A 288,358-nucleotide genomic window follows, 5' to 3' on the forward strand; every position below is an offset into this window, starting at 1 on the left:
ATAATTGCTTTACAATGGTGTGTTAGTTTCTGCTTTATAACACCTGTAGGTTTTTAAACATAGAGGAAATCCATAACCCATTGAATGAGAATCTTCAGAGACAGGACATGGGCATCTGGACTTCTGGGCTCCCATCATCCGTATATTTTATTTTATTTTTTGCCTATGTACAATATTTGTCACATCCTCTTGAATCGTTAAATGTTTCTTTTTGTTTTAAAATTTTAGAATATTCCATAATCTTCACCTACTTTTCATAAGGTGTTATCTGTTATGTTTATTCGATCTTGTGCTTCTCCTGGTTAAGTCTTCTTTTTTTCCTTTTTTTTTGGGGGGGGGCCCTGCCTCATGGCTTGCAGGATCTTAGTTCCCTGACCGGGAATTGGACCCCAGGGCCCCAGCAGTGAAAACGCCAAGTTCTAACCACTGGACCACCAGGGAAGTCCCAAGACTTCTGTTTTAAATGACTTTTTTTCCCACTCTAATTCATTCCTGGGATCAGTTTCATGTCTGAACATTAAACCAACCTTGCATTACTAGAATAAAGCTACTTTGATTGTGATATATGATTGTTTTACATACCATGGATACAGTTTGTGCTTCTGTTTACACATTTTGCATGCATGTTCAAAAGAGAAATTGGCCTGTGATTCTATTCTTGTAATATTCCTTTTAGTTTTGATCTGAAGCTTATGTTGGCCTTATAAATATTTTGAGCAATATATACTTTTCTGTTTCCTGGAAGATTTTTATGTAAGATTACCAATATTTCGTCCCTAAATATTTGGAAGAATTTACTTGGAAAGCCATTTATCCCTGGAAATCATTTTCTGTAAAGGTACTTAATTATACAAACAACTTTTGCAGTAGATATAGGGTTTTTAGATATTTTTTCTTTCTTGGGTTAGTCTTGTTAGCTTGCATTTTTAATGAATTTGTCATTTTCGACGAATTTTCAAATTTATAAATATAAAATTATCATAATTTTAACAGCTTTATTGGGATGTAATTTACATACCATAATTTCAACACATTAATGTATACAATTCAGTGGTTCTCAGTGGAACCACTAAAAGACTTGTGTAAGCATCACAACAATCCAATTTTAGATTTCTGTCCCCCCCACAAAAAACCCATTACACATTAACAAGCTTTCTTCAATCTCCTCAACCCTCTCAGCCCTAGACAACCACTCATCTACTTCCTGTCTCTACAGATTTGCTATTCTGGGCATTTCATATAAATGGGACCGTACAATATGTGATCTTTTGTGAGTGGCTGCTTTTACTTTACATAATGCTTTCATGGTTCATCCATGTTGTAACATGGATCAATAGATCATTCCTTTCTATAGCTGAATGCTATTCTATTGCATGGATATTCCACATTTTGTTTATTCATTTATCCGGTTGTCATTCGAATTATTTCCACCTTTTGTTTTTAGAAATATGCTTCTATGAACATTCACGTACAAGCTTTTGTGCAGACATAAGTTTTTATTTCTCTTAGGTATATATTTAGTAGTGGAACTGCTGGGTCACAGGGTAACTCTATGTTTAACACTTGCAGGAACTCTCAAGCTGTTTTGTAAAATGGCCGCACCATTTTACATTCCCACCAGCAATGTACGTGGGTTTCAATCTCTTCTCTTACAGCCTAGCATGTCATCTATGCTGGAAAACGTTTCACATGTAGTTGAGCAGGATGAGTATTTTACTGTTTGGTTGAGTGTTCTGTAAACATTTATTAGGTCTTGTTAATTCACAGTCTCGTCCAAGTCTTCTATATCGTTGTTGACCTTCTGCCTAACTGTTCTATCCATTATTGACTGTGGAGTACTGAAGCCTCTGCCTAATGTTGTGCAATTATCTATTTCTTCCTTCAATTCTTCATGGATTTTGGTATTTTCTTCTTCATGTACTTTGGTTTTACCTTATTCAGGGCAAATATGTTAAAGATTTTTGTATCTTCCCTTTCTTTATCATAAAAGGTCCCTTTTCATATCTAGTAACTTTTTTGTTTGTTTTAAAGTCTATTTTTTCTGGTATTAGTATAGCCACTTCAGCAATGCTTACGGTTGCTATTTGCATGATGTATATTTTTTCATCCTTTTACTTTGTACACATTAGACTTTTGAATCCAAGCAGTGCCTGCTATAGAAAACATTTTTTAATACCCAGTTCGACAATATCTGCCTTTTGATTGTATTGTTTAATTCATTTACATTTAGTTTTTATTATTGATATGGTAGGATTTATTTATGTCTATCATTTTACCTTTGGTTTTCTACATGTCTCATGTTTTTGTTTTTTTGTTATTGTTCCTCCATTTTCCTTTTATAGTAAGTAGATATTTTCTACTGTAACATGTAATTCCTTTAATGATTTTTAACCACATTGTTTGAGTAATGGCTGCACTAGGGCTTATGTAATACATCTCAGAATCTCTTCAGATTTTTACTAGGTTCATTCCAGATAGAAACAGAAACTGTACTTTTATAGAGCTGTATGCCTTCCCCTCTTTTTTGTTTTTATTACATTTATATATGTTACATACTTAACATATTATAATAATTACTTCTCACAAGCTTATTTTTTCAAAGAGCTTAGAGAAGGAAGTTGAGCAAATAAATATTTTTGAGTTTGTCGGGTTAATCTATTTACCATTTCTGGTTCTCTTCCTTTCTTCCTGCGGATTCAGCTTATGATCTACTGTCATTTTTAATCTAACACAGCTTTGTTCTCACTGCCTTCGTTGTGCCGTATCATCAAATATATGATATTTTTTATGTTATATAGAGGACAATCCAAATATAGTCATATTGTTTAGGCACTTACTTTTTAAATTAGTTAAGAGAAGAAAGGAGAAGAAATTTGAAATTACAGTATCTTTTATAATTCCCTACACAACTGCTCTAGTCAGCATTCTTTGTTTTGTTTTTATGGCTTGAGTTACTGTCTGCTATCATTTGAAGAACTTCCACTAGTATTGCTTGTGAAGCCCGTCTGCTAACAATGAACTCACTCAGTTTCTTTTTCTGTTTCTGAGTTATGGTGAAGTATTGATGATAAGTTGTGGAGTGGTAGGAAAAACTAAAATGCGATGTGCCGTATGATGTATGTTTCACTGAAGTGTCTTGGTCAAATTCTAATGATTTATGATAGAAATCACATAAAGCAAGCATCACAATTCTCCAGGAATGTTCTGTAGAATGCTAATGTTAATGATGAATATGTGATCCCAAATCTTTCACTTGTATTGACCTTATCTCATTAATTCTTCTCCCAACAATGCCATAACTAGAGTTGAGTTCTAAAGTGTACCTTCCTCTTTTCCAATAGAAATGGTCCCACAGTTTCAGAAAGTTCTCAAAGGTGGAAAAGTGCACACGGCGTTTATCACGTTTGCAAATGCCAATGAAAATGCTAAGGTAACACTGTCCAAAATGCAATATTCTTCTGTGAGGGCACCCAACTTTAAACAAATACACATATTCTAAATACAGCTTAGATCTGTGACATGTTTTGGCCAATGAAGTGTGAGCAGACATGATGGCCTTCAATGAGCAGCAGAGGCCTTAAATGGGCTTGTGCAGTTGGGCTCACCTCTTATGTTTCAGTGAACTTTGTGAGAAGACAGGGCCTGGGAGCTGCGGCCTCACAGTTGGGCTCCAGAGGAAGATGTGTGTTACAGACCTCAAACTGACCCAAAACACGGAGCAAAACCAGCCATCTAGAGGTCTAAAAGAGAGCCACTGCAGCTAGCCAATAGGTCCAAGAAAAATAAATTCTTGTTTATGGAACTGAGTTTTGGGTCGATTTGTTCCAAAGCATTATCACAGCAAGAGCTGACTAACACAACATCCTCCAAATCATTGTTATGTAAATGGCTGCCACCATGCCTACAAGTAAGGCAACTGTGTACTCAAATTGTGAGAGTTCTTGAACTCTTGGTGCCTCTCCAACACAATGTACATGGCTAAATTTCCACAAATAAGTTCACTGATATACCACAAAGATCTCCCTAAGCTTTTATTAAATGTAATGCAAAGTTCTTTCTTTTCATTTCCTGCTTCTACATAGTTAAAATGCTTTTTATCAATGTAAAATGGCTCTTACCTTTTGGCTTCTGTCGTGAGAGTCTTTTGAACTCTGAAACACTGTAGGATATCACCTATATATGGAATCTAAAACATACAACAATTGAATGAATATAACAAAAAAGAAGGAGAGTCACCGATATAGAGAACAAACTAATGGTTGCCAGTGCGGAGGGGGAGGAGGGGGCAATACAGGGGTGGGGAAGTGAGAGATGTAAACTACTGGGTGTACGACAGGCTCAAGGATGTATTGTACAACACAGGGAATATAGCCAATATTTTGTAATAACTGTAAAGTAACCTTTAAAAAGTATATAAAATTTTTAAAAAAAGAAATCATACTTAAAATTCGAAACAATTTAAATGTCCATCAACAGGAAAATGCGCATATAAATTAGTGTATTTCCCTACATGGGAATCCTACGTAGCGAGGAAAGTACATGAACTGGACAGATCTTTACATGTCAGCATGGATGAACCTAGCAAAGATAACACTAAATAAAGCAAGTAACAAGAGAAAACAAAATAGAATACGATATGCAGTTTAAGAATACTTAAAAATGTAGCCTACATAGAAAGACATCCATGCCAGTGATGGAGACCAAGTTCAGAGGAGTGGTTACCCAGGGTCAGCTGGGGAGTGGCTGTGTTTGGGAAAGTGGTCACACCAGAGACTCTTCAACAGGAATGGTAATGTTTCACTTCACACGCTGCCTGGAGGATGGAGGAGTGTCTGCGATGTTATAATGTGAGCACGCTGCATGTAAAAGCCATTGCTGACCACATCTAGGGGAACTGATGCGTGGGAGCTGGTAGTGGGTGGAGGCATCCAGAAGGTGGTGGTAGAAGAGGAACGTTGTACACGTAACGCCTAAAGCCTGACCAGAGGACGACCACTGCTCTAGAAACTGGACACAAATCCAACCTCTACGGCCAATCTTAGAAGACAAACTGAGGCATATTTAAAATTTTAACACTTTATGTGCGCAAAAATAGAATCAATTCACGCACCACAAAGCGGAAGAGGTGAGGAGCACTCCAGCCACAGGAGCTGCAGAGATGTTTATTTTAAAAGGGCAGAAGCAAAGCAAGGAAACGAGTGATTTGCTATGGCTTTAACGCCTAGTTGGTGGTTTGTGACTGGGTGTCCTCAGCGCTGTTCGTCACCCTGAGGCGTTGACAGGCTTAGATTTTGGCTGGTTTAAGTAGGCGGCCGCATCGCTAGAGCCACCGCAGGCTAACGGCCTCCTTGCAGGCTTAATTTACTAACACCAATTGTCTGAGTCCTTCCTCTTACTCAGTCACTTCACTTCCTACGCCTCAGTTTCTCTTCTGTAAAGTGGATATTCAGTAGTAAATTCTCTGTGGAGGTGTCAGTACAAAACAAAGTGATTATTAGTAACCACGATCGTGTCCTGAATGCACGGAACACGTCACCGTTTGCCAACCACCGTGTCAAGTCAGCAGAAACGACAGAAATTAAGAGCTCTCCGCAGAAATTCACACACCCGTGCACCAGGTAAGGGACCACAGGCAGACGTTCACTCAGCCTTTCCTGCGTCCCTCACGGAGTTCACACTCTCTCCTGGGCGGGGCGAGCACAGACACTTTGCGGGAGTTTACTTTTAAAATGCACTGATACAAACATGTCTCACTTTTGCTTGGATCAGTCAGCAAACGCTTTTTGGAAACCCCAAATTCTCCACACCTCCTACCTTTCGCGCTGCCGTAGCCTCGAAGTTGCCGACACCGCTACTCAGGCCGAGTCGTCATGGGAGGCGGGTCTGCGTGCTGCTCCTCAAGCCGCGTCGTCATGGGAGGCGGGTCTGCGTGCGGACGCACGGCGAGCGCGCAGAAGTCCTCGAGCCCCGCCCCCACGGGCCCGCCCGGAGGCTTAAACCGCAACCCCGCGGCTCGGGAGGGCGTTGATGCCCGCGCCAACACCAGGCTGCGCGTGGGCTCCGGAGCGCGGCATGGAGGGCCCGGCCTAGCTGGGGCCCGTGGCCCTATGTCTTCTGGCTGCGACGCCGGTCCTGCGCACGATGCGGGCCGCAGCCGCCGGGCCGCAGCCGCCGGGCGGTGGGCGCCCGAGGGGCCGGGAGGCGAGCCGGGACCCACAGGCGGGTGTGGGCATCCTGTCTGCAGCCAGCGTCCCCGAGGCCGCGCTCAGGCCATGAACACTCGGTGAAGCTGCGCCCGGACAGCGCGGCCGACTCCTTCTCGCGCTCTGAGGACCTGTGAGTGCTGCAGGACTCGGTGCCTCTGCCCTCCGTGCGGGCTTCCCTGAGGGAGGGCCTGCTGGACTTAACGCCGACCGCCTCCGCGGGGTAGACTGGGCGCCGCTCCTGAGCACCCTCTGCCCCTGATCTGTATCCAGAGCTTCCTCCAGCCACGGCTTGTCGAGACAGGTTTGTACTTGCCGCTTCCAGGGGCCCTCGTGTGGGCGCTGAGAAGCGGGGTTTTAAATGGTTCAAGGTGGAGGGTGGGCACTAGAACCGGTGCCCAGTGCCCGGGTGTGCGTGCACTAGACGGGGCGTGCGGCCTAGGACTCCTGCCAGCTCGGTGACCCCGGCCGAGTGCCTTAAGGCTTCAAGGTCTCAGTGTTCTCATCTGTAGCATGGGCTTAACAGGACCCAGCCTCCGTGGCGGTTACAAGGATGCACTGTGTTAATGCTTCTAGACTCTACAAAGTAGAACACTTAGCACAGTTTGGAGCATCGTTAATTGTTGCACAGATGTTACCTGGTCTGTTGAATGACTTTGCCTGGTACACACCAAAGCGATTAGGAAATGGATATATCCCAGCTTCATTTCCTTTCCATGCAAACAGGGCTCAGGAAAAAAAAAAATTTTTTTCAATAGGTGTATCATATATAGTGGAAAGAGCACCGGTGTCAAGGCAGCTTAGGGTTTGAATTCCAGGGCTTATGCTCTCTGTGGCCTGGACAGGTTTCTTTTGCACTACAATCCCCACACTTGTAAAATGACATTAAAAACCACTCTTTCTGTGGGTTCTTAGAATTAATTAAGCAGGTTATGTGTGTAAAGTATCCTGGCACTTGAATGAGTTGTCAGAACCAAGGGCTGCTGGAGTCGATGCTTCTGCCCTAGGTAATCTTCCCTTCTACTGGGCAGCAAGTAAACACAAGCACAGGAGTCAGTGGTCTGGAAGAAGTGAGTTCTGCTGCTACAGAGCACAGAATCTCTTTTTTCTTTAATTTAATTTTTAGTCTATATTGGAGGATAGTTGATTTACAATATTGTGTTAGTTTCAGGTGTACAGTAAAGTGATTCAGTTATACATATATCCATTCCTTTTCAGATTCTTTTCCCGTACAGTTTGTTACAGGATATGGAGTAGAGGTCCCTGTGCTATGCAGTAGGTCCTTGTTTATTATTTTATATATAGTCATGGGTATATGTTAATGCCAAACTCCTAATGTATCCCTCCCCGCCATCTTTCCCCTTTGCAGAGCACAGAAACTTGGAAGGGAAAGTTCAGGGTAGGATTCTTGGAGGAAGTGCCATCCTTTCTAAGGATATGTAGAAGCTCCTGGGGTGGCAGGAGAAAGCAGTGTGTGTTGAAGTTTGAGAAATGTAAGAAAATATGGCAAAACTAATGTACAGGACTGGAACTCAGGGTTTGGGAAAGAAATGAGAGTTGATACTGAAAACTTAGTGGGGCCCAACAGAAAGGCGCCCTGTTTGTCCTGTCAGAAGTTTGGATGTTTATCCTGAAGGCTGCGGGAAACACCAAAGAACAGTGAAATGGAATTCTGGTTTAGAGGCTCACTTGGACCTCCATGTGGAAGGCAGTTGATTGGGTGCAGGGTGAATTGTAATCTAAGGGTCCCACTTAAGTTATAAAAGGTGGGACCGGGTTTTGCAGATCTGAGAGAGAATGGGTGAGGCCTGGTGACCAGTTAGAAAAGGGAGGGCAGCAAGCGTGGGTGACAGTTTACAGCTGCATCTTTTTGAGAGACACAGAGCACAGTAGAAAGGGATTCGGGGTGGCGAGAGGATCTTACTTCATCTTCAGTGCTTTAGAGGGGCCTGGTAGACAGGTCTGGGCCCAAGGTACAGATGTGGGCTTTTGGGAGGACAGGTGTTTGAAGGCATGGTAGAGACTTAGGTTATCCACAAGAATATCCAAAGAATCATAGGTCTGAGAGGTTTTTTAAGTGGGTATATTTGAGGATGTTTATAAGCTGCGAGAAAGTAGCCAACAGAGGAAGGGTGTAAAGATCTAGGAGAGGAAGTGATTGTTCATTTGTTTTTGAAAAGCTGAACACTTATCGTGTGCCTGGCCCGTTTCTAGGATCTGGGGTTCACACCATCTGTTATCTCTTCTGCAAGGACAGTTCAGTTCATCCCCTGGTGAACAGAAGTCAGATTATTCTTTGCATCCCATTCAGGTGTAAGAACTGTTTTGTACCTCTGAAGGGAAGCAAGCTCTATCCTTTGGTCACCTGCTGATGATAATAGCATTGGCTGAGACCTGACCATTTACAACGAAGGCACTTCTGTAGGTAATAAGTTCCAGGAGGGCCCGAACTGAGTATGTCTGTTTCAGCATTTAGCATGGTTTAGCATCTGAGAGGCCGGTACATTATTGGCATATAGTAGACTTAAAAATGAATATTTGTGGATTGTCTGAATGAGTGGATGTGTGTGATTCACATCCTATTTGCAGGTCCTATGCCCTACAATGGATTTTCAGTGTCAGGTTGTGAAAGTATTTATGACGGGGATTGGCATTGTTCCCTATCTAACGGATAAAGATTACACATGAAAGGACTTCACACTGACATCCTAAAAGCCTCATAGGAATTACTTAACAAAAAAATAAAATTGGATTCTGTATAATTTCTAAGTTGTAAGCTGGCCAGAACACTGGTATTTCAGCCAGTCCTCTGGTAGTTCCGATGACGTCCCCACGATCACCCATGCATAATCAGAATGGCTTTAGGATCTGGGAGCCAAAATGTTCGTCAGTATTTACGGCTCTGCTAGTCCATTTAAAAAAATGGACTATTGAAAAAATAGCTTCAGACACAATATGGCATTTTATGATTTAGCATGAAATCTGAGAAATATAGAGGTTATCGGAAGCCTGCAATGGTAAAGTTCCCTCTGCTATTGAAGTTATTGTCTTTAAACAAAGATTCTACATCACTAATGCTATATATATATATTTTATGATATTCAGGTTAATTTCCAATTCTAAGGAAGTAATTGGTTGGTTGGTATGAGAGATGGTGTGGCTTCCAAAGGTGAAAAGTATTATTTTGTTGTAATTTCCGGCTACCTAAGGATGGGAGAGGCCCAGGACACTGCAGTCAGTATATTATGTGGAGCAGGTTATATTGTGGTTTATTTATGAACTTTTACATGTTTATTTTCTTCTTTGCGGTATGCGGGCCTCTCACTGTTGCGGCCTCTCCCGTTGAGGAGCACAGGCTCCGGACGCGCAGGCTCAGCGGCCATGGCTCACGGGCCTAGCTGCTCCGCGGCATGTGGGATCTTCCCGGACCGGGGCACGAACCCGCGTCCCCTGCATCGGCAGGCGGACCCTCAACCACTGCGCCACCAGGGAAGCCCTATATATATATTTTAATGTAGTAGTTAAAGCCGTGGAGAGTGTACTAGTCTACCTAGGTTCAAATTCTGGCTTTACCCTATGACTTCCCTGTGGCTTCCTCTGCTCACCTATTAAAAAGGAGGTTAAGAAGACTGCTGTGGTGAGTTACATACTAAGTGCTGTTTAAGCATTTGCTATAATGATCATGTATACTCGAAGGCAAGGAACTTGCCCCTCGATCGTCTCTGTATTCCTAGTGCTTAAGAATTCCTAGTGCTTTCCTAGTGCATTGTCTTAGGATAGAGATAGCTCAGTATAGTTCTTCTCACTATGAAGGACTGTTACGTTGAAAGTCTTTGCTTGTGTACTAATAATCTATGACATATCTGCTGAGGACAAGGAAAGGAATAGTTTTAAAACTGCAACGGATAACAAAAGATTGTATGATGTAATGCCTTTACTATGTAATTATAAAACTAACAAATGATCATGGTAAAAATTTGAAAAACGCCTAGACAAAAGAGAGATCAACAACATTTGGAGTAACTTTCAGAGTGTAGAGTTGTCCGTGAATATTAGTGCTTTCATATTTTCCAGGACTTTAAGTAGACTCTGCTTCTTAAGAGTCTATTCATGATATTTTACTTTAATGATGTTTGCATCATGGGGACACACACACACAGAAATCTGTTTAAAAAAAAAAAGAAAGGCATGTAAATCACTGATGTTTCAGATAGCCACATGAAATAAAGTGAGAAAGGTCAACAAGCTGAAAGAATGTGGAGTAGCATCTCCTTAATTGCTTACATAACTCTGATAATTACCTCTTTGTGGATAAAGTAATTAATGGGGAATCTAATTCAAGAAAAATGTATGAACTTCAAGCCTTCTCAAAGCCAAGTATTTCTTTCCACAAAGGTTACTTTCCACGGCCATTCTTCCTTATTACCAGACAGGGAAAGAGTATTGTATGGCAAAGGATCTTCCTGAAGGAGGGTGCTTCCCACACTGATTGTCATAAATGACTTCGGAATTACTGTTGCTGTATTACCAAAATCTTAAACTAGGATATTTTTGACAAATGCGGTCCTTAGTTAATTTTTAGAGCTACAAACTGTCAGATGGCTCTGAAATAACAAGTGTCTGGCTGTTCTTCAGGGTGATCACAATATGGTAATGACCTTGAGGTATCACTAAAAAGCAGGAAGGTGTGAGTCTTCCTTTGGTGCCAGAGTGAAATGCGAGTTGGGGTTGGAGTTGGAAAAGAGGCGCACAACCAAGTGATAGAGAAGGAAATGTGAGGTCATTGGTAAAAAACCAGGTTGAAGTTAAGGTGAAGAGGCATGAGGAATTGGGCAACTGTTAACAGTATTACAAAGATCATCAAGAAGCATATCCATGAATGTAGTTTGTATTGCAGTCTGCTGAAAAAGAGACAAATATCCTGGCCTGGCCTTCATGGAGATTATATTTTATTGATTCTGATAATAGATTATTGTTGAAAAGGGCCTCCTATAAATTATAACCATGCAAAGGCGGCAAGATAATTTTTTTTTCTTTATGTATGTGTTTCTCATTCCTACTCACTTCTCTCTTAGGGGAAGAGAAAATCACACACACAAAAAAATGTCAAGTCTCAGCTATTCCTTTTCAAAATAATTTTTTTCCAAATTCCAGTGGAGGCAATAGGTTAACTGTTAAGATTTGTAAGGCTCAAAAAGCTAGACTTTTACAAAGTGTAGCCAAATTTCATTCCATAAATAATAGCTCTGGAAAGAATATGTGGTGATGCAAAGTTGGAAAAAGCTGGTTTTCCTTCCGTGAATGGCTTCACTGTGTTGGGAGAAGAGGCAGAGAAGAAATCAAAGTAATTAAACATGGGGTGAGTTTTCCTGATAGGGGACTCTAGTGCTTTAAAATAGACTAGATAATCCTAGGGATAATCTGAGGGTAGAACAGACCAATGCCTCATTTCCAATCTGGTGCCCTGGAAGAAAACAGTGTATTTCCTTTGAGGTCTTGATAGGTTTTTCTTCTGCTTTGTTTTGGTTTTGGTTCATTTTGTAATCAACCTTATTAAGGTATCATTTACATGCAATAAAATGCAGACATTTTTAGTCAACGGTTCAGTGACTTTTAATTAATGTATACATTTGTTTAACTACCACCCCCATAAAGATAGATAACAATTCTAAAACCCTAGAAAGTTTCCTCCTAGGCTTTTGCAAAAGTATCCCCATCTCCCACCCCAAGGCAACCACGGATCTGTTTTTTTATCTTTAGAGATGACTTTTGCCGAGTTTACAATTTCATGTAAGTTGAATAATACAGTAGATGCCCTTTTGATCTGGCTTCACTTGCTCAGCATATGGTTTTTGAGATTCATTCATGTTGGGATGTTTTAAACCAGGACTTTAGCCTGGGTGGCTGATGTTGTCTGAAGGCACCTATAGGTACATCTGAGTCTCTGGCATTGTCACTGTCTGTTCTTGGCTCAGTATTTTCAACTTTACTAAGAAGCACAAGGTTGAAGTAAGGAAGATCACTGTCAGTATAATGGAGGTGAAGTGGGTTCTGTTATATAATATTCTCAGCAAAAATTGACCTGCTTGGAATCATTGTGTTGATAATCGACAAGGATTCTCTTCCTCCAAAAGCCTCGATACTATATAAAACTTCTAAAGGATGCTGTCCTAGGACCCTTCTTTTAGTTTTCATATTTTGGGAAACATTTCTGGAAAATTCAAATGCTCGCAACCTGAAAGAAGCAATTATTCACCTGAAGGCTAACTCTGCTAAAGTTGAGTTGTCCGACCTTTACATGCTGATAGAACCCAAATAGCCTTGCAAAACAATGCTCTCTTATTGGATATAAGCATATAGATTGTTTAAGATGGACGTGTATATGCAGTAAAGTGAGAAAACAAAGAATCTTTGAGTTTCCCTTGCTGGTTTTTTTTTATTTTTTCATTTAAGTTTCTATAGCGTATGCTAATAGCTCAGGGAAACCTCAGGTTAGTTTTAGGTCTACTCTTTACATAAATGTTGAAGTACTCCATACCCACCTTTTTTCTACCTTCCTTCTTTTCTTCCATCTTTCCTTTCTCACTTCTTATAATCCATTATACTTAATCCTGCATTTGCTGAGGTGGCAATTAGTGTAGGAAAATACTGTGAAATTTTGCTGTTCAGAATGCATGTTGACCAAATTCTATATTGAGAAAAGGTCTGAATTTACCCAGAGTAACCCTTTCTCAGAGACTTTGAATAAAGGCCATAGAAACTGGGCTATATATAATATCCTGACAGGTATGTAGAACTCATAGCAATTGCCCTAAAGAGCTTACCTAGCATAGATGCATATGAATGCATTTAATGATTGTTTTATTGGCAGCAGTGCCAACATACACAGTCTGTTTTGTTTTATATCATTCTCATTACCTGCTGTTTACCACTGTACACATTGCTAATGGCGTGGTTTCTATGGCTTGTGAATTTCACGGCCAAATAATATGTAATTTATTGCACACTTCAGTGTAGAAGATGGAGACTCCATAACTTTTCGTGTGCTCTTTGCCCCTTTGGAATGCATTACACTGAGATCAGGCAAAGTAATAAATTTATTTCAAATGTGCGTGATAGCTAAACATCAATTAGGACTGGTGGGCAATATTTCTTCTTCCAGCAACATAACAGCTTTTAAAGACTAAGCCATTGAACGTGGAGCTACTGAACATGGGACTCAGTTCACTGGGATCCTTCTTAGAAAACTAAAGAACAACTTGAATTGGATTTGTGTGGCTTATTCAAGTAGTAACTAATCAGCTACATCTTGGTGAACTTAATTTGTCACAATCGTTTGGTATTTTATTAACTCTCTTCCCCTTCTTCCCCCGACTCTCACGAGAACGGATCATGAGTATCTTAAAACATACTAAGTCGTCTTCCATCCCTGTTAATCTAACTACAAAAGCACACTTTCCTTATCCAATGTAACTTACTGTCTTTTAGAGTAGCAGGGGTTTTAATTCTCTACAAAATTAAAACCAGCAAAGAGAAACATTTTCAAGGAGCCACCACATTGTAGCGCTTTAGAAAGAAGACTTTAGAATTAAGGGCAACTATATCATTTTATAGCTAAAGCACCTGAGGCCTAAAGTAGGCAGGTCACCATCGAGGTCAGAGAAAGGGGTTGAAGATCAGGTTTCCAGCTGAGAAAGAGTCTAGAGGGACTCAATCTGAGCAGGTCAAAAACTGAAATGAGGCCACGAATGTTCTGGGAAGGCTGGCATCTGGCCTCAAGTGTGGGATTCAGACAGGGAGTGGACCCGGGGGAACTGAGCTTCTGCAGTAGGCAGAGAAGTCCACCTCATCTCCGGAAAGTGCCACTGACATCGGAGTTGAGGGGAAAGAGCAATGAATTCCAGTCCACCTGAGAAAGCAGGCCAGTCTGATTAACTCTGAATTTAGGCTTATTTCAGATACTTCTTGAGAAAGAACTTGGACAAGAGCAAGTCCCACGCAGCCTCTTTTAAATCCATGCCCAGTATTTTCTGGTGGAGCTGCTTAAACCCTCCAAGTGACTCCAGTGTTTTAATTTCACTCTGTATTTAATTCCGACAGTTCTATGATTGATTATTTAATGGGCAAATAAGTAGGGTCACAAAAGAGTGTGAATGTATTTTACAGGATGAGGATGGGTGGAGTGGAGCAGTCTGGAATAGGACACCAATAAAAAAGGATCTTGGTAAAGAAGAACGTCTATTAGAAATGGAGAGGAATTCGCAAGGAAATCAGTGCCTGACACCACGCCCTTCTCTCTGCATGTTTAGAAGCTAGTTTCTAATTTTATTTTCATAGGAGATGTGCCTGTGATGAATTGTCTTTTACCTCCACGCTATTTATCACATGGACATATTGTGAAGTTTGTGTGAGAGAAAGCAAGTATTAGAATTTGTTTTGCAAGGAGCTATAATCACTTCCTGGAACAATATGGGGTAGAAGGAAAAGGAAAGGAAGGTGGAAACAAAGGATAAAGACAGCTAATGACGCTGGAGTCTCTCGCTGGGATTTGTGGTATCTCTTTTTGAAACTAAGTACAGAAAGTCAGAACTTGACTGATTGTTTCTTGATCACGGTTTGTTTTCATTTTTGTTTTTTTTCTTGCTCTCTCATCAGTTACTCCAGCCAGTGCCATGTCATTTTCAGTTTGAGTAAGCATGCCTGCCTTGTTTCCATTTGCATTATTCATGCAAACGTTGATTGAACTGATGACCCCGAGTTATCACGGAAACATTAGATACACCAGTGGATACATTTCTTAATTTTAGAAAAAAATTACCGAGTGAAGGTTAAAATAACTCCTCTTCAGTTTGTCATTTAAAAAAAACTTATCCTAACGTACAATACCTCATTGCCTAATAATGCCAGATAAATAAAGAATTCCTATGTATTCATGAATGCAGGCTAGTCTGTATATTTTTTGGCAGGTATGACCGTTACCGAGGGTAACGGCCTGGTTTGCTGGCCATGTCATGTCTCCTAGAAAGTTGTACTTTCTGTTGTCTTTCAGTTGGGCCATTGGATATCAGAGGTGAATTTATAAAACTATACTTCCCTTTACACTTACTTTGTTTTGTTTTGTTTTACTTGAAGTATAGTTGATTGACAATGTTGTGTTTCAGGTGTACAGACAAGTGATTCAGATACATATATTTCTTTTTTCAGATCCTTTTCCTTTACAGGTTATTACAAGGTCTTGAATATAGTTGCCTGTGCTATACAGTAGGACCTCATATTTTATCTACTTTATATATTGTATACACTTACTTTGTGTGATCCACGCTGGTCAGACCACATAATTATTTTCACTTCTGATATAATATTTTATGGTCCAACCTCAAATCTTTGAAGAGAAGATATTTTAAAATAAGTTTAGCATGTGTGTGGTCTAAATCCAACAGTAGATATTAGAGATATGATTTTGCACTAGGTATTCCTCTCTTTTTTGTTCTTGGCCAACCAATTGAAAATTAGTTTTTATTTTATGGTTGGTTTGCTAGATGTTTATGACTATAATAAAAGTCTTACATTTTGTCTCATATCTTAAAACACAATCTGAATTAGCAATGGATATTGTGCTATACATAGGGACTGTGATATAAATATAGTTTCTAACTTCAAAAACATACAACCTAGAAGGGAACACAGACACATATGCAGCAATTATGGCAACTGCATTTGTTTACTAAGTGAAATAGTACTGAGATGGATAAAGTGCTAGCAAGCCTTGAACAGCCAAATCAGCTTCAAAAATAGATGTGCAGTTCTTTAAAAATCTTTTTAACATTTTTCCAGCTACATGTAGCATATAACTTAGCATAACAACGGTATGGGTTTTATTTTAAGTAATTCAGCATTTTGACATCCTCATAATGAAATTAAATCCAGAAGGAGGTTTCTCTCCATGATCTCTTGAAATGGTCCTTGATTATCCGCAATATTTCCCATCATCACAAAGGTGGTACCAAGGGCAGGGAATTCCAACATTATTAAAGTTTCATAAAGCAAAGTCAATTTTAAGAATATAATGTCCCCAAACTGATAAAGGCCTTGACAGATAATTTCAAGGGAAGCATAAATTATTTTTTGTTTATCAGAGGGCAAAAATATTTAGGTTGAGTTAATGAATGGTAGAGTTTTTGAGTGGAGAGTGTCCTTAAAATATTATGTAGATCTGTACTGTCAACAGATGCTAGCCACGTGGCATTATTTATATTTAACAAATTTAACAAATTTAAAAATAAGATAAAAAATTCAGTTCCTCATTTGCATTTGCCATATTTCAAACATGTTTATTAGCTTCATGTAGCTATTGAATACTGCTTTACATAGTACAGATATAGAATATTTTCATTATCAACAAAAATTCTATTGAGCAATACTAAAATTATACCCAGATATGCACAGAGAAGGCAACCAAGTCTCAAGGAAATAATGTAACCTCCCCAAGATCACACAGCTGTGTTTTTAAAGAAAAACAAAATGACACAAAGGAAATAGTAACAGAGGCATTAAAGAAACCCAGTAAGTTTCTGGAGCAGTCAAAGTAGGGTTTAAAAGTGCATACTTAGCTGTTAGCAGGGTTGAAGCTCTTGATGGTTGGTAAGATCAACCTGCCTGAATTTGGACATTAGCATTTTATGCAATGAATTAAAAGCAAAAAATAATTTCAACGAATGGCTTCCAGCTCCATATTTTTAGCCACTGCTGTGCTTCCAGGTTATGTTTATCACTTTCATATACAGGGCACCACTGTGAAATGTGATGGTTTATCTGACCCCAGAGAAATCAAGAAATCTTGTGGGGGTTATGGCTATATTTGAAAAGGCTGATTTTTAAATGCATCATGCAGACTGGCCCTGTTTTAAAAGGGATTCCTGCCATCAAATAATCAAAATGTAAACTCTCTTCTCACCTTGCAAAAGTCAAAGATAGTCTCTGTATCTTTATTATTTCATTGAAATCCAAGTATTATTTTTCCATTCTCTAACTTGTTTTCCTCACAGTGTGATCAACTATTGCCAAGGAAGGAAAGGTTAGATTTATCAATCAAAGTTTGCTAAAGGCCCCCTAGGTAACTGAACCCTCAGGAGAAACAATCGTCATGTATTCTTTTTCTGTTGTTTCAGTATCTTCGTAAAGAGTCATTTCAATATGTTTGGTTCTGTAGCAGAGGTTCTGTGAAGTGCTTATCTTCCTCAGAGGTGCAGAAAGCCTGCGAGTCTGTGGGTAAAGATGGGTAAGGAGAGAGAGGGAAGGAGGCTAGAGAGAGGCTCAGTGCTGAGATAAGGACAGTGTTCTAAAGCCTCCTGGGGGTGAGGCTGGGGTGCACAAACACCCACGACTAATCTAGACAGAAACTGAAAAATCAAAGGGACGACCACTGTGAAGTCATGTGGTCACCTCTCCCTCTAGAAATAAACATTGCCCTAGGTAAGTCTCCTCCTGCCCCAGAAGAGCATTAGGAAGGTCTGGAGAGGGGGATTATTGGCAGAAATGGAAAAAGCAGGTTGAAGGGATTAGCCTGGAGCAGAGAGCCCAAGAAACCCAAGCCAGTAGATGGAAGGCAGCCTTTTCATGGAAGTCTCCAAGCCCAAGTCAAGTTCTGGGACCACCAAGTACAAGTCAAAGAGTGCTCATTTAACCCCTTTGGGCCCCCACGGGGGAGTGCTTTATGCTTTTATTTCTTTGCTTCTTTTTCTCTGTATTCAGTGAGGGGGTGTTTATGGGGAAAAAAATCAACTATCAACGGGAGTGGAGGAAGACTGGACAGAGAGGGAGAAGGGGCCATTGAAGGTACAGTATTTACTATGGGATTTAACTCCTCAAAGGCCTCCCAGTAGCTTCAGGTCTGCTCAAGAATCCTTCATGTCCTGCTGGTTTGCAGTGAGTGGCTCACAGCTTCAAGGCCTCCTCTGCCAGATGGAGAACTATTTCAAACATCCTGCCTCTATTTTGTACTGTAGCAATGCAGACAGGAGACCTGACCCCATTTTCAGGTTCTAAAGAGAAATTCTAAGTACTTGAAAGACTGAGGAACATGGTGGCTTTTATTTAAGATGTGGAGATAGAGAGCACATACCTGGACTTGGGCCTGCAGCAGCACCAAATTGCACCAAGATTTCCCTTTATTTTCTCTTGCATCTCTGTTCCTCCTTTTCTCTCTGCTGGATTAGCCATGGGGACTCCAAGTTCTTCATTGTGTGGTCCTGGTACCAAGATTCTCCTGGGAATTATAAAGCTATTCACCTTCTACATCGAGCACTTCTTATTTTTTCCCCAGCAACATAAGTCATCCTTAAGAGGGGTCAGGGTGCTAGCTCTTAAATATATTTTAGTCATCCCTTTGTACATTGAATTCTCTTTCTTGGAGACTGCTCCTGACATGGTGTTCACCGTGCTCTCAGCTGGCCTCCTGAAGTTCTGCCCTGCCTTCCCCACCAGGTACAGTTCAGGAGCTGCCTACCACAGGGTGATAGGTTATCTTCTAGTTGCTTTATTCCTTTCCGTTTTACATTTAGAGAGTATAATTGGAATACATAAACTTCTCTGTGACCACAGCTTTATTTGCAACCCACAGGTTTTGTTATGGCATATTTTCATTATCATTGAATTAATAAAATTCTAATTCCCATTGTGACTTTATCTTTGACCTACATAATGATCAGAAGTATGTTTTTAATATCCAACTATTTGGTAAAATATTGGTTATATAGTTTTAAATTTCTTGCTTGTTCGGAGTCTTGTTTTATAACCAGAATATAGTCAATTTTATAAATGTGCCATGTGCACCTAAAAATTTCTGCATAATATATATATTCCATCATTGTTGGTGCAGTGTTTTATGTAAATTTAGGCCAAAGTTTTTAATGATGGTATTCAGATCTTCTATAATCTGCTGATTTGTTGTTGTGGTTCTATGTTACTGATCTAGGTAATTTAGATTTTTCTATTTCTACTTAGATTTTTGGAATTTCCCTTCATATATTTCATTGAAGTTTAGACTTATAATATATTCCTTGTAAAGTAACAGTGTGTTTTATTATCCTGCCTTATCGCCAGTGATACTTTTTGCTTTCAAATCTATGTTAGCATTAAAAAATCTTCTTCCATTTTACTTATTGTTGTTATGACATAATTTTTGAATCCTTTCATTTCAATCTGACTCTTGTCTCTTGTAGGTGGCATAGAATTAGGTTTTTGGTTTGTTTCAATAATCCTTGTCCTTTAATTTCAGTATTTACAGTTAATGTATTTTCTTACAGACCGTTTATCCTTGTTTACTCTTTGTCCCACCTTGTTATGTTCCTTTTGCTCTTATTTCTTCCTTTGACATTTCTTCAAATTCCATTTTCCCTTATATTAGCTTGTTACTTTTACACAAGTAGCAGTTACACATGTACCATGACTTATTAGCTCTTTTACTGCTTCTCAAGCAATGCTGAGATCTTAAATTTCTTTTACTACTTTTTCTTCTTCCATTTGTTTTAATGCATTCTAATTTTTGATATATTTTATTATTACTCTTTTGTGCTGTTAGATTTTATTTAGTTTTATCCACTTATTTCCGTGATAACTCGGGGTCATCAGTTCAATCAACGTTTGCATGAATAATGCAAATGGAAACAAGGCAGGCATGCTTACTCAAACTGAAAATGACATGGCACTGGCTGGAGTAACTGATGAGAGAGCAAGAAAAAAAACAAAAATGAAAACAAACCGTGATCAAGAAACAATCAGTCAAGTTCTGACTTTCTGTACTTAGTTTCAAAAAGAGATACCACAAATCCCAGCGAGAGACTCCAGCGTCATTAGCTGTCTTTATCCTTTGTTTCCACCTTCCTTTCCTTTTCCTTCTACCCCATATTGTTCCAGGAAGTGATTATAGCTCCTTGCAAAACAAATTCTAATACTTGCTTTCTCTCACACAAACTTCACAATATGTCCATGTGATAAATAGCGTGGAGGTAAAAGACAATTCATCACAGGCACATCTCCTATGAAAATAAAATTAGAAACTAGCTTCTAAACATGCAGAGAGAAGGGCGTGGTGTCAGGCACTGATTTCCTTGCGAATTCCTCTCCATTTCTAATAGACGTTCTTCTTTACCAAGATCCTTTTTTATTGGTGTCCTATTCCAGACTGCTCCACTCCACCCATCCTCATCCTGTAAAATACATTCACACTCTTTTGTGACCCTACTTATTTGCCCATTAAATAATCAATCATAGAACTGTCGGAATTAAATACAGAGTGAAATTAAAACACTGGAGTCACTTGGAGGGTTTAAGCAGCTCCACCAGAAAATACTGGGCATGGATTTAAAAGAGGCTGCGTGGGACTTGCTCTTGTCCAAGTTCTTTCTCAAGAAGTATCTGAAATAAGCCTAAATTCAGAGTTAATCAGACTGGCCTGCTTTCTCAGGTGGACTGGAATTCATTGCTCTTTCCCCTCAACTCCGATGTCAGTGGCACTTTCCGGAGATGAGGTGGACTTCTCTGCCTACTGCAGAAGCTCAGTTCCCCCGGGTCCACTCCCTGTCTGAATCCCACACTTGAGGCCAGATGCCAGCCTTCCCAGAACATTCGTGGCCTCATTTCAGTTTTTGACCTGCTCAGATTGAGTCCCTCTAGACTCTTTCTCAGCTGGAAACCTGATCTTCAACCCCTTTCTCTGACCTCGATGGTGACCTGCCTACTTTAGGCCTCAGGTGCTTTAGCTATAAAATGATATAGTTGCCCTTAATTCTAAAGTCTTCTTTCTAAAGCGCTACAATGTGGTGGCTCCTTGAAAATGTTTCTCTTTGCTGGTTTTAATTTTGTAGAGAATTAAAACCCCTGCTACTCTAAAAGACAGTAAGTTACATTGGATAAGGAAAGTGTGCTTTTGTAGTTAGATTAACAGGGATGGAAGACGACTTAGTATGTTTTAAGATACTCATGATCCGTTCTCGTGAGAGTCGGGGGAAGAAGGGGAAGAGAGTTAATAAAATACCAAACGATTGTGACAAATTAAGTTCACCAAGATGTAGCTGATTAGTTACTACTTGAATAAGCCACACAAATCCAATTCAAGTTGTTCTTTAGTTTTCTAAGAAGGATCCCAGTGAACTGAGTCCCATGTTCAGTAGCTCCACGTTCAATGGCTTAGTCTTTAAAAGCTGTTATGTTGCTGGAAGAAGAAATATTGCCCACCAGTCCTAATTGATGTTTAGCTATCACGCACATTTGAAATAAATTTATTACTTTGCCTGATCTCAGTGTAATGCATTCCAAAGGGGCAAAGAGCACACGAAAAGTTATGGAGTCTCCATCTTCTACACTGAAGTGTGCAATAAATTACATATTATTTGGCCGTGAAATTCACAAGCCATAGAAACCACGCCATTAGCAATGTGTACAGTGGTAAACAGCAGGTAATGAGAATGATATAAAACAAAACAGACTGTGTATGTTGGCACTGCTGCCAATAAAACAATCATTAAATGCATTCATATGCATCTATGCTAGGTAAGCTCTTTAGGGCAATTGCTATGAGTTCTACATACCTGTCAGGATATTATATATAGCCCAGTTTCTATGGCCTTTATTCAAAGTCTCTGAGAAAGGGTTACTCTGGGTAAATTCAGACCTTTTCTCAATATAGAATTTGGTCAACATGCATTCTGAACAGCAAAATTTCACAGTATTTTCCTACACTAATTGCCACCTCAGCAAATGCAGGATTAAGTATAATGGATTATAAGAAGTGAGAAAGGAAAGATGGAAGAAAAGAAGGAAGGTAGAAAAAAGGTGGGTATGGAGTACTTCAACATTTATGTAAAGAGTAGACCTAAAACTAACCTGAGGTTTCCCTGAGCTATTAGCATACGCTATAGAAACTTAAATGAAAAAATAAAAAAAAACCAGCAAGGGAAACTCAAAGATTCTTTGTTTTCTCACTTTACTGCATATACACGTCCATCTTAAACAATCTATATGCTTATATCCAATAAGAGAGCATTGTTTTGCAAGGCTATTTGGGTTCTATCAGCATGTAAAGGTCGGACAACTCAACTTTAGCAGAGTTAGCCTTCAGGTGAATAATTGCTTCTTTCAGGTTGCGAGCATTTGAATTTTCCAGAAATGTTTCCCAAAATATGAAAACTAAAAGAAGGGTCCTAGGACAGCATCCTTTAGAAGTTTTATATAGTATCGAGGCTTTTGGAGGAAGAGAATCCTTGTCGATTATCAACACAATGATTCCAAGCAGGTCAATTTTTGCTGAGAATATTATATAACAGAACCCACTTCACCTCCATTATACTGACAGTGATCTTCCTTACTTCAACCTTGTGCTTCTTAGTAAAGTTGAAAATACTGAGCCAAGGACAGTGACAATGCCAGAGACTCAGATGTACCTATAGGTGCCTTCAGACAACATCAGCCACCCAGGCTAAAGTCCTGGTTTAAAACATCCCAACATGAATGAATCTCAAAAACCATATGCTGAGCAAGTGAAGCCAGATCAAAAGGGCATCTACTGTATTATTCAACTTACATGAAATTGTAAACTCGGCAAAAGTCATCTCTAAAGATAAAAAAACAGATCCGTGGTTGCCTTGGGGTGGGAGATGGGGATACTTTTGCAAAAGCCTAGGAGGAAACTTTCTAGGGTTTTAGAATTGTTATCTATCTTTATGGGGGTGGTAGTTAAACAAATGTATACATTAATTAAAAGTCACTGAACCGTTGACTAAAAATGTCTGCATTTTATTGCATGTAAATGATACCTTAATAAGGTTGATTACAAAATGAACCAAAACCAAAACAAAGCAGAAGAAAAACCTATCAAGACCTCAAAGGAAATACACTGTTTTCTTCCAGGGCACCAGATTGGAAATGAGGCATTGGTCTGTTCTACCCTCAGATTATCCCTAGGATTATCTAGTCTATTTTAAAGCACTAGAGTCCCCTATCAGGAAAACTCACCCCATGTTTAATTACTTTGATTTCTTCTCTGCCTCTTCTCCCAACACAGTGAAGCCATTCACGGAAGGAAAACCAGCTTTTTCCAACTTTGCATCACCACATATTCTTTCCAGAGCTATTATTTATGGAATGAAATTTGGCTACACTTTGTAAAAGTCTAGCTTTTTGAGCCTTACAAATCTTAACAGTTAACCTATTGCCTCCACTGGAATTTGGAAAAAAATTATTTTGAAAAGGAATAGCTGAGACTTGACATTTTTTTGTGTGTGTGATTTTCTCTTCCCCTAAGAGAGAAGTGAGTAGGAATGAGAAACACATACATAAAGAAAAAAAAATTATCTTGCCGCCTTTGCATGGTTATAATTTATAGGAGGCCCTTTTCAACAATAATCTATTATCAGAATCAATAAAATATAATCTCCATGAAGGCCAGGCCAGGATATTTGTCTCTTTTTCAGCAGACTGCAATACAAACTACATTCATGGATATGCTTCTTGATGATCTTTGTAATACTGTTAACAGTTGCCCAATTCCTCATGCCTCTTCACCTTAACTTCAACCTGGTTTTTTACCAATGACCTCACATTTCCTTCTCTATCACTTGGTTGTGCGCCTCTTTTCCAACTCCAACCCCAACTCGCATTTCACTCTGGCACCAAAGGAAGACTCACACCTTCCTGCTTTTTAGTGATACCTCAAGGTCATTACCATATTGTGATCACCCTGAAGAACAGCCAGACACTTGTTATTTCAGAGCCATCTGACAGTTTGTAGCTCTAAAAATTAACTAAGGACCGCATTTGTCAAAAATATCCTAGTTTAAGATTTTGGTAATACAGCAACAGTAATTCCGAAGTCATTTATGACAATCAGTGTGGGAAGCACCCTCCTTCAGGAAGATCCTTTGCCATACAATACTCTTTCCCTGTCTGGTAATAAGGAAGAATGGCCGTGGAAAGTAACCTTTGTGGAAAGAAATACTTGGCTTTGAGAAGGCTTGAAGTTCATACATTTTTCTTGAATTAGATTCCCCATTAATTACTTTATCCACAAAGAGGTAATTATCAGAGTTATGTAAGCAATTAAGGAGATGCTACTCCACATTCTTTCAGCTTGTTGACCTTTCTCACTTTATTTCATGTGGCTATCTGAAACATCAGTGATTTACATGCCTTTCTTTTTTTTTTTAAACAGATTTCTGTGTGTGTGTGTCCCCATGATGCAAACATCATTAAAGTAAAATATCATGAATAGACTCTTAAGAAGCAGAGTCTACTTAAAGTCCTGGAAAATATGAAAGCACTAATATTCACGGACAACTCTACACTCTGAAAGTTACTCCAAATGTTGTTGATCTCTCTTTTGTCTAGGCGTTTTTCAAATTTTTACCATGATCATTTGTTAGTTTTATAATTACATAGTAAAGGCATTACATCATACAATCTTTTGTTATCCGTTGCAGTTTTAAAACTATTCCTTTCCTTGTCCTCAGCAGATATGTCATAGATTATTAGTACACAAGCAAAGACTTTCAACGTAACAGTCCTTCATAGTGAGAAGAACTATACTGAGCTATCTCTATCCTAAGACAATGCACTAGGAAAGCACTAGGAATTCTTAAGCACTAGGAATACAGAGACGATCGAGGGGCAAGTTCCTTGCCTTCGAGTATACATGATCATTATAGCAAATGCTTAAACAGCACTTAGTATGTAACTCACCACAGCAGTCTTCTTAACCTCCTTTTTAATAGGTGAGCAGAGGAAGCCACAGGGAAGTCATAGGGTAAAGCCAGAATTTGAACCTAGGTAGACTAGTACACTCTCCACGGCTTTAACTACTACATTAAAATATATATATAGGGCTTCCCTGGTGGCGCAGTGGTTGAGGGTCCGCCTGCCGATGCAGGGGACGCGGGTTCGTGCCCCGGTCCGGGAAGATCCCACATGCCGCGGAGCAGCTAGGCCCGTGAGCCATGGCCGCTGAGCCTGCGCGTCCGGAGCCTGTGCTCCTCAACGGGAGAGGCCGCAACAGTGAGAGGCCCGCATACCGCAAAGAAGAAAATAAACATGTAAAAGTTCATAAATAAACCACAATATAACCTGCTCCACATAATATACTGACTGCAGTGTCCTGGGCCTCTCCCATCCTTAGGTAGCCGGAAATTACAACAAAATAATACTTTTCACCTTTGGAAGCCACACCATCTCTCATACCAACCAACCAATTACTTCCTTAGAATTGGAAATTAACCTGAATATCATAAAATATATATATATAGCATTAGTGATGTAGAATCTTTGTTTAAAGACAATAACTTCAATAGCAGAGGGAACTTTACCATTGCAGGCTTCCGATAACCTCTATATTTCTCAGATTTCATGCTAAATCATAAAATGCCATATTGTGTCTGAAGCTATTTTTTCAATAGTCCATTTTTTTAAATGGACTAGCAGAGCCGTAAATACTGACGAACATTTTGGCTCCCAGATCCTAAAGCCATTCTGATTATGCATGGGTGATCGTGGGGACGTCATCGGAACTACCAGAGGACTGGCTGAAATACCAGTGTTCTGGCCAGCTTACAACTTAGAAATTATACAGAATCCAATTTTATTTTTTTGTTAAGTAATTCCTATGAGGCTTTTAGGATGTCAGTGTGAAGTCCTTTCATGTGTAATCTTTATCCGTTAGATAGGGAACAATGCCAATCCCCGTCATAAATACTTTCACAACCTGACACTGAAAATCCATTGTAGGGCATAGGACCTGCAAATAGGATGTGAATCACACACATCCACTCATTCAGACAATCCACAAATATTCATTTTTAAGTCTACTATATGCCAATAATGTACCGGCCTCTCAGATGCTAAACCATGCTAAATGCTGAAACAGACATACTCAGTTCGGGCCCTCCTGGAACTTATTACCTACAGAAGTGCCTTCGTTGTAAATGGTCAGGTCTCAGCCAATGCTATTATCATCAGCAGGTGACCAAAGGATAGAGCTTGCTTCCCTTCAGAGGTACAAAACAGTTCTTACACCTGAATGGGATGCAAAGAATAATCTGACTTCTGTTCACCAGGGGATGAACTGAACTGTCCTTGCAGAAGAGATAACAGATGGTGTGAACCCCAGATCCTAGAAACGGGCCAGGCACACGATAAGTGTTCAGCTTTTCAAAAACAAATGAACAATCACTTCCTCTCCTAGATCTTTACACCCTTCCTCTGTTGGCTACTTTCTCGCAGCTTATAAACATCCTCAAATATACCCACTTAAAAAACCTCTCAGACCTATGATTCTTTGGATATTCTTGTGGATAACCTAAGTCTCTACCATGCCTTCAAACACCTGTCCTCCCAAAAGCCCACATCTGTACCTTGGGCCCAGACCTGTCTACCAGGCCCCTCTAAAGCACTGAAGATGAAGTAAGATCCTCTCGCCACCCCGAATCCCTTTCTACTGTGCTCTGTGTCTCTCAAAAAGATGCAGCTGTAAACTGTCACCCATGCTTGCTGCCCTCCCTTTTCTAACTGGTCACCAGGCCTCACCCATTCTCTCTCAGATCTGCAAAACCCGGTCCCACCTTTTATAACTTAAGTGGGACCCTTAGATTACAATTCACCCTGCACCCAATCAACTGCCTTCCACATGGAGGTCCAAGTGAGCCTCTAAACCAGAATTCCATTTCACTGTTCTTTGGTGTTTCCCGCAGCCTTCAGGATAAACATCCAAACTTCTGACAGGACAAACAGGGCACCTTTCTGTTGGGCCCCACTAAGTTTTCAGTATCAACTCTCATTTCTTTCCCAAACCCTGAGTTCCAGTCCTGTACATTAGTTTTGCCATATTTTCTTACATTTCTCAAACTTCAACACACACTGCTTTCTCCTGCCACCCCAGGAGCTTCTACATATCCTTAGAAAGGATGGCACTTCCTCCAAGAATCCTACCCTGAACTTTCCCTTCCAAGTTTCTGTGCTCTGCAAAGGGGAAAGATGGCGGGGAGGGATACATTAGGAGTTTGGCATTAACATATACCCATGACTATATATAAAATAATAAACAAGGACCTACTGCATAGCACAGGGACCTCTACTCCATATCCTGTAACAAACTGTACGGGAAAAGAATCTGAAAAGGAATGGATATATGTATAACTGAATCACTTTACTGTACACCTGAAACTAACACAATATTGTAAATCAACTATCCTCCAATATAGACTAAAAATTAAATTAAAGAAAAAAGAGATTCTGTGCTCTGTAGCAGCAGAACTCACTTCTTCCAGACCACTGACTCCTGTGCTTGTGTTTACTTGCTGCCCAGTAGAAGGGAAGATTACCTAGGGCAGAAGCATCGACTCCAGCAGCCCTTGGTTCTGACAACTCATTCAAGTGCCAGGATACTTTACACACATAACCTGCTTAATTAATTCTAAGAACCCACAGAAAGAGTGGTTTTTAATGTCATTTTACAAGTGTGGGGATTGTAGTGCAAAAGAAACCTGTCCAGGCCACAGAGAGCATAAGCCCTGGAATTCAAACCCTAAGCTGCCTTGACACCGGTGCTCTTTCCACTATATATGATACACCTATTGAAAAAAATTTTTTTTTTCCTGAGCCCTGTTTGCATGGAAAGGAAATGAAGCTGGGATATATCCATTTCCTAATCGCTTTGGTGTGTACCAGGCAAAGTCATTCAACAGACCAGGTAACATCTGTGCAACAATTAACGATGCTCCAAACTGTGCTAAGTGTTCTACTTTGTAGAGTCTAGAAGCATTAACACAGTGCATCCTTGTAACCGCCACGGAGGCTGGGTCCTGTTAAGCCCATGCTACAGATGAGAACACTGAGACCTTGAAGCCTTAAGGCACTCGGCCGGGGTCACCGAGCTGGCAGGAGTCCTAGGCCGCACGCCCCGTCTAGTGCACGCACACCCGGGCACTGGGCACCGGTTCTAGTGCCCACCCTCCACCTTGAACCATTTAAAACCCCGCTTCTCAGCGCCCACACGAGGGCCCCTGGAAGCGGCAAGTACAAACCTGTCTCGACAAGCCGTGGCTGGAGGAAGCTCTGGATACAGATCAGGGGCAGAGGGTGCTCAGGAGCGGCGCCCAGTCTACCCCGCGGAGGCGGTCGGCGTTAAGTCCAGCAGGCCCTCCCTCAGGGAAGCCCGCACGGAGGGCAGAGGCACCGAGTCCTGCAGCACTCACAGGTCCTCAGAGCGCGAGAAGGAGTCGGCCGCGCTGTCCGGGCGCAGCTTCACCGAGTGTTCATGGCCTGAGCGCGGCCTCGGGGACGCTGGCTGCAGACAGGATGCCCACACCCGCCTGTGGGTCCCGGCTCGCCTCCCGGCCCCTCGGGCGCCCACCGCCCGGCGGCTGCGGCCCGGCGGCTGCGGCCCGCATCGTGCGCAGGACCGGCGTCGCAGCCAGAAGACATAGGGCCACGGGCCCCAGCTAGGCCGGGCCCTCCATGCCGCGCTCCGGAGCCCACGCGCAGCCTGGTGTTGGCGCGGGCATCAACGCCCTCCCGAGCCGCGGGGTTGCGGTTTAAGCCTCCGGGCGGGCCCGTGGGGGCGGGGCTCGAGGACTTCTGCGCGCTCGCCGTGCGTCCGCACGCAGACCCGCCTCCCATGACGACGCGGCTTGAGGAGCAGCACGCAGACCCGCCTCCCATGACGACTCGGCCTGAGTAGCGGTGTCGGCAACTTCGAGGCTACGGCAGCGCGAAAGGTAGGAGGTGTGGAGAATTTGGGGTTTCCAAAAAGCGTTTGCTGACTGATCCAAGCAAAAGTGAGACATGTTTGTATCAGTGCATTTTAAAAGTAAACTCCCGCAAAGTGTCTGTGCTCGCCCCGCCCAGGAGAGAGTGTGAACTCCGTGAGGGACGCAGGAAAGGCTGAGTGAACGTCTGCCTGTGGTCCCTTACCTGGTGCACGGGTGTGTGAATTTCTGCGGAGAGCTCTTAATTTCTGTCGTTTCTGCTGACTTGACACGGTGGTTGGCAAACGGTGACGTGTTCCGTGCATTCAGGACACGATCGTGGTTACTAATAATCACTTTGTTTTGTACTGACACCTCCACAGAGAATTTACTACTGAATATCCACTTTACAGAAGAGAAACTGAGGCGTAGGAAGTGAAGTGACTGAGTAAGAGGAAGGACTCAGACAATTGGTGTTAGTAAATTAAGCCTGCAAGGAGGCCGTTAGCCTGCGGTGGCTCTAGCGATGCGGCCGCCTACTTAAACCAGCCAAAATCTAAGCCTGTCAACGCCTCAGGGTGACGAACAGCGCTGAGGACACCCAGTCACAAACCACCAACTAGGCGTTAAAGCCATAGCAAATCACTCGTTTCCTTGCTTTGCTTCTGCCCTTTTAAAATAAACATCTCTGCAGCTCCTGTGGCTGGAGTGCTCCTCACCTCTTCCGCTTTGTGGTGCGTGAATTGATTCTATTTTTGCGCACATAAAGTGTTAAAATTTTAAATATGCCTCAGTTTGTCTTCTAAGATTGGCCGTAGAGGTTGGATTTGTGTCCAGTTTCTAGAGCAGTGGTCGTCCTCTGGTCAGGCTTTAGGCGTTACGTGTACAACGTTCCTCTTCTACCACCACCTTCTGGATGCCTCCACCCACTACCAGCTCCCACGCATCAGTTCCCCTAGATGTGGTCAGCAATGGCTTTTACATGCAGCGTGCTCACATTATAACATCGCAGACACTCCTCCATCCTCCAGGCAGCGTGTGAAGTGAAACATTACCATTCCTGTTGAAGAGTCTCTGGTGTGACCACTTTCCCAAACACAGCCACTCCCCAGCTGACCCTGGGTAACCACTCCTCTGAACTTGGTCTCCATCACTGGCATGGATGTCTTTCTATGTAGGCTACATTTTTAAGTATTCTTAAACTGCATATCGTATTCTATTTTGTTTTCTCTTGTTACTTGCTTTATTTAGTGTTATCTTTGCTAGGTTCATCCATGCTGACATGTAAAGATCTGTCCAGTTCATGTACTTTCCTCGCTACGTAGGATTCCCATGTAGGGAAATACACTAATTTATATGCGCATTTTCCTGTTGATGGACATTTAAATTGTTTCGAATTTTAAGTATGATTTCTTTTTTTAAAAATTTTATATACTTTTTAAAGGTTACTTTACAGTTATTACAAAATATTGGCTATATTCCCTGTGTTGTACAATACATCCTTGAGCCTGTCGTACACCCAGTAGTTTACATCTCTCACTTCCCCACCCCTGTATTGCCCCCTCCTCCCCCTCCGCACTGGCAACCATTAGTTTGTTCTCTATATCGGTGACTCTCCTTCTTTTTTGTTATATTCATTCAATTGTTGTATGTTTTAGATTCCATATATAGGTGATATCCTACAGTGTTTCAGAGTTCAAAAGACTCTCACGACAGAAGCCAAAAGGTAAGAGCCATTTTACATTGATAAAAAGCATTTTAACTATGTAGAAGCAGGAAATGAAAAGAAAGAACTTTGCATTACATTTAATAAAAGCTTAGGGAGATCTTTGTGGTATATCAGTGAACTTATTTGTGGAAATTTAGCCATGTACATTGTGTTGGAGAGGCACCAAGAGTTCAAGAACTCTCACAATTTGAGTACACAGTTGCCTTACTTGTAGGCATGGTGGCAGCCATTTACATAACAATGATTTGGAGGATGTTGTGTTAGTCAGCTCTTGCTGTGATAATGCTTTGGAACAAATCGACCCAAAACTCAGTTCCATAAACAAGAATTTATTTTTCTTGGACCTATTGGCTAGCTGCAGTGGCTCTCTTTTAGACCTCTAGATGGCTGGTTTTGCTCCGTGTTTTGGGTCAGTTTGAGGTCTGTAACACACATCTTCCTCTGGAGCCCAACTGTGAGGCCGCAGCTCCCAGGCCCTGTCTTCTCACAAAGTTCACTGAAACATAAGAGGTGAGCCCAACTGCACAAGCCCATTTAAGGCCTCTGCTGCTCATTGAAGGCCATCATGTCTGCTCACACTTCATTGGCCAAAACATGTCACAGATCTAAGCTGTATTTAGAATATGTGTATTTGTTTAAAGTTGGGTGCCCTCACAGAAGAATATTGCATTTTGGACAGTGTTACCTTAGCATTTTCATTGGCATTTGCAAACGTGATAAACGCCGTGTGCACTTTTCCACCTTTGAGAACTTTCTGAAACTGTGGGACCATTTCTATTGGAAAAGAGGAAGGTACACTTTAGAACTCAACTCTAGTTATGGCATTGTTGGGAGAAGAATTAATGAGATAAGGTCAATACAAGTGAAAGATTTGGGATCACATATTCATCATTAACATTAGCATTCTACAGAACATTCCTGGAGAATTGTGATGCTTGCTTTATGTGATTTCTATCATAAATCATTAGAATTTGACCAAGACACTTCAGTGAAACATACATCATACGGCACATCGCATTTTAGTTTTTCCTACCACTCCACAACTTATCATCAATACTTCACCATAACTCAGAAACAGAAAAAGAAACTGAGTGAGTTCATTGTTAGCAGACGGGCTTCACAAGCAATACTAGTGGAAGTTCTTCAAATGATAGCAGACAGTAACTCAAGCCATAAAAACAAAACAAAGAATGCTGACTAGAGCAGTTGTGTAGGGAATTATAAAAGATACTGTAATTTCAAATTTCTTCTCCTTTCTTCTCTTAACTAATTTAAAAAGTAAGTGCCTAAACAATATGACTATATTTGGATTGTCCTCTATATAACATAAAAAAATATCATATATTTGATGATACGGCACAACGAAGGCAGTGAGAACAAAGCTGTGTTAGATTAAAAATGACAGTAGATCATAAGCTGAATCCGCAGGAAGAAAGGAAGAGAACCAGAAATGGTAAATAGATTAACCCGACAAACTCAAAAATATTTATTTGCTCAACTTCCTTCTCTAAGCTCTTTGAAAAAATAAGCTTGTGAGAAGTAATTATTATAATATGTTAAGTATGTAACATATATAAATGTAATAAAAACAAAAAAGAGGGAAAGGCATACAGCTCTATAAAAGTACAGTTTCTGTTTCTATCTGGAATGAACCTAGTAAAAATCTGAAGAGATTCTGAGATGTATTACATAAGCCCTAGTGCAGCCATTACTCAAACAATGTGGTTAAAAATCATTAAAGGAATTACGTGTTACAGTAGAAAATATCTACTTACTATAAAAGGAAAATGGAGGAACAATAACAAAAAAACAAAAACATGAGACATGTAGAAAACCAAAGGTAAAATGATAGACATAAATAAATCCTACCATATCAATAATAAAAACTAAATGTAAATGAATTAAACAATACAATCAAAAGGCAGATATTGTCGAACTGGGTATTAAAAAATGTTTTCTATAGCAGGCACTGCTTGGATTCAAAAGTCTAATGTGTACAAAGTAAAAGGATGAAAAAATATACATCATGCAAATAGCAACCGTAAGCATTGCTGAAGTGGCTATACTAATACCAGAAAAAATAGACTTTAAAACAAACAAAAAAGTTACTAGATATGAAAAGGACCTTTTAGGATAAAGAAAGGGAAGATACAAAAATCTTTAACATATTTGCCCTGAATAAGGTAAAACCAAAGTACATGAAGAAGAAAATACCAAAATCCATGAAGAATTGAAGGAAGAAATAGATAATTGCACAACATTAGGTAGAGGCTTCAGTACTCCACAGTCAATAATGGATAGAACAGTTAGGCAGAAGGTCAACAACGATATAGAAGACTTGGACGAGACTGTGAATTAACAAGACCTAATAAATGTTTACAGAACACTCAACCAAACAGTAAAATACTCATCCTGCTCAACTACATGTGAAACGTTTTCCAGCATAGATGACATGCTAGGCTGTAAGAGAAGAGATTGAAACCCACGTACATTGCTGGTGGGAATGTAAAATGGTGCGGCCATTTTACAAAACAGCTTGAGAGTTCCTGCAAGTGTTAAACATAGAGTTACCCTGTGACCCAGCAGTTCCACTACTAAATATATACCTAAGAGAAATAAAAACTTATGTCTGCACAAAAGCTTGTACGTGAATGTTCATAGAAGCATATTTCTAAAAACAAAAGGTGGAAATAATTCGAATGACAACCGGATAAATGAATAAACAAAATGTGGAATATCCATGCAATAGAATAGCATTCAGCTATAGAAAGGAATGATCTATTGATCCATGTTACAACATGGATGAACCATGAAAGCATTATGTAAAGTAAAAGCAGCCACTCACAAAAGATCACATATTGTACGGTCCCATTTATATGAAATGCCCAGAATAGCAAATCTGTAGAGACAGGAAGTAGATGAGTGGTTGTCTAGGGCTGAGAGGGTTGAGGAGATTGAAGAAAGCTTGTTAATGTGTAATGGGTTTTTTGTGGGGGGGACAGAAATCTAAAATTGGATTGTTGTGATGCTTACACAAGTCTTTTAGTGGTTCCACTGAGAACCACTGAATTGTATACATTAATGTGTTGAAATTATGGTATGTAAATTACATCCCAATAAAGCTGTTAAAATTATGATAATTTTATATTTATAAATTTGAAAATTCATCGAAAATGACAAATTCATTAAAAATGCAAGCTAACAAGACTAACCCAAGAAAGAAAAAATATCTAAAAACCCTATATCTACTGCAAAAGTTGTTTGTATAATTAAGTACCTTTACAGAAAATGATTTCCAGGGATAAATGGCTTTCCAAGTAAATTCTTCCAAATATTTAGGGAAGAAATATTGGTAATCTTACATAAAAATCTTCCAGGAAACAGAAAAGTATATATTGCTCAAAATATTTATAAGGCCAACATAAGCTTCAGATCAAAACTAAAAGGAATATTACAAGAATAGAATCACAGGCCAATTTCTCTTTTGAACATGCATGCAAAATGTGTAAACAGAAGCACAAACTGTATCCATGGTATGTAAAACAATCATATATCACAATCAAAGTAGCTTTATTCTAGTAATGCAAGGTTGGTTTAATGTTCAAACATGAAACTGATCCCAGGAATGAATTAGAGTGGGAAAAAAAGTCATTTAAAACAGAAGTCTTGGGACTTCCCTGGTGGTCCAGTGGTTAGAACTTGGCGTTTTCACTGCTGGGGCCCTGGGGTCCAATTCCCGGTCAGGGAACTAAGATCCTGCAAGCCATGAGGCAGGGCCCCGCCCCAAAAAAAAAGGAAAAAAAGAAGACTTAACCAGGAGAAGCACAAGATCGAATAAACATAACAGATAACACCTTATGAAAAGTAGGTGAAGATTATGGAATATTCTAAAATTTTAAAACAAAAAGAAACATTTAACGATTCAAGAGGATGTGACAAATATTGTACATAGGCAAAAAATAAAATAAAATATACGGATGATGGGAGCCCAGAAATCCAGATGCCCATGTCCTGTCTCTGAAGATTCTCATTCAATGGGTTATGGATTTCCTCTATGTTTAAAAACCTACAGGTGTTATAAAGCAGAAACTAACACACCATTGTAAAGCAATTATACTCCAATAAATATGTTAAAACACAACAAAACAAACCTACAGGTGATTCTGATATGATTCACAGACAATGTAAAGCTTCTGCTTTACAGGAAATAATACCAGATTATTTTGTTATTTTATAGTTATAGTAACAGGTTGTACTATTGACCGGTAAGTCTGATGTCAAAATGCACTCCCCACTAGGGATATAAAAGGAACTAATAGTCTGTACGGCTACTTGGTGGCAGCATGCATGTATTGCAAGGGCAATTATTGTAGGAATCCAAATGAGTGGAACATTTTAGAATTGGAAGACTACATACAGATCATCTAGTCAAGCTTCCAACTATTATAGTTGTGAAAACTAAGGCCCATATAAAAGAAACGATTTCTCTCCAAAGAGCGTTAGTGAAAGAGTATGAAATTAAAGATATCTCTGAACTTTTAATTTAGTGCTGTTTTTATTAATCTCATGTATTAGCTTAAACTTCAGTGTGACAGATTTGGGATTGAATTCTTGCTCAAATTTACTGATTGCGTGCCTTTTAGTAAGTTACTAAAACACTTTTTTTTTAAAAATAGATTTATTTTTGGCTGCGTTGGCTCTTCCTTGCTATGCGCGGGCTTTCTCTAGTTGCGGTGAGCGGGGGCTACTCTTTGTTACGGTGTGCGGGCTTCTCAATGTGGTGGCTTCTCTTTGTTGCTGAGCGCGGGGTCTAGGTGTGTGGGCTTCAGTAGTTGTGGTTCACGGGCTCTAGAGTGCAGGCTCAGTAGTTGTGGCACATGCTCTTAGTTGCTCCGTGGCATGTGGGAGCTCCCCGGACCAGGGCTCAAACCCGCGTCCCCTGCACTGGCAGGCAGATTCTTAACCACTGCGCCACCAGGGAAGCCCTACTAAAACACTTTTAACTTCGCTTTTCACATATGTAAAATGGTGAGCCTTGGCTGATATAGAATATGAGATAACCTAGCACTGTTCTTAACACATACACGTAGTTAACATTTTTTGGCTCTCATCCCTCTTAAACAGCCTCTATCCTCTTAACAATGAAAGTGTGTTTCAGCTAGCAAAGCACCCCAGAGCTGACCACATTCTGGCAAGAGATACAGGATTCTTTTTCTTGCTGGTGGTTCTTTATACCTGATATTTGAACTGCACTGAAACATGAACATCTCTTGTTTATACTGTATTAATGGATTGATGAATTTGATAATTTGATAGATGAATTTTAAAAAGTAATATGCAGGAAAAAAAAAGTAATATGCAGGAATTGAGCTGCCTTACTCTCAAGAAATATAATTCGATAGTGGTGGCTAAAACGATAAACAGTGTTTGGACAGGGAGTCCATATTGGATGTGAACTACCTGTACTCCCATTCGTCTATTAAGAATAAATAGAATCCTTTCAAAATCTGTGTTAAAGGGCAGTTATTTCCTTCTGACTCATTTAAGTTACCTGCAAGAAAAAGACAATCTCCTGAATCCTTGCTTAAAAGGCTTTTAATATAAAGCAGATAATTTTTTGCAACATTTCCCAAACTTTTCATTATCAAATTGGCTGAGGCTTCTCAACAATTATCATTTCACAACAATATCTCCATTTTCACCTTTTTTAAAAGAATTGGCCTCGTAGATGTGCCCTTAAAACAGAGCTTCACTCTCAACTTATTTTAAATTTTGTATTCAAACAGTATGAAGAAAACAGGATCAGGGAATTCAGCCATAAAAGTGAATGGATTACTGATACATGCTACATCATGGATGCAACTAAGTGAAAGAAGTCAGGCACGAAAGGCTCTATATTGTATGGTTCCATATTTATGAAATGTCCAGCAGTGGCAAATCCATACACACGGAAAATATTATACATTAGTGGTTTCCAGGGGTTTGGAAGAGAGGGAAATAGGGAACGACTCCTCAAAATGGGTGTATGTTTCCTCTTGGGGTGATGAAAATGTTTTGTAGTTGGACAGTGGTGATAGTTGCACAACACTGTGACAGTAGTAAATTCCACGGAATGGTACAGTGAATTGTAAAATGATCAAAATGGTGGATTTTGTGTTATGTTCATTTTACTACAATAAAAAGGAGAAGGAATTAGGGAAAGACTTAGAGTTTGGGAAACTAAGGTGAACTGGTCAAGAAAAAGACAGCTCTACTGTTCAGTGTTCTCTCAGCTCTCCCAGTGCATTAATCCTCAGCAAAAAGTAGCCTGAACTTGTCGATGACAGTCATTCAACACAGTCCAGGGAAAAGTAAATAAAATAAAACCCAACTCTTCTTCTTCAGCACATCTGTGAAAGGTTAACTTGCTGCTCAGCCACGTGGACATTCATGAAGACGTTTCACTTTAGGTGTCCTCTACTTCAGTACTTCACTCACAGCTCACTCACACATGTAGGCAACAGCATTCCTTAATTGGATGGAATCTGCAGTGCTGGTTGTGATCGATCTCATGAAAAGAAAAGGGAAGGAGGAAAAAGCCTCCACATTGACTTGGTGGTCTTGACGAAATGGATGCAGAAGACAGCTTGAGTGTCAAACTGGAAACTGTTATTTTCCTTTTCCTTTTCTTTTTATCTTTCCTATCAGGTCTTCTGCCCACTTCCCACCCCCTTCTTTCAAACAGGAAAGACACTAATTAGCTGCTTTTTTGTGTTTTTGGTAAAACGCCTATTGTTTTGCGTTTCTTGCTGTTCGGTGAACATTATTGTTTTTACTGCCAAATGAGCTTCAGTGGTTGATGTAGGGGGTCTCTTGGGAACTTAACTTCTTCCAGTTTAAGTGGAAAAGCTTTTTTGTTTGAATTGGCTTTTACTGGGTGCTTCAAGGTTTGCTCTTGGCTCTTTGAAGGGGGACTGAATAGCACTGTGTTTCCTTTGAGGTTCCAATGAATAAAGGATCCTATGTCCTGGGCACTTTTTGTTGATTTTGCTGTGTGTCCTCTCTAGTAGCCAGATGCAGATTCCAGGAAAATGACATATAAATGAATATAAGTAATCTAATATTTTTACAATTTGCTTTGGCCATACTCCTGGTCTTATTCTACTTGTAGCAGATGGCTTTAAAGAGCATTAGCTCTGTATATATTAAAAATAATATAAATATACCAATATTAAATATTATATTGATGTATAAATGTAATATACTAATATTTATATTAGTGTATAACAATTATGTATTAATATATATTTTTGCCTAGCATATATTATATACAAAATATATGAGTAATGAAATGTATTTCTATGGTTAATATGTTCATAATATTAATATGATATATCCTGTAATATTGATTATAAAACAATTATATCATAATATATAAATATATATTATTATCTGATTTAATACACTATAGTTAATATATTCTATATAACACAATATATAATGTATTAGTATAATTGTATAATATAAATATAATACATATATAAAACTATATATCTTTTAGTTATACATTACACATACGAGTATGTATAGCTATTTATAATTTTATTTACATAGGAATCTGGTCATCATAACAATTGATGTAAAAATATGCAATATTTTCAATCAAATGGGCCTTAACCTCACTACCTACACATAACTACTTTTAAAATCTTGAACCCTGTCTAACTCATGCTTCCATATCTCTCAACCGGCTTTTCTACACATGCACGTAGACACACATTTATACACGGTATACATGTATACTACCAGTTTTCAGTTCAATGTATATAAATATATAATATATAATTATATTCCTGTGTATGTATACAAATATAAATCAAAGGTATGTGTATAGGTAGTATTTCATGTGTTTATATAAATATATCATACGTGTATATAAATACATGACTGTATACATACATACACAGAAATATACTTATTTAAACAAAAGGGACCTAAATAAACATAGCTCTCTAAGAATAAAAAGTTATGTCTCACTGTTTCAATAACAGTTTATAGTTTTCTACTGTATGTGCTTCTATAATTGTTATGAACATTTCCCATTTTTGTTGAATGTTAAGTTGTTTTAATTTTTTGCCTTTTTTTGTTTTTTGTTCGTTTTTTTTTTTTGGTACGTAGGCCTCTCACTGTTGCGGCCTCTCCCGTTGCGGAGCACAGGCTCCGGACGCACAGGCTCAGCGGCCATGGCTCACGGGCCCAGCCGCTCCGCGGCATGTGGGATCTTCCCGGACCGGGGCACGAACCCGTGTCCCCTGCATCGGCAGGCGGACTCTCAACCACTGCGCCACCAGGTAAGCCCAGTTTTTTGCCATTATTAATGAAGTTCTGAAGAATACGGTGGGCAAGATTACTTGAAAAACTCTCCTAAAAGAAATGGGTTAGGTATGCTAGGTTAAATGTACACAACTTATTTTTAAGTGCGTGGTTGATTTTGGAAGTGTGCAGTCGAAATTTCCAGGACCCATGAAGGAAGGGTGGTACATGTGTAAGAGGTATAGCTCTATTAAGAGTGGATTGAAGATCTTGATAGCTTAGAACAGAAGCTGGAAATCCTGTTTTTATGGAGCCAAATGGCAAATATTTTAGGCTTTGTAGACCAAAGAGGCAAAATTGAGGATATTATTTAGGTACTTAGGTAACCATTTAAAATGTTACCAGTTAAAACGTGAAAATTATTCATAGCTCATAGGCCATAAAAAATAGGCAGCTGTCTGGATTTGGAATACAGGCCGTAGTTGAATGACACACCTGGTATAGAGACTTGTTTTTAAATGGCCATGACCACATGGGAGGCAGGAGGTAAGACTCCATCCCTACTAGATGGGAAGTTAGAACTAAACCTATCTATCCCTAGCTTCACCTTTAATGAAAGGGTGTGCCAGGAGAAAAAAATATCTGCTGGCAAAGGGAGACTAAGACCAAATTCTCTTGGCCTCTGCTCTGGGTAGGAAACAAGTAGGAAATCTTGAGAATTCTGAACCGCCGATCTGTGTTCACAGTGTTTGGGTTGCAAATTTATTTGCGGTCTTGCAAACAGAAGCCAAGAAATTAACTTAAAATGCTCCCAAATCGGTGGTATTCCAAACACAAAACTAAACCCTTTCTGGAGAGGTAGACCCTCAACACAGGCCTATGGCGTTCCCACAGATAAAGTTTAGCTAAACGTGAGCTCATGATCTAAATTTACACAATAATGAAGAACTCAGCTACAAGTGGAGAGAATCAGCAAAAACAATCAATACCAGAATTAAATTCCCAAGGCCATCCATCAGATGTTGGAATAATCAGGTGCCAGGCAGAAAATATACATAAAACTAGAACTGAAACAAGGAGCAAGGATGTTTTAAAAGACTGGGTAGGATCTTTCAAACATTTTTAAAGTACATGTCATTGATAAAGCTAAAAACTCGAAGGTCGTGTAATACAGCAGATTAATCGTGGAGAAGAGTGAAATTATGCTGTTTTTTAAAATATGGCAGATCAGATTTCCTGCCTAATTATATAAGTTGATTTATCTTAAAAAATACACAGTATTTTAAAGACTTATTGGCTGTAAAATAAGTTAAGGGTATTTCAAAGGGCTTCTCTGCAAAGAAAGGTGAGAAGTAGCAAAACACAGAAAGTCGAGGGGAATAAATGTCAATATATACATTGCTATAGGGTGAACTAAGCCTTAGGCCAGCAACTATGAGGAGGAGCTGACCCTTAGATACGTACAACTAAGCTGGAACCTTCAAAAAGTTCAACTATTTATAAGTAAAAAGATTTATTAAAATTAATAACCAAGTGTTTTAATTGACATCAGAAGAGTAAAACAATAAACCCTGAGAACATAGAAAAATAGACAATAAAGATATGAGCAGAACTTAATAAAACAGAAAAAAGTATAAAATTGAGGTGATTTAGTAAGTCAAAAGAATATTCTTTGAAAAGATTTAAAAAAACAAACTTTGATTAAGCAAAACAAAAACGTAAGTAAATAATATACAGAAAGAATCAGGACAATGTTATAGCAGAGAGTACAAACAGAGAATATATGAAATGCCAGTAAATTTGAACATTTCTGTAAAGTGGACAATTTCCTAGCTCCTAAAGTTTACCAAAACTGACACAAGAGGAAATTTGTAGCTGGAGTTCTCGCACCAGTAAAGGAATTAAGTCAATAGTTTACAATCTTTCACCAAGAAAATACCAGACCCGGCCAGATCATTTGGGAGGTGAATTCTATCAAACTTCTGTTAAACAGATAACATCAATATTAACAAAGAAAAACTTCTAGAGAGTAGCAAAGGAAGAATGCTCCTTTATTCATCTTATGAAGTCTATATAATCCTAATACTGAAAACAGATTAGGACTGTAAGGAAAAAGAAATTTACAGGTCAAATTTACTTGTAACTATAAAAGGAACAATTTTTAACTATGATATTAGCTACCCAAGTTCACTAGAGTAAGAAAAAGCATGAGCAAGTTAGGTCATCCAATGGATGAAAAGGTAGTTTAATGTCAAGAATATATATCAATGGATTGAAATCACCACATTTTATTTCTTTCATCTGTCTCTTTAAAAAATTGGTAAGTACTTATATTGATCTCTCTTGTAGTAGGCACTGTGCCAAGTCACTTACATATTTACTCCTTTAAACCTTCTATCATCCCTGCGGGAAAGTTCTATTTTGCTTCCATTTCTTAGCTAAGACTCTAACCCCCAGGAAAGTAAAGCAACATTTGTAAGTTTTTGTGGATGGTCAGTGACGGGACCAGTACAGGAACATCCAAAGTCTGTGCTTGGAAACAGTGCCCCATGTTGACACTCACATTACAGATGAAAGGAAAGGAACCATGCACTTCCCATATAGATTAAATCTCACATTACAGGTTAAAGGAAAGGAACCATGCACTTACATTATAGATTAATACCCACATAACAGGTTAAAGGAAAAAGAAACATGTGCTTCTCTCAAAAGTTGTAAAGAAGGCATATCCATTTCTAAATATATTTCCCAATTTCTTTGGCTTGTTTTCTGACCTTTGTAGTGCATTTTGCCATGAGGAAAATTTTAATTCTTTTTTTTTTTTAATTCTTATATAATTAAATGTATCCTTTTTTCTTTGTATCTTAGAAAGGTATTCCTCATGAATAATTTATTTCAAGTCTCCCAGGTTTCTGATACTTTTACACTTTCATTATTTTTTAACTTTTAACTCGTTGCTGTATCTAGAATTTACTAATTCTATGATAGCTATATTTTCCCACTTTTGTTGAATAATTTTTGCTGATCCAAAACGTGAATTTTATTTTAATCTCAATTCCCTTACGCTCTTGCATCTAATTTTAAGATGCTTCCTATTCCACTGGTTGTTTTGTCTATCTAAAACAAAATGCTACCTTAAAAATAATGTAATTATAATATAATAAATGTCATTAGTAAACAGAATACAATATATAATAAATAACATAATATACAATAACAAAATACAATTTACCATATAACAAGGTCAAAGGAGAGCAAAACTATACAATCACTTGAAATATCCCCCAAAAGATATTTTATAAAATTCAATATTCATTTGTAATTTAAAAGAAAGAGTAAAATAGGGATTGATGAATGCTTCCAAAATAAGAAGAAATTATATGTCTAAAAGAGAAAGAGGTAAGTGGTAGACTTTAGTAACACTGGCAATAAATGCAGGACAAGATGAGGATGCCTGATATAATGTTAAAGAAAAAGTATTATGTAACATTGTTTTTGCAGCACTGATGAGTTCAGTGAAAAGAGAATCTCATAGAAAAGAGTATCTCGTTCTTCTTAATGTATGTACACTTGTCCATTGCATGAGCATAACAGCTTATTTAACCAATATGTTACTGATCTGCATCTGGAGTTCTAGGTTTTCATGGAATTTTATTATGCACAGTTGTTTCAAACACTAGGACTTCCTCTTATGTTTATATCTTTTGAAAGAAACAATATCTCCACAGATGATTTATCTGTGCTGGCTGCTAGCTGACTTTGGGTACTTCTCAGTTCTTCCCTTTACCTTCCTAGTCAATATGAAAAGGGAAGGCAAGAAGGTCTCCTGTTTAGAGACTGTAAAGATAGGTCTTGGTGATAAAGTCTTGGTGGTAAAGGCTAAAAGTATTAACCCAGAACAAATGTTTTTCCAGCTGTAACTGTGTGTGATTCCCTTGGCTCGATTCCGTAGAGGATGTAAGACAAGACTGTAGAATCTGCCCTCAAAGTGCTTCCAGTGGGATGAGCTAAGTCAAGTATGGTGGCATATCTAATTCAAGACAAAATATAATGTCTCCTTTTCTCTCCTGGCAAAACTTGGTGGAGTGAATGTAGAAGTCACTGTATGCTTTAAATTAAAGCAACACAATAAATCTTGTATTGGAAGGTGCTTATTCTGGTCTCTTTGTGGAGACGAATTGGAAATTGTCTAGAAGAAGGAAAATTAGGTTCACCAAAGTTAAACTCATAAATAATTGAGCATTAATTAAATATCTGTGGTCTGTGTTTCTCTTTGATCATAATTTCTCCCAATTTATAGACCTCTTTGATACCTGATTAATCCTTGTCAAAGATGCAGTTAACAATGATTATTACTGTGTATTAGGTTTTGCCTGGGCCCTGAAGAAACTATCCTAAATCACCAGCTATGCTTGTCACTTGATTTCCTCACAGAGAACAATCAGAACTCCTTGTCTTAAGTGGCTTGGGATGAGAAACTAGTTAGTCTCTTAGATACTGTTAGAGGACCCTACAGAGCCCATTGGTGAAAGTTTGGAAAACACTGGGCTTCTTAAAATTGATTCTTGTAGTGCTTCAGGAAAGATCACTGAACCAAAAGGATAACGGTGTTTCTTGTTCTGTTGTTAGTGCTCTCCATGGAAACATTGCTGAAGCTTCTGGACTCAATTTCCTTCCCCATGTGTGAATGTCACTGAAAATATCCAACTCCATTCTATCCCCATATAACTTCAGAAACTAAGCAAAATGAAGACTCAAAATTCATTTCAAATAATGAAATGAATATATAACGTAGAATGGAACTGGGAAAATACCTGGTTTAAATTCTGGAAAGTACCAACTCTACAATTCTGGATAAGTTGCTTAATCTTGCTTAGTCTAATTTAATGCCCATCTCACAGGATGTTATGATGATTAATTTAATATCTTTGTATAACATACAGTGTTATGTAATTTCTTCTTGTCTTTCTTGAGTAAATTCATATCCTTAAGCAACTCACTGTAAACAACAGTTACTTGCTTAAATTACTCTTATCTTCTATTATCAGCTGAATTGTGTCCTGCTCAAGTTAATATGTGTAAGTCTTAACCCCCAATGCCTCGTAATATGACTGTATTTGGAGATAAGGCCCTTACATAGGTAATTGAGGTCAAATGAGGTCAAATGGGTGGGCTCTAATCCAATATGACTGGTGTCCTTATAAAAAGAAAATATTAGGACACAGACACGCACAGAGAGAAGACCATGTGAAGACAAAAGGAAAACATGGCATCTACAAACCAAGAAGAGATACTTGAGAAGAAATCAATCCTGCTGACACCTTATCTCAGATTTCTAGCCTCTAGACCTGTGAGTGAGTAAATTTCTGTTGTTTAACCTCCTCAGTCCCTGGTACTTTGTCATGGCAGCTCTAGGAAACTAATACAACTTTTTATGGCCTCCTTGTCTCAAGTTGAAAGTTCAATATTTGGCATCATAGCTAGGAAACAAAAATATCATCTACATTCCTTGTTGTAGTCTTTCTTCCCCATTCTCATTGCTAGTAATTTCCATATTTGGGTCTGTTTTCTGTGCCTTGTAAACAGAGCGTTACGCTCATTTCTGGTCTTACTGCTAATATACAGTAAATGTGCAGATACTGAATAGATTTTGGAGAAGTGCAACATATAGTTGGCACATGTGTGTATGTGTGTGTATTCATATAATTTATACTTTTTCTCTATTTTTTTCCTTTGGTGTGAGCTAAGATTCTCTGCTTTTGTGACGAGTACTCCTGAATACTAATCCCTGAATTTACCAAGGTATTGATCTCCAACTATTATTTTAGAACTATCTATTTCTTCCTTCAATTCTGTCAACGTCTGCTTCACATATTTGGGGGATGTTTGGTACATATATGTTTATAGTTGTTATATCTTCTTGATAGATTGAACTTGTTATCAACATATAGTGGCCTCCTCTTCCTCTTGTGATAGTTTTTGATTTAAAGTTTATTTTGTGTGATATTAACGTAGCCATCCCAGATCTATCTTCCTTCCTTCCTTCCTTCCTTCCTTCCTTTCTTTTTCTCTCTCTCTCTCTTTCTTTCTTTTTGTTACTATTTGCATGGGATATTTTATTCTATGCTTTAACTTTCAACCAACTTGTGTCTCTTGTAATCAAGTGAGTTTTTTGCGGACAGCATGTACTTGGATTATGGTTGTTTTTAAAGTCCATTGGCCAATATGTATATGTTTATTGGAGAGCTTAATCCACTTACTTTTTCAAAAATTACTGATGAGGAAGAACTTAATTCTGTCTGTTTCCTGGTTGTTTTCTGTATGTCTTATGCATTTTTTGCCGCTTATTTACTCCATTACTGACTTCTTCTGTGGTTTGCCGATTTTCTTGTAGTGAACTCTTGATCCCTTTTTCATTTATTTTTGCATATAGTCTATTGATATTTTCTTTGTGGTTATCACGAAGATTACATTTACCCTTCTAAAGTTCAACCAATATCATTTGAATTGAAACCAACTTCAATAGCACACAGAAACTCTGTTCCTCTACAGTTCCATTCCTCCTCTTTACATTATTGTTGTCACAAATTACACCTTTATACTTTGTGAGCCCAATAACATGGACTTATAATTATTTTATGCATTTGTTTTTTCAATCATGTAAGAAATAAAAAGTAGGGTTACAAGCCAGTAGCGCAATACTGGCTTTAGTATCTGCCCATGTATTTATCTTTACTGGAGATTTCTATTTCTTTATACAGCTTCGAGTTGCTGTCTAGTGTCCTTTCATTTCAACCTGAAGGTTCAATTTAGCATTTGTCGTAGGGCAGTGTTAGGAAGTTGTAAAACAAATGCCCTCAGCCTTTGTTCATCTGGGAATGTGTTAATTTCTCCCTAAGTTTTGAAACCATTTTGGCCAAATATAGAATTCTTGGTGGACAGTTTCTTTCTTTCAGCACTTTAAATATGTCTGGCCTCTTGCTTCCGTGGTTTCAGATAGAAAATTAGCTATGAATCTTTTTGAGGATCCCTGCTTTGTAACAAATTTGTGTTTTCTTTCTCCTTTGGGAGAAAAGATTCTTTCTCTGTCTTTTGGCATCTGAGAGTTTGATTATACTGTTTCTTGTTGTGGGGTTCCTTGAGTTTCTCTTAGTCCTGAAATCAGCCAAAGATTTACAGCAACCACACACATACTGAACCAGGGAAGAGGCAATTGGAAAATGGCAGGAAAGCTTTGTGGCATTTTTACTTGCCCTTGCCCCATCCACTGTTAGTGTAGAGATGGTCTTAAAGTGGTGGAGTCTTAATGCAGTGATAGTCTTAAAGTAGCAGCAGACCATTCGTAGTATGGGACCCTCAATCCTGCTTCAGGAGGGAGCAGAAGAGACCGTACTCTCAGATTATTATGTGCATCTGTTCTAACCTGTCTGGGAGCTACCTGAAGGACTGACACAAGATGCTTATCTCTGTCTTAGCTAACCTGGAACACAGTCTGGAAAAGCAGCGGTCATTGCTGAAAATAAAGTGCAAGGTGAGCTAACAAAGCACAGATGGCTGGGGCAGAAGACTGTGCATTGAAATACAATAGACCACATAAGATGCAGGAGCAAAAGTTGGGGGAGATTCTTTGGGAACTTAGAACATACCAAAAGTACACATGTGTCCAGAGAAATTAAGAAAGCCGCATGCATACTCAAGATAAGATGCATGTTCTGAAAACACCAGAGGAGTCTCTAAGCTTTTACCATGGGCTGAGCCCTGAACTCAGTGCAGGTCAGTTAAATGTTGAAGGAGTGATCCAGCAATCTGCACAATGGGGAGAGGTGTGTGGTTTTGAGTGTGCATGTGGATGTGCTTGTGTATATTTGTTTCTGTTTGTCTTAGGTGCAGGAATTCAAGGACATCTCTGTCAAAACATTAGCTAAACATGAACTAAAGGAACAGAGACTTCAGTGCCTACATACGATAAGGAGTCATTGCAAAGCTATTTTGGAAAGTCAAAGTCGTTACAGTCATTGCAAAGCTAGTTTGGAAAGGTCCCTAAACAAACAGACTACTACAGCCTTCAACAATCAAAAGCCCAGAAAACCCTGGGAAAGTGGGAGAATCTGATTTCCATAGACACCACATGATAATATTTGAAAGCCAAATGTTCAACCAAAAAACTCACAAGGTATACAAAGACATGGAAAAGTATGGTCCATTTAAGAAAACAAATTAATTGATGAAACCATCCCTAAGGAAGCCCAGACTTTTCTCCATTGCATATTCTTGCCTCCTTTGTCATAGATTCATTGACCATAAGTGCATGGGTTTCTTTCTGGGCTCTCTATTCTGTTCCAGTGATGGATGTTTTTGTGCCGGTACCATACTGTTTTGATTACTGTAGGTTTGTAGCACAGTCTGAAGCCAGGGAGCATGATTCCTCCAGTTGTGTTCTTCTTTCTCAAGATTGTTTTAGCTATTCAGCATCTTTTGTGTTTCCATACAAACTTTAAAATTATTTGTTCTAGGTCTGTGGAAAATGCCCTTGATATGTTGATACAGACTGCATTGAATCTGTAGATTTCCTTGGGTATGATGGTCATTTTAACAATATTAATTCTTCCAATCCATGACCATGGTATATCTTTCCAGCTGTTTGTGTCATCTTTCATTTCTTTTATGAGTGTCATATAGTTTCCTGGGTACAGGTCTTTTACCTCCTTAGGCAGGTTTATTCTTATGTATTTTATTCATTTTTGTGCGATTGTAAATGGGATTGTTTCCTTAATTTCTCTTTCTCATAGTTCACTGTGAGTGTATAGAAATACAAAATTTATATATAGAAATCTATTGTATCCTGCAAATTTACCAAGTTCATGTTTGAGCTCGAATAGGTTTTTGATGGTGTCTTTCAGATTTTCTATGTATCATGCCATCTGCAAACAGTGACAGTTTTACTTTTTCCTTTCCATTTTGGAGCCCTTTTATTTATTTTTTCTTGTCTGATTGCTGTGGCTAGGACTTCCAAAACTCTGTTCAATAAAAGTGGTGAGAGTGGGCATCCTTGTCTTGTTCCTGGTCTTAGGGGAAATGCTTTCAGCTTTTCACCATTGAGTATGTTAGCTATGGGCTTGTCATATATGGCCTTTATTATGTTGAGGTATGTTCCCTCTATGCCCACTTTCTGGAGAGTTTTTACCAGGAATGGATATTGAATTTTTTCAAAAGCTTTTTCTGCATCTATTGAGGTGATCGTACGGTTTTTAGTCTTCAACTTGTTACTGTGATGATAAGAGACCTAAGACAGCTACAGAGGCTAAGTGACCTTTCCTTCCCTGAATGGGTAGGTATCCTTGTTCTGCCTTCTAATTGAGTTAGCATCTGAGTAAAGAACTGCCAGGTGTCATTTAGTTCACAATACACTGCTGTGGCAATATAGAAATGAATTTGCCTAAGTCATTTGGCTTTTCTCAATTATAGTAAATGAATATACTGAATGAATACTTCAACTTAAGGAAATGTTCTTAAAAATATGTTAATGTAGGCAACTTCAGTGGAGAACTGAAAACAAAACAAAACATTCAGGTAAAGGGTTGAAATAAGAGTACACTCAGTTGTATCCAGTTTCCTCTTGTAAATCTCTCTTTTTAATTTGAGTGGACAGTCACTTGAGAATATCTGACTTGGGGCTAAGGAAATCTAAGCCTTCTTGGCCACACTGTATTCTCTTATGTCATTTAATAAAGACACCAGTTGGGTTGCTGAAAAAAGCGTGGGAAAAATCAATCCCTCACATCCAAAGGGCGGCTCTTGAAAATATGTGGGTTGTTGTAGTTATTTTGCTCTTCTGGCCTCAGAAGTTCTAATCTTAACCTTAACCCCTCATGGAGAGAGACTTTGTAAACCAATTGCCACATTACTCATTATGTGACTGTTGAAAAAGAGAAACCCAGCTCTTTTCCTGTGCTTTCAACCAGTTATCTTCTTCAAAAATCTGTTTGGATTGTTATACCTTAATCTTGCCTGGCAAGGGACTTACGGGAAGGTGCTTATTGTTTGAAAGTTTGGTGCCAGTATCTGCAAAGAAAGAAGAAAGGTGTGTTTATCAAACATCCCAATAGTGAAGGTGTGTGAAAGCAACTTTTGAAAAAGTTAATCTGTCAGAGTTTAGCCGTATTATTACATTTTATTTTATTCATTGAAAATGAATAGTTATCAATGAATCCTTTCTAGATTTTCTAGTTTCCCAAAGTTCCCTGTATTCACATTCTAAGAGGAAAAAATGGTATTTTAAGTCACTGCTCTCCACCTTATATTATTTATAATCACTCCTCGTGACCTCTTCCTTCCAAGAAACGTGATCCTGAGAAGTGTCCTTTGTTTGTCTTTGTGGAATAAGTGATGAGGATGCATCCTGGAGACCTGTGAGATGTTCAACTTGTGGCATAATGAAAGTAGGATGGGGAGTTCTGGAAAGATCTGGAAAGGTGGCTGGTAGAGTGTGGCCAGATGTGGGAGAAGAGAGACGTACAGAGAGAGGGAGAGGAAATTTTCAGAGGGAGAAAATGAAACAAATAATTAAATAAGTTTTGTTGTGTGGTGTGGGATGCAAGCCTCTCTCTCCCCCTTTCCTTCACAATGCCTTTGTTAAAGACTGTGTTTTTCATTAGTTTTACTAAGATAGGATTTGCCGTTTTGTTTGGATACTGAGAATGGACCCATGGAAACAGTTACATTTGGGTTATCTCTGACTGTCTTTAATGAAGAACATAAATATTGGCCACACTATCTATGCACATGCTATCACCATGCCTTTTTTGTTCTGTGTTCATATATCTAAGTCCTCTTCTTTCTTTAAGGTCAATCTCAAATCTCATCTGAAATGTACATTTATTGATAGATTCAACCCATAATGAACTGTCCCTTCTTTGTCCTCCTTAGGCTCTGATTATTTATAAAAACTCATTTTTGAACTTAGAAACTGTCCAATGTGATATATTAGTTATTTCACCAGCATGTGTTATATCCTCAACACAATTATATGCTTTTGTGGGGCTGGGATCATACATTCTGTAATTTTTCTCAGTACTTACACTTACTTTGATAAAAAGCACATTCATTCATCTAAACATCATTTATTGGGTGTTAATTAAATATCTCAACTCAGTAAATATTGTTTGAATGAATGCATGCATGAATGAGGGAGTGTGCAATAGGTAGCCTAATGTACCGCCCAATGTGAGAAAACCAAAACCATAAACACAAAAGCAAGCCAAAAAGTGGACCAGGACTTTCTGTAAAATATCCTGCTTTTTGTTGGATGATGCCATGAAAATCAAGATGCTCCTGAAAGGTCTTAATAGCTGACCAAGAATAGTAAACAATTGAAATTCTCTCAGGCTTCTTCAACCCTATCACTGGACACATTTATACCTCTCAGGAATGATATTAAAAGAAGAGATTAATAAAGCTTTTATAGATGAGTTGATAAATCTCTAAAGATTTAAGTCTTCATTGCCTCCTAGGTTTTCTCTATTTTGGGTTTCCAAAAGATTTCAATAAACCACAGGATAATTAAAAATTAGACATTCTCTTTCTTACCTTGATGTTTTTTGATGGTAAACACCTTTTTATTGTCTCCATAGTGCTGCCCAATTTCCACCAGTACAGTACTTAAGTGAATTTTGCTCTGGATGGTGGGATATATAAGATGTAAACGAATTGTTTGTATATGTTTTAGAATTCTTCAAAAGGGCCTGGCCATGGAAATGCATTGAATATTACTTAAATAACTAAAGTAACTTCCTCAGAATTATTATTCTGTTCTGGTTAGGATACTATCTGCTCTGGTTTGTTAAAATTTCCCTTTAGAGTGGTTTTAATTTTGTTTCTGATAGGGTCCTAGGATTTATTGCCACACCCATCCTGCACCTGTTTTTCTTTGAATTACTCTCCTTGCAGTTTCTGATTCATACAGGGCCTTACAGGTTAGTGACAACCTGGCCATCACAACGCTGGGAAGGACAGGCCTACTTTTCAGAGGTGTTGATGTTTTCTGTACCTGAAGGTTTTCAGGAGATATCAATCTTCCTCACCACCGCCCTTGGCCCTCTTAATGGACTAAGCAGTTCCTCATGAAATTTCTGTAGGATATCTGTACCAACTTCTCAGTATTGTTCCATCCTGAGTCTAAATTCCTGGCCTCAAGGTAATGTTAGATTTCTAGCTCCAGCCCCTATTTACATAAGGCCTATACTAAGGAACGGAACCCACAGACATCAGTCCGCTCTTCTTTCTCTGGATTTAATTTCTCTGTTACTTTCTGAAACATGCAGGTGTTCCTTTCTTTCTTTTAATCTCAGCTAGGTGCTTTTAACTTTTTCAAAATTGACCCAGAATTTACATGTGTCTCCAGTAAGAGTACATTAAATTGAGCTTAGTCTGCTATTCTACTGGCATGTTTGAGATCCAGATAATTTGCTACTTAACTGGATTCAATGACCTGTATATTTCAGGCATCTAAAACTCACCACGTTCCAAATTTCCCTCCTTATAGTTAGTAATTTTCTTGGGAATCTGGATGACATTAAATGGAATAAAGTTAGTGAGTGGCCCAGGAATGCCTGAAAGTTTGTTTGTCAGAGTGGCCAGGGAAAGTGAAGCAAGGAAGAAAAGCAAATGAAAAACAGAATCACATTATTATGGCTGAGTTTACTCCCAGGATTCCATGCAGAGCTCTCTGTAGACCTGGGTTGGGTTATAACTTATGCCAGAGCTCTACGTGGGGCTGACACCATCTCATGCCAAGCTCTCAGTTCTGGGCTCACGTCATCTCTGGTCCACTCTGTGGAGTGGAAACTTTGGAGGAATGGCCAGTGTGTTCCGCGGCATAGGAAGAGGGAAATTGTGAATGTGACTTTCTAAATTGTGGAGGAGCTAACCACTGTAAATGTGCCTTGAACTATGTTGTTTAATTTGACCAGTCAGATCAATGACTTTCCCCTTGAATGAAATGCTGCTACGTATATGAGCAGAAAAACAAAACTGGTATAAGGAAGAGATAGCTAGTGGGAAGCAGCCGCATAGCACAGGGAGATGCGCTCGGTGCTTTGTGACCACCCAGAGGGGTGGGATAGGGAGGGTGGGAGGGAGGGAGATGCAAGAGGGAGGAGATACGGGGACATATGTATAACTGATTTACTTTGTTATAAAGCAGAAACTAACACACCATTGTAAAGCAATTATACTCCAATAAAGATGTTAAAAAAAAAACTGGTATAAGGAGATGGAGAGACTGGGAGTCTTATTTTCCCACCAATTAACTCTGCCTCTGACCATGACCTTCCCTTTGAGTCTCCTAGACCTTGGGGATGATCGCAGCCCCTTGGGTTGGGTGACGGCAACCCCATCTTCACTAGAACCTCTATAGTTAACTTTGATTTTTCCCACTCCGTCTATCCATCCCATGTATGCAGTCAGACATTTGATCTTGGACTTTTCCTGACAAAATATGCTTGAATATAACCATTTCTTTTCACTCCCACTGCTACTGCTATTGTCACTGCCTTAACTAGGGCTTTATCTTTAAGTTCTTTATATAAATATATAAATATCTATATATAAATATAACATACAAATAAATATTAATTCTGATGATTTTGAAGTCTTTTCTTGATAAAGACTTTTCCTGATAAAGATACACAATATCTTATATAAATATTTTTGTATTATCTGTTCTTTTCTTAGAATTTTAGCCATATGATTCTATCTCTTGGTTTGTCTAGAACTTTTTGATTGAATGCTGGCTATTTTATTTGGCTTTTTTTGTTTTTCTCAGTGGAAACGTTGTTTTGCTTCAAAATATTTTATTCTACCTGGGAGTAGCAAGTCTTCAAATTACAATTTTTTAAATGCTTTCAAATATCAATACTATAGGTGTCACAAAATCTAGAAAAATGACATTTAAAAATTAACTACTGCCAGATGTGTCTCTATAAAACTTTTCCCCCACTCTTTTAGCTATATATTCTTTAACTGCCTCCTCATACGACAGTTTATGTATTTTCGAAATAAAATTTTAAGAAATAAACTTTGTAGTTTTTAGACATAGATTTCTTGTAACATGGTTGATTAGAATTTGCTTCTAGTTATTAATAGTTTAGAAAAGTTTATTTCAGCTTCACAATTTATTATTGATAATGTCACATTAATTTTCATTGTTAACTTTGAGAAAACCTCTATGGATTACTTCCTCATAAGTATTTACTATTATAAATGCATTACTGATTTCAGTACTGCTATAGGTTTGTGCATTACAGGGATTCTGATAAAATGCTCACTCACACCATTCCATTACACACATTGTTGATGGCGTATATTCATTTATTTATTTATTTATTTATTTTTGGCTGTGTTGGGTCTTCGTTGCTGTGCGCAGGCTTTCTCTACTTGCAGGGACTGGGGGCCACTCTTCGTTGCGGTGCACAGGCTTCTCATTGCGGTGGCTTCTCTTGTTGCAGAGCACGGGCGCTAGGCACGGAGGCTTCAGTAGTTGTGGCTCGCAGGCTCAATAGTCGTGGCTCACGGGCTCTAGAGCACAGGTTCCGTAGTTGTGGCACACCGGCTTAGTTGCTCCGTGGCATGTGGGATCTTCCCGGACCAGGGCTCGAACCCTTGTCCCCTGCATTGGCAGGTGGCTTCTTAACCACTGCGCCATCAGGGAAGCCCCTGGAGTATATTCTTGACAGAAGAAAATTTCCGTTTTGACTAAGCATTGATGAGAACTGAATCTTTGACTTATCTTTCACATGCCTGATGATTGAAATAATTTTCCACAGAATAGCTTCTTGTTTTGTACTTTTCAGTTGTTTTTTTCTTCTTCAAACGCACATGCTTTGAGAGCTGTGAAGTGCAAGACATGGCTATATTGTAAGGTGGTTTTTGTCCTTATGCTTCTGTGTCTTGTGCTAGGTTAAGTCAGTAGAGTAGTCAGTATGAGTACTGGAAGTTATTCCTGTAATGGGATAGTATATAGTCAATTACATACGGCGGTGTCTGAAAATCACATAATAGCCTCACTTAAAACATCTCCTTAGGGCTTCCCTGGTGGCGCAGTGGTTGAGAGTCCACCTGCCGACGCAGGGGACACGGGTTCGTGTCCCGGTCCGGGAAGATCCCACATGCCGCGGAGCGGCTAGGCCCGTGAGCCATGGCCGCTGAGCCTGTGCGTCCAGAGCCTGTGCTCCACAACGGGAGAGGCCACAACAGTGAGAGGCCTGCGTACCACAGAAAAAAGAAAATCTCCTTAGCCAGATTTCAAAAAAGCCTGTGGCCATTCCAATATGATCCAACATAGCGGAATATGATAGAAGGAAAATTGGCAAAGAAAGAGACACTGGTCTTACCTGATGGAAGTTAAAACATCTCACTTTTGACAATTTTGCAAAAACTTATAATTCCATGAACTAATTTCTAGGGTTCTTCATAGGACCTAAAAAGGAACCCATAGAGTTGTGGAACAACAATAGAAGCTGCTGTGATGAGAAGCCCGGGCACCGCAACAAGGAGTAGCCCCCGCTCGCCGCAACTAGAGAAAGTCTGCACGCAGCATTGAAGACCCAACGCAGCCAAAATAAAAATAAATAAAGATAAATAGATTTATTTTTTAAAAAGTAATACTCAGGTTTGAGGCATGAGAAATATGATGAGGAGAAATTAGCTAATCCTTTCAGAACTTTTAAAATATCAAACTCAGTCTCTAAGATTTTAGCATTATATACAACGTTGGTTACTTATTAGTGGTTTGGGAAGGCCAATTTAAAATTTTCTGATCTTACTGTATTGAAATACACGGCCCTAATGTTTTCCACATTGACTATATGAATGATGAAGTAAAGTCAATCATGTATTTCCTTTCCAACTGGACAGAAAACAAAAATTTTAAAAGTGTTTGGACTACTGACTTTTGATTTCTTCTAAGGCAAGTGTATAGGTAATTTTTATTCCCTGATTAGGAGAAAAATGGTGGAAGAGGGCAGGGTTAAGAATTAAGATTTCAAGAGCGTGAGAGGTAGATGGCCAACCAGAGTTCCTAAGGTTCGGTGCCTGTAACTGTTGCCGCCACTTAAGCCTGCCAAAGCAGTGGTACGGCTGCTGCCCTCGTATTTGCTACCTCTAGAAACATTCTTGCCAGTAGTGGCAGCAGCGGGACTCAATTACCCCCTTTTCTCACTCTCTCCAGAAGCTCCAGATGGCGTCTTCTGTGGGCAACGTGGCCGACAGCACAGAACCAACGAAACGTATGCTTTCCTTCCAAGGGTTAGCTGAGTTGGCACATCGAGAATATCAGGCAGGAGATTTTGAGGCAGCTGAGAGACACTGCATGCCGCTGTGGAGACAAGAGCCAGACAATACTGGAGTACTTTTATTACTTTCATCTCTACACTTCCAGTGTCGAAGGCTGGACAGATCTGCCCACTTTAGTACTCTGGCAATTAAACAGAACCCTCTTCTGGCAGAAGCCTATTCGAATTTGGGGAATGTGTACAGGGAAAGAGGGCAGTTGCAGGAAGCAATGGAGCATTACCGGCATGCATTGCATCTCAAACCAGATTTCATCGATGGCTATATTAACCTGGCAGCCGCTTTGGTAGCAGCAGGCGACATGCAAGGGGCAGTACAAGCTTACGTCTCTGCTCTTCAGTGCAATCCTGATTTGTACTGTGTTCGCAGTGACCTGGGGAACCTGCTCAAAGCCCTGGGTCGCTTGGAAGGAGCCAAGGCATGTTATTTGAAAGCAGTGGAGACGCAACCGAACTTTGCAGTAGCTTGGAGTAATCTTGGCTGTGTTTTCAATGCACAAGGGGAGATTTGGCTTGCAATTCATCACTTTGAAAAGGCTGTCACCCTTGACCCCAATTTTCTGGATGCTTATATCAATTTAGGAAATGTCTTGAAAGAGGCACGGATTTTTGACAGAGCTGTGGCAGCTTACCTTTGTGCCCTAAGCTTGAGCCCAAATCATGCAGTGGTACGTGCCAACCTGGCTTGTGTATACTATGAGCAAGGCCTGATGGATCTGGCAATAGACACCTACAGGCGAGCTATTGAATTGCAACCACATTTCCCTGATGCTTACTGCAACCTAGCCAACGCTCTGGAAGAGAAGGGCCGTGTTGCCGAAGCAGAAGATTGTTATAATACAGCTCTGCGGCTGTGCCCCACCCATGCAGACTCTCTGAATAACCTAGCCAATATCAAAGGAGACCAGGGAAACATTGAAGAGGCAGTTCGCTTGTATCGTAAAGCATTAGAAGTCTTCCCAGAGTTTGCTGTTGCCCATTCAAATTTAGCAAGTGTATTGGAGCAGCAGGGAAAACTGCAGGAAGCTCTGATGCATTATAAGGAGGCTGTTCGAATCAGTCCTACCTTTGCTGATGCCTACTGTAACATGGGAAACACTCTAAAGAAGATGCAGGATGTTCAGGGAGCCTTGCAGTGTTATACTCGTGCCATTCAGATTAACCCTGCACTTGCGGATGCCCACAGCAATCTGGCTTCCATTCACAAGTATTCAGGGAATATTCCAGAAGCAATTGCTTCTTATCGCACTGCTCTGAAGCTTGAACCTGACTTTCCTGACGCTTATTGTGATTTGGCTCATTGCCTGCAGATTGTGTGTGATTGGACAGACTATGATGAGCGAATGAAGAAGTTGGTCAGCATTGTGGCTGACCAGCTGGAGAAGAATAGGTTGCCTTCTGTGCAGCCTCATCATAGTATGCTCTATCCTCTTTCTCATGGCTTCAGGAAGGCTATTGCTGAGAGCCATGGGAACCTCTGCTTGGATGAGATCAGTGTCCTTCATAAACCACCGTACGAACATCCAAAAGACTTGAAGCTCAGTGATGGTCGACTGCGTGTAGGATACGTGAGTTCTGACTTTGGGAATCATCCTACTTCTCATCTTATGCAGTCTATTCCAGGCACGCACAATCCTGATACATTTGAGGTATTCTGTTATGCCCTGAGCCCAGATGATGGCACAAACTTCCGAGCGAAGGTGATGGCAGAAGCCCATCATTTCGTTGATCTTTCTCAGATTCCATGCAACGGGAAAGCAGCTGATCGCATCCATCAAGATGGTATACACATCCTTGTAAATATGAATGGTTATACCAGGGGTGCTCGAAATGAACTCTTTGCTCTCAGGCCAGCTCCTATTCAGGCAATGTGGCTGGGCTACCCTGGGACCAGTGGCGTGCTTTTCATGGATTATATCATCACTGATCAGGAAACTTCACCTGCTGAAGTTGCTGAGCAGTATTCTGAGAAACTGGCTTATATGCCCCATACTTTCTTTATTGGTGATCATGCTAATATGTTCCCTCACCTGAAGAAGAAAGCGGTCATCGATTTTAAGTCCAATGGGCACATTTATGACAATCGGATTGTGCTGAATGGCATCGACCTCAAAGCATTTCTTGATAGTCTCCCAGATGTGCAAATTGTCAAGATGAAATGTCCTGAGGGAGGAGACACCGCAGACAGCAGTAATACAGCTCTTAATATGCCTGTCATTCCTATGAATACTATTGCAGAGGCAGTTATTGACATGATTAACAGAGGACAAATTCAGATAACAATTAATGGATTCAGTCTTAGCAATGGACTGGCAACTACCCAGATCAACATTAAGGCTGCCACTGGAGAGGAGGTTCCCCGTACCATTATTGTAACCACACGTTCTCAGTACGGGTTACCGGAAGATGCCATTGTGTACTGTAACTTCAATCAGTTATATAAAATTGACCCATCTACTTTGCAGATGTGGGCAAACATTCTGAAGCGTGTTCCCAATAGTGTACTGTGGCTGTTGCGTTTTCCAGCAGTAGGAGAGCCTAATATTCAACAGTACGCACAAAATATGGGCCTTCCCCAGAACCGTATCATTTTTTCACCTGTTGCTCCTAAAGAGGAACATGTTCGGAGAGGCCAGCTGGCTGATGTCTGCTTGGACACTCCACTCTGTAATGGACACACCACAGGGATGGATGTCCTTTGGTCAGGGACACCCATGGTGACTATGCCAGGAGAGACTCTTGCTTCCCGAGTTGCAGCTTCCCAGCTCACTTGTTTAGGCTGTCTTGAGCTTATTGCTAAAAATAGTCAAGAATATGAAGACATAGCTGTGAAACTGGGAACTGATCTAGAATACCTGAAGAAAATTCGTGGCAAAGTCTGGAAGCAGAGAACATCTAGCCCTCTGTTCAATACCAAACAATACACAGTGGACCTAGAGCGGCTCTATCTACAGATGTGGGAGCATTACGCAGCTGGCAACAAACCTGATCACATGATTAAGCCTGTTGAAGTCACTGAGTCGGCCTAAATAATGACTGTGTGCACAGGAGAATTACCCTGTACCTGAGCCTCAACCTTCTGGGGGAAAGGGAACTACTTTCTCCTTATCCGTACAATACCATGTTGCAGATGGGTGACAGACAATGATAAGAAATAGCACAGCTAGACTTGCTTCCTGCATGATCATGATCGTGATAGGGAGAGACACAAGAGATGGGAAACTGCTGTTCCACAAGGAGTCTCCATAGAATTTTGCAGCATCCAGGTGTCTGGAAGGTCTGGAAGGTAAGTCTGGAAGGTCTGATCTCCCTTGGTCTTCCATGGGATGGATGGTTAGTGTGGAAGGGAGATAGAGATTGCCCAGCCATTTTGTGATTATCGTGGATTGATTGAGTCTTCTGGATTAATATTTTTCTTTATATTTTGGGTATTGGAGCTTTTAAAACTGTTTGGTTTCGTGTATTTTTATTCATGTGAAGTGTATGATTCTCTTGAGATAAGGTTTTAAGCTAAAGTATTCCTTGTTTTAGTTTCTGAACTCTACAGATAAATGGGGACTTTGCTGGTGTAGTCTTTTTATAGGTTTTATAAACCACTTGAGCCTATATCAGTCATTTTAGTTTGTGACATAATGTTTGGAACTATCAGTGCTTTGTTGGTTTATAGATGATGGCTTAAATTCTTTTCCTGGTCCGTTTCCTTCTTCCCTTCCCCCCACTTTAAAAATTCTCCTGTAACTTGGCGAACAAAAAACCAAGACTGATTCAAAACCTCCCAGAGTGTTTCTCTTAAACACATCATCTGATGCCAAATAAAGTTTCTTAGGAGCGATTATTAATTCTGAAGGGCACAGTTGTGGTACTGTCACTGATGATAATAATAATGGGTTTTTGGCCTAGAGTTTTGACCTATTTCACCAGTGTTTTACCGTTGACTGCCCCTCTATGCTGCTTCCAAAAGTGATAGTGTGTGTTAAGATTTTTACTTTCACTTCTAAAGTTTGGTTTTTTTTTTTAGTGAGTCCTGTTCTTCCTTTTTCTTTCAGCAGAAATGAAATCCCAGGTAAGTATAAGTATTCAAATATTTGATCAGTAAGTCACAGTTATCTCCAGTACATTAAATAAGTTTCATCAAAAAACATGTTATAGGTAAAAAGCTCTGAAGGACCAGCTATGTATATGATAATTATGTTTCAGACCTTCTAGGGTATTATATATAATAACTTGTCTTCTGGACATGGTCTTGAAGTCTTTATGGATTCAGCCTCAGTAGTAGCGAACTGCACTGCTACTTGGTTTGGAGTACAAATTAGACTTTAGCCCTCCTGGAGGTTGAGTTGTTGGTATTGAAAACCATAGGAATGAAATTATTGTATTTCAACAAAGGATCGAGGGCTTGAGGCTTAAACAAGGCAACATATGTGCGGGAAGCAGTCAGCCTTGAGAGCAGGTAAGGACATGCCAGGCGTGCGGCCGCTGCTCGAAGGAACTGTCCCTACTTGTTCCCCTCCTTGTTCCATTCCATGGGAGATAAATCACCAGGGCCCAGAGATCAGAAAGAATGTAAAATGAGACAAGCAAAGCTGTCTGCCCCCTGCACATGCAGGTTATTTTTGATGCTTCTGGGTTTATGGGTTTTCTCCCAGGGAAGTTAACCTTGAGCCGAGACAGTTTGTAGATAATATAAACCACCATCTGGCAACCTTCCGATTTCTAGTCTATATAATCTGCAACTGTAGCATAATAAAATTTGCCTTGCAACCATCAGTTGTCTTGGTCCTTCTGACCCCATCCGTCGGTGCTACTTCAGTTCCTTACCCCTTCCCTTCTGACCCTGGGCGGTGAGATCCTCTTTCTCCGGCTGGTCCGCGACAAGTGGCACTCGAACAGGGACCTGAAGCGTGAAGGCAATTAAAAGAAAAAGAAAGTGCAGGTAAGAGAACACTTATGCAAAATATGTGTGGCCACCAGTAAAAGTGAGACTAATAGAGGCATAAGACAATAATCAGAAGTAAAATAAGATGGGGCAAAAGGGCTCAAAGGAGTGTGAATTATTTGCTCAGGTTTTACTTTCGATGCTTAAAGCTCGGGGTGATAAAGTTTCTACCTCACAGTTGACTGAATTCTTACAGCATATCCATGGTGTATCTCCCTGGTTTCCTGATGGCGGCTCTGTTGACATAGAAATCTGGCAGAAATTTGGAGAAGATTTAAAAAATTATTATGAGTCTCGAGGGCCTACTCATACTCCTGTTGTTACATATAGTTTGTGGACTCTGATAAAAATATGTTTAGATTCTTCTCATGATAGTGTTGATTTGAATGTAAAGTCAGAAAAACATAAGCCTCTGACAGAAGGAGAGGCTGTATTATCAGCTACTGTGTCGCCACTTCCTAAACCGAAAGAGCTAATTAATTTAAATATTTTAGATGAAGAGGAACATTTTGACTTAACAGATGAGGCTTGTAAACATAAAAGAGAGAAATATCCTGAGGATGATTTTCTAATGGCTATGATAGATAAGTCAGTGAAAAAGCTGCAGGTTAATAAGGACTGTCTTCCTCAAAAATCTACATCTGTAAAAATGCTCAGTCCCTTGCAGCGCACTGTACAAGGAGCAATAAAACGAGGAGAAGATCCTATTTTCTGTTGTCCCGTCATAGAAAGACCTGATCCTAGTAATCCTCAACAAGCTACTAGGGAGCATCAGGCTCTCCCTTTTAAAGTTTTGAAAGATTGAAAATCTGCCTGTGCTCAGTATGGGCCCACTGCTCCTTTTACTACTGTATGGTTGACAGGAGAAGCTATTGCAGGAGAAGCTCTTCCCCCCACCGATTGGAAGTCTATTGCACGAGCTTGTTTAAATGGTGGAGATTATTTAATATGGAAGTTTGATTTTTATGAACGGGCTGCTGAACAAGCAGAAAAGAATGCTGCCCATAATGTTCCAGTTGATTATCATATGCTGATTGGGGAAGGACAATAGCTTTCTTTACAAGATCAATTAACTTATCCCTTTGTTGCTTATCCTCAAATAAATCATTTGGCATTACAAGCCTGGAGGAAATGACCTTCTACACACAAAACTGAGGATCTTTCAACAATTAGACAGGGACCTGATGAACCATATGCTGATTTGGTAGATAGATTGTCACAGGCGGTGGGGAGACTCATTGTGGACGGACTCACTGGTACAATTGTAGTAGAGCAGCTTGCTTTTGAGAATGCTAATAATGCATGTCAGGCTGCGATTCGACCTTGGAGAAAACGGGGAACACTGGAGGATTATATTCGCCTTTGTGCAGACATTGGGCCTACTTACATACAGGGTGCTGCTGTGGCTGCAGCATTAACTAAAGTGGGGTTTAAAAACAATCAAAAGAAAACAAAGACTTGTTTTAAATGCGGAAAGGCAGGTCATTTTGCTAGAGAATGTAGATCTTTTAATTCTAACCCTAGTCCTTCCTTCCTTACTCAGAAACCTCCAGATGGTCAGAAAATCCCTGGTTTATGCCCTAAATGCAATAGGGGAAAACATTGGGCACAAGATGGTTGCTCAGTGGCCCACAAGGATGGGCCACCATTGTCGGGGAACTCCTCCCGGGGCCTTCCCCGGCCCCAACAAATAATAAGGGCAATGTCTGTGTATCCTCCTCAAATTATCAATCAGACATTAACCAAAAACAAAAATATACAATATCCTCGCTCTCCAGAGCAACACCGGGAAGCGCAGGACTGGAGCTCAGTACCTCCACCCGATATGTATTAACTCCTGAAATGGGTCCTCAGGCCCTCTCTACGGGCATCTGTGGACCTTTACCCAAGGGTTTGATGGGACTATTATTGGGAAGAAGTAGTGTCACCATGAAAGGTTTAACTGTTATGCCAGGAGTCACAGATTCTGACTACGAAGGAGAAATAAAAGTCATGGCACAAACTATTAAAAATATAATAACTATTTCTCCTGGTGATAAAATTGCACAATTGCTACTTTTGCCCTTTGTACCTCATGGACAAATTTGACAACATCAAAAGAGAGAAACAAAGGCTTTTGGATCGTCTAATGCTGCCTACTGGATTCAGAATATAGGGAAAGAACGTCCAGAAATGAAATGAACCATTAATGGAAGGGTTTTTTCAGGTTTGTTAGACACTGGAGCTGATGTCTCTGTTATGACGCAGATACACTGGCCTAAACATTGGCCCATTAGTCCTACTATTACAGAACTTCACGTAATAGGACAAAGTTCTTCTCCTATGCAAAGTAGTCAGTTTTTATTATGGCAAGATAGTGAGGGCCATTCAGGATACTTCCAGCCTTATGTTTTGCCTGGGCTACCTTTAAACCTCTGGGGCCAAGATATATTAAAAGAAATGGGAGTATTACTTTATAGTCCAAACTCTCAAGTCTCTAATATGATGTTGGATCAAGGATTTCTTCCCACAAAAGGGCTGGGAACAAATCAACAAGGAACTGTCTATCCTATTGATGTGAAAATAAAAAAATGATAGACTAGGTTTGGGTTTTTCTTAGGGGCCTTGGATTCTCCTCCACTCACTGCTGATCCAATTACTTGGCTGACTGATGACCCTGTATGGGTGGACCAATGGCCCCTCACAAAGGAGAAGTTAGAAGCTGCAGAACAATTAGTACTGAAACAATTAGGGCATTTAGAAATTTCCAGTAGTCCTTGGAATACTCCTATTTTTATTATCAAGAAAAAATCTGGAAAATATAGGTTATTACAGGATCTAAGAGCTGTTAATAAAACTATGCTAATGGAACTCTTCAACCAGGCCTACCCTCTCCAACAGCCATACCACACAATTATCATCTTTTAGTTATAGATTTAAAAGATTGTTTTTTCACTATTCCTTTGTTTCCTGAAGATAGAAAACATTTTGCTTTTAGCTTGCCTTCCTTAAATTTTAAGGAAGCCACGAGGAGATTTCAATGGAAAGTATTGCCTCAGGGCATGGCAAATAGTCCTACATTATGCCAAAAGTATGTGGCTCAGGCCTTGACTCCTGTGAGAAAAAGGTTTCCATCGTTATATCTCATACATTATATGGATGATATACTTTTAGCCACTGATAATATTTCTTTATTAGAGACTGCTTTTCAATTTTTACAACAGTCCTTACAATCTCTGGCTTGGTCGTTGCCTCAAAAAAAATTCAAAGACAATCTCCATTTTTATATTTGGGAAAATACATTGATAACACTACTATTAGGCCTCAAAGACTGCAAATTCGAGTTGATAATTTAAAAACATTAAATGGTTTTCAAAAATTAGTTGGAGATGTTAATTGGCTAAGGCCTTCCTTAAAACTTACTACTGCTCAATTACAGCCTTTGTTTGATATTCTTAAAGGTGACTCAGATCCTTCTTCTTCACGCTCTATGACTCCAGAAGGATTTCAAGCTTTACAAATAGTCAATCAGTTCTACACAATTAACTAGAATTCATACTCACCTTCCAATTTTCTTAATAATTTGTCCCACTCCTCGTGTGCCTACTGCCGTCTTATGGCAAACTGTTGGAATTATTGAATAGATTCATATGAAAACTACACCCTCTAAAGTTATTAACCCTTATTATGAACTTATTAGTAATTTAATAATGCAAGGTAGAACTAGATGCTTACAACCTATAAGTATAGAACCTTCTCAAATTATTATCCCTTATTCAGTTAGTCAACAAAATTGGCTTTTTCAACATAGTAATGAATGGGGTCTTGCTCTTGCAGGATTTTCAGGTACCTTGGAATGCCATTACCCTGCTGATAAATGGATCCAATTCAGCAAACTTAACTCATATCTTTCCTTCTATAATTAGGCAACAGCCTGTTCCTCATGTACCTTTGGTTTTTACGGACGGTTCTTCTTCAGGAGTGGCTACTGTAATCATTGACGACGGAACAAACCTCATTAACGAAACTTCCTTGACTTCAGCTCAACGTGTTGAACTGTATGCTGTCATTATGGCTTTTAAACATTTGCCTTCTATATCTTTTAATTTGTTTTCTGATAGTAAATATCTTATTAGCTTATGCTTTCTTCTGGAGACTGCGACCATAGGACATACTAATAACCCTGAATTATCATCCTCTTTTCGTTTGCTTCAACAGCTTATTCGTTCCCACGATGGTCCTGTTGCAGGTCTGTATATCCGTGCTCATTCTAACTTGCCTGGTCCATTGACTAAACTTAATGCGACTGCAGATGTTTTAACTCGATGTAAACGTGATCTTTATCCTGTACATTTTCCTCCCAAGAATAGAGTTGAAGTTACTCCTCCTCCTCAATCTCTTTTCCCTAAAGCAGGACATGTCCCAATTTACTGTACTCCTCCTTTCCGTTCGTCATGCTGTCAAGAATGGCTAATGTACTGCATTCATTATCTTCATACTGTTGATACTCATGGTCCATGTCCTGGACACCCTCATATTACGGTAAGTTATGATCAAACTGCTTCACAAGCAGCACAGCCGTTACACGCTCTACACCGTCAGTCGACGGCTACATTACACACACAATTTTCCCTTACTCGTGAAGCCGCCCGACAAATTGTTAAGCAATGCCCACAATGCTTACCTCACCTTCCTGTTCCACATTATGTTGTTAATCCTCGTGGATTATTACCTAGACATTTATGGCAAATGGATGTTACTCATATCCCGTCTTTTGGGAAATTACAGTTTGTTCATGTCACTATCAATACTTACTCTGATTTCCTCTGTGCTACAGCACAGACCGGAGGAGCTACTAAACATGTTATCACTCATTTATTACACTGTTTTGCTTTCATGAACCTTCCCAAAATTATTAAAACAGATAACGGGCCCGCTGCCTTTGCAACATTTTGTAATTCATTACAAAATTACCCATATTACAGGCATTCCATATAACCCTCAAGGACAAGGTATTATAGAACGTGCAAATAGATCTTTAAAGCTAACTATTGAAAAAATAAAAAGGGGGGAATTGTATAGAACAACACCACATAACCTTATAGATCATGCTCTGTTTATTTTAAATGTTCTCACTGTTGACAAATTTGGCTGCTCTGCAGGGGGAAGGTTTGTGGCTGAGCCAAGATTGGCCTCTTAATCTCCGGAGGTCCTCTGGAAAGATCCGTTAACCAGCACTTGGCGTGGTCCTGATCCTGTGTTGATTTGGGGACGTGGTCACGTGTGTGTCTTATCCCAGATCAGCGCCTGGACCTTGCTGGCTTCCTGAGCGCTTAGTCAAGCAAATAGATGGCTCGCCACAGCTCACGTAGTTCAGAAGATGAAGAAGCTCTGCACCTCTCCGGAAAATTTGACAGTTTTGATTCAGAAAAAGAAGAAGAAGAGGAGACCACTTGCCAGGACGACTCAAAGGAGTGATGTTCCAACTTGGGGACAAATTAAACAACTGGTTTCACGAGCTCAAGAGTCAGTGAAACAACAGAATAATCCTGTTACACCTGTAACTTTATTTTTGGTTATGTTGGCAACCATTTCATGTGTTCCCTCTGTTAATGCAGCAACTTACTAGGCCTATGTACCTGATCCTCCACTATTACAACCCATATCTTGGTCTGAAGCACAGTTTCCTGTATTTTACAATGATAACTGTTTATGGGCCTCTTATTGGGAATATAAAACAAATCAATATGTAAATTATACTAACTGGTTTAGTACCTATCCTGTCTGTCTTAGCCCATTGCATCTGGAAACTGGATGTGTAAAGGCTATTAGTTATGAGCATACAGATGTTTATGAGGGAACGGATCAATCAATGAGTTTGTCAGGCTCTCCAGGCATCCTTCGTTTTACAGGAACCAACATTACTCTTACATGCCCGGCTACCAGCCGACGAGAGGATCTTAAGGATACCATCATTTGGTATAAAATGGGCAAGCTATTAATATTAGAGGTCAAATCTCATACGCCTCACCACTTAGGGATTCCGCTATTACTATAGCCAAGGTTACAGGTGAAGATTCAGGAAATTATTTCTGTATGAAGCGTTTACTTGGAGGACAAGGGATACTTATAGCTGGACATAAGGTTACTATGCTTAACAGAAAATCAAAAATTCAATTGCCTCCTTTTATGACTGTTAACTTTCCTGGATCCAGTTTTGAACGTTGCAATGCATCTTGGAATAATAACCAAATATGGTGTACTATAGATTATACCAAGGTGTCAATTCTTATCCCTTCTTTTCCCATCATAGATAGGTTTATCACATTTCAAAAGAACAGGGATATATGGAAACTAGCTCTAACTTATTCCAGTACACCTGTTATAACTTGTGTTGCTCCTCCATATACACGTTTGTGTGGTTCTATTAACATTGGTAATTCTTCCAAAGGAGAATATAATATTAGCTGTGTTAATTGTATTTTTAGCAGTTGTATGTTCCCTTCTGCAGGAACGCAATCTGTGCTTATACTAAAGCAACCCATGTATGTTATGGTGCCTGTACATCTGAGAGAACCTTGGTGTGAAGATACTGGAGTACAGGCATGGGTGGAACTCTCTAAAGCCTTGCAGAGAAGGAGACGCTTTCTTGGGCGGCTAATAGTAAGTTTACTTGCCTCGGCTGCTCTGTCTGCTACCGTGGCTACTGCCGGTCTTGCTCTTTCACAGAGTATTCATCATGCTCACTTTGCTAATCAGTTATCTCAACATACCAGTCTTGCTTTATCTTTACAAAGTCACATAGATTTACAGATTAATAACAAGTTAGATGAATTTAAAAACGCAATTTTGGGGATTGGAGATCAGATGGCAGCATTAAAATTGAGGATGCGTTTAGCTTGTCATGCAAAGTATACATGGATGTGTGTTACTCCTTAAAAGTTCAGTGACTGTATTTGGGAATGGGAAAAAGTAAAAATGCATCTGCTGAGTGTTTGGTCAGATAATAATATTAGTCTTGATCTTAAGAAATTAAATGCTGAAATTCAGGATATACAAAGTACACATCTTGATGATGTTTCGCCAGAAGATGTAATTCAAACTTTACTGGATCATTTAAAGTGGTTAAACCCTCAGTCTTGGATTACTGGAAGGTTGTCAGGATTTATTACCCTGGCCATAATCTGCCTATTATTGATAGTAATCTTCTCATGTCTGTTTCGTATCCTCATGCAACAGTATACTACTCTCGGCACTAAACTTCATGGCATTATTTTGCAGCAAAAGTTAAAAAATAAAAAAGGGGGACCTGTGGGAAGCAGTCAGCCTTGAGAGCAGGTAAGGACATGCCAGGCATGCCGCCGCTGCTCGAAGGGACTGTCCCACTTGTTCCCCTCCTTCTTCCATTCCATGGGAGATAAATCACCAGGGCCCAGAGATCAGAAAGAATGTAAAATGAGACAAGCAAAGCTGTCTCCCCCCTGCACATGCAGGTTATTTTTGATGCTTCTGGGTTTATGGATTTTCTCCCAGGGAAGTTAACCTTGAGCCGAGACAGTCTGTAGATAATGTAAACCACCATCTGGCAGCCTTCCTTTTTCTAGTCTAGATAATCTGCAACTGTAGCATAATAAAATTTGCCTTGCAACCATCAGTTGTCTCGGTCCTTCTGACCCCATTCGTCGGTGCTACTTCAGTTCCTTACGCCTTCCCTTCTGAACCTGGGCGGTGAAATCCTCTCTCTCTGGCTGGTCCGCGGCACACATGAATATATGTTTTTGTCTTGCTGTACTGCACCTGTGCTGTCTAGTAACAGATATTTTGTCTGCTAGTAGCGTTCTGGATTATGTCTCTCCACAGCGCTGAGGCAGTGCACCTATTCTGTAGTTGCAGCTGATGCCCAATGTATCCTAGCTGACAAATTATTGATTAATAAGAACTTGAATTTCTGAAAGATTGGTACTGTTAACCAAAATCTGAGCAAGGAGTCTCAAATGTAATTCTTAGCCAGAATTACATGTTGATGAACCATTTAACAGTGTAAATCAAGGAACATCAGTGTAAGGATTTCTTTTATTTCTTACCTGCTTGAAATATCAGTTAAAGTTTCCAGCTTGGTTGCAGATGAACGGACGTTTGAAGTTCACCAAACTACTTAATGTGGGATAGGATAATAGACTTCCAGTGCCCTCAAGGCTGTGACCTTGCAGCCATTTTACATAGCACATCCTCCTCCTATAGGGATGAACCTTTCCCTGGCCCGAAAAGTAGCAGCTCTGTTGAAGCTTTGCTTATTGTAACAGGCTTTTGTTTCCAGGTTACATGTCTGTGGAAGACTTAATTCTGAATAGAGATATAGATATTACTGGAAACTAAATGTATTTTCTATTATACTCTGCTTTATCAAAAAAGTAAAATATTTAAATTGTGCTACAGAAATTCAGAAGTTGTCTTGCAATCTTTAAACAATAAATGAATGAGTTGCCCTTAAAAAAAAAAAAGAATTAAGCAGTTAGGCTTTGTGGACCATATACGGTTTCTGTAACTTCTCCTACCCTTTTTTCTTCGACAACCTTTCTAAACGTGAGACATTATTAGCTCACAGTCCCACAGATCCAGGCTGAGAGCCTGATTTGATTTGTGGCCATTATTTGCCGATTCCTGCTCTGCGTCCTTACTGAGGAGGGGGACCATGTTTGAGGAATCACTTCTTTGAATCAACTATTGGTCTTCTGGGGCTTGTCCTTACTCTCCTACAGTCTCTAATCAACATGGCGTCCAGAGAGATCTTGTTAAAACGTAAGTGAGATCATGTCACTTAAGTCTCTTCAATGGCTCCTTCACAGGAAAAGCAAAGTCCTCAAAGTGCGTCCACAGCCCTAGAAATGTGGGCCCCTGTTTCCTGTCTGACTGTTTCCTCCTCCTCTCCACTTTGCTCCCTCTGTTTTCCACACACTGACATCCTTTCTGCTCCTTGGATACTCCAAGCCCACTCTTGCCTCATTGCCTTTCCATCTGACTGTTCCCTCTGCTTGTACTATTCACTTCCCAGATATGCACCTTGCTCCCTCTCACAGCCTTAAGTTCCCTCTTATATTTTATCTTCCCCAGAAAGCCCTCATCGATCACTTAGTTTCAGATCGCAGCCTCCTCCTACCAGCTAACAATCTCCATCTCCCTTCCCTGCTTGCTGTTTTTCTCCAACACTTACCTGATATACTATTCTATCCATTTATTTAGCTTTTATTTACATATTTATACTTTTTTTTTTGCGGTATGCAGGCCTCTCACGGTTGTGACCTCTCCCATTGTGGAGCACACCCGGACGCAGAGGCTCAGCGGCCATGGCTCACGGGGCTAGCCGCTCCGCGGCATGTGGGATCTACCCGGACCGGGGCACGAACCCGTGTCCCCTGCATTGGCAGGGGGACTTTCAACCACTGCACTACCAGGGAAGCCCTATACTTATGATTTTATATTTGCTTATTTACTTTTGTCTCCCCCCTCAGCTCAAGAGAGACTATATTCATCTGTGTTAATCACTGCTGTGTTTCCTGAACATGTCTATAAATCATACTGAAGAATGGTGCCTGAACTTTGGTAAGGGATCAATCAATTTCCTTGGCTGGATGAAGAAATGTGTTCATAAATTAATGAACAGATCTTCGGGGCTTCTGACTTGAGGACTAATGGGAAGAGGATGGCAAATGGTTGGGACAGGGTACAGCAAGAAGTAGTATTTGGAGTACTCTGATAGCTATCCTAACAGATAAGACTGTGTTCATTTAAGTAGTTTTAATGAGAGAGCTGGGAACTAGGGACGCACAGCATTAAGGTTTTTATAATGCATTCTGTAGAGTTCTTTTTAAGTCTGTACAAATATCATTGAAAATATATGCATACATATACACCGCTGTTACTTTACTTAGTGCTTTACAAGAGCCCCTCAAGGAAGGGGTAGTAGCAACTCTCAGTATCCTTCCTTTATGATGAGCTTAATTTATTCAAAGTTACATCATAATTTATTTGTAACTGTGAAACTAGACTTAGTTATTGAATAGACCCTCCCTAGAAACGTATGACATTAATAAAACCAACAAAACTTTGTTCAGTTTCCAATGATAGACACACTACAGACTCAATTATGGGCCATCCAGTTTAATGAAGAGAAGAAGTGATTGAACAAATATAGAGCAAACAGAATATGAAGTTTTATCCTCCATTAATATTAGTAACGGATAGTGTGGGCTCCAGTGCCTTCAAGATAGCTTGAGACCATCATCTCTGTGTCATGGGCAGGGGGATGTTCAGCCAGGATGTCTTTCACTGTCACTGAGAAAAATTTCCATAATATATAATGATACCTACTGAAACTGATATGGGGTATTTGGGTAATAAGGAATCAATTAGCATATTTTTCCGGAAGCCCTGACTACAAAATGAAGACAGTAGATTTGGACACTTTCAGCCATGAAGAAGTTGTTTGGATATTCATCTTTATGCCTAATGAAATAAGCTTATTTCATCTCTGCAGCTTCCCATATACCATTTTCCCACCTCTGTTTTATGTTTGGAAAGACTTTTAGAAATTGAAAGTCAAGTTAAAAAGTGAGTGACAACTTAAATGATATATGGAATATTTTGCTGACTTACAAGAGCATGCAGAATTAAATATGACCCAGTTCAAATGTTTATTTTAGCGTGTATGTTGAGGTGGAGTTTTCAAGGTGCCAGAAAACGAGAATTCACCTTCCAGTGTGTGCTACCAGTTCTGTTCATTGCACAGAATCATCTTCATAAAACATACTGTTTTCTATGTACCTGGTATATATCTCAATTAGTTTGAAGAATTTCTCAGGTACCTCTTAATATGTAGTGCTCCAATTCCAATCTCGCCATGTCCTGTACCAGTGACACAGCACACAGGAGTTTTATTTCTCTTTATTTCTCTGGGTTGTTCAGAACCCAATGAAAGAACGATGGAATGGGATCAAAGAGATCAGGGTTCTTGTCCCAGATTTACCATAAAATAATTGTGTCCTCTTGGGAAAATTATAGTCATTCTAGGTCCCTTTTCTTTACTTTGACAGAGCTGCACTAGATGACCCCAAATAATATAGCACTCTTTCAGTAGTAGCTTAGATGTCATTGGTATTCTGAAACAAATGAAGACAATGACACATGGAGCTGTGCAACATCTCTGTAACTCTGTTGTCTTAGAGTTGCCTCCATTTTACAGATGATAAGATGACTGTGCATAGAAGTAGATGTTCGGAACCAGCGGTTCCAAAGTAAGTGGAGGTAAACCACAAATTTCCTTCCTTCCTGAAGCTCACTTAGCCAAAACATAGGCTTCTGAATAGTAAGCTGTAAAGCATATTATCAGTACATTTAAAAAGAAGCTATTCTTCTAGGATTTCCAGTTAATAGCAGGAGGTTTTGAAATTCTTAAAAGATCATCTAATTTTGTGAGATTTACAGCTCTATTTTCCTGTCAAGCAAGTTGTATTAGTGCCAGACAGTCATCTGAGCTTCTGGATGCTTCTCTGAACCTCTTGAAGTTTTCTTCTTGCTATCTGAAATTCATGCCAGATAAGCCTTTTTCTAGAGCGTATGTACAGACTTGTGTATTTTTATATAGGAAAGCGATGCAGTGAGTCAAGTCGGGGGTTAAGCCCTCATTCTCAGAGTGGTACTGAGCTCCTGGTGAAATATAATCATCATTTCCTCAGAATCGAAAAGCAGTTATCTCAGGTGTATAATCCCATTAACTATTTATACATTTACGTATGATACATGTATTCATTGTACCTACGAGGTGTGTTCTCTTTGGGAAGTACAAAGCTCTTAGAGACATAGGTTGTTCATTTTTTTGTTTTCCCACAAATACTGTGACCCTTTGAGCAGGAAGGTCTATATTTTACTAACATCTAGAACCAGCAGTTAACACGGTGTCTAAGATGTAGTCAATAAATATGAATTAGATAAATGAACACATTTTTATGTAAGGGCCAGGACATGGACAAATAGAAATTTTTCATTTTCAGTCACAAAGCAACAACAGACATAATAATGATACAGACAACAAGTGCTACGGTCATTCAAAGAAGGCATAGAATAGATAGAAGGATCTCCTCTGTGGCACAGGGAACTATACTCAATATTTTGTAATAACATCTGTATGGGGCACCTGCTCCACACCAGGCCCTATGACAGGTGCTTACATACTTTCCCTCTCCCCCATCCTATGGGGAAAGTACCTCTGCTATAGATTTAATATTTGCCTCCCCCATTAATAACTTTTTTAAACCTTATTCACATTGCATCAAAGGGATGCTTTGATGCAATGCTGAGGTCTTCTCAGCAAAGCTCATGGGAATTTGGTATATGAGGATCCATAATAGCGATCCATTTCATCGGTGTCAATCTTTCTGGATAGTTTGGGTGGAAAGGACAATTCCTGAAGGTGCGATACCTTCACCGCATGTACTAGCATTGGGTCTTGCTTGTGTGTGTGTCACCGACTTCAGTCTTGCTGTAGCAATAATAGCTAAGATACTGTAGAGCTGAGAGGCTATTTAAGTATTTATAGATATATACATAAGATAAAAGCACCTAACTTTTTTCTACCTATTGCTTACTTTCCACAGCAGTGTACACACCACACTTTAGGAAACAGTGATGTTGTCCAATTTGTCTTCTCATTTGAAGATGAGAAATGAAGGTCTGGAGACCTTTCATTGCTCAAGGTCATTCGAGTGTTTAAGGGCGGGGTGCTGGGGTTCCTGACTTCCAGGGAACCTAACTTTTCTCTGAAATTATACTGCCCCTTAATCTCTTAGCAGTACATAAAACAAATATTGGTGACCTCGTGACATGCCAGCCCTTGGGTGAAATGGATATCTGTGACTGGTTCTCAAACTTTGAAGAAATGGGAGTCTAGAAAAATAAACCCAAAACAGTCATGCAAAGACTCATTGGGCTGGAAGGGGAGCCCGTGGTCGTCTAGCTCAGTGCTGGGCTGAACCCTGGATCGTCCAAGGAGGGTCTTGGAGGCCTCTCTGCAGGCCAAGTAGTCAAGGCATAAGGGGGAATCAGGCAGGTTTGCTTCTGTTTCTTCATGTTATTTTCATGTAGGATAGCACTGAAAACTTCAGAAGTAACACTGGAAATGTGCTGTGCTTGTCCATTTTCATCTTATAGGTAATGACATGAAGGCTCAAAGGGGGATCATGTTTTTCTAGTTGATAACAGACAACATTCCTCATCCAGCATTCCTATAGCTTAAAAAAGCAATAGAGGCAAGTGGGTCCATGAACGTGGGTTTTGTGGTCACGCAGATTTGAACTTGCATCCCAGCAGGGCTTGAATGGAGTTTTTCTCTCCAAATTAGGCAAATTGCTTCTCCAAGGCTCATGGGGTGGTCAGTGTTGTTATAGGGGAGTGAGGTAAAAGCATTTTCTTCACCATATCCTGCCCCAGACATGTTATCTGAAAGGAAGGAAGGAAAAATGGGAGGGATATATGGAGAAAGAGGGAGGAAACAAAGGTGGCAGAGAACATTCCTAAAAGTCCTCCATGTTACTTCTGCTGTGCTTCCACACGCTCCTTGGGACCTCGCTTGCCAACAGAAATGTTGATTAAGCACTCTGGTTCTTATGTACTTTCTGCATTGGGAACACTTATAGTTAGGTTTCAGGGCTCTGAACTCCCCAAACTGGGGAACTTGTCATTAAAAGGTCCTTTTAAAAAGCACAAGTGCCCCAAAGTTTAATGGCATTAGATTTTGCCAATGATTTCTTGAATATGACACTGAAGGCACAGGCAACAAAAGGAAAATAGAGAAATTGGACTTCATGAAAATTTTTAAAACTCTGCGCATCAAGACCCTATCAACAGAGGAAAAGGGCAATCACAGAATGAGAGGAGATGTTTGGAAATCATATATCTGATAAGGGATTAATATCTAGAGTGTACAGAGAACTCCTAAAACTCAGCCACAAAGCAAACAACCTGGCTAAAAAATGGGCAAAGGACTTGATTAGACATTTCTGCTAAGAAGATACATAAATGGCCCATAAACACCTCAAAAGATGCTCAGCATCACTGATCATTAGGAAAATGCAAGTCAAGACTACAGTGAGACACCACCTTACACACTTTAGGGTGGCTACTATGAAAACAAAAAATAAGGGTTGATGAGGATGTAGGAAATTGGAACCCTGTGCACTACTGGTGAGAATGTAAAATGGTACAGCCATTGTGCAAAATATCATGGTGGTTCCTCAAAATTAAAAGTAGGATTACCATATGGTCCAATTCCACTTCTGGGTATATACCCAACATAACTGAAAGCAGGTTTTGCAAGATACTTTGTATACCTCTGTTCATAGCAGCATTGTTCACAATAACTAAACTATGGAAGCAACCCAACTGCCCACTGACAGATGAATAGATAAGCAAAACGGGGTGTATACACAACAGAATATTATTCAGCCTTAAAGAGGAAGTTCTGACACAGGCTACAACATGGATGAATCTTGAGGACATGATGCTAACCTACCAGTCACAGAAAGACAAATGCTCTCGATTCCACTTGTATGAGGCACCTAGAGTGGTCAAGTTCATACAGACAGAAAGTCGAATGGTGGGTGCCAGGGGCTGGGGGTAGCGGTTGCTGGAGGGCAGAGAGTTCCAGTTTTTCCAGAAGAAAAGAGTTCTGGAGTTTGGCTGCCGCACAACGTGAATCTCCTGAACGTGTCTAAACTCTACACTCATAAGTAATACGATGATACAATTTTATGTGCATTTCACTACAATTGAAAACCAAACATGGACTTTCCTGGTGGCGCAATGGTTAAGAATCCACCTGCCAATGCAGGAGACACGGGTTCGAGCTCTGGTCCGGGAAGATCCCACATGCCGCGGAACAACTAAGCCCGTGCACCACAACTACTGAGCCTGCACTCTAGAGCCTGCGAGCCACAGCTACTGAAGCCCATGTGCCACAACTACTGAACTGCATGCACCTAGAGCCCGTGCTCCGCAACAAGAGAAGCCACCACTGTGAGAAGCCCACACACCGCAACAAGGAGTAGCCCCCGCTCGTCGCAACTAGAGAAAGTCCGCGCACAGCAACGAAGACCCAACGCAGCCAAAAATAAATAATTAATTTTAAAATTAATTTTAAAAACTATTAAAAAAAATAAAACACCAAACACAAGTGGCCGTCGGTGACACAGTAAATATTTTTGTCATTCACAGTTTAGAGCTGCCTCATTGTGAGGGTGTTAGTCTTCAGTCAACTAGCTGAGAACTGGTATGGAGGGGATGGGAACTTCCGTGAAAGAGCTTCTGAAGCTAAGTAGCCTGGTCCATTTCCTAACTTCTTCAACGAATATCTGAGTGCTTGCTGGAGCCAGTCACTGTACTTGGCCCTCGAGATAGACAGCTGTGAAAACATTATACAGAGAGCCTTGCAATCTGGGAGTGAGAGGTGGGGTAGGGAAGGATCCGCAAATGAAAGCATGGAAGTTTTTAGCATGTTACCAGATGATGCAGGTTACGGGAACAATAAAGCATCAAAGGGAAAGAGGGCTACCCTAATTAGAAGGGGACATGTGGACAGACCAGAGAGAGCAGCCCCTGTAGATACGGAGAGAAAGAACCTTCTAGGCAGAGAGAATAGTAAGTGCAGGAGGCTATGGGGAGGGAGCTGCTAGGAACAGCCAGGGACAGCATGCCAGTGTGTCTGGAAGGGCTTGAGGGAAGGGGAGGGACGGTGTGTGTGTGCGCGCGTGCGTGTGTGTGTGTGTGTGTGTGTGAGAGAGAGAGACAGAGACAGAGAGCGGGGATGGGGAGGGGGAGAGAGGGAGAAGACTGCTTTTATTCGAATCCAGATGGGAGCCTCTGAAGGGTTTTGAGCTCCGAGCAACACGATCTGACTTGGGACTTACCAGGATCACCGTGACCACTGTACCTAGAACGGATTGAATGGGAGGGGGCAAAGCAGAAAAACGCATTTGAAAGGGGTGCACAGAAGGGGGGAGCAGGGCTGGTGGGACCTGAGGGGAGAGGTTTTCTGTCTCTTGCAGGGTGCCGGCTAGGGTTTAGTCTGGGAGTGGTCGCCCCGCTCCCCATCTGCAGCACTCTGCCCTCCTCACCTCCTGTAAACGGAGGCCAAGTGCATCCTTGAGGCTCTCCCAGAGAGTTGATGGCCTGCCTGGGACAGTCCTGAGTCACAGCCCCTTGGCTGTCACCAGCTCCGGGGATGCTCCTGTCCTGAGCATTAACCTCCCTCAGGGGGAGTCCTCATTCTCCAGGGAGGAAATGGATATCTCACTGCTGCGGGCTCTTAACTCCTGTAAAGCTGCAGGACAAATGACTTCGCTGAACATGCTTCATGTAGGGAAGAATGGGTAATCTCAGAGAAGGGAATAAAACTTCTCAAAACTCCGAACCAGGGGATTGCAGAGAAGCTCGCTGTCTTCCCTCTTGGGTGCGTGTGTGTGAATCCGGGAAGGAGAGGGCGGGCACCGACTTGGGTCTCTGTTCGCCCCCGCAGACCATTCTTCCAGGGCAAGTTTTTCTTAGCGTCACTCGATTTCCTGAAGTGGGAGAATGAATACCCAGTGTAGAAAAGGGGGAAGAAAAGCGTGTTAGTTAGCATGAAATATGGTCATCTGATGACTTGTCCATTATGTATTTGAGGAAGTGGAGATTCTGAAGACCTTCACCTACTCAAGGAGAGGAAATTGCCTCTGTCTACACCAGGACCTCTTACTTTTGCCACTGGTGACATTTTGTGTCCGATAATTCTTTGCTGTGGGCTGTCCTGGGCATTGTGGGATGCTCCTACAGTATCCCTGGCCTCTGCCCAGCGGACGCCAGCAGTCCTTCCCCAGCTGTGACAGCAGAAATGCCTCCTGAACTTGTCAATTGTCCGGGGGACGGGGAGCTGGGGGCAGGGGGGCAAGTTGCTCTGGGTTGAGAGCCCCTGACCCAGGCTCAGCAAGCACATGGGTGAAGTCAGGACTGTGTATGTCATGTCCTCTCTGGCTAACAATAATCGATGGAGTTAAAACTAATAGTGGCTTCTGCTTGGTCACTGGGACAGCAGAGCATTCACTGTTCTGCCTTGAGAGAACAATTTTCCTGTGTTTTAACTAATAAGGCCCTTGTGATGGCTGGATTCTGGGCACTCCAACTAATAAGCGTGCCTATAAGGCAAAGAAACCAAAACCAACGTCCTCCCTGATTGCCAGGGAGGGGGCATGTTGTCTTTCCCCTCCCTCTCCTGGATCCATGCAGTAATTAGCCAAAGTAAAATGAATATTAGCTCATGCTTACTTGCCTTTACAGTGTACTCGCCAGCACTGATGCAGTAGTGCTAAAGCAATGTATTTTAATAAATTTTTTAAAATTTATTTTTATTTTTGGCTACCTTAGGTCTTTGTTGCTGTGCGTGGGCTTTCTCTAGTTGTGGTGAGCAGGGGTTACTCTTCGTTGCGTTTCACGGGCTTCTCACTGGGTGACTTCTCTTGTTGCAGAGCACGGGCTTTAGGCGCGTGGGCTTCAGTAGTTGTGGCACGCAGGCTCCGTAGTTGTGGCACACGGGCTTAGTTGCTCCACGGCATGTGGGATCTTCCCGGACCAGGGCTCGAACCCGTGTTCCCTGCACTGGCAGGCAGATTCTTAACCACTGCACCACCAGGGGAGTCCCTAAAGCAATTATTTTTTTAACTTTATGGCTTTAAATAATCCTTGGCTCTGAAATTCCCTGTACCCCTCAGCTACGTAACCACAAGCCCCTCTGCCCTAAATCCTTTTCTTACACTTTGTAGCTTTTTAAGCAACGCCCCTCTTTAGGACGACATAATTCCTTCTCTGTAGAAAACATGAAAGACCTGAACAAATCAAGATTTCTCCATGGAGAATTCAGCTAGTCCTGTGCTTAGCTCCGAACAAGGAAATCCATCTCTACACCAAGCACGCCATTACCCGGACTAATGCCTGACTTGAATAACAAGCAAATTATTGTGCTTTTAATTGTACCCTGCTCGGTCACAAAGCACGTGTGAGAGAGGAATGTGCCCAGCTTCTTCAGAAGAAACAGGTCAGGCCTCTAATCCTCCTTTTCTGTCACCTTCCCCTTCCCCTTTCCAATCCTTTCTCTTCTCAGCAGAGCAGAGGCAAAAAAAAGAGACAGCTAAATTATGTTTAAAATGGAAGAGTCTAAAAGAAGAAAAACGGTGGTCAGTACTGACTTGGGAGAGGATGCATTATCTATCCACAGCCTCTGCAGTGTGGGCCATTTGAGGACAATCAGTGTTCTAACCGGCTTGCTGGAGGGCGATATCTGCGAGCCTAAACCAGGCTTTCTCAGCCTCAGCATGACTGCTGGGTGGGGTTGGATGCTTCTTTGCTGTGGGCCTGTCCTGTGATGGAAGGACTTTTAGCCTCCCCTAAGCTGTGACCATCCAAAGTGTCCCAAGACACTTTCAAATGTCTCCTGGGTGCAAAATTGCCCCTGGTTGAGAACCACGGCCCCAAGCCCTTCCATATTGGGATGTACTTGCTCTCTCTCCCATTCTCTCCCCCCCCATACACAAAACCCAAGAAAATCATGGTTCCTGTGTTAAAACTGGGGAGATCAACGTGCTCTTCATGTAGGTAGAATGAGCGGAAAGGAAAAAAACACTGACTTGTGTGTAGTCAGGGGACAGAGTGGGAACCCCCTCAACGCCAAGACTGAAAAGAGTCTTAGGATGTGGGTGTGTTTCTGGCTCCCTCTGGGAAGTGGCAATGCCCCTGGTTGAACAAGCCAACTTTCGAACACCTCTACCCTGTGCACTTTGGAATCGGGCTTGCTGTGGGCGAGATGAGGAGTGATGGCGAGGCTGCAGAGATGAAGGCGCCTCTGAAGGTGCTGACTGTCTCCTCCCACACTACTTGGGACAGGGGAGAACTATCCAGCTTCACAGAGATACCCATTGCTCAGACAATGACGATCCTGTCTTGGACCTAAACATCGGGATGAAAGAGGGCTACTGACAAGACAGACGTTGTGCAAGCATGGGGTTGCACTTTCATTCCAGACATTGAGGCAAACATTTCACTCCTGGTGATATAAGACCTCCCCTATTTTTAGGAACTTACAAGAAGCGTTATTGCTTGTTCTTACCGGCCAGAAGGAAAGGCGGGAGAACGAGCACACTGCAGTGAGCCCCCATCTCCACTAGATGGCGGTGTACACCTTACTCAGAAGCCAGGCGGGCGGCGCTCCGGGCGGCTCGTTGGCCTAAGCAAGACAAGGGCCGCTCTTCTTTTGGGAGACAGGCGTCTCCTGTCATTGTCGGCACAAACAGCCCCAAACAATTGCACTGACCACACAGCTCTAAGCCACGTTCCAGGGCACTGCCGTCTGTTCAGGAGTGAATGCTGGGAAAATGAACCACGCTGCTAATTTGCTTGATTGGGGGGAAAATAAGATCTCAAGTGACGGTGGGTGTAATTTATTTTTCCAACAAGAATAGGGGCAAAGCCATTTCATCCCCCCCCCCCCCCCCGCCAAGTGCTACCATAAATGAAAGCAATCACCTAGTTAGTCCTGAATTACTAACTGGCAGGGTAAAGATCTGCTGGAAGTCAAGCTGAAGTGGGGAGTCTGGAGAAAGGGATGTGATTTCTGCAGGGGAGGAGGGGAGGGGTAGGGCGGGGTGGGAGGGGCGGGAGGAGAGGGGAAGGCCTGAAGCCCATTGTGAGGTCCTGCGCCCCTGTGGTCTGGGAGCCGTGCTGGCCCTGACCCTGGGAGAAAAAGAGGCTCAGTGATGTCTTCAGGCCGCTTATTTTGTGCAGGAGAATGACTTTATAAAGTGAAGGAAAAAGAACCTGTTGGAGAAAACCTATCCGAGAGTTTCTCTGAAAATGCTACAGATGGAGATGAACTGGCTTGGGAAGGAGAGCACAGCCCTGTGGCGCCTGGCCACCCCGCTGCTGGTGGACCCCCCAGGAAGGTTCTGTCACGGAAACGACAGGCAGATCTGAAACCAAGTTGGGCTTTACGTCATTAAGAAATCCCCCAAAGGAATGGAATAAAGGCCTCCTTTCACACTTTGGGTTTTGCATGTGTCCTGAGGAAGCGCCTCTTCCCCAGCTGAGACAGCGCGCTGTCCCCGCGACCCAGTGAGCGGCCCTCGTCCTGCGGGGAAAGCAAAACAGCAGCGGGGTGGGTGCGCGCCCAGAGCTGCCCCTCTCCCAATTGATCTGTTCAGGGATGACTTCTTGCGTTCTAGTTAGATGTGACTTTAATCGAAGTGCTTTCCTAAGGAGATTTATCACAACTGTGAACCGTCAGTTTGCACAGCTGCTGCTCTTTTAGGGAAACGCACAGGCTCGGGAGACGGAGGGGCCGGCGCGGGCTCCCCTCTTTCCCACGGACCGGCCCGCGTGCCCCTCGCCCACCAGAAATATGTGCGCCGCGTCCTCAGAGGCCGCCGCTTCTGTGCTCGGGCTCCTCTGCTGTTTCTGGCTGCTGAACAGCCATCTCCTCTCTCCTGGGAGGGACAGCTGGTTTCCTTTTGGGGCGCTCCCCTTCTCCCCGTCTCAGCTCCTGCAGCGGAGACGAGGCTGCCTCTCTCTCCCTGCACGCTGTGGGCTGGGTGTGCAACCCGGCTCGGGCCACAGTCCCCCACCGTCCCCGCCGACCCCGCTCGGCACCCACCACAGCCGGCAAAGCCCACACGGGGCGCCCAGTTAAAGCTGAACCGCAGATGAAAACCACGACTTTTTAGGGTGTCTTCAACATTGCATGCAACATACTTCTACTAAAAAAATTACTGTTTATCTGAAGTTCAGCTTTAACGAGGCGGGCATCCTGTATTTTGTCTGGCAGCCTTCTTGGTTCTAAAGAAAATGTTTGTCCAGAGCAGGTCAAATTGCAATCAGCCTAGGACTTTTAACTGGAGCTTTGGGGAAAAAATACTTAAAAGGTATCTGTTGGGACTGCTAGGCTGGTAGGATTCATGCTTGCAACTGCTGGGAGCCAGCTTTGCTATCATGTGGGGAGAGCTGCTTGAACTAGAAGCCAACACCACAGAGAGCAGACCTGTTTCATTTGAACAGGTGGATCCAGCTGTTCTTGAAGCTGGCCCGGTGGGTGGTAGAGGTCAGGGTGCTGATGGCCAGGAGGGATAATAACTTCCTACCCCTCAAATCTGGGAAGTGAAAACAGCAGGGCTGAATGTGCCCACGGGGCATGGCTTCTGTTCAACTGGAAGAGTGGTGAATGGCTATTGGGTGACAAAAACAGTCGGTCTACTATATTCTTACTTTGTTTGCTAATTGTTTTGCTGCATGTAAACTCTTTGTTGCATTAGCTCTTGTTCATGACATCATGTCTGGAGACAGGGTCTGATAGACTTACATGTGGAATTGGAGACTTAAATTTCAAATCTGCCTCTGCCTGGTTGAGTGGTTTTAGGGTCCTCGTAACCTCTACAAAGTTGAGTTTCTGGGTCTGAAACCTAAGGACAGAGGTTATCGTAATCCATTTGGGCTGCTATAACAAAATACCAGAGCCTGGGTAGCTTATGAACAACAGAAATTTATTTCTCATAGTTCTGGAGGTTGGAAGTCTAAGGTCAGGGTGCGAGCAAATTCACAGTCCGGTGAGTATGCTCTACCTGGGTCACAGCTGGCGTGTTTTCTCTGTAACCTCCCATGGCAGAAAAGTCGAGGGACCTCTGTGGGGTCTCGTTTATGAGGGCACTAATTTTGTTCATGAGGGCTCTACCCTCATGACCTTATCACCTCCCAAATGCCACACCTCCTGATACCATCACTTTGGGGGTTAGGATTTCAACATATGAATTTTGGGGAAGGCAAATGTTAAATCTATAGCAGAGTACTTTCCCCATAGGATGGGGGAGAGGGAAAGTATGTAAGCACCTGTCATAGGGCCTGGTGTGGAGCAGGTGCCCCATACAGATGTTATTACAAAATATTGAGTATAGTTCCCTGTGCCACAGAGGAGATCCTTCTATCTATTCTATGCCTTCTTTGAATGACCGTAGCACTTGTTGTCTGTAGCATTATTATGTCTGTTGTTGCTTTGTGACTGAAAATGAAAAATTTCTATTTGTCCATGTCCTGGCCCTTACATAAAAATGTGTTCATTTATCTAATTCATATTTATTGACTACATCTTAGACACCGTGTTAACTGCTGGTTCTAGATGTTAGTAAAATATAGACCTTCCTGCTCAAAGGGTCACAGTATTTGTGGGAAAACAAAAAAATGAACAACCTATGTCTCTAAGAGCTTTGTACTTCCCAAAGAGAACACACCTCGTAGGTACAATGAATACATGTATCATACGTAAATGTATAAATAGTTAATGGGATTATACACCTGAGATAACTGCTTTTCGATTCTGAGGAAATGATAATTATATTTCACCAGGAGCTCAATACCACTCTGAGAATGAGGGCTTAACCCCCGACTTGACTCACTGCATCGCTTTCCTATATAAAAATACACAAGTCTGTACATACGCTCTAGAAAAAGGCTTATCTGGCATGAATTTCAGATAGCAAGAAGAAAACTTCAAGAGGTTCAGAGAAGCATCCAGAAGCTCAGATGACTGTCTGGCACTAATACAACTTGCTTGACAGGAAAATAGAGCTGTAAATCTCACAAAATTAGATGATCTTTTAAGAATTTCAAAACCTCCTGCTATTAATTGGAAATCCTAGAAGAATAGCTTCTTTTTAAATGTACTGATAATATGCTTTACAGCTTACTATTCAGAAGCCTATGTTTTGGCTAAGTGAGCTTCAGGAAGGAAGGAAATTTGTGGTTGACCTCCACTTACTTTGGAACCGCTGGTTCCGAACATCTACTTCTATGCACAGTCATCTTATCATCTGTAAAATGGAGGCAACTCTAAGACAACAGAGTTACAGAGATGTTGCACAGCTCCATGTGTCATTGTCTTCATTTGTTTCAGAATACCAATGACATCTAAGCTACTACTGAAAGAGTGCTATATTATTTGGGGTCATCTAGTGCAGCTCTGTCAAAGTAAAGAAAAGGGACCTAGAATGACTATAATTTTCCCAAGAGGACACAATTATTTTATGGTAAATCTGGGACAAGAACCCTGATCTCTTTGATCCCATTCCATCGTTCTTTCATTGGGTTCTGAACAACCCAGAGAAATAAAGAGAAATAAAACTCCTGTGTGCTGTGTCACTGGTACAGGACATGGCGAGATTGGAATTGGAGCACTACATATTAAGAGGTATCTGAGAAATTCTTCAAACTAATTGAGATATATACCAGGTACATAGCAAACCGTATGTTTTATGAAGATGATTCTGTGCAATGAACAGAACTGGTAACACACACTGGAAGGTGAATTCTCATTTTCTGGCACCTTGAAAACTCCACCTCAACAGACACGTTAAAATAAACATTTGAACTGGGTCATATTTAATTCTGCATGCTCTTGTAAGTCAGCAGAATATTCCATATATCATTTAAGTTGTCACTCACTTTTTAACTTGACTTTCAATTTCTAAAAGTCTTTCCAAACATAAAACAGAGGTAGGAAAATGGTATATGGGAAGCTGCAGAGATGAAATAAGCTTATTTCATTAGGCATAAAGATGAATATCCAAACAACTTCTTCATGGCTGAAAGTGTCCAAATCTACTATCTTCACTTTGTAGTCAAGGCTTCCGGAAAAATATGCTAATGGATTCCTAATTACCCAAATGCCCCATATCAGTTTCAGTAGGTATCATTATATATTATGGAAATTTTTCTCAGTGACAGTGAAAGACATCCTGGCTGAACATCCCCCTGCCCATGACACAGAGATGATGGTCTCAAGCTATCTTGAAGGCACTGGAGCCCACACTATCCGTTACTAATATTAATGGAGGATAAAACTTCATATTCTGTTTGCTCTATATTTGTTCAATCACTTCTTCCCTTCATTAAACTGGATGGCCCATAATTGAGTCTGTAGTGTGTCTATCATTGGAAACTGAACAAAGTTTTGTTGGTTTTATTAATGTCATACGTTTCTAGGGAGGGTCTATTCAATAACTAAGTCTAGTTTCACAGTTACAAATAAATTATGATGTAACTTTGAATAAATTAAGCTCATCATAAAGGAAGGATACTGATAGTTGCTACTATCCCTTCCTTGAGGGGCTCTTGTAAAGCACTAAGTAAAGTAACAGCGGTGTATATGTATGCATATATTTTCAATGATATTTGTACAGACTTAAAAAGAACTCTACAGAATGCATTATAAAAACCTTAATGCTGTGTGTCCCTAGTTCCCAGCTCTCTCATTAAAACTACTTAAATGAACACAATCTTATCTGTTAGGATAGCTATCAGAGTACTCCACATACTACTTCTTGCAGTACCCTGTCCCAACCACTTGCCATCCTCTTCCCATTAGTCCTCAAGTCAGAAGCCCCGAAGATCTGTTCATTAATTTATGAACACATTTCTTCATCCAGCCAAGAAAATTGATGGATCCCTTACCAAATTTCAGGCACCATTCTTCAGTATGATTTATAGGCATGTTCAGGAAACACAGCAGTGATTAACACAGATGAATATAGTCTCTCTTGAGCTGAGGGGGGAGACAAAAGTAAATAAGCAAATATAAAATCATAAGTATAGTGCTTCCGTGGTGGCGCAGTGGTTGAAAGTCCCCCTGCCAATGCAGGGGACACGGGTTTGTGCCCCGGTCCGGGTAGATCCCACATGCCGCGGAGCGGCTGGGCCCGTGAGCCATGGCCGCTGAGCCTGCGCGTCCGGAGCCTGTGCTCCGCGTCGGGAGAGGCCACAACAGTGAGAGGCCCGCGTACCGCCAAAAAAAAAAAAAGCTATGAAAACAAAACCTATGGATGGAGACCTACATGAAAGATGGAAGCGTATAATAATGGCCAGAGTACATTACTGTGGCAGAAGCAGCAGCCCTTAAGGAGGACAACTTTATAAATTACAAATTGGATTTAAATAGACAGGGAATTGAAAGTGGAGACATTATTTTCTGCAGAAGATGATGGACAGGGGAGAATAAAGAAAATAAAACTGAGATTGTTAACAAAATACAATGCTAAGCATATAAGTTAGGACTGAGTCCTTAACTTTCAGTTTTATTAATGAGTGGCTGAGTACAGATTACTGACTACACAGAACCAAGCCTGGGAACACATTTTATATTTATGATCTTTGTGCCTAAAACTAGATTCTCCTGCAATTTAATATGACACTAGGACAATGACTGGCCAAGTTTTAGATTAATCACTCTTACACAAAGATTTTTCATTCATATAATCTCAAACAAATACTGCGTCACCGATTAAGTTCCAGATCCTATGCACTCTGGCTGAAGATATAAATATCTTGCAAGCCCAGCGTCACTTTCCTCTTTCTCTGGTAATAAATCACACTTTCTATTATGACAATGGCCCCAGTTATCGGCCCAGGAATAAACACTTGACTCAGGAAGAGCCAATTAAAGCCTTCCTTTAGAGTTGATCGAGAGCTTTAAGGTTAGAGTATTTCAATCTTATGAAATTTTTGTAAAACAAAATTATTTCAAAATCTACTAATTATTCTTTAAGTTCTAGAAACTGCATTCTGTGACTAAGAGGACAATTTATTTGCCGTCGTTTCTGCTCTGCCCACTTTATGTTTCTGTTATTGTGAGATAAAGGCAGTGGGGAATGGCAAACCATTTCTGATTCATTCAACACATGAGTGCTTCTTAGGTACAAAACACCATTCTGAACATTGTCCGAGGTAAAAAGATAAATAATACCTAGCCGCTTACCCTCAAGGATCTTCCAGCTTAGCAAGGGAAATAAAATATGCACACAGATGACTGCAACAAAAAGAAGATAACGATTGCTGCCAGATGTTTGGGGAGAATGAGTAGAGCAAAGAGAGAACACAGAATAAGGCAACATTCAACAGTCAACAAAGAACTATTTGTTGAGCAATTGCAAGCTGTGACCTGGAAATGGAAGAGGAGAACATAGATCTTCACGTGGGCAGGTGAAAAATCAAGTGTTATTACTTGTAACACAGCTCTTCAAATATATTTTTTGGCACCAAGTGCCTACTAAACAGCCTTAAATTAAAAACTAAATAAGGATACAGTCTCTATCAAATATAGCCTGAGGTACTGATGCCTAAATACTAGGATCACAGTATTTGTGTTCCCAAGGATGCCTTTCTATTGCTTTGCTTCTTTCCCCCTTTCCAAATTAGCTAATGCTGCCTTAACAGGATATCTATTTCACTTGTTCCAGCCTTTTTGATCCAATGTATTGAATAGCAGAATAGGTGAGTTACAAGAGGATATTTTGACTTCAAACAACAGAAATAAAATACTATATAATTGAAAAAAAAGAGGCAATCTTTCAGGCACATGTGGATCCAGGAGTTCACATGTTTTAACCAGGTCCCTTTCTCTCTTCCCCACCCCTTCTTCTCTCTGCCTTTTCTCCTCTCTGGTATCTCTCATTATGGGATTCAAATATTTCCCTGTTTATGTGGGAGCTTCTGGCACAGCTGCGGGCTTATACGCTCGCAGCTCCAGGGCTGGCTGGAAGGGGCGGGCGCATCACAGCATAAGGTTGCACGAGGTGTGCACTTATATAGCAGGGCATCACATCTATGAGTGATGGATGATCACATTGTATACAGGGGTAGCTTCGCATAGCTTTTACATCACTTTTCTTGAAGATGGCAGTAAAATGGTATGTGTTTACAAAATCAAATAGTGTAACATTGTCCAAAAGATATACATAAAGCATTTAGAGGAAGGAGGCTCCTTTTTCTTTTAACTCCGGCACGGATTGTCTATTGGACAGTGGTAAGCCTATGTCATCAACCTCGTTACTCCAGCAGAAGTCCAGGGATTAGCCCTGCCTAGCTCTTGTTAGCCTCTATTCCCTTCCTTGAACACTGTAGCCAGAAGGTTTTTTTCCTCCTCAAACCTTAAGTATTGAAACCTGGAGGAGGGGCATGTCTGAAAAGAAAATGATGGACTGGACTCTCCCTAGAAGGAAGATAAATGGGTGGTCAACAAGAAAAAAAAAAAAATCCTCTGTACCAGGAAATGTTTGAAGTGTTGTTTGGGTATCAAAAAACGGGTGCCCTACACATAAAGCAACAAAGGATATTGGTCTAAAAAGAACACCATGGCCAAAGGTGCATGGCCTATTTCAACAGAGGATTTGAAAGTTAAAAGTTAACCTGTAAAACATTCAATTCAATTTCATCATTTTACAGATGGGCAAAGTAAAACTCAGGCACAGGAACAGAAGTGCCAAGGTCATACAGGTGGTTGGTGGAAGAGACAACCAACTTCCCAACTTCTGACGTTTTAGGTGTGTGTGTGTGTGTGTTGTTTTGTTTATGTGCAAGGACATTTTTCTTTAGTACACTAACATTACAACAGAAAGTATAGTCTTGTTTTGGTTTTCTCTGCGCCCTCAATTCTGTATAAGACAGTTTCGCTGCACTCCAACAGAAAGGCTCAGCAAGAGTAGAGACCACCATAAGCAGTACACGTGGGCACCAAGGGCAGATACATTGCCCTTCCTTGTGTAGGAACTAGGGCCACTTGTTGCTTTAATGGGCCAAGTTTGGGCTGGACCTGCAGGAGGGGACACCTTTGAAAAACAGCTTCCTAACTGCACTACAACCTGCTCTGGCATCCTGATTCCACTCCCCAACCCCCCCCAAATCTTCAGCCAGAAAAAAAAAAAAAAAGAATGGATCACTGGATCGATGGGGAGATTTCTGTCTGCTCCTCCTACTGTCACCTCTTTCTTGCTATTTCCTGCCCGAGGAAACCTGACATCAGCCCAAAAGCATCTCTGGAAATGGGTAGGAGGGAGCCTTACACCTGTCAGCGCCAGAGAAGAAAGTGCGCTCTGCAGAGTTCTCAGTTGTTCCATCTCTTGCGATGAAAGGAAGAAAAGGAGCGAATCCGCCACAGATTTACTGGAGACCAGGGTTACTTCATACGGCTCCGGCCACAGTAACCCCTGAAGACCAAAGATGCATTTCCATTCCCAGCATTTCTTGTTGGCGTCTTTCCCTACAGGCTAGCCCTGTGCCTGGCCCCGGAGAAGTCTCTGCGTAAAGGTTCTTTAGGTCATAGATCAGGCTCCTGTGTGTATGTGTGTTTTTCTTAGGAAAAACTGGCACAGACGAATTAGCAGTAGAGACTGGGGTCTCCCTACTACCCTTCATGCTTGGCGGCATCACCTTCGACTACCTCGCATTCTGCCGGCGCTGACAGCCCCGGCTCCGGACCTCAGGGTTGGAAGCAGTCAGCCCCAGCTAGAACCGCCCTGTCCGGGGCTGATGCCACCCTGTGCCTAGAATGTCCGTGTGGGTGCAGGCGGGCGAGCGAGCGGCTTCTACAGTGAGACCGAAGCAGGAGCTCAGCCTTCGACTGCGACCTGCAATCCCCAGATTCCCTGGGGACCTCGAAACTCCCAATCGGAGTTACTACCCCCCTACACAGCCGCCCACCCTTTCCCTCCCCCTTTACCTCAGCACGCAGCCCCTCCCTGCGTGATGATGCAAAACCGTGGGAAGGGTGGGCGCTGGGAAGGGTGGGGAGAGCCTGAGAGCGAGCGAGGGTGGGAGGGAGTGGGCAGAGGAGGAGGGGGGGCCGAACGCGCATTTAAAGCGATAGCCATCCTCGCTCTCTCCCCAGTGCTGGGCTGTTGGAGAGCTCGAGCTGCAAGCCACCGAGCGCGAGCTTGAGCGCGGCGCGCTGGCCGGGGAACCCAAGAGCGCACGGCGCCCTAAGCTGGCAGGCGCCGCGGGGCCCCCCACCCTCGCCGGCTGCCCTTCCCCGGGTGCCCCACCCTCCTCGCCCGCAGGAGACCCTGGGCTTCCCCGGAGGAGCTCACCCCAAGGGGCCAGGACTCCGGCGAGCCCGCCACCGTCCCCTCGAGTGCCGCCGCCACCACCGCAGCCGCGGGAGCAGCATGGTCCAGCTGGGGAAGCTGCTCCGCGCCCTGACTTTGATGAAGTTTCCCTGCTGCGCGCTGGAGGTGCTTCTGTGCGCGCTGGCGGCGGCGGCGCGCGGCCAGGAGATGTACGCCCCGCACTCCATTCGGATCGAGGGGGACGTCACCCTCGGGGGGCTGTTCACGGTGCACGCGAAGGGTCCCAGCGGAGTGCCCTGTGGCGACATCAAGAGGGAGAACGGGATCCACAGGCTGGAAGCGATGCTCTACGCCCTGGACCAGATCAACAGCGATCCCAACCTGCTGCCCAACGTGACGCTGGGAGCGCGGATCCTGGACACTTGTTCCAGGGACACTTATGCGCTCGAACAGTCGCTCACTTTCGTCCAGGCGCTCATCCAGAAGGACACCTCCGAAGTGCGCTGCACCAACGGCGAGCCTCCGGTTTTCGTCAAGCCCGAGAAAGTAGTTGGAGTGATTGGGGCTTCGGGGAGTTCGGTCTCCATCATGGTAGCCAACATCCTGAGGCTTTTCCAGGTAGGGGGGCCCTCCCTCCGGGGCAGAGCGCGCCGTAGCTCCCCGCGCTCTTTATCCTGAAGGCTGGCTTGGACTCCAGGGGTGCGGGGTCTGGTCAGCCTTCGCTCATTTCCACCCTGGAGATCCTGCCGAATCCCTCCCACCTCACCCGAGGAGGTACTTTCCCTGTTTGATTCATTTCCCTTCCACCTCTCCCCTGTCCGCGCTCCACTCCATCCGGCTTGACTTTCTGGATTTATGGCCCCATTGACAAGAAACAGTCTCCGAAAAACAAGGGGATGATTTAAATGGGTTTGCATTAGAGCGAAATATGGTTCCAAAACAGGCTGGTAAAAGTGCCGGACTCCTATGAGAGCCACTTAGGCGCAAGGAATATGAAAGATGAGAAGACGCCTAGCAACTAGGCATTTCTCAACTCCCCAGCTTCCCTGCCCCAAGCCGCCCGACAAGCTGCAGCTCCCTTGGAAAATTTCGAGAAGAGCTTAGGGAGGCAGTTCTTAAACCGAAGGCTAGTTCTTCACCTACATTTGGACGTGAATTGCCCATTTCGCTCGGGTTGGATTTCCCGACCTGTAACCTGTCTCTGCGAGGGCATGGGGCGGAAGGCGTGGGGACTGTCCTCAAGCGGGGAGAAGCCACCCGCAGACGTGCCCCCAGGTGATTTGCTCTGGGCAGTTGTTTGCACCGTCTAAACTGCCTTTGCGATCCGGCCACTGGCAGGAGCCGGGCGATCAGCTTTCTACTCCTGCCAGCTCAGAGCCCGGAGGTGAGCTCATGCTAACTGCGAAACACAGTCGCTTTTTCTGCACCCACCCTGTGCCCATCCTTTCCCACGACCTCCCTAACGCAGCCCCCAACCCCAGTCCTGGGTTTTGAGGGCGATTTTCAGAGCCAGACAAGAAGGCGCCTGGAGGGAGGCAGTAGGGTGCGCTGAGCAAGGCCGGGCGGTCCTCTAGCTCCGGGTGCAGGCGGGCAACGGCGGAAGATGCGAGGTCGGCGGATCGAGCCAGCTGAGCCGTGGGCGGTGCTGCAGTGCTCTCTCACCGCCTGCTCCCGCAGCCTCGGCCCCACGGCTCCTGTGCCGCCCTGGGTATAGATGGATGGCTTCTGGATGAAGAAATTGAGTTTCAGGGTATGCGTGACTATGGGTTCTCTTGTTTCTCTGTCTTTCTTCCTGTGTGTCTCTCTCCTTGTGTCTCTTTCTCCCTGCTTTTTTTTTTTTTTTGTCTCTCTGTTTTTATGTTCTCCCTTTCAATTTCTGCCTCTCTTTTCCTTCTCTACCCCTATCTCCAAGTTTTTCGTTCATCTCTGTCTTGAAGTGATCCTTTCCTAATGCACAGCTCTCTCCCTGCCTGGTAGGACCCAAGCTCAGTTAGTCCCTTCTCCAGATGTTCTGGCTGACCCTTATGCTCCCCGTAGCTAAAAAGTTGGCTCCCTCTCAAGTGCCTTTCCTGAAGCATGTTGGGTTTCTGGAGGGGACTCCTTGTGAGATTCAAGCTGTCACTACATCAGCACCCAGGGGTATGAAGTTTGTGTTTGTGCCAGAAGGAGGGGTGTCTGTCTAAAGCTGCAGCCTGGTATGGCCCCTCTGAGCCTCTGAGCATCCCTAGCACCTGTTGAGTATGCCACCTCTAGATGTTTGCAAGGCCAAAAGTGCTTCTGGGCAGCCTTCACTTTGAGGTAATGCTTTCAGGAAGAGCCTGGGTTGTTGTAAGCAAAACCCAGAAGCACTTCCTTTACCTCTGAGCTTAACCTAGAGAACCTGAGGAGGCAGCGCTGCAGGGAGGATGAGGCCAGAAGTCACCTGAGAACCACAGGCGCAACTCACCGTGTTTTTACTGGAGCTCTGGGGGTTGAAGGCACATTTGCTGTTTGACATTTTAAAAATTATTTTGGTGCCTTCACTTGGAGCTTGGGAGCTTGCAGATGGGCCTGCCTGTCGAAAAAAGAGTGAAATCTTAAAGTCAAGAGAGAGCTTGCAGACTAGGCTGAAGGATTGTGTTTGCTGAAAAAGATTCCAGGGGGAGCTGATTCCTTCTCTGGTGTGTGGATCTGAGGCACTTGCAAGAAAAGAGAACGCTTGCCTTATGCTTAGTTCCCCCGTTCCCTGGGCTGGGAAGGAAAGGAACTGAATGCCAGCATTAGCAGTGTGGGTTGGGACCAAAACCATTCAGAGAAAACTCTGTCATTTTCCTCTAATTTGCAAATTGCAGCTATTCATGTTGGATTGAACAGCTGAGGGAAAAGAGCCCCCAGTTTTCACCTGCATTTATTGAGAAGAGGCTGGTAGTAGGAGGGATGCACCAACTTGTAGCTTGTGCTGCAAGCTGGATATAAGCTTGGTGTGAGCATCCTGGTTAACCACTGCCCATGTTCAAATATACAGAGATAGATTCCAACAATCTCTTCCCGCAGCCTTATTTTTGCGTGTGATCTTAGAAGCTCCTGGCATGTAAGTCCAGTCCCCAGTTTCCCAGCCTCTGTAAACCTGCAAAATGAATAGAGAGAATAGTGGAACACAGACCCATTGTTCAAAGACACAGTCACTTTAGGGAAAGAGGAAAAGAACGGGTAGGTGAATCTTCTCTGGGATTGCAGGGTTCAGCTCAATGAAGACGGTCCTGTATAAAAGAAACTTCTCTAAATGGTTGAATTCTTAGCTCTCCAGAGATCTGAGTTTTCTTTTCCCCAGTCCCTGTGGGTTGCTGTGGGGAATGTGCCAAACCTATCATTTGAGATAAAAAGTTATGGTGAGGTAAGCTTCTAGGCTGGGGGAAGGAAGACTTAGTGACTGAAATGGGGGATGCTAAGCACTGGGGGGCAGGAAGGAAGAAGGGGCTAGTAATGGATGTAACAAATGCTGCAGCTGCCGGCAAAGCCTGGATTGAAGTTCCTTCCTGAAAATGAGGACCCGGGCAAGAATGACCACTCAGATGTAAACAGTGTCTCTGACTGGGAATTCTCATCTGCCTGCCGGTGGGCCAGAGCTGAGCAAGTCCTTTCTCTCCTCTGTATGCACACTGAATTGGTTAGTAAGTGACGTGTCAGAGGACAGGAATCATATTCAGTGGATCTTTCAAATCCAGGAGTTTGAGGCTAATGAAATTAGTGTGTGGCCAGGGCTCTGCCAACTAGAATTAAGTCACTGCAGCCACACTGCAATGCATTTTCAGCCTGAAGGGAGCATCAGGGAGGAATTTCGGGAGATTTGTTTCTGAGCCTGTACAAAATAATACTCATAATGCTAAGAAAGATTAAATGTAAATTAATATTGACTACGAGTAGCATATTTAAAAAATAATCGCCGAGTGGGGGATGGCTTAAAGTGGAGAGATTATATAATATGGTGTCCAAAGAATAAATCTCCCCTGACCACTGTTTCATGGGCTATAAGTAAGATATATTACAATGGAAAGTAATGGGAACGTTTTTAGTCAAGGCTTCTCTGCTATTGACTTGAGAGCAAATACTCTGAGAGTATAAATTACTCTTGCTATGTGCTGACTCTGAATGAACAATATTTCATGTGCAGTGACATGGTCTAAGCTATAGACTTGGAATTGAATGGCATCTGTTTCAATTGTTTTGTTCTCTCAAGAGCAACTAGATAGAAAAAAGTGGTCAATTTGACCCTTGTGGGAGCGTGTTGCAAATCTAAACCTGTGTCCCTCATACCATAAATGAAATACATTTGTAAATTTGTAAGTGTTTTCTTTCTGTTCATTGATGCTTGAGTATAATCTCAAACTTTCGGAGCAACATTTTATACATAAGTAGTTGGTTTTCTTCCTTTCTTCTTTCTCTTTCTCCTCTCTCTCCCTCTCTCTGTTTCTATCTCTCTCTCTTTCTCCATCTTATGTAATTGGATAGAACTGGGCACCTAGGATGATGTGGTGTTACTATAGTGGGATTTTTTTTTTTAAAAAAAAACAACTCTAACTTACCCTTTTAAAAATTTCATAAATACAGGTGTCAGTGCCATTTGGAATAGTCTCTATAACAATTTCTGTCTCCACATTTACTGTGTTTCAGCAAATTTACCTAATAGATGGTGAGTGAGCAATTTTTAAAGGGGCATTTTTTAGAAGAGCGGAGAGAGAAGGAATAGAGACAGGCACATACTGTATTTGAAGTTACCTCCACGTGTATTTTATGTATGTATACCCATACAATTAAGAAGTCTTTGGATGTTTTATCTTCAAGAATAATTCAGATAATGGATTACTTGAATATCATAAACATTTAGGGTTTAACAGATTTGTTACATATAGACGTTGTATCATGGATTTAAAAGACCATAGCCAGCGGGCAGCGGCGGGCGGAGCAACCGAGGGGCGGCGCGGGCTGGGCGGCGGGTGCGGGGGTCCGTGCTTCCTCGCGGTGGAGGGCTGGGGTTCGCCGAAGACGCCGGGTTGCGCCGCGTTGCCAGGTTACCGAGCGCGTGCCCCGCGCCCGCTCTTCCGCCCGGGCCGCCCTCGGCGCCGCCTTAGCCGCGGTGCGGGCTGCGCGGGGCGCCGGTTCCGCGGAAGCCTGGGTCGGGCGCTGCGTGCGGGACTCTCGTCGCTCGTGGACGGGGCGCGAGCGCGCGGGGGACGTAGGGCGCCGACCTGGGCCTCCCCGGCGCTCCGGCTCCGCTCAGGGCGCCCGCTCAGGGGCCTCCGGCGCGAGGCCCCCTTTGTGGTCAAGATGGCGGCGCCCAGGCGGGCGGCGCCGAGGTGAGCTGGAGTCGGGCCCGGAGAGGGGCGAGTCTGCCACGCCCAGGACTTGGACCCCGGGCAGGTCTCCCGTCTCCCGCGGAGCGGCAGGTGAGTGGGCGCGGCCGCGCGTAGGTCCCTCTCGTGGGGTGGTCAGCTCTCCGTGCGTCCGCAGACTTCTGTCGTCTGATAGTCAGATCTGGGGTGGCCCAGGTTGGAGGCGAGGGTGCTTGATTGGGGAAACCTGAGGGGTTTAAGGCCTCTATTGGAATCGTTTCAGACCCCAGCAAGAAGCTGAGCAAGTTTCCTCCTGACTCTCTTCCCGGCTAAGTTTTCTCCCTTCTCTGAAGGCGCCAGCTTTTCTGAATCACCTTGTTACCCGGGGGGATACAGTTGGTGGTTCTGACCGTGGAACGGAGGACCTGGCGCGGGGAAGCCTGAGCTGGTTCTAGTTACTTTGTTTGCAAAGCACTTGTCTTGTCTTTGGAATCTTTGTGTATGTAACCAACGTTGGGAAGAGCCAGCGTTTTCTCCTCCAAAACACTGTGAGGGGTAACTTTTTATACGTAAGAAACAAGATGGCGTTCACATCCGTCTCTTTTCCAACCACTGAGTTTTGGTTGTGTTTCCTTTCTTTAAGTTTGTCTCGTTCTGAAGTGATAACAAACAAACAAACAAAAAGACCATAGCCAATTACACAAAGTATACTCTAGTCTCAGTCCTGCCATTAATTAGCTTAAGTCATTTAATTTTTCTAGGCCTCATTTTTCTCGTGTGATGTTTTTTCTTTGAAAAAGTATAGTTTCTAGAAGTCTCTAATCTCTGTGTCATAGTTCAGCTTGGAGAAAACCTGTTCTTATCCAAACTCCATGACATTGTATTTCCAGCTCCAACTTTGGACTTTGAGTGAGTTGGGGGCAACTTTTTCAGGATATTTTCACACAGCTTTTTTAGTTAATACCAGTCTAGCTGACTTGTCATACTCAGACTTTCTTCCATATTCTTTTACCAGTGTGTTCCTTAGTCATATATATAAAGACTGTTGTGGGCAAAATGACCTCCTGGGTCAGCTTACTGCATGGTCATCGACACAGGGCAGGGAGTAAGATTCTGTGGATTTTACAGAAGCAGATACAGGTTTCATTATCCATGTCCTCTCCCCTTTCATCTTACAAAAACAGCAGGCTTTTCTTGGAGAACTGCCAGATAATGCCATCCTGCCTCCTCACGGGCCCCGGGGATGAGTCGCCCAGGGACTGAACTCCAGTAAAGCAGGTGATTGGCTCATGGGCTCTATCAGACTCCTCCCCAGGACTTTTCTCTCAGAGAAAAATGGAAGAATTGTCTTTTCTCTCTGGAATTTCTAAGCTGGGGAGATATGACTCTGGGACTCCCAGTGACCATCCAGCACAAGAAGAGACTTTCTGTAAAATAAAGTCTTGCAGAGGTAAGCAGGGCTGAGCGATGGAGAGAGAGCTGGAACCCTGCTGATACTCTGGAACTTGCAGATCCAACTGTATCTGAATATGGCTGCATCCCTGAATTTCTAGTACTTGTTTGTTGAGGTGGTTGTTGTTGTTTGGTTTTTGTTTTTAAATTTCCTTTGACTATTTTGAATTTGTTTTCAGTAATGTGCATTTGAAAGCATCATAGCTAAAAGAGCTAATTTCCTACATTAATGTCAGGTTTGCTGAGTGGCATTCCTTAAGTGAAAAATAATATCCGCTATTTTCTTTAAATAAAATCCTTCTAGCTCAGGTTTGAGATACTCAAAACTCTGCCTCCTACGCCCCTCTTTTCCAACATTTACTGTATCACCTTGAAGCATTTGTGACCACATCTTTCCCATCTAGACGCAGTTGAGAGAGAGAGCAAAGACTTGTGATATAAACTGCAACCTATATGCCTCCTACCTGGAAGCTTTAGAACATACTTGATTCTTGTCATTAAAGCAAATCTTTTGTTGTTGTCTCCAGGGCACAGAAGCATTTTCATGGCATAATGGAGTACAAAGTACATTAAGCCTAACTCTACTTCTCACCCTCTTTTACTTTAAATAGGCAGAAAAGAACAATCTCAAACACATTTTCCCAACAAATAAAATACATATACGATTATGTTTAGAAGACGTTTATGCAACACATAGTTAGACTGATTAATTAATGGACCTTTCGCCAATTGGCACAGTAAATATATATGTTCAATGTGCTTAATTAAAAAGAAGACAATAACATATTTTTACAGGTTAATTATCTGAGAAGAGTATTGTGCCAGCACACTTGATGCTACAGTATTTCATGTTTGACAGGTAATCTTCTTTCAATTATATTTACTGCTAAATGTTTCTTGGATCAAGCTATTAAATTATAAGGTCAAAAGTAAAATGATACGAAATTACAATGATAAAGGGACACATATCCCACTTTATGAGAATAGAAGTTCTAATTTCTTTTCAATACTACTAGTAGTGACCACAGTACTAATTTGAGCCCTTACTATGAGCCACTGTGCCCATATGCATTTAGTTCTTACAGTAGTTCTGCAAAGGGCATATAATAATCCACACTGCAAAGCTGAAGAAAGTGATTCTCATAGCTGAAAGTCACATAGCTGGTGAGTGGCAAAGTCTAGATTCAAACTTAGAGTCGTCTGACAATGCCCAGGTTGTTGACCACTATGTACACTGCTCAATTGTTGCACCAATAAAGAAGTGCTTGAAATAATTATAGATTTGCCTACCCTGAAACTGCAGTGATTTAAAGACATCAAAGTTGCCAGTTGCTTAACCACATCTACTTACAGTAAGAAATTACATTTTATTTCATTTCTAAAACAAGATTAATTCTGCAGGCCCATAGAAACTTGAGCACACAAATCCTACCTCCAAATGAAAGATGCTTGTTTTCCACTATTCAACAGATGGCCCTGTACAGAGGCAATAAATATATAGTAGAATTTTCATTCAAATAAATGAGAAGAGAGGTTTCTTCTTGTCCTGATTCAGTGCCCATCATTATGGATTATGATGGCTCTTCCCAAACTTTACTTCATTCACTCCACTCTTTCTACAAAACTCCAGTAATGGAATCCATCATTCAGATATATGTGCAAAGCGAAAGGACTGTATTAATACAGTTGCTGAAAGTCAAGTTGATAGAGCACAGGAAATACATCCTAATAAATGCAACATTAATGTTTGTGTGGGCCTTGGAGTTAGCGGTAGAAAAATTTTCAGTTTAATGGAATATTTTGCCTCTTGCTATGGAAGTGTGGCTTAATAGTCTTGTAATTGGTCATTTACAGAATCCTCCATCTCTGGGTTTCATGCTTTCTTTACTCTGCAGCTGTTGATTCCTTCTCTTGTTCTGGATGGAAGATAGCAGCGAAGCCACTTCAAAGGGCTCAGCCTGCCTTTTTGTGTTATTGTTTAGATGAAGATATTTCCATTTATTAAAGCACACTATTTAAACATTTTTATCATGTTTCAAAGTTGACTGTGTTCTGAAGGTATGAGCACAGGCAGACATAATGGGGGATGTTTTCCAGGAGAGAACATACCCTTATCAAAGGAATTATCAGAATTTTCATGTATGGATTGAGAATCAAATTCTGGAGTTAGACCTGAATTTAAATTCATACTCACAACTTATTACCAGTCTCATCTTGATCAAACGGTTACCACACTTCTCATCAATTTCCTTATCTTTGAAAGCGGAATAAGAGAAGTATGCCTGGTGGAGTTACACATAAAGCTCATCTGATAGAATATTCATAAGGATTTTGCACAAAATATACATGGATATATTTTAGCACCGAGTTTAGCATGCGATTCGTCTTCAATACATTTAAGAGCTATTATTTTATTATTATTATGCTATCGTTAAATATCACTATTACTTAAATGTCATTATTGCTAAAATTGCTGTAAAACTACCGCAATAACCCATGATGAATTCCCCTCTTCTGTTTCCTTTGTTTAAATGGAAAATATATATATAAATCTAGACAGAGAACACTTTAGTGATCCTATTCAGTGGAGTGAGAATTTCCATGGCACTGATTAAAACAAATCCTGAATTGCATGGACTTAAGATAGCAGAGAGGGGCTTCCCTGGTGGCGCAGTGGTTGAGAGTTTGTGACCCGATCCGGGAAGATCCCACATGCTGCGGAGCGGCTGGGCCTGTGAGCCATGGCTGCTGAGCCTGCGCGTCCGGAGCCTGTGCTCCGCAACGGGAGAGGCTGCAACAGTGAGAGGCCCGCGTACCACAAAGAAGAAAAAAAAAAAGATAGCAGAGAGGCTAAGAGATTTGAAGTTAGACATCCCCAGGTGTGAATTCTACTGTGACCCTCTTCTAGCTCTAGAACCTTGAGGAAGTTACTTAAACTTTCTGAGCTTCACTACTAGTTTCCTCATCTGTATCTTTTTCAGGACTATTTATCAAGCATCTTCCTGTTCTCTATGCTTGGACATATCAATGAATAAATCAGACAAGAGCCTTTGCCTGCGTGCTCCTTCTTGCATGCTTTCTCCCTCCTTACACTCTCGTGTGGAAACGGATGTTATAAATAAATTCTGTGCTTTGTCACAAGTTGACGGGCGCTACGGGGTAAGGAAAAGGATGTGAAGCTCACTGAAGAGGCTTGGGTTGGGAGTGCTGGAGGAGTGTACAGGTAGGTTCCGATTTTAAATAGGGTAGTCAGGGTGGATTTTATAAGTTGACATTTGAGCAAAGACTTGAAGTGAGGGAGTTGTCAGAATGTATGATGGGGAGACCACTCCCTGGGAGCAAGAATAACCAGTCCCAAAACTCTACGGCAGAAATATGCCGGGCAGCTTGGAGGAATATCAAGGAGGCCACCCTGGCTGACTTAGTCAGTGGGGAGGAAGAGACAGCAGGAGGGCTGGAGGTCGGATATGTGATGGGTTGGATTGGGTAAGTCCTGGGAGGCCATCACATGCATTGTGTCTTTTACTCTAAATGTAGGCAGCCAGGGGCAGGATTTTAGCCGAGGTGTGGTATGAACTGTCTCTTGTTTGAAAAGCATAACTCTATCTGTGGCCTTGAGGATGTGGGGAGAGAGTGGACTCAGGGAGAATCTCGGGAGGCAACTACAGGATCCTCGAGGTCTATGCTGGTGGCCTGCACCAGGCTGCTAGTGGCTGGTAATTCTCAGAAGTGGCACATTGGGAAGGCTGTGACAGCATTTCGTGGTAGATTGAATGCAAGAATGGAAAGGAAGAGGGAGTCAAGGGTGAATTCGAGATTTAGGGCCTGGGAAACTGGAAAGGTGTGGTTACTGTCACCCAAGATGGAAAAAGTTTGGGGTAGAGCATGTTTGGGGGATTAAAGACCAGTTTTGGAGGTATAAGATTTGAGATGTTTTCGTGACGTCCAAGCAGAGATGCTGAGTACACAGTTGGATACACAAGTCTGCAGTTCTGAAGAAAGGTCTGAACTAGAGATACACTTTAATACAATGGAGATATTAAGAGTAATTACATGGAAGCGCTATTTTAAAGATAAAATGAAGTCATGCAGTTAGCACTCTGTCTTCTCAAAACATTGAATAACTGTTAGCTAAAATAATGACCTGAAATGAAAAAATACCTATAGTTTGTTTTGTTGTTTGCAGTAAAAGTGAATAAAATGTCACAATTATTTTAATAGTATTTGTGACACAGTAGTTTTAGTTAAGACACCATGACTACAAACATTTACAATAAACCTTTCCGTCTCCTACTTTTCACTCTGATAGGGTACTTGGAACCATATTTTGTAAGGTTTAAGTTAGTTGCCATAGGGTACCTCTTTAATTAGAAGTAATTCTGAACTGTCTAGTTCCATGCAGTTTTGTATACATATATGTATAATTATTATTTTATGATTTATCAAACTCAGTTGAAAATTTGCATCACTGATATACATTAGAATTTAAGCATTTACCCAGGTATTCAAGGGAAAAAATGTACTTGTCTTGTAATTTCCATAGGGGAAATTACACATCTTCCCTTCACTTTGCAATTGAAAACATGGCAGGGGAAATACTTGTAATTTCCTTAGGGGAAATTACACATCTTCCCTTCACTTTGCAATTGAATTTGCAATTGAATGCAGGGGAAATACTATCTTACTGGTCTTTGAGTTCCCCTTAGCTATCTGCAAGTCCTTAAACAGCCTTTGTGGCTTAACCAAAATTCTCTTCCATCTTCATTCCGCTAACAGATATTGGTCTAAGCATGTACTTATACTAAAAAATGCATGACCACGTTGTCTCTACACATCTATAATTTTATGTTAACACTATCATTATGTAAGCTATACTTGAATTGTAATTATAACAGATTTTATGTCAACACACATCCATTTCTAGTGTTCATCTGGTGTTCAAGGGGAGAGCAGCATGTCGTAAATTTTATCAAAATATAACATCTGAAGAATAGAACAGAGGGTAATTGTGTAATTCTGTATTCACTCTAATTAAGTTCAGTGGAGTTGGCATAATAGAATTAAGATTAAAAAAAAAAAAGACATTGAGGTACCATGGCTCCCTCTCCTAACACACCCTTTTTGTATCCGAGAGCAGAGACTCAGCACCTTTCTGTACAGAAATGGAGACAGGAAGAGGCCAGAGGATGAATGACAGGCACGAATGAGGTGGAACTTTGAAGAGCAACATGGAAATGAAATAATTCTTTTGTATTTGGTAGGTGGGGAAAATGTACCAGCGTGTATGCCTACTGGAACCACGTTTTCCAGAACAGTTAAGCCCAGTGTCAACTATGCTGTCCCACCTTCCTCGTAAGTAGGAACATACTGTTACTTGAATCTTTGCTTCCTGTTTCTTGATACCTGGTTGAGAAGATTATCACAAGAACTGCATCTTGTTAGCAAATACACTGTTTTGAAATGATTGACACTCACTGAAGAGTGGCAGCTCCAAGCTTGCTCTCTCTTGATCTTGGAGTATTTAAGTCTGGAGTGCAGGAGTGGGTTATGGGGAAAGACCATTGGAATTCTTATGTCTTCAGCATAATGGTTATAGCATAATGGTTAGGAGTGTAGGTGCTGGTTCCAATCTCTGCTTTCCACTTGCTAACCATATGAGCTTGGGCAATTTACCTGATTACCTGAACCTCAATACTCCTGCCTATAAAATGATGTTAATAATATTTCATCCCCATAGACTTGTTTTCAATGTTAAAATGAAGTCACTTACACCAAGCACTTAATACAATGCCTAGAGCATAGTAAAGTCTATTATTATTACTATTACTACTACTACTATTATTATTATTACTATCACGATGCCAGGTGCTATTTTTCCTATGCCTTATTCCATTATCTTCTGCCCTGTTCCCCCATTTCTGTCTTGTTTCTGTACAAGGGTAGGTTTGTCACAGAGCATTTTCTTTCCCTAGTGTCTGACTCTTAGTCATCAAGGTGACTGGTCCATGACCCCGGCATTCATTGCTGCTCGTTGAAGCAACCCATTTTGAGAAGGGGAGTTGGATATTGATGCCAAGTTGGGTCAAGGAGAGAGAATTTTCTCTCTTCTGCACTCAGAGAGCTAAGTGAAATATTCAGGCCTCAGAAGGAGAATCAGGCAAAGGGCAACATGCTTAATTTCATACCTTAGTGATTAAGAACAAGTCAGACAGGCTGGATTTGAACTCATTTCCATCATGTACTGACAACGGGATCTTAGGTGCTTTTGTAACCCGTCTGAGGCTCATTCAACATCTGAAAGAGACGAATAACATTATCAGAACCTAGTGTATAGCCTCGTTGTAATAAGTGAGTAAATCCTTTTAAAACGTTCAGCACGTTGTTTGGCATATAAACACTTAATAAAATTTAGCTTCTTTGACTACTACCGCTGCTAATATTATTAAGTAGCTGAGCAGATCCGAGGCCCATTTTTTTCTTAGATTGCACATAATCATTTGGACAACCAGCTCACATTGATCAACCGTTGCTTATATATAAACCCCCATGAACCCAAAGGTGCTTTAACTCTCTCCCAGTCAGAGCCTGTTCTGGGGGCAGAAGCAACACCGGCACTACCCCCGTCATCTTTGCCTTTATTGTCACTACACTCGCCTGCCGTACTGAGCACTTTCTGTTTGCCAGGCACCAAATTTAGCCCTGTGTATGCACTATATCATGTAGTTCTCACACTCCACTCAGGTGGGAGACATTATCATCATCCCCAGTTTTCAGGTAAAGACGCTGAGGTGTTGGAAAGGTAAGAAACTTGACCCACAGCAAGAGATGGAGCCGGAGTATTCAAACCCTTCTCTCTGACCTCAAGAACCCTTAAATATTAGCATACTACTACATCCTGGTAAGAAAATCTGCTTCCAGCCACTCTGGTGAGAGTAGAAATGATTCTCAGTCCCCACATTCCTCTATTGCCCATGCCACCCTAGCCTCAGGACTAGGGGGGAAAGGAAGTGATCTCTTCAAAGAGCAGCCAAAGGGAACCTACTCCCTTCTGCCTTTTCGTAATCAACTAACCAATATTTTATTTCCTTCTTAAGAGTCCCCACATGTTCCTTTTGGTACTTAGCTTGGCCTTTTAGAATTCTGACATTCTGTACGTGACTCATCCACTGTATTTCATGTTAATTTATTGAGGTCAAGTATAGGGTCTTACTCATCCTGAAGTCCAGTTATCCCCTGTCACATCTAACTCTGTTCTCTTCTTCTTGTAGGACATCTGCAGGTATTTATTTGAATTTTGTTGAATTGTTCTCATCAATAGTACATTAAAAGTTATACAGAAAGTGCTTTCTTATAAGGAAAACCATCTAAATAGATTTCTAGCTCTTTACTTTTTATAGCACTATTGTAGAGATTATAGATCTCCAGGTAATACTTTTTAGATTGAGTTCTTCATATCATCTTATTTTTACATATAATGATAAATCTGAGTTTTCTCTATCAAACCTCCGAGACTTCACTGGCTTGTAACTTAGCTTGTTGATTATGTGTTGTTGACTTTTCCATTTACAATGATATTTGATCCTGGTAAGGATGGGGCTGGGTGGGAAGGTACATCTTAGGGCCATAAATTGGTTTTGTAGAGAACTAACATAAAGATCTAAAGCCTCATCATATTTCTGCAGAACTCATGAATCATTTTGTTATAATTCCATTCATTCAGGGAGTATAAAACCATTTTCCAATTGTTATTCCTAATTTGTTCATCTTCTCTTCCTTAGTCTTAGTGAGAAGAGAGCAGGCTGAATGGAAGAAAGTCATTATGACCACTGGGGCCCCTAGGGTAGGCATCAGTCCCAGAGTTTTGTTTTCATCTCTCCGCTATTAATATTGGCTAATGTCTTGAGTGCTTACTTGGTGCAAATTACTTAGCCGACCATGGCAAATGGATTGTGTCATTTCATCCCCTGATAGTCATACAATTAATGTATGTATTATTATGATATCCCATAATGCATACATGGAACAGAGCCTCAGAAGTAGTTATTTGCTCACCAAAATATGGTAGATGTGGAATTTGGACTCAGGTCTGATAGACTCCTAAATCACTCCTAGTGATTTTTACCACTAAATTAAAGTTGTATACCTCTGGAGAGTAGATAGTTTCTAAAATTTCCTCAGCTCTAACGTTTTATAATTAAATTTTTGTCTGATGGCAAGCTTAACAGTTAAGATGGGTAGGAAGGAATGCCAGCCTGTTGAATGGAATTTCCCTGAAATAAGCCTGTTTTATGACACCAGTTCACTCATTCATTCACTCAGCATGTATTGAATGTTTGCTCTGTGCAAAGGCATTTTAGGCATCACAGTGGAGTGAGCGCCCCTTCCATAGACTCTCCTGCAGCACTCAGAGAAGTCTTGGACTGGTTTGCCTGTTATGGAATGGGGCTTGGTGATAGAAGCCTGGTTTGTCCTCCACTGATATAACTAAGACATACTCATATGAGTTTATAGGCATCTTGAAGCCGTGGGATAGTAACACACATGAATCTTACCATTTTTGCCTGGGATTAATGATATAAAGGCTTTGGATTTGGGTATGGAAAATGGGTGCAATTATGGGCGTGTTGGTTCTACATATATATGGACATCACGTGTCATCAGCCTGCAGCTACCTGCCATTCCTCACTACTTCTTTTCACAAACCAAACAAGTACCTTCTTATCTCTCCTGTGGATAAGCTCTTGACAGTGGCACTAGGGCCTCCCTCAATAAGTACATCATTGGCTAAACCAGTGCTTTCTCAGATATGCTCATTGAACAGCCCTTAAGGTGGATTGACATTCCACTGCCTAGAATAGAATATGGTGTTCTTTAGAAATCGGGGGGAAAAAATAGGCCACCAGATGTACTTTCTTTACTTTAAATTGTTTATATATATATAGATATATATATATAGATATATATATATATGAACAATTGTTATATATGTGTATGTATACTTGTTCATATATATGAATGATTTAAAATTGAAGATATATATATATATATACACACATATATATATGTATATTTAAATTTTGGCTTCTGTTAGCAAGTAGTAAATTAAATTATTAGCAGATCCATACTGCAGGGAAATAACCAATCAGATTTCATTCAATAGCTTGCTTTTTTGTAGATTTATGGTTGTGATTTTATATCTGCAGGTATGTTTGCTGAAGAAAATATTTCTAACACTTTACGCAAAATTAAATTCATTTAATACCAATGCGGCATGTCTCAAATGTCTTAATACAGTTTTTCTTTAAGTCTTCTGCCTATTTTTTTGATTGGGTTGTTTGCTTTTGTTGTCATCAAGTTGTATGAGCTGTTTGTGTATTTTGGAAATTAAGCCCTTGCTGGTCGCATCATTTGCAAATATTTTCTCCCATTCTGTAGGTAGTCTTTTCATTTTGTTTATGGTTTCCTTTGCTGTGCAAAAGCTTGTAAGTTTGATTCTGTCCCCTTTGTTTATTTTCATTTTTATTTCTATTGTCTTGGGAGACTGACCTAAGAACACATCGGTATGATTTATGTCAGAATATTTTGCCTGTGTTCTCTTCTAGAAGTTTTATGGTGTCATGTCTTATGTTTAAGTCTTTAGACATTTTGAGTTTATTTTCGTGTGTAGATAGGTTCATTTGTGAAAGGATGTGTTCTAACTTCACTGGTTTATATAAGGCTGTCCAACTTTACCAACACCACTTGCGGAAGAGACTGTCTCTTTCCCATTATATATTCTTGCCTCCTTTGTCAAAGATTAATTGTCAAAGATTAAGTGAGGTGTGTGGGTTTATTTCTGGGCTCTGTATTCTGTTCCATTGATCCATATGTCTGTTTTTGTGCCAATACCACGCTGTTTTGATTACTGTGACTTTGGAGTACTGTCTGAGTCTGGGGTGGCTATGCCTCCAACGTTGTTCTTTTTCTTCAGGATTGCTTTGGCAATTCTGGGTCTTTTATGGTTCTGTATGAATTTTAGGATTATTTGTTCTAATTGTGTGAAAAATGTCATGGGTAATTTGATAGGGATCGCATTAAATCTGTAGATTGCTTTGGGTAGTATGAGCATTTTAACAATATTAGTTCCTCCAACCCAAGAACATGAGATGTCTTTCCATTTCTTTGAATCATCTTCACTTTCCTTTATTAATGTCTTACAGTTCTCAGCGTATAAGTCTTTTGCCTTCTTGGTGAGGTTTATTCCTAAGTATTTATTTTGGGGGTTGTGATTTTAAAAGGCATTGTTTTTTTACGTTCCCTTTCCGATATTTCATTGTTGCCATAAAGAAATGCCACCAATTTCTGTATGTTAATCTTGTATTCTGCTACCTTGCTGAATTCGTTTATCAGTTGTAGTAGTTTTCATGTAGAGTCTTTAGGGTTCTCTATATATAGAATCATATCATCTGCATCTAATGACAATTTTACCTCTTCCTGAAGGAATTAATCTTGAAGTTCTACTAAGACTTTTGGGACACCTGTTTTAATGAGCCATTACTTCCTGCCAGAGATTGCACTATGCCCCAGAGATTCTAGAATTAGCATAATAAAACTAATAATGCAAACAACAGCAACAAATCTTCACAAACCTTCCTTGCAAGGAGGTAAAGTCCACTGGAAAAACAGACAAGTGAAACACACATTCAAAATGGCAGTGATTCTCAAACATTTATGTGCTGAAAAATCATGACAAGCATGATAACCAGGGCAATTACTAGACCCCTTCTCCAGCTGGTCAGGTGTAAGGTCCTGTAACTCTATTTTTGGTGAATGCCTCCAGGAGAGTCTGAGACAGATGTTCTCAGTTGTCGTCAACCTTTAGTGTGCATCAGTGTGCATATCTAACTTTTCTTGGTTGACACTGGGGTCACCCTTCTCCCTGCCAGCCTGTAGCTCTCACTTCAAGGAGCTCAGCTGGTGGTCCACTCTATTGCAGGCTATTCTACAAGTTCCGGACGCCGAGGGAGATTGTCCTCTTGCTGACCCTTCCTCATGGCCCTCCAACCCAGACTTACTTACCCAAGAGCCATATTTAACTCCTTTCAACAGCCACTCTTCCAAGAAAAGGAGCAGCAAAGGTCCACAGTTCCCAGGCAGAGACCTGTGAGGAGAAGACTTGAAGGTAGGGGAGGGGCAGAGGGGTGAAGAAAGAGGATATTCCCCTTGAACTCCTGCAAGTCATGACTAAAGTAGCTCTTTGTGGCATTGGATTTGCTTTAAACAATTAAAAATCAGACTATTGACTAGCACACAAATATTTATAAAATATACAAATAAAACTATTGATATCTTTGAAGCCCATTTTTAAACAAAAGGAACATTTTTAAATGTGCCAGGATATAAATTATGGGTACCTCAGGATTATTATAACTTTTCTATAACATTTTATTAGATCTTTATGGTGTTTTTAAAAATGTTGGCCACTGATATTTGAAATTTGATAGGTATTTATAAAGTTTCCTCAAAGGATTCTTATGACAGCTAAATTTTTTGACTATTTAGACAGACACTTTTGGCTGGCTACTCGGTAAAGTACCACGTGCTGTGATTATTACTTTTTGTGCTTTCCAAGTCAACACCCAGATGCCTGTGAACCTGACCTGCACAGAGTAGTTATTTTGGTTCTTTAAACTGCCTGCCAGACGGTTGCAGTAGCTTTTTCATATGGGCAGATGGCCACTCCAGAACAAATCAAAATATAATATTTGGTCTCTGAACTTACTTTTGAATTCAAATCTTTGAATATGAATGCTAACTCAGATTGAATTTTGGGTTTGACTAATTGTTTTGATGTTCTTAGGCAGTTTTCATGAAACATATTTGATCAAATAACTTAATATGGACTTCACTTCTTATTAGTTGTATAATGTCCCTTCTGGTGTGTTAAATGCAATAAAAATTTGAGCATATATACTAATATGTAGCTCCTACCCAGCATATGATGAACAAAATATGTGTTAACAAGAGACATCAATCCATTTCTGAGGTTATGCACGTAGTTTACTGCTGAAATGCGGTAAAACTTTAAAATTTGTAATTTCTGGTCAGAGTTTATGAGAAACATGAATATGAGCAAAATAGGTAAATTTAGTGTTTTTTTAACAAGGTAGGTATGGCACAGACTTCAAACTATAACACAGATTTCAAGCAAACAAGGGTAATTACATTGATTTAAGCAGTTCTTTCCCATTTATTCATATATTTTTTTGTCTTAATTCAGACCTAGCTTAATTCACCCCTCCCTCCCTCCCTCCCTCCCTCCTTTCCTCCCTCTCTCCCTTCCTTCCTTCCTTCCTTCCTTCCTTCCTTCCTTCCTTCCTTCCTTCCATCTTTCCTTCCCTTTCTTCTGTTCTGCCTTTCTTTCTCCTATCTCTTTAAACTGCAGTCCTGAGTAAAATGGATGGTTTCAGATTAACCTAATTAATTACAACTAAATAGCCACTTATGTCATTAACCCAGGATACTTCCCTGGGCTACTCAGATCGAAATGTAGGTTTCATATTTTCAATGGAACAATGTTTGTTAGAAAATAATCTTTATAATGAGAAAAATGCTAATTAAAACCAAAACCATTAGTCACCTGTAAGATTTGAAATATATGAAAAGTTTGATAACACTCTGTTGGTGAGGCTAAGGAGGAAAAAGCAGTCTAATATTTTGTTTTTCAAAATGTAAAATGGGACAACATCCATGGAGAAGATTTTATCAATATCTAACAAAATCATAGCTGTATTTGGCCTTTGATCTATCAATCCCTCTTCCAGGAATCTGTTCCAAAGATCCAAAAAATGACATGTATCAAATGTTCTTCAATGTAACATTATTGGTACTAGTAACAAAATAGAAATCACCCTCAAAATCCAAAATTCTAACACCAAAATCCAACAGTTATATAAACTGCAATATATCTACACAGTGGATTACTATGTACTTGCGCAAAGCAGTTGGGAAGATCTCTACAAAATGGATTAAATGGATTATATATTGTATATTTTGGAGTATAAATTGTTAAGTGATAAAAGGAAGTTGCAGAAAACTGTGTATAGTATGTCACCTTTTGTGTAAGATACCCTCCCTTCCTTCCTTCCTTCTTTCCATCCTTCCTTCCACCCCTTTCTCTCTCTTTCATCTCTGTTTCTTTTCTTTATTATTTCACAGTTTGTGCTTTTTTTTTATATTTGCAAAAATAAATAAGGGAAGGAGAGAAGAAAAACTCATAAAAATTGTTCCCTATAAGGTAACTGTCTCTCCATTCTTAAAAGTGAGACGTTGAAATCGTCTACTATTATTGCACTTCTGTCTATTTTTCTAGTCAATTCTGTCAGTGTTTGTTTTATATATTTAGGTGCTCTGATGTTGCATGAATATATATTTGTAATTGTTATATCTTCCTGGTGATTTGACCTTTTATCATTATATAATGTCCTACTTTGTTTTTGTGATAGTTTTTTGTTCAAATTGACAGTAAATTTTAAGCATAATTAACTGTCATTAGCACAAATTCATGAACTGTACCTTCGCTTTTCTCATTTTTTGAAACCTTATATTTATAATCATAGTTATTTATATTTGATAAATAAAATTATTTATAAAGAATTCAAGTTATAAGTAAATGGAAATGTATCATTCAATTTTTGTTTTCTTGCTAGTGGAGGACATTAAGCAAAACTAAGATTTTTAATTCATAAATATGGTAATAAAATTGAACATGTATTTAAAGTATTGAAATAGTATAACTGAAGAATAAAAGAAACATTATAATAAATGCTTTATTATCATTAATGTTAAATTCTTTTGATTACTGATTTTAATTGAAGATTTAAAAAATACACTATAAAAAATAAAAATACATTATAAATATATTTGCATTATAAATCTATATTTAAAACTTGTAAATGTTGATAGAGCTAATTGTCCTGTTGAATAATGGAACAGAGTTCCTCATCTAATTATTTAATTTTTATGATCCTTGTGAAATAACAGTTAACTATTTGAAACGTGCTATTCATTTTTGTATGTGTTTTACAGAAAGAAATTGTATTCTGTCATAGCTTACATTTCTAAATTCAAAAAGGCAAATATTTCAAGACCTTTATTATCTTGATCATTTTGACACATTTAAAAATCATCCAATTTTAACAAAGATGTCCTTACCAGGAAATGGTAAGTTCTACTGACAAGTTAAAACAAATGATCAATTATTATTTTTAATTATATTTGTTGCTGGGAAAAAGAAATTGTAGAAAACTAGTCAGAGAAGAAGGATTATATCCTTTAATTTGTAATAAATTGATTTGTAAAGACAGGTGATGTGATGCCTAGCTGTGAAAATAAGTAACATGACAAGTAAATATTAAAGCCATGGAAGTGATCTAAAAATACCTGGATAATTATTGCAGATTATATAAATGTGGGTTTCTGGGGTAGGATTGGAGGTACCAGCCACTTTCCACTGGAAACAAAGCTTCAGTGACTTATATTCTATTGCCAGAAGAACTGGGGAATTTAAACATAGAAATAGAGTAATTGGATGATTTATTTCACAAGCATACATTTTTAAATGTTGCTGATGACTTTTCTTGAAAGTAAAGCCAGAAGGATTTTAAGATTCTTAACTGTAAATATTAGAAATGATTATTATAATACTTTCCATGATAAAATTATTTGAAACTTACTCTTGTATATTCCCAATGAAAGGTAATTCTTATTTTTTATTGTGGCTAATTTAATGAAATAATATTTTATACAAAACACAATTTTCCTAACTTGGAAATTATAATTAAGAACACATTTGAGTTTTGAGTGTTGTCATTTAGACTGTGGGCATTATCAGGGCACAATAATCCACTTGGTGAAAATTTAGTCTAGTTGAAGGCCAATTATTTTACTTCCTTGTAATTCACATGATATGTCCTTGCAAATAGAAGCAGCCGCTAGCCAAGTAACTAGGGAGAAACGAAGAGCCTTGGGTGGGTGATATTTCAAATTCAACAGTATAAAGCAAAGAAAAATAACACATTTTAACACATAAAAAATGCTAGAAAAAATGTTTACATGCATGATTCTAGTTTGGTAATTGCTTCTATTCTAAATTTTTTCATATCAATTCAACAATAAGCACCTTCGTATCATATAAATCACTATCACTTATAAGTAAGTAGGGTTGTAGTTTTAAAGTATTTGGTTTTATCAAGTAATATATGCTCATTAAAAAAATCACATGTTAAAGAATGTTTTATATTAAATATCAACAGAGTCAGATCACTTCTTCACTTCTAAGTCTACTCTCCAGACAAGTTCTTCACAATTGTTTATATTTTGGTTATTTCCCTTCTCAAACAATATATATTTTCTGAATTTATTAATATCAGATAACACTTATTATTCCCCCAATATCAAATATAAATATTTAACTCACTCAGGTCCTCTTCTCCAACTGTTTTAGTCAATTATGTTATTCTTTTGGTTTTTCTGTCAATTATCTTTAGTATAAACAATGTAATTAAACTCATTTTTCTATAGTCCTTTAATTCAGTTTTCATACTTTATATGACAATTTTAATGCCCTTGTTTCTCTACCCAATATTCTTCACAATCTGCTTTGTGTAAGTTACATTTTTATCATAGCTCTTGGATTTTCATTCCATCCTTAAACATAGCATCTTCTTTCCGTGGCCTGAAGATTGACTCAAAATTGAAAGTAAATAAACAATATTTTCATCATTATGGTTGCAAACATATTGAGCAATAAAATACCAATTATCTTCCCATCTTTAGGAGTTCAAATCCAAATGCCCTTTGAGGGAGAATGTTAAGCTGAAAGGATTTCCTCAGTTGGTAAAAAATCATTTAAAATTATATTTGGAAAATAATTTCCATCCTCAGTTTCTGTCATTTTTGGAGGTTATATTGGCCATTTAAAAATTGCATGTACTGCTTTTATTCTCAACATTTTTCAGTTCTAAATCATGCTTATCATTATGTTCTACTACCTTTATTTCTAAAAAGTACCTGTAATGATCTCCACTGGAATTTTATTACCTTCTCTGTTGGGTTTTCTCTTTGTTTTTCTTTTATCATAACTTTCTTTTGCTTAATTTACATATTAGTTTCTTTTCTTCCCTTAAGCTCATAATGAAAGATCTTCATAAACTCTGAAGTTAGCAAATAACATTCTGAGTCCTAAGCACTATAGTTTTGATTTTATAGCTTAGGAATTTCTTTAATCTCCTAAAAATGAAATATATACATATATATAGACAGTATGTGTTCCCGCAGCTGATTGGTAAATAGGACTCTCTTCTATTTAGGTCTGAACTCAAGTGGGGTATTATAGGATGAGAGGCTACACACAGTAATCTCTTTTTTTCACCTGATCATAGCAGTCTGCCTTGCTGTTGATAGCACAAGCACCAAACTGACAAAGGCTTTACTATGAATCAACATTCAGACTATTGATCTTATTTAGGATTTAAATGTTTTATTTAAATTTTTTAAAAAGTTTCATTTTGAAGTAATTGTAGGTTCATTAGCAGTAATAAGAAATAATGCAGAGGGGTCTCATGTACTCATTTCCCAGTTTCTTTCAATGGTGACATCTTAGATTATAGTACAATATCACAACCAGAATACTAATTTTTATGTAAGATGTGTGACAAGTCAAGGCCCAGTTTTTTTTAACCTATCAGATTACTCTAGTACCATTGGTTTAAAAGGCTATCTTTTCTCCATTGAATTGTTCCTTTCACTTTTGTCAAAACTCATTTGGGCATATTTGTGAGTTTATTTCTGGATTTTCTGTTCTCTTCTATTGGCCTATGTGTCTATTCCTCCACTCACACCACACAGTCTTGATTACTAAAGATAGTATAAGGATGAATTGGGAGATTGGGATTGACATATATACACTATTGATACTACGTATAAAATGGATAACTAATGAGAACCTACTGTATAGCACAGGGAACTCTACTCAGTGCTCTGTGGTGACCTAAATGGGAAGGAAATCCAAAAAAGAGAGGATATATGTATACGTATAGCTGATTCACTTTGCTGTACAGTAGAAACTAACAAAATATTGTAAAGTGACTATACTCCAAAATAAATAAAGCAGTAATAAAAAAAGATAAAGATAAAAAATAAGGCTTAAAATTGGGTAGACTGGCTTCTTCTACTATATTCTTCATTTTCCAAATTCTTTTTGTTCTTCTAGTTCCTTTGTTCTTTTCCATATATATTTTTAAATAATCTGGTCTATACAAAAATTCTTGCTGATGTTTTGATGAGAATAGTTTTAAAGTTATATATCAATTTTGGCATAATTGAAATCCTTACTGTTATGAGCTAAATTGACTCTCCCCAAAATTTATGTGTAGAAGTCTTAACCCCCCAGACTTAACAGTATGATAATGTGACTATATTTGGGATATGGTCTTTAAAGAGGTATTTAAATTAAAATGAGGTAATTAAGATGGGCTCTAATCCAACCTGATTTGCAATTAGGACAGACACACATAGAGGAAGACTCTGAAGGCACAGAGAAGAGATGGCCATTTAGGAGAAAAGAAGAGAAGCCTTAGGCAAAATAAAACCCTGCTGACATCTTGATCATGGACTTTAATAAGCCTCCAGGATTGTGAGAAAATATATTTATTTTATTTATGCTACCCAGCCTTTGATATTTTGTTATGATGGCCCTTGCAAAACTAACAGTTACCAAGCTGAAGCTTCCAATCTATAAACACTGAATGTCTTCCATTTATTTAGAACCTCTTTGATTTTTTTCATGAGCATTTTATAGTTTTTGATGACAAGTCTTGTAAATATTTGATTATTTGGATATATTTCTATATTTCATTTTTGAGTGATTATAAAAATCTCACTGCCCATAGTTGATTCCTAGCAAATAGGTTTACAATTAATATTTTATGTTTGTTCTATATCCTGTATCCTTGCTTAACTTATTAATTCTAAAAGGGTATTTTTTGAGTATATGTGTATTCCTAGACTTCAGTTTGTATATAATCATATCATCTGCGAATAGAGACAATTTTATTTCTTTCTTACCTACATATCTGTCTTTTAATTGTTTTTCTTGCCTTACTGAACTTGCTAGAACACCTCATACTATGTGAAATGAGTGCGGTGAGAGTGAATATCCTTGCCTTGTTCCTGATCTTGAGGAGGGAAATAATTCAGTCTTTCATCATTAAGTATAAGTTAACTTTGGGAATTTTGGTTTTGGTTTTCTTTTTGTTTTTGATTTCCATAGATGCTGTTTATCAAGTGGAAGAAGTTATTCTCTATTCCTATTTTTCTGAGAGCTTTTTGTTCGTTTGTTGTTTTTACAACATGAATGGTTGTGAAATTTGTCAAACCCTTTTTCTGCATTGAATTATATGACCATGCAATTTTTTTTTTCTTTAGGATTGGGTAAATTACATTGATAATTCTTGAATATTGAACTGGCTTTACATGCTGAGAATGAATATCAATTGGTAATGGTGTATAATTATTTTTATATATTGCTAATTCTATTTATTAATATTTTGCTAAGGATTTCTACATTTATTTTATGATGGAAATTGGTGTGTAGTTTTCTTTTTGTGTATTGTGTTTTTCTTGTTTTGGTATTACTATAATAATACCGTCATAGCAATAGAAATAAAAATCCAGTATTTTACTTCAAAAACTGTGATCCTCATGAACAAGATCTGTGATTTCTGTCATTAAAGATGGGGGGATAGGGAACTAACAAGCCATTATTTTTAAGTTTAACACTTGTAATTTATTCTCTGGAATCATATGATCATTTATCATATGTGATTGCCAATAGGTGAATTTTACAACTACAGTAAGGGGTGGTGGGGAAGTACAAAGAGATTCTTCGAATACCAGTCACAAAACTGAATTTCTGTGTAATTTAGAACAAATTGATTTAACCTAATGGAATTGAAATTTCTATGCTGTAAAATGGGAATTATGATGCCAACTATTAACAGTATTGGGGAAATCAAATGAAATAATATAAGTAACATCTTGTAAGAACATAGATTTTTTAATAAGCTCGGTGAGAAATTAACTGTATCTCTATTCTCTATCTATCATCTATAGAAATAGAAAAAAATAGAAAGATAGATGTGGGCTGGGGATAAACAGGATTTCCACTTCCAACATCCATCATGTCCTTAAAAGAGAATGTAGACTAGGCTTTGGTGGGTTTGACAGGAAAGTCAGAATCCAAGTTGCTCATAAATATTTCACAGGAAGGACATAGATGCTGCTTAAAGTTCTTTCTGAATGGTGTTAGGTGACTTGATTCTGAAAAAGCTTTGAGCTTAGAAAAAATGAGCTTTGCGTATTGACAAGAGTCCTCACATGAGAACAGAGTCAAAATTAACAGACTCTGCAACCCAAAGGAGGCTGGCTGAATATTCCCGCTACCTTTGCTCTGATCATGTGACCATCTCACGCTTCTGTCACTTTCATTAAATAAAAATTAATCTTAACGTATTTGGGCAGGAGTGGGGGTGGGTTGGCATGGGTGTCTACTCTGTCAATTTAAAAAATATCCTTTAGTTCTCATCACCTAATCAGTTGATTTCAGCTCCATTTTCTCCCTTTTCTTTCTTTATCACTGCCTAACCTTGTCCCCTAGGAGTTTCAGACCTTGTTATTCATAAATGGCATAACTTCATGCACCCTTTTCCTTTTTACTCAAAAGTTTTCTTTAAAATCAAAGGATTACCTGGCTGATTATAAAATTCTTGCATCACATATTCTTCCTCTCAGTATATTTTAGATACTGATCAAACTGTCTCCTTGCATGAATATTACTGTGAAGATGTCGAATCCATCTTGATATCTCACACTAGTAGGGGGCATGATTTTTTCCCCTCCTACTCCTAGGATTCTTTCTTTGTACCTGAATTTTAACATCCTTACCAGAATATGCTTTGATTTGGAATGGTAGGTATGAATGTTAGGTTTCATTATTTCTTGGAAATCTATGAGCCCCTTCAGTCTACACATTCAACTTGTTTTTATTTCAGAAAAATGTTGAAAAAATTATACTTTAGACTCTTTCTATATTTTCATTTGCTTAGTTCTTCTTAAAAATATCAATAATGCATGTTAGATATACCTTTTTAAAGTCTAACATTCCTTCTGTGATCATGTTTACATTCCCCTTTCTCTCTCCCTGCTCCACCTCCCTCCCTCCCTCTCTTTCTTTCTCTCTGAGTCACCCTCATAACTACTTACAAACATCTAACTTTTTCCACCTATAATGGGCATTATTCTCTACACTGGCTTTTCATTTTTTGTCATATTGTGACATTTTGCAACTCAATTCTATATTCTTTGGACATCCTATAAAGTCTCTTTGGAATACTTTTTTCTCATTGTTCAAATTTCACTTATTACTTATAAAGATGATATTATCTATAAATTCTGTGAGAATAATGAGAAGCATTTCTTTCATTCCTTTGTTTTACTGTAACCATCTTTTTATCAGAAATGACCGTTTACTGATTTAAAGAAAAATGTTTTGCGCATAGAGCACATATCATTTCCTTTCTAAGTATGATCCATCTTTGAATTATTTTTGCTGCTTGCCAGAGATGTTGACAACTATGGTAACTGGGACTATCTGGGGCGTGGATTCAGAGGTGTTGACTCCAAACTTTTCCTCAACAAATTGCTTGGGTGACAGAAAAATCTTCTTTGGTATTCAGCGTACATTTGGCAGATGTGAAAACCATTCAGTATTTAAGGATGGGGAAATTTATAGCTGATCACGGGTGACTAGAGTGATGGAATGGCTAAAGGCGTTAGGGGAAGAGGAGGATTGTTCTTCATAGATCAAGAAACTGTCACTGCCTTAGGCTACAGCTCATGTGACCATTTTCGCCCCAGAGCTGCTGACAGTATGAGGGGTAAGCTCTCTGTGTCTGCTATGTTAGAAATGTATTTTGCTATTAAGCAAAAACCAGGAGCCCACTCTACCATTGCTGCTAAATTACTCTCAAAGTTGCTGACATTCACTGCTGCCTAAAATCACCTTTAAAAAAACGGCTTTATAAAATATAGGTTAAATATTATAAAATTCACCCATTTCGCGAGCATTTAATTCAATAAATTTTTGTATATTGTAGAGCTGGTCTGCCTTTCTTTGCCTCCACCCCTGCATGCTCTTCTCCTAGAATGGAGGTTCCATGCCAAGAAGACCATGAGCAAGATGCCTTCTTTTGTCGTTATGGTCCTGCTACTGTCACAGCCCCTAGGTGCTGAAAGAAACTGAAATAGCAAAGTAATATTCTGTTTCTTCTTTCTTCCTTCTAAATTCCATCTAGTGCCTCCAATTGGCAGAAACCAAGAGAAATTCAGAAAGCTCGGTTGTCTGAAATATGTGGCTTGCATGTTTATCCCTCAAAAGTACAGAAGAAAGTGCAGAAAGGAAAGTGTAATATTGAGAGCCCATCATATTGAAAGCTAGAGTATCCAGAGCACCCCTCAACTTATAAAATCATGGATTGCCTCCTCTATTCCTGTCTTAGCCCATTCAGGCTGCTATAACAAATTACCGTAGACTGGGTGACTTATAAACAACAGAAACTTATTTCTCACACTTCCGGTGGCTGGGAAATTCAAGATCAGGTGCCAGCAGGTTTGGTGTCATTCATTCATGAGGGATCTGCCCTTATGACCTGATCACCAACCAAAGGCCCCACCTCCAAATGACATCCCACTGTAAATTAAGTTTTAACATATGAATGGGGGCACTAACATTTAGTCTATGGCAATGCTTTTCCTTCTCTCCTCTATTCAGCTCTCAGTGAAGTAACTTTCAGGCTAGGAAAGAAAGTGTACAGATGGTTTTATTTATTTTTATTATTTATTTGTTTTTTATTTGCCAGGTATCTGCTTTTCTGTCGCAAATATCTGGGTCCCAACAGGATATATTCCACAGTACCCAGAGTCTTCCTATAACTCTTGATGTCTTAACTGTCATTTTGTAGAGATTATGCAGAATAAGATACTTAATTTTTTTTTGGAAATGTACAAATATCTTGGAGACTGAGGAAGTTTGTGAAAATAAATATCATGCACTCTTGTTTAGGTTAATATTTCACATTTTTTGGCTAGTATAATTCTATTTGTATATTGAAGGGTTTTTTTTCTATTATATTAAATCTTGAATTTTCTACTATTCTTTTGTTCTTTTAGGCATTTGACAGGGGTCGAAAAGATGAGATTGAAATAAAATGCTTTTATTCCACTGATTTTTAAGAGAAAATTTGCATTCTCTACTTCCAGCCTGTCTGAAACCAGTTTCTAATTGTCTCTCAGGAGAAACAATACTGTTCTTTCACCCAGTACTTTTTGTTTGTTGTTGTTGTTCCAAAGTTCATATCATGGGTCTGTCACAGAAGCAAAATTATAAATTGCAAGTCATTAAGGTATGGTGAATGCCCATCTGTGTAAGAACATGTCAAAGAAATGTTTACCCAGTTGGAATATCACTGGCCAATCTACTATCTACTACTGTATATAGTATGTGTATTAACATCCTAGCGCTGCTATAGCAAAATACTACAAGTATATGACTTAAAGCAACAGAAATTTATTTTCTCACAGTTCTGGTGGCTAGAAGTCTGGAATTGATGTGTCAGCAGTGCCAGGCTCCCTCTGGAGACTCTTGGGAAGAATCCTTCATTGCATCTCCCTAACTTCTGATGATCATTGGCAAATACTTGGCGTGCCTTGACTCGAAGTTTCATCCCTCCAACCTCTGTCTCCACCATCATATGGCCCTTTACCCTGCGTGTCTACCTCTCTGTGTCTCTTTCTCCTTATAAGGACACTAGTCATTGGACTTAGGGCCCACCTCAATCCAATATGACCTTACCTTAAGTTGGTTAAATCGCAGAGACCCCGTTTCCAAATAAGGTCACATTCACAGGTGCCTGGGTTCGGGACTTCAATATATCTTTTGGGGGGACACAATTCAGCTCACAACAGTACTAGATATTGTTAGTAGCATGGAGCTGGAAGATCTGGTAGATTTTTAGACCAATGGCAGCCAACATATAGTATATTGATATTTATATCAAACTGACTAAAATTACCTTAAAATTTCCAAAAATGAATAAATCTTCAACTTTGAAACTACTCACCTGCTTATTCCATTTTCTATTCAAAATAAATATACAAAGTATGATGTGTGTGTGTGTGTGCACATGCTATATGTATCTACATGGATTTATGTGTAGGACTTTTCAGAATCCTCATTTCTAATTTACAATTGTAAAACTGAATTCTGAAGCTTAGACTAGACAGAAATCAGGGCTTCACGTTGAGGTGGTAAAGTTACACATACATCAATTCTGATAACTAAATTATTCAACCAATTACTTTTTTTTCTTTTTTAAATTGAGATACTATTGACATATAACACTGTGTAATTTTAAGGTGTACAATGTGTTGATTTGATGCATTTATATATTGCAATATGATTACCACCATAGTGTTACCTAATACCTTTAATGTGTCATGTAATTATCACTTCTTTCTTTGTGATGAGAAGAATGAAGATCTAGTCTCTTGGTAAATTTGAAGTTCATAATACAGTATTGGTGACTATAATTACTATGCTCTACATTAGAACTTCAGGATTTATTTATCTACTAGTTTTAAGTTTGTATCCTTAAATAACATCTCCCCAATCCCCCAACCTTCAGCCCCTGGTAATCACCATTCTACTCTCTGTTTTTACAAGTTTATCTTTGTTAGAATCCACAAATAAGTAATATCATACAGCATTTAATCTTCCTCTGTCTGACTTAGCTCATTTAGCATAATAAATCAGGGTCCATCCATGTTGTTGTAAATGGCAGAATTTCATTTTTTTTCATGGCTGAGTTATATATATATATTATAATATTAATTATAATATAATATAAATATATATATACATACATATATATTTTACATCTTATTTATTCATCCATTGATGGACACTTAAGTTTTTTCATATCTTGGTTATTCTGAGTAAAGTTGCAATAATGACAGAAGTGCTGATACCTCTTTGATACCTTCTTTTGCTGGGAAAAGAATACCCTCTTCGACAAATGGTGTCTGGAAAACTGGATAACCACATGGAGAAAAATGAAATTGTACCTCTATCTTATACTCCTCATAAAAATTAACTCAAAATGGATTAAACACTTCAACATATGACCTGACTATAAAACGTCTGGAAGAAAACATGTAGGGAAAGCTCCTTAACATTGATCTTGGCAATGATTTTTTGGATTTGACACCAAAAACACAAGCAACAAAAGCAGAAATCAACAAGTGGGACTATATCAAACTAAAAAGCTTCTTCACAGCTAAAGAAACAATCAACAAAATGAAAAGGCTACCTACAGAATGGGAGAACATTTTTTGCAAACCATATACAGAGTAAAGGGTTAATGTCCAGAATATCTAAGGAACTCATACAACTCAATACAAAATACTCCAACTAAAAAATGGGTAGAAGAACTAAGTAGACATTTTCCTAAGAAGACACCCAAGTGGCCAACAGGTACATGAAAAGATGCTCAACATTCAATCTGGAACAATTCTTGAGTGTACAAATCCTTCACCTCCTTGAACAAACCTATTACCAAGTATTTTATTCTTTTTAATGCAATTGTAAATGAGATCGTTTTCTTAATTTCTCTTTCTGATAGGTATTATTAGTGTATAGAAACACAACTGACCTTTGTATATTGATTTTGTATCTTGCAACTTTACTGAAACTGTTTATTAGTTATAACAGTCTTTTGGTGAAGTCTATTATAAATATTATATCATATCATCTGCAAGCAGAGACAATTTAAATTATTATTTTCTGATTTGAATGCTTTTTATTTCTTTTTCTTGACTAATTGCTCTGACCAGGACTGCCAGTACTGTGTTAAATAATAGTGAGAACAGGCATTCTTGTCATGTTCCTGATCTTAGAGCAATAGCTTTCGGCTTTTCATCACTGATTGTGATGTTAGCTGTGGGCTTGTTATATAGGGCCTTTGTTATGTTGAGATAAATTTCTTCTATATCCACTTTGTTAAGAGTTTTTTATTAGGAAAAGATGTTGAATTTGTCAAATGCTTTTTCTGCATCTATTAAGATAATCACAGGATTTTATCCTTTATTTTGTAATGTGGTGAATCACATTGATTAATTTGCAAGTGTTGACCCGTCCTTGCATCCCAGAAGCAAAGCCCACTTGATCATGGTGTATGATCCTTTTAATGTACTGTTGAATTTGATTTACTAATATTTTATTGGGTAATTTTGCATTTATGTTCATCACATATATTGACCTGTAATTTAATTTTTTTGTATATCCTTGTCTGGCTTTGGTATCAGGTAATGATGGCCTTGTAAGATGAATTTCAAAGTGTTCTTTCCTCATCTATGTTTTGGAGAAGTTTGAGAGGGAATGGTATGACTTCTTATAATATCTGGTAGAATTCACCAGTGAAACCATCTGGTCCTATAACCAAAGATAGGAAATCTGAGAGGAATGAAATATTATGATAAAACATCATAGCCTAATTGAAGTTGGGGGACAAAGTCTTGGTTGCTGTGACAGTAAATTACTCTTAGTTTGAGTAAGAGCTTCTCACATACCACTATGTTCTATTTAAACATGACTAGGATTTCGGGTGATCCTATGACCAGAGCTACTCATCATCAACTGGGCATAATCATATCATTAAGCCATAAAGTCACAGCAGAAGTTGACTATATAATGAAAATGATACATTCAGGATTAGGCCAAACAGTTTGAATTTGACTTCCTATCCTCTAACTGTATTTTTTTTTTCTTTTCTGTCATTATCCAAGATAATTTTCTTTCTCATGAGTAGTCCTAAATGGTTTCTTTACAAATCTATCATGGTAGTTTTGATATTAATTTGGGGGATGGAAATAGCAATAATAATAAATGTATGTAGGGCATTCCAGTGACTTCTGGAGAGACATGTTCTCCTGATCTGAAAGGCAACAGGAAAAGGAGAGAGAGGGCACAGCCTCTGAATGTTTTTATGCCTTTGCAGAAATGCGGTTACCATAGAAATTCAATGCAGAGTCATGTTAAGGGGTTAAAATATACAAGCAACCCATCTTAAACATACTACATAAGGAAAAATCTGAATTTTGTTATATCTAGTGTAACACATTTAAATTAATATTACTATCAAACACTCAGTAATTTGGCATTGTAAATCTCTTAAAAACAAAATTATCATCAACTTCAAACAAATAAGTCTCTCACAGCTTAAAAACAAACAAACAAAAAATGGGGCCTCACGTTAAGATTCAATGTGACTTTTTTCAATTTTGAAAAACTTATGAGTTTAATAGGAGTTAAGAAGAGGAAGGACAGGGGAGAGATTGCTAAAGGATTTCTTCCTGGGGTGATGCAAATATTCCAAAATGAGATAGTGGCGATGCTTGCAGAACTCTGTGAATATACCAAACAATGAACACTTAAGCACTAATGCTAAACATTGCACACTTTAAAGTGGTAAAATGTATGGTAAGTAAACTATATTTCCATAAAGCTGTTACTTTGAGAAAAAACAACTTATAATAGGCAGTCTCTTCCTGGGTGCTGGCATTGTATATAAAGATCGTATATTACCTAGTTCCTGAAATGTGACCACTTTTCTCTCTAATCAAACTCAGGAGTATATTTTTTCTCTTTGAGTAAAATTAAAACAAAATTTTAAAAAGTAAATGATTCAAAACACAATTTAATTTATACCAGAACATGAATTTTATTAATTTGTAATTAATTTAAAAAACTGATTAAGACTGTAACTCTTAAATTTTTACCTATATTTACTTATTCTGTTTCCTTATCCATAAAATGGGGGCATTTATCATATAATAAAAAAAATGGAAAGCAATTAGAACTTTTCCTAGTGCCTAGAAGGTGCTTTGTAAATATTTATTATTATTAATAAGTAATGCACAGGCCATATTCACTTCTCCAATAGAATATTTTTATACTTTACCAAATAAATGTCTTATTTTCCAGTAAGTATTATTTTTTCCTCAATTTTTTTCACAAGCTGTCCACTCGAGAACACAAGAATTTTAAACACCAATCTTCAGCTCAATTAGTTTATAAAGTAGGTGTGAAGTCACAAAACTTCAAGATATTGTTTATTTTTTTCAGAAGTCACAGGTCTTTTCAAGAATTAGGAGGTTCCCATCACATATGAAAACAAAGTAACATTGTTAAAAGAATACCATTCAACTGGCATAAACATTGAAACATTCTTCAGTTTTATAATTTAGTGAATTCTAAGCTCCTATTTACCATTTCCACACGTAAAATCTTGATATTAATCCAATTCCTCATGCTCAGTTCAGTAATGATTATGCATTCTCATTATGAAATTTGGAACTTACCCAGTTGCACCTGTGAGTGGATGGATGCAGCAACCCCAGCCAGACAGAGGGGTGATTACCAAGGTCTCAGTCCCTTTAGAAATTTAAGTTTGGGCCACAACAGGGCCAGATTCATGGGCATTTGACCTGGGCAGTCCCACAGGTCAAATGAAGGGCCCCATACTTAAAAGAACCTCTGCTTGGTCTATTGCTCTGCTGTCACTGTTTTGAAATTCTTAGTAATTTTTGAACAAGGAGTCCTACATTTCATTTTGCACTGAACACAGAAAATTATATAGCTAATCCTGGGTCATAAAGCCAGGTAAGCTACCAAATCCTGTGGTAATAATTAAGGGTAGGAGGAAGTTAGTATAGGTGTTTGAGGAGGGAGAGGATGAGTATTAATGGTACCCTGAACCTACCTGCAGCAATGGTGTCTGTACCTCTTCTCACTAACCTCTCATAAGTTTCTCCTCAGAAACACGGACAAGAACTACGGAGGAGGGACTTCCCTGGTGGCACAGTGGTTAAGAATCTGCCAGCCAATGCAGGGTAAACGGGTTTGAGCCCTGGTCCGGAAAGATCCCACGTGCCGCGGAGCAACTAAGCCCGTGTGCCACAACTACTGAGCCTGCACTCTAGAGCCCGTGAGCGACAGCTACTGAGCCCTCATGCCTCAACTACTGAAGTCCGTGTGCCTAGAGTCTGTGCTCCACAACAAGAGAAGCCACTGCAATGAGAAGCCCGCTCATCACAATGAAGAGCAGCCCCCACTCGCCGCATCTAGAGAAAGCCTGCACACAGCAAAAAAGACTGGACACGGCCAAAAATTTAAAAAAAATTAATTAAAAAAATGATTCTGGTTCAAAAGAAAAATGCATATACAAAGCTTAAAAAGAAAATGATGAAGGAGCTGTTTTCCAAACCTCATGCACAGAGAAGAGAATCTGTATGAAGCAAGGGATGGATGGGAGGTGTCTTGCTTACATCTCTATTCAAGGAAGACTTCTGCAGGAAGGATAGCTGGTTGACAGCCTCCAGCTGCCCCAAGATTGGCCAATGTGTTCTTGCCAGACTGCTTCCCCAGTGACTAAGCACTATGACGTACTAGAATCACTATATTCCTGCCCACCCCTAGATTCCTAGAATCCCTGTAATGGTAGACTTTGCTTAGGGAGTCTGATTACCTAGTCAGTTAGCTAGCATCCTCTCTCTCTCTCTTTCAAATATATATATAATCGCTATTGGGATCATGGGTAAATTTTTGTTTCTTTCACCCTGCTTTGCTTATGTGTATATTTTTTTTCTGCAAATACATGTGCTACTTCAAGGACTTATAATATTGTTGGAAATCATCAAGAATAACACATTTTGTGATCTGTTTGAAAGGAATAAATGATTTCACCCACCTACATTTACTGACTACTCATGAAATGTAAAGCTTCACCTTACTTTACCCTATCATCAGAAAAATGATTCCAGTTTTGGTACAAAAGGATACTTCCAAGTATCCTTTCTGCAAGATTGTAGAAAAGCAGCCTCATGTATATTACATGATAGCTTTTACATGAATTACTGCTGCTGCAAATCAATGGGCAATGTATGTGGACAAATACTCAATGTTTTAATGTTTTTTTAAGTATAGGTTGCACTTTTGCATTTCATGGTGCCTTTTAGAATTAACTATATATTTTTTATTTTTTCTTTAATGTCACAAACTATGTTTTGAAATATTCAAACACATGAGAAAAAGGCTTATTGAAGTAAATATTCTGCAATTAGTATTTCTCATGCCACTTATACCATGATTACATGAAATGTAAAATCACTGCTTTTGAGTATTAGGAAAAAAATAGAAGGAATCATAATTATAGGCAAGTTTTATTAGGAAATGTTTAGGTTAACTCTGAAATTCAAGTATAAATAAGATTTTTTTAAATCTCAGTTTATAGTTATCACAAGTATGTGTGATAAGTTAAGTTTTGCTAACCAGTAAATTGGGGTGGTCCTTGAATCTTCCTTTGGCAGTTCCTCCCCTTCATTTCAAATCAATCAGAAAGTCTTACAGACTCTACGTCCTAAACCTATCTTGAAGCCCTCTCCTCCACCCTATTTCTGCTGGCATTGGGCTCATGCTCATTTTTTCTTCATTTGAGTGCTCACATTCTGGCCTCCCTTCTGACTCTCCACATTGTTGCCAGTGTGATTGTTCTGAAATGGAAATACGGTCATTCCTCTGCAATTCACATCTGTCATTGAGTTCCCAGAGCCTAGCTTGAAGTCAAATAATTGTTGGCAATATATTTGAGAACTTTTTTGATCTTACTCCTGCTTGCTTCTCAGACTCATCCCTGTCTGCCTACAAGATCTCTCTGCTCTGGCTCTGAATTCCCTGTCATCATTCAAAAGTTCCATGAGTTTTCACAGCCCTGCAAGTTGCATCTTCCGTTGCCACTGCCTGGAATATATTCCCCTCAGCCCAATCCTGAAAAATATAACTCATTTCTCTTTTTTCACCTATATTTTTTCTTAAGTTCATGATTAACATTGCCATTTTACAAAACCTCAATGCAAAGAATTTAATTTGCACACCATAAAATAATTTAATATTTCTGTATAAAATATTCTTTTATTTCCCATTTCAGAATAACTAAACCATAATATCACATGACAGTTTTTCTCAGCTATTTCACTGATTTTCCCCCAGCAGATAAACAACTTACCTTGAGTTAAACACTTTCTCCTCTGCCCTTTGCTGCATGCCGAATAAAGCTCTAATAAACATCTTCAGGTATTGCATGTGGCAAACATTCTAACATGTCCAGGAAATTCTTAAAGCCAGAGACTCTCTTTGCTCGTTTCCATTCCCTAAATGTCTTGGATACTTGCTACATGGCAAGTACTCATGTAATATTTGTTTAGAGAATGAAAGATAGCAAATAATTGAGAATAAAACTTGATTTTTTAGTGTTATTTTGAAATTTTTTATCAAAATGACAGAACATAGCTATTCAGTTATACATTTATCCTTGGTCATGTTCTTGCTTAAATAGTGTAACTATTAACATACAGTTCACTCCAACAGCATTTTTATTTTCCTACGTATTAGGTATTTTGTTGTTTGCTTGGGAAACTCAGATAAATACAACGCTGACTCTCTATTCAATGTTTTCTTATTATAAGTGAGTGATGAAATAATAGTTGGTACTATTCACTGTACTCTGTGCCACCTACTATTTAATCACCTAATAAGATACTTCGAGGTGAAATTTAATCATCAGCAGTCTTATTTTGTGTACGTGTGTAAAATAATTTAAATGCATTCAAAATATGCATTGTGTTGTGGCAATGTAGGTAAATTTATGTATAAAAATCATTGGATATAATGGTTATTCAATTAATATTTTGGATTGATTGAATATATCACTAACATGAATGAGTAATTCATATTACTATAATCCTTTCATTTCAGTTGAGCTCTCTATATTTTTTTCTTTTCTGAAGAGAATGGCACTTCAGTATAATCACAAAAAGAGTGAATAGATGGGATTGCATAGTCTCAATCAACCTACTTTTTACATGCAAAAAATTTAAAAACACATAATTATAAATTTCCTATATTTCACAGTAAACATTATTGTTCAAATCTTAGAGTTACAACAATATAAAATGTTAGTAAAATCAATGTTTTGTTGAAATTATAGTAATTCATGTAAGATTTTTTAGAAACTGACACTAGTGAAAACTCTGAAGTAGTGTAGTTTTTTGGCATTTATTTTTCAAACTTCCAATTGGAAGCTCAATCACAAAGGACCATCCACAGAGCCACACACTATCTACCCTGATTGCATCTCATGATCCTTACTTCCCTGCCTCCACTAAAACACTGAGTTCTTAGTAGTAATTTTTCAGGGTTTTGATCTCTGATCTGTGCCTTATAATTTGATGAAAGTAATTTTTGAAAGGTTAATATGTCAAGACATTTTTTGCAAATGTTCTAAACAGGTTCTCTTGTATTACTATGATTATTAGTTTCATAATGTTGCCATAACAAATTGCCACAAATTCAGAGACTTAACACAGGCATTATCTCACAGTGCCTTCACAGTCTGAAGTCTAGCTTCCTTGGGTCTCAGAAGGCTAAAATCAAGGTGTCTACATGGCTGTGTTCCTTTCTTGATGCTTTAAGGCAGAATCCACATCCTGGCTTGTGTGAGTGATTGGCAGGATTCACTTCCTTGTGGTTGTAGGGCTAAGGTCCCTGTTTTCTTGCTGGTATTGCCGGTTGGCTAGACATCAGGGATCTTTCTCAGCTTCTAGAGGCTGCTAGCCTTCCTTGGCTCCTGGCCCCATTCCTCCATCTTCAAACCAACAAGAGTGGGTCAAGTCCCTTTCATGCCTCAAGTCACTCAAGCTTCATCTCTTTGACTGATGATTCTGTCTTCCTCTTTAGCTTTTAAGGGCTCATATGATTACATTAGGTCCACTCAGGTAATCCAGGATAACCTTCCTAATAGAAAGCAACTGATTAGTAACCTTAATTCCATGTGAAAGACTCTTCTCAGCAGTATCTGTATCAGTGCTTTACTGAACAGCTAGGAAACAAAAAATCTTGGGGAGATATTTTTACAGTTCTGTCAACCACTTCATGTAATGATTTTTTTTTTCCTTCTGGAAAGCATATTGAATAAGTTAACTAAGTAAATATTGAGCATTTTTTTAGCACTTTATCCTATGATGGTTTTCTTTTTCAAAGAAAGAGTACAAACAAGGGAGAAAAACATAAAAGAACATTCTTCATTCTAAGTCTCTCTCTCTCTCTCTCTCTCTCATTCTCTCTCATCCTCCTCTTCTCTCTTAGTTGTTTTGTTGCTGTTATAAGTTTTTCTTAAACATGCAGCTTCTGACCAATGCCATTGAAGGCCCAGGTACATTCTATCTTCCTGCTTCGCCATTTTTAGCATGTGGATTCCATTCTCCCATTCATAGTATGGTTGATAATCTTCTAACAACCTGCCATTATTCCAAGCATAAAGAAGAAGAAAGGGTGGAAAAAACATAAAGTGCCTAAGGGCAAAAACATAACTGCCTGCCTATGGAGCCTCACCATTCTTCAAAACATTCCCAAAAGCTCAACTCAGTGACTTGTTTCCATCTAATTGTTGGAACCATGCTACATTGCTTTCCTTAGATGAAAGAAGACTAGGAAAACAGTGGGGCTGAATAGACTGGGTTGATGAACACCATTGTATCTGACACACTATCATCAGACAGAAGATAGCATGGTTTATATTTGAATATTTCTTGTCTAACATTGAACAGAGAAAATAAGGAAATTTGTGCTCATCTGACTGAACTGTGCCTTGGTGTCCTGAAATTAATTTTATGTGGATTGAAGAAATCAATAATCACTAAATTTCAGAATGGAATTTCAATTTTCATTTAGTAAATCCTAAACCATATGTAATATTTGTTTAAATTGTTAATCTTTCTCAAAAACTATTGAAGTTTTTAATGTTAACTTTATGGGATTAAGCCAAAGATATCAAGAGTGTTAGAAATTCCATGCCCTATATATTGTGAAGTGTGGAATGGTATGAATATATGATCTTTTGTCTTATCACAAATTATAATAAATAAGCTTTTAACTTGACTATCTGTTAAGTTCTGTAGCTTTTCTAAAATTAGGATTAAGTTAAATTTGAGCTAATATATTCTAATCCATGTAAAATTTACATATCTGGCTTTGTGACTTTTTGTGACTATCCTTCAAATCAGCATTTCTATAGCAGAGCCTATCTACCAGAAACAACAAAATTTAAGGCATGTTATTTTGTACTTTCAGTGATCTTAGTCCTTGCACTTAAAAAAACTCCATATCAATATACGTTAATGGGAAGACTTTGTAATGTAACAAAATAATCAACAATGTTTTTTTACTTCACTGTTCTCTTTTCTGGGTGGCATAGTGTAGATGATGGGTAATAAAAAAAAAATGAGATTCAAAGCAATTATTTTCCAAACTGCTGGCATTGAAAAAATTGTAGTCATTTGGAAACATTTAGGGCTCTGAGCCAAATGAACTTACTATTATATAAAATGCAAGAGTCAAAATACATAACAGTAATCCCTGAATGTCAAGGGCAAATCACTTAGCTATAATAATTTTAAGTCCTTGAGCATTTATTATAAAGCATACTGACAATGTGAATATACACCTGGCTATATATCTCCCAATAACACATTGATTTTCAGCTATTTCAATAATGGAATAGATCTCAGCATAGGACTGTTCTATGATAGAAGCAATCATTCTAAGTAAGGTATGTATTTAAGGTTATGTCAAGTTGTGAGAAACTTACTAAGTACTTCTGTTTAAAAAGTTCCCTGTTTAATATGTTAAAACTTTGTTTACAATATTCCAAGGGTATTTTATTCCAAAGGTCTTTCATCATAAAATATTTTCAGTGTAACATTTACTATTATGTGACAATTCAAGCAGGTAATAAATACATACTTAAGAATTTACAGTTTGTCAGAGTCAGATGTGAAGTTGTCTTTCTTAGAAAGTGACATCTAAGAGAAGACTAATGTTCCAAATAATACAATAGTACTGCTATATACAGAAAAAAACACGTTCTTAAAACAACACAAAACAAAACAGAATTGGTAGGATGCTAGAAGAGCAGACACTTGAAGAAGGATGATTGCAGGCTGGCAATGCCATGTGAAACAACACTGCACTGAAGAAACTGGAGGAGTCTGCATGCCCTGAAGGACTCTTTCATGAACCCCATTGGCCTCTCACAGCAAAGGGTCTGAAAAATCTACTAAGAAGTGCCTATGGTGATACAGACTGGAGAGGGGAACACAGTCATGTGGGTGGGACAAGTATATGCATCCTGATGCTTCCTCCTTATTTCCACCACAAGACAAAAGCTTTAATCAGAAAGAACAGTGACACTACTGGCCTTAGGGTATATTAAGGCCAGTTTTAACGAGCTTATATGATAGGTGAAACAATCATTTGAGGGTACAACCTGATTAATTAAAGGTATATTCATTAAAAATATAACAATGTATATTTTAAATTAGCAGGAAATTACTACAAACTTTATAAGAGATGTATAAGTAATAAGTCAATAGTGGAGGTAAAATGATATACTATATAATGTTTATTTAATGCAAAAGAAGGCAAAGCAAGAGTATATAATAAATTAAATAAATACAAAACAGCTAGCAATTTAGTAAAGTTTTTATCCAACGATATCCATAATCACGTTACTTATGAATGGCTTAAATATAACTTTCTTAAGAATGCAATTGTCAGATTGGATCAGACAGCAAGATCCAATTCTACTGTGTCTATTAGAAATGCAGTTAATATATACTGATAAAGATAAGTTAAAAGTAAAAAGATGGAGAAAGATATGCCATGAAAATATCCCCCAAAACCTTGAATAGCTATGTTAATATCAGAAAAAGCCAGCTTCGGAACAAGGAATACTATCCAGAATAAAATGGGACAGTATATCATCATTAAGGGTCAATTCTCCAATAAGACATAATGACCATAAATATATATATATATTACTGATAACAGAGCATCAAAATAAATGAGACAAAAATGGAAGTTAGTAAAACAAGTTGGCAGTTCTAAAATTATAATTGAGACATCAAAAATCCTTTCCCAGTAATTGATAGAACAAATAGGCAGAAAGACAGTAAGAGTATAGAAGATTTGAACACTATCAACCAAATAGTCCTAATTGACATTTATAGAATTCACCCAACAGTAGAATACACATTATTTTCAAAGACATATGAATATTCAACAAGATAGACCATATAATAAGCCAATAAAAATATCTCAAACAATTTAAAAGAGTAGAAATCATAGCTACATTTTAATAGCATAATAGAATTTAGCTATAAGTCAAACAGGAATAAATCTAAAAAATTCTCAAATCTTTAGATATTAAACATCCCATTTCTAAATAACCCAGGGTTAAAGGGGAAGTCTAAAACCAATGAAAAAATAGTCTGTATGAAATACAGATAAAAATACAACACATCAAAATATGAGGGATACAGCTATAGCAGTGCTTTCAGGGTCATTTATAGTATTGAATACTTATATTAGGAAATAAGAAATGACTCAGATCAATAATTTAATTTTTCATCTTAAGAAATTTTTTGTGTGTGTGTCTGTGTTACGTGGGCCTCTCACTGTTGTGGCCTCTCGCGTTGCGGAGCACAGGCTCTGGACGCGCAGGCTCAGTGGCCATGGCTCACGGGCCCAGCCGCTCCACGGCATGTGGGATCTTCCCGGACCGGGGCACGAACCCGTGTCCCCTGCATCGGCAGGCAGACTCTCAACCACTGCGCCACCAGGGAAGCCCCATCTTAAGAAATTTTTAAAGAAAAATAGAGAAAACTAAACCCAAAGCAAGTAGAAAGAAGTAATAAAGAATGGAGAAGAAATTAATGAAATTGAAAATAGAAAAATTAAAAAAAATCAATGCAAATAAAAGCATATTCTTTGAAAAGTTCAATAAAATCGACAAACTTCTAGTTACAGTGACCAAGAAAAAAGGGAGAAGAGCTTCCTATAAGAATGAAAAATTTCAATATCAAGAATGGAAAATAAAGGGACATTGTTACTGGCAACATCGGCTCTAAGAGGAGTCCGGTAGATAGCCTGTGACCTCAGTGTTATCACAGAGTTGGATTTCAGAGTGGTGGATTTGGAGCCCTTAGTCAAGTTCATTCCTGGTATTTGGAAGTAAGTGAAGAAAATTCTCAGTCACAACTGTGAAAACGTCGTTATAAAAATAAAAGGAATATGGGTTGTTCTAGATGACCAGAAAATTCAATATGTGATCTTTTATTAGATCTTGGATCAGAACTAAGAAATAAAAACAACTAGAAAAATATTCAGTGGCATATTTGGAGAAAATTGTTATATTGAACACATGACATAAATATTAAAGAACATTTTGTATATCAGGCTTAAATTTTCTGGATGTGATAATTACATTACAATTAGATAAAATATCTCAAAAAAAATGAAATACAAGCTAAAATATTTGTGTGAAGTATCAGAAACTTAGTTTTAAATAATTGATAAATATGTAATCAAAATGTGTATTGTTGTGAGTGTATGTTTAGGTAGACCGAGGGTGAGAGATAAAGGATATATAGCAAATAATGAAACCTGGAAACTCTAGGTAAGGGATATAGGAATGCAAACTTCTAATTTTTGAAGGTCACATATTTTTATACTAAAATTTGGGTTAAAAATAACAACGGTTTACAGTACATTCTTATGGTTAGCAGTTTATAAAAAGCCAACCCACTTCACAGTTCTTATAATTATTTTTTGCTGTCATACTGCTCAAGTGCCTTAGCCATTATAAATCTGAACTCTTCACCTTCCACCTATATCTCATCCAAATGACACATAAAATCTTTAGTGATTGTGCTGTTACATGGTGTTCTTATTGCTTTCAGTTGAGGGTAAAATTCAGTTCCGAAATTCCACCTTGAAGATTAGCATTCTAAGTACACACTGGTAGCTTAGTCTTCCCAGAAAGCTGAGCCTGAGGCAGAGGAGTTATGTTCATTTCTAGGGAGCAGAAGTGAAAGACAAAGTGGCAAGGAGGAAGCGAGAGATGATACAAGTATAGATTATTGAACTGCCTACCACTAAGTAAGACAAATTGCAGAGTACCATGATTACTCTCAAAAATCCATACTAGCTTCATTTTGGGTCCTTCTATTGGAAGGGATAAATAGGACTGAATTTACCCACAAATTACTGAATCCTACTGTTCAAAGTTTATCCCTTGGGACATTAACTCCCACATACTTTCAGGTTGTGCAAAGGAATGTGCCAAAAGAGGTCCTGTAACGGCTCAAAGAAGTCGTCAGACAGGGAGTAAGAGGGGCACAGTATGGGCGTTTTGCAAAGCACTGTCAGCTTGTGCGTGCGTGAAGATTTTTATGGTTCAGCCACAGCTTATGGTCACCCTGGGAACATAGACAGTGAGATGGAGAAGATCGGAAGGATGGAGTGTGCATGTGTGTGTGTGGTGGTGTGGGTCGCGGAGGGAGGGGCTGTGGGTGGTGGAGGCTGGACTTATGGAGTCCTTTGTAACATAGAATAGCAGAAGGGGTGACTTGTCATTTCCAAGATTAGGCTGTAAAAAGACTGGCTTCCATCTTGGCTGCTTTCTCTCATGCTTTCTTGGATTTGATCACCATGTTAGGCCACCTTGTCGAGCAGCCCTGTAGGAGGCTCATGTGTCGAGGGACAGAGACTTGCCAACAACCACATGAATGGACTTGTAACTGGATTTATCCCTCCTCACTTTGAGTCTATAGGTGTGACCAGAGCCCCAGGTGGCCTATGGACTATAATTTCAGTATTGATGTTAGACAAAGGCACTTAACTAAGTCACACTCTGATCCCTGACTCCCAAAAACTGTTAGAAAATACATTTTTATTGTTAGAAACCATTAAAATTAGGTAATTTCTTACACAGCAGTAGATAATACACTCTCCTATCTCATTCCCCTTTGTGGTCTCTGCCTCAGTCACCAGGCCTTAGGCTCTCCACTGTGCCCTGTTTTCCCTCATGCCTGGAGCTTTCAAATAGTGCCACCCATGTAAAACAATATTCCGTAACACTTCTCGTTAACTGCAGCATTTCTCTAAAATCTGAACTGCTAATCACATGCCCCGTGGCATACATTAAAAGCTTTCTGTATTTTCTTGGGCTTCCCTGGTGGCGCAGTGGTTAAGAGTCTGCCTGCCAATACAGGGGACACGGGTTTGAGCCCTGGTTCGGGAAGATCCCACATGCGGAGCAAATAAACCTGTGGACCACAACTACTGAGCCTGCGTTCTAGAGCCCGCAAGCCACAACTACTGAAGCCCGTGTTCCTAGAGCCTGTGCTCCACAACAAGAGAAGCCACTGCAATGAGAAGCCCTCGCACCGCAACAAAGAGTAGTCCCCGCTCGCCACAACTACAGAAAGCCTGCGTGCAACTAGAGAAAGCCTGTGTGCAGCAACGAATACCCAATGCAGCCAAAAATAAATAAATAAAATAATAAATTTATTGAAAAAAAATCTTTCTGTATTTTCTTAATGGAACCTATCCAATTTGGAATTATATTTCTGTATGATTATTTGGCAAATGCCTGAGATTACCAGTAAATTGTAAGTTTAATGAAGCAAGGTTTTGCTTTTTGTTTTTTTCACTCCAACACTCAATGCAGTGCTTGACACAGCTCTTGATTAATATACATTTTTTCAATTATCATATGATTATATGAGAGGCATAAGTGGTATAAAATTTTAACAATTTACAGATACATTACCTAGAAAATTTTAGTAATGTAACAAAAAATTAAAATAAGCAATGTGTTAAATTGGTGATCTAATCATATACCAAAATTACTTCTCCTAATAAAAATTGATAAGAAACATCATAGAAAGAAAAAAAAAAACTCTGTTGCAATAGAACAAAAATTTACATATTTAGAAATAACTCATTCAATACATTTTAGAAATTCAATAGATAAAATAGTGAAGCATTATGGAGAGTCTTCAAAAAAGATATGACTAATGGAAGTAAATACCTTGTTCTTGTATGGGAAGAATCAACATCAGAAAGGTGTCTTTCTATTAGTCATGTGATACATTAACATGGTACATAGTAATTATATAAATATATGTTGTTTTCAACTTGCACTATTAAAATTATGATTTTAAATAGAAGTGTCTAGCAGGGAGGATTATGGGAGAAGTCTCTGCTGTCAGAGAGTGCTGATGCTTGCTACTTACAGGACATAGACAAATAGCTTCTCTTTTCTTAGACTAAATTCTTTATCAGAAGTATAAACTTAATTTGTAGGAACTCAGGTTTTTATAAGGATTAGTGGAAACCATTAAAAGAAAGTTCATAGCAGACTGACACCTATAAAGCTATTAATTTGTTTGCTCTTGTAATTGTTATTATTACTATTACTCTCATAGTTAGCATTGCTGCAGCATTATCAAATCTGATTAACTATTTCTGTTGAGCTCTTTTATTGAGTGGTAAAATGAGTACATACTCTCTTGGAACAGTGTCTCTCATTAGAATTACCTGGGGATTCTTGTTAGGAATTTAGTTTCTTGTGAATCTCATTAGGATATTTGGAAATGAGGACCAGGAATGCACACTTTAAAAAGGATCCGAGGGCTTCCCTGGTGGCGCAGTGGTTGAGAGCCCGCCTGCCAATGCAGGGGACACAGGTTCGTGCCCCGGTCCGGGAAGATCCCACATGCCGCGGAGCGGCTGGGCCCGTGAGCCATGGCCGCTGAGCCTGCACGTCCAGAGCCTGTGCTCCACAACGGGAGAGGCCACAACAGTGAGAGGCCCGTGTACCGCAAAAAAAGAACAAAAACAAAAAAAGAAACTGAGGTGATTTTCCACCCACACTCAAGTTATGATTTGTAAAACTCACTGTATTACCTTTTGAATTAAAGTTACATTCTCTGTGGAATTTCTATTCTACACCCAATCTAAATCTAGGATATGTCTATTTCTAATTATTTCAAACCAATTAACTTTCCTTATTTACTAATAAAATTCACATTTACTTTATTAGTGTATTTTTTTCTTGCTTAATTTTTAAAAACACTTTTAATGTGGATGTATTAATCATACCTTTCATTTTAATTAATGATAAACTGGATTCCAGAAAACTGTATGTAATTTTATTAAAATTAATCATAATGAAGTTAAAATAATCACATTTAAGAATGTGCATTTCCTTCTAATAGGGATTAGATTTCAACTGCTGTTTATATGTCCATGTATAACTCATAGAACCGTACTCTGTATTAAACTCTGATTGTTAACTGTTTTTTCTGTTCCCTCACTGTGATAATATTACCTAAAAAAAAAGAGAGACTTGGGGTTTCAAAATGGCTGACTAAGGCCATGTTTTAATCTCTTCTTCCTTCAAAAATCCCATTGAGATTATAGAAATCACAAAATATAGTAAATAAACAGTTAAAGACTTGGAGGTCCTGAAAAACCAAGAGAAGTCCCTAGTAAGAATCAATTATTCAGTTATTTCTGAAGGATACAGAGCCAATAAGATCAGATTGCCTTGAGAGGATAAACCTAATCTGAAACTTCCACAACCCAATATAAGCAAAATTAAGACACTTCAAAATAATGTGATTTCAAACGTCCTTAAATGCATCAGGTCAAGAAATATATGGGAAACTAGAGAAGACTGTCTTGTAGCCAAGTATGAAAGCTGTTAATTCTGTGCCAGTTACCTCTTAACATTTGCTGTATCTAGAGGATTTGTCCCAGAATACCTCTCCAAAGAGATCAAGTATGGCAGGTTCCCAGAGTGTTGAAGCTGGAAGGAGAAGCTGAGAGGTGTGCTGAGGAAAACTTCTGGTCATCACCATAGAAAAGGCTATTTCTTCCTGTTAAACAGAAAAACCAGACCAGACTCAAGTTCATAATTACAACCACAGCTAGAAATCACATAAAGTAAAAGTGCATCTGCTGTTTGGAAAAGAAAAATATTTAGTGTTGTGCTGAGTGAATAAAAAGAAGCCACTTAAACAACTACTATTGATCAATGCTAACTACTGTTATAAATTTACACAGAAAAATCCATAATGACCAAATATCTGAGGGGAACATAGAAGAGGAACACTGGCTGGAGCTAATGAAAGAACTATCTATTAAGGAAAGAAATTAATGGAAAAATAAACACAAATAACTTAATAAATATGCTTAGTAATGTTTGAGAAGGTAGCATTCCTGCAAAATATGAAACTTTTCTTTAAGGGAGCTTAGGAATTTAAAATAAATGCGTATGCAACCTCAGTAACATATATCCTACTAAGGGATAGAGAGAATATAAGAGCAAAAGGTATTTAGATAAATAAATAGTACAACGTATCACTGAATTAAAAACAACCCCAAAAACCCTGTTAAGATTGATGGTGCTTTCATCTGAAACATTCAGACAAAATTAATGAACAAACAAAATAATAATAAATTGCTACAAACTCCTAGGGAAAAGGAATATTTACACTTTAAAACAGTCACATTTTCTTTATTATCTGATGAGGTAATAAAACATGTATTGAGAGATGAGCCCATTCTCCAAAACAATATAGCGACGTGTGCAAGTGTGGTCAAAAAAAAGATATTGCAAAAACAACTCTGTAACTAATTATGCAAGTATAAAAAAACAAATATATTGAAGAAATATAAAAATTTAAAAATAAAGTACATACTTTTTTTTCAGAAAAAGAAAATTAATCACATAGATAAGGTCAGTAAAACTGATAATAAATTTATATATAAAAAAACTATATATGTATGTACATATATATGTAAATAGCAAAACACAGCTTATGCTAAATTGTGATAGATAATTTTATGTGTCAACTTGCTTGACTGGGCTGAGGGATGCCCAGATACCTTGTGAAACATTATTTCTGGGTATGTCTGTGAGGGTGTTTCTGGAAGAGATTAGCATCTGAATCAGTAGACTGAGTCAAGAAGATGGCCCTCACCAATGGAGGGGGGCATCACGCAATCCACTGAGGGCCTGAATAGAACAAGAAGGCAGAGGAAGGGTGAATTTACTCTCTGTTGGAGCCAGGAGGTCCCTCTTCTGCCCTTAGATATCAATGATTTCGGTTCTCAGGCCTTCAGACTCAGACTGGGACCTACGCCATTGGCTCCCCTCCACTTAGCCTTTAGGTTTGAAGAGGAACTACGTCACCAGTGTTCTGGGCCTCCAGCAAGCCAACTGCAGATCGCGGAACTTCTCAGCCTCCATAATCACGTCACCTTCATAAAAAAATTCTCTCTGCATATCTTTATATCTGCTGCAGGCTCTGTTTTTCTGGAGAAAACTGACTAAAACATAAATACTTTTTGACAACACTACTTTGGAATGTAATGCAATTTAAGTACTAAATATTTGTATTGCAAAATAATACAAGTTCAATGCAATCACAGAAATAAAACATTTTCTAGCTCCTTCAAGCAATGAGTTTTTTTTTATATATATATATATAACTTATTACATCTTTCCTCATGAATTTAAAAAGATACTGAAACCCAGCAGGACCCTATGGGGCTCCTGGGCACAAAAGCCTTTCTGTATCCCCTTCTCTGAGTTCCAAAGGCCAGGTTCAAACAGTTGCTAATCAGGAGAGGGGGTGGGGGATGCAGAGACAAGGGAGGAGCAGTCTAGAAACAATAGTACAGCCTTGAGGGCAGGGTCCTGGTCCCCCCCCACCCCCACCCCACCCCCGCAAAGGATATTCATAACAATACCTTTGAGCTCTTCTGCAGAACTAAAACCCTCACCAAATGGAAGATGTTAACTACTTGACGAAGCACTCTTCATTCCAGAGAAGGTAACAGTTTGCCCATCACCACCTGACGCCAGATGATATTTGGATTGAAGGAATGCACAGCCCGATCCTTATCAGCAACCCTGCCCCCTTGACTATAAGACTCTTCACAACCCCCCCTCCCTTTTTGGACACACAGTTTTGAGGACATTATACCGCTGTGTCCCCCTTTGCCTGGCAAAGTAATAAAGCTATTCTTTTCTACTTCACCCAAAACTCTGTCTCTGAGATTCAATTCGGTGTCAGGGTACAGAGGCTGGATTCGGCTTCAATACCATGCACCCATACGAAAACATACATACACACAAACACATATGTAGATGTGTTTGCTGTTTACTTCTATAAAGAACGGAAGCAAACTATGCACAGTACTCTGAAACCCGCATTTCCCACTTAAACATCAATCAAGATATCATGTGAGGACGGACATACAAGTCACATATAAAAACGGTAATATTTCTGTATTTATATGTACTATCATTTATTCAGCATTTTTACCATTTAAGAACGTTCATGTTGTTTGCTGTTTTTGTTTGTATATATAAAAACTTATAAACAAGAAGAGATATTTTAGATGGTAGGACCAACCCTTGGGTTTAGAGGTAGGGAGGGGAGAAGGATCAAGAAATTCCATGCAAAATGTATTGCTATGTTATAGAAGAAGTTATGCATAGTGATATTTTTGTTATTTGTTTGTTTTACCAGGGATATATACATAGTTGTTTATGCTGCAGTTAAAGTTGTTTTACATTTAGATACGGTCATTTCAGTTACCTGTGATGTCGAAAGCTCAGCTTCTCTGTACACCAGTGCCGAATCGAACCTCGGAGACAGAGCTTTGGATGAGATAGAAGAGGATAGCTTTATAACTTTGCCAGGCAAAGGGGGACACAGGGGGCTTCTGCCTCAAAAAACTGTGTGTCCCCACCCAGGAGGATTTGATAAGGAGTTTTATAACAATGCTTCCCAAGGGTGGGGTTGCTGACAAGATTAGGGTGTGTGCAGGGTCTCAGTGGCGGGTCTCCTAATCTAGATGAGCTTCTCTGCTCCCTTTAATCTTGCCTCAAGTGGTTTTTTGCCTCCTCCTTCCTTGATTAGCAACTGTTTGAATCTGCCCTTTGGAACTCAGGGAAGGTCAAGGAGGCTGGAATCTCGCCGACAAGAAACAGGGGACAAAAAAGAGACCTCCGTGCCCGGGAGCCTCAAAAGGGCCCTGCTCGGTTTCACATGTACCATTTATAAAGAGAGGATAGACATTTTTAAGTGTTAGAGAAAAATAAGAACCACAAATATAAAATACAAACTATTTCTAGAAAAGTTTTTAAATTGGAATACAAGAAAATGCAGAAACAAGGGAAAAAGCAAAAGAATTTCAATGAAAACCAGATATAAGAGGAAGTATATTATGGATCATAATAATTGTGAATTGATAGAAAGCTTGCATTAAAAGACAAATTTTCCTAGACTGACTACTTAAAATTCTATCACTATATTATTTATAGTAGACAAATCAAAACCAAAATTTAAGACATTTAAAAGTATCTCCATTTATAGACCTGGAAACTTTAAGCAAGATTAAAACAAGATTTTCAATGTAAATCTCAGTCAAAATAGAATTTACGGTAAAAATGCTTTAAAAATCAAGGGGTTTGCTTTATATCAGTAAAAATTATGATAAACAAGAACAGAGAAACATCACAAGTGTGTAAAACTTGCACAATATAACACACATGTGAATGAGGGAAATACTCTAAAAAGTGGAATAAGAAATAGAAAATTCTAGCAGTTAAGACATACTTAAGAATTTACAATTTGTTAGAGTCAGATGTGATGCTGTCTTTCTTAGAAAATGACATCTAAGAGGTAACTAATGTTCCAAATAATGCAATAGTGTTACCGAGTCCAAGCTCACTCTGCTCGCCGCACGACAGGCCAATAAATCGGGACAGCAAGTGGTGAGGCAAGGGTTCCCAAAAAAACATCTTATCGGGGTCTGGATGCCAGTTTCTTTTACAGAACAGAGAGGGAGAGAAGGTGAAGAAGTAAAGTAAACAAGGCCATTTATCTTGCAAAATAGGAGGAGATGTGTTAATTTCTTCTTAACTGCAGCCATTCACAAGTGGGCAGGGTCAGATCGGCTCCCTGTGAGCTGAACCAAGGCAGTTTAGTTTAACATTCAGGCAGAGGGGCAGTGTTCCTTGAGGCAGGCCATTATGTATGATATAATAATAAAAGCAATGAAAAGCAAAGGTTAAATTCAAAGAAACAGATCTAACCTGCAGTCCAATTTAGCTCTTCACTGTTACAATAGTACTGTTACATACAGATAAAACAAGTTCTTAAAACAACACAAAAGTAAACAAAATTGGTAGACACAGCAGGAAGCTGGTAAGAAGAATTTAGTTAGAAGGACAGACATTTGAGGAAGGTTAATTGCAGGCTGGGAATGCCATGTGAAACAACCCTGCACTGAAGAAACTGGGGGAGTCTGCATGTCCTGGAGGACTCTTTCTTCATTAAATCCATTGGTCTCTCACAGTAAAGGTCTGAAAGATCAACTAGAAATGCTTATTAGTGATGCAGATTGGAGAGGGGAACACAGCCATGGGGGTGGGACAAGTATATGCATCCTGATGCTTCCCCTTTATTTCCACCACAAGAGAAAAGTCTTTAGCTAAAAAAACAGTGACAATGTTGGCCTTAGGGCATTTTAAGGCCAGTTTTAAAGACCTTATATGACAGGTGAAACAACATATCACCTATAGGTAGAAACTGGTTAACTAAAGGTCTACTAATTAAAGATATAACAATGTATATTTTAAATTCACAGGAAGTCATTACAAACTGCATGACATGTGTAAGTAATAAGTCAATAGGAAACAGTTTTGTTCAAATATAGCAAAGCAAGCAAAAAACTAAGAGGAAAAAACAAAGAAGGGATTATATCATAATAAAACTTGTTTTACTTGATATTATAAAGTATCTATCCATACCCCTCTATATATTAACCTATAATATATGTGTCTACGATATGAATAACATTCAATCTATTCAAACATCGATAATGTTTTACAGACATAGAATATGGGCACTAAGAAAAATCTCACTAAATTTGCTTAAATGGCAACCATATGGACTATGGGCTGATGAATATATAATATGATAAAAATAGTTCTCAGAAAGACATTGATGTTTCAAGAATTAACTAAAAACCAAGAAATAAATTAGCTAAGCCCTCAATCAAGAAGATAACATAAGAATAATTTTTCCAAGTCATAAAAAGTTTCTGTAACAATTCAGCAGATACTTGGCTTAAAACAAGCAAAATGTGTTCCATTTATTCTCTCACAGTTCTGTCAGTATTACTTAATCTGAGTCATAGTGGCGGCAGGGCCATGGCCCCCCCAGAGGCTCTTAGGAGAATTTTTTCCTTGACTTTTCCAGTTTCTGGTGGCTGCAGGCATCCCGTCAAATGTGGCCCCATCATTCCAGTGTCTTTAAGTATCTCTCTGCTCCATCTTCACGTTGCCTTCTCCCCCATCTGTGTAAAATCTGAGTCCCTTTTATAGGGATACATGTGATGGCATTTAGGATAATCCAACATAATTTTCTGTCTTAAGATCTCAATTTAATCACATCTGCAAATACCCCTGTTTTTTTGCAATATAAGGTAACATTCATAGGTTCCAGGGATTAGGTTGTGAATATTTTGGGGGGAGACATATTTCAGCTTACTACGATGCAATTACAATATTAATAGATACACAGAGATATAATACTTTAATTTTAACTGGTATTGAAAATATTTAATATTTACTTTCAAAATATTTTTAATGACCATAGGAAAGGATTAGAAAAATGTTTCCTTCAACTGAGAATGTGTATTTATAGAAACCATCACCATCATTCTTCACTCAGGCACTGTGATAAGACAGATGATGCAAATGAATGAACTCTAAATCTCTGAACAAATAATAAATGTTGCTAAAAATCTACTGATTCTACTAGAGAGTCAAGGATGTCAAAATATCATCAGGATAGTATTGGTCATATTTTAAAGTCTACATGTTACCCTGAATCAGGCCTGAGGAACTAGAATTCACTGGTTATGGAGCAGAATTCCATGAGTAGTGGTCATAAATAAGTAAACAAATAAGTTTTTCAAATATCAAACTAAGCTTTCATACTGTTCATTAATCTCACTGAACTAGCATCTGATCCTCAGAGAAATGGTCTCAATCTCATTAAGTTGAGGCAGCTGCCATTCCAAAGAAAATAAACAGAGAGGAAGAATATATTCTATCTATAGGAGTATTTTAAAAGAATGCCCATCAGAAGCTCTGTGGTTTGAACAAGTACAAAAATACATCTATTACATTTAACTGGAATAGGGCAGAGTGAATCAGTTTCCCAGTTCTGAAATGTTAAAGGGCAGACATTTCATTTTATTTCTTCCTGGCTTCTCTACATTAAAAAAATGATTCCATTCTTGACAGACGGCAGCAGTAGAAGGCCTTGTTACAATGCACCGTCATTCTGGTGAATGACTTTGATTACCCCGGGTCCTGGTGCTGTGAAAATCCGGTAAAACATATAAGAATAGTTTCTTTTTAGTAAAAAAAGGAAAATGCCAGGAAATTCTCTCTTGAAAGAAGAAATATCCCTTCCTATGGAAGTGAGAGAAAAAGCTGAAGCATCCTTATTTTACACAAGGTAAATGCTTTAATGAGAAATGGATAATTTTGTTTTTGAAATTTGAAAGATATACTTTCTCTCTCTTGTTTTTTTTTTCTTAACTTAAATCAACCTGAAATTTTATATGAGTATATAATTTATCTTTAATTCTTTGAATTGAGTCTGTTTTAGAAACAACAACAAAAGTTCTTTACAAAAGACTTTTTAATATAATTAAGATTTATAAGACTGAGCTCCATGAGTTTAGGACTGATGTCTTTTGGAAACTTACAGAAATTCCATAGCTTGGAGAAGGACCTGCCCCTAAATCAGTGCTCCATAAATATTGTTGAATGAATTAATGATAATTTATATTTAGTTTGGACTAAATGACCCTTAAGTAAATGAAAATTAATAAAATAGGTTGTTTTATTGCTAGCTCAAGTCTGTTTCACAGTGAGCCCAGTGAATATTAGATAATATATATTCTGCAACTATTGTGATGCATTTCTAAGTGGTATCCTATTTCTCAATAAAGGATGTCCTTGTGGTTAAGTGGCTTTCGTTGCTTTAAACAACAAAATCCAGTATGTAAAAATGATCGGTGTTGAATTAGTTCATGGTACACCATTATTAGAAACATTTGGGCTTCCCTCGTGGCGCAGTGGTTAAGAATCTTCCTGCCAATGCAGGAGACACGGGTTCATGCCCTGGTCCGGGAAGATCCCACATGCCGTGGAGCAACTAAGCCCGTGGCCACAACTACTGAGCCTGTGCTGTAGAGACCACGAGCCACGACTACTGAAGCTCGCGTGCCTAGAGCCCGTGCTCCGCAACAAGAGAAGCCACCACAATGAGAAGCCCGCGCACCACAAGGAAGAGTAGTCCCCGCTCCTCAAAACTGGAGAAAGCCCACGCACGGTAACGAAGACCCAATGCAGCCAAAAATAAATAAATTAAATAAATAAAATTTAAAAAAAAAAGAAAGAAACATTCAAAAATATGCTGAAGTTCATAGGCTAAAAACCTAACTTGGAAAATAAAAAGTTAGATTGTTTCAGGAAATATACCAGGACTAACATTTATTTGGTGAAGGGAAATTCTTCTTTCAAAACTGCAATACTGGCAGTACTTTGAGCTATCGGCTATTCACTTAAAAGTGAATGCATTTTGTATTTTGTTTATTAACAAAATGCACATAAAATATTGCCCCCCACACCTAATCACTTATTAATAAGATTTTATTATGATCGTATCTAAAATATTAATTTTATTGATTGTAGTTTTTGAATATGTCTGTTACCCAGTGGAATAATTTTCAAGTCACTGCTAATGTGAAAATGGGCCCAGTCTCACGGTTATCCAAAAATAAGCCCCCAAACCCTTAAAGTATAACACCAGTGACCTTAATTCTTGCATTCAAACTGAAGTATACAAAAGTCTGAAAAACGAGACCCATATTAGAGAGACACATCACGCCATTTTAATTATTTCCAAATAAAAATCTAAAACTTTTTCAAATACACACACATATACAGATGGAGGTGGGGATAAGGTGGTACCAGAGAACCTCTTTAAAGGGATAGATCATGAGATTGAAATCATTTCATTGAAATTTTTCTATAAATAAAGAAGACTCACATTGAACTCGCTGCTGCTTTTACATTTTTACTATATATAATATTGCCAACTTTTTCCATAAAATGAGGCATATGATTATATGTATGTTGAAAATGGTATATAGTAAATATATAAGATTTTTTGATAGTTGCTGATTTTAAGAATTTCTTTTTCTCTTTCATTTCATGTATACCTATTTCTTACATCTTATAGTTGCAGTTATTTTAACTTTCTCTTGAGATTAACTTAGAAATAAATAACTATATTTCAAATTTTTAAAAATCCTATAAGATTTTTTAAGATAAAATCATTAAAAAACATTTGTGTATGAGAGTCTCTTCCACTGAATATCAGAATGTATGAAAAACCCACTCTGGTACAATTATTTGGAAAAACAGAAAGTAACTTCTTAAAAATAAAATAAAGAGAAAAGGCATAAAAGGCAAAATTTTTCAGCCCCAAAGTAACATATTTGTTAACAAAATTATTGCACAAAACAAAAAAGTATAAGGAGAAATAATCACATGTAATAGCACTAGAAATAGTCAGTGTTAAGCTTTTGTTTGCCGTCAAATAGATGCATTAGTAAAGTTCTTAAATTGTGTGATAAATAGTAGGAACTATAGGAATGTTTGTCTTTGCTATTGTTTTTGTTATTATGTATTTTATCTAAATTATAAGGTTTTTTAGATTTATCTTGTGTTTAAGGCCCAAAGGTTTAGAATATATCATATAGTTATATAATTAGAGAGGTCTTACTAGTTTGTATGACATTTTTATTATTCACTATTATCCATTTTCAGAAGGTTTGTAAATTATTCAAATAGAAAACTAATTGGACAGTATACTTCTTGAAATATATTCTTGTTAACAAACTAAGTTACAGCAACTTAGTCATATTAATGCAATACCCAATGTTTGTAATATTATGGATGAGCACTATGTGAGAAAAATACATTTTAAAATATTGTAAAACCACTAGTAAATACAGAGGAAAAGTACTACCTTTTCTTAAAGTTAAAATTAGAAAACAGAGCAAAGGCAAATGTTTATATAGATACCCACAAATAAAAGCATTTGGAAAATAATTGAATCTTAATTCTAACTATACATTACATAAGGTATTACATATACATATAAAGTATTAAGTTACATTGAATATTCTAAAGTCATTACTTTTATAACTTAAAAATTACCTATGAAATAACAACGAAAAAGCTCAAGTTATACATGTGATGGAGAATGATTCAACTCAAAGCTCATAGATAAGTTATTTAAGATCTGGATGAGGATGAAAAAACGTCAAAGCAGAATACAATCTTTGCTACAACCGAGGTGATAATTATTATGGGACTTAAGATGGAGAGATGATCATTTATATCAGGGGATTTAGTTGGGCTTTAGGATGAAGGAGGGAATGTCTGAAATGAAATTTGAGAGGACAATATCATCAGGGAGAAATTTCGGTAAAGTAGGTTAAACAACTATAGAATGTAGATCAATCAAGGGGGAAACACATACATACGGAAAGCATGTTGCGGAAGTGAAAATAATTGTGTTGAGAACTTTTTTGTTTTTATTGTGGTTTCTAGTTGTTATAAAATGCCCCTAGGAAATTAAATGTGAAATGAAAATTTTTATCACTGGATAGGAAAATAGACTAAATATAATCACTAACACACAGTACTTTAATGTAGATAAGGCTGCATTTGAAGTGTTTCTCGTGTATTTATTTATTCTTGACAACAGATATGAATATATTATCTCCATTTTACAGATGAAGAACAAAGACCCAGAGACATTAAATAGCTTGCTCAAGTAAACACAGCCAATAAAAGGCAGATGTATTTATTTTACCCGAATAGTCTGACCTCAAATCTGTGCTCTTAACAATTACACTAAATACTGTTTCTCAAATTTTTAAGAGTAATGTCCTTGAACAAATATAACAACACTTCAAATTCTCATTGTTCTTCCACTTATGAATTCAAGCTATGCCATTTGGTATAAAAATTTATTTTTCCAAGAGTATCAAACTTACTAGAAATCTTATAAATATTCTTAAATATTTATTCTCAGTACCCTCTCTGTTGTGTTCTTAAACCTGAATACGTAACATGAGTGGAAAAATGACAAACTCCTTTCTTTGAAGAGTAGGGAACTTGCAGATAAATAAGATTATATTTAGAAATTCATCATTCCTTCTCCTATTAAATGGAAAATAATTATTGATAAAGAGCAGAGTGGTTGTTGCAAGAATTCAGTGAAATAAAATAAAACAAAATATATGAGTAAGAATAAACAATCTGAACTATATATACTATACATGCCAGGTACTAAAGAATATATGGATTTGATTCAAATCATGCTTTATTCTTTCTATTTTTATCTTGGACTATTTTTGTTCATTTACATTGAAAATAAATAATTTTCCAATTATTTATTGAAAAAGTACATGAGTGTACTCAGCAGACAAATTCAGAAAACTTGACAAAATCTGTAAACATTGATTTAAATAAAAATATCACCCAAGAGTTCTTTGAAGAGAGTCACAACAAATGTTTGGGCTCTGAGTCAGCCTTTGGTATTTGTTTTCTTTGACCACCCTGAGATCACTGATTTTAACTATCTTCTGAGGTCTGGAGAGTGAATATTTCTCAGCTGCCCAATTTGTTCTGAAAAAGTTAGCTCTCAGGAGAAAGCTTCATCTTTCAGACCTCTTTTTCACATTACCCTCTAGCTGCCAATGCCACGGTATATATACTCCTAAGAGATGACCCAAAGTTTCTAAGATGTCTTCTAAGTAGCTAGAAGGGAATATCAGAGATAGTCTCTCTCTCTCTCAATCACACACACACACACACACACACACACACACACACACACACACACACGCTTCCACAAACACAGAGCTTGTAGTCAGTAAATTGTAGATTGGTGTGGTATTTGCAACACTGCTTATCTGATTTCTTCCTAAAGATGTTAACGTTTACAGAGTATCAATCCTATGCAAAGTTGTGAAATAATCAAACCATGCCTTTAGTGCCTTTGGTCTGACACAGAGTACTGTTCCTTTTTGAAAGGCAGCTTATTCTAACTCTTCTGTTACTCCATGTCCTTCATGTGCTTCTCCTCCTACGAATCCCTCCAGCCTGCCGCATTGACACCTACATAAAGGTCTGAAAAGCTCACTCCCGAAAATGTATGTTAATATCTTACCAGCTTCAAAGTAGTTCCTATTTTATGTGTGTTTTGCATTTTCCTATCTTCCATCATCACATGTGCTAGAGCATCATCTTTTGCTCCCTGAACAATCTCAGCATTTTTGACCATATATGTATGAGTTTATATCTAGACTCCCTATTCTGTTTGTTTATCCTTATGCTAATACTACACTATTTTAATTATAGTAGCTTTATAATAAATCTTGAAATTATGTAGGGTATGTTCTTTTCCAAAATGGTTTTAGCTAACTTAGATCATTTGTATTTATATATAAATTTTAGAATCAGTTTGATTATTTCTTTGTAAAAAGACTACATTAAGTCTATAGAGCAACTTGGAGATAACTTCATAATATTGTTTCTCCATTTATTTTAGTTTTCTCTAGTTTATCTCAGCAATGTTTTATAATTTCTAGTCCTCAGCACTTACATATATTTTATCAAATGTATCACAAAGTATTCATGTTTGTTGATGCTACTCTAAATGGTATTTTTAAAATGTTCAATCTCTAATTTTTCCTTGCTAGTATATAGAAAAACAATTGACTTTTGTATATTAATATTGTACTCTGTTTCCTTGCTAAACAAATTTGCAAGCTCTAGTAGCTTTTTAAATCGATTCCTTAAGGTATTCAATGTACACAAACAGGTCAGCTGTGAATGAAGAGTTGTATTTCTTTCTATCCAATCTACACAGTCTTTATTTCTTTCCCTTGCCTAATTCCACCAACTAGTATTTCTAGTTTATTTTTGAATAGAATTAGTGAGAGTGGAAAAACCTTCCTGTGCCCAAACATAAGAGTAAATTTTATAATTTCACCATTACATAAAATATTAGCAGTAGCTTATCCAGTTTAGAAAGTTACTTGTTATTCCTAGTGTTTACTGTTTAGGTCTATGATCCATTCTGAACTAATTTTCTGTTTGATTAAGGTAAAAGTTGAGGTTATTTACCTATTGTTTCATATGGATATCTACTTGTTCCAAAAGGATTTGTTCTAAAAGCATCCCTTTCTCCACTGGCATTTTTGTTGAAATTAATTAACCATGTATGAGTGTATCTATTTCTTGATATTCTGTTACATTAATCTATGTTTCTATACTTACACCAATACCATACCAATGTGATAAAGTATGTTTAGAGTAAATCTCTGAATCAGGTAGTACATGTGTTCCAACTTTTTTTTTCTCTTTGAAAGTCATTTGGGCTTTTCCAGGTCCTCTGCATTTTCATAAAATATATAAAATCACTTGTCAATTGCTACAAAAATAATAAATATTTTTCTGCAGTATTAATTTAGATTGTGTTAAATCTAGATTGATTTATTAATGATGACATTTGGAAAAGTCCATTTAATAAAAAAATTATCATGCCTTCTTATAATCATTATCATACTTCACATAATGTATATAACAAATAAAACATATACAACAAAACAGCCTATAGTCATTGGTATAAAATATTATGATCCATCAAATGACAGTGAGGTGTTTCTAGAATTTGGATCAGATGATGACTCAAGGGTTTGTTTGCTGGCCTTAGAAATTATGTGGATAATTGAGGACATACACACACACACACACACACACACAATTTGGAAATGTAACATAAAGTATCGTCTTTTAGAGCAATCTAATAAGGAAAGATACATTCATATCAAATTAAACAAACTAAAAGATTAGGCCAGCAGAAGAAGTCATCACTTTCATAGGGAAAAAATAAGCATGTATAGATGACAAGGGATAAGTAAGAGGAATATTGCAATTGTAGTTCTCATTATAATGTGGGAGCTGTAGGCAAGAAGTATTTCATAGAAACAATGAGCTTCCTGGATTACATACTATGAGTTAACTTTGTCATAGCACAATAGTTTAAAAATCCTAATTCAAACTCATAGTCTTTTGATAGTGTTGAAAATTCATTTGGTGGGAGTATGGATAAATTGACTTTCAATTAATGAAATTACTATAACAATTCCTTTATAAATACTTAAGAGATTTAAGTGTATCCTAGCATTTTTGCTTATTTGGTACTGCTTATAATTTTGCACTTATCCATTATTAATACATGGAACGCATGAGTCAGAAAACACCCATACTCATTAAAGTTAGAGGTAACGTACATAGGCAAGGTTCCAAATTTTATTCTACTGGTAAGTTTGAAACTTTGCTTTTGCCATTTTTCTTTTCTTTTGTAATTGTAATTGGACTTACCTCAGTAGGAAAATGTTTTAAACTTGACTGCAGTTTCCATATTCTCTTAATTTTTCTTTGCATTTTATTTGATATATTTTTCTCAAAAAACATAGTAATGGTTGAAATGTAAATAATTAAATATACCATTCATTCTTGTTAAACATGTTTGGGAATTAAAAATGACTGTGCCCATTGGCTCCTCTTTTCTGTTAGTGGCTGGTGTAGGAATCAGGCTCTGCATGACTATGCAGATTGAGACTGGGAAATGTGAAAGGCCAACAGAAGAAATAGGAGTTAGCAAAGAACATTAATTGTTTTTAATGACGTGCTCTGTTTAGGTTAGAGTGGGCCTAAGTTACAGTTTGTCATTTTTATAAGAGTAAAGCAGTTCACTGATATCACATTAGATTATTTTATTTATATTACAGGGCTCCTTACTAGTTGGTAACCCCTGAATGTCGTCTGGCTCATCTATTTCCGTATCACACTCTAACATGGCCAAGAGTTCAAACTGAGTTGCCCCTACCTACCTTTCCATCCAGAAAAGACTTAACACCACATATCTCATTGATTCCAGGTCTTTTACCCCAAAGTCTATAAGGCTATTTCTTAAAAATTCCCTGACTCATTGGTTAAAATATCTATGAATTGAGTCAACTATGCTAGAGACAGGACTGTGGGTTGGAACAAGGCTTTAATTCTGAAATTGGGGACTTCCCTGGTTGTCTAGTGGTTGAGACTCCACACTTCTACTACAGGGGGCACAAGTTTGATCCCTGGTTGGGGAAGATCCCATATGCTATGCGGTGTGGCAAAAAAAAAAAAAAAAAAAAAAAAAAATTCTGAAGTTTAAGAGGCTGGGAGCAGAAAGGTATAAGCACCCTTTACATCGTTGCACAATTCCTTTACCTTCCAGAAGTAACTGGCTACTTGATCAAGAGCCTTGAACCTGGTGCGACATAAAGGAGGTTTAGTAGCTCAAACAGGTGGCTTTGGAGCCTCTAACCTTGTCAGAGAACTTGAGGGAAACATGTCTGGAGCTTTAGCATAGATATACAGGTATCCAGTTGCTGACTATGTGTAATGCAGGTATTCTCTTGAAAGAGAGATCATTTTGGTGATCCTCTGCTAAAGCATTAACAAGAAAGAGTCTCTGATATACATCTACTCTTTAATTTAGCATAAAAGAACCTCTTTTATTGCCCCTTTTCATTAGTACTGGTACATAAACTTCAATGTAATATAAGGTTGCCTTTAAGTAGGCATGAACTTTTCACTGTTTCATATATTTTTCATTCTAACACTGTCTTCTTCACATTCATTCTAACAGTAGTACAGGCCTCTTGAACTTAGGCCTGCATGTTGCCGAACATTGTGTAAAAACCTAGTTTATATACAGACGAGAGCAGCAAGATTCTCACACACATGTTTCTTTTCTGGATGTGAAAAATAATTAATTGTCCATTATACACTCTCAGTGTCCATTACTCCTGGCATGTGATTGTACTGAACAACTCTGTATTTTTCTGCTTATTGTTTTATCAATTCTCACGGGTGGGTAGGGTTGAAATACAATTTATGTGCAGCTATACTTTATCACTTTTTCACCATTATGAGATTAAAAGGTCAATACCATTCTAAAGGTCATAACTGACAGGTTATTTGCAATATTTTTATAGATTTACAAGAAGAAAAATTAATTTGTTGCATCTGTTCACACTAGAAAAACTGTTTTTGGAAAAGTCTTTCCTGTAGTAAAGATTCATAGCTCTGCTGTTTTAGGTATGGCCTATAGTCTCAATAATATTGTGGGGCTTGGAATGTAAGTGTAACTAAAGGCACAAATTCTGTGCCTCAGATAATCATAGGATTATAAAATAGTTTCTACTTTGCCCTCAATTTTATCTTACCTACCTGTCTGATAAGCATCATGTTTTAGCCTTGGTTTCCTAGAAATCAGGACATGAGGAAAATCTTACATATTCAATTATTGTTGGAGGAGTGGTAATCAACTGAAAGCAAAAGTGTAGAAAAAGAGGGATAGGAAATAAAATGTCATGTTTTATCAAACTGAACATAGTTTCAAAAAAAAGTACGATTGCTCAGTTATGGAACATCTCCATGAGATTACACAGCACCACATAGAGCAGTTCCTTGAAGGAAGAAAGGAAAGACATTTCTGTTAGTTGCTTTCCACCTCCTGTCTCTTGTAATCAAAATCTTTGTGAGGCATTAATTCACCTAAACTGGGCCACTAGGAAGGCAGGAATTTTCAGTTGGACATGAGTCCAGCTCAGGTGGACTGGATGCTGGAGCTGCTGGAGCTCATGCCTTGGAGGGCACACAGGTGGTCATGTCTAATATCCATCCCTGGTCCTTTGGCACCCTGGGACAACTTACGGTGTTCAGAGATGAGAGGCAGTCACTGGAGCCAGGATTTTAAAATCATTGCCTTCACTCTGGAAGTGAGGGAAATGAATGAGACCCAAGTAACTATGAGTGGTGTATTGACTCGGTCTCTAACAGTTTACCCTTCATGCCAATTAAATAGCATACACTCTTATGATATACAAATCTGTTACTAGTAAAAGAGGCCCTGAATTCTATCTCAAGAAAGAAGGAGCAACTACAATCCCTCAGAGTAGAGGTCAATGTCAATATCCTTCAATATAGTCCTTGATGTTACAGGTGATCCTAGAATCAAAGTTGATATTTATCTTATACTTCCTTTACCATTCATTCTAGATTTCAGTCACCTTTGGACAACATTTTTATTCTCACTCATTTGTCTGATGGAGTGATGAGAATTTCATCTCTTGAGGCATAAGACTGTTGATAAGAATTTTCCTACTTCTACCACTCAGTTTTCAAACCTTTAACTTTCACCAGACCCTGTTAAGTCTCTTGCTCTGTAGTTCACTAGGACCTAGACCATTTTGATGTTCCAGAAAACAACATGCTGATTCACTATATTAATGATATACTCATTAGACCAGGGAAGCAGTAAGTGGCATGTGGTCTTATCTACTAAGACACAGGCAAACCAGAGGGTGAGAGATAAAGTTTCAAAGATTCATCCATCTGCAGTTATTTGTGACGTTTTTGTGAGTCTAGGGCTCTGTGACATTAGAGGAAATTCTCCTAATTTATAATACTTGTTACACTTTGAACTTCCAGCCTATAAAAAATGAGGTGTGGTTTTTAGTGGACCACTTGAATTTTAGAGGGCTTGTGGTTACTGTTCTGGTGTTTTTATGTGGTATTTTAGAAGATAACTTGATTTGAGTGAAGCATAGAGAGGGTGCTACATGATATTGCAGCCTACCACTTAGGTATATAATGCAGCAGATCTGATGGTAATAAATATATCTGAGGTAGGTAAGGATGCTAGGCAGAGTTTTAAGGGATTCTCTACAACCAGAAGTTGTATAGATAGAGAGAGGTGGAAAAGACAAAGGCCTGGTTGAAAGTTTGGCATGGTGTAGCGCCACTATGGAAAATTAACTACTATCTCATTGCAGTGCCCCCTCTCTCCCTGGGATGACCAGGGTTTTGGTGATGGGAAATATTCCGAATAGGCAAAGATACAAGCAATACACTTAGTTATCCAATATGTATGTCTGATGTGTGGAAATACTCTAAATTCTGTGCTGTGGTAGAGAACTCTGCCATGAGGTCGATGGCCTGAAAAGAATAATGCAAGAAGCTTAGGGCTAAGGAGTTCTAGGGAAAATACATATGGATTATTTAGAACACTTTAGTAAGGGCTGGGTTGGAGACTACAGAAAGAGTAAATCATGATTATTCTCCCTACCATGGGAAAGGGGAAGCCATGGAGATGGATGGTTATTCTTACTGATTCAAGCAGCCAGCATTATAGTAGAGAAAGATAGAATCTTCCATTCTAAGCAATTCTGAATATTAAATTTGCTCTGGATATAGATTTGGGCTCTCCTGTTCTCAATTCACACTTTTTTCCAAGAACTAAGTAAACTATACCACCTATACACTGAAGACCCCCAAATTCAGTATTTGGGATCATTGGAAAGGCGGCCGTATTTTCATAGAAGATAGTGATGGAGCAGACAAGGATGTAGGAGGACTGTGAAAAAAATGTACAAACTTGGAGGCCAGTCAAGAAATGTGAGTATTTTAAAAAGGAAAAAGAGTTCAACTGTATTGAATGTTGTTGCTAGATCAAATAAATTTAGATATCAGATCTTAACAAAGCAAAGTCATTTGAAGTGTTAGGTGCAAAGCACACATAGAGGTTGGTTAAAAAGTGAGTAGGTATGTAGGTGAAGGCATCCTGAATCCACTAAGAATTTTACAAATAATTTTCCATTTTCTAGCAATTTTTTTTTTACATTTTACACATTGACATCAAGCATAATTTTGCCATATCTTAAATGATGACTGCTAATCTACTTCTTTTTTGTTTTACTAAAACCATTTACCCTTTTATCTCCTTCACTCCTTACTTCACTGACTTTTGATCTAAAAAAATAAAAGTGAATATATCATGAGGCTTGACCTATTGCCATTTTCCTACTCTATTAATCTCTCTACTTTCTTATCCTGTCACTATAGATCCACTGACTAACCAAAAAAAAAAAAAAATGCAAGTAACTAATTAAGATAGTGTGTCTATCATTTTACCTCTTATTATTTCTTTGTATCTTCATAGTAATCCTATAGGAATATCATTTCTTTTACTCTCATTTTACAGATGAATAACCTGACACTCAAAGTCACAAAATACGGAAGTGGTAGAAGTGGGTTTGAAACCCATTCATTCTGATTCGATACTTGTTTTTTGATCACAGCTCTCTATTAAACCCTCACCAATCATTTGAACTACCCTTCTGTTCAAATTCCTCATACCTTAAAGCTTCCCATGAATTAGCTATTGAAAGATGTCATTAATATAGAGTAACCTCTATGTCACTTCTATCCTCTTTCTCAGCTCTTGACCTTGCCTTGTACTTCACTAGAATTATTAGGGTCAGAAGACACAAGATAGGTATTTTCTTTGTCAATCACATAGTATTTTTTATTCAGAAACTCAACTACATGCTTCCTTTTCCTCAGTTCCAAAGGCTGGGTGCTCATTTCTTTTGCAAGGTTATATCAACTGTCTCTGCATTGGATTCTATCTTCTTCCATCTGTTTCAGTACTGAAATATTGCCCTATATTTAGGACTTTCTCTCTTCTACATTTTTAGTTCTCTTATCAGTTGCTCTTTTCTCTGTATGTATAAAAATACTTAAGTATTTCCCATAGTGGTTAAAAAATAAATCAACAACAACAACAAAAATATTCTCAAACCTGTGTACTCCTATAACTATTTATTGAAATAAAGAAATATCTAAAGCTGCCTAGTAAATGTAGTCATAATCAATGCCAAGATATATCCAAAGTGAAATTATTAGACCTTTTGAATAAAGAAAGAGTCTTAGCATACTCAAGACAAAATAATAATAATAATTTATTGAACTACTATGTGTGTGTACCCAGTTTATTCCTTATCATTCCATTGTGTGACTGTAGCAAAATCTGTGTATTCATTCTATTACTGATGGACATTAGGGTTGTTTCCATTTTTTGGCTACATTATATGTAGCGTTGATACCAATAGTTTTGTTCAAAGTTTTAGGTAAATATGTATAGTAATTTCTATAAATAGGTTGCTTATCTAACAGTGGAATTGTTGGGTAATATGGAATAATATTGTTCGGTTTTAGTACAATACTGACAGTTTTCCAAAATAGTTGGGTCAATGAACACTAGATGTTCAGTTGTTCCATAAAATTGCCAACACTTGATATTGTTTTTCTTTTCATTTTACCTGTTCTGTTGAGTGTGAAAGATTTCTTAAATTCAGAAACCAGTAAGCATAGAGGAAAAAAATATACAAGTTTACCTACATAAAATAAAGATGTTCTACTTATCAAGAGACACCTTTAAGAGTCTAAAAAGGCAAGCTTCAGCATGGGAAAATATATTTGCAATTCATATATTTGTAAGATACACATAAATATTTACTAAGAAATTGAATAAATTTGAATTTATTCAAATAAATTTCTATGAATAAATCATAGAAAAAAATGAACAAAACACTTGAACAGGGCTTTTACAAACAAAGGTATCCAAATAACCAATACATATATGAAAAGGTGCTTAACTTCCCTAGATGCTGGGGAAAAGGCAAAATAACACTTTATACCAATCAGAATGGCTAATCTGGAATATATTTTCTTTTGTTTCTACTAAGTTTCTGGAGTGATACCAATTAGTCATATCTTTAACTTTTTGAGTTTGTATTTCCTTGACTCTATGAGTAACGTAAATTTAAAACCCAAATCCTACAAAAGAGCAGAATTACCGTATATGATTTTTCACGAGAGCTTGCCTTGCATTCTCCATCTAGCATTCAGGCCATTTTGGAAGATTTCTGTCATGTAAACACATGTACTTTTTATTTCCTGCTGATTTTTCCATAAAGGTATAACCCTTTCAAAGTCCCAGTTTCATCCAAAATATCGATTCCAGCTGACCATCTTGTGTCAGTACAAAATATTGTCTCCTATTCCCTCTAAGGCTATCCAACCTTGGGATCTGGGATAAATATACCATCATAGGCCTTCAGGGAAGCCTTGGTTTCAGGGGCAGTTTACTTGTCTGACTTTCCACTTATTTTCACTGTCAGCCTCCTACCTCCTGGTTTGGAACTAAAAATGTTAGCAGTTGGATTTGAGCCTGAGCTGAACGTTTCTGCATATCATACAGACTGAAAACATGTCTGAAGATCAAATTGCTGCATGAGAATATGTAGAATGAGGAGAGACTATAAGCTAGAAAAAAAAATCTACTGGAATGTTCACATTTAAGAGGCAAATGGAGAAAAATTAACAAAGGTGAAAAAGAAAGAGTAGAAGAAATTTAAAGTAGGAAGTTTTCCCAAGATGTTTGTTAATGAAGAAAAGGAGAGAAACAGTATGATAATTCATGTGAGGTTTGCTAATAAGCAGGATTTTGGTTAATTTGATAAGACAAACATGAGCAACTGCTGACGAGGAGGATTCTTTTTGAAGGAGAAATATGGAGGAATTTCTGAAATATGGAGGAATAAATATTCCAAGATTGAGTCATTGTAAAATGTCTCTCTTTAAGGAATGATGTCGGATCTATATGATTGATATCTGACTGACATTTTACAACATTTCCATGTATGGAACAGTATGGATCATTGACCAAATAAGTTGTTCCAACTTTAAACAGAAAGTTTTCTTAGTCCTACCAGTTCATAGAGATCATATTACTCATCTCTACTCCACTGAAGAAAGCCATTGCCAATATTTGCATATCTAAAGGATTATTTGACCATATGCCTCTCTTATAACCCTAAGCTTGCTCTCCTCCAAAAAATGGCAAGATTATTTCTCCAATTAATTAATTGATAAATTTGTCAGCTTCTCTCTTTTTCTTCTCCTTTTGTTCTCTTCAATTCCCAAAACTGTGCCATCTGCTATGCACAAAAAATTTTGCTAATATTAGCTATCTACTACTGGTGGCTACTTATGCATAGCTACTCTCCAAAAATTTCATGCTAAGCCATGCCAAGGATACATTTATATATTTTTTTAATTTGCTTTGCAAGTGTATTCAATATGTCCTTATTGTTAAATAAAGTGGACATTTTTCAACCCTCATTTTCTTTGGACTCTGAAAATTTTTCATATCTATCGCATAACATTTTCATAGTTATATATGTACTTCCAATGCTGCCCATATTACTCAGTTTTGTGTTCTGGATTCTCCTTCCCTAACTGTATTCCAATGCTGAGGTTGCTCATCTAACCTTGAGACATCTCTTCTTAAGAAAGTCATACATTCCCAGATGTTTAAATGGTGATGATAGTGACGGCAATAATAGCTAACATTCGTGAATATGTATAAAACTCTAGACGTATGACAAGTGTCTTGCATATAATATCTCATTGAATTTCCACAATAATCCTCTAAGATCAATGTCAAGAGGTGCCACTGCAATCCCGCTTTTGCAGGTGAAGAAACTGAGGTATAATCCTTTGATTAGGAAAATTGTTTGTAAATGGTCAAGCTTTTAAACCCAATTTATCTAGTACCTCTGCTTGTCTATAAGCCCATTGTACTCAGATACTTTCTTTATAGCCCAGAAATCTTATTTTTTCTACTTGGTAATATCTTGCAGACAATTGGACAGCTCCACTCAAATCTTACTTGTCCCAAACTTAACTTGTGATATTATTCCATCAAAATCTCTCCTATTCCTGAATCTCTTTCTTAGTAAATGGATTGACATTCCATTAATACAGTTATCGCACAAGACACCTTTGCCCACCTGTCACAAAGCACCAAAAATTCTTTATTCTCCCTCCTACATTATTTATTTTCTCCATTTCTACTGTCACCTCTTTCCAGCTGCCACTGTCTTTCTGTTAACTGCTGAAATGACCCTTAACTTGTTGATCTGAATTCCTTTTTTTTTTCTTGCTTTCCAATCCAGTATTCAGACTGCAAAGGAAACAGTTTACAGAAACACGAACTCATCCTACTGTTATCACATGTAAGGTATTTCCACAATTTCTCTTTTCTACTTAATAAAACTGCAAACTAAGAATAATTTCAGGTTTTTTTTTTTTCTTGATATGATCCCTTCCTACTCTTTTAAGCTCATTCCATAGCAGTCTCTTCCTCTCTTTATATTCATGTTGAACTTTCTTTTTCAGGAGGCCTGGGCTCTAGAAAGTTTTTCATCTGTTAGGAGAGTCTTTGCTTGCTTCCAAATGCACCTTACCCTGTGTTGTGTTATACCTCCATGTGGTATATTTTCTTGGCATATTTTGACTTTGCTTAGAAGAGAGTAGGAAATTTGCCACGTGTTCAAGACACAACTTGTTTCAGCCCAATCCTAGAAAATGTGCAATTTCCATGCGTATGTAAAGTAGGGAGGAAATACATGGCTAGCCTAAGGTAAATTGGACAAAACAATTACAAAGTAAACTGACAGAAAGAGGGCCGAACACTGATCTCCCCAGTTCTTTTTAGGGGGAGTGTATTTTTCTCTTGACCATATGTTTTCATAGATGTTAATGATGTGCTTTCCCTTGTTCTTCTTCTCTTCATCCTTCACCTCCTCTGTCTTCTCTTTCTTCTCCATTTCTTCTTATTTTCCATTTGAACTAATTTCTTTAAAAAATTCACGACATTTCTCTTCAATATATGTAGAGGAAATCTGAAATTCATTGAGAAAGAATTTAGGGACATTGAAATAGCTCCCACCACTCACACTGGAGGTCTCAATACAAAGAACTTATCTGATATCAATGGATTTTTAATGTTTTGTATGAAAATTAAAAACTTGATTCTCTCCATGCCCTTTTCCCTTTATCTGTCTTCAATTTCTACAGAAGAGTGAATCTATGAAGATTTCTCTTTAGTCTCTGATATTAGTTTCATTTCACTCACATTTGTGTTTGGCTATGCTCATCACTTTACAAATTATTGTCATTAATTAAATTTTATTTCATGTAAAATAATATACAATGATATTTTTATTTCTTTTACTTTAACTTTCCCACCTCCTCTTGCCGTACACTGTAAGATACTCTCTCATTCTACCCATTATGCCAACAATATATTCTTCCAAAGTCTTAATGGAAAAATGTATCATTAAAACACTTTATTACCGTTATGCAAAAAACATTGTAGGACCTTAAGCAACAAGCCACTATACATAGTCTTCATACTGAATTAAGCTGCATTTTGACAGGAAAAAATAAAAGAAAAAGAATTTCCTTAAGATAGCGAGAGATGTCGTTCCCTTCAGACCTGCTCTACAGTTTTCAGTGGGGAAGGATTTTATTCTCCAGCATGGACTTTGACATTCTTTCTACACCAGCTTTTCAGTTGAGATGATAGTACTAGATGTTTGGGGAAGTAAGTTTACTGATGGGAAATACATTTATATGCAAACCTATGCCTCCCCCCAGCCCCGCCTCTTTACATTAAAGAAAATCTCACTAAAAGGGGCTTTTTGGCAAAGAGTAAGGAAAATTCTGGTTTTTGATCATCAAACTTGATATATTGATCAATATTTGAAAAGACAGCTTAAATGATTCAAAATTTGCATATGTTTATACAGGATACGTACCTCACCTTTGGCACTCAAAGTGACAGTTAAGGAGATTAGCAAAGAATAAGTGCTTGGAATGCAGTTAAATGCAGCATAAATGGATCCTTTTCTATAACAGTTTTAATGGTTACTTAACCTACATATGACTCCATTTCTCCTACAGAAAAATAGGGATAATATTGATCATTCATAAAACTTTTTAATATGTTACCCCATTAATCTCCTATTGTTTTGTATAACCCAGAGAGAGAAGAGCTCTAGACAAAATACAGAGGCTGTGATGCTGGCACTCAATTTTAGATACAGAAACTGATATACCCAAAGGCTTGAGCTACTGCAATTTAAAGCTGTTACAGGAGTTGCAATCTTTCACAACAAGCTGAAACTAAATAACCTGGACTTTTGCCTCACTAAGTTACTTAAAAATATAATACACTAGTATATAAGGACACACCAAAGCAATCAATATTTTATGAAATTGCTGGACTGTAATATGGATTTTGAACAGTATTAATGTTAAATGCATTAACTTTAATGAGGAACTTAGAAATGGTCTCTTAATAACCTTATTGGGATATGACTACTTTTAAATGGCTTTTACTTTGTCCTTGGAATTCATATGATGCATGTGACAGTGGCTTGTTTAGTGTTAACAGAGGATTAGATGAAGGAAATTAATTAAAGCTTCCTAGCAACGTTTTCCCCTTGAGCTATTCAGTATGCTAAAGTGGTGTGACAGGGTACCATCCTTTCTCTAAATCTACTCATTAAATAACTCAATTGAGTTTAAACACACATCCTTTTTTAAAAAAATTAGACCATAATTTTTCTCCTTGTCTTTCTAACCTGACCCCTTCGAGCCGCTGCCACCTCTGTGATTTGTAATTACCTTTTAGCTTCTAATAATAGGATGGTCACAAAGTGTGTCCATGTGTTTCAGAGTCCACCAATTCACTTCTTGAGACCTGTCTTCAATTGAGATGACAAATTTAAATAGGTTAGGGACATTTGTTTAACTAATCCCCTGGACAAATAAGTATCTAGAATGATTTCCTATATTAGATGAAATACAAGTCTATAAATCTTTTTAAACACTGCTCATGCCGCACTTGAATACTTGGAATAATAATCATTTTTCAATTTTATGTTTTAGAAATAAATAGATCTATTTCGGCTTTAAATTCTCACAAATTGTGATTTTCTCTGTTTTTAAGACATTGTTATAAATGTATTAATTCTTAGCTATTAAAAACTATTACTTATAATACAAAATAAAAATAATATTTACCAGTATTTATTGTTTGTGGATTTTTTTTTGTGTGTGGATTTTTTGATTATAGCTATTTTGACTGGTGTGAGGTAATATCTCATTATATCGATAGTTTTGATCTGCATTTCTCTAATAATTAGCAATGTTGAATATCTTTTCATGTGCCTCTTGGCCATCTGTATATCTTCTTTGGGGAAATATCTATTTAGGTCTTCTGCGCATTTTTTGTTTGGGTTGTTTGTTTTGATGATATTAAACCACATGAGTTGCTTGTAAATTTTGCAGACTAATCCCTTGTTGGTCACATCATTTGCAAATATTTTCTCCCATTCTGTGGGTTGTCTTTTCATTTTGTTTATGGTTTCCTTTGCTGTGCAAAAACTTTTGAATTTAATTAGGTCCCATTTCTTTATTTTTGTTTTTATTTCCATTACTCTGGGAGACGGATCAAAAAAGATATTGCTGCAATTTATGTCAGAGAGTGTTCTGCCTATGTTTTCCTTTAAGAGTTTTATAGTTTATGGTCTCACATTTAGGTCTTTAATCTATTTTGACCTTATTTTTGTGTATGGCATTAAAGAATGTTCTAATTTCATTTTTTTACATGTAGCTGTCCAGTTTTCCTAGCACCATTTATTGAAGACACTGTCTTTCCCCCATTGTATAGTCTTGCCTCCTTTGTCGTAGATTAATTGACCATAGGTGTGTGGGTTTATTTCTGGGCTTTCTATCCTATTCCATTGTCCTATATTTCTATTTTTGTGCCAGTACCATACTGTTTTGATGACTATAGATTTGTAGTATAATCTGAAGTCAGGGAGCCTGATTCCTCCAGCACCGTTTTTCTTTCTCTAGATTGCTTTGGCTATTCAGGGTCTTTTGTGTCTCCATACAAATTTTAAAATCCACAAACAATAAATGCTGGAGAGGGTGTGGAGAGAAGGGAACCCTCCTACACTTTTGGTGGGAATGTGAATTGGTACAGCCACTATGGAAAACAGTATGAAGTTTCCTTAAAAAACTAAAAATAGAGCTACCATATGATCTTGCAATCTCACTCCTGGGCATACATCCAGAGAAGAACATGGTCTGAAAGGATATATGCACCCTAATGTTCATTGCAGCACTGTTTGCAATAGCCAAGACATGGAAACAACCTAAATGTCCATCGACAGAGGAATGGATAAAGAAGATGTTGTACGTATATACAATGGAATATTACTCAGCCATTAAAAAGAATGAAATCATGCCATTTGCAACAACATGGATGGACCTAGAGATTGTCATACTGAGTGAAGTAAGTCAGACAGAGAAAGAGAAATATTGTATTATATACCTTATATGCGAAATCTAAAAACAAATGAGACAAATGAACTTATTTACAAAATAGAAACAGACTCACAGACTTAGAGAACAAACTTATGGCTACCGGGGGGAAGGGTGGGGGGAAGGAATGGTTAGGGAGTGTGGGATTGACATGTACACACTGCTGTATTTAAAATGGATAACCAACAAGGACCTACTGTATAGCACAGGGAAATCTGCTCAATATTATGTAACAACCTAAAAGGGAAAAGAATTTGAAAAAGAATAGATACATGTATATGTATAACTGAACCACTTTGCTGTACACCTGAAACTAACACAACATTGTTAATCAACTATACTCCAGGGAATTCTCTCATGGCCCAGTGGTTAGGGCTCTGCACTTTCACTGACTAGGGCCTGGGTTCAATCCCTTGTCAGGGAACTAAAATCCCACAAGCCGCATGGTGTGGCAAAAAAACAAAACAAAACAAAAAACTATACTCCAATATTAAATGAAAAGTTAAAAAAAAATATTCACAAAGGAAAACTTTATCTTCTTGGAAAAAAGGGAACATTTGACTATAACAATGACATATGAAAAGTAAAGTAGAATATAATATATCTTTTGAGTTGTATTAAATTTGATGTTTTCAGGTAAACAAGTACAAAATCCAGAGTTCCTTATTTTCTAATCTCGGTCATATAAAAAGCTCAAGCTTTAAAATGTTATGATACCTCCTCTTTTGATGTCAGGGATGAAGATAAAAAGCTATCCCTCTAAAATTAGGGTTAGACTGTGCAGTCTTTCTTCTTTTTCTCATCAAGATATTATTCTTCTACACACAATTTCGATGAGGAAAACCAACCTGGATAAAGGAACATGACTTCTGTTTAAAATAATTATTTAGGAAATCAGAAATAGATGGTCAATAGCATGGTTGAATTAAAAACACTCTGTTCAAAATAGAAATAAAATGTGTTCACACAGATAAATATAACTGTATTTTAAATATCAATATTATAATTAAACATGTACTCTATGTGCACACAGGCATATGTGCACTTTCATACACACACACACACACACACACACACACACAAGGACTGTTTATCCAAATTGTTAACGTACTTTGCTGATTGCATTGTGGTAATAACTCTGAGAAAGCCAGTGTTATTATTCCTCATTAAATTGGACTATATCATCTGAAAGTAAAAAACATAAAGCTGATCACATTGACAAATTTTACTAATTTAAAACACTGATACACCAATATAAAAAGCCACTGTTTATATGGTTAGCACATTTGTTAATCCATTATTTTAATCATTATAGGATTGACAGTTTCATTCTTCTGCAAGCCAGACACATTCGATTTTTGAATCAACCCTTCTAATAACTCAGATGTCTAAGATTAAACATTTAAAATAAGTTACAATGCAAATTTGACCAAGTGAAATGCATTTGGTGTGTTTCAGGATCATAACAATTAAGAGATGATAGCTATTGTTCTAAAATAAAATTCTATGAATGTAATATTTAATGAGATTCAGAAATATTATAACACATTCACGTAAAATTTTACTCCATCATTAGTGAGAAGCATAGTAATTCAACTGTCTTAAAGCATGTACATAACATTTTATTGCTGAAAGGATCAGAAACTTTTAAATTCTCACTGTGCATTGTAATGAAAGTTGTATTTACCTAACTAAAAATGTGAACTGCAAAATTGCAAGATTTCCTGTAGGAAAATATAATACCAGTTTCTTTGTGGAGTTTTTGATACATTGGTAAAGAGTATAATTACAATTGCAAACAATTATTTTGCTTGGACATTAAAAATAAAATAGTTTACCTAAATAGCAAATAATAGGAGTTTTGTCTTAATTAAATCACCTAGAAGTTCTGTCCTTGTAGTGTCTTTTTTTTTTTTTTTTTTTTGTGGTACGCGGGCCTCTCACCGTTGTGGCCTCTCCCGTTGCGGAGCACAGGCTCCGGACGCGCAGGCTCAGCGGCCACGGCTCACGGGCCTAGCCGCCCCGCGGCATGTGAGATCTTCCCGCACCGGGGCACGAGCTCGTGTCCCCTGCATTGGCAAGCGGACTCTCAACCACTGCGCCACCAGGGAAGCCCTCCTTGTAGTGTCTTTTAAATAGAATGAATCTCAAAATAATTCCAATGAATAAAGATAATGTCTTATGACTTTCAAGTGCACCATTTCTAGTAAAATTCAGGTAATACGTTGGCAGCTGGTAGGAAGCTCCAAACACAGAAGTATTTCCACAGGGTTTGTTTAGATTTAGGTGGATTTCCTACAGTCACTGTGATTTTAATTCATCAGTCCTCTACAGTGGGATTTCTGAATATATAATCTGTACAGCATTTTCATCAGAATCAGCAGGAGTGCTTATTTCAAATGTGAATTCCTAGGTCCCATCAGAGACCAAATGAATCAAAATCTAGGTGACAGAGCATGCATTTGCATTTTAATGATTTGTCCAAGTGATCCTCATGCACATTAAGTTTGAGAACGCATGTGCACCCTTAAATCCAAGTAAAGAATGTATGAAATATATATCAAGTAGTTCACAGAGTTGTTCGGTGAGCAAATGCTGTAAAATAAAACAAATAGTTTATATAATCTGACAATTATAACCTATTTCACAAACTTTAAGTACAAATGAGGAAGATTAAAAGGCTCAGAGTGTGCCAAGGTCACAGACCTCTTAGCCTTGGTGATTTTCAAGCTTGCCTGAAGAGTCCCCAGGAGGACTACAGGTACACTATAGATAACAATGTCACAATACAATCTACTGAATGAGAATCTCTTGGGGCAGAGGTCTGATAATCATTACGTTTAGCTATCTAGTCTGGTGACATTTATCATTAAGGAAGTTTGGAATATACTTCCTTGAGCATTCCCAGGCTGACACTACAAAACACTCATAATAATCTGAATTGCTAGTGTGGCATTATAGCCTTAGTTAGCCCAATCACTTTAATTTATGTCTCTAATATCTATTAACACCCTATATGCCATTACTTTTTACTTCAAAGGATTGGCTTAATACCGACATCTTATTACTGTTTTTACCTAGGATTGTTTTTAATGAATTATCATTAATGTACTCAATATTTGTACAATCTAATCTGTGAGCTGTCTGATATAATTTTCCTACATGAATTTTCAAAAGTTTCACTGCATGTACAAATGCATTAATAGCATTTGTATTGAGAGTAGTTAGGGGAAATTGTCATATCTTATAATTTGACGAGGTGTGATCAGTAGTGATTTTTTCTCTAAATATTCACTTCCATATATTTTTCTATATATTTTCTATAAATTCAATATCTTGAAATATGTGTATATATTATGGCGTGAGACAAACAAGCTTAGAAATGACTACTCTTATCAACACTCACATAAGTATATTGATTCAAGGCTTATAATTTTAAAAACGTCATAATGAATACAAGTGAAAACAGAAAAAGTAAAATCAGTCATCTCTCAGTTAAGAAAACATTTATACAACTGTTTAAAAATAACTGTAAAATTCAGTTGTATATATTCATTACTATACATGTAAAACCAAAAACTCAGTTCCTTAAAAGATTCTCCTTCAAGAATAATCTGTAGTTTAGAGTGGCTTAAATGTCCAGCTTCCTTGCCTGTTCTTTGCCAGTGTTTTCTGTGCTGGGAAGCAGAGAATGCAAAGGGCAGCACCGTATTCTGGTCCTGCAAGAGAAACAGAATGGTAAGATTTGGGAGATACAAGCTGCACTAATTATGTCACAGAGACTAGAACAGCAGTGATTTTTCCCCCATTATTAGTATTTTATATCAGTAGAATCTATTTAATATATTCAATAATTCTATTATTTCTAAGACCTTCCACAAAAGGGCATTACAATCCTTTTAGTTTATTGCAAACATATATATTTTTTAAAGTGGATTCACTTTCTTTATTTTTTGGCTGCGCTGCAGGATTTGTCAGAAGACAAACAGTAAGTTGTGAGCTCCATTTTGCCCAACTACTTTTTTCTTCACACCCTGGAGAATCTGGTGTCTGGAACTGTAGAGACATCATCATGTTACCACCCCTTCTCCTCTCAGGTTGAATCCACTGTGACAGAACACTCATGTCCTTAAGAGGCAAGGCCTAGCAAATAGCCTCTCACAAATCCACTGAACATCACAATGTCCTGTTTGATAAATTCTGTTGCTGCTTCAATTATATTGCTGATTTCAGGTGCTGCTTTATTTGCTCATTTCTGAATCAGGTCTTCCTGCTTTCTTTATATCTTTTATCAACTCTGTCTCAGTTGATTTGCACATAGTTACTTTGACTGGTAAATCTGAAGAAGATGGCCAGCAGCCTACTGTTGCTGTAAGTTTTCCAACTTTCTGGAACAAAAATCCTGCACAATGGCCAGTGCAATCTGGATGGCTACTGAGTATTGTTCTACCGGAAGTGCCAAACTATGGCCAAACATAGATTCTACCAGCGGTGTCTTCATGTATACTGAGTTAGGTCCAATATGAATCATCATCACTTTCATATTCAGGTGAGAGAGATCCCATCTAGACTGGCCTGGCCTTGGAATCCAGAACCAAGTGAAGAGGACTCAGCTGTCAAAGGGGGGCAAAGAGGGCCTGGGGTTGGAAGAAAGGGTCATAGACGCAGAAGTAAGCACTTCATGAAAACTAAGCAAATGGTATTTCTAGGTAAATCAGTCTTTCTGTGCTGGACTAATTAAAAGAACTTCACAGCTCTCTATCCCCAAGCTTTCTCACCCTCTGGAATTGAGGGCTTTTACTGCTTCCCCCATTATTTTTTTAATTAAGTAATGAATAGTATTTTATTATTATTATTATTTTTGGCTGCATGGCATGGCATACATGATCTTTCCTCCCTGACCAGGGATTGAACCTGTGCTCCCTGAAGTAGAAGCATGGAGTCTTCACCACTGGACCCCCAAGTAAGTCCCTGAAGAGTATTTTATAGATAAGAAAACTTTAGCCTCAGCGGGATAAATTTGAGGACAGTTCCAACAGCTAGTTTCCCAGAGATGCACTTGAAGTGGTCCTTACAGTTTTTGCAAACTAGAATACCTGATAGTGTTTATCAGTGCAACACGTCAGGTGCAGTGTAAAGGTATGGGTACTGAAAAAGTAATATTGACCCTAACTATGCATTCACACACAGGCATTTACAGATTTTTACCCAGTCTTTGAATTAAAAGATAGATTCTCTGAGTCTGATCAATGTCAGCCTCTTGAGATGCACTAAAATGAAATTCAGAAAAAGTTGAATAACTTAAACTACTCTGGAGTTACAGATAACTGAAGTAGAAAGCCTCTTAAGCAATGTGAGAGAAGAAAAAAAGGGGCAAAAATCTACCTACTAGCTTGGTTTGTAGAACTCATGTTTTTAGGAGTTGGGAGAAAAGAAACTTTGGAGCAGGTGTTTCATGTGACAGATCATTAGATCTGTTATCTAGGTCTGTATTAGATCTGTATAGTATCTATTGAGATACTACAGATGAGGAAAGATGTTAAGTGTATTTGCTTTGTATCATCAATGGAGATTTTTTGCTGCCTCTGAAAGCTTGCTGTCAAGATTTAATTTAATATTTAATTAATTTCCTCTCTGCCGATCTGTGATTTCCCTTAATGCCATTTCCTTAATGCCATTTCCCTTAATGCCATTTCCTTTTCTAGAGAGATCACAGATTACTGTAAATTATTTGTGTTCAGTGAGGATGGGCATAACGGTAGTAATAATGAGAACAAGAATAGTGACTGGCCATTTATACATAAAATGAATTCTGTTAGAAACACCTATAAATATTGTACCAGCGTTATTAATTGGCTTAATAAGATCAATTGGCATAATAAGATCTAAGTTGTTTATTATAAATAAAATGAATAAAAATTCACTAGTCAGCAATAGATATTAGTATTTTTCTTTTTTAAAAATCTCTTCTTTGCTAGCCCTAAATGCTTTATTTCTTAGGGGTCTAATGTTGACTTCACTAGTCTTGGTGGAGTTACCAGCTTGTGGCTGAATCACGCTCACTCTAGTATTCAGACATGGTTTGACACATCTAAATTAGGGTGAGGAAGATTATTCCAGAATATCGAGGCTCTCTTTTGTCAGGAATTGGGGGATGGGGACTTATTCTGAATAAAGAGGAAGTGAAGACTGGAAAGGTTACTTGGTCAACAGAGAGAAAAGATTAGCCTGAAAATAGAAACTGTCATTCCCAACATTCTCAAGCTCAGACTGCATCAACATATGAATACTTGGCACTAAGTAAATGGTTATAAAAAAACACATGTAATTCCCAGTCTGTAATCTACCAGTGACATTAAAAAATAAGATACCACCACTGGTGATGATGTAAGTGTTGTTTTCGAGAAGGGCTGCTAGTACAGCTTATGATAGCATCTTAATAAACAAAATATTAGTTTTGAGTTGTAATGAGGATTAAAACTTAGATTGAGAATCAAGCTTCTCTGCATATATGTATGTATAAGGAAAATCTATTTTTCCTTAAAACACCTGCATTGTATCACTTTAGAGGTAAAGGATGGTTTTCTCCCTTCTTAAATCTCCTCTTGATAAATATATTTTCATTGGAAGATGTTTTAAGTAGTCCCTCATCTAAGTGGAAAGATTACAGGTACCATAACAGGGAATCTTCAAGAATATAAGGAAAATATTTTAGTCCGAATCAGTTCTTACATGAGATGATATCAAGTCACTAGTTAATTTCTAGAAAGAATAAATGCCATGGGCATAGAAAAATAGGAACTGATGAATAAGAAAGGCAATCTTCATCAAGGTTTGTTTCTTGGAATATGTATAGCTAGAGCCTGTATGACACTTTTCGTTTTATTTTAATTGCTAATACAATTTTTCTATATTTTAAAAATTGATATTGTTCATATTAAGAACATTTATTTGAAATGTCTTACAAAGCATTCTAACACATCCTGAAACAGTGTAGTTTTTCTTTAGCTGCTGTACTACCTCTCTACCCTCCCTCAATAAAACACACAAAACACCTTACTACAACCTTAATACTTTAAAATTTTTTTAAAAACTCTAAAATTACAGCTCAAATAATTATTTAACCAATAAAAATAACATTATTTTATGAGACTCATTTTAGGGAGTATTAGTTATTATCTTGTAATTCTACATTTTTTCTCATTCTTCCCTTCCATTTTATTTCCGCTCCTCTTTTAGCATACCTTCATACGTCTGTCATCATTTTGCTCACGAGAAAAAAAGGTGGCATTTTTAAATATCAAGTAATATGTGTTATAGCTTTGCTAAACATTTCACCACCAGTTTGTTGCAAGAGATTTATAAATCAGATTTTCATTAAAAAGGAGAAAGAATCAACACCATATGTTGTGCTAAATCCTATGCAGCTGCTGCTACAGCAGCTTAATAATGTGTGAACTAGAAGGCATTCAGTACTCTGTATGATATACAGGACTGTAACTTCTTTCAAATGTTGTGATTTTTTTTTAATATTAAGATTAAAATCTAAGAAAACATGGTAAAATGGAATAACTTAGAAGTGTTAACATTTATTTTATAGAAAAGAGAGTTGCTAAATGGGTATCTATAACTGAAATTAAAATACCCAAGTACTCTTGAAATTGAAATAGAAAAGCAGGCTCAAACAAAAATGTTGTATATTAATGCAGCTCCTCTTGTAATCTGAACTTCATTGCAATGTACTTTTGCCTAAATATCCATCTAGTTGGCATTTTTATTACAATTCTGCAAATGGAAAGAGAGCAAATGAACCATTTACTGCCTTTATTTTCTAAGTATAATCATGTTTCTGTTTTCCATTCAATGATAGCCAACTCTTTTCCACTCCAACATAAAACATTCTTGAGTGTTAATGATCAGTTATGGTAAGAGGTTGATATCGTACCCCATGCTCATTTATATTACAATGTACAGAATGTCAGAATCAGTTATTTATAAACTTTAGTTGAGAGGTCAGGAAATAATACCCTAATGTAAAACTGTGCATATTTTAAATAATATTTATGGGCCAACCACATATGAGATATAAACACTACCCTACATATACATCTTAAATTTATTAGATTTGAAGTAACAACACTGAAGGAGGAAAATCATTTTTAAAAGCACCATAAAGCAAGACAGTAATTTTCTTCTTAAGTGTGCTTTTTTTAGATTTGTTTTTTATTGAGGTAATGTCAGTTTATGACATTATGTAAGTTCCATGTGTACAACATGGTATTATCTACTTCTGCATACTTTTCAACATGTTCACCACCAAAAATGTAGTTTCTGTCCATCACCATACAGCTGATCCCATTAAATGTGCATCTGCACATGGAAATTACATGCTTCTCTTTCATTGAAAAGAAACACCTCATGATAATGATGATTAATTTTCCTATGTTAATATAAATTTGCATTATTTCTGCATGTATCATGATAGAACAGAATGAGTTCATGAATTAGTGTGAAAAAATGTTTCCTTGCTATAGAAATAAGACAGGTGGCTATTTTCCATCTAGTATAAGGACATTATAAGAGCAATCTATAGACCAATATTCTTAATGAATATAGACAAAGAATGTTCAAAAAATACTCGGAAAAAATGCATCCAACAATATATAAAAAATGAATATATATATTCATTTATATATATAAAATGAATCCAAAAAATGAATATATATATTCATTTATATATATAAAATGAATCCAAATATATAAAAAATGAATCCAACAATATATAAAAATAAGTATATACGGCTAAATGGGCTTCATCCAGAGAATGCATTGGCAGTTTTATACGTAAAAACTATCGATATAATATACTCTATTTAAATGACACACAGCACATGATCATCTCTGATACTGATATAGTCGGATATTCACAGTATATTCTCTATTTAATGCCTACTAGGATGACTAAAGTCAAAAGGACAGATCATAAAACTAGCTGGCCAGGATGTTGAGAAATTGGTGGTAGGAATGTAAAATGATATAGACTCCATGGGAAATAGTTCAGCTGTTTCTCAAAATGTTAAAAATAGAGTTACCATATAATCCAGAAATTCCCCTCCTCGGTATTTTCATATGTATATACCTATGAATAATAAAAACATATATCTACCATAACTTCTCTTCACTTTTTCACAGCAGCATGGTTTATTAATAGACAAAAAGTAGAAATAATCTAAATGTCCATCAACTGATAAATGAGCAAATAAAATGTGTTATATCCATACAATGAAATATTATTCAATTAAAGCAATTATACCCCAATAAAGATGTTTTAAAAAAATAATAAAAAAAAAAAAAAAAAAAAAAAAAAATATTATTCATTGTAAGAATTAAGTAATGATACATGCTACAATATAGAAAAACCTTGTAAATTTTATTCCAGATATAAAAAGACATCCACAAATACGACATATTGTATGAGTCCATTTATACAGCATAATTAAATTAGTAATTCACAAAAAGGGGCATATTAAAATATTCAAGTGTACAGTAACTAAACAATTCACTTACAAATAACACTTGGGACAAAAAAATACTCAGGAAAATAGAAAATATTTTAATGAGTAAATATGGAAACACAGTAGATCAAAATTTGTTCAATAGAGCTAAAACAGTCTTGAGATATGTGTCTTTAAGTATTTATATTAGAAAAAAAAGAATTATGAATACAATGACTTAAATTATTCCCTTAAGATGCTGGAAAAAGAAAATCAAATTAAACCCAAAGAAAGTAGAAGAGAGAAAATTAGAAAGGTAAGAGTTGAAATTAATAAAATAAGATAATTGTACCTATAATAATTAACAATAATAATTAGATTAAAATTTTAAAGAGAAAATGCAATAAAATAAAAATCTATGAACTCAAAATAAATTTCATTAATTGATTTCTATGATAGACTATTGATGGAGTTCTCATCTTCATTTGTGTTCTTCCATCTCTGATGTTTCACCTTCTTTTAAAAGCTTACATAATTAGGTCAGCCACACAAGAATAATCTCCCTTCTGCATAACACACAGTTAGCTTATTAGTAAACTAATCACAGAAGTGATATCCCATTATATTCCAGACTACACCCACAGTCAAGAGAAGGAGATTATATAAGTCATTTACACTACAGTGCAGGGATCTTAGGGGAATATCTTAGAATCTTCTCTATCACATGATTAGAATATACAGACATGAGGGAATTCCCTGGTGGTCCAGTGGTTAGGACTCTGGGCTTCCACTGCAGGGGGCCTGGGTTCAATCCCTGGTCAGGGAACTAAAATCCTGACAGTCGCATGGCACAGCCAAAAAAAAAACAAAAACAACAACAACAACAAAACAGGTATGAATTACCATGATTAGTTGTGTACTTATTTTGTGTGCTATTTCCATAGTTTACATTAATCATTTAAAAATTATTTTTAAGTATTCTTGAAGCATTAAAAATGAGCTACTGGGCTTCCCTGGTGGTGCAGTTGTTGAGAGTCCGCCTGCTGATGCAGGGGATGCGGGTTTGTGCCCCGGTCCGGGAAGATCCCACATGTCATGGAGCGGCTGGGCCCGTGAGCCATGGCCGCTGAGCCTGCGCGTCTGGAGCCTGTGCTCCACAACGGGAGAGGCCCCAGCAGTGAGAGGCCCGTGTACTGAAAAAAAAAAAAAAATGAGCTACTGTTCTAGGGGGTACACTAATTTTGTTAAACATTTTAGTCTAGAAGCCTCCTTCATCTTTGCTTCTAGTAGCAACTCCCAAAGGAAATCACTATCCTGATTTCTGACAATATAGATTATTTCTCTCAGGCAATTTTGAAAATCAGTTCTGGAATTAGTCTTTCCAGTTTTTATCTTTACGTCTTTCCTTCTTTTCCATTGCTTCAAAATTGACATCTCATCCTCCTCCCACAAACAATAACAACAACAACAAAATATATATATTTCCTTAGAGAAACCGAATGATTCTTAGAATTAGGAGGGGAGCAATGTTATTTACCAGCAGAGTGTTACAACGATCTGCCCCAGCACCCTTCCTTACCCCAGCATGCATTTCATTAAGAGTTTGCTATGTCAAATAAGTACAAAAATATTGAGAGTGCAGATAGCATGTGGAAGGTCATCGTTGTTGCTTGTTTTTCTGCACTTGTTGCCTTTTCTACTGATATAGAGAAACTGACAGAAAAATCTTGTCTCTAACACCATTTACATGTTTACAAATTTGATGATAAGCTTAATTTTATAATAAATATTATTTTTTCTTGAGTTTCCATCTACATGCCACTCAACAGCATTTGGCCTTTACTTCATATTTTCAGAGGAGTCATTATTACTAAATTTTGTGGGTTTTAATATGTTCCTTTGACATCCATAAATCTAGCTTCAATAATAAACATTAGAAAGAGGCAGATGGAAAAAAACAAAAGAATAAATTTTAAAAATTGAAAAAGAGCAAAAAGTTGCAAAATAGGGAAAATAAGAAAGGTCTATACTGCCTGAAAAATATCAGTTGTATTTGAGTGTTATTAATGTCATAGTAGATATTTTACGTATTGATTAATTTAATTCATGACTAAAATTAATAATTTTTTATCTTCTCAAATATCCTGGTGTTCCACTGGGCTTACCAAAACCCAGTATTTATTTTACTATTCCTAAATCCAGGCATTAAAAATTACAAGTTAATTCTGTTAAAAATGTGTCCTTATATCTTGTTAATGGCTATTTAGGAGGCTTTACAACATGAAATTTTATGTTAATACTAAAATAGATTTCTACTATGTGAAGATACCCAAATTTAGTGCAGTGCACAAAGTTTTATGAGATATTTCCTGTTATGCTCTGCCAATATATACAGTTTATGATTTTTAATTTATTTTTCATGATATTTATGATTTTTTATTCATTTAAAACATTTTTCCTTTTCAATTTGATTAGTTTTACAGCTATTCACTAGTCTCTTCTCAATCTTTCTCCCTTTCATTCATTCTTTCTTTCTTTCCTCTTTTTAATTTTCTGACTATGTCATTATTGCAATTTTTCATTTTGATCTTGTAGTCTATTTGGCCATACAAACTCTAGAGCTTCTCATAGGAGTGAATGAAACCTCTATTTCAACTACATCAAGGTTCAAACTCTCATTGTTTCCTTTCCTTTATGGCAATTGTGACTAAGAGCACCGTCTGATACATCTCATGCAAATAAATGTCTCCAATTTGGTTTCCAGAGGACCTCAATCCAGCATCGTTTTTAATACATCAACTCCTTTCTTCCTATCTAACCTCTATCTTCCTATCTAACCTTCCTATCTAGCACAGATCATTGCTGTTCCTGACAACCAAACTTGCACTCTCTACTTCACGCTTCACCAGTTCTCACTGACAATCATTACGAAATTGAAAATGGGTACAAGGACATCATGTCTTTGCAGAAAGAATGCACATACCTCCAGCAGATGTTCCACTTGGAGCAGAGAGAAGGCAGGAAAGTCACTGTGAAACCATCCTCCCTAGTTCATTTTCTACAAATGAACACGTAAGAGGCTTCCAACTGTTAAATGCTTAAATCTAGTGGTATGAAGCCAAAATGGTGCAAGAAGTAATGCCTGCATCCCACCCACGTCTTTAAAAAACACTAAAAAGCTGGAATGGATAATAAATTCACAAATTTAAATGATAAAAAACTTAAAGAGGTTCACTTTATATCACGCTTGTGTCATTTGGAAGCAGAGTGAAAATCTACAATGACATATTTGAACTCAGAGAATTTCTACAGAATCTGCTTTCATATATCCTCTTCTGAATTACATTTTGCATTTGGTTCCCATAGAAATCCTGAAATCTATAGTTTTATTACAATTGGTTTTTATGACCTTTACTATTCTATCTAACTGATTTATAAATAAGGAAACATTTTTAAACAAGTGCTATTGTATTAAAATAATGTCAATGTATTTAATTAAAATTTAAATGAAAGAAAACATCCACCCTCTAGAAAATCCTTCTAGAATTTTTCCTTAAATTCCAGGTCACCATGCCTCACACAGTGGATGAGGTAGTAAAAAGAGAATATCAAGAATTGAAATATTTAAGCATAAGCAATTCAGAATTTGCAAGAAAATTCTTAAGCAACCTTTAGAGTAAAATATATGATTTGAATTAGTTGAGCATATTAGAAACGGTTACCCATGTGAGGCATAAAATGAGGAAAGGAATAGTTGCCGATATGAATAAAGTGTGTGTGTGTGTGTGTGTGTGTGTGTAGAAGGAGATACAAGGGGAGGAGTAGTATTGATAAAGATGACTTAACTAAAGGTGTTGGTTTGCATAGTTATAAGAAATAAGCATGACTCTGAAAAGAACTCATTCTGCTAGTTACGGAAAAGTCTTAGATGCCTAAGGGATTTAGTTTGATGACAGAGGTACTACAAAATAAAGGTATTTTGTGAAACAAATTAAAGCAGGAACACAAGCCCAGAGTAGAGCAATGGAAGGTACTGGATGTAAGTGGACACTGAAGTAGAAATTGAAGACTTCAAGTCTGGGCAGAGGGCAGACTGGGCATGATCTACAGATGCAAAAGAAAAGTCTAGGGTAAGAAGAGGCACAAGAGCAATAGAAAGACAGCTTTTTGTTTATGACTATTAAATTTGTGTGGTTGGGAGAAAATGAAAGTGGAGATACCTTGAAGGTAGCTTTGAATAGATAATTAGAGAAACAAAAAATTAGAGCACTGGTTGTTAATATGAGGTTTGTGGCCACAAACGTGATAGTTAAAGCATAAAAGTAGATGAGCAACTTGGGAGAAGTATTCATTGAGGAGGATGGAGCTGTGAGCTTAGACTATCCTTTGGACAATAAACTCAGAAAAAAATGTCATATACACTACTGAACAGAAACTTGCTTACTAGTGAAAAATCTGTGCCATAGCAAACCTCCCCAAGTCTGCACTAAAGAAAATAAATGGTTTAAACACTTTTACTACTTGCCTGCCGTATGTTATTAATTGCACTGACTGAGTGAGTGACTACTTGTGCAACTGCTATAAAGTGAACTAAATTTCAGGAATAAAAAATATATGTCATTCATTGAGTCAAAAGTAAAGTTGACTATTAAATGAAATATGTTGAAAAGCATTCATTTTAAAATGCACTTTAACTTCTGGGGTTGAAAGTATTTTTCATATTTACAGCAAAATTCATTCAACTATATTTATCTTACAAGAGAATAAAACGAGAGGGATATAATTCAAAACTTGCAGAGGCTGGAAACTTTCTATTTGATAAATTTCTAGAATTTATTGATTAAAAATATCTGTCATAGATGTGATAATATTTTTATTTTATTTTTGTTCTTATTTAACACATAGTTTTCACACCCTTTTAAGTGAAAACTTTAGAGGATTTACTAATTATTATAAAAACATTATAAAAAGTATTTAATGACCTCCAACTATTAAAACTATAATCATGGCTAATTCAGGTTATGAAATAAATCTATTAACAGACTTAGCTTTGCAGGATAAATCATATACTAGGTAAATAAAGAAAATAAGAACACATTTGACCAATTTCTTATTTCTGATAGAAATACACCAGTAACTTATCTTAATATTAATGAAAAAATGAGTATTTTTGTATCATTGTAGAAAGACTTTGAAAACACTTTCATAAGCGCACATGGAAATTCACTCTGACACTACTTCAAATAGGCAAATAGGAAAATGGTGAAGAATCATTTACATAATGGACAAATGTAAATTCATTCGAGTTGTAGAGAGAAGCTCCCTGCTGTCTTGATTATATTATGCTTTCCTGTCACTACATAAGCTCACACAAAACTGAAAAAAAATTAACATTGTGCAGTTATAAGTCTGAAGCAAAGGAACACCAGTGCAACTTTTCATTGGTTTCTTCACCCTTAAAATCTCAGCTCATGAATTATCCTTGCTACAGATATTTGACACACAAAATCATTTTCTTGGAAGATATGGAATGGCATATATGAGAATCCAGCTTTAACTGCTAACTTTAAAGAATTTAAGGTAAAGGAAATTACATTTTATTGTGGTTGCTCATGATTGTTTGTTCAATGAGTTGTCACAGAATCCAATTTCCACATTACCCATTTTCTGTGTAATAAATTGATTCTTTTGTTTCATTTATGGGGAAGTGATATTTCTACAGTCTTCTTAACTTATTACAAAATGTATTTCATAAATCACCAGTCTTATGGAGGATGAAACATCTGTTTACATAATAGTACTTGCTCAGTTTTAAACAGTTATAAGTACGTGACTTGGCAACCAGTTGACAGTATGAGAAATATATTTCTAGTGATATTTATTTCATGACACAATTCTGTCGCACATAAATAAAATGAAAAATAATCTTAAAAGGTAGGAAATACATACAAAATAAACACAAATATAGCATTCATAACCCACAGAAGCTCAGTGTTCTAGAATTACTCTATCAATTAATATAAATCAAAGGCTAAACTCCCTCTCCCCTCATTTCTGTAAATGGAGAGTATACTAGTGTAGGGGTGATTAGCTAAGTCTACCAACTCTGACTCTCTGCGACTTTCATTTGTAAGAAGTTTGATCTTTGGCAAGTTTCTTAAATTTTTGGTGATTCAAATTCTTCACTGAAAACAGAGGGAACAACAGTTTTACCTCATACATTATAGTGATAATTAAGTGATAATCCAGGTAAAGCACTTCAACAATACCTGAGTCAGATAGCGTGCATTAATGTTGGCAGTCATTATCATTGTTTATATTATTACAACTACCACTATTGTTGTTGGTTTTATTATTATAAATATACTTTAAAATTTTCCAAGGGAGTTCTATTCCAGCTCAATCTGAAATCACCAAAATTGAGGCTTATTTTTTGCAACTGCTGACATCCTACCACTAATGTGTCCTTTGCATTACTCTCCAAATTGTCAATAACAACTTTGATTGTATTCAGTAAACAAAATATGGGCATTAAGGAGGTGTTGGGTTGCACCCCACTGGCCTTCAAGGCCTGTAGTTGCCCAGCTTCAAGACAAAGAAAGAGCCCGGAGTCAGTGACAGAGACATCAATGGTTTAATGGATAGCGGGATCTTATACTTCTGAAGCAACACCCCACCATGTGCAGCAGATGGTGGGCAGCACATGGTGCCAGTCTTTGCTCCTGGGGGGAAGAGGAGATTGCCACTTATAGGGGGAATTGAAGTCAGGTTAGCTCATTGGTTATCAGGGAAACTAGCAGCGGGCATGCCCCTCACCTCCTCTTTGATAAGAACAATCTCTAGCTGGGGCCTGGGGACAGTATGTAGGAAGGTCAGTCATGTGAGTAGGGTGTAGCTAGACCCCAGGCACTGGTCTAGCTGGGGATGTACAGAGAGCAAGAGAACAGCAACTTCCAGTGACCTGACCACACAGGAGAGAACTCATAACCAAACACAAAACAGCAAATGACTTAACTGTGGAATCTTTGGCATCCTTATCTTCCTCAGTTTATCCATAGAACCCAATCATCCCCTTGTAGTTCATCACAGCCTTTTGCGTTCAAATCTTTCTTTTTTTCTTATTCCAAGTTACCACACATTCTAGGCTTATCATAAACTAAAGAAAATGTAAAAATCCCTTTAGAAGAAAGCTAATTTAATATTTATTATTTCAATTCAGACTTGCAGGAGATAAAGTGGAGTGCGAGAAGATGGTCACGTCCCAGGTCTCAGGCGAGTCCCTGGGACGGCTGCCAAGTGTGGATTCTTGGCTTCGCACAGGAAAGAGTTCAAGAGAGAGCTATAGTAAAGTGAAAGAAGGTTTATTCAGGGAGATACATACTCCACAGAGTGTGGGCCATCTCTGAAGGTAAGAGGCCCCAGGGTACAGGGTTGTCAGTTTTTATAGGGGTGAGTAATTTCATAGACTAATGAGTGGGAGGATTATTCCAACTATTTGGGGGAAGGGATGGGGATTTCCAGGAATTGGGCCACCGCCCACTTTTTGGTCTTTTATAGTCAGCCTCTTAACTGTCATGGTGCTGGTGGGTGTGTCATTTAGCATGCTAATGTATTACAATGAGCATATAATGAAGCCCAAGGTCCACTGGGAGTCAAATCTTCCGCCATCTTGGACCAGGTTGGTTCTAAACAGTTTTTGTCATGTCCTATGGCTATATCATTCTTTTAAAGGTTGTGCCCTGCCCCCTTCCCTCCTTATTCAAGACCATTTGTCGTTTATTGATTTACTTAAACAAAACAAATAAACCAATTTTTTTTTTTTTTCTGCACAGGGTCTGGTGCTGTCAGGCAGCAGGCTTTGTTGGGAAAGAACACAGCTCAGGAGCAGGGTATCTGGGAGGCAGAGCCTGCCTTGATTACAGCGGCTCCGAATTCTATTTTTTTTTTTTTTTTTCTGTACGCGGGCCTCTCACTGTTGTGGCCTCTCCCATTGCGGAGCACAGGCTCCGGACGCGCAGGCTCAGCGGCCATGGCTCACGGGCCCCAGGCGCTCCGCGGCATGTGGGATCTTCCCGGACCAGGGCACGAACCCGCGTCCCCTGCATCGGCAGTTGGACTGTCAACCACTGCGCCACCAGGGAAGCCCCCAATTCTTTAATCTTTGCTTCTCCTCTTTGAGGTGCTTGTCTTGCTCCCAAAATCATTTTTACTCCAACAGTAAATTCTGTAAGTTGCTTAAGACTTATATGCATTTGAATATAAAAATTATTTTCCTTTAACCAAAAAAAAAATTAAAGTATTGCAAAAGTCAGCCTCCATCCTGTATAGAACTTTGTAAATTTGAAGTTTTGTATCCATGTACTTTCTTAGCAGCAATTGATTTCCTTGAGATAAACCCAGTTCATGATGGGCGTCTCAGGCTTTATGATAACTGGCTGCCCTGTGTTAAATAAAGCACTTCATCTTTGCTAAGGCAAGGTATCAAAAAGAAGTGATGTCTCAGAAGGAAAGTTATATGTAGGAACTATTATAGCTTTCTCCAAAATTCCAAAACTCCATTCTGTGAACCATTTATACCAGCCTGCAAAAGGTTCAATACATTTGTTTTCTGCCATAAACACTTAAAACAAAATTGGATCCGTTGAGTCATATGGTCCAAGCAGAACAGCTTTCTTGGCAGATGGACATGTTGCAGAAACTTAGTCTCACTCAAAACTGGCAGCTTTTCAGGATACTAAATAAATGAGTAAGAATAATACAGCAAAGTGAGATATATGTGGCATTCCAAATCTAAAGAGACCCATAGACTGTTAAAACTTTTCTCAATAGTAGAGGGACAAGATGCAGCAATTTATCTCTCATCTTGGAAGGGATATTTCAACATTCCTATGAGATGGAACCCCTAGAAATGTCACCAAGGTGGCAAGTCCCTGAATTTTGTGGGATGCATTCCCAAATTCTAACATGCATGTCAAAGTCTCTAGAGTTGCTGATACTTCCTCTTCATCAGATGCAAAATCACCGCATCATAAATGTAATGTATAAACATGACATAAACATGAAGCAACACCCCACCATGTCATGCATGTCAAAGTCTCTAGAGTTGCTGATACTTCCTCTTCATCAGATGCAAAATCACCGCATCATAAATGTAATGTATAAACATGACATACTTTTGAATTGAGAGGTGTTTCAGGTCATTACAGACTAGACTATGACAGAACGCTTAACAGTTAATATACCCCTGAGCTAGAATAGTACAATTGTGTTTCTGGCTCTACCTGCTGAAAGCAAACTACCTCTTTGCTCAAAAGTTTAGAGAAGAAAAGCATTGTCCACATCTATCATTGCCTATCAGTTGACAGGAGATGTAATGATTTGCTCCAGCAATGAAACTACATCTAGATTAGCAGATGCAATTGGAATCACTGCATGATTATATTTTCAATAATTTCATTTCATAATGGTTATTTACATCTGTCCTCTGCACAAGCAAAATAGGTAAGTTGAATTAGCTGTGGTAGGAATAAACTCCAGCATTTTTAGTGGCTTGATAGTGATGTTAATCTCTGAAATCCCTCTTGGGATGTGATGTTGTTTCCGGTTTTATATTTTATGTGTAAAGGAAGATCTAGGGGTTTTCACTAGGCTTTCCCTACCATAACAAAGCCCTTTCCACGGGTTAAAGAACCAAGTCCGCTGATGAGCATGTGCTATCTGATTATGTATTTTGGAACTCAGAAGATAGTCACGGTGTGGGTTTAGGTGTCCACTGGGTCTACTATGAAATGGACACACTCCATTGATTATGTGACCTTCATAAGCCTCTCTTCTGACTAGTACATTACAGTTCTATTTTTATCTCCAGGCATCAGTGGGAGGTCAGAGTCAATGTCAAATGCCCTTGAAAAGTCTGATAATTTCACCTTCACCAGTTCATAGTAACCATGGTAAATATTTGCAGGTCTTTAGGGAAAAGCTAGGAGAAATATTAACAATATCCATTTTGGGCTATATAGCTAGGTCTTTCCTCAAGAGGACTCAGTCTTCTTTTCATTAAAATGACTCTGGTTACTGTAAACTGGTTGAGGGATGTCTGTGACTGTATTGTGTTCTAAAACAGATCACGGTTAACACATTTGGGAATTTTTACTTTTACAAATTTAACAGACTACTCATTTATTTTAGTTCTAGGTACATAATGATGAACTATTCAACACCAAAATCTTTGCAGCATAGACATTCTGATTCCTGCTTCAGCTCTGCTCTGCAGTGGAGTTACCATTACTATTTTATCTCTGGAGATTAAGTGCCTCTATTTGCCATCTGCCACCCTGGAATTCCATTATCCCCATTGATTTCTGGGAGCCCAGATCCATGGCAGTAGTTTCTGCTTATATTTCTGAACAATAGAAAGTAATCACAGGGACTTCCCTGGTGGTCCAGTGGTTAAGAATGCAGGGGACGCGAGTTCCATCCCTGGTTGGAGAACTAAGATCCCACATGCCACAGGGCAACTGAGCCGGTGTGTCGCAACTACTGAGCCCGTGCACTCCGGAGCTCGTGCACCACAACTAGATAGCCCACGTGCTGCAAACTACAGAGCCTGTGCACTGTGGAGACCATGAGCCACAACTAGAGAGAAGCCTGCACATCGCATCTACTGAGCCTGTGTGCTCTGGAGCCTGTGCACCACAACTAGAGAGAAGCCTGCTCGTCGTAATGAGGAGCTCATGCACCACAATGAAAGATCCCTCAGGTTGCAGCGAAGGTCCCACTTGCGCCACCCAAGACCTGATGTAGCTAAATAAGTAAATATATATTTAAAAAGAAAAAAATATGTAATCACAAAGGAGCTCATTAAGGACACTGTGGACTCCCCATGAATATATTTCTTCCAGACTTAATGAAGAGAGTGTATTCTGATCCACCTGAGGGGTGCATAAATAAACAAATATGACATCATAAATACATTCTACTGTTCCGATCTCACTAAGACTTTGGTTATATCCCTCAGTAATATGACAGGGAATTTCTAGCATTTAATTTAATTAAATGTAAGCACTTTTTGGTCCCAGATTTTAGTCATTTGCAAAGGAAAATGTTAAAGCTACTCCTATCTTCTTGATTTAACATATTGAATCCAGAATCTTGGCTAAGTGAGACTTTATTGCTCTCCTCAGCCTGAGCCAAATTTGTATTTCTTCTACCTTAATCTAAAAACCTTAGGATTAATTCTCACTTGTTTACCTAGGTTTTGGTAAATGTAGAATGTTAAAATCATATGTGAAAAATTTTTGGTATGTGTAATACTTTCCATGTCACACTTTGTACATTACCTTCTGGGCCCTGATGGAACTTGACTCTGGTTATAGATGTAGGAGCATTAAGAATTGTTGGAGATAGGATATGGAGAGGATTAGCAGTCTCTTCTTGCAAGAGAACTGTCTCAGTGGGGAGGAAATTATAGTTTCTTCAAATAAGAGGAAACTAACGTCTTTAAAACAAGAGGTTGAAGAGATAATTCTAAAAGAAAGGCAGTTTAGCAGAGTTTAAAAGTTCAACTTTCCAATCTTATTTGGAATTTTTCCATATGCCTCTATCCTAATATTTAGGACCCCAATCCTTCCCAATCAATACCCTAAATTTATCATAAAAAGCCTTGCAAGCTTGAGAATTCAATTCTGTAATCTTATAATTTAGGTATGATTTTTTATAGCTCTTTATTGGAGTATAATTGCTTCACAATACTGTGTTAGTTTCTGTTGTACAACAAAGTGAATCAGCCATATACATACATATATCCCCATATCTCCTCCCTCTTGAGCCTCCCTCCCATCCTCTCTATTCCACCCCTCTAGGTCATCACAAAGTACCGAGCTGATCTCCCTGTGCTATGCTGCTGCTTCCCACTAGCTAAATATTTACCATTTGGTAGTGTATATATGTCAATGCTACTCTTACTTCACCCCAGCTTGCCCCTCCACCCCGTGTCTTCAACTCCATTCCCTATATCTATATTCCTGCCCTGCCACTATGTTCATCAGTACCACATTCATATGGGAATACAAAAGACCCTGAATAGCCAAAATAATACTGCAAAGAAAAGTGGAGCTGGAGGAATCAGGCTCCCCAACTTCAAACGATACTACAAAGCTACAGTAATCAAGACAATATGGTGCTGGCACAAAAACAGAAATATAGATCAATGGAACAAGATAGAAAGACCAGAGATAGACCCACACACATATGGTTGCCTAATTTATGACAAAGGAGGCAAGAACATACAATGGAGAAAAGACAGCCTCTTCAATAAGTGGTGCTGGGAAAACTGGACAGCTACATGTAAAAGAATGAAATGAGAACACTACCTAACACCATACACAAAAATACACTCCAAATGGATTAAAGACCTAAATGTAAGACCAGACACTATAAAACTCATAGAGGAAAACATAGGAAAAACACTCTTTGAACAGGTATGACTTTATAAATATGAGCACTATGTCTATAGAAGATGAGGTTTTATTTTATGGTAGTCAGCTCCCTTATAAGAGATTTGGGCAGGAAAATTAGTGTTGTGAACTCATCATTTTTTTTGCTCCAAATTTCACAGCCCATTTGGAAGCCATAAAAGCAAAGAAACGGAAACAAACAAAAAACCTTCCTAATGTAAAATTAATGTGTCTGCTACATAGTTCTCCCTTCCAAATTTCTTGCAAAGTGCTTCATTTGGTCATGCTAACCTGTAATTATGTAGGAAAGAGAATTCTGTAAAAAGGCAGCATCAGTCTAGCTGTGTTGGCACAGTAGAAATCCTCTATGCAGTGGTCCATCTAGAAATATTATTTTGGGGGGGAGAATTTTTGTGGATGAGGATAGTGGCTTCAGTACTATTTAATTTGTTACTATGAGTAAAGGATTGTTTAAGTTTTCATTTTCTTCTTGTGTCAATTTTTGTAGGTTATGTATTTCCAGAAATTAAAAAACATTTTTTTTAACCTCAATTTTATTTACTGACCTAGAGCATTGGTTCTTAAATGAGGGCTAATTTGCCCTCAATGGGATTTTTTTTTTTTTTTTTTGGTCACAACAGGATTTTTTCTATTGACATTTAGTAGGTAGAAACTAGGATGCTGTGAACTATCCTGCAATATAGAGGACAACCTTCCCATCAACCAAACCTTATTTGATCCAAAATGTTAATAGTGCCAAGGTTGAGGAACCTTGGTCTAAAGTGTTTTGTGATATGTCTCAATATAATTTTAAAACTCTACTGCATATTTTGTATGTTATCTTTTTGTATGTTACCTCTGTGGCTTTCTTATTTTACTCAAATCTTGACCTGACAATTTTTGCTATTTTGACAATTTTTCAAATGTATATAACATTTTTGTTCTTGTTAGCAGCAGAACCTATCCTAAAACCTATCCAGCATTTTCTTCTAAATTGTATCATTTCTTTGTAGTAGTATCTCCATAATATGTCATATCTGGTTAAGAGAGAAGGTGAATGATAAGTTAATGGTAAGCTGAGGAGGAATGTAATCAAAAGAACAGCAATCTTTATCAAAATGTGAGATTCATAGGTAACATCTTGATTTTGCTTAATTAATATGTCATTCTTATTTGGACAGTAGTCGTGGACAGGTAAAAAAGAGAAGGAAAAACATTGATATCTCCTTGTAAAATGTAAATTTCCCCACATGTTTATTAGGAGGAATTTGCAATTAATAAATCTTTATTTTTTCTCCCTAATGAGAAGACAAATCTTGTTCTTAAATAATCTTTAATTGTTAGTTGAAAGAAATGAAGATGACTCCAAGTGAAAAAACAGGATATGGAAGAGAAACTCTGACAAACAATTCTGAAAGATTCAAGTGATAAATGCGTTAATTTTAGATTCTAAAATTTTATATGTAGAATGCATAAATTTTGAAATTTATGTATAAAATTACATAAAATTATATATATTTGATAAATAGTCCTGAATAAAAAACACCTATACATTGCATATACATTTTAATTTTCTTTGCTTTTCATGGCAAGTAACTAAAATTATTTCTGACATATTGTATTTTTATGTTTATGAATGGTTAAAAGATTTAGGTATCATCGCATTTAACAACAGTTCTACAACTTTGGTGTGCATTATACTTATCTGAGTAAGGTTGATGAATATGCAAATATCTGGTCCCTCTTTCAGAGATTTTGATTCAATTTTCAAATTAGACTGCTCTATCTATCTATGCATCCACACACTCCTTAGGGATATAATAAGGTTTGAGAGATGTGAGTAACTGTGTTTTAACCTAAATACCAAAATAGAGAAAAACAATATATCTAAATATTCTATGGCAAGTTTATACTTAATACATGACAGCAAAATTCAGTCATAGGAAAAATAATTATTAAGCACCTAAAATTTGAAAAATAACATTGCTCTTTTTTGGAACAATATATATGCAAAACAAACAAATAAACAAAAAATTGTGTACTCACATTGGTCAGCCTTAGCTAAGTTATGCTTAAGTTATAAACCACAAAGTTTCAGGGACACATACAAAAAAGGAAATAAAAATGATGCATTTCCTATTATTGTGACATGTTCATGATGGTTTGTCTGTGGATGTGCTTCTCATTTTTATTAAAGGAACTGAGCTAGATGACCAGTCCCAGTTAAATATATTTCTGTTTTCATGGGAAATGGAAAAGATAAAATGATGGAACCATCAAAGGTTCTTAAAGATTTTCCTTGGAAGTGCCTCATCCCTCTTCTGTTCATATTTTATTGGTCAAATTCAGTGTAAGTACAATAGTCAAGCCTGGAGTTAATGAGATAGGAATGTAAGTCCTCTCATAGTGAAGAGACAACAAATATTTTGTAAACTAATACAATCCTAAAATTGTAGGATTTTACAATCATAAATTTGTACAATACTGACTTGAAGAAATTTTAAATATGATGTTTGTGAAATATGCTATCTAAAATTTATTTCCAAGTATTCTAGCAGAAATGCAATTAAAATTATAGATAAATCTCTTAGTGAATTTTAATCAACATGCAAGATGTATTACTTTTACGTGTCCTATTCAAGAATGAAAGCTGGATGTGAGTGTGGGGTGAGGGGCAGAGAGGAAGAGAGGAAAAGTGTCAGTTGTATCTATGCTTTAGAAATTCTAGATTTCCTAGATGAATATTAGAGATTTATTAATCAGAATAAAATTTTACAAGAAATACTTTTTTTACTTGTTTTAATAAGTGATGTTCAAGATATATTGATTTCTTAGAAATATTATAACAACATCTCTGACTGAATTTACAGAAAAACCTAATATAATACACACTTTTGAGTGGTGTTATTGTCCTAGGGCTTAGATTCAGAGGATTTTTCCACTTGAAATTAATTTCATCTTACACTAAAATAATTTTACTTCTGTCAGAAACAAACCCTACATAAGTTGTATGAAGGTGGATAAAGGCTAGAAAGCTAGGAATTTACTGGATCTTTAAGAAAAGATTGTACAAGTTTTTGTGCCTTTTTACTCATAAATATAGGTGTGTGTGGTGGTGGATTTTTTTCTCATACTTGCTTTAATTTTAGCATCCACCTGGTAATGTTTAGGGGAGAGAGGAAACCTACAGCTTTCATCCAACTATATCAGTGGTAACATCTACCACAAAGAACCTTGTTATTTGACCTGGTTCAGATCAGTGTGCACCAGGAAGGAAGGTGAGGTTTAGAAAAACATGCCAAAGATGATTACAGTATGAGGTAAAATGGCATAAATATATTTAAGGAAAGAGGGTATATTAATTTATAGTTGTCTACTATGAAAGCAATGGAACTAAATGATTACTACATGGGAGATGCATTTTAAACTGGGCCTCAAAAATTGTATCATGGTTGGAGACAGCCAGGTAGAACAGAACAGCGTGAAGGAGCAGATAATGAAAATTTATGAAAGCATCAGAGTATTCTCTTTGTGGGAGATTTCACAAACCCAAGCCTCCAATTATTTTTTTTTAGTAGAGTTATAGTCAGTTTAAAGCACACATATTCAGCAGTAAAACTTCAGATAGTGATATCATAGACAAATATCTACATTGTAACTTATGAGCTTACATCCTAATTTTAGTTAAAGTTCTGGTGAAACTCACTTTTACTCTATTTACTGTTGTTCTTTTTAATTAGCATGAATTGGCGTTAGTATTAGTATATGAATAGAAGTGAGGTGAAACCTTTCAAGAACTTACAGAAAAGTAAAAAATTCAAATATTTAGTCCAAAACCTTATACTTCCAGGTAATTGCACTGTTCTTATCTTAGGATAAATCTTAAATACATACTTTAAAATTTTCCTTTAATCAGGAAGACTAATTCTTGAAGAAAAATACTGTGCCCATTTTCTCTTTATTTAATTTTCTTTTTTTAACTTCCGCCTTCCCTTCCTTCCTTCCTTCCCTCCTTCCTCCTTCCCATCCCTTCCCATTCTTACCCTTCCCCTTCCCCTTTCTTTCTTTCTTTCTTTCTTTCTTTCTCTCTCCCCTCTTCTCCCTCTCTCTTCACAATTTACTATGAACAGGAAGCACAAAACATGACAGAAGGAATGTACCCTTCTATCTTGGGAGCGATTTTCAAATCTCTTAGTTCAGCCTTGAGATTATTCTCCATCATTTGCATCTACAGCTCTACAGTTGGCTTCCAAAGTGTTATTCTGCTATTTAGCCCCTGACTCTCAACTCAAGTCGTTTCTCAAATTCTTTCTTCTATTTTCTTAGTTAGGTTTACGTCATTTCGAACAATTGACTATGTGCCATTTATCTCTGAGGGAATCTTAGAAAAAATTATATTAATGATTCATGGGTTTTTTTTAATGGCCTGGAAAGCAGCTCTGAACTCAGATATTTTTTGTTTTATCTAGAAACTTTATTGGAGCTTGGGTTAGATGTGAGGAATTATTCACAATTACTTTGACAATAACTAAATGCCCTTAATAGAGTGACAGACTTTATTTAGGAATTCAATGTCACCATCCAGGAATAAGATGATCAACCAAGGACACCATCCAAGACAGAAAAGACATAATTAATTGAACCCCATTTATAGAGCATCCTTGAAAATTTCTGGCTGGTGAAATCTATAAAGACCCATGAAGTAATCAATCACATGTCCATGTACAACTTTTTTTCCTCTAGAATTTTTCTTCATTTTTTTTGAGAATATTTTTGTAGTTTTAATATATGTATTAGGTAACATCATTCTCATTTTCAAACACTACAGTGAACTCCCATTGGAATTAGAACCCTATTAGAATTCTCGAAGAGATTAAATTTTAAACACGTCTTCCAAGGCCCAGTCCGACCTGGTTTACTTCTCTGTTCTCACTTTCATTTCCCCTTTTCCTATAGTCACTTGTCTTTTTATTATTCCACTTTAAAGATATATTTTCCCTTTCCTTCTTATGGAATATTCTGCCACCAGATCTTCTGAAGGCTGACTCCCTCATTTATGTATCTGTTCCTTTTCACCTTTCCAACACATCTTTTCTTTTCTTTCTTTTTTTTTTTTTTTTTTGCGGTACGCGGGCCTCTCACTGTTGTGGCCTCTCCCGTTGCAGAGCACAGGCTCCAGACGCACAGGCTCAGCAGCCAGGGCTCACGGGCCCAGCCGCTTTGCGGCATGTGGGATCTTCCCGGACCGGGACACGAATCTGTGTCCCCTGCATCGGCAGGCGGACTCTCAACCACTGCGCCACCAGGGGAGCCCTTTTTTTTTTTTTTTTTAAGTGTGGTAAGGACACTTAACGTGAGATCTACCCACTTAACAAATTTTTAAGTGCACAAGAGAGTATTGCGAACTATAGGCAACTTGTTGTACAACACATCTCTAGAACTTATTCATCTTGCATGAATCAAACTATTCAGGCTTAAAAAAGAAGGAAATTCTGCCATATGTGACAGCATGAATGAACCTGGAGGACATTATGGTAAGTGAGGTAAGCTGGTCACAGAAGGACAAATACTGCATGATTCTACTTATATAAGGTACCTAAAATAGTCAAACTCATAAAAGTAGAGAGTAGAATTGTGGTTACCAAAGGCCAGGGGAAGGAGAAAATAGAGAATTGTTGTTCAGTTTTTCTTGACCATCGAACTCCTGATCCTTTATCACTCTCAGGAATATGTGCTATTTTGTTGCTTTCTTAGCATTTATGCCTTTCTAAAAGAATTCTGTCCATTTTATTTTTTGCACATGTTTTTCATAATCTGTTTCCATGAGCCACATACTACAAAATTTAAAAATGCTTTTGAATTCCAGATATTTGAGAATTAGTATTTTTATAATTGTTATTGTAAATAGAATTTGTACCAGATATTTTAAGTTATAAGGCCAAAATCAATTTATAATGAAAGCAATAATCCCCTACTTCACCATTCCCTGAAAGTAGCCCAATTTCCTAGAGACAAATACTTTTAATAGTTTCTATTTTTACTTCTTCCTTCTTTTGGTGATTACTTAAATAATGTTCTGTATTTTGAAAAGTGAAAACTTGATAGTACTAAATTGAACCATGTGATTTTTGAGAAACTTAGTGAGGAGGGTAATTAAATTTTTAAAATATGAAGGGAATGGGAAATATATTAGGTACTTACTATGTATCTTTTCCTTACTCACTCAGTATAAAATTTGTATATAATATTTTTTTCCAAAGTAATAAAGGAAAATTTAATATCATGTAGCAAATATTTAAGCAAGTGATGAAATATTATTAGACTTTATCTCTAATATCCAGGTAAATCATGTTATGTGTCAAGAAAAGTAGCACTTAGGTGGAGATAAATTGGATTTAAAGAGATAAATCCAGTCAACAAAGGGTTCTTGTAATAGATTGAAATGTCAGAACCTAATATGATGCATTAAAGAGACTAGTTTTGCAACTATAACAAAATTATCTCCTTCTAAAGTGTTTAGGATTTTTTGACATTTTACTCCAGCATCTAATTTAATACCTTATTGATGATTAAGAATAAGGAAATGAAAAAATGAAACCCTATATTTTAAGAATGTTGTAAAACAATGTCATTATAAATATAGCATATTAATGTCAAATGATATATACTATAGTATTGATAAAATAAAATGTAACTTAAGAATACGTATATTCATAGCTACTATAGTATCTTTCCATTTTTTATTTTTAGGGAGGAGAACTTTTTTTGTTTATTTCTGTTACAGATTTGTGAATAAATTGTGGGAATTTATAGCTGGAATTAAGGTGTCCCAATTGGTAGTTTAATACTCCAGTCACTCTAATTTAGTATTAGAAGGAGCATAAAACATTGGAAATGCAGAAGTAAAACATTAATCCTTGTCATAAGTCTCAATTCAGTGAATTTTCAATCTAGATACTTTTCTATTCTTTGTCTAAGAAGAATGGAATTTTTATTGACATAATAAATTTGCATGTGATTTTACTCACAATTATTATTTACAAACATAAGTAATGAAACAATAGAAATTTAATTTAAATAATTTTATTTTAATAAAGATTATTGGTTATTTCCAGTAGCATGATTCATTTCAAATTAGAGCAAAACACAGAAAGCTCTTTAAATTAACTTCAGCAAGTTTAAGAATATGTAAATGATAGATCCATATTTATTTCAGAATATCAATTCAGATTTGTAATGACAGAAAAAAAAGATAGGTCTTTCAAATTCTAAATTTTCAATGTTACTCAAGACAATTTTCAAAAGAGAGTTCCTTAGTTTCTATAGATTATATTTTAGTAGGAATTCCAGTTCTAATTTTAGGTTTATTTGTGTGTTTACTTATTATCCAACAAATAATTATTAGCTATTTCCTGTTATCTGGTCAATGATTTCCAAAGTGCCTACTATTTGTCAATCACTGTTCTAGATAATGGAATTATGGTGATTAAAAAGCCAAAAAAAAAAATTCCTGCTCTCATTGAGCTCACAATTCTGGGAGAAAATAGGAAAAACAATATTAAAGGTAAGTAAATACAAATCATAATAAGTGCTTAGCAGAAGATTAAACAGCTATTACAAAGATCCAGTTATTAACAAAATAAGCAGATCCCTTTAGAGAAAGTTCTTATATTTTCCCATTTTTGAGTTTTTAAAATTCGTTTTACATTTTAAAATTTGCTTCATGAAAATTAAGGTTAAGCTTATGAAAGCACATGCCAATAAAATGATCTTATTAAGATTTTTTTTTAATATACAAAAGGTACAACTAGGTTTGTTGATCAAATTTAGTTTATGTGTGAATGGAAGGGAAGATTAAGAATTTTATGTGTTATATGTGCAAAAGAGAATGAAAGAGAGAGAGTTGAGAGAGAGATTGATTTAGAAGGGCTGGGATATAAAAGCTCCCAGCAGTAGTGCAGGAATGATATCTATCACCCAAGTAAGTTGACAGATGTTTGTACCCTGTTCATGTCACTTTAATAGACTTTATTGCGTAGAATTAGTGAATAATGTATAAGGTTAAATATAAATGTGTAATGAAAAAGTATAAAGCATTTCCAGTTTTGACTTGTTCCCAATATTCTTCAAGATAAATGAGATAGATGTAAAACAATTGGAGAGAAAATTCAAGCACTGTGAAAATACGTTTTTAAAAATAAACCCCTTTAAGAAAATAATACAGCTAAATCCATGAAGTATAATTTTTTGCAAAAGCTCATTCAGACAGACATGAATATATATTTAAGTAATTTATGATGTTCCTAACTTTCAATTCAAGTTATAAATAATTCAATATATTCATATGTATTTATGATTACATTCAATTAAAATATTTTCTTAATTTAATTTTTGGCTTTTTGGAAATAAAAAAATCATATAAATAAAGTCAAATCAATTAATGTCTTAATACTAAGTTCTAATAGTATACACGGTTTTAAATTTCCATGTCTTAGCTTTTGTTCCTTAAGTCCAAAATACCAATTTTTGTCTTGCATTAAATATTAAATGTTTATTTCATGTTCAGGTAATAAGATATAGAAACATGGAGAATAGAACATACATTAGTAGTTGAGCATGATTTTAAATGAATAATATTGTGTTTTATTTGACATTGAAATAATATTAAGATCATTATTATTACTATTATTATTTTAGTATTTTGTCACTATCAATATCTTTGAAAATCTTTAATTTGGTGAAAGAAAACTTTGTTAATGTTGGTATTTAAGCACTTAGCACAATTTCAGTGTTACAGAACAGTAAAAAATCATTAATTCTTTCCATTTGATTTTTTCTTAACACCTCTATCACCTTACTCAAAATAACACTGTATTTCTTCTTTTTGCATTCAGTATTTAATTGTCATCATTAGACTGTGATTTTTTTTATTAATCGGTGTACTAGATAGTAAATTCTTTTTATTTCAGAATTAACCTCAATATAGTTAAGTCAAGTGCTCCAAAAAAAATGTGGATTGGTAAATTTCATTAGCCTCCCTCTGTGTGATTTATAGTCTTGTCTCTTAAATAATGTAATTTGAGACAATAAGTAAGATCCTTCACAGCGAAGGTGCCTTTCTTCTCTTGCTACATATCACTTATTCCTTCTATGAATATTAAAACACTGCTTAAATTATAACAGCACCTTTCAGGGGTTATCGTTAGTACTTCAAGAACAAATTTAATATCTTTCATGGTAGATGATCACAATAAATGAGACAGTAACTAAAGAACTCAAATGAAAAATATAGGTCACATCCAATCTGTGACTTTTGACCCTAAATCAATTCTTTTGCTCAGCATGGTGAGAACTGATTCACAGGCTTATGGTGGAAAATTGATATATAAGACTGTCTTTTAACATTCCATAATGATTTGAGAAAATTTAGCAACAATATCTTCTCATTCCCATAAAACTTAGCTTCTGGAAACATAATCTAAACGATTTCAAGCCTTACTGCCACTTCCTATTAACTGTAATCCTGAACTTTTGACCTCTGTGACCCTCAGTTTCCCTATTTTAAAAAATTATAAGTAAAATAATTATCCTTTGGGTTTCTTTAATATTACATAAAGAATGAAACAATTAAATGTAGAGGACAATATATGTATTAATTATGAATTTCTAAAAGGATAGGGTAAATACTACTAATGTGCTGGCAGGTTCTCATTATGGGGAAGAGTTCCTTCCATAAAGTCTGAAACTTTGTAGAAAGACAGACCATTAGTGAGGAAATATTAGCCAAAACATCCCTAATGACTAATTAGAAGACACACTTTGGAACTATGTCTGCCATGTGCTTTTTTAATTTCCACATCAAAGTTTGTAATTATGATACTCTTTTTATCAGGAAAAGAATCTCACAATGGATTAAAGCTTTTTGAGAAGGCTCTATTAATGACTGAAATTTTCAAAAGGTGAAACAGAAATGTGTGAAACTACATGCTATGTCTGAACAGACAGGCCGTTTTCTGATAATGAACTTGACTTGCTTAACTGTGTATTTCTCTTTGAACATAACTTTGAATTGGCATAACTACTTAAAGTTCTAGATCATCTGGCTACTCTTTAGTGTTCAAATATCGTTGTGGAAATACTCTTGATTATTTTCTTCATATTTTTAACATACTTAAGTCCACCCTTCTGCCAGCATTCATATAGCAAATTCTCTAGGAGACTATACACGATACCATTTCTATTATATAATATTATCTCCAAATTGATTATTAGCAACAAGATGAACAAATTTTATATCAATTGTTAGGGACAAGAATAAGGATTTATTGTTTTGATAATGAAGAAATCAGACTATTTCTTCGTTTTGAAAATTACATTTCTTCGGGGAAAAAATGAGTTTGTTTATAACAGTAGTTGCCTGAGATACATTTTCCACATATGTAAGTATTTACTTGTCTTATGAAAATCAAGGGGCAAAATACATATGGTAAAATGAATGAAGTGAACTAAATCTACAAATACAGCATGATGATGTTTACATGTGTATTCTCCCATGTAATCACAACCCAGAACAAGATACAGAACTGTTTCAGCACCCATGAAGGCACTTCCTTGCCCTTTCTCAGTCTAAACTAGCCCCTAGATTTAACTACTATTCTGAATTCTCTCCTCATCAATTAGATTTGATTATCCTAGAACTTGCCATAAATGGAATCATATAGCAGTTACTACTTTTGTCTTGAGTTGATTTCACTCAGTACTATGTCTGTTAGGTTTATTCATGTTGTATATATTCGAAGTGTATTCTTTTGTACTTCTCTGTAATATTCCTTCATAAGATTTACCACAATTTACCCATTCTCTATTGTTAAGCATATGGGTTTTTCCCAGATGCTTATTATTATGAATAAATATGTTATCAATATTTTTGTCTTTGTGTGGACTCACTTCTCTTGTGTATACATTTAGGAGTGGAAATAATGGAAATGGCCAGCTATCCTGAAGCAGTTTTATAATTTTACATCCCTACCAGCCATGTATTCAATTTTTCCACCTATTCCACACATTTGGTAGTTTCTTTCTTAGTTAATTATAGTTGTCCTAGTAGCTGTATTTATTTGTACTTTTAATTTGTATTTATGTAACAGTATTTCTTTGTATTTTTAATTTGTGTTTTCCTGATGAATAGTGATGTTGACTATATTTATTACGCTTATTAGCTATTTAAATATAATTTATATGAAAATTCTTTTCAAGGGACATTTCCCATTATTTTTATTTTTTTCCTTATTGATTTGGAGAAGTCTTTTCTATATTCTGAATATGAGTCCTACAGCACATACATATAACAAATATATATTTTCTTCTACTATTTCTTTGGTGTTTTCACTTTCTTCATGAGGTTTATTGGCAAAGGAAAAAATCTTTATTATAAAGCCAATTTTTAATTTTTTGTTTTAGGACTAGTTCTTCAGTGTTTTTGATTCCTATATTAGAGATCTTTACCTATTGCAGGGTCATATAGATATCCCTCTGTGTTTTCTTATAGAGACTTTAGATTTCTTTTCACAGTTATGCCTATGAACTAAGTTTTGTCAATTTCATTGAATGGTATAAGATAGTTGTCAAGTTTTATTTATTTTTTACCATTATAGAGATAAAATTACTTGATTCAATTATCTTTCATTAATTTATTGCTTCAACATAATTTCACCTCTTTAATCTTCGATATAAGTCAAGTGCCCAAATATATGGATCTATTTTAGTACTATTGATATTGTTTGTCTATTCTTATGCCAGTACACTATGATGCTAATAACTAGCTTTTTCAGTAATTTGTCAAATCTGGGATGTATGTCCTCCAATTTTATTCTTCCTCAAGAATATATTGACTACAGTAGGTTCTTTGCATTTCAAACTAAATCTTAGAATCACCTTCTCACTTTCTACAAAAGTTAAAAAAATCTTAGACATTTTCATTGAGATTTTAGTGACTATATAAGAATATGAGGAAAATTGATACTTTTACAATGTTTTCACAAATTTGGTATCTGTTCAATTATTTAGAACTTCTTTAATGTTTTTACAGCAATGTTTGTACCCTTTATTGTAGGTTTTAGAAATCTTCTGAAATGTATTCTGCTGATTTTATATTTTTGATGTTATTAATGGTATTTAAAATTTTACTTCTAAATTGTTTGATGCTACTATTCAGAAATATACTTAATTTAATCATATTGACTGTGCATCTGGCAACTTTTAAAGTTTACTTATTACCTGAAATACTTTGTTTAGTATTCAAAACCATGATTAGGTATTAATAACTTGATATAATATTAAGCTAAATACAAACTTATGGAAATTAATTGAACAATGATTCTTTTAAATAAAAGGCTCAAGATGGGTTGACCCCCAGACATCGATAATTAAAACAAAAAAACAAAAAAATACATATCAGATAGTAAGAAAGTAACAGAAAAGAATAAGTTAGTGCAAGTAAGGTTATTCACTGTGTAAGTCCTCTAAAGTTTACAGAAATCTAGTGGAGGTTATTACATTCTGGAGTTTGATTTGGTATAGATATCATTGTACCTATATTTAATAGGCAGGTCCTGGCTGGAAAAAAATCTCTCTGTCTATAAATTCACCTGTTTATATGTCTGTATATATATATAATTAGCATTTAGCAGTGGTTTATAGTTTTGAATTCCAATAATTGCTCCTATTATAAGGAATTCAGAAGTAGAAATAAGGAGGCCAATGATAGAATGACAAGAAAAGCTAAAATTTAAGAGGAAAGAAGTAAAAAAACTAATTTTATGCCCATTGTTTCTTTGTTGGAAACCTACTCATTATTCATAATTCACTTTAAATGTGTCTTCTTTGTGAAACAGTTAAAAAATAAATTCCTATCTTCGCTAAAATATTACCATGCATTCTTCTATCATAACATATAAAACAATTTATCTAAATACATATAATTATCCCAAACTGGACTGTAAGTTTTTTGAGAGAAGGCAAAGAATTGTATTTGTCACTAAGTGCCTGGCAGAAAACAGAATTCATCTGGAGATGAACTGAAGAGCCTCCTGGAAGATGGAGATGAACAGAGGTACCACAGCCAACAGTCAGTCTCAACTGCCAGACCTGTGAATCAGGCCATCTGAGACACTCCAATCCTAGTGAAGTCATCATGCGACTATGGCCATATGAGCAACATCAGGCATGACCCACAGAAGACCTATCCATACTGACAACCCACAGCATTATGAGAAATAGTAAATTGTTGTTCTAAGTCACTTCAGGCTGTGGAGATTTGTGATGCAGTAATAGGTAAAGGAAGCAATTGTCATTTTGTGTAAACTATTTTTGATAATAGCAGATGGAAAATGATTTATTTTGTGAAGTAGTATTTATCATAAAAATAAAACCAAAAATTATAAAAATGAAAACACCTATAAATACAGATGATGACATGTTGAGTGAAATATTAAATGAAATTCAGTGAATAGTTAAATTTATATCTATAACTACTAAGAAAATAGGCAATCTAGAATAAAACCTCATATTACATGAATGAAAAGTCATTCGATAAAAATTCAGCTCTTGTTTCTGATTTTAAAAATAATGCAAAGGGGGCTTCCCTGGTGGCGCAGTGGTTGAGAGTCCGCCTGCCGAGGCAGGGGACACGGGTTCGTGCCCCGGTGCGGGAAGATCCCACATGCCGCGGAGCGGCTGGGCCCGTGAGCCATGGCCGCTGAGCCTGCGCGTCTGGAGCCTGTGCTCCACAATGGGAGAGGCCACAACAGTGAGAGGCCCGCGTACCGCAAAAAAAAAAAGCAAAGGACATGGACATGTATACACACACATACCCACCTTGGCAAAACAGAAAACATTATAACCAAACTGTGTAAAATAATATCATTCTTATATTCCTATACATCTTTCCCATTTTATATGGATTATCACTCCCTAACTTTCCGAGTTCATTACTGTCCTTCTTTGTCCATTTCTTTATAATGTATTGTTATGATCTGAATTATGTCCCCCCCCCAAATTCATATGTTGAAACCCTAATCCCTAGTACCGTAGAATGTGAGACTATTTGGAATAGTGTCTTTAAAGAGGTAATTAAGGTTAAAAGAGATCATAAGGGTGGGGCCCTAATCTAATAAGACTATGTCCTTATTAGAAGAGGAAGAGACTCCAGGGGTACAGGCATACAAAGAAAAGGCTATGTGAGGACACAGCAAGGAGGTGGCTGTCTTCACGCCAAGAAGAGACACCAATGCTGTCAGCACCTTGACTGTGGTCTTTCAGCTTTCTGAACTCTGAGAAAATAAATTCCTGTTGTTTAAGCTACCATTCTGTGGTATTTTGTTATGGCAGCCCTAGCTGATGTAGGGGAGGAAAGACTTTCTTTCTACCCTCCTAGGTTCAACAGCTGTCTCTATGAAATAAACTGATAAGAGGCAGACTAACAGGAGAAAAGATACATAAGTTTATTAATTTTTAATATCACATGCACGAGGGCATTACAGAAGAAAAGTGAATACCCCAAAAAAGCAGAAACATGGGAGAGCTTACGTTCAAGAAGAAAACAAATATGTGGTATGTCGGTGGAATTATCTAAAGTTGACTCTGTCTTGAATAAAAGCAAGACTAGACTAGGAACAGTCTAAAATAGACATTGTGAAGAAAACAGGGAAAAGAATTATTTATTTTACATTCCTTTATTCTAATATTTTAATCTACTCTATACTATACTAAATTTTATAAGGTGTGAAAATAAATAAAAGACAACTTCATTTAAAACATTATCAGGAAGTTTAGAAGGGAAAGCTCTCATGCACATACCAGCCTGAATAATCAGAAGGAAGAAGGAAGAGAAGCAATTTTTAAAGGGTCTTTTTGTATAGAATTCTTTGTGTAACATTCTCTGGGTTTCAACTTTTTATCCATGATGTTAAGAACGTTGTTTTTCTTCTGGTATGAGGGAGGACATTTTTTACATGGGAATTTCATCTCCTGCTTTTAAGAAAAGAAATGAATGTCTATTTAGGTCTTCTGGCCATTTTTTAACTGGATTGATTGTTTTTATGATATTGAGCTCCATGAGCTGTTTGTATATATTGGAGATTAATCCTTTGTCCATTGTTTCATTTGCAAATATCTTCTCCCATCCTGAAGGTTGTCTTTTCATCTTGTTTATGGTTTCCTTTGCTGTGCAAAAGCTTTCAAGTTTCATTAAGTCCCATTTGTTTATTTTTATTTTCATTACTCTAGGAGGTGGGTCAAAAAAGATCTTGCTGTAGTTTATGTCAAAGAGTGTTTTTCCTGTGTTTTCCTCTAAGAGTTTTATAGTATCTGGTCTTACATTTAGGTCTTTAATCCATTTGGAGTTTATTTTTGTGTATGGTGTTAGGGAGTGTTCTCATTTCATTCTTTTACATGTAGCTGTCCAGTTTCCCCAGCACCACTTATTGAAGAGGCTATCTTTTCTCCACTGTATGTTCTTGCCTCCTTTGTCATAAATTATGTGACCATATGTGCATGGGTTGATCTCTGGGCTTTCTATCCTGTACCATTGATCTATATTTCTGTTTTTGTGCCAGTACCATACTGTCTTGATTATTGTAGATTTGTAGTATAGTTTGAAGTTGGGAAGGCTTATTCCTCTGGCCTGCTTTTCTTTCTCAAGATTACTTTGACTATTCAGTGTCTTTTGTGTTTCCATACGAATTGTAAAATTTTTTGTTCTAATTCTGTGAAGAATGCCAGTGGTAGTTTGATAGGGATTGCATTGAATCTGTAGCTTGCTTTGGGTAATATAGTCATTTTCACAATATTGATTCTTCCAATCCAAGAACATGGTATATTTCTCCATCTGTTTATGTCATCTTTGATTTCTTTCATCAATGTTTTATTGTTTGAGTACAAGTCTTTTGCCTCCTTAGGTAGGTTTATTCCTAGGTATTTTATTCTTTTTGTTGTGATGGTAAATGGGATTGTTTCCTTAATTTCTCTTTCTGAGCTTTTGTTGTTAATGTATAGGAATGCCAGAGATTTCTGTGCATTAATTTTGTATCCTGCAAGCAGAAGACCTAAATAGATATTTCACAAAAGAAGACATACAAATGGCCAAGAGACACATGAAAAGATGCTAAAAATCACTAATTATTACAGAAATGCAAGTCAAAACTACAATGAGGTATTACCTCACACCAGTCAGAATGGCTATTATCAAAAACTCTAGAAACAATAAATGCTGGAAAGGGTGTGGTGAAAAGGGTACACTCCTGCATTGTTGGTGGGAATGGAAATTGATACAGCCACTATGGAGAACAGTATGGAGGTTCCTTTAAAAACTAAAAATAGAACTACCATGTGACCAGCAATCCCACTACTGGGCATATACCCTGAGAAAACCATAATTCAAAAAGAGACATGTACCACAATGTTCATTGCAGCTCTATTTACAATAGCCAGGACATGGAAGCAACCTAAATGTCCACCAACAGATGAATGGATAAAGAAGATGTGGCACATATATACGAGGAACATTACTCAGCCATAAAAAGAAACGAAATTGAGTTATTTATAGTGAGGTGGATGGACCTAGAGACTGTCATACAGAGTGAAGTAAGTCAGAAAGAGAAAAACAAACACCATATGCTAACGCATATATATGGAATCTAAAAAAAAAAAATGGTACTGATGAATCTAGTGGCAGGGCAGGAATAAAGATGTAGACATAAAGAATGGACTTGAGGACACAGGGTGAGTGGGGAAGCTGGGGCAAAGTGAGAGTAGCATTGATATATATACACTACCAAATGTAAAATAGCTAGTGGGAAGCAGCTGCATAGCACAGGGAGATTGTGCTTTGCGACCTAGAGGGGTGGGATAGGGAGGGTGGGAGGGAGGCTCAAGAGGGAGGGGATATGGGGATATATGTATGCATATGGCTGATTCACTTTGTTGTCCAACAGAAGCTAACACACTATTGTGAATCAATTATATTCTAATAAAGATCTATTAAAAAAAGAAGCAGAAAAGGAAGATCCCTCCCTGCCCCAGCAACAATGCGCTAACCACCAGTAAGAAACTGCCACAACCTCGAACTCCTGTTCTTCTCCAGTGAAATTTTATTCAAAACAACCTTCCCCAATTTCCTCCTAAAACCTAGTAGAAATTGACCTTCCTTTTATCTCTTCACACTTACCAATGATTCACTATAGCTTGCCTGCCCCAGAACTGCAGTTCCCTGCTTTCCAGATTACACCCATTTTGCTTGTAAAGTAACTGGCTATGTTACTTTTTGAGGTTGACATTAGTCACTTTCAAAGCCCTGCTACTTTCTGTGAGAAATAAAAACTTTTCATTTTACTGGGAAGTTATCTTATAGTATAAGATTGCAAATGATGATAAAGAGTAAATAGATCCAATATTCTCTCAGATATATGTGAAATAAGCAAGAAATAAAACAGAAAGGTAGATATGTTTACTCCTTGATAGTTTATATCTTAAAAATCTATTACCATAAGGTAGATGGACATAGAATCTACGATGATTAAAAACATATATGAATAAATTGCTTATCACAGCATTCTGATTTCAGATAAATAGAAATCAGGTGATAATTTCATATCAATCATTCTATTGTCTTTGATATTTTTAAAAAGAACAAATTGTTTGCCTTAATTTCACAGCATTTATGTTACCTATCATTTTAATTGGTTAGGTACTAGGTGATTTTTAAAGTTGTATATATGTGATATGTAGCACTAAAAATAAGTTTACTGTCCATCAGTAAGGGAATGCACTATTACATTTTGATGCAGTCATACACTAGAAACAATGAGAGTTACTTAAATGAAAATGAACAAAAGTAAAAATGAATGTTGAGTTAACAAAGAAAAGATAAATATCAAAATTAGAACAATAGTTTTTCACTGGTTATATAAAGAAAGGAAGGGCTTGTCGTATGAACCTGTTACACCTTCCACATTTATTTCTAAACAAAAACGACACTTGCAGCAACGATTGTGAAGTATTTATACCTGATAAATCTAGATAAATGGTGCTCTATATTTTATGTACTTTTATGCATGTTTGAAATATTATATGATTAAATTCTTTTAAAAATGACAATTTTGTATTTCAAAGTTTTCTTTAAAAATTTCCCGCTCAAATTGAATTTTAAAGAATCTAGTAATGATTTTTCAGTGTGAAAATGATTTTATACCAACTCCATTAGATAAACAATAGATATTCCTCGATACATCTGCACCAAGCCTTTCCTTTTATGTGTGCAGAGATTCTTGGCTAGCTTTATCTTTGTCTCTAGGGGATGTATAATATCATTCTAAATTAGAAAAAAATGTACCCATGTACAATGTATACGTCTTCCATATAGCACTATCTTAAAATGTGTTAATCGAAATACAATGTATATACAAAAATGGACAAAGTATAAGTATATAGTTCAATTAATTTGCACATAGTGAGAACACTTAAGTAACACCCACACGGGTCATAGAACAGCACTTCGAAAATGTTCTCCCGCCTCTCCTTCCAAATAACCATTACCTTTATTTCTAATAGCTTAGATAGTTTTGTCTGGTTGTGTGTGTGTGTATGCATTGTGCATGGTGGGGGTTGTTGTGTATGTTTGTGTGTGCGTGCAAGTATGTGAGGGTCTCCTTTAGCCCACTTATGGGTTGATGAGATTCATCAGGGATGTTGCTTATAGCAATAGTTCATTAATTTACTTTGATTTATAATTTCATGTTACAGGAATGTATTACAATTGATTTATTCATTACATTGTTGATAGATATTTGATTTGCTTCCAGTTTAGAACAAGTACAGATAAAGCTCCCATGTGTATTTTTGTTTTGTCTCTTAATGAACATATTGATATTCTGCATTTCTATTTGGTACATATAATTGGATAAAATTGTTGGTGCATGGGTGTCAACAATAGATAGTGCCAGTTTTCCATTTTTACCTGCCACATTGTAGCTCCATCAGTGATATATTTTATTGTCAATCCTATTAATTGTAGCGACCTGGTGGGTGTGTAGTGTTATCTTGTTTATTTATTTTTCCTCATGGCAACTATGTCTTGTATTGCCCTTGTGATTAATGGGAATATTTTCATACAGTAATTGGCCATTCGGATGTCCTTTTTATTTAAGTGCCTCGTCAACCATCCTGTCGATTGCTTATGAGATTCTCTGTATTTTCTTATTGATTTGTGGGACTTTATATATTTTTCTAGAAATGAGTTTTTGTCAGTTATATGTTTTGCAAATATTGTTTCTCAGCTTGTGACTTGAATATTTACTCTAATATATATAGTATTATATTAACTAGTACATTATTATATATGTGTGTGTGTGTATGTTTAACAAATTGACAAAACACTATTTATTGAACAGGCCATCCTTTCCCTATTGTCATATATCAAGTGTCCATATATGTGTGAGTGTGTTTCTGGACTCCCAAATCTGTACCATTGATTTTTTTGCTTATCCTTAATCCAAAACATAGCTTCCTAATTTATTTTCCAATAAATGTGATCGTCATTAGAATAATCACCAACTCTTTAATTCTTTTTAATTAAATTGCTTTTGCATTACTTATACTTCATATTTTAATATGTATTTTACAATATCCACAAAAAAACCCGATTGTAATTTTGTTTGTGATTGTGTTGCATGTTTAGAATGATCTGAGCAGATTAACATTTAACAATACTGAATCATTGATTGCAGGAATAGGATATCATCCTGCATTTATTTGGTTCTTTTCAAATGTACATAAATAAGTTTTAAAGTCTTTAATGCAAAGGACTTGTACATTTAATATGGATATATTTCATGCTTTTTGATTTCGCTGTCGATGCTACCATTTTCTTTCCATATGGCTTATATCTGGTATATAGATATTCAATCAATTGTTGCACATTTGTCTTATATTCAGAAAACTTGATACATTTATTTTATAAATATAATGGTGTATCAGCAACTTACTGAATTATTCATCAATATTATATTTCTCAATAATAATAGCTTTATGCTTTCTTCTAATGTTTGCCTTATTCCAAGAGTTCTAAAAAATAAGTCTACTAGAGATAACAACAGGCTTCCTTGCCTTCTTCCTTTGTTCAGAGAGAAAACTTTAAAAACTTTTTTTCAATTTTATTGTAATTTTTTTGCTGGAGTTCGTAAATATACTTTATCAGGTTATGGAAATTCTTTTCTATTACTAGTTTATTAAGATTGGTAACTAATTTTACCTGATGCTTTCATTGGTATTTAATGTTACAATCACGTATGTTTTCTCCTGATTCAGTCATAATGGAATTATACTAACAGAGTTTTGAATTGCAAAGGACTCCTCATTCTTGGACAAAACTCAATGTGTTCATGATGAATTGTTGTTCATGTATATTGTTCAAAATATTTTATTTAGGATTTAGGCATACTCATTTAAGTGAGAGATTGACCTGACTTTAGCAAGTATTTCTTCTTTTTCTGACCTTGGCAGAGTTTGTGTAAGATTTATGTTCTATTTTTCACTGTAAGTTTCAAAGAATTCATCAGAGAAATTCATTGGTCTTCCTGTGGAAATTTAATCAGATATTCAATTTATTCATTGGTTATAGGACTATATAAAACCTCTGTTCTTTTTTTTAATGACTTTTAATGAGTTGTATGTTGCTTTTTTTTAAGGCTTTTCAATTTACTGAGATACCCTACTCAAAAGCTGCTTATCTTCTTTAGATCTGAATGTGACAAAATTGAAAGAGCAATAAAGTAGAGCTATATCCAGCGTTAATCCTAAGAAATCCTATTTTATCCAATTCCTTTAAAATTCTCCACAATTCGTTTTTTCTGTGTTGTTGTATTTATGCCTCATCATTTAAGTATGATTTAATGTGTGTAAAAATGCCTGTATAAATGATGATCATTATTTCTAGGTTATCAAGGCAAATTGCTAGTAATTTACAGGTATTGGACCTATGGTTTTGACTCCTGCTTTTACCTAAACTGATTAACACTTTGACAGAAAAAAAGTAAAATAATGATATATTTATTGCAAAAATAATATTTAAAATTAATTTTTCAATTAGTTGAAGTGATAATGCAGCTGTTTGCTTGCATATCACAGAAAACATGAGACGAAGGATGTCATCTGTACATTTTAGGTTAACATCAAAGAGGAATCCTATGAAATATTAACAAGAAAAGAATTAAAGTATGTATAGGTAATTTTTAAAGACTGTAATGTTCCCTGTAAAACTAATAATTGGATAGACATCAGCATTATTACTTCCCCAACATTAAAAGTTTTTAAATGATTCAAAATTTAAATACAGTAACTTATGAAGTAACCAGGTCCCATTATGACTGACCACTGAAGGGTAGATGGCATGAGGCACAATTACATGAGCCCAAGTGCCAGCTTATCCCCACTACTTCCCTCAAAGCAATTTTTACAGGGAATACTAGTTACACGTATAAGCTATTGATACATATTTTTCTTTTGACCGATCATTTAATTGTAGAGAAGGACACCATTAATCATCATTCTGATTATAATACAAAATAAAAGCAGAGTGAAAATCTAATATCTTTATTCAGAATATGGAAACAGCAATATTCCTTGAAATATTAAGGAAAATATAAAGTACACCTAGGTTTCACCACAATTACAAGTTGCATCAGTAAATGTAATTGCTCTGTATTACAGCAATTACTTTAAACTGTTTAGCCTTCTGTCCATAGGAGGGTTTTGTTTTTCTAATAGTATCAGGCCATTAAATGTGCTGACCAGTGTTATCATTGAATTTTCCTTTCCTCCTAAATCTCATGACAATGAAAGCATTTCTGCAGAGTCTATACAAAGTCACTAGGCTGGAGCTTGTCACCCAGTAATAGACTCTGTCATTTATGAGTTCCCACTTTATGTCACTCCTGAATGCTTTCACCTGAACCATTACTGAGCAACCTGAAATGTGGGGATAAATCTGCCACTGTGTTCTGCGTACAATGACAGATCATCTGAGGGTGAAAGAGTCTCAGTGAGAAGAGAGCCATTTCTATCACACCTCCCCTCTGCCTATGTATATGCATGCCTGAGCAGGACGAAACTCTGCTTTCTTACAGTGTTATTTATTGGAAGCTGTTACTCCATTGCATTTTTCACTCACAATTTGACACTTCCTCCTACAATGTAGTTGCTGCAGCGAACACATCTTTTCTGTTGTAACTGCTGTCAGTAAAGGAGAGTTAATTTCCTTCTTGCTGATTCTCAATTTGAGCATCGATGTGCCAGGCATTCTGCCTGCAGTTTGCATTCATTTCATTTAGTGCTCATGGCAGCCCTATGGAATGGATATTATTGCCTCCCTTTTAAAAAATGTCCAGGTCACAAACATAGTAAGTGGTGCAATAACTATTCAACCTTGATTTCCTCTGATTCCGAACTCTCTGCCTTTTGAATGGGCTGCGTCTCTAGTGTTTGTGCACATAATGTATTATTAGCATTGCATTTAAAAAATGTTTTTAAGTCATTAAATATACATACAACTGCTGCATATAACTTAGATGTACAATTAAATCATCATGATAAACCAAACAATATATTCAGAAGTCAGGGTAATACCTTAAAAGCCCCTGTTTGTTCCCTGTCAACTTCATTCCCTCGGGAGTAATAACCACTTATTCCAAGTTATGTGTTATTAAATCTCTCTTTTTCTTTAGAGTTTTACTATCCATGTAAGATATATAATACGTATGTATATATATTTAGTTAGTTCGTTCATTCATTTCTAGTGCATTTGTCAATTTATATAAATGAAATTAGTATATATTCTTTTGCAGCTTGCTATTCTCAGTTAATGTTATGCTTTTGAGATTCACCCAATTTGATTCATGCAGCTGCAGTCTATTCCATGGTTGATGGACATCTGGGTAGTTTTCAGTGTTTTACTCTTATGAACAGGGCTGCAAGGAAAATTCTGGTTTCATGTCTGCAGAAGCATATGTGTAGGATTGTCTCTAGGATGTATACCGAGTAGTGGGATTGCTGGGTCATAAAACATGCACTTGTCAACTGTATTAAATAACGCCAAATTATTTTCCAAAGTGGCTGCAGCAATTTGCTGTAAGACGAGCAGTTGCTAGGTAGTTAATGAATGTGCCCATTGCTCATATCTTTGCCAATAATTGGTTTTGTCCAACTTTGGAATGTTTTCCAAATTGGTCACTGTGGTTTTGATTCACATTTCTCTGCTCTCTAATGTCCCTTTATTATTCATGTTATATCTGTGAAATCTTTGTTCATATATTTTTACCATTTTAAAATTTTGTTAGTGGTCTTTCTCTTACACACACACACACACACAATTTACTCACTCACTTATACATCATAAATATTCTCTTAGAACACTAATTCTTTGTGAGTTATATTTGTGGAAAGTATTTTCCACTTTGGCTTACCATTTCTTTTCTCTAGACCAACAGAAGTTCTTAAATTTATAATGTTCTTCTTTTTAATAACTTGTGAATATTAAGAAATTATTCCCTACCCAAAGCCATAAAGTTATTCTCTTATATCATCTTCAAAAACTATATATAAATTTCACTTATGCATTTAAGCCAATGACATATCTGGAATCAACTGTTGTTTGTGTTGTAAGATAAGCATTCATCTCCTTTTTACATAATGATAATTATTTTTGTATACCCATTTATTTATTAGTCCCCCAAGAATGTATAAGCTCTGTGATAAATTTGATTACCACATATAAATGACCATATTTCTATTTGGGTTGAGATTTCAATTATATAAATACATAGATCAGTTTGGAAAGTATAATTGAAGAAACACACAAAAAATGTTAAGCTCCTAAAAATGAAAAGTAGTAAAGCAAAAATACAAAGACAGGGCTTCCCTGGTGGTGCAGTGGTTGGGTGTCTGCCTGTCGATGCGGGGGACGCGGGTTCGTTTCCCGGTCCGGGAGGATCCCGCGTGCCGCGGAGCGGCTGGGCCCGTGGGCCATAGCCGCTGGGCCTGCGCGTCCAGAGCCTGTGCTCCGCAACGGCAGAGGCCGCGGCGGTGAGAGGCCCGCTTACCGCAAAAATATATATATATATATATATATATATATATATATATATACAAAGACAATGCAAGAATATATATTAAAAGGTAATATATAATGAACCATTTGTTTTTTCCCCAGAAATTTGCAACCTTTAGCCAGTCTATAAAAATAATATTTCTATCAATTTTATAGGTCTTCTCTAAGGTTTAAAGTTTTATTTTTCCAGTAAAGACCATTTTGTGATATTTGATAAAATGTACTTTATATATTACTTCTGGTATATGTCATTAAATTTTTTTGCACAGTCTCAATATTAAGCTAAAAGTTTACTTTCCTAATTTACTAAGACTTTCTAATCATAAGATGATATATAATTGTATTGCCCCTTTTTCTGCAGGTATTGTCACAACCATATAGCTTCCTTTCTTTAATTTGTTAATGTTTAAAAGCATATTGATCAGTTTTCTGTTGTTAACTTAATCTAGGGGCTACCCTGGTGGCACAGAGATTGAGAGCCCACCTGCCAATGCAGGGGATACCGGTTTGGGCCCTGCTCAGGGAAGATCCCACATGCCACAGAGCAGCTAAGCCCGTGCGCCACAACTGCTGAGTCTGTGCTCTGGAGCCCGGGAGCCACAACTGCTGAAGCCCACCAGCCACAACTACTGAAGCCCATGTGCCTAGAGCCCGTGCTCTGAAACAAGAGGCCACCCAGTTAGAAGCCCGGGCACTGCAACGGAGAGTAGCCCCTGCTCACTGTAACTAGAGAACGCCCGTGCGCAGCAACGAAGACTCAACACAGGCAAAAATAAATAAATAAAGAAAAATAAATTAAAAAAAAAATTAATCTAGAATTTCTGGGAAACAAACAAATGGTTCATTATGTATTATCTTTTAAGATATATTATTTTATTGTCTTTATATTTTTGCTTTTACTACTTTTCATTTTTAGGAGCTTAACACTTTTTTTGTTTCTTCAACTCTCTGCAAGTATATGTGTGAGACACGATTTATCTCTAAATGAATGTTTAGGGAAAAAAATCTATTCTAGGGGCTTCCCTGGTGGCGCAGTGGTTGAGAGTCCACCTGCTGATGCAGGGGACACGGGTTCGTGCCCCGGTCTGGGAAGATCCCACATGCTGCGGAGCGGCTGGGCCCGTGAGCCATGGCCGCTAAGCCTGCGCGTCCAGAGCCTGGCTCCGGGAGAGGCCACAGCAGTGAGAGTCCCGCGTACCGCAAAAAAAAAAAAAAAATCTATTCTAAAGCTATTTGACTATTGTGTGGAAAATTCAGAATTTATTACTGATTCAGATTCTCTGAATCTGTTAAATTTCCATTTAAATTTTCTATTTCTTTACATCTTAGTCAAATTAAATTATTCAGGGAATTTATCCACTTAATAAGTTTTCAAAACTACTAGCACACAAATATTCAATTTTGGCACCTAATATTGAAGTTTTAATATCCTACTTTTGTACTTTTATTTACATCTTTATTCCTGTTACAGTTCATTTGTATATTCTCTTTATCTTTATTTATCTTGCCAAAGTTTGTCTATTTGTCTCAAACATAACCCAAGCACTCCTAAGTCAATATATCATTTTAAAATAATTAAAAAGCCACAGGTATTTAAAATTACTCAAACCAATAGATATAAAAAGAAAAAAGGCTGGAAAATAAATATTTAAATGATCACAGTTTCACATTTAAACAAAATAAACCAAAAATATTAAGTAATTATAGACTATGTCTCCTGTTATGATGTAATTTCATAAACAAAAAGTTCATCCTTCTAAAAATTGAGATATAAATAGATAGTAAAAATTAAAGATTTAGTTTAAAACAGTGAACACTCTTTTGCTATGGAAGGTGAAAATATTTTTACACGGTTTTGTTTTAGAGTGGTACCTCCATCTCAAGACCTACCCTTATTTTTCTAAGATATTATGATAAAAGGGAAATATTTATTAATCAGTATTCTTTTAAGCAGTAGAAACTCATCATGGTGGTGGAAAGTGTAACGTTTACTAACGGAAAATGTTATGCTTATTATAAAGCAAGTCATTTCCTCTCAAATTTAAGAGTAATAAATATTATACCAGTACATATAACCTTTTTATAACAATGTTTTTATATTATGCACCTTGGAGTAAAATTTTCAATCCCTTTTGAAGAAGGAAGAGGCATATCATTTCCATTTCTCTGAATTAGGATTTTATAAGTATACTTGCAGGAAGTAGTTACTGAATGATAATAAGTAATATGCTGTGGTGTATTAATGAATTCAGGAAATCATTTACTTCTTCAGGAAAGTACGAATGTCTTGAAATTTTTAAAAATATTAGTAGAATAGTGATGAGAGAGTAAAGATTGAATTGCTTTGAAATGGTAGAGAGAGCTAGTTACTTGACATTCATATGCAATAGGGTGAATATTTTAGTGTATTAAATAAATATTTTATCATCTGCAATCCTTATTTTAAAAATGTACATTGACCCCCAGTAAAAATTATACCATGGAGAAACTGAGATTATAGAGTTTTGTACATAAGGCAGAATTTTTCAATACCCCTTACATAATGTTTCCAATAACTCTTTAATATGTTTGCCACCTTAAGATGGAGGATATAGCGAGGAGAAAAGTGAGAAATTGAAGGAGAAAGAGAGTAAAGTATGAAAGCCCATTACTCATATTTCTGCTTCCTCACAATGAAACCATAAGGTGGGGTTTGGAGTTCTATGAGAGGCCTCAAACAAATGGAGAAACCTGAAGCTACACAATCAAGAGCCTGAAAAACAGTGTCCGGGAGGATAGATTCGGTGCAGAGAGATGTTAGGTTTGGCAAAGGGAAAGAATAGCCAGTTGACCTTGAAACAGCACTATTACATCCATGTGATCTGTACATTATTTAGTGGATCTAGCATTTTCTTTAATTCCTGTTTGTGGACAAAGTACCAGTGCACCATTGAAAGGCAAAGGCTAAAATCTCAGGACAAAACTGTCACTAGCAATGAAGTCTTTAATCTAACACAGTGAGCTAGATTAAAGTGGTTTTGGTGATAGCACGGCACAGTTTAAAAAGATGGGATTAATTATACCAGAAAGCTCTCCAATCAAGGGAAGACAAAGCACAGATTTGCATCAGAAAGCAGAGAGAATTTAGCGGGTACAGCTGGGATCTCAGGCGTCCTGCCCTCCACCCACAAAATGTAAATTTACATAAGCCACAGAGCCACAATCCCACTTATATTGGAACATTGTTAGAAATGATATTTATCTAATCAGAAAGAAAAAATAATTTCATTGAGCTAGATTTATCAATGTCAAAAGCAAACTAATAGCCCCCCCAAAGATATCCATGTCCCAATTCCCAGTACAGGTGGAAATGTTACATTACATGGCAAAGAGGAATTTAATTTGTAGCTGGAATTAGGGAGAATGGCTTGAATGAGCCAGGTGTGCCTAATGTAATTACAAGTGTTTTAAAAGTGGACGTGGGCGGCAGAAGAAAGACCAGGGTGATGTGAGGTGGGGACTCCACCAACCCTAAAAGTTCTCTCCCCTAGAATCTCCAGAAAGGAACACAGTCCCGCTAGTACCTTGGATTTAGCCCAGGAAAAGTCCAAGCTACAGAAAGGTAAGAAAGTTTGTGTTCTTTTAATCCACTAAATATGTGGTAATTTGTTACAGCAGCCCTAGAAAACTAGAACAGTGAGATTAAACCAAAATTTTGCTTTATGCTTTTATTTCTTTGCTTCTTTTTCTCTGTATTCAGTGAGGGGGTGTTTATGGGGGAAAAAAATCAACTCAATTATAGAGTACTAGAAAGAAATGTGTGAGTGTACTTGCAGCTCTGCCAAACAGTTCTCAAAGATGGAGAGATGACCAAATTTATGTTTCCTGATAAATCTTTTCAAGTGCCTAATGTAATTTCAGTTTTTTCTTATAACTTTAAAAAAATGATATATTTCATTTGTCCCCTTCAAAATCTACCCACTTTATAAGTTCTACTCCTGTTATCTTTTATCTCCAGGCTTTTTTTAAATTTTAAATCTGAAAAGCAATTTCTTACTGATCTTGGATATCTAACTGGTTTCTGAAACTAATTATCTCTGATACTGAGCAAATTGCATTCCCTTCCAACCTGTTTTGGCACCAATCCTTGTTAATAATGTCTTTGTTATTTACACAGCCGTTGAATTTAAAACTTTGAGGTTATCCTTTACTAATAACTTTCTTCTTCTATGTCCATCTGGTGTACAAGTCTCTTGAATCTGGCTTTATTCTTTCCTTTACCTTTGCCACAATCTTATTCTCATCATTTCTCGCCTGGACTATTGCAGTAACATTATAGTTGCTCTCTCTGTTACCATTCTATTTCCCATCCAGACATCTTCATGCTCTTGTGAAGCTTCCCTTACAAAATCCTGTTTTTGATATTAATTTGTTGGCAGTCATCACTTCATTTCTGCTCCCTATTGACCCTAAGCCACAGCCACTCCTCCTCTACAAGTCACATAGTCATGATCTACTCATGTTCTAGTCATGTTCTTACTGTAATGTCTAATAAAGAGCTTGGAAAACATGTGTCAAATAATATGTGTAAATAAATAAAGGTCAAAATAGTTGAAGCCAGCCCATGCGATAGTAATGGATCAGAGAGATTATATCATCTTTGCTGGTAGTCCACTGACAGAGGAGGAAAAGGAATCTTTTCCTCCTGCAGCTGAAATTGCTTTAATCACCATCACCTGCTTGGTTACTACATCCAAGGCATTTTGACAAACTCAAATTTGATCTATGTATTAAAAGACTGATAATTATTTTAAGAGGCTGTTGTTAATTAACCTAGGACAAAGGAGATTGAAATTAGTACATAAAAAATACACTTACTGTGCAACAACTTCCCTATATCTTTAGTCCAATAGATAATTTTTAGTATTTTTACTGAAAGCAATAGGTTCACCCAATCTATGAATGCAGATACTGATATGATCTACTAATCAGAACATTATCAAAATTCTTAAGCTGACGTTAACTCACCTTTAAAAGAGTGTTCCCTGGGGTGAAAAAGTAGGAAAAGTACAACAAAGCAGTTCACCATTTGTTTCTGTCCCTAAACATTGTTCCACACCTGATTATTCCAACAGGCCATTATTTTTTCTTGTCTAAGTTTAATTTTATTTTGTTTTCATTTGCATGGAACCTGGTCAAACTGGCACTCACCCGGACATTAAATGGATCCTTGTTTATTTTCCCTCAGCTCTTTGTGAGGGCTAGAAAAGCACAATGGTGTTATAAAATTGTTGCCTTGTTGTTATAAAACCTCTGCTCTTATAAACTATACTGTCCCAAGAAGTATTATACTATCTTTCATATTACTTTACTAAGCACCAACATTAATATAAAGTAGTATTAAAAAGGCACATGCTGATGGTAAAAAAGCTGAGGTTTATAATGGAAATGTAAGTTTTCTAAGCCACTCTGCGTATGCTCCCTTTAAAAAAAGGGAAAGAGAAAAAAAGTGTTTCTACTTAAGGAATTTGGAGATTCCATCCTCTGTGAGGTGGTTGTGAAGATGACAGAAGACATCTACATCTATACTGAGGTTGGGATGGTGTTACATATCAGTGAAATAAGCTAGTTTGGAGTGAAAATATATAGGCACTTTTAAGGTTCTGTACTTTGGGTAAAACTTAACACAATATGGTTTCCATGGAAAATGCTAATAAGTAGTAAATTCAGAAGTGAAGGGTTTGAAATTCCAGATTTTTCTCTCCTCGTAAGATAAACTGCTGCTGAGTGCTTAGTTCTGGTTGCGTGTTTTTGTTTGTTTTTAAGAAACTTTTTGCTATTGCTATCTTAACTTTAGAAATTCTTTTGATTGAGAAATAAGGTTTTTTATTTTATTTTACTTATCCCTAATATGAGCCAACCCCTCTCAAAATGTTAGGTCATTCAGTTGCCTGTGAAGATGTGGAAACTTAGAAACTTTATTGATTTACCCCAGCCCCCAAACCTAGGAAGCAGCAGAGTTGGTCTCCAAGACTAGCTTTCTCGGCTACAAATCGGTAATCTTGTCACTGCATGATATGATGTATTAGTTTCCCAGGGCTGCCGAAACAATATACTACCAACTGTGTGGCTTAAGCAAAAGAAATGTTTTCTTTCACAGTTCTGGAGGCTAGAAGCCCAAGATCAAGCTATAAACAGGGTTGGTTCCTTCTGAAGGCTGTGAGGGGAAATCTATTCCATTCCTCTCTCATAACTTGGTATGAGTAGTATGCTAGGAATTCTTCACATTCCTTGGCTTCTGAATCATTCAGATCTCTACCTTCATCTTCATGTGACATTCTCTTGGTGAGCATGTCTGCCTCCGTGCCCAACTTTCCCCCTTTTTAAAGATTCTAATTAAATTGGATTAGAGCTGTTAAATTAAAACTGCACCAGACAAGATGAACAGCCAAAGAAAATTTTATTCAAGGATATTGCAAGAGATGTCTAGACTATTATAATAAGGAGATTGAACTCAACTCTGCTGAGACAAATGACAAGAGAATTTTTAAGCTCTAGGGTGAGCTAGTGGAAAAGTACTGAAGGGGATGTTAGTGGAGTAGACCGGCTACCTGTGTTTGCTAATTGAGGCTTATTGAAGTCAGGTTCCTGCCCTCCCAACAGACTAGGAGATAGGGCCTCTGTCTTTCTTAATGATTACATTTCAAGGGGATGGCTCCCAGGTCTTTGAGAAAGACATTCTTGGTTATAAAGCAAGGTTATATCAAGGTTAAAAAGCCCGGCTAGTGGCTGAGAGAGGATTTACATCTTAATGAGGCAGAGAAAGAACTTACAATTGCAAGCTTTTTTAATGTCTAAAAAGAGAGAGGTCAGGGGCCAAATGTCAGGAAGAAACCTGTCTGAAGTTTAGTCAAGCTAAGCAGAACTGTTATGTCCCTCTTAAGTGAAAGCCCACCCTAGAGACAACATTTTAAATTTAGTCCCCACATTAAAGATCCTCTTTCCAAATACCCTCACATTCTGAGTTACTAAAGTTAGAACTTCCACATATTTGGGGGTAACACAGTTCAGCTCAAAACACATGGATGTGTAACTCACTAATAACTGAAAAGGGAGACAAATATTTCTAAAATATTTTTGATAATTGAAATATGATTAATAGGTCAAACTGAAGAAGTTTTATAATAGAAGAGTATAAATTCCACTGTAAAACTGAAAGCTATTTTTGATGCCTTATAATGTATATAAGTGGAATTTTATGAAAGGAGTAATAACTGTAAGGTAAGGGCAAGTGAGTAAAGTGTTTTACCCATTATAACTTAGATGACAAAAAACTATAAAAACAATTTATGAAAATCATAAAATGTTGGGTTTTATTAAAGTAATATAAAAATATCCTTCTACAATAAACTTAGCCAAACTTTTCAAGATGAACAAATATAAGCAAAACAAACATAAATTGTATTTCATATATTTGTATAATTGTAAAAGAAAATCAACTAAATTATTTTTTAAAAGGTCAGGTTTTGCCCCTTAGAAATTCCAATTCAGAAGTTATGTGTAGAAGATATGTAATTTGTATGTAATCATATCTCATGAGATTATTATTAGGGAATTTTGAACAAAAGAAAATCCATAGTCCTTTAAAAAAAAACAAATGAAAAAGGAATATTCTATTTTTAAATGGTAAGAAAATGGGTCAACTTTGGGAGAAGTTTATTTATGCAAAACACATCATGAACTTGTTCATGTCAAATATTGCTAAAGCTAACTGGGAAATTTGAAAAATGTCTATTTCATGCAATAGGAAATTAGGAGATTTTCTAAAGAATGATGGTCTTTGGGACTGAATAGTGTAACTTCTGAATAATCCTTTCCATCCAACACATGTATAATATTAAGTACTTAAAATATGTTAAACACTAAAGCCGAAATACTGTCACCTCTTCCTATAAATGGTCTTCTGCATTGCTTGGTAGATAATTTAGAAACTGGCAACTTTTCCATATATAGAAGCAGAAGGTATGAGTAATAACTTATGTCATATGTCTGTGCATAATTCTAGTTTAATGGCTGTTATAATTGTGTGACATATATTTGTGGACTTATTTTGGAGCATATGTAGAAGATAAAAAAATCCTCTGAAGTTGATCATTCCATGGGTCAAACCCAAGGGGTGGTCCATATCTCTCAGCTCAGAAAATGAACTTGAGTTGGTGGTCCCTAACTTGGAAACAATATGAGATAATCTCTTGAAATGGGTGGTTTTATTTCTTGGAGGCTAGTTCCACTGTGGAGGTAAAAAGATGGAGATGGACATATAGAGATGTATTGAAAACTAGGAAATAAGCAAAACAAGAAGCTTGCAAAATTGTACCACTCTTAAGGCCTCAGGAGGTTAATCATATTTTTTCCTGGACTTTCAAAGCATAAAATAGCATTGCAGACACAATCCAAGTTATAAGCATACCATTTTCTATAATAAAGGCATGTTACCATAAATTGAGCATTACCTAGTGCAATCCATGAAACGATAAAAAAAAAATACAAAGGATATTGAGGGAAAATTACTGTAATATCAGTGAAAGCCTAATGAAATCATGTAATATTTAAAGTAAATACATAAGCCTCATTTTCATTACCTCCACACTTAAATTTTTGCTTAACATACTGAACTCTTAAACATCTAATAATATTTATAATGCCTTTGTCATGTCTTTCCCTCATTTTTATTCTAAAAATTATGTTAGAAATTTCATCAAATGTTGTGGTCTTACTTAACTTATTCTCAATAATAACAGCAAATTTTATTGAATGTTTATTGTGTAAAAGCATCACTCTAAAGATTTTCCCTGTATTACCTTGTTTAATTCTTACCATTTTATATAGATCCTCACAAACGAAGAAAATGACACATGGAGAATCTGAATGTCTTTCTCAAGGTCAAATATGTAGTGAAATGTCATAAGATTCACAGCCAGGTGATCTATGTTTTGTTATGTCAGAGATCCTTAAACTCATGATGTTTTAATGTTCACAAGTATAACACACATATATATTATATACATGTATATACTTATTTTGAAAAACACCCCAAATTTCAGGCAGGTAGATCAGTAGTACAAAATTTTTTAATCTTGACCATTCTTAATAGTATATCAGCTCATTACTGGCTGTGACAAAACAGCCTCTAAAGCTGCCCTAATGTAATTATGAGTTTACTAGTTGCCACTCTGTCTTTCCTTCAATAAGAAGTAGTATATATAAAGTATAATAGTAGTATACTAGAAGTACATGAGGGAGGCAGTATTATAGAGATAACTATACATCACCTGAAAGTTATATTGAAATAGAAATTATTTGCCATACTGTACAGGATATATTTAGTGCCCCTAAAAACAATTCCCCATCCTATATGGAATTCATCAGTGAGACTGGCTCTGTTATCCTATGGCAGTTTTTCTAGGTTTGACCAATGGGAAGCAGCAGATGCCTATAGGAGGGAACAAGAATGGTAAGTCTGGTTATTTATCTACTTGACTTACTACCTATGGAGTTACCACAGGCTGATTACTGCCTGGATCCAAGAGCACAGCTTCTGTCAGTCAGTTGTTTTGATACAGTTCGTGACTGTGTTCCAGTCATGGCCCCCCTACTTGTCTCTTGAGAACCAGGGGTGTTAACAGAGCCCTGCTTTTGCCAGCTCCAAACTACTGCACTATTTCTGTGGGTTTTCTTCACCCTGGCTTTATCTTGTAAATTTTTCCTTTATTAAACTCTTCTAAATTACAAAATTTCCCCATGCCATCTGTTTCCTGTAGGAACCCTACCTGATACCCACACTGTAATTGAAAATAACTTAATTATGGAATCACTTTGACTTTCCTTCAGAAAAACATTTAAAGCTATTCCATATTCTAGTCCAGTATTATCCATCACTATATACTTTCATGCATTCCAGTGTATAATGGATTATTACTCAGTAAAGAGTCACTCTCCTTCCCCACAGCAGTAATACCTCTTTGGACAATGTATACCTCCATGCATAGTGTATAGCCCACTATCTGGGTTTAATCACACAGCAAGATAGAGCAAAAGAAGGGTCAGCACCTGTGATGAAACCAGAGCTTTTAAATATCCTAGTGTGTTTACTTATTCTCTTGTGCTTCTGTTATCTATGGACGCTAAGACAATGTCTTGGGTAGATGCTGCTCCCAGGGGAATGAGGAGACACAGGGAGCATACCTGGACCCAATTCACAGGGTCTTAAGAGAGGTATATGCAGTAAGACTGTATGGGATTAGCATAGTGACTTTAAAGACTCAGTAATTGCTAGTTGTAATTATTACCACCTGATTCGAACATGCACTTCTATAAATGTTTTCACTTAATTTTTTCCATTTGTTTGTGATAAAAGCCAACTGCAAAGTCACACTTGAATCTAAGTTTCTACAAGGATAACCTGTGATTTTTTTACTTGGGGGGTGGGGGGAAGTCAGCATACCTCACAAATTTAATATTAAGATTCTTGCCTATGCCTCAAGGATGTCACTAGGAAATATTAACTACCTAAAGAACTTAATGCATTCCACTCTTCAAGCTGAAGGGAATAACTAATTAGAAAACTGAAAATGGCATACTCGTATCTTACCTTAAATGTTTGTCAACAGCCTCTAATAATCATGGCATACCTGACACCTTCCCCCTTTTCCCACTCCTCTACCTGCCCTTGAGTCTCTGCCAAAACACAAGTGATCATGGCTGACTCCCTGGCTATAGCAAGCTCTGAATAAAGTCTTCGCATTTCTCAAAAAAAAAAAGTTTAAGGTAATTTGAATACTACCTAGTACTTATCAAATTGGTTTAGTAACATAAAATGTTTATTATGTGAGCATTTCCTAAGAGTGTTTATTACTATGGTTTTTGATCTATAAAGAAGACTAGTCTATAAAGAAGACTAGAAAATGGTCTCTGCTTTGGAGGGAAATCCAATCCATTCTGGAAGACAGTTACATGAGTAGATTGTTATTATGCAGTGTAACAGATTTAGTAAATGAATGTGAATTATAAAAGCAGAGAACAATGCTCTAATCCCTTAATATTGGCACAGTATTAGTTAATCTGATTTCAAAGGCATGTATTCTTGTTGGACTCAACTTTGCATTGCTTATATCTGCTTTAAAAATTAAATTACATTACCTTTGCAACTTCTCAACCTTCCTCAACAGGTTTATGTATTCTAAGTTACAGTGAAAACAGTGCAGTCAGCTTTGAAATGCCTAACATATAAGAAGACCAATCACAATCCCTAATTATCCGAACTCTCCCCATCCTGGTCTTGACTTTAGTGAAAGAAGTGTATTAATATCCATTTATTTTATGGTCCTTAGCCCTTTGTTTATATTTCTTTACAAAGCTTACATAAATTTCTTCAAGTATTTATTGCCACTACCATGTTAGACAACAAGTATATAAAAGTTTACAAGATAGATATAATGCAGTCTATATTCTAGTAGGGGAAACCAACATTAAAATACAATCTTTTGACTACATTTGTGAAAATTGCCATAGAAACACACAGGATATTTTCTACCAGTTTACTTTTCACATTTCTTTATTTGATCTTCATTGTATACATGGTTCCATTTCTTCACTATACAAATATGTCATAAGGAAACCATTCATTTACCTCAAAGGAAAAGAAATGACTCTTTAGTTACTTCCCGATCTCCCTGCTTCCCTTCAAACCACCATCAGATTTGCTGATTCTCTGAACACCTTCAATGCCTAATTCATTGGACCTCTTTTTTTCTCCAGCACTCCCTGGAAGTCACTCTTACTAAAGCAACAATGCCCTATGATTTTCTCAGTCAGTGAGCACTGATCTTTAGGATTTAGGTTACATATAAATTCCCATGTATTAAATACAATTCAATCTTTTTGTCTATAACTCAAATCTCAGTAGATTCAAAGTACATGAGAGAAGGTCATAACAGCTCCAATCAGCTCTAGATTATACATGAAGATGAAGTTACTTGCAAAAGTACAGTAGAAAAGCAATGACTTAAGGGGGAAAATGTATTACCCTTTGCCAAATATTCAGAACACTTTGTGAAATAATATAATCTCCCTTTTGAATTCTACTTTATTGTTAAAACATCTGACCAGGGCTTCCCTGGTGGCGCAGTGGTTGAGAGTCCGCCTGCTGATGCAGGGGACGTGGGTTCGTGCCCCGGTCTGGGAAGATCCCACATGCCGCGGAGTGGCTAGGCCCGTGAGACATGGCCGTTGAGCCTGCGCGTCCCAAGCCTGTGCTCCGAAACGGGAGAGGCCACAGCAGTGAGAGGCCCGCGTACTGCAAAAAAAAAAAAAAAAAAAAATCTGACCATTAACTTCTGGAAAATGGTTCTTGCCCTTGGGGTGGGTGCGTGTGTGTTGTGTACCATGGTAGCTTTCATCTTTAATAGTGAATAGGTGCATAAACTTTGATTGTATATTCCATAATAGCATAGCTACAAATTTACTAAGAATGTTTAAGAATTAATGTTTTACCTGAGAATGGAAATTAAAGTTTATGTAAATCCCTCTATTAGAGTGTGGCTAAGAATAAGCTCTCAAAAAATGGTGATTTGTATTTCATACAATGGTTAGGTTTTTTTTAAATAAGAATATTTTGAAATACCTCTAAACTGATGTTTTTCTCTGGGAATATTTTGTTTTTATTTCTCTGAGAGCTTTGCCCTCATTTAGAACTTTTATCTTAGTGTTCCAGGGAAAATTATGCCAGTTGCACCTCAAATAAAAGGAAGAAAATTAACCTTTTTTTTTTTTTTAAGTAGGGAATGAAATTGAGAACTGAGGAGAAGGTAAATCTTATTTCCCTTGAGGAAACTAATGCCCACCTACTAAGGATAAGCCCCAGGGAGAAGGAAGTGGTCAAATACAGATACAGTCAACCCTTCATACCTGTGGGCTCTGCACCCATGAATTCAAGCAACCACTGATTGAAAATATTTTTTAAAATTCTAGAAAGTTCCAAAAAGCAAAATTTGAATTTGCTGCACACTGGACCATTTACCTAGCATTTACATTGTATTAGGTATTATAAATAACCTAGAGAAACCATTTTATACAAGGGACTAGAGCATCTGTGGATTTTGATATCTGGTGTGGGGGGTCCTAGAACAAATCCCTCCTGGATATCGAGGGATCATAGTACATGATGTAGACTAAGGTAAAATTTCAAAAGAGTGAATGCTTCCCCTACTAGACCTTTAAAACTCTTCAGGGAAATGATGAACCAATATATGTATGTTATGTTGATAATAAAAACTAAAAATGATGGCAAAGCATGTGTAGAAGTAAATCACTTGAACTGGCTGTATGTCATGTTTAGAAAGTGACCTAGTATGTTTAGGGAGATAAGCAATCAGAAATAAGAACCTTCTACCCTCCCCAAACTCACCCTATTTTTTTAATATTTTAATATTTTAAATTTCAAATTAAGTTATAAATGACATAACATTACATTTTATGTGTACAATATAATGATTCAATATTTGTATACACTTTGATATGATCACTAAGGCCAGGTAACATCACCTTACATAGTTACACTTTTTTTCTTGTGATGAGAACTTTAAGATCAACTTTCTTAGCAACTTTCAAATATGCACTATGGTATTATTAACTGTAGTCACCATATTGTACATTATATTCCCATGACATTTTATGACTGGAAGTTTGTACCTTTTGACCCCCTTCACCCATTTCTTCTACCCCCATCCCTTTCCAATCACCAAGCTGTTCTCAGTATCTATGAGCTTGGTTGTTTTGTTTTTGTTTTATATCCTACATATAACTGAGATCATTTGGTATTTGTCTTTCTGACTTATTTTACATAGCATAATACCTTTGCGGTCCATCCGTGTTGCCACAAATGGCAAGATTTCATTCTTTTTTTATGACTGAATGTATTCCATTGCATATATATATCCATTCATCTGTAGATGAACACAGGTTGCTTCCATAACTTGGCTATTGTAAATAAAGCCACAATAAACATTTGCATGTGCATATCTTTTTGAATTAATGTTTTTGTCTTCTTGGGGTAAATACCCATAAGTGAAATTGCTAGATTATATGTTAGGTCTATTTTTAGTTTTTTTGAGGAAACACCTTACTGTTTTTTATAGTGGCTGCACCAATTTACAATACCACAAACAGTATGTGATGGTACCTTTTTCTATACCTCCTTGCCAACACTTGTTGGACGTGCAGGCTCAGCGGCCATTGCTCACGGGCCCAGCTGCTCTGTGGCATGTGGGATCTTCCCGGACCGGGGCACGAACCCGTGTCCCCTGCATCGGCAGGCAGACTCTCAACCACTGTGCCACCAGGGAAGCCCTCTCATTGTGGTTTTGATTTACATTTCCTTGATAATTAGTGATGTTGAGCATGTTTTTCATGTTGCTGTTGGACATCCGTATGTTATCTTTAGAAAACTGTTCACGTCTCCTGCCATTTTTTTTAATCCTTTTATTTGTATAAGTTCTTTGTATATTTTGGGTATTAACCCCTTATAGAATATATTGTTCACAAATATCTTCTATTCAGTAGGGGGCCTTTTAATTTTGTTCAGTTTCCTTTACTGTACAAAAGCTTCCTAGTTTGACATGGCCCATGTCTTTATTTTTGCTTTTGTCCCTTGGCAGAGGAGACAAATCCAAAAAAAATTATTGCTAAGATCAGTGTCAAAGAGCATACTGCCTAGGTTTTCTACAGGAGTTTTATGGTTTCAGGTCTTACATTTATCTTTTTAATCTATTTTGAGTTTATTTTTGTAAACGCTGTGAGAAACTAGCTTGATTATTTTGCATGTAGCTGTTCATTTTCCCAGCACCATTAATTGAAATGTCTGTCTTTTCCCCATTGTATAATCTTGCCTCCTTTGTTGTAAATTAATTGACCATAAAAGTATGGGCTTATTTCTAAACCCTCTATTCTGTTCCTTTTTTGTCACTACCCTACTGTTTTGATTACTGGAGATTTTTAATATAGTTTGAAATTGGGGAGCAGATTTGTTCTTAAGATTGCTTTGGCTTTTTGGGGTCTCCTGTGTTTGTATATAAATCTTAGAATTCTAGTTCTGTGAGAAATGCCTTTGGTATTTTGATAGGGATTGCACTGAATTTGTAGATTGCCTTGAGGAGTATGGTCATCTTACCCGTATTCTTTTAATCCATGAGTACAGTATATCTTTACATTTGTTTGTGTCATCTCTAATTTCTTTCACCAGTATCAGTTTTCCAAGTACAAGTATTTTACCTCTTTGGTTAGATTTATTCCTAGGTATTTTATTCTTCTTGATGCAATTGTAAATGGGATTGTTTTCTCAATTTCTCTGATAGTTTGTTGTTAGTATATAAAATGCAACAGATTTTTGCATTATTAACTTTGTACTCTGCAACTTTACTGAATTTGAGTTCTAGCAGTTTTGGGATGGAGACTTTAGGGTTTTCTATATATATAAAATCATGTTGTTCACAGATTACAGTTTTACTTCCCTTTTCCAATTTTTATTTCTTTCTCCTAGGATGCATTTTATGTCTTTTCCTTGCCGAGTTGCTATGGCTAAGACTTCCAATACTATGTTGAATAAAAGTGGCAAGAATGGCCGTCCTTGTCTTGTTCCTGACCTTAGAGAAAATGCTTTCAGGTTTTCACTGTTGAATGTGATGTGAGCTGTGAGAATGACATATGTGGCTTTTGTTATGCTGAGGTGTGTTTCCTCTACACCCACCTTGTTGAGAGTTCTTACCATAAATGAAGTATTTTTTCAAACTTTTTCTGCATCTATTGAGATGATCATATAAATTTTATTCAGTTTGTGAATGTGGTATATCAGGTTGATTTGCACATATTGAACCTTCCTTGTCTCTCTGGGATAAATTCTACTTGAACATGGTGTGGATGATCCTTTTAATGTATTGTTGAATTCAGTTTACTAATATTTTGTTGAAGATTTTTGCATCTCTGTTCATCAGAGATATTGGCGTGTAATTTGTGTGGGTGGGTGGTTCTGGTTTTGGGATGAGCATTATGCTGTCCTAGTAGAATGAGTTTGGAAGGATTCCTTCTTAGATTATTTTGGAATAGTTTGAGAGAGACAGGTATTAACGTTTCCTTAAATGTTTTGTAGAATTCACCTGTGAAGTCATCTGGTCCTGGACTTTGGTTTGGGAGTTTTTTTGTTTGTTTGTTTTAACTGGTTCAATTTCATTACTGGTAAATTTGTTTATATTTACTATTTCTTCCTGATTCACTTTTGGGAGATTTTATGTTTCTAGGAATGTATCTATTTCTTCTAGGTTGTTCATTTAATTAGCATATAATTGTTCTTAGTAATCTCTTATCATTTGTTTTTCTGTAGTGTTGTAACTTATTTCTGATTTTAGTTAAACCTCTTTTTTCTTAATGGGTTTTGATAAAGCTTTATTAATTTTCCCAAAGTAACAGTTCTTAGTTTTAATTTTTTCTCTATTTTATTAAGTCTCTTATTTCCACTCTGATATTTCTTTCCTTCTTCTAACATTGGGTTTTATTTGTCTTTTTTCTAGTTTCTTTAGAGGTAAAATAGTTTCAGATTTTTGTTTCCTGAGGTATGCTTGTATCACTATAAACCTCCCTCTTAGAACTGCTTTTGCTGTGTCCCATAGGTTTTGGATTGTTGTGGTTTTTTCTTCATTTGTCTCCAGGTATTTATTAATTTTTGTTTCTTCAGTGACCCATTGGTTCTTTGGTAGCATGTTGTTTAGATACCATATGTTTGTGTTCTTTGCAGTTTTTATCCATGTAGTTAATATGTAATCTAATACTGTTGTGGTTAGAAGATATGCTTGACATTTCAATCTTCTTAAATTTATTGAGACATATTTTGTAGCCTAACATATGATCTATCCTGAATAATGTTCCATGTGCACTTGAACATAATGTGTATTCTCCTGTCTTTGGTGAAATATATGTATTAATTTTACCTATTAATTGTATATTTATATCTGACCTACTACCTCATTTAAGGCCAATGTTTCCTCACTGATTTCTTTTTTGTCTGCATGATCTGTCCATTGATGTAAGTAAGATGTTAAAACCCCTTACTATCACTGTATTGTCAATTTCTCCCTTTATGTTCATATTTGCTTTATGTATGTAGATGTTCCTATGTGGGTGCATTACATATTTATAATTGTCATATCTTCTTGTTGTATTGATCCTTTATCATTATGTAATATCCTTTGTCCTTTATGAGCCTTTGTTTTAAAGAATATTTTTATAGAAGTTTTGCTACCCAGTTTTCATTTCCTTTGGCATGCAATACCTCTTTTTATCCACTCTCTTTCAGTCTGTGCGTCTTTAGATCTGAAGTGATTCTCTTAAGGCAGCATATATATGGGTCTTTTTTATTCAGCCAGTCACTATCCTTTGATTAGACTTAATCCATTTATGTTTATTTATTGAGAGTATATACTTATTGCCATTTTGTTCATTATTTTCTGAGGGGTTTTTGTAGGTTTTGTTTCTTCTTTTGTTCTTGTGATTTAATGGCTACCTTTAGTGTTACATTTGGATTCCTTTCTCTTGTTGTGTGTACGTATCTATTATAGGTTTTGGATGGTGGTTATCATGAGGTATGTGTACAAAAAAATAGATATGATTATTTTAAGTTAATGATTTCAAGTTTGAACACATTCTAACCACCTTACATTTTTACTCCTCCCAAGTCTGTTTTTTGATGTCGTATTTTACATCTTTTTGTGTATGTGCATTCCTTATGTACTCAGTGGAAATATAGATAATTGTAATACTTTTGTCCTTTAACCTTCCTATTAGTTTTATAATTAGTTGGTCTTCCACCTTTACTGCATGTTTGTCTTTACCAGTGAGATTGCTTTTTATAACTTTCATATTTCTAGATGTAAATTTTGTCCACTTAGAGAAATCCTTTTATCATTTCTTGTAAGGCCATTTTAGTAGTGCTAAACTCTTTTAGCCTTTGCTTATCCATAAAACTGTTTATCTCTACTTCAAATCTGAATAATAACCTTGGTGGGTAGAATATTCTTGGTTGTAGCATTTTCCCTTTCATCACTTTGAATATATTGTGCCACCCCTTTCTGACCTGCAAAGTTTCTGCTGAAAAGTCAGCTAGTAGCCTTATGGGAGTTCCCTTATATTTAACTGATTATTTTACTCTTGCTTTTAAGATTCTAATTTTTGGCATTTTAATTACAATGTGTCTTGGTGTGGCCTAATTTGGATTCGTGTTGTTTGGGACTCTCTGCTTCTTGGACTTGGATGTCTTTTTCTTCAGGTTTGGGAATTTTTCAGCTATTATTTCTTCAGATAAGTTCTCTGCCCCTTTCTCTCTCTCTTCTCTTTCCTCCTATAATACAAATGCTATTAGGCTTGATGTTGTCCCAGATGTCTCTTAAACTATCTTCATTTTTTAAAGTTCTTTTCTGTTCTGCTTGAGTGAACAAGCTGAGTGAACAGATTGTGTCTTCCAGATCACTAACCAGTTTCTCTGTATCATCTAATCTACCACTGATTCCTCTTAGTGTATTTTTTATTTCAGTTCTTCAGCTCTGTTTGGCAGTTCTTTATATTTTCTAACTCTGTTAAAAATTCTCACTGTTTTCACCCATTCTTCTCCTGAGTTCAGTGAGCATCTTTGTGATGATTACCCTGAACTCTTTATCAGATAGATTGCTTTCCTCCACTTAATTCGTTACCTGAGGTTTTATCTTTTCCTTAATTTGGAACATTGTTTGCTCATTTTGCCTAATTCTCTGTATTTATTTGTATATGTTAAGTAGATTGGTTACATTTCCCAATCTTGGAGAATTGGCCTTATGTAGGAGATGTCCAAAGGGCCCAGCAGCACACTCCCCTCTGGTCACCAGAGCCGTTTGCTCTAGGGATGCCCCATATGTGGGCTTGTGCACCCCTCAGTTGTGGTGGACTGACTACTGTGGGTGAACTGGTAGGCAGAACTGGTTCCAAGCCCAGATGGCTGTAAGTCTGTGCCTTGTGTGGTGGCAGAGAGCCCTCTGGGAGTGCAGGGTAGGCTTCTCACATGGCTGGCTGTACATTACAGGGAGTCCCGGGGTGGCTGCTGGCCCACTGGAGGGCAGAGCCAGATCCCTGTTTAGCTGGCTACACAGCCCAGGTGGCTCAAGGCTGGTGCCAGCCTGCTGATGTCAGGTCCTTGTGTGGCTGTCTGCATGGCTCAGGAGTTTTAGGGCTGATACCAACACTAGTGATGAATGAGCCTCCAGAGCTAAGAAAGTAGAGGGAGGATTCCAGAATGGCACTTACCAGAACCACTGTTATAGTAGTAGAATGAGTTTCTCAAAATGGCTGCCACTAGTATCTCTGTTCCCAGAGGGATTCCCAGTTGCCTCCTGCCTCTCCAGGAGGCCCTCCAAGATGAAATGAATCTAACCTAGGCTCATTTTAAACTACTCCATCTCTGCCAGGACACAGAGTGTATGAGATTTTGTGCATATCCTTTAAAAGCAGTCTCTCTCTTTCCTATTGCCTGCCTGCTCTCCCAAACATAAGCTCCACTGGTTTTCAAAGCCAGACTTTCTGAGAGCACATCTTCCCAGAACAGGGCGAGCCTGATGTGGAACTCGGACACCTCACTCTTTGAGGAGGACCTCTACAATTGTGATATTCCTCCTCTCTGTGGGTTGCTTACCCTGGGGTTGTAGGACCTGACTATATTGTGTCTCTGCCCCTTACCCATATCACTGTGGTTCCTTCTTCATGTATGATTGTGAAAGGTCTTTTCTGTTAGTCTTCAGGTTATTATCATAGATAATTGCTTTGTAAGTAGTTGTAATTTTGATGTGTCTGTGGGAGGAGATGAGTTCAGTGTCTTTCTCCACCATTTTGGCTACCACCTGTCTTTACTGAATTATTTTATTAGTTATGAGTCTTTTGATGGAGTCTTTAGAGTTTTCTATATATAATATCATCTGCAAATAGTGAGTTTTACTTCTTCCTTTCCAATTTGGATGCCTTTTACTTGCCTAGTTGCACTGCCTAACACTTCTTAATACTATGTTGAATAGAAGTGATGAAACTCACTCTTTGTCGTATGGTTTAGAAAGAATTCAGAAAACTTGCATAAACCCAGTGTATGTTGTAGCAGGTATCTGGATTGGAGGTCAGCTAACCTGGTTGCACAAATGTGAGAAAGAGTAACATACTCTACTAGTATAAATGGCAAGTGAAAGCCTAAGCCAAGGGCCAGAATAGAGACTCAAATTATTAGTAGTGCTAATGGGATCTAAGTTCAGATAAAGTTCAGATCCTAGTGGTTTCTTTTTTAATGACTAAGATACCTTTTCATGAGGTGCACCAACTCTGGATACTTCAGAAATCAGTGTATTGGATACAGGGGCTGATGTTTAAAGTTAATATCTCAAAAGGTTTTTCAATTAAAAGATAGCATAAAGAGGCAATATATACAAGGGGAACCCAGGACCAGTGCAATGAGAATATGTAATTTTATCCTTGTATCCTTGGCATAAGAAATGGCCTGAACACCATTCAGTGTTGATGAACAGTCTTTTTATAGAGACAGATTAGATTTTAAATTGATTAAAGTGGTATTTATTTATAAATATACGGTGTTATTTTAGTTGGATGATAGTGAATTAACTTTAAGCCTATTTTCCCCCACCAGCAGTGGGAATGAACTTTGGGGAAAAATTGCTTAGTTTTAAATAAATACGTTACCCAAGGTTATATGTATTTTCTCAATCTACTTTAGAGACCTCTTCTCTGGTCTTTACTTCTCCTCATACTATATACCCATCTGGTTAAGATTTACCCCTACTCTATGTACTACCAGCATTGAGATAGTCATCTGCCCTACATTCCTTCACTGAATCTTATACCACTATCATAAAACTTTTAAAATGTTACATAGTTAAGCTGATTTATATAATGAAGTAGTGAGAGATTCAACAAATTCTCTGCTTACCAAGTAAATAAGGCAAATGAAGCAAATGCCAAAATCAGGAATTGAGGGGTGGGGGGTATCAGTACTAATGTTACATAAATTGGAGGATTTTTGTCAATAACATTTTGCCAAAAAATTAGATGAAAGAAAGTAGATGAAAGAAATATAGAACAATGCAAATTACAAAACTGATGAAAGAACTTAAATAGACCTATTAAAAGTAAAAAGAATCAATTTTTTGTTTTTGTTTATTTTTTGTTTTTTTTTTTACAGAAGGCTGAAAGCAGATGGTCTTTCTGTTGAGTTCTACCGAAAGCACAAACAGAATCCTTCACATATTCTTTAGAAAATTGAGGAGGAAAATGTTTTCCAATTCATTCCTCAAAGCCAGTATTAATCTGATACCAAAAACTAGACAAAGATATTACACAAATTATTAATCAGTATCTCATGAGCATGGACACAAGTATTCTCAAAGTAAGAACAAATAATTCAGTAATATATAAAAGGTTAAACAGCATGATCAAACAGTTTAGTCCAGGAATGCAAATTAACATCTGAAAATTAATGCAATACTTTACATTAATAGGATAAACATAAAAACCACACAATCATTTCAATAGATGCAACAAAAGAAATTGACAAAATCCACATCCATTAATGATAAACATTCTCACCAAATGAAGACTAGAAATCAACTCCCTAAACCCAATAAAGAAAAAAACCTACCATAAACATACAGTTTACATGAAACTTAATGGTAAAAACTTGAATGCGTTTTCTTGAAGACTTTTCACTACTTCTGAGAAACTCTACAGTGTCCTAGAAATTTGATCAAATGAAATAAGGAAGGAAATCAAAAAGAGAGAAATTAAGAAAGAAATTAATGTTACCTGCTTGAGAAAATAAGTAATCCTGTCTTTATTGTCAAACTGCATGATTCTTGATGTAGGAAATCCAAAGGAATTCACAACAAAACTAAGAACTGAAACAATTTGAGGAATGTTTCATGGTGAAAATCAATACAAAATTGTTTCTACATGCTAGCAATAAACAACCTGAAAAGAAAATTAAAACAGTTTCATTCACCATAGCATTGAGAGAATAAATGAACTTCCTATAGATATGTTGTAAGGTTCAGTCTCATCAATTCCATAACTCCTTTACATAAAGCAAATAGTGTCTGGTACCTATACTAGCAATAATGGTTGAATCTGTAAAAATACCTTCTCATGAACATGATCAACCTAAATATTACGAGCTTGAGGTTCTGTGAGTGAGGGTTATAGGATTTTTCTTCATCTGGAATCTGATGTGTGGGCAGCCTGTCTGAACGTTATGAGGAAGCCTTCAAGCTTATACTCCTTCCCATTCATCCAGGATAGAGTTCAATTATAGTAAAAAAAAGAAAAAAAAAAGAGAGATGCTATCGATTATAATTGACTAATCTGATGTAGAAATATTTAGGGTTACCAGAACAAAGGAAGAATGAAGACAATACAAACATACACACACAAAATGATCCTAAAGGAACCAATTAATTTATAGAGAAAAGGTAATAAAAAACTATGATTATATATTCTAGTTTTTTTACACTTTAGTAGAAGCTGTATCTGTGAGAATTTCACCTGTGTTATGAACTTGCTCTGCTTACTCAATTTAGGGATCTGGAGCCGATGGTTCTGGAAGTAATTTAATTTAGTTTTTTCCCCAAGGTTCCACTGTCCATATCCCATTTTCACTGAGTATGCATAGATAAGTGTTCACACACACATGCTAGCACACATACATAACTTAAACTCATACTGTTGTAAGACAGCAAAAGAGAATTACAATTATTTACTTTCCTTTCCAAAATTGGGAATATTGTAGAAATTCACAATTGTTTTCCATGTGCATGTTTAGATATGTAAATTAGTTATTCTTGGAAATAGTGCAACAATAACCAGGAACGAAAACCCTGTTTTTTTCTTTGCTCACTAAATTTGAAGCTTAACATGATTTTTTTTTTTTTCCTCTGCGGTACGTGGGCCTCCCACCGTTGTGGCCTCTCCTGTTGCGGAGCACAGGCTCCGGACGTGCAGGCTCAGCGGCCATGGCTCACGGGCCTAGCTGCTCCGCGGCATGTGGGATCCTTCCCGACCGGGACACGAACCCGTGTCCCCCGCATCGGCAGGCGGACTCTCAACCACTGCGCCACCAGGGAAACCCTTAACATGATATTTATTGATTGACCACTGGTGTACACTTTGTCTAATGATGACCCTACTGACTTTTTAATACCTAATTTTAGAAGGATATGCTGTAACCTAATTCACTCTGAACTATGTACTTGCAACACATTTCCAGAAGTGCTACCCAGGACATCTTAATAAAAATTACAAAGAATTCAGAATAAAATAACAATTTAAATAAGACAGCTAGCAAAGACAGAAAATACCAATACAGTATAAGGATTTGGGGTACTGACAAATTGTAGAAGTAATATATTAGGAATCAGGAAGGATTAAACCCTAAGCTGCTAGAAGTATTTGCCTCTAATGAAGAAACATTTTCATTTACAGTGGGAAATAGCACTTTCTATAACAAAAAAAATTAATTGAGGTCTAAAAACTCTGACATATAGAGCTAATTTTTTGACCTTTAAAGAAAAAGAAATTGTAGAGACATCCCAGCTGGAGGAAAAAAAAAATCTCAAACACTAGATTTGGGCTTCTCATATATACCATTCAAAGCACAGAGAAAATGAACCCAGTTTTACAGCTGTTGAAAGAATAAATGTGTTGCCTACAAAAAACAAGTCATTTTTGCTCAAATACTGACACAACGTTTAGAAATTCTAAAACTGCAGAAACTAAGTACAGCAGCATTTTTTGTTCTCCTTAGCAGAATGCAGACAATCTAAGATAAAGTCAGGAATGCATGAACTTTGAAACAGTGGTGTAAATACCATATTCATTTAATTATAGAAAAATCAAAGTTATATTTTAAAAATATAAACATTATAGGCATAATAATACAAAATATGAAACAACACTAACAGATTTGCAGATAAGTGGTAGTGAATTATTATATTTCTAATTGTCCCATTTTTCATATTAAAGAATTAAGTATCTGATTAAATTTTAAATATAATTCAAAACCATAATAAAAGAGAACTCTATTTTTCATATTTTGATATTTTAGAAGAGACTAATGATGCCAAGAAAAAAATGTTACTTAATTTTACTCTTTTTTTAGTTGATTTTGTTTGGTAGTTAAATTCTCCTTTTGATTTTTATCAAATCTGGATATATATGTTGGGAAATCTATTGACCTACACATACTTTAAGAAATATTTAACATTACTATTCTGTCTTCTAGGCCCCTGTGGAATTTCCTCTATGAAAGAAGTAATCCTGCTTTTGTCTACTCTATTAATTATGCTAGTTTATATTATAGGACAGCCACTTTTTACACTGGAATGTTTCAGACACATTGGCCCTGGAGTAAAAAGATGAGCTATAGGCTTCCTTCTCCCTTCTGGGAAAGGCATCTGTCATCGATAAAATTTAAGTACTTTCTTCAAAGGCTATAAATTTAAGCTTTTACTGAGGTCTGCTGATAAAATAATTTTCTCTGTTTAAAAAAAAACTGCTCATAAGATTTTAAATTTTATTTTAAGACATTTTTCTTTTCAGTTGAGGTTTTTGGTCTAGGCCTCAGAAGACATGTTGTTCTTGGCATGTTTTTACTACTTACTAACTTTATAATAATGGATATGTCTAACCTTTCTGAATCTCAAGTATTTACCCAATAGGTAAAAATAAAATAGTTATCTATTCTCTCATCCAGAGTGGCTGTAAGGGTGAAATGAATATTGAAACACTGGGATACAAAATGCTTTTGATTTTTCTCATATCTCACTGAGATTTTATTCTCATCCTTCCCTGATAAGCCCTTCCCATCTTTAAGACACCCCCCACCTATTAAGTTCAGCATCTCCCAGAATTCAGTCCGCACCTCCTTTCTCTTCTCTCCTTTCTCCATTTAAGGCCCTTGTTGCAATATCTCCTCAGTCTACCCCAGATATGTTGCTATCCCTCAAACATCTAATGTGGAAGTCTCCTCCCTGCACTCCCTGCAATCATACATCTAACTGTCTTGGATGTTGAAGAGACATCATGAACTTAACCTGTATGTACTTTCCCAGTGTTTCCTAACTCAGTAAATGGCACTGTCATTTTTCAAGCTGCTCACACCTCAAAACTTGGAGTTATTGTCATCTTTTTCTCATGTCTTAGCATAGCCTATTAGCAAATCTTGTTTCATTAAATTTTACAATAAATTTTAAATCTAATTCTTTCTCCACATGTCATATCCTACCAACCTAGCCACCCAAAGCATCTCATGCAGGCTTGAGCAATAACCTTTTAATTGATCTCCATGCTCCCACTTCAGTTCTTTACAATCAATCAGTTTTTCACACAACCAGAATGCATCTTTTCAAATGTCAATTAGATCATGTTATTCTCCTCCTTAGTCCTGCCTCCCAAACTTCCAGCACACTGGGAATAAAAAGTCCTTCCTATTGACTACTGCACCCTACGTAATCTAGTTTCTCATCCTTTAACTCTCCCACTGGGTTACTTTTCTCCAGACTAACCAGCCATCTTGCAGCTCCGTAAACAGACAAGGCATGCCCTGTCATTAGAGTCGTTGCATTTGTTCTTCAGAGTGCTGAAAATAGTCTACTCTAGGACACTCCCATAGTATTCCTCCTTAGTTACATGTCTCTTAACCTCTCACCTCTTCAGAGAGATCTTCCCTTTATCACCTCACCTAAAAATATACCCTTCTGTATAACCTTATCCTGCTTAGTAGATAAAACTTTAATAACTAGTGTTCACTCTTCCATGTTTGCAATATCTTTATCTTGAGAGAGATTATGGATGGGAAGAGAGGGAGAGGAACTAAAAGAAAATGTGGGAATAAAACCGGGATATTGGGACTGCATCTTGTACAGAGGACAAATCAACCAGGAGTCGGATCAGAGGATTTTCATAGTTTCCTTGCATAAATTCTGTTTAAAGCTACAGTTATATAACCTTTTGCATTGATGAAAGAGTTGACAATGTTTACTGGCATACATACAATGTTTCAAAAGACAGTGATAATGCTAAACAGTTACTTTATTAGACACATAGGCTGCTGAATTGGTATAACTTCTATGGTTATATTACAAAGTACAAGTTATATTTATTGAAAATATGTATTATATTTCATTTGCAGTTTGTTTTTGGTCTTGGTCATAAACTCTTTAGTTTCTGGGGAAAAACATGAATAAAAAAATTTTTTACATTATACTATGCCAACAGACCCAATTTTCAAAAAACAGGATTATCATAGTATCTAATCACAAATCAAAGCAATTAGTATAGTATATATAGTGGTATAATAGTATACTATATAATATATAGTATATATATGTAATATAGTATATTACAGGATACATAAATTAGAATCATTAAGATATTGAAATAGCATGTGCAATTACTGTTATGATAAGTACATGAAAAATCATTCTCAGATAAAATAGCTTACTGCATACTCATGGCATAGTCCATGAGTTGACTAATTGACTTAAATAGCCATGTGCCTAAACACGCAAAATCACAATGACCACAATCTAACATGGTCAAAAGCATTAGTTTATTTTTGTTTTCAGATTTTTTTGGTTTATAACATTATATAAGTTTCATGTGCACGATATTATATTTTAACCTCTGTATAAATTACAATGTGCTCACCACCAACGATTTAGTCTCCATCCCTTCCCATACAGTTGACCCCCTTTACCCATTCACCTTCCCCCTACCACCTTTTCCTCTGGTAACCACTACTTTGTTCTCGGTATCTGTTTTTGTTTTGGTTTGTTTTTTTTTTTTAAGAACAAATTTCACTTATGAGTGAAATCATGTGGTATTTATCTTTCTTCATCTGACTTACTTCATTTAGCCTGAGGCCTATCCATGTTGTCACAAATGGCAAGATTTCATCTTTCTTATGGCTGAGTAGTGTTACATTGTGTATATATACCACATCTATTTTATCCATTCATCTGTCACCCACTTAGGTTGTTTTCACATCTTGGCTATTGTAAATAGTGCTGCAATGAACGTAAGAGTGCATATTTTTTTTGAATTTGTGTTCTTGTGTTATTTGGATAAATAACCAGAAGTGAAAGAGCTGGGTAACATGGTGGCTCTAAATTTTGTGAGGAAACTCCACAGTGTTTTTTATAGCGGCTGCACCAATTTACATTCCCACCAGCAGTGTATGAGGATTAACTTTTCTCCACATCTTCTCCAACACTGTTATTTCTGGCCTTTTTGATAATAGTCATTCTAAAGGGGGTAAGGGGATATTTCATTGTGGTTTTTTTTGTTTTTTTTTGTTTTTTTTTTTTTTTTTGCGGTACGCGGGCCTCTCACTGCCGTGGCCCCTCCCGTTGCGGAGCACAGGCTCCGGACGCACAGGCTCAGCGGCCATGGCTCACGGGCCCAGCCGCTCCGCGGCATGTAGGATCTTCCCAGACCGGGACATGAACCCGCGTCCCCTGCATCGGCAGGCGGACTCTCAACCACTGCGCCACCAGGGAAGCCCTCATTGTGGTTTTGATTTGAGTTTCCCTAAAAATTTGTGATGTCCAGCATCTGTAGGGTTGGCCACCTGTATGTCTTCTTTGGAAAAATATCTATGCAGTTTCTCTACCCATTAAAAAAAATGTTTTTGGTATGTGTTATTTATATATTTAGGCTATCAAGTCCCTTTCAGATATGATTTGCAAATATCTTTTCCCAAATATCTTTTAATTAGGTTGTCGATTCATTTTGTTGATGGTTTTCTTTGCTGTGCACAAGCTTTTCAGTTTGTAGTCCCATTTATTTATTTTTGCTTTTGTTTTACTTGCCAGAGAAGACATACCCAGAATGATATTGCTAGATCAATGTCATAGTGTACTGCCTAAGTTTTCTTCTAGGAGCTTTATGGTTACAGGTCTTACATTCAAGTCTTTGATTCACTTTGAGTTAAATTTTTTGTGTAGTATGGGATAGTGGTCCATTTCCATTCTTTTGAACATGGCTGTCCAGCTTTCCCAATCATTTATTAAAGAGACTATCGTTTCTCCTTGTGTGTATTTTGCTCCTTTGTTATAAGTTGTTCATATATATATCTAGGTTTATTTCTGGGCCCTCAATTCTGTTTCACTGATCTATGTGTCTGCCAATACCATGCTCTTTTGATTAGTATAACTCTGTAATATAATTTGAAATCAGGGTGTGTTATGCCTCTGGCTTTTTTTCCCTCAGGATTGCTTTGACTATTTGGGTTCTCTTGTGGTTCCACATAAATTTTAAGTTTTTTTGTTCTGGTTCTGTGAAAGTTGTCTTTGAAATTTGATAGGGATTGTATTGAATCTATATATTGCTTTAGGTAATATGAACATTTTAACAATATTCTTCTAATCCATGAGCATGATATATCTTTACATTTCTTTGTGTCATCTTCAGTTTCTTTCAGCAATGTCTTATAGTTTTCTGTGTACAGGTCTTTTACCTCCTTGGTTATATTTACTCCAAAGTATTCTTTTTGTTGCAATTGTAAATGGGATTGTTAACTTCCTTCTGCTGGTTTATTAGTGTATAGAAATGAAACAGGTATTAGTATATTGGTTTCTTTACCCTGAAACTTTACTGTATTTGTTTATTATTTCTGATAGTATTTTTGGTGGAGTCTTTAAAGTTTTCTATATATAAAATCATGTCACTTGCAAATAGTGACAGTTCAACTTTCTGACTGAAATGCCCTTTATTTTTCTTGCCTAATTGCTCTGGTTAGGACTTCCAATACTATGTTTAATGAAAGTGGCAAGAGTGGGCATTCTTGTCTTGTTCCTGATCTTGGATGGATAGCTTTCAGTTTTGCACTAAGTGTGATGTTGGCTGTGTGTTTTTCATATATGACCTTTATTATGTTAAGTTCCTTTTATACCCATTTTATTGAGTATCATAAATGGGCATTTGAATCTGGTCAAATGCTTTTTCTGCATCGGTTGAAGTGATATTGTTTTTATCCTTAATTTTGTTAACGTGGTGTAACATGTTGATTGACTTTGCAGATGTTGAACTATCCTTGCATCCCTGGGATAAATCCCATTTGATCATGGTGTATGATCCTTTTAATGTATTGCTGAATTCTGTTTTCCTATACTTTACTGAGGATGTTTATACCTATGTCATACAAGCTATTGGCCTGCAATGTGTGTGCGTGTGTGTGTGTTCAATTGCACTCTGATCTCTATTATTTCCTTCCTTCTACTGACTTTGGGCTTCATTTGTTCTTCTCTTTCTAGTTCCTTTAGGTGTAAGGTAAGATTGTTTGAGATTTTTCTTATTTCTTGAGGTTGGTCTGTATTACAATAAACTTCCATCTTAGTACTGCTGTTGATGCATCCTATAGATTTTGATGTCATATTTTCATTTGTCTTCAGGTATTTTTTTGTTTCTCCTTTGATTTTTTTCTTAACCCAATAGTTGTTCAGTCTCCACCTATTTGTGACTTTTCCAGTTTTCTTCCTGTAGGTGATTTTTAGTTTCATTTCATTATGATCTGAAAACATGCTTTATATAATTTGTCTTCTTTGTTTTGTGTTCCAGCATATGATCTATCCTTGATAATGTTCCATGTGCACTTGAGAAGAATGTGTATTCTATTACATTTGGATGAAATTTTCTGTATAAATCTCTTAAAACTATCTGATCTAATCTTTCATTTAAGGCCACTGTTTTCTGTGGACCTTCCATCTGGATGATCCATCCATTGATGTAAGTGGGTTGCAAAAAGTCCCCTACAATTAGTGTGTCACTGTCAATTTCTCCCTTTATTTCTGTTAATAATTGCTTTATATATTTTAGTGCTTTTGTGTTTGGTGCATATATATTAACTGTTATATCTTCTTGATGAATTGTCTCCTTTCTTATTATATAATGTTCATCTTTGTCTCTTGTTACCTTGTTTGGCTTGAAGTCTATTTTGTCTAATGAGTATGGCTACACTCACTTTATTTTGACTGCCATTTGCTTGGAGTGCTATCTTTCATCCATTAAATGTGAGCCTATGTTTTTCTTTAGAGCTGGTGTGAGTCTCTTGGAAGCAACATATAATTGGGTCTTTTTTTAATCCATTCAGTCACTCTGTGTCTTTTGATTGGCTAATTCACTCCCTTTACATTTCGGGTGATTATTGATAGATGAGGTCGTAGTACTTCATTTTATCTTCTGGTTGCTCTATATCTGCATTGTCCATTTTTCCTTGTGTTTGTCTGCCATTTAGTTTGATGGTTTTCTATGATTTTTCTCAGTTTTTTTCAACTGATTTTTCTGTTTCCTCTTATGTTTCATGTCTCTTCTCTAGATTTATGTTTTGTGGTTACCATGAGATTTGTATAAAACCTCTCATAGACAAGATGGTATCAGCAGAAAATAACTATTTTATCTTCATTTGCCATAACAATTCCCATGTTTTTCCTCTTCCTTTATAGTTTTATCAAATTATCAAACTATTAAACTATTTCTTTAAATATACTGTTACTTTCTCCCTCTCTTTTCCTTCTGGCTATCCATTATTCTAATATTGCTCTTCCTAACAGAGTAGGATAGTTTTCATAGAGCTCACAAATTTTCTCTTCTATATGGTCTGCTTTATTTCCAGTGCTTTTTAATGCATTCTTCCATCTCATTGAGTTCTCCAGCTCCAGAATTTATTTGGTTATTTTTAGAGTTTCAATATCTTTAGTAAAGTATTTCTTCTGTTCATTAATTTTATTCCTGAGCTCATTGAACTGCCTTTCTGAGTTTTCTTGTAGCTCTTTGAGTTTCCATATGACAGCTATTTTGAATTCTTGGTTAGTTAGATCATCATATTCCATGACTTTGTTTGGTTTCTGGAGAATTGTCATTTTCCTTTTGTAATACCATGTTATTGTGGCTCTTCCTGCTTGATGAGTTGTTCCTCTGCTGGCACATTTGAAGTAGCAATCACCTTTCTTCTTAGGGTAAACCTTTTTTTTTTTTTTTTTTTTTGGTGCGGTACGCGGGCCTCTCACTGTTGTGGTCTCTCCCGTTGTGGAGCACAGGCTCCGGACATGCAGGCTCAGTGGCCATGGCTCACGGGCCTAGCCGCTCCACAGCATGTGGGATCTTCCTGGACCAGGGCACGAACCTGTATCCCCTGCATCAGCAGGCAGACTCTCAACCACTGTGCCACCAGGGAAGCCCTTTTTTTTTTTTAATTCTAAGAATTTATCATGCTAGTAATTAGAGGTCTTTCTTTTGTTTTTCAGTAGGCAGCAGTATAGCACAAATTAAGTTTGTCTTACCTGAGTTGCCTCTGGCCATATTTCAGAATGGGTACTTTCCACCACCTACCATCTTTGTCAGAGGTGTTGTCTGGAACCCTTGTCACTGCTTATACCTCTGAAATCGTATTGTCTTGCTGCTGCTAGTGTTACTGGTGTTGCCACCTGGGGCACCGGGATGGTGGACACCTTCACTCCATCTTGGGTCTCCTGGGTAACAGGCTCCACCACTGCAAGAAAAGGGAGAATGTGGAGGGAAAGCCAGGGTAGGGGTGTCTCTGCTTTGACCAAGGTTGTCAGGTTTGTGGGCGCCACCACTGCAGATGGGGGAGGTTGGATTTGCAGGTGCCTCAAGGGATGAGACTGCAGATCCCACTGCCATCTGGTTCCCTGTGACCACAAATACCCCTGCAGCCAGGAGGCCAGTGTTGTGTATGCTCCCTCCCCTGATGCTTCCTGGTTCTCTGGAGCTGTAGGTTCAGCTGCTGCAAATGGGGGTCCAAGATTACAGGCACTGCATCTGTTGTTTCCCTGGTTTTGCCTCCTATCTTCTAGTCCACCCACATTTTAGGTGTACAGATATATGGAATTCTCTGCTGCCCATGCATGTTGGACAAAGACACATTTGAGTTATGGCTGTTTTACCATTTGTAGATGGAAGGGAAAAGACAAAGGGAACATCTCACATTGTCTTGATGCTGATGTCACCCTTGAAAAGCATTTATTAAAGAGTCTTATACACAGCATTTTCTAAATCAAAAAATTTTTGCCTTTAGTAGTTTAACTCCAGATAGTCACTTACTCTTTTTGTTATTGTCTTCTTATCCCTCTTTTTGAGGTAACTGCATTGAAATAGGCTTTGGACTGAAGAACATATTCATGGGAAATAAAATATATTTAATATATTCCCTTTATGAATATTTAAAAATATGCCTTTTAATATTACAACTAACAGTGCAGGGATGATGATCAGGGTTGGGATGTTTCAGAGGTAGAATACAGTGATGGATTTCAGGGAAAGAAATTTTCAGTTACACTGTACCAACCCCCCACCATCCATCATTCCATCTTCATAGGTCAGAGATGGTATGTAGACTATGATGGGATAACATTCATAATGTCCCTTGTGGACTTTATTTCATAATTTAAAAAATCATAATGAAAATAACAAGTTCAAAACAATTATTCCAAAAGATTCTGCCTTGTCTCATTCAGACTGCCCTCCTCTCTTTATTCTACCGCTAAATAATTTTGTGATTACCTGCTCTCATTGCATCTTCTCTCTCTTTTCTCTTAAGCCTAAACATCACTCTTACTTCTAACCATGCCACCCCTCTATTTAAAAGCCACCAGTGACTGTTCATTTCCTACAGAGTGAATTCTAAACCACTTAGATTTTCAAAACCATTTGCATTCTGACCCCAGGCTGCTTATATAGTTGATTCCCTATTAGGAGTTCTCTTCCTCAACAGCACTGAACAAATAGCTATTCTTTTAGCCCAGTCTATGCTTTTCTGGGTCTATGGTTCTATTTCTATTTTCCTTCCTAATGGCATGCAGTGCCTTCACTAAATCTGTAAAAGTAAGTGCTATTTACTATGCTACATCCATATCATATGCAATGGCTTGTCTGTGAACTTTTTAAAGTCACCCTAACATTCAATTTCTTCAATTTCATATAGTCTGTTTTTATATCGTTTTTGTTATGGACCTACACATCAAATGCTTACAGTGATGGGTAGGTCATTTGTTCCCTTTCACTGGAAATATGTAGGAATAGAACAGATATTTGATGGAACAGCTGTAGGAGGAATTACAACATTGCCTCTTGCCTAGGGATTTAGATTAAAAGAATAACAATGTGTCTTTTGATTCATTCAGCCCTCTCTTAGGTGATTTCACATATTCTCTGACAGAGTTACCAGCTATTAATCCAGTATCTGACCACTTCCCTCCTGGATTTAATCGTGCTTTCTGGAATGTTGACTTAAAATAAAGCAAATAAAAAATATGTAAAAAAATAAATCTAGACAAGTAATCACATAAAAATGTTCTTTCTCCAAAATCTGCTCTTCATTAATTCTGCCTGACAAAGCTGCCTCTGATTGCTAAGCATAAACCTGGTGCTCTCTGATGGATACTGCTTCCCCAGCAGTCTTATAGAGTTTCATAGCTGACATTGTTACATTAAAAGTAACTGGGGTTGTGGAGGCAAAGCCTGTATTTCTATCAATTCTCTAATGTTATTTGTAGAGCTATATAATACTGATGTCACATATACTCGAAGCCCCAAAGTATCTATTTTTCTGTGTGATTTGGAGGGTGATAATAACCTTCTCTTTGTAGTATTCCTCCCATTACTCCTGTCCCTTTATTCACATCATAGCATCTAGTCACATGATCTCTTCTTACCCTGATTTTCTAATTCTTTCTGGCCTTCATTTCCTTTTATGATACAAATTAGTCAATTATTTTATTGCTAGCAAACCCTAAACCTGATCAGTCTGTGTGCTATCCTGGTACAAATTTCTAGATTCTCTGGTAGTAGTACAAACTGTCGGTATCGGGTCCATGCTTTACAGGAGGAAGGCAGCCTATTGAAAAATACCTGTAATCCTTTTCTAAAGGTGTTTGTTTTTTTTTTCCCCTGGGCTGAGAAGTACACTGGTCCAAATTCAAGGCAAACCAGAGTGATAGAGCATAAGTCCCCCAGAAGAGACCCTCATCCAACGACATTAGTAATTTGGTGGATAAATACCACATAATTCTTGTTCCTTAGTTGGGAGAACTGAGGCATATATTTGATTGTCCCTAGACTACCACAGAGAAACTGACCTTTCAGTGCACACAGTGGTAACTGGTTCGATAATGCATACTTTATTTCTCCATTTTTTTCCCTTCCCATTGTTATTTCCTGCTACCCTACCAATATTTTATTGTATCACTTTCTAAAGAAACAACACTCAGATCCTTGTTGTCTCGGGTCTGCTTGCAGGAGAACCCAAATCAAGTAAGTTGGAAACAGAAGAGGTCTTAGGAAGTAAACTCTGAGGATAGGGTTGGGGGAAATCTTATCACTTGCTGGCCAGATGAAAGTAAACACTGCATTATTGATAGTAAAATGAGGTATTGAAAACCCCTGGCTTACTGAAGTACTCCACTTTCTAAGACTTTATAAACAGTGTGATTTATGATATTGGTGGAAAGGTATCAACTAGCTTCATAAATAATGTAAGCACTTAAGAGATGTAAGGAATGCTCTTAGATGGATCATGGAGTTGTCTGGCTACCATAAGAGTAATCAAACCTTAGTCACAAGATTTGCTTTCTGCTGCAGGTAGTGTGATTAACTAGAAAAATTCAGTGCAACTTCTAGCACATGGCATGTTGCTATTGATTTGCAAATACATTCCTTCCAATCCCTATTGAGAAGGAGAAGCAGGGGTATTTTGCATTCATCTGACATCGGTAGTTTAGGTTTATGATAGTGCCCCCATGGACATATTTACTCTGTATAGTACAAATGGACCTTCATTGTAGACATCCCACAGATGAACACATTAATCCACTCTATTGATGATATGATATGAATTGGACCTGGTAAGCAAGAAGTGACAAATTGTCTGGATGTCCTCATACAATACCTGTACATGAGAAGATGGGAAATAAATCTTACAAAGATTCAGAGGGCTATCATTTTGGGTAATTTGGGGGAGAGGGTTTATTTGGGGCATGCTGAAACATCCAAGGTAAAGATATTGTGCTTTGTACCTTCTACAAACAAAGAACAACACTTAAGCCTACTAAGTTTTGGAGAGAGCTCATAGTAAATTTTGGAATATAGATTGGACCCATTCAGCAAGTGATTTGGTTACTTCTCAGTTTTAAATGGAACCAGAACAAAAGAGGGGTATGCAGCACATTAATGCCTCAGTATACATGACCCTCACCGTTTGATTACTTAAGTCACTATAGTCAGTGGTGCTGGAAGTATCTAAGACAGATAAAAATGTAGTGTAGAGTCTCTCATAGCCTTAATAAAGCTACCTAGGGTTCTGGAGTGAGATCCTGCCATCTGCAGTGATAATTACTCCCTGTAAAGCAGCTTTAAGCCTGCCACAAGGCCCAAGTAAAAACTAAAGACTTGATAATATGACTGAAAATTATTATACGACCAGAGCTTCCATTATGAACTGTATAGTCAGACCCAAGTCATGAGATTGATTAAAAATAGTACCAATCCATTATAAAATGGAAATGGTACATTTGGGATAGGCCTGAAAAAGGTCCAGGGGATATCAGTAAGTTGTTCCAAAGAGCATTAACTAGAGTCAGATGGGCTATTGAAGAAAACAAGCATATAGACTGTCTATATCACTACTGCAGTATATTGGACCTGATAGCATCAGAGAGAGCCTTAGCCAGTACTTCCAGCTTAGGACTCAGAAAGCATCCAACTAACATCATGACATCCTGCATAATATTACCTCAGACTAAGGGTGCATGAGACATGACACTGACACATGTCCATGGGATACTCTGGTCCTGCTGTATACTTTATTGCCTAGAAGCTGACAGATTAATAGAACACTGGAATTACCCTAAGACACAACCAAGGTATTATGAAGACACCCTGAAAGTTTTGACTGCTGTTCTCAAGATGAGGAATAAACTTTTAACTGTTGGCCGTCACATGGTCCTGTGACCACAGTACCTTTAAAAAAAAAAGTTTAGGAACTAAAGGCTACAGTAGGAGTAGCTGATCCCACCATCACACCATTGAGTAACATGGGAAATTTGTACTTCCATCCTTGTTACTGTGCTGGTGGACTAGAGATTCTGATTCCCAAGAGTAGATGTTTCTAGTAGGAAATAGTTACTTCTAACCTTCTAGTTACCTCCTACTTTCTGGTCATATTTTAAGTACTCATACCAGTAGATGAGCTGTTATCCTTATGAGAAAATACACTCTTATTATCATGAAAAAATATATTTGCTGCTACTAATTTGCACTAGAAAGGGAGAATTATATGAAAATTCAAAGATTTTACCAGAGTGTCTCATGGTGCTTCATGCCCAGTAATAACATAAAAGGACAGTTGCAACCATGATCTGACAAGAACAAGATAACTCAAATTTACCACAGAGATAATGATTATATTGTTAATTATAATGTAAGAAAATAGTAAAATACTCTTTCAAACAAAATTAAGTCAACTCAATGGAATGTATATAATTTAATGCTTTTCTCCCCAACTTTACCCTTTGTGGATTATTTTCCAACTTATAGAGATAATGCATGTAAACATTTTTATAAAAGAGTGACATGGAAGCACAGTATGAAAGATAACTTTTCTCCTGTACCCTTTACACCATTGGTGAGAAATAGTTGCCTTCAGCTCCCCTCCTAGTGCTTCTAGAAAGTATCATTTTAATTTTATAAAGTCTATCTGCATAAAAAAATTGTTTAAAATCTTATTTAGATTAGATCCATCATTTACCATTATAAATTATGAAGAATTCTCATAATTCAGTACCAGTCACTGTATTTTTAAAATATTTAATGAAATAAAAGAATCTATTTCTTAGAGCTTGATGCATGCATGGCTAAAGGGTAGATAGGGAGTGGATGAGTGGATAGGTGAGTGGGTAGATGGGCAGATTCTTTTGACTTCTTAAGAAACCTTTTATTTCAAAAGGGAGACATGTCAGGTATATTATCGGGCCCTCACTTGGAATTAGATTCAGGATTGAATCTAAATACTGCTTTAAGACTTCCCCATCTTATTTAAGTTTCTCAAAAATCAGTCCACTTCAAATCCTATCAAATCTATATTCTTGACCTCCTAATGTTCAGCTTCTGAATTTCATTATGTCTATTACTCAGCTATCACTGGAATAATTAATGACCAAATCCAGCATTTGCTTGTGAATTCTTATTTAATCTTTTTTCAGCATTTGACATAGGAAATTGATCTAACCTTTAAAAAATGCTCTCCACCTTAGCTTCCAGGAGGAAAATAAACATGCCCTCCTTGATCAACTATCTTTATTTAGACTCTGTTAACTCTGTTGCTATACCTGCAATTAGTGTTCCTTGGGCTGGCACAATTCTATCTCTTTTGACCATCTGAATAGTCATCTTGTACAAATTTATTTACTCCAAAAATTTATATCACTGACTAAAAGCTGATGAATCTTAACTCTGTGTATACTTGTGCGTATAATTGTATCTTATAGGCATAGTTTAATAAATGGCCCCCACCACTTCCAAGATTCCTATCCCTTGGTTATTCAGTTAAACACTAATCTAGGTACTGCTGTGACGGTATTTTACAGGTATAATTAAATTCCAAAGTCAATCTTAAAATACAGATTAACTGGTTTGGTCTGGTCTAATAACATGAGCCCATAAAAGCAGAGGCTTTTCTCTGGCTTGTAGCAGAAAAGGAAGTTAGATGCAGTAGCAACCGCAGAACTTAAGGAGATTTGAAACACGAGATGGACTTGGTACATATTGCTGCCTTTGAATATGCGGATGACACATGAAAAGGAGTACAGGCAGCATCTGAGCATAGAGAAGCTCTCACCCAATAGCAATGAGACAGGTACCTAAGAACTACAGTCACAAGAAACAGAATTAAATCAGCAGGAGGAATGAGCTTGTAATCTGATTCTTCCTCAGATCCTTCAGGTAAGAGCTCAGCTGGGTACACCTTAATTTGGGGACATATAAGACCCAATCCAGCCACTTGGGCCTAGACTTCTAAACCACTTAACAATGCACTTGAACAATGCAGGAGTTAGTGAGGTGCAAAGAGGGTCCACTCTAAATTAAATCCATGTTTAACTTAGTGTGGACCCCTCCATATGTGTGATTCCTCCCTAGCTACAGTTCTGTATTAGCAGATTTAATCAACCAGGGATTGTGTAGTACTGCAGTATTTACTATTGAAAAACATCAGCATAGAAGTGGACCAGCTCCATTCAAACCCCTGTTGTTCATGGGTTAGCTGTGAGGTAATAGATTTGTTTAAGCCACTGTTTAAGTTAATTTGCTGTGCAGCAATAGAAAACTAATACACTTGGCATTTCCATGTCCTTCTATCAATATATTATCCCCCCTTTCTCTGACAAAAGGAGATCATTTTTAAAAGTAAATAAGATAATGGTTAACAACCTGCATTTCAGATTTATAAAGACTGAAGCTCGAACATTTATAGCCTCTGAAACTTGACATCAGTAAATTACCATTAATATTAGTAGGAATACTCAGTTAATTATAATATCATATGCTCACTCATTCAAATTAGAAACTAGTCTCTCCAGATAAAGTTGAATTTACCAATTTAACTTAATAAAAATATGTACACATACATATATAGTTTTATTCATTTCTCACTGTCTTTATCCTTATTCTGAATTCAGGTAATATTGTCTCTTATTTATAGTATTATAAAAATCCCAAGTGAGGTACTAACTTACCAAATGCAGCCACAACATCTACGAGAAAGTTCAGCCTAATAACTCTGCCATTCTTTTAACGGAAATCCTTATATTCCTTTCTGGTGTCTACAGTAAAAGCCTGGCCTCTAAATATTTAAAACAAATTCCTCTTGCTCTTCTTTCTCAGCTTCATCTCTGGGAACTCTCCACTTTCCTCCACCACCATGATGCTGCAATACTTATATTGTAAAGTTTCATGTTTGTATTTTTTTCTTCACACTATTCCCCACATCTGGTTAGAAATTCTTATTTCCTTCAACTGGCTAAATTTTATTTCTCACCCAAGCTATACTTCCAAATGATCTGAGATGAGGTGCTTCTAAAAATACTCATGCATGTGACACACCCCAAAATAAATAACCAAATTGTTTAGAGATGAAGCACTGGTTTTGGGGTTTTCATTTCTACTTCTCTCTAGGTGATTCTCATATGTGCAGGGTTGGAAAATACTAGTATAACTAAACTGAAATAGACCTAGGCATTACTCAGCTCCATAGGGGTCACTCATTGCTTTCAGTCTGTATACTAGATTCACTGGATTTGCTTTTTCCCACCAAATTACAGAAAACCTAGGAGCAGGGATAAAAAAAAAATCACTTCTTGTTTTTGAAATATGAATCATCTCATCAGTATATTCTGTAATTTCATCTGTCCACTTCACTGATCCTCTGACTTTATTGCTTCTTGTATAGGTGGAACCTCATACTACAGTCATTTATTTATACATTAAGTTTTAAATGCCTGCTATGTGCCCAGAGGGTTCTAGGCATTGGGCCTGGAACTGGCAATATACTATGGGGAAAAATAGAAATATGTACTTAATTGTGCTTTAGCGGACCATGATAAGTATATTTATTTGATCCTTTTTATATGCAGTTAGCCTCAGAAGTTCTAGTGATTTTGACATCTTGATATTACTCATTATTATGTGATTAACTTAGCCCTGGTAACAAGTAATGAGCATGACTTTGATATTTAAGGATTAACTAAATTGAAACGTTCTAATTAGGGACACAGGTGGTGTTAACATTGTTATAACTCAGTAAACCATATGTTTCCCAGAAGAATTTTGTCAGTAATCTTACAATGACATGGGCAGAATATTTATAGACCAAATTGCAATAGGACATATTTTCCTTATTATGGTCATATTACTTACATGAAGCTTGAATTCAGTCTACATGATCTTCTACACAGTTAAGGTGTCAAAATTGTTTTCTTAAAGCTCTTTCCATAGTTTCTTTATTGGGGCATGCTTAAATAAGGGTAACATTAATTTTCTTCTTTTGATTTAAAGATTTTTGTAATCTCTTCCAAATTCAACTTTTTTCTAGTTTACATTTTCCTTTTTTCTATTCTTCGTTATTAGCATGATCACAAAAAAATTGGGTAAAGAGGGAAATGACTCTCAAAACCTTAAGGTAGCTAATTTTATTTATTTTGACTTATTTATAATTATTCCTGGAAATAAAGATTGGCCAGTAACAGAATTAAATAATGCTTTCAAAGAATATAGTAAAGGCTATATTTTCTTTTCCTTGCTCTTACAAGGATGAGATTTTCCACAAAGTTCAAGAGAGACTATATTTGTCATGACCTGTGGATTGTAAGTTGGGTCACCGCAACCAGATGAATAGTGTTTATTCTACAGAGTAGATATAATAATTTTATTTTCCCCATCTAATCAAGATATTGAGAAAATAAAGTTCAGTAACTGATAATACATTTTCTCTCTATCTCTACCACCCAAATTGATAGATAGCTATCTCTCTCCAGAGATACAGATATACAGATATCTCTCTATACATCTACATAGATAATCTCTATGTCTTGATCTCTCTATATATACATTTATGTATGGATATATTGATCTCTGTCTTTATATATGTAGGTGGATATAGATAGATAGGTACTGACATTGGTGGGTAAATAGGGAGATAAAATTATATAGATACTATTTGTAAACCTATTATCAATAATTAAGAGCCTATAAATACTTATATATCCATAGTGTCCAGAAGAGAACCTTGTTGCTAAAATATAAAGGTGTATTTTCAAAGCTTCCACCTGCTGCTGCTTTAAGTGGGTAGTATTACTAGATGTGTTTTCTATTGATAGCATGTAGATCTAATTGAATACCACTGTTTGTCATGGAAAATATTAGCCTTAATATTATCAAAGAATATCCACTTTCTTAAAATATGTATCAGCTATATTTTCATATTTGGTATAGAAAGTTTTTTCTTAATACCATCTTTAAAAAATACTTGCCTCTATCTAACTTTATCTGTATGACTTGTATTAAACTTATGCAATATTAATCATTACATTTATAAAGCTACTGATCATTCCATTAGGCAACACTTGGGATCTTAATGTGTAGCTGCCATTTAAAAAGATATATATTTACATGGACGAACTCATTCAATTACCTCAACAAGCCAAATTTATAGACCAGGGATCTAAGTACAAATAAATGAGGTCATACACATAGAAAGTGGTAAGAGTTGGAACTGATTACTCCCAGCAAATTACTTTCCAAGGCAGGATTGTTGCTATCAATTTAGAGTACCCATAAAGGCTAGACCATTTTTCTTGATTAAAATATTGTAACAGTTTACTACTATCAAGAAAATCTTAATTAAGCAAGAAAAAAGTTGAATATGAACATGTTTTTACTATAGAATTTTCAAAATATGTACATCTCTACATTTTATTAGTTTAGAAATCTGACATAGGCCAAATAGATTCAACAAATCTGAAGTGTTTTACACACATTATAAAGCAACATTTTATAGAACAATGTATGCATCTTTTCTCAATTTTAACATGAAAATCCCTAAATATCTATGTGACAAAAGTGTTTCAACATTTTTGAAAGCAAAATTGGCAGAATTAAGAGGTAAAACAGATCAAGACGATGGTTTAAGGTTTTAAAAGTACTTCTTACAGTAACTGATAAAACTGATAAATGAATATCAGTAACAATATAGACAATGTGAGCAGAACTGTCAACCAAACTGGCCAAATTGACATTCATGGAACAGTATAAGCAACTGTCAAAGAGTATATTTTTTGTTTCTACAGACTGATATTCACCAAGGTAGACTAGCTGCTGGGCCAAATAATAATCAAATAACAAATCAATAACTCCATTAAACTTTAAATGATTGAAATATAACAGTCCATGCTCTGATTACTATCTAGTTAAATTGCATATCAATAGTGATAATATATTAGTATATCATTGAATTTTTCAATTAATCAACACACATATACGAACAGTGAATCAAAAAATAAAACACCAGAGAAATTTTAAAACATTTCAAGTTGAGTAATGAAAATACAGACTATCTGAATTTGTGAGACCAGATTAAGCATTGCTTAGATGAAAATTTTTACTACAAAATCCCCATATTGGAAAAAGAAAATGTTTAAAAGCAATGATAGATGTTTCTACATTAAGAAAGTTTTTAAAAGAGCAACTTACCCCATAGTAAATGCAAGGAAAGAAATAATAATGATGAAAGCAGTCATAAAGAGAATAGAAGGAAGAATCTTTTTAAGTGAAAACAAAGGCAAATGGTTGTTATTTGGAAAGGGAAATAAAGTTGGTAAATTCTTTACAAGACTACTAGGTAAACAAGTGATAACACACACAAGTTATCAATAGCAGGAATAAATGAGAGAACATCATTAGACAGATGTACAGACATTAAAACAGATCCTTCAGACATTAAAAGGAGAATAATGGGGATTTCTGAACAGCATTAAATCAATAAAATAGATAACATATTTAATGGATGAATTTATAAAATTTGAGAAATAATTTCAAAAGCTTTAGAAAAACAATGTCCCAAAACTGATTCAAAAAACTAGAATTTCTGATTAAACTTATACCTATTAGACATTTAATTTTTATCCATAAACCTTTCTACAAAGAGTATATTAAAATGACTTTACAGATTTAATTCTAAATGAGAGAATACTTAACTCATTTTTGAGGACAGCACATCTCTGACACCCAAGTCTGACATAGATGTTGCAAGAAAATTACAGACCAATATCGCATTTGAAGACAAATACAAAGATCCTCCACAAAACAGCATCATATACGGCAATGTATCATTGTTCAGTTAAATGTATACCCAGGAATACAATATTTCTTCAGTATTTGAGAAGCAGCATGATTCACCACAGTAACAGAATAAAGGAAAAGTAACTCACAAAGCCATCTCAATAGGTGCAAAGAAAGCATTTGCAATACTAAAAACATATTCATGAGTTTCTGAAAACATATTCATGAGTTTTAAAAATCAGTCAACTATGAATAGAACAACTACTTTTTAAAAAAATTTTATTGAAGTATAGTTGATTTACAATGTTGTGTTTAATTTCTGCTGTATAGCAAAGTGACTCAGTTATACATATATATATTCTTTTTTATATTCTTTTCCATTATGTTTTATCACAGGATATTGAATATAGTTTCCTGTGCTATACAATAGGACCTTGTTGTTTCTCCATCCTATATATAATAATTTGCATCTGCTAATTCCAAACTCCCAGTTCTTCCCTCCCTTACCCCCACCTTGGCAACCACAAGTCTGTTGTCTATATCTATGAGTCTGTTTTTGTTTCGTAGATATGTTCATTTGTGTCATATTTTAGATTCCACATATAAGGGATATGATATGGCATTTGTCTTTCTTTTTCTGACTGACTTTGCTTAGTATGATAAACTCTAGGTCCATCCATGTTGCTGAAAGTGGCATTATTTCATTCTTTATAATGGCTGAGTAATATTCCTTTGTAAGTATATAACGCATCATCTTTATCCATTCATCTGTTGATGGATATTTAGCTTGTTTCCATGTCTTGGCTATCGTAAATAGTGCTGCAATGAACATAGGGGTGCATGTATCTTTTCAAACTATACTTTTGTCTGGGTATATGCCCAGGAGTGGAATTTCTGGATCATGTGGCAACTCTATTTTTACTTTTTTGAGGAACCTCCATACCGTTCTCCATAGAGGATGCACCAATTTACATTCCTACCAACACTCTAGGAGGTTTACCTTTTCTCCACACCCTCTCCAGCATTTATTATTTGTAGACTTTTTAGTAATGGCCATTCTGATTGATGTGAAGTGGTGCCTCGTTGTAGTTTTGATTTGCATTTCTATAATAATTAGCAATGATGAACATCTTTTCATGTGCCTATAAGCCATCTGTATGCCTTCTTTGGAGAAATGTCTATTTAGGTCTTCTGCCCATTTTTCGACTGGGCTGTTTGGGTTTTTTTGTTACTGAATTGTAGGAGCTGTTTGAACATTTTGGAAATTAAACCCTTGTTGGTCACATCATTTGCAAATATTTTCTCCCAGTCCATAGGTTGTATTTTCATTTTGTTTATGGTTTTCTTCACTGTGCAAAAGCTTGTAAGTTTGATTAGGTCCCCTTTCTCTATGTATGATTTTATTTCTATTGCCTTGGAAGACTGACCTAAGAAAACATTGGTATGATTTATTTCAGAGAATGTTTTGCCTGTGATGTCTTCTAGGAGATTTATGGTGTCATGTCTTATATTTAAGTCTTTAAGCCATGTTGAGTTTATCTTTGTGTATGGTGTGAGGGAGTGTTCTAGCTTCATTGATGTACATGCAGCTGTCTGACATTCTCCACACCACTTGCTGAAGAGACTGTCTTTTCTCCTTTGTATATTCTTGCCTTCTTTGTTGAAGATTAATTGTCCATAGGTGTATGGGTTTATCTCTGGACTCTATTCTATTGCATTGATGCATATGTCTGTTTTTGTGCCAGGACCATGCTGTTTTGATTACTATAGTTTTGTAGTATTGTCTGAAGTCTGGGAGGGTTATGCCTTCTGCTTTCTTTTTCCTCAGGATTGCTTTGACAATTCTGGGTCTTTTATGGTTCCATATAAATATTAAGATTATTCTAGTTCTGTGAAAAATGTCATGAGTATTTTGATAGGTATTGCATTAAATCTGTAGATTTCTTTGGGTAGTATGGCCATTTTAACAATACTAATTCTTCCAATTCAAGAGCATGGGATATCTTTCCATTTCTTTGTGGCATCTTCAATTTCCTTTATTAATGTTTTGTAGTTCTCAGCATATAAGTCTTTCACCTCCTTGGTGAGATTTACTCCTAAATAATCTTTTTTTGTGTGATTTTATGTTCCCTTTCTGATATTTCATTGTTAGTGTAAAGAAATGCAACTTACTTCTGTATGTTAATCTTGTATCCTGCTACCTTGCTGAATTCATTTATCAATTCTAGTAGTTTGTGTTGAGTTTTTGGGGTTTTCTATATAGAGTATCAGGTCATCTGCATATAATGACAAGTTTACCTCTTCCCTGCCAATTTGAATACAGTTTATTTCTTCTTCTTGTCTGATTGCTGTGCTTAGGACTTCCAATACTATGTTGAAGAGAAGTGGTGAGAGTGGGCATCCTTGTCTTGTTCCAGATGTTAGCAAGGAGGTTTTCAGCTTTTCAGCATTGAGTATTATATTGGCTGTGGGTTTATCATAAATAGCTTTTATTATGTTGAGATATGTTCCCTCTATATCTACTTTCATAAGGGTTTTTATCATGAACTGATGTTGAATTTTATCAAATGATTTTTCTGCATCTATTGAGATGATCATATGGTTTTTATCTTTTCATGATGTGGTGTATCACATTGTTTGATTTGCATATGTTGAACCATCCTTGTGACCCTGGGGTAAATCCAGCTTGGTTGCAGTATATGATCATTTTTATGTGTTGTTGGATTTGGTTTGCTAATATTCAGTTGAAAATATTTGCATCTATATTCATCAAAGTTATTGGCCTGTAATTTTGTTTTTTGGTAGTGTCTTTGGTTTTGGTATCAGGGTGATGATGGCTTCAAAGAATGTCTTTGGGAGTGTTCCTTCCTCTTTAATATTTTGGAAGAGTTTCAGAAGGATCAGCATAAGTTCTTCTTTGTATGTTTCGTAGAATTTACCTATGACTCCATCTGGCCCTGGACTTTTATTTGTAGGGATTTTTTTTTTTTTTTTTTTTTTTTTTTTTTTACCGTACACGGGCCTCTCACTGTTGTGGCCTCTCCTGTTGCAGAGCACAGGCTCCGGATGCACAGGCTCAGCGGCCATGGCTCACGGGCCCAGCCACTCCGCGGCATGTGGGATCTTCCCGGACCAGGGCACGAACCCGTGTCCCCTGCATCGGCAGGTGGACTCTCAACCACTGCGCCACCAGGGAAGCCCGGGATTTTTTTTTTTTAAATCACAGATTCTATTTCACTTCTAGTGATCTGTCTGTTCAAATTATCTATTTCTTCTTGATTCTGTTTTGGTGGGCTCTATATTTCTCAAAAGTTGTCCATTTCTTCTAGGTTGTCAAATATGTTGGCATACAATTGTTCATAGTGTTCTCTTATGGCTTTTGGTATTTCTGTGATATCAGTTGTGATTTCTCCTCTTTCATTTCTTATTTTGTTTATTTGGGACTTCTCTCTTCTTGGTGAGACTGACCAGAGGTTTGTCAATTTTGTTTACCCTTTCAAAGAACCAGCTCTTGCTTTCATTGATTTTTTCTATTTTTTAATCTTTATTTTATTTTTTCCTCTCTTATTATCTCCTTCCTTCTGTTGACTTTAGGTTTTGTTTGTTCTACTTTTTCTACTGCTTTTAAGTGGTAGGTTAGATTGTTTGAGATTTTTCTTGTTTCTTAAAGAAGGTCTGTATTGCTATGAACGTCCCTCTATGCAGTGCTTTTGCTGCATCCTATAGATTTTGCATGATTATGTTTTCATTGTCATTTGCCTCAAGGTGGTTTTTTTTACTTTTTTCTTTGATTTCATTGTTGACCCACTGTTTTTTTAGTAGCATGTTGTTTAGTGGTTTAATTTCCATATAATTGGTTTTTTTCTCATTTCTTTTTCTGTGGTTGACTTCTAGTTTCATGCCATTTTGGTCAGAAAAGGTGGTTGAAATGATTTCTATACTCTTAAATTTGTTGAGGCTTGTTTCTCTGCCCTAGTATGTGGTCAATCCTAGACAATGTTCCATGTGCACTTGAAAAGAATGTATATTCTTTTTTTGGATGTAATGTCCTGAAATTTCAATTACATTACTGTTCTATTGTATCATTTATGTTCTCTGTTGCCTTACTGATTTTCTGTCTCAAAAATCTGTCCATTGATGTGAGTGGGGTGTTAAAGTATCCTACTATTATTGTATTCCTGTCAGTTTCTCCCTTTATGTCTGTTAGTATTTGTTTTATGTATTTTGGTGCTCCTATATTGGGTGTATATATGTTGATGAGTGTAATATCCTCTCCTTGTATTGATCCTTTGGGCATTATAGTGTCCTTTATCTTTCTTTATAGCCTTTGTTTTAATGCCTGTTTTGTTTGATATGAGTATTATGACTCCCACTTTCTTTTCATTTCTGTTTGCATGAAATATCTTTCTCCATTCCCTCACTTTCAGTCTATGTGTGTCCTTTGCCCTAAAGTGGGTCTCTTGTAGGGAGTATATTGTAGGCTCTTGTTTTTTTATCCACTCTGCCACTCTGTGTCTTTTGATTGGAGCATTGATTCTATTGGCATTTAAGGTAATTATTGATAGATATATATTTATTTCCCCTTTAATCTTGTTTTTCCATTGATTTTATATTTCTTCTTTGCCCCTTCTTGTTTTTCCTTTTGTGCTTCAATTTGTATTATAATTATGTTCTCTTCTTTTTGGTTTCTGTAAATCTATTGTATGTTTTTGATTTGTGCTTACCCTATTTTTCAAGTATAGTATTCCCTTCCTACATCTACTTGCCTTAGACTGGTAGTCATATAGACTCAAACATATTCTAGAAAAAAAATCTATATTTTATTACTCTTCTCCCCCACACTTTATAATTTTGATGTCTTCTTTTACATCTTCTTGTATATCCTTTTGCTGTTCATTGTGGTTATCATTGCTTTCACAGAATTTTTTTGATATTTTTTAATCTGTGTACTGGCTTATTTAAGTTACTTACTTTTCAATTGTGATTTTCTCTTTCCTATAGATTCCTACTTCTTTTCTATTTAGAGAAGACCTTTCAATATTTCCTTTAGGATAGGTTTAATATTGCTGTATTCTTTTACTTTTTGCTTGTCTGAAAAATTCTTTATCTCTCCTTCTATTCTAAATGATAATCTTGCTGGGTAGAACATCCTAGGTTGCAGATTTTTCCCTTTCAGTACTTTGAATATATCTTGCCACTCCCTTCTGGCCTGCAACATTTCTGTAGAGAAATCAGCTGATAGCTTTATGGTTCTCTTGTAATTAACTCTTTTTCTCTTGCTGCCTTAGAATCCTCTTTAAATTTTGCCATTTTTATTATAATATGTCTTGGTGTAGGTCTGTTTGGGTTTACCTTGTATGGGACCCTCTGTGCTTCCTGTACTTGGATAGCTGTTTCCTTCTTTAGGTTTGGGAAGTTTTCAGCCATAATTTCTTCAAATACATTTTCAATCCCCTTTTCTCTTTCTTCTCCTTCTGGGATCCCTATTATCAGTAGAGTGTCCTGCTTTATATTATCCCAAAAGTCTCTTATATTGCTTTCATTTTTTATCATTTGGCTTTCTGTCTGCTGTTCTGATTGGGTGATTTCCATTATTCTATCTTCCAGGTCACTTATTCCTTCTTCTGCATTATTCATTCTGCATTCATTGCCTTTAGTTCAGCTTTCATCTCTGGAAATAAATTTTCTAACTTTTCTTGACTCGTCCTTATAGTTTATAGTTCCTTTTTACAGTAATTTGCATTTCTGTTAATAGCCTTTCTAAATTCCTTCAGTATTTTTATTATCTCCTTTTTGAAATCAATGTCTATTAGACTGAAGAGGTCTGTTTCATTGTTTATTTTTTCAAGAGAATTCTCTTGATGTTTTAATTGAGAATCGTTCCTCTGATTCTTCATTTTACTTTTTTTCTCTTGCTCTATGAGTTTAGGAGAAACAGTTATCTACTGTGATCTTGGGGGACTATTTTTATGTGGGAACATCCCTGTGTCACCTGCATGGGTTTAATATATTTGGTGTGAAGGCCGTTTTTAATATAGATGCCTTGCCACCTCTTTCCTCAGTATATGCTGGCCATTATCCCCTTGATAGGAGGTGTGACTGGTGTTGTGGTGACCAGGTCCTGCACTGGAGGTTGAGCAGGTCCTCCCCTTAGCTCTGTGGTTGTCACTGCCTTGTCAGGCGCAGGATCTGTTCCCAAGGTGTTGGAGTAGAAACCCCAGATCTGTTTCTGAGCTGTGTTTGTGAGCTGCAGTGTGAGGTAGGCAGGATTGGATCACACAATGCCTCATGTCTCTCAGGCACTGTTTCCACAAGGCCACCAGTGCAATGCGCTGAAGTCAGGTCCATGGACTGCAGTAGTTACGAACCTGGACCCACTCTGGGAGCTATGGAGGCAACTCAGACCCAGGCCCAGGCCAGCCCCCCGTGTGCATGCACCCACAAAGCCCACAGCTGCTAAGGCCAGATCTGTCCCAGCTGCAGGAGCACCCATTGTCTATTTGGTTGTCCCACAGGTGATGAATTTACAAAGCCAGAGGCAGAGGTGTAAATCCATAGTGCACGCAGCCATGTTGAGAGATTTCAGCCCTGCTTCCTGAGTCACACAGCCCCTGGGGCTCAGCTGTGGTTTCAACCCCACCTCTGTGAGTGGGCAACCCACTGATGCCTGCTCCCAGGGCCCGCTGAGGTGGTGGTTGGAACAGGAACCCTCCTAGGAGGCAGCTGGGGTGCACAGGGCAGTGACACGTGCATCCACGTAGGTCTCTCTCTTTTCTGCCTGCCATAGATAGTGGGCTGCATTCTGCAGAAGGAGCAAAAGGAGCCTCTGAAGCTCCTTTTCTGTCCTGGCTGATCTCCCTGCCAGTGAGGGGGCTTCCCAGAGTGTGGTAACCTTCCCTCTTTTTCAGCTCCCTCCCAAGTGTGCAGGTCCCGTCCTGCTTCCTCTTTTTTTTCCTGTCATCCTACCTGGTTACGTAGAGATCTTTCTTGTCCTTTCAGGTATTTGAGGTCTTCTGCTGGTGTTCAGTAGGTGTTCTGTGAGAATTGTTCCATTTGTAGGTGTATTTTTGATGTATCTGTGGGAGGAAGTGAGTTCCACGTCCTACGACTCCACTGTCTTGAGTGGAGCACTACCTTTCAATTTGATAAGTCATTTATGAAAAACCTAGAACTAGTATATATTTAATGTTGAAGGACTGAACAATTTCATTCTAAGTTTTGCAACAGGGCAAAGATGCCCCACTCTAAAACTGTCTTCAAACCATATGATAATCTTTGTAAAAAAAAAAAAAACCAAAATCAAACTGAAAGAAATCTAAATATATACAATAAAGTAAAGTGATCATGGCAAGATTCAAAATAAAAGAGCAATAGATATTTTTTAATCGCAGTTTTAGACACCATGGACAAAATATTTCAATATAAAATTAACATAATGACATCATTTACAGTAGTATCAAAATCAAAATACTTAGGAATGAATTTGACAAAATAACTAAACTATAAATTACAGCTAGCTATGAACTACTTACTACTCAATAGACAAGTAACCTTGAAAAATTAAAATTTAAATAAACAGATTATTGAACTACATACATAGCTTGGAAGACTTTATAGCTTCGTTTCAATCCCAGTCATAATCTCAGCAAGAAATTTTGTAAACTTGACAAACTTTACAATTTATTGGAAATGCCATTTACCTAGAATAGCCAGAAGTATTTTGAAAAATAATTTAAAGGTGGTCAGACACTTACCTTTTCACTTTCAAGACTTACTATAAAACTGTAGTAATCATGGCATTGGCATGAGAGCATTTTATTGTATTTGACTTATATTAAAATATTTAATTAAAAATCTAAAGAATATGGGCTTCCCTGGTGGTGCAGTGGTTGAGAGTCCACCGGCCAATGCAGGGGACACGGGTTCGTGCCCCGGTCCGGGAAGATCCCACATGCCGCGGAGCAGCTGGGCCCGTGAGCCATGGCCGCTGAGCCTGTGCGTCCGGAGCCCGTGCTCCACAACGGGAGAGGCCACAACAGTGAGAGGCCCGCGTACCTCAAAAAAAAAAAAATCTAAAGAATAGTGATGTGTAATTACGGTGACAGCTTCTCTCTCCTATAATCTAGCAAAGTATCATTCCTTACATTTAAAACATGTCAGAAATATTATGTTTCATCTGAAAGGCATATTCTTGCTGGGATGGGTAAATTTTGATGTTTCCCTTTAATAACTATTTTCCCACCATTGTATTGTGCTTCTCGAATAACACTAAAAATGAGGCTGACAGAGACTCTTGCCTTCCTGTCCTCCAAACATTCATTTGCAGTTCATACTTCCTTGTGTCCTCATCCACCAATGATATACCGGTTGGACAAAGAATTAATGATCCTCAGCACTACAAGCTGTAAGCAGCATATGGAGACTGAAGAGAGCAAAAGATTTTGATAACAGGGCGACTTAAAGAACGTGCTGAAACTGTGGCCAGAGCAATAACCAACTCTTTTCTCTGTAGCCCGAGGGGGGGAAAAATTCACTTTTTAAAGTAAAATTTTAAATTTTACTGTAACTTGTATGTTATATCAAGATGAAGTAGAAACAGCCAACCTCTCAGGCCATAGAAGATGATTTAATCAGGAAAAGACTGAATTGTGAAATGAGTCTACTTTCAGTTCTTATCTAACTCATGTACTTTGTGAAGTTTTTCTCCCATACCCTTAGACCCGGTCTCTCAGGTTTCCAAATGTTGCTGCTACCAGATTGCTACAGAGACTGTTTTTTTGCCCCAGGTCCCTTCATACTGTCCTCATTCCACAGCTGCAGGTTCTGACCATCTGGCAGGCTCCTTCTAAATAGTATCAGTGTGTCATCTGTCACATCTCACATCCCCTGAGGATATCTTGAACAATTGCTCATCCTAAGCAATAATCACACCTCTTAAGGCCAAGAACAAGTTGTTTATATATCTGCACTGCCCCCAGCATTATCTAGGCATTTAAATTGAAAACTTAAATAAGCATTCTACAGCTAGCTATTAACTGCTACTCAATAGACCAGTAACCCCTAGGTGTGTCGGCCAGATAATATTAATGCAAACTACAAGAAACCATCCCAGGTTATTTTGTTCTGGTGGGCATTAATCAAGAAACGTGATATATCGCTTCGGGTACAGAGATGAATTATGTGGAAATGTTAGGACATCTTTGTATAACAGGCTTCCCCTTCAAGTGACGTCTTCTTTTGAGCAATGAAAGTGTTGAGTAATGAGCACAGATTTCATGGAATTTTAAGAGAGAAAATTAAACTTAGAAGCCAATCGTGTCCAAATGTCCTCACCTAGTTCTCTCCTGTATAATCGAGCAAACCATTAAATCTGACCTCGTGTGACCTTCTAAGAACTTTATAAATATAATATTGTATTGAGAATGAAAAGGTGTTCTAGCAAATCTATGAATAAAGAGAATAAGTTCTTAAACACCCCCAGATAATACTGATGACATTTTGCACAGGGTTGATATGGAAGCAGAGGTGTGAGGTTTGAGAAACCACTGGTGATAGCAGTAAAGCATCTAACCTAAAAGCTCTGACCCCCTTGGTAGAATGAATGTCGTATCAGAACAGAAAAAGTAAATATGTGTGTACATATATGATTACATATGTCTACATGTTGTGCTTTAACAGAAATGGTACTTTTCAACAATGGATTCTTTTCCACCAGAATTACTCATATTTGATTTTAAAACTAAATGCCAACAATTTGCTACTTGGTTTGCATCCCCTTGCCAAATTCATTGCCTATAAAATGAGTTGCAGGCTGCACAGAGGGGGCGCTTTCCAGTTGTGTCTTCCTTTGCCACAGCCACAGCCATCACACACATACACACAGGCCCACACCAATGTATCTTCCATCTCCCTAGCCGACAAAACCTTCTTCAGGGTAGATTCTCCAATTGCTGAGTCTGAATTGAGCACGGTAGAGACAGTGGTGCAGGCGGTGGAAATGTCTTCATCATGAGATGACAGGAGTAAAAATATTTTCTGTGTATAAAACGCTTTTTTAAACAGAAGGCAGAATATCTATAATTGTAATCCATTTACTCATTATAAAATATTTTGTAATTAGGAATTGAGTAACAAAATATTTTTAATTTTGCCAATGAATGTAGGTATCATTAGCCGGATTATGGGAAAGGAGAATTACATGTCGAAGCTATTTTGCAGCATTAAAATCCTCCCTTTGGAGGTCAATCCTTAATTTCATGAATATTATACTTGATTTTATAACTCCCCATCAGTGATATGATCCGAGGTCTTGGTGATAGCATTAGGCAATATGGCTTTGTGTGTAGCCACATTACCACAATTATGCAAAGACTACATTGTCTAATCTTCCAGTTTCCTAAGTCAGTTCATCTTGAGTGATCTTTTATGTAGCTATGAGTGTGGTCACTTTAGTCACTGAAAGATGTCTCCTATTTTCAGGAACTTTGTTGAAATATTATTTGCAATATTATTCAGACTTGATGATATAAAACACAAGTAAATTATTCATAAAAAATAACAAAAACAAAAAAGCAACACTATCCATATGCATATGTCTGCAATCAGTTTGACCTATGAAAGTAGAGGTCAGAAAACTGAAAGTAGAGTTGGCTGTCATTCACATAAAGTGTTGTACTATTTGGACTCTTGGAGCCACTCTTTTATTTATTAGATAGAATCCATAGATAGAAGAAAGAAATGGTGGAATACAGTTCTAGTAAAGAATATGTGTATTTACTGGAAGATAGAATAGAAATAAAAAAAATAAAGAAATGAGGGAAATAGTTTTCAGAAGAAATAGAAGAGGGGTCAATCATAAACCTAGGCAGGTAAGCATTTAAAAAAAAAAACCAAAAATATATGGTTCATGGGGTGGAATACCAGGTTGAAAGTGAAGTGATAGGACTTGAAAAATGTCATTATCGTTGGTGTCTGTTTTCAGTTGTCCTTCATAAACCATAGAATAAATTCACCACTGAATGTTAATAACACCTTACCATCTACCTTCTGGTAACACCAAACACAAATCTAGGTAATCGCATTTCCTTAACGGTGCACTTATTGGTTTTTCAATGTCATGTTCTTAAGTGCTATACTATGTTGGAATTTCCTGTTGAACAGAGCTATAGCCTTTTGAAACAAATTGTTTCATGAGAGCAGAGACGTAGACTGGAACCAAAATAACAGTTTACTGATGGTGATAAAAATTGAAAACAGGTTGCAAGAAATAAATTTGGACACCTAAAGATATATTTCTATACTCTTACCCAAATCCTCATAATGAAACTGGAAAACATGGGGCAAATACACATTATTTCCTATGGAGAATAAAGAATTATTTTACATACATACCTGTGTACATACACAAATATGAAAATATATATACATAGTATAAATTGAAAATGTCATAAATATATTAATTTTATAAACATAATGAGGGATCTTAAGGACAAGGCAAATGGAAAAAGCTATTCACTAATTCATAATAAAATATTATTAAATATTGTATCCTTCTGCAATATTAATTACATATTTCCTCAATTGTAAGATGCACATTTTCCCATATCTTTATGTATCTGTAGGTAGGACACATCTTAAGTTCAATGGCATATTAAAATTGTCATTGGCAGGTGATAGTCACAATGACACCAGTGTCACAGCCTGCATATGGGGGAAACCTTACTATTTTTGTTAGTGTGACTAGACACCCTCAGCCATTTGAAATTTCAATCAACAATAATTTAAGGATTATTTGAAGAGAAACCATGAGTCTTGCCTACTGTCCTGCAAACATTTCATTGTCACATTTAGAGGAGGTAAAAAATCAGGATCTCAAAAATTGGGGGACAGATATAAATGTATTGGGGAGAAAAAATCTCAGCTATTATAAAACATTTTTTTTAATGCCATACCACTAACAGTACTGACAGCACAGAGGAGGATATGGAATGGAAAACAGACGTTAAAAACTTTAGGAGAAAAATTATTTGGAAGAGTTGGATTCTATAAGTGAAAAAATATATGAGTTGATTATATTATAGAAATCTATGTCTAAATATAAATGAGTTATTTTGTAAATAAGTCATAAGAAAGCACCATGTTATAGATAATTGTCATTTTTGTCCCTTTTTTCAATAATCTTAGCCCTACATAAAATAATTGTGTATTTTAAAATGATGGTATCTAAGATTTGATAAAACGTGTCTAACAGCCTAGAATTTTTCACTCAGGACAAAATGGTGTTTTAAACTCATAAGTACAAATGTAGTAGTCAAAAAGCAAGAAGAAGAGTATCAACTGAAGAGAAAACACAACCTAAAAGTTGCATATTAAGTTTTATTTGGATGTCTTACTGAATACTATAGCCTGGGAGACAGGCCTCTCAGGTATCTCTTTGGAGCAGTTCCTTAGAGTTAAGGGAGGAGTCAGGAGTTTTTTGCTGGGGGGAAAAAAACATGTAGTTGAAGATCAAAAGATTACTGCTAATCACAAAGAACAGACATCTCAAGTTAATAATTTTAGTGCTTTTCTATGTAGAGGAAGATGCAAGATTCTGGATTCATTGGAACTATTCCTTAGATATGAAGCTTAACTATCTAGGGCCAGTATCCAAAGTCCAGAATGCTTCCTGTTTGTCTCCATCCTGAATTCCTTTCAGGGCATACCATGGGTGGAAGGGAGCAGCTGTAGTGGCTGATGGCTTGATCCTTGTAGAAGAAAGATAGGCAACATTCTTTCTTTACTGGAATGGCAGGTAACAATCCCTGTCTGCAAGAGAAGTCAGAAAACTATTATCCTGCACTAAAATGTTTCCAGTTTTTAACTAAAGTTAAAAGTTGTGAAGTTTGAAATGGATAACATTTTATGTTGTATTTTAAACAGTTATATTGTAATATGGGTATGAGAATTTCTTGTACTAATTATATTGAATTATGGTTATTTTCATCAATTACCTATTTTTCAGGGGCATTGGGAGACTACCTGTTAAAAAATTTAATTTTTGTTACACCACCTGAAGTTTAATTACAGCTAGCCGCTCAATAACCTGTTGTTTTATTACAATGTTTGCAAATTTCATTTTAAGAAATTAATACATCCAAGTCTCAGAATCAGCAAATAGTATTGCAATACAATTCACATGTTAATGTAATATTTATATAGTAATATAAGAACAGATTTAACATAATTTATAGATATAACTCCAAGAAGCTAATGATATTTGAATCATCTAAAATAATTATATATGCACATGTATGTCTTCAGGTGGAACTTCTTTTTCTTTTGTCATTTTAACTAATATTTTTAAAGTTTTTTACTGGTTCATATTTAATCCCAGTTAATTAATGTTTATTTTTAAATCACTGTAAGAAGAAACACTGCTTTTTGCATATAGTTTAAGTCTAACACCTGCCAATTATTTATATATATACACTTAATTTTAGCTCCAATTATGCCAACTTCTTGAGAAAATTGCTTGTAAAAGGTATCACTGGCACTTGAAAATCAAGGGAAGACTCAACCCTAAAATATTCATTAACCCACTGGTTAAATTTCAGAGAATAGTTTGAAAACTTTTACTAGATCAATTTGTTATTTTCAGAATAACCTAGGTAATTACTATAGCGGAGAAAATTTGGCACCCCAAAATGTCTGTTTGGCATGTGAATTATTTTGAGCTGAAAACAAGGCCAAACAGACTCAGGAAGAGACTTTGACCTTTCCCCTAACTGCCTAAAGAATGTAGATAGAGGACTTGTTCCAGGAAGGGAGCTAACACCGTACATAAGTATAGGATGAGCTAGGTGTTTAGACAGGGAAGAGTCTATCAAAATTTATTTAAAATTCCTATGTCCCATTGTCTTTGTATGGCCCACCAAACGCTTATTTACGGAACACTTGCTTATGAAATATTTGCTTTTCCATCTCCTTGTGAATTCCCTTCCTTCCCAAACCACTGCCCCCAACATCTTTTGTCTTTAGCTCAAGATGGTATTTAAGGTATTTCAGTCATTTTGGTGAGTTACTCTGGAATTTTTCTGGGTCTCTCCAAAGTATGTATGTTATTAAGCTTTTGTTTGACTTTCTCCTGTTAAACTCTGTCACATCAATTTAAGTCTTAGACCTGCCAGAAGAATCCAGAAGGGTAAAAGAAAATTTCTTTCTCCCCAACATTACCTTTCTAGAAATTTTTGAAGGATTTTGAAGGGCAAGACTAACGGCAGGTCAAGCTGAAAGTAATCGGAGTTCCCTGTCTGTGTTTCTGTTACCGAACTCAGGTTCAGCTGCTCACTGCTTGAAAGCCAATATTCGGAAAGACAAGTGTTGGTTGGAAACAAAAGTTTGCTTTCTTCAGGAGGCTGGCAACCTGGAGAGAAGGCAGACTCATGTCCAAAAATCAACTCCATGAGCTGTTTGTAAATTTTGGAGACTAATCCCTTGTCAGATCATTTGCAAATATTTTCTCCCAATCTGTGGGTTGTCTTTTCATTTTGTTCATGGTCTCCTTTTGGCCATGCAAAAGCTTTTGAGTTTAATTAGGTCCCATTTGTTTATTTTTGCTTTTATTTCTATTATTCTGGGAAATGGATCAAAAAAGATATTGTTGTGATTCATGTCAGAGAGTGTTCTGCCTATGTTTTCCTCTAGGAGTTTTATAGTGTCCAATCTCACATTTAGGTCTTTAAACCATTTTGAGCTTATTTTTGTGTATGGTGTTAAAGGATGATCTAATTTCATTTTTTTAGATGTAGCTGTCCAGTTTTCCCAAAACAATTTGTTGAAGAGACTTTCCTTCTACCACTGTGTAGTCTTGTCTCCTTTGTTGTAGATTAATTGACCATAGGTGCATGGGTTTATTTCTGGGCTTTCTATCCTGTTCCAGTGATCTATATTTCTATTTTTGTGCCAGCACCATACTGTTTTTATGACTATAGCTTTGTAGTATACTCTGAAGTCAGGGAGCCTGATTCCTCCAGCTCCATTTTTCTTAAGATTGCTTTAGCTCTTTGGAGTTTTTTGTGTCTCCATACAAATTTTAAGATATTTTTGTTCTAGTTCTATGAAAAATGCCATTGGTAAGAGGCTTAATATCATCAAAACAAACAACCCAATCAACAACTGGGCAGAAGACCTAAATAGACATTTCTCCAAAGAAGACATGCAGATGGCCAAGAGACACATGAAAAGATGTTCAATGTCACTAATTATTAGAGATGTGCAAATCAAAACTACAATGAGGTATCACCTTAACCAGTCAAAATGGCTATCATCAAAAAATTCACAAACAATAAATGCTGGAGAGTGTGTAGACAGAAGGGAACCCTCCTACACTGTTGGTGGGAATGTACATTGGTACAGCCACTATGGAGAACAGTATAGGGGTTCCTTAAGAAACTAAAAATAGAGCTACCATATGACACTGCAATCCCACTCCTGGGCATATACCTGGAGAAAAACATGGTCTGAAAGGATATATGCACCCCAGTGTTCATTGCAGCACTTTTTACAAATAGCCAAGACATGGAAGCAACCTAAATGTCCATCAACAGAGGAATGGATAAAGAAGATGAAGATGTGGTACATACATATAATGGACTATTACTCAGCCATTAAAAAGAATGAAATGCCATTTGCAGCTACATGGATGGACCTAGAGACTGTTATACTGACTGAAGTAAGTCAGAGAAAGAGAAATATTGTATGATATCCCTTATATGTGGAATCTAAAAAGAAATGATACTAAGGAATTTACTTACAAACAGAAACAGACTCACAGACTTAGAGAACAAACTTATGGTTACTGGGGGGATGGAGTGGGGGAAAGCATAGTTAGGGAGTTTGGGATCGACTGCTGTATTTAAAGTGGATAGCCAACAAGGACCTACTGTATAGCACAGGGAATTCTGCTCGATGTTATGTGGCAGCCTGGATGGGAGCCGAGTTTGGAGGAGAATGGATACATGTATATGTATGGCTGAGTCGCTTTGCTGTGCACCTGAAACTATCACAACTTTATTAATAGGCTGTACTCCAACATAAAATAAAAGGTTAAAAACAAACTAAAAAACAAAAATCAACTCCAAAGATTCTGCTGAACCATGAATGTTTTTACAGGGAGAATCATTTGCGGAGGGGATCAGAGTCTTCCTTATCTTCCACTGTTTGCAGACTTTCTTTTGATTGGTTTGTGGTGAGGTAAGAGGGCAGTGCTCCAGGAATCTTGTGCTCAGTCTGAAGTTATCATCCTCCACCTGGGCTGGGACCTTTGTTCCCACAGAAGAACTTAAAGATATTGTTATGTATATTCCTTGAAGAGGAACCAGGACCCTGCCCCATGACTGAACTATTGTTTCTTTACTGCTGCTACTTTGTTTCTGCATTCCTGCCCTTCCCTGATAAGCAACTATTTGAATATTCCCTTTGGAACTCAAGGAAGGTCAAGGAGGGTGAAGCCTTTTCTCTACAGACAAGAAAATGGGGGACCTGGAAAGGATTTGTACCCAGGAGGGCCCCATATGGTCCTGCTCCATTTCATTTCTTCAACAACTTCAGAGCTTTTCTTTCTCTCTTTTAGAGTATTCACGGATTGGATAGGACTAAATTTTAGGAGACCACACACCTAGTGATTTATCTTTTGTTTGCAACATGTGTATTCCCAGCCCTGGTGAGGAAGAAAGTAAAGCCAGGTATTTGTCAAATTGACTTGATTCACCTGATTGTTTTTTCCTACTTTTCCTAGGTGTTGACCATTCTTAAAGTTAGGTAGGTAATATAGTATAGGTAACCAGTAAGTAAAAGCTTTCCAGAAGCTAATTTTTCAATGTCAATTCAAATTCCTCTGTTGGAAGATTTAGGCAGTGATTGTATATCCCACATCTGCTATTATTTCTTCGCTTCCTTGTCTTTTATTTTCCACTTTGTACCTTTCTCCGCTAATGAATCATGTAAACAAAATGAAAGCAACAAGAATTTGTTTTGTTCCAGTTTCCCAGGTTGGCCATTCATTTCAATTCAGTGAATGAGTAGGTCAAGTCAGTAAAAAATACCTAATTTTACTAAAAGACTGTCTTAGAAATCACCGTATAAAAACACACTTCAGGGCTTCCCTGGTGGCGCAGTGGTTGAGAATCCGCCTGCTGATGCAGGGGACACGGGTTCGTGCCCGGTCCGGGAAGATACCACATGCCGCGGAGTGGCTAGGCCCGTGAGCCATGGCCGTTGAGCCTGCGCTGCGGAGCCTGTGCTCCGCAACAGGAGAGTCCACAACAGTGAGAGGCCCACATACCGAAAAAAAACAAGCAAGAAAAACCACTTCAAAAAGAATAATGGATGCTTAATCCACTAGTTTGAGTGTCAGAGCTATTGGACCATAGTGTACAAGAAAGTTTATATTAGGGTATTTCTGTTACAGCATCACTGGAGAGAAAATATTTACATAAAGAAACACTTAAGTGAATATGGACTTATGCATTCTGTAATTCTGTTTAAAGGTGTTCAAATTCTTTGACTCCATATAAATTGGCATGTCTACTGTTTAAATTTTACTACCAGAACATGCAAAGCCCTTTACAAACTCCTGTTTTTTCCAAGCTGACCCCACCTTATACTTTATGAAATATTACTTATCTTTCAAGACATAGCTCAGGTATCACATCCTCCAGCACATCTTCTGCAAGCTAGAATGGATTGTCAATCTTTACATTTAATCTGTGACCCATTTGAATTCATCTCCCTTCTCTTATACTCTTTAAATGCTTTATAAATATGTCTTTTCCTACTATACAGCCTTTAAGGTATTGCATCCTAACCTTTATCTAGTCATGGGTTTATTTGAGATAGCCATCCTTGAAGTGGATGCCTCTTTGAAGTGGATGCCTTAGCAATCAAAGCATAAGTCAGGCACTTGCATTACCCCAAAAAACCCCCCAAAACAACCTGCCAAGGCGTACACTACAACCATGCACTACTCCTTTAAAAACACTGAATGAGGGCTTCCCTGGTGGTGCAGTGGTTGAGAGTCCGCCTGCCAATGCAGGGGATACGGGTTCGTGTCCCAGTACGGGAAGATCCCACATGCCGTGGAGCGGCTGGGCCCGTGAGCCATGGCCGCTGAGCCTGCGGATCCGGAGCCTGTGCTCCGCAACGGGAGAGGCCACAGCAGTGAGAGGCCCGCGTACCACAAAAAAAAAAACAAACAAACACACTGAATGATAAAGAATCCCAGGGGCAACACACATTATTTCTCTAAATATTGGAAAAAGAAGTTTTGATTTCCAATAACTGACATTTCAAGAACACTATGGTCAGTACATAAGCAAGATGATCTGAAAAGTTAATATAGACTATTTGATTGCTTCAGTTTTACCTTTTATGTAAAAAGCTTTTTCAGGAAATGCAACAAACCGAGAGGAACTGGTAATCTACTCTTTATAGCCTGGCTAATACCTTCTTCATAATCTCAGTTTTAGAGTTCAGCAAGGCAGAGTAAATATCGCTATAAAATGGAAATCAGTATACATTTACTCTTTTGCCACAAAATTATTTGAATTTGCCAACATTCAGCCATGATTTAGTGATGTATGCTTTGAACTTACTAGTTATTAAGCAGACTTATGAGAACAATGAGAATCTCATCCTTTTGAAGGTGAAAGAACCCAGAAGAAAAATTGTTCACATTCTAACAGTGAGAAACAGTCAGTTAATCTACAGAATCATGTTTCCTTGAACCTGTAGAGAACTGATATTTCAAGGCAAACAAGTAAAATAAATTCCAGAGGGTGTTGAGTCTCCTCAAAGATAAGGCACATAAGCTTTTTCACTTTGGTAGATAATGAGCCTGCCTAAGGCTGGAGAAAGAAAACCAAGAAACTACTCCTGTCTCACCATGAGCCTTCAGTTAATAAGAAGAAACCATTATCTACTGTTGGCTCAGGTAGAAGAATGCAAGAGAATCACTTTCTGGTGCATGTGTGTTAGACCTGCTGAAAGCTGAGGGTAGGAAAGGAAAAGTGAGAAAAATGCTCTGGATCTCTAAAACTCCACAAAATGCAATATAAAGTGGAATTTTTAAATAGCAGTAATCTCAAAGCAATCGTAGCTCATGCCATCTCCCCCCAAATAAGAAGCTTAATTGACTATATTGACCTTGCACTTCACGAAAAAGTTCCATCAAAGGAGAGATGGGTGTGCACATTACCAAGTATAATATTTTTCTCAGCCTCTCTAATTTGATACACATTTTTGGCATTTATTCAAAAATTGAAACACTGAAAAAGAAAACAGCATCAAAACTGACTTATTAAGACATAAAGCCATTAATAGCTCTAGAGCCATAGAAGAAAAAGATTTTGGAAGTAACAGACAAGAAAATTAAAATAACTCTGAACTATGTTAAAGTGCCAAGTGGGAATGATAGGAGAAAAAAGAGATGAGGAATTTTAAGACAAATGGAAATTGTAGATAAAGAATAAAATGAAAACACAATTTTTTAAAAGCACTATTTCAGAGGTGAATTCCTACCATGGACTACTTTGGATACCTCAGAGAAAATCTGTATACTTGAAAACAGGACAACAGAAATTACAAAAACAAACACAAAGCAAAAGAGAGGGAAAAGACAAAAAAATAAATAAAGAGCATCCAAGAGCTGTGGAACAATATCAAATAATCTAACATATAGTTGAAGTCCAGGAAGATGATGGTTAGGAATCCAAGCTGACTAAGACAGTTTGCAAATATTTATTTTTGTAGAAACTACCCAACTATCTTCAAAATTGGCTGTGCCATTTTGCATTTCCACTAGCAGTGAATGAGAGAGAATTCCTGGTGCTCCAAATCCTTGCCAGCATTTGATGTCAGTGTTCTGGATTTGGGCCATCTAATAGGTGTGTAGTGGTATCTCATTGTTTTAATTTGCATTTCTGTAATGACGTATGATGTGGAGTATCTTTCAATGTGCTTATTTTCCATCTGTATATCTTCTTTGGTGAGGTGCCTGTTAAAGTATTGGGCCCATTTTTAAATGTGGCAGTTTGTTTTCCTATCGTTGGTTTTAAGAGTTCTTTGTATATTTGGAATAAGAGTCCATAAGATGTGCTGCACATATTTTTGCCCAGTCTGTGGCTTGTCTTGACATTTTCTTTACATTGTATTTTATAGAACAGAAGCTTTTAATCATAATGAAGTTTAGTTTATCCTTTCTTTCATAGATTGTACTTCTGGTGTCATATCTAAAAAGTCATCTCCATACCCAAGGTTCTCTAGATTTTCTAAGTTACCTTCAGGAGTTTTATAGTTGTGCATTTTACTTTGAGGTCCATGACCCATTTTGAGTTAATTTTTGGGACAGTCTTAAGTTCTGTATCTAGATCCATTTTTTGGATGTCGATGTCATGTTGTTTCAGCACCATTGTTGGAAAATTCTTTGAACCATTGTGTTGCCTTTTTTTCCTTTGTCAAAGATAAGTTAACTATATTAATAGGGGTTTATTTCTGGGCTCTCTATTTTGTTCAGTTGATCTGTTTGTATATTCTTTTGCCAACACCACACTTGTCTTGGTGAGTCTTGAATATGGGTACTATCGGCCTTCTAACTTTGTTGTTTTCCTTAGTCTATTCTGGGTCTCTTGCTTTTCCATATAAACTTTAGTATCAATTTATGAATATTAACAAAATAACTTGATGGCATTTTGATTGAGATATATTGAAGCTATAGGTCAACTTCAGAAGAGCTGACATCTTGGCAGTATTGAGTCATCATATTCATAAACATAGAGTATCTCTCCATTTATTTAGTTCTTTTCATTTATTTCAGTAGTTTTGCAGTTTTCCTCAAATAGATCTTGTATCTATATTGTTAGATTTTTATATAAGTATTTCATTTGAGAGGGCTGCTAATACAACTGGTATCATGTTTTTAACTTCAAACTCCACTTGTTTATGTCTCATATATAGGTAGGTCATTGAGTTTTATAAATTAACCTTGTGTCTTGCAACCTTGCTATAATTGCTTATTAGTTCCAGAAGTTGTTTGTTGATTCTTTCAAATTTTCTACATAGCTAATCAAGTCATTTGTGAACAAAGACAACTTCATTTCGTCCCAATATGTATAACTTTTATTTCCTTTTCTTGTCTTTCTGCATTAGCTAGTTATTCCAGTATGATGTTGAAGGACAGTAATGAGAGGGGATATCCTTGTCTTGTTCCTGATATTAGTGGGAAAGCTTGAAATTTTTCATCACTAAGTAGGATTTTAGCTGTAAGTTTTGGCAGATGTTTTGTCAAGTTAAGGATGTTTACTAAGAGTTTTTGTGAATGAGTGTTGGATTTTCTCAAATTCTGTTTCTCCATCTGTTGATATGATCATGTGATTTTTCTTCTTTAGTGTGTTGATATGATGGATTACATTAATTCATTTTCAAACATTAAACCAGTCTTGCATACCTGGAATAAACCCCACTTGTTTGTAGTGTATAATTCTTTTTACATATTGTTGGATTTAATTTGCTAAAATTTTGTTGAGGATTTTTTGCATCTGTGTTAATTTCATTATCATATCTTTGTCTAGTTTAAGTATTAGTGTAATGCTGACCTCATCAAATGAGTCAGTATTTTTTCTGCTTCTATCTTTTTAAAGAGGTAAGAGAACTGGTATCATTTCTTCCTTAAGTGTTTGGTGGAATTCATCAGTGAATCCATCTGGACCTGGTGCTTTCTGTTTTGGAAGTTTATTAATTATTGACTCAATTTCTTTAATGTTATAGGCCTATTCATATTGTCTAATTTTATGTGAGTTTGTCAGATTATCTTTCAAGAAATTAATCCACTTCATCAAGGTTATTAAATTTTTTCACTGAATTGTTCATAATATTACTTTATTATCCTTTAATATCCATGGAATCTGTAGTGATGTCCCCTTTCATTTCTGATATTAATAAGTTGTGTCCTCTCCCTTTTTTTCTTAGTTACTTGGCTGGAGGCTTATTGATTTTCTTCATCTTTTCAGAGAACCAGCTTTTGGTTTCATTGATCTTTCTCAACTGGTTTCCTGTTTTTAATTTTATTCATTTCTGCTCTAATTTTACTAATTCTTCTGCTTACTTTGGAGTTAATTGCTCTTCATTTTTCAGTTGCCTTAGGTAGAAGCTTAGATTATTAATTTCATTTCTTTCTTCTTCTCCAATATGTGTATTCAATGCTTTAAATTCCCAATTAAGTACTGACTTTGCCACATCTCATGTTTCTTTGATTTTTAACAAATGATTTGTCATTCTTCGTGACATAATTCTAAATTCTAAATTTTTTTTTCAGTTTATATACTTGAAAATAAATTTGTTTTTCAGAAATAGCCATTCCTTTTTCTCAGTTATGTTGTTTTTTTTTTTTTTTTTTTTTGCGGTACGTGGGCCTCTCACTGTTGTGGCCTCTACCGTTGCGGAGCACAGGCTCCAGACGCTCAGGCTTAGCGACCATGGCTCACGGGCCTAGCCATTCCGTGGCATGTGGGATCTCCCTGGACTGGGGCACGAACCTGTGTCCCCTGCATCGGCAGGCAGACTCTCAACCACTGCGTCACCAGGGAAGCCCTCAGTTATGTTTTTATTTGAAATTTGGAAATACATTTTTTTTTTTTAGTTCTGGGTGTTTGCTTTTGTTTTTGCTCTAATTGTATTTTCTTGATAATTCTTTATTTCATTTTTCTGTCTCTTTAATTATTTCATTTTGGCCTTTCTCCATTAGGTTACAATAGATAAGATTTTTCTCTACTTACTCAGGATGACATGGTTTCCTAATACCTGTAGAACTCAATTTGTTGACATTATGGAGCAATAGCCAAGCAGCAGGAGTAAGAGGAATAGAAGCTTCTGCTCTTATAGGCTGGGAAAAAATTAACCAGTGTATTGTATTCCTCCAGCATGTTCTCTTTTCTCAGGTTCATCCAGATGCAAAAGACAGTTCATTCAAAACTTAAACGTTTGTGAAGAATTTACATTACCAATGCAAGTTTTGGTTTATCCATGTTAGGCAGATTGAGTGCTTTCCCTTTCCCCACCCCCAACAAATCCTGTACACTTGATTAGAAAAAGGTTTCTTAAACCACCATGCATTCTATTACCTATCATGTCACCAAAATTTTGGTCCTGTGTCAGCTTTCTTACCCTTGAGTTCCTGGATATGTTGATTCTTGATGCCTTAGAAAGCCCACTCAATTTTCTGCCACTGTCCCCTTATTTATGGTATTACATCCATAAAGGTAATTGGCAGAAAAAGGGTGTCTTGACTGCACATTTAATCTCTTTTTCCAGAATGTTTTAAAAAATAAGTCCATTTGGTGTATTAGCTTATCTGCTGTCTTAATAAATTTTCACAAACTTAGTGTCTTAAAAAACACGAATTTATTATCTTACTGTTCCATAGGTAATAAGTCTGATATGAGTCTCACTGGGCTATAAACAAGGTGTCTGCGGGGCTGCATTCCTTCCTAGAGTTTCTGGGGACAAATCTGTTTCCCTGTCTTTTCTAGCTCCTAGAACCCCCTTCTTCCATTTCTGAAACCAGAAATATTGCATCATTCTCTGCCTTTCTTCCATAGTCACTCTTCTGTTTCCCTCTTCCACTTTTAAACAACCTTGTAATTATATTATGTTTATCTGAATAATCTGCAAAAATCTCCCTATTTCAAGGTCAATTGATTATCGACCTTAATTTCATTTGAAGCCTGAATTATTTTGTAATGTAGCCTAAAGTATTCACAATTATAAGATTTAATATATAGGCCGTTTCAGGAGGCCATTATTTTCACTATCACATTTTAATTTTAAAATATATTTAATTTGTACACACACACATATATGTATATGACTTATATAATCATAACTTTGTGTTACGTAATTATAGTGAATTTAAATTGGTTAAAAAGATAGATTTAAAAATTGAGAATATAACAATCTATAAATTGATAACTAGTCAGTATTAATTTATGGGTTGGAAAATCATATTGTTATAAAAATATAACCAATAAAAAGAGTTCAAAAGCCTTTCTCTAATATCATAAAATTTCTCTATAGTTGAAATTAATCACTCATAATTTTAGTTTTGTATTTCTTTTCTGTTTTCAAATACAGTAAATTGATAAAATAATATTAAATAGAAATTATTGATAGTCAACTTAGCCTTAATGTAAATATAAGGTAATAGTTCATGGTATTTTAAATTTTCTAGGCATGTATTGCTAAAAGGCTTTCTTTACTCAAAGCTGATAATTTATAAAATAAAACACTGTGTACTCATTTTTATTGCTTGACACTTCCTAATTTATGGTAAGTGATAAGTCACAAGCCATGTTAAAACATAGCATCAACATTGCAGTCTATAACAAGATGACAAAGATATAAAGATAACATTATTTGGCATTGATGTTGTGCTTTCAGCATTTGTTTAGAAAATGTAATCTAAAAGCCCATTAATTACATTGTTAACAAAAGAGCAGGCTTAAAAAAAAAGTTTTTTTTAGGAGTGGCAAATGCAGATAATATATTGGAGAAAAGAATAGCATATATTGAAGAATAATTATGTTATCTTCATTAGCTCTTTGGAGTTACACTAATTATATCGACTAATTTTGTTGACTTTAAAAAAATAGACACATCAGTACTAATTAGATATTTTAAAGAATTCTAAGCCTAAAGGAGGTAAAGGCTATTACCTCCTCTACATTGCTATTTTCCTAAACACTTGACTTTCCTATGTTAACACTATATGATCACATGGAGAATTATAAGTTTGGTGAATAAAAAGGAAAATTCAATGTAACACCTCTCATATTATTTCAAAATATAAATCACAGTTTCAGGTTATTTATAGCTCTCATTTGATCTATAGGATTTGACATCATTTTGGCAGTAAGGAACTAAACTTCTCTCCCATCATGAATGGCCCTTCCAGGGAATTTCTGTGAACATCATTTTATGTCAGATGTACTAAAGTTATAAATGGGCATCCTGAAAGAAAGTGGCAGAGAGTAAATGTAATTATGTACCATAAAATATGAGAGAATAGACAGGGAATTTTTTATTACTCATCCAAATATTTATATATAATGTGGAATTATTATTTGAAAGTTTAACTTAAGCAAATGTTAGTTTGTAAATAATAATAAGGAATCATTTAACTAATGGGGTATATTTTATATTGTGTTATTATTTATTGACCTAAAATTTGATTAGGGAAAATGGTTCTAAAAAATAAATCTGGATTGCATGCAGAGGCACATTTTTAGTTGACTGTTATTATTTGGTATGTTGGAAGTTGAAGTAGCCATGAATGTTGTAGAATGTAATAATATATATATATATTTATAATATAATAATGTATGTAATAATATTACATGTATATGATAATATATATATATAATTGACATATACATGTTCCTGGTGTACAACATAATGATTCAATATTTGATATATTGTGTGAAGGATTATCACAATAAGTCTAGTTTATATCCATCACCATACATAGTTACAAAAGTCTTTTTCTTGAGATGAGGACATTTAAGATTTACAGTTAAGTCCCCTACATATGAACCTTCAAGTTGCGAACCTTCAAAGATGCAGACGTGTGTTCACATGTCCAATCATGTGAGTTCTATTTGTGGAGGCACCGTTAGTTTTTGAGGCACAGGACCTAAATGTAGAATGGTACACGAAGGCTGAAGCCACTGTTTGGAATGTAATACAGTGCTACCGTGTCATCTATGATGGGAAAAAAAGAGCCTAGTATTCAGACATCACTGGATTGTTTTTTCAAGAGGGTAGATAGAATTGAATCCAGCAAGGAACCAGAACCTGTGCCATCAACGTCAGGCGTGAGTGAAATTGCAGCTTGCCCTCTGTCTCCTATTGCTGACGATCCTTCAGCTCTACCATCTCCCACCTCCTCTCCTTCCTCCAGTCAGTAACTCTTCTTGCCTGTTCACTCAATGCCAGCCCCTGTATGCCAGCTGTTGTACTGTACTACTGTACTTTCCAAGGTACTGTACTGTAAGATTAAAAGTGTTTATATTTTGTGTTTGTTTTTTATGTATTATTTGTGTGAAAAGTATTATAAACCTATTACGGTACAGTACTGTATAGCCAATTGTGTTGTGTACCTAGGCTAACTTGGTGGACTTATGAACAAAATGGACTTATGAATGTGCTCTCGGAATGGAACTTGTTCGTATGTAGGGGACTTACTGTATGCTCTTAGCAATTTTCCAATATGCAATACAGTATTATTAACTATAGTCACCATGTTGTACATCCCCATGACTTATTTATTTTATAACTGGAAGTTTGTACCTTTGATCCCCTTCACTCATTTCACATATCTCCCACCCACTGTCTCTGGCAACCACCAATCTGTTCTCTGTATCTATGAGCTTGTTTTAATTGTTGTTTATTCATTCATTCGTTTTAAATTCCAGATATAACTGAGGTCACTTGGCATTGGTCTTTCTCTGTCATTTAGCATAATACCCTCAAAGACCATGTGTGTTATTGCAGATGGCAAGATTTCATTCTTTTTAATGGCTGAGTAGTATCTCGTGTGTGTGTGTGTGTGTGTGTATATATGTATGTATGTATACCACTTCTTCTTTAACCATTCATCCATTGATGGACATCTAGGTTGTTTCCATACCTTGGCTATTGTAAATAATGCTGCAATGAATACTGGGCTTGTATATCTTTCTGAGTTAATGTTTTCATTTTCACTGGATAGATACCCAGAAGTAGAATTGCTGACTCTATTTTCAGTTTTTCAAGGAACTGTTTTCCATATTGGCTGTACCAATTTATATTCCCACCAACAGTGCATGAGGGTTCCCTTTTTCCACATCCTGGCCAACACTTATTTCTTGTCATTTTGATAATAGCCATTCTAACAGGTGTGAGGTGACATCTCATAGTTTTGATTTGCATTTCCATGAAGATTAATATTTTGAGCATCTTTTCTTGTATATATTGGCACATCTGTGTTTCATCTTTGAAAAGTCTGTTTAGATCTGCCCAGTTTTTAAACAAATTGTTTGGGATTATTTCTATTGAGTTGTATGAGTTGTTTATATATTGTAGATATTAGCCCCTTACCAGATATAGGATTAGCAAATATTTTCTTCCTTTTAGTAGGTTGGCTTTTCATTTTGTTCATGGTTCCCTTTGCCTTGCAAAAGATTTTTAGTATGATATAGTCCATTTGTTTGTTTTTCCTTTTGGTTGTCAGATTGAAAAATCTTTACCAAGGCTTATGTCAAGTAGCTTACCATCTATGTTTTCTTCTACAAGTTCTATGGTTTCAGGTCTTACATTCAAATCTTTAATCCATTTTGAGTTAATCTCCATGTATAGTGTAAAGTAGTGGTCAAGTTTCATTCTTTTTCATGTTGTTTATCAATTTTCTCAACACCATTTATTGAAGAGATTGTCCTTTGCACATTGTATAATCTTGGCTCCTTTGTCATAAATTAATTGATCACATATGCATGGGTTTATTTCTGGGCTGTCCATTCTGTTCCATCTATCTATGTGTCTGTTTTTATGCCAATACCATACTGTTTTAATTACTATAGCTTTGTAATATAGTTTGAAATCAGGGAGCAAGATGCCTTCATCTTTGTGCCTCTTTCTCAAGATTTCTTTATCTCTTTGAGGTCTTTTGTGGTTTCTTACAAGTTTTAGGAATATATGTTCTGTTTCTCTGAAAAATGCCATTTGAGTTTTGATAGAAATTGCATTGAATCTGTAGATTGCTTTGGAGTACACATATTTTATCAATATTGATTCTTTCAATCCAAGAGCACAGAATATCTTTCCATTTATTTGTATCTTTTTCAATTTATTTCATTAAGGACTTGTTTTCAATATGCAAGTCTATTATCTCCTTGGTTAAATTTATTCCTAGGTATTTCATTCTTTTTGATGCAGTTGTAAATGGGATCATTTTCTTCATTTCTCTTTGATAGTTTGTTTTTAGTGTATAAAAATACAACAGATTTTTGGATATTGATTTTGTTCCCTGTGGCGTTAGTGAATTTGTTTATTCTAATAGTTTTTTTTGGTGAAGTCTTTATTATTTTGCTGTATATAAAATTATATTGTCTGCAGATGGTGACAGTATTACTCCCTTCTTTCTGATTTGGATGACTTTTATTTCTTTTTCTTGTCTAATTGCTCTGTCTTAGGACTTCTGATACTAAGTTGAATAAAAGTGGCAAGAGTGGACATTTTTGTTGGTTTCTGATCTTAGAGGAAAAGCATTCAGCGTTTCTTTGTTGAGTATGATGTTAGCTGTGTACTTGGCATATATTGCCTTTATTATTGTTGAGTTATGTTTCTTCTATACCCACTTTGTTTAGAGGTTTTTTATCATAAATGAATGTCAAAGGCTTTTTCTTCATCTATTGAGATGATCATATGATTTTTACCTTTCATTTTGTTAATGTGGACTATCATCTTGATTTGTGGCTGTTGAACCATCCTTGTATCCCTGGAATAAATCCCACTTGATTTTGGTGTATGATCTTTTTAATGTATTGTTTTGGTTGCTAATATTTTTATTGAGGATTTTTACATCTATATTCATCAGCAGTATTTTCCTATAATCTTTTTTGTGTGTGGTGTCCTTGTCAAGTTTTGGTATTGTGGTAATGCTGGACCCATAAAATGAGTTTGGGAGCATTCCCACTACAATTTTTTGGGATTGTTTGTGAGGGATAGTTATTAACTCTTCTTTGAATATTTGGTAGAATTCACCTGTGAAACTGTTTGATCCTGGACTTTGTTTGATGGGGGTCTTTTTCTTACTGATTCAATCTCCTTACTAGTAACTGGTCTATTTAGATTTTCTGTTTCTTCAAAATTCAGTCTTGGAAGATTGTATGTTTTGGGAATTTATCTATTTCTTCTGCATTGTCCAATCTGTTGGTGTGTAATTATTCATGTTAGTCTCCTATGAGTCTTTGAATATTTTGGTTTTCAGTTATAATTTTTCCTTTTTCATTTCTAATTTTATCCTCTTTTTTTGTTTGTTTTAGTGAGTCTAGTTAAAGGTTTGTCAATTTTATCTTTCAGAGAATCAGCTCTTAATTTTAAAATTTTTTTCTACTCTTTAAGACTCTATTTCATTTATTTTCTCTTTTTATTATCTTCTTACCTTTATTATTTCCTTTCTTCTACTAACTCTGGCTTCATTTTTTCTTCCTTTTCTAGTTTCTTGGGTTGTAATGTTCAATTGTTTTTTTGAGACTTTTCTGGTCATTTGAGGTAGTCTGTATCACTATGAATGTCCCTCTTAGAATTGCTTTTGCTGCATCACATAGATTTTGGCATATGGTATTTTCATTTTTATTTCTCTCGAGTTATAGTTTGACTTCTCTTTGATTTCTTTGACTCATTGCTTTTTCAGTAGCATGTTGTTTAACCACATATTTATTATTTTTTTCAAGTTTTTTCTTGTTATTGATTTCTAGTTTATTACCTTTATGGATGGAAAAATGCTTGATATGATTTCAGTCATCTTAAATTTGCTGAGACTTTTTTTGTGGTCTAACATGTGATCTATCCTAAAGAATGTTCCATGTGTACGTGAAAAGAATGTGTATTCTGCTTTGGGATGGAATATTCTGTATATATCTATTAAGTCTCTCTAGTCTAATTTGTCATTTAAGGCCTGTGTTTCCTTGTTGACTTTTCAGTCTGGGTGTCCTATTTGCAGTCTGGGTGTCCTAAGATTTGCTGTCAATTTCTCCCTTTGTCTGTTAATATTAGCTTTATATATATGTACATCAATACTGGGTGCATGAAAATTTACAAATGTTATATTTCTCGTTGGATTGACCCCTTTATTATTATGTAATGCAAATCTTTGTTTTTAATGACAGTCTTTGTTTTAAAGTGAATTTTGTCTCTGATATAAATACAGCTATCCCAGATTTCTTTTAGTTTCAATTTGCATGAAACATCTTTTTCCATCTTTTCACTTTAAGTCTGTGTGTCCTTATATCTGAAGTAAGTCCCTTGTAGGCAGCTACAGATGGCTCTTTTTAAAATTCATTTAGCCACTGTATCTTTTGATTCAAGAATTATTCCATTTTTATTTAAAGTAGTTATTGTTAGTTATGTACTTATTGCCATTTTGTTAATTATTTTCTGGCTGTTTCATAATTCTTGTTTCTTTCTTCTCTTGCTCTCTTCCTTTTTGTTTGATGCCTTTTTTTAGTGTTGTGCTTAGATTTCTTTCTCATTATCTTTTTTGTTTCTACTATAGGTTTTTGCTTTGTGGATACCCTAAGGCTCACATAACAGCTTTCATTTAACAATCTATTTTAAATTGATAGCAAGTTAAGTATGAACACATTCTAAAACTTTACATTTTTACTCCCTATCCCTGTGTTTTATGTTTTTGATGTCATTTTTATATCTTTGTATTTTGTGTATCCCTTAACTAATTATTTAGTTACAGTTTTTTTTTTACTTTTGTCTTTGAACCTTCCTACTAGCTTTATAGTTAATCCACTATCTTTACTATAAATTTACCTTTACCAGTGAGATTTTTACTTTTCTTGTTGTTGTTACTAATTAGTGCTCTTTTTTTCCAGCTTAAAGAAGTCACTTTAACATTTCTTATTAAAGTCTTGTTTAGTGGTGATGAACTCCTTTAGCCTTTCCTTTATGGAAAACTCTTTTCTCTCCAATTCTGAATAAGAAGTTTGCTGAGTAGAATATTCTTGGTTGGAAGGTTTTTCTTTCAGCATTTTGAATATATTGTGCCACTTCCTCTGATATACAAAGTTCTGCTGAAAAAATCTGCTCATAGGCTTATGGGAGTTTCCTTGTACATAACAAGAAGTTTTTCTCCTGTTGTTTTTAATATTCTCTCTTGTCTTTACCTTTTGACACTTTAATTATAATATGTCTTGGCTTGTGTCTCTTTGGGTTTATCTTATTTGGAACTTTCCAGTTCCTGGATATGAATGTTTGTCTTCTTTCCCCAGTTAGGGTAGTTTTCAGTCATTATTTCTCCAAATAATATTTCTACTCCTTTCCCTCTCTCTTCTCCTTCTGGGAGCCCTATGATGTGAATGGTAGTCTGTTTTAAGTGGTGCGATATGTCCTTTGAGCTATCTTTACTTTTTTAAAAAAATTCTTTTCTCTTTTTCTGCTCTGACAGGGTGAGTTCTACTGCCTTGTCTTGAGATGACTGGTGCTTTCTCCAGTTTCATCTAGTCTGCTCTTGAACCCTTTTAGTGTGTTTTTCAGTTTAGTTATTACATTTTTCAGCTCTGTGACTTCTGTTTGATACTTTCTTATATTTTCCATCTCTTTGTTCATGCTCTTACTATGTTCATCTATTCTGTCCATTCAGTGAGCATCTTTATGTCTATAACTTTGAATTCTTTATCAGATGAATTACTTATCTCTGTTTCATTAAGGTTTTTTTCTAGAGTTTTATCTGGTTCTTTCATCTGGAACATATTGCTTTGTTTCTTCATTTTGCTTTACTTTCTGTGTTTGTTTCTGTGTATTAGGTGGAAGAGCTACCTTTCCCAGACTTGAAGGAGTGGCTTTGTGTAGGAGATGAAACTTGTCATTCAACCTTGTTCTTACTCTTGGTTGTCTCTGAAATCTATGTGATTGTCCAAGCTTCCTGATTTATTCTTCATAGATTCCAGTAGTTAAGGATGTGCAACACCTGTCAGTGTTCAAAAAAAATTTTTTTTTTAGTCTGTACTTAATTTCAGTCTGTTTGGGAGCCAGTTTCTCAGGCAGCAGCTTCTAAATTATGCAAATATATACAGTCCTCTGGGACCTCAATTTTAAACCCTGCTGACCTCCAGACCAGTTGATCCAGAAGTGTTTCCTTGACAGTGGTTGCAAAAATCAGGGTTTTAGACAAGTGTAAAAGCTCGTTTCTGGGAGGTACCAGTGAGCTGTAGCAAGGCCAAGGGAGAGTGCGAAGATCATGTTCCCTGGGCTATGTTTCCTGAGACCTCTTCTGTAGCCTCTAGATGTGTGGTAAACCTGAAGCCTGCCCCTCAGGTTGAAGCTCCAGGACAAGTAAATAAATTCCTTTTTCATAGGAAGACTGGGATTATGTCTCATTTTGCTTTCTGTGGTATGCCCTGTGGGGTGGTAGCCTGCCAAGAACTCTCTCTCCAATTGTTTCAGTCCTGTAGGGCTCAGAAACACTAACTCTGCTGGCTACTAGTGCCAGATGCTCAAGGGACATTCCCTGTGTGGACTGTGTGTGCCTGCCAGCTTTAGCAGTGACACAGGAGAATGTGGAGGTACAGCCTGCCTGCTGGTTTTGGCAAGGCTGCAAAAGAGTATGGGGGGAGGGCATGCCCCCTGGCTTAACAGGGCTGCAGGAGAGTATGGAGGCAGGGTGTGCCTGCTGCTGTTAACAAGGTAGAAGGAGAGTGCAAAACTGGTACCCACCACCACCTCCATCCCTAGAGAGAACCCCAACAGGCCCTTGCCCCTTCAGCACACACTTTAAGATTAGCAAATGAATCTCCTTTGCATATAGTCTAGGTGCTTTTCAAATTGTTGTTTTTGTGCTGGGTCCTGGGGTGAGTAAGCCTGCACACAAGCCCTTTAAGAGAGCAGGATCTCAATTCCATATAGCTCTTTGGGTCTCCTGGACATAAGCCCCACTGGTTTTCAAAGCCAGACAATTTGGGGGCTTATCTTTCCAGTGCAGGTCCCAAGGTTTGGAGTGCCTGACATGGGGAAAAAGTCCCTCACTCCTCAGGGAAAAGCTCTTTACTTGTGAGATTCCTCCTGATTGTAGGTCACTGTGCTGGGGGTGAGGTTTTGGCAATCTACCTCTCTTACCTGTCTCAATGTGGCTCTTTTTTCCTTTGTTCTGGAAAAACTATTCAGCTAGTTTTCAGGTCTTTTCAAAGGGAATTTTTCCATATGTAACTAGATTTGGTGTGTCCATGGGAGGAGTTCAGGATCTTCCTACACCCCTGTCTTGAACAGCTGCCTCTGAGTAAAAGTTTTAGAGGACAATGCATCGTTCACTCAGACATTATGGAGTATGTGTGCAGGTAGATCACAGTTCATTCTGGGTCTCTGGGTCCTCCAACCATTGCTGACCTTATATAGCATAAGTAAAGTGTAACTTTTTTGTGTTGCCACTGAGATTTGGGGGTGTTTATTATACTTCAGCCTACACTAGCCCATTCTGAGTGCTACAGTTGGTGATACAGGTTTGAAATAGTAAAGTTAAAATGTCTCCATATTTCAGAAGATAGAAGAATTTCATAGTGACAGACATCTGTTAGTAAGAGCTAACTCCTAGTGATAAAGTGAATGTAGACACCAAAGAGCCAGTAGAGTCACAGTAGTCTGAACCAGAAATATTTTGTTGGTCTTAATTGTGGAGTTTCCAGAATCAAAAGTTATGAATGGCCACTTAAGTTTCAACTTAGCTTATATAACCTCAAATTTCCATGTTTGTAAGGTATATCCTAAGCCACCACAACAGACCCTTGACCCCTAAGCCAATTTCTAGCTCTAGATAAGTTAATAGACCTAAAATCAATTGAGAAATGGAAGTTTAGACACACCTGAAGGAGACCACACAGTAACACTATAAATATATACTAAGGTTATTTCTCTTAATTATTACCAAGGGACTCTAGACAACTGTCAAAGTCATTGGATATGGAAAAAAAATTCAGCACTTTGAGGAAATATTAGACCTGAATCTGAGCTATTATAAATTCTTGTGAACTAAAGAAAATTTGTAGTTTATAACTAAGTTTGAGAGCATATGGGACTTAGGTGATAATTACAATTTTGAGAGAAATGCCTCAGTATGTTGTAAATCAACTATACTCTAATAAAAATTAAAAAAAAAAACCTGTAGCCATACCCATACACAACTATTCAGATTTTCCATTTTTATGATAATATTTCATCTGATTTAAGTGGAAACTATCAACTCTTTAGATTTTTCTATATACACTCAATTGTGTACTGAAATTTAAGAGCTAATTTTTTTTTTTTTTTTTTGCGGTACACGGGCCTTTCACTGTTGTGGCCTCTCCCGTTGCAGAGCACAGGCTCCGGACGCACAGGCTCAGCGGGCATGGCTCATGGGCCTAGCTGCTCTGTGGCATGTGAGATCTTCCTGGACCGGGGCACAAACCCGTGTCCCCTGCATCGGCAGGTGGACTCTCAACCACTGCACCACCAGGGAAGCCCCAAGAGCTAATTTTTTTTTTTTTAAGAGCTAATTTTTGATGCTTTAAAAACAAAAAAAAAAGAAGAAATGCCTCAGTATGTCCAAATATATCACCACATATATTCTCACTGTAATTTCTGGGACTTTGTAATTGTAAACATATATAAATATATAAATATAAATATATATAGCTTATTTTGGAATCTGTATTTTGGAAGAAGAGTCAGATGGAAATCCCTAGAGTTTACAGTCCATTTAAAAAAACAACAAACCAAAACAAACAACACACATACAACCCTCTACAAATGGATCATTCTTGGTGGAACTGCAGAGATCTGTCCATATTAAAACCTTGAAATACATGAAAATGATGATTGCTAACACAGTCTCATTAAATTATCCACTTCAATTGGCTCAATAGACAGATGGGAATTAGAGAATGACAGATAATCATCAGTTTAATTGGGTGATGAATCTGCTTACAGATGCTGTCCAGATGTAGTCTCCCTACTTGAGCAAATTAATAAAGCTACTTTTATCTTGTATTGATGAGATTAGTTTTTTTCCCACCCTTGTGATAAGAATTAAGAGGAGGAAATGTTCTCAAAAGACAGTGACAAAAGTACATATTTCATTCTACTCTTAGGGAATGAATTACCCCTCTAGTTTTGTACCAAAATTGAGTCTCTAGGAAGGATAATTGCTCATCATCACAGATATTCTGTTCAACATGTTGATGACATCATCCCTCACGACCTGAAGGGCAAGTATCCGACCTTCTAAGAGAGCTATGATTAAGTCAATTGTCACAAAAGAGAGAGATGCTTTAGGGATAATTCAGTGGTCTGACACTTCTTTAAAGTTTCTTGTCCAACCAGTGGTGTAGACAGGGTAAAATATTACCTTATAATTGAAGGAAAAAGTTATACTCTATCCCTTCCAGCACTAAGAGGACTAAGTTTTAGTTGGACTGCCTTTGAGGAAAAATATATTCTATTTAGATATGCTATTTTTACCTATTTAGTAAGTAACTAAAGAAGTTTCCAGCTCTGAATGCATTCAGAAGGGTTTCCAGCTTTTCACACAGTGGTAGAAGCATTTGACTACGTGGACTATATGGACTAGTTGTGGAGACATGATTAATTCAGTGTCTAAGGCAAATTCTGTTGCAGCATGGGACCCATAGCAATCATACAACTGTGCTTTACTGTTTTTGGTCAATAAATCTTCTCATTTATTTTTAAATCTTATTTTTAAATCTTCTCATTTATATTAGGGCCAGTGGTTTTCCACTGGCCCTAATATAACATGAAGCCCAAGTGAACATGAAATCCAGGCTGCCTCTCCCAAACTTACTCTGACCCACCTAGCCGTTACATTAGGTAAATCTAATTAACAATGCCAATTAAAGTGTACAAAAGAGATTGGGCACAAGAATGTCCTGAAGCCATATGTATACTGTGTAAGCAGATTCTTCACCTTCCCACAGTGACTTTTCCTGCTGAAATATCCTATACGTGTGCTGCAATGGGGGTTATTTTTAACTAGTTGCCTGCTGAGGGTAAAAAACAATTGGAGTTTGGTAAACGGAGAGTTATTTAATTTATTCCCATCAGCCAGAGTGA

General features: G+C 37.0%; 1 protein-coding gene and 1 pseudogene across 1 annotated transcript; one reads left to right on the forward strand and one right to left on the reverse strand.

Moving 5' to 3' along the window:
* Positions 1-92,636: 92,636 nt before the first annotated feature.
* LOC149743874 (uncharacterized) lies at positions 92,637-212,067 on the forward strand. Its single transcript, XM_089906096.1, has 4 exons — positions 92,637-92,714; positions 94,074-94,584; positions 101,184-101,274; positions 209,917-212,067. The coding sequence occupies exons 1-4, from the start codon at positions 92,637-92,639 to the stop codon at positions 210,017-210,019; spliced, it is 783 nt and encodes a 260-aa protein (XP_089762222.1). The 3' UTR covers positions 210,020-212,067.
* LOC149743875 (FUN14 domain-containing protein 1 pseudogene) lies at positions 166,409-169,382 on the reverse strand (annotated as a pseudogene).
* Positions 212,068-288,358: the final 76,291 nt, after the last annotated feature.

This window comes from Delphinapterus leucas, unplaced genomic scaffold (genome assembly GCF_059928025.1).
Source record: "Delphinapterus leucas isolate spDelLeu-1000000601 "Yukka" unplaced genomic scaffold, BTC_Dleu_Yukka2 spDelLeu_asBTCV2_sq62, whole genome shotgun sequence".
Classification (NCBI taxonomy): Eukaryota; Metazoa; Chordata; class Mammalia; order Artiodactyla; family Monodontidae; genus Delphinapterus; species Delphinapterus leucas.

Bases quoted from the DNA above. Each gene is read 5' to 3' on its own strand.
- LOC149743874 (XM_089906096.1), top strand. From the start codon at position 92,637: ATGCTGCAGCTGCCGGCAAAGCCTGGATTGAAGTTCCTTCCTGAAAAT. The intron at 92,715-94,073 runs GTAAACAGTGTC...TGGATTTAAAAG, and splicing joins GCAAGAATGACCACTCAGAT to ACCATAGCCAGCGGGCAGCG. The intron at 101,275-209,916 runs GTAAGTAGGAAC...AACTTAATCTAG, and splicing joins TATGCTGTCCCACCTTCCTC to GGGCTACCCTGGTGGCACAG.